The sequence below is a fragment of the Mobula birostris genome, chromosome 32 (assembly GCF_030028105.1).
Source record: "Mobula birostris isolate sMobBir1 chromosome 32, sMobBir1.hap1, whole genome shotgun sequence".
Lineage (NCBI taxonomy): Eukaryota > Metazoa > Chordata > Chondrichthyes > Myliobatiformes > Myliobatidae > Mobula > Mobula birostris.
The window spans coordinates 19,484,273-19,765,203 of NC_092401.1; the positions used below are offsets into that span (position 1 = coordinate 19,484,273).

The 280,931-nt window shown below is 44.0% G+C and overlaps 1 protein-coding gene across 1 annotated transcript; it reads left to right on the forward strand.

Moving 5' to 3' along the window:
- Positions 1–31,442: 31,442 nt before the first annotated feature.
- Positions 31,443–158,475, forward strand: LOC140191074 (microtubule-associated serine/threonine-protein kinase 1-like). The gene is made up of 26 exons (XM_072248149.1): positions 31,443–31,551; positions 35,337–35,412; positions 43,423–43,443; positions 45,260–45,338; positions 46,896–47,056; positions 50,183–50,258; positions 52,090–52,299; positions 64,043–64,144; positions 71,837–71,969; positions 74,499–74,566; positions 79,195–79,280; positions 83,442–83,650; positions 87,842–87,980; positions 90,683–90,815; positions 99,538–99,703; positions 110,359–110,460; positions 117,428–117,550; positions 118,398–118,507; positions 127,072–127,262; positions 128,968–129,236; positions 132,576–132,785; positions 135,388–135,617; positions 140,981–141,103; positions 144,017–144,153; positions 151,588–151,778; positions 156,584–158,475. The coding sequence occupies exons 1-26, from the start codon at positions 31,443–31,445 to the stop codon at positions 158,473–158,475; spliced, it is 5,346 nt and encodes a 1,781-aa protein (XP_072104250.1).
- Positions 158,476–280,931: the final 122,456 nt, after the last annotated feature.

Here is a 280,931-nt window from a genome sequence, read left to right on the forward strand (position 1 = left end):
CCTCCTCTGCTGAACTCTGAATTTCTCCCAGTCCTCAGGTGAGCCACTTTCTCTGGCTAATTTGTATGCTTCTTCTTTGGAATTGATACTATCCCTAATTTCTCTTGTCAGCCACGGGTGCACTACCTTCCTTGATTTATTCTTTTGCCAAACTGGGATGAACAATTGTTGTAGTTCATCCATGCAACCTTTAAATGCTTGCCATTGCATATCCACCGTCAATCCTTTAAGTGTCATTTGCCAGTCTATCTTAGCTAATTCACGTCTCATACCTTCAAAGTTACCCCTCTTTAAGTTCAGAACCTTTGTTTCTGAATTAACTATGTCACTCTCCATCTTAATGAAGAATTCCACCATATTATGGTCACTCTTACCCAAGGGGCCTCTCACGACAAGATTGCTGATTAACCCTTCCTCATTGCTCAAAGCCCAATCCAGAATAGCCCGCTCTCTAGTTGGTTCCTCGACGTGTTGGTTCAAAAAACCATCCCGCATACATTCCAAGAAATCCTCTTCCTCAGCACCTTTACCAATATGGTTCACCCAATCTACATGTAGATTGAAGTCAGCCATTATAACTGCTATTCCTTTATTGCACACATTTCTAATTTCCTGTTTAATACCATCTCCGACCTCACTACTACTGTTAGGAAAAGGGGAGGTGCAACGAGACCTAGGTGTCATTATACACCAGTCATTGAAAGTGGACATGCAGGTACAGCAGGCGGTGAAAAAGGCGAATGGTATGCTGGCATTTATAGCGAGAGGATTCGAGTACAGGAGCAGGGAGGTACTACTGCAGTTGTACAAGGCCTTGGTGAGACCACACCTGGAATATTGTGTGCAGTTTTGGTCCCCTAATCTGAGGAAAGACATCCTTGCCATAGAGGGAGTACAAAGAAGGTTCACCAGATTGATTCCTGGGATGGTAGGACTTTCATATGAAGAAAGACTGGATGAACTGGGCTTGTACTCGTTGGAACTTAGAAGATTGAGGGGGGATCTGATTGAAACGTATAAGATCCTAAAGGGATTGGACAGGCTAGGTGCAGGAAGATTGTTCCCGATGTTGGGGAAGTCCAGAACGAGGGGTCACAGTCTGAGGATAAAGGGGAAGCCTTTTAGTACTGAGATTAGGAAAAACTTCTTCACACAGAGAGTGGTGAATCTGTGGAATTCTCTGCCACAGGAAACAGTTGAGGCCAGTTCATTGGCTATATTTAAGAGGGAGTTAGATATGGCCCTTGTGGCTACGGGGGTCAGGGGATATGCAGAGAAGGCTGAGGCAGGGTTCTGAGTTGGATGATCAGCCATGATCATAATAAATGGCGGTGCAGGCTTGAAGGGCCGAATGGCCTACTCCTGCACCTATTTTCTATGTTTCTATACCCTGACACCACCGAGGTCTCATCACTAGAACAGCAAGCTGTCTATTGTTTACTTTAATATTTACTGTTTACCTGTGCTGCACACTTTGAATTATGTTTTATTAACTTATTTGTGATAATATTTTGTTTTATGTGCTGTGTGTGATATATATCTTGTGGGTTTACTGTGGTCTGGAGGAGCGTTGTTTCATCTGCCTGTATATACGTAGAGTTAGCTGACAATAAATTTGAACTTGTACTTGAATTTGGTGAAAGACTATTGCCGCCAGACAGGAGCGCAGAGTTGGCCTTACTGTCGGATCGGACATGATCTTATTAAAGAGTGGAGCAGCCTCAAGGTGTTGCGTGACCGTCTTCTGATGTTAATTCACATATTTTTATGTGTAATGCAAGGGTACTAGCCATGCTCCCAACTCTAAACTTCTCCATAAGCTGAGATCTCCACAGAGTTTGCAGAGAGTTGTGACCACAGCCCAGTCCATCATGTAAACCAACTTCCCTTCCGCTGTCTTTGCCTACATTTCCCGCTGCTGTAGGAAAGCAGCCAACATAATCAGGGACCCCTACCACTCTGGTCATTTGCTCTTCTCCTCTCCCCTGTTGGGCAGAAGACATAAATGCTTAAGTGTACATACTATGAGGCTCAAGGGCAGCATCTGTGCCACTGTTTTCAGACTCAGACTCTCATATATCAGAAATCACCTTTGTGGTCTCCAAATCTACCTCATGGTGGCCCTTGCATTTTATTTGTCTACATGCACTGCAGTTCTTCTGTAACTGCAATGCTATATTCTGCATTCTGTTTTCTTGTTACTACCTCGATGTTATTATGCATGGCATGACCTGTCTGGATGGCATGCAGAACAAAATCTTTTTGCTGTATCTCGGTACATGACTATACTAAATCAGTCTAATCCATTCCAGTTCAGAGTCAGCCTCAAACCTGACCTGAAACCAAACACATTGATGGGATGGTATTGTTGATGGGAGTGAATCAGCTCAAATGGAGATATCTTCCTCACTTGATTCTCCCCTCATCTACAAAATTAGCCCAGTTGACATTCCCAGCATGTGATCCATATTGAAGCTGGTCCATAAGGAATTTCTGAACTGATTCCACAACCTACAGACTCAGTTTCAAGGTCTCTACAATTCATGTTCTCAGTATTACTTATTTATTATTTTAGTTACACAACTTGTCTTTGTTGCACATTCGCTGTTTTTCAGTGTTTATGATGTTCTATAAATTAATCTCATAAATTCTATATTATTTCTTTATTTTACTGCAAATGGTGATATATGGTAACATGCTGCATAATACCTTGAGATTCTATACCGAACATAGACTATGTGAACAATGACATATGCTCACTTTGATAATAGAATTTACTTTGACTTTGACTTTCACGGCATGTCTAAGATTAGAGTCAGTGGTGAAGGGGTGTTGATCTGCTTCCTGGTGAAAGAAAGATGAGGATCTTGCCCCTTTTTCAGTTGCCCGTGGGATGTTGATTATAGGCAAATGGGACAGTGGTTGGAGTACACGAGCTTGGGTGGCTGTGCCGCTATGCAGTGGGCTGAGAAACAATGTCTAAGGAAATTCGGTCAGTAGAAAAGATTAAATATCAGCTTTATTTGTAACATGTACAGTGAAATGTGTCATTTGTGTCACGTCTGATGTTGTGGGGGCAGCCCACAAGTGTCACCGTGCTTTCGGAGCCAAGGTAGCTTGCTGACGGCTTACTAAACCTAACCCTAACCCTAACCCGTACATCTTTGCAATGCGGGAGGAAACCAGAGCATCCGGAGGAAACCCATGACCCTATAAACTCCTTACAGACAGCGGCGGGAATTGACCCCTGATCGCCGGTGCTGTAAAGCCTAGTGTTAACCATTATGCTACTGTAGCCCCCCCGACCACCCTCAGGGTCGCTCGGCTCGCTGTCATCTAGGGAAACAGCCTCGGCCCCGGCAAACTGGGTAATTCATTTGTGTGGATACTGTGTGAGGTACCCCAACCCGCCCAAATAACAGACAATACACCAGATGCAATTAAATGATTTACAGTTTATAGATATTACTGGAACTATATAATTAAGAGAGAATAAAATATAAAAGGAAAATAAAAGGCGCCACACTTATCAAAGTTCAATCTCTTCGTGCACAAAACAGTTGGAGCTCAAGCACCTTCTTCTTCACCCTGCAACCCCTCGGACCACCTCGACTGGCCGCCTGGGACCAACAGCGGTGGTCAACCAGATGCTCCACATGAGTCCGTCTCTGTCTCCTTGCCGAACATCCTCCCCGGGGTCTGACCCCGTTAGCGGACTCACAGCACCTCGTCCATCCTCTGTCTCGCTCTCCCGCCTTCTGCCCCAAAACCCCGTGTGTACAGTATCTTCAAATACACCAAAACCATAACAACTATCCCAATTGGTTAATAACATATTTCTTATCACACTCTAAACCAAAACAAGCTGCTAGCGCAAACTTTCTTAGCGTTTAACACAACAAAGCCGCATTCCCCAGATTAACATAACAAAGACGCCATTTCAATTAGCCTCCGCAGTAACATAAAAATCGAAACCCCCTTACACTACCATGCCAATGTGAAGTAATAGTAAATAAGGCAAGGATACTGAGGAATATGGACCCAGGAGTGCCCATCCAAAGGTCTCTGGAAAATGATGGTGGAACTGGATGAGCTAGTTAAGAAAGCATCTTGGATACCTGCACAAGTATGATCAAGGGGATTTAGCAGGATATATGTTAGTAGTAGTGCGGTCACAGCAGTAATATACAGTTCTGGTCAACATCCTGCAAGAGTCAGATGTTAGTACCAGCACTGAGATTTCTAAGGACAGTATGGATCACATTATCAACTTTGGCTATACTGGTGTCATTTCTTTACAACAAAGGAGGCTGAAAATATACTCTCCTCTCCTATCAAATTCCTTCTTCATTCCTTTACGTTTTCCACATATCACCCCCTAGCTTCTCACCTCATCCCCCCTGCCCCACCCACCCACTTTCCCTTCACCTGGCTTCACCTATCAGCTGCCGATTTGTACTTCTTCTCCCTCCCCACTTTCTTATTCTGTCTTTTTCACCCTTGCTTTCCAGCCCTGATGAAGGGTCTCAGCCCAAAATGTCAACTGTTTATTCCCCTCCATGGATGCTGCTTGATCTGCTAAATTCCTCCTGCATTTTGTGTCTTGCTCTGTAAAATTTGAAAGGCCCACCTTTTTCCCTCAGTGAAAAAAATCAATAAATTCAATGTAATTGTTTGAATGATTATAGAAAGTTTGAGGAAAGATTTTCATCCAGACACTGGTGGAGATGTGGAACTCGGTGCCTGAAAGCAAAGTTGAGGAAAAAATTCCCACCACATTGAGCAAGTGTCTGGAAGAGGTGTACTCCTACAAGGGTTAAGGACAGAGAAAAGTGCAATATTCTCGGTAGCCCATTCACTGTAACCATGGCAACAGAGGGGTGACTGGCCTTCAATTTCTGTGGTCCTCTGATCAAATTCCCTCCCCATTGATTTTTCTCCATTCTTTCCTGGCAGCGACATGAACGTCAATTCCTAAACGTGCCAGGATGATCCTGGGTAATTTCCAATCCTATACGTACTTTGCATCATGTTACCTTTCTCAGAGCTTAGATGAATTAGAGCCAATCTAGTGAGCTCAAGTGCTTGCTGATTAACAGTTGCAGGAGTTATCCAAGTTTGATCCCAATTATGAACTGAATATCAGTTTTAATGATAAGAAGCAAAGATGGCCAAACTGGTGCAGAGGATAGAAGCTCCTTGCACTTTGATTCAAAGTTTATTCACTGAACTTGGATGCTGACGGTAGGAAGATTTTATTTCTTGTTGCTAATTGCCCCATGAACAGAATGGGGAGGGGTTTGCCTGTGATGGACTGGGCTGAATCCACTAATTTTTGAAGACTTTTCCATTCCTGGGCATTGTTGTTTCCATACCAGACCATGATGCAACCAGTCAGGATACTGTCCACCGTGCATCTATTGAAGTTTGTCAGCATTTTAGATAACATGCCAAATCCGTGCAAACTTCAATGAAAGTAGAGTCACTGTTGTACCTTCTTTGTGCTGGTCCCAGGACAGATCCTCTTATATGATAATACCAAGGAATTTAAAGTTACTGACCCCCCTCCACCTCCCATCTCCTAATGAGGACCCTCTAATGAGGGCTGGTTGAATAGGTTGATTCAGGAACTGAAGGGTTGAAGAATGCTCACGAGATGGCTTTCCAAAGCAGTTTGGAGTTGAGCCCACTAGGGGAAAAGTAATTCAGGATTGGCTGTTGTTTAATTGGATTTGATTAAGGAGCTTAAGGTAAGGGAACCCTTAGGAAGACAGTGATCATAATATGATAGAATTAGATTAGATTAGATTATGAGGACACGCAGTCCTCTTTTATTGTCATTTAGTAATGCATGCATTGAGAAATGATACAATATTTCCTCCGGTGCGATATCACAGAAACACAGGACAGACCAAGACTGAAAAACTAACAGAAACCACATAATTATAACATATAGTTGCAACAGTGCAACAATACCATAATTTGATGAAGAATAGGCCATGCCACAGTAAAAAAAGCTCAGAGTCTCTCGAAAGTCCCACATCTCACGCAGACGGGAGAAGGAAGAAAACTCTCCCTGCCGTGCCCGACCACAGTCCGAATTTGAGTCGTCCAAAAACTTCTAGCCTCCGATCAGCCCTCCGACACTGAGTACCGACCACCATCTCTGCTGAACGCTTCGACCCCAGCCTCGGTCGCCAGCAGCAGGCAAAGCTGGGGATTTTGCAGTTCGAGAGAGACACGCTAAAGTTAGATATATCAGTATTACAGTTGAGTAAGAGGAATTGCAAGGGATGAGAGAGGAGCTGGCCAAAGTTGACTGGAAGGGGACATTATCAGGGATGACAGCAGAACAGCAATGGCTGGAGTTTCTGGAGGTAATTCGGAAGGCACGGGATAGATAAAAACCAAAAATGAAGAATTCTGAAGGGAGAATGGCTGACAAAGGAAGACGACGACAGCTTAAAAGCAAAAGAGGGCGTATAATATAGCAAAAATTTTTGGCAAGTTAGAGGATTTCGAGGTTTTTAAAAGCCAATAGAAGGCAGCTAAAAAAACATAAGGAGAGTAAAGATAAAATATGAAGGTAAGCTAGCCAATAATAGCAAAGAGGGTATTTCAGATCTGTAACAAGTAAAAGAGAGGGGAAAGAGTGGATATCAGACTGATTGAAAATGATACTGGAGCGATAGTAATGGGGAACAAACAAATGGCAGACAAACAATAAGTATTTTGCTTTAGTCTTCACTGTGGAACACACTAGCAGTATGCCAGAAATTCCAGAGGAAGAAATGAGTGTAGTCGCTATTACTAAGGAGAAGTGCTCCGGAAGCTGAAAGGTCTGAAGTTAGACAAGTCACTTGGACCAGATGGATACATCCTAGGGGTCCGAAAGAGGTAGCTGAAGAGATTGTGGAGGCATTAATAATCATCTTTCAAGAATCACTAAATTCTGGAATGGTTCCAGAAGACTGGAAAATTGCATCTGTCTCCCCACTCTTTAAGAAGGGAGGGAGGCAGAAGAAAGGAAATTATAAGCCAGTTAGCCTGACTTCAGTGGTTGGGAAGATGTTGGAGTCCATTGCTAAAGATGAGGTTTCAGGGTGCTTGGAGGCGCATGATAAAATATGCCAAAGTCAGCATGGTTTCCTTAAAGGAAAATCTTACCTGACAAATCTATTGGAATTCTTTGAGGAAGTAACAGACAATGCAGACAAAGGAGAGTCAGTGGATGTTGTTTACTCGGGTTTTCAGAAGGCCTCTGACAAGGTGCCACACATGAGGTTGCTTAACAAGATAAGAGCCCATGGTATTATGGGAAAGATACAAGGACGGATAGAAGGTTGGCTGACTGCCAAGAGGCATAGAGTGGGAATAAAGGGAGCCTTTTGGTTTGTTGCTAGTGACCCTTGGTGTTCCATAGGGTTTGGTTTTGGGACTGTACCTTTTCACATTATGGCTCCGTCTGTCTAAGTAGACAATGGATGCGCCTGGTTTAGTTCTGGGGCACGGACATGGGCGATGAATATGGAGATCCTGGGCTGGCCAGACATCAAGATCTCCCTCTCAGCCTCGCGGATGCGGTCCAAAGGAGAGCGAGGCAGTACATTTGGCATCAGCTTGGCTGCAGGAGCTGCCGGGAGGTGACGTGATACGTCATCCAACCGCCTTAGGGGCTCCACTCCGGATTTGTGTAGGGTTTACTCCTCAGCCTTCTCTTCTCTCGCAGATACCCACAAGGCAGTGGGATCCGTAACCCTGGATAGGGGCCCGTACCGGGTACTGTCAGCTGGAGCCAGCTGAGCCCGGGGCTCGTGTAAGGCAGGGTCGTCACGCCCTGTAGTAGTGACATATGGAGCCACTACCCACTACCCAGTAGAGGTGTATAAGATGATAAAAATCATACATAGAGTGCAGAACCAGCACCTTTTCCCAAGGATGGCAATGACTTATATCAGTGGGCATACTTTTAAAGTGGTTGGGAGAAACTATAGGGGATGTCAGATGTAGTTTCTCTTTATGGAGAGTTTTCGGCGTGTGGAACATGCTGCCAGGGCTAGTCACATTAATTTAAGGGACTCTTAGATGGGTGCATAGATGAAAAAAAATTAGAGGGTTATGCGGGAGGGAAGAGTTAGGTTGATCTTAGAGTGGGTGAAAAGCTCAACACTGTGCTGTAATGTTCTATGTAACAGAGGGACAGCGAATGGCTTGCATACTGTTGATACAGATCAAATCATTACACAGTGCATTGAGGTAGTACAAGGCAAAACAATCACAAGAAAGCTGAACAAAGTGTAACAGGTGCAGGAGTGCAGTGCAGGTACACAGCAAGGAGCAAGTTCATAACAAAGTAGATTGTGAGGTCAAGAGTCCATCTTATCAAATCAGTAGTCTTATAACAACAGAATACCTCAGTAATAGTGAAACCATCAAATTCTTACAAGAATTAACCTTTCTGCCCTATGTGTGGCACCAGACTCTAGCCATAGAGCTCATTCTAAGCAAGCCTTTCAATTTAAAGATCAATAAGGGATGGAGAATAAAAACTGGTTTTTCTGGAGACATCTTATTCTGTGAAAGTTTTTGTGCATCATGGTTTTAGCATTTGGCTTTGCTTAACTTCAGAAGTTTTCAAAGTAATGCCATGGAATTGTTGGAATGTGTTCAAAACAATAACTTTAATTAAACTCACTCTGATTAATCATTAAAACACCCCAAGCAGAAAGCCTCAACAGCGTCTTACAAGTGCCATTGTAGACTGAAACGTCATCCATCACCCTAAATAACCATTTCTGTTACCACCAGCAAGCTGTAGCTGCAGTGTGGACAATCCAACAGATTCCTTGTAGTAACTCAACAAGGTTTCTCTGGCAGCACCTCCCACACGCTTCTCCATCATTGGGCTTAAATCTTGGGACTTCCTACCTCTCCTCCAAGTCGGCTGGAGGACGAAGAAGTTGGCCTGTCTTGGACACACAAAATGCTCTGCAGATGCTTGGGGTCAAAGCAACACCCAAACACGCTGGAGGGACTCAGCAGGTTGGGCAGCATCCGTGGAAACGATCAGTCAACGTTCCGGCCCAAGACGTTGACTGATCGTTTCCACAGATGCTGCCCGACCTGCTGAGTTCCTCCAGTGTGGCCTGTCTTGGAGTTAGAGGACTGTGCTTGTGTGTGGGGAGAGGGAGGAACGGAGCTTGTTTTGCTGTAGTTGTCCCGGGCCCTGCCCAGAAATGGCCTGGTGGTCTTTAGCAACTCATAAGTATACTCACAATTCAAGATTGTCTAACTTCATTTCCAGTGCACAGGTGTAAAGGAGACCAAAATAATTGTGGCTTGGATCTGATGCAGCAGAAACAAAACACACTAAGATGAAGAACACAGTAATGAAACAACCGCGATAAAAATAAATACATGGTAGCTTATATACATAGACTGATTATATATACATAAAGTGACTCTAGGTGCAGGAATATCCATTCAGAGGGTGACTCTGATAAGGAAACTATAAAGTTGTTCACATCATAGTACAGTAGTTATTAGTGTGACACTATTATAGCTCGGGGCATCAGAGTTCAGAATTCCACTCTAGCGTTGTCTGTAACAACTTTGTACATTCTTCCTGTTAGCTTATAGCTTTCCTCTGGTTGCTCCTGTTTCCTCCCACAGTCCAAAGCCGTACTGGAGGGCATGTTAATTGGCTATTGTAAATTGCCTTCTGATTAGGCTAGGGTTAAATGCATTTGCTGGGTGGTGTGGCTCACTGGGCTGGAAGGGCCTGTTTCACACTGTACCTCTAACTAAAAGAGATAGTGGTGCTGGGGTGGGTTAGTGGGTGGAGGTGTTGATCAGCTTTCCTGCCTGGGGAAAGTAACTGATTTTGAGTCTGGTGGTCCTAGTGCAGGTTCCTTCATGATGGGAGTGGGACAAACAGTCCGTGAGCAGGGTGGGTGGGATCCTTTATAATGTTCAGAATCAAAATCAGGTTTATTATCACCGGGATGTGCCGTGAAATTTGTTTACTTAGCAGTTCAATGCAATGCATAATATAGAAGAAGAAAAATAAATAAATTACAGTATATGTATATTGAATAGATTAAAAATCGTACAAGAACAGAAATAATGTGTATTTAAAAAGTGAGGCAGTGTTCACGGGATCAGTGTCCATTTAGGAATCGGATGGCAGAGGGGAAGAAGCTGTTCCTGAATCGCTGAGTGTGTGTGCCTTCAGGCTTCTGTACCCCCTACCTGATGGTAACAGTGAGAAACAGGCATGCACCAGGAGCTGGTTACTGCCCCCTTTCTGGCTCCTTTCTGTATATGTATGCAAATGTCCCAAATAGTGAATGATTTTTTACAAGAGTATTGATATGGATTTAAATATTAAAAGAAATAGAACAATTTACAAAGTTAGATGAAAACACTCACAAGGTTACTTAAAATGCTTTGAATTCTGGAAAATAATTAACAACATTAAGCTTTACACTCGACTGCAATCAAAAATCAAAACAAAATTTTCTAAGACATAGGAGCAGTGTTAGCCCATTCACCCCATCGAGTCTGCTTTGCCATTCCATCATGGTTGATTTATTATCCCCCACAACCCATTCCACTGGCTTCCTCTTAGCAGATCAGGCACCATCTGTGGAGGGAGAAACAGTCAATATTTTACTTGAGATCCTATTCTGACAGAGGGTCTCCAAGCTGAAGCTTGATCTCTTCTTTCCACACCTGTCTGACTCACTGAGTGTTTCAGCATTTTCTGGTTGACCTGCCTGCACTCGGTGCCCACTTTATTAGTCCACCTGTACACGTGCACGTTAATGCAAGTATCTAATCAGCCAATCATGTGGCAGCAACTCAATGCGTCAAAGCATGCAGACATGGTCAAGTGGTTCAGTTGTTGTTCAGACCAAACATCAGAATGGGGAAGAAATATGATCTGAGTGACTTTGACTGTGGAATGATTGTTGGTGCCAGATGGGGTGGTTTGAGTATCCCAAAAACTGCTGATCTTGGATGTTCATGCACAACAGAGAATGGTACAAAAAACTAAACAACATCCAGTGAGCAGCGATTTTGTGGGTGAAAATGCCTTGTTAATGAGAAAGGTCAGAGGATATTGGCCAGACTAGTTCAAGCTGACAGGAAGGTGACAACAACTCAACTAACTATGTGTTGCAACAGTGCTGTGCAGGAGAGCATCTTTGAACATACAACATGTCAAACCTTGAACAGAGTGGGCTTCACCAGCAGAAGACCATGAACATATGATAAGTTAGCATTTTATTAGGTACAGGAGGCACCTAACAATATGGCCACCTTTTCCCATACGGTATGAGACTCCATTTGAGTTAACGGGTTACTGCTCCTCCCTCCTTGCGTTAAGGAGGGGCATGAACTTTCTGCACTAGGTCAGGGACAATGGTGGGTCCAGCCGTAGAATGGAAGGTCAAGGCGTCGGCCTCCTGGACTTGAATTCCTGTGTCAGGTCACCTTTCCCTCTGCTTCCAGTGAAAGCAGGCACAGATTTTCCAACCATTCCCCCCATGTCTAAATTCTTCCAATCCAAGTAACATCCTGGCGAATCTCCAGTGCGGTCTCAACCTTTCCATGTGCATGGAACATTTGTGTGGACAGCTGATCTAATTGCAGCTTCAGTTCCATATTACAGTCGGCCTGGGGTAAGCTTTCATCTTCCTGCTCCTTGCTTATACAAGGTTTGCTTCAAACATGGAACAGTATAGCCCAAGCCCCTGGCTTGTGGTTTCTACACTGACCGTGATGCCAATCCAAACTAATCCCACCTGCCTGGAGGCCGAAGACCATGACAATCAAAATGTAATCAAAAACTAGAGGGACGAAAAACCTAAGCTTAAAGTGAGAAGGAAAAGTTAATGTGGACCTGACAGGCAAAGAGGATGTTGGGCATGAGGAACTGGTAGAGTTCAGTTGCAATGTTTAAAATGCATGGCAAAATGGATAGGAAAAGTTTCAAAGGATATGGGTCAAATACCAGCAAATGGGATCTTAGCTGAACACCTCGGTTAGAAATCTTATAGAATCATATACAATTGTGAAAGGGATGGATAAGATAGAGGCAGGAAAGTTGTTTCCACCGGTAGGTGAGGCTAGAACATGGGATATAGCCTCAAGATTCCGGGGGGTGGGGGTAAATTTAGGATGGAGATGAGGAGGAACTGCTTTTCCCAGAGAGTGGTGAATCTGTGGAATTCTCTGCTCAACGAAGCTGTGGAGGCTACCTCACTAAACATATTTAAAACAAGGTTGGATAGATTTTTGCACAGTAGGGGCATTGAGGGTTGTGGGGAAAGGCAGGTAGATGGAGATGAGGTCTGTGGTCAGCTCAACCATGATCTTATTGAATGGTGGAGCAAGCTCGACAGGCTAGATGGCCTACTCCTGCTTCTATTTCTTATGTTCTTAGCATGGACAAGTTGGGCTGAAGGGCCATAATGTATAACTCTATAAATCTACTAACTGCATCACTGTGCTGACCCCAGATTTCACTTCACCTCACCCCGTACTTTTAAAAATGACCCCACCCGCACATGCATCTGTCAAGGTCTCTCAGGATTTTAAATATTCCAATCAGATCTACTTTTACTCTTCAGTTGAAGCCTAGCCTGTGCATCCTGCCCTCTTAAGATAACCCAGTCGAGGTATCAATCACTTTAACACAGCTGAGGATAAAGCAGATGATAACATCACAGAATTACCAAGTAAAATATATCTGACTTTGAAGCTGAAATGAAGTCAGGGGATGAAACGGAGAGTATAAGATGTGAAATTATGTTTGTCAGATTGTGCCCGGAGGCCTCAGATGAGTGCTGTCCTTTAATTTCCTGTCAGATCAAAATCATTTTATATTCTTCCTTTCAATGTGCAGCGATCCAATCTCTCGCTTTGGGGTGAGTAGCAAAGGATAGTAATGGAAATCATTTACAGCCGTAGCTGAGTGATTAGCACCTTGACTTTCAGGTCAAAGGCCATAGGCTTCAGGCCTCCTCAGCCTGTGGGTCATTCTGTCACACATTCTAAACTGTGGTGCTGGACACTGAAATTTGGATGAGAAATTCAACAAAGGCTGCATCTGCCCACTGCAAGCGTATGAGCCAAAACTTACTCTGCAGCTGGCACCATTAAAATAAATAATTTGACTTGGTGTGTGTGTGTGTGTGGGAACTTCCCTGTGTTCAGATTGACTCGAGACATTGCCTACAATTTAAACAAAGTACTTCTCTGGTTGTCAGGCATCCAGACACATCCTAAGGTCATAAAAGGTAGTCTGGAGGTGCTGTCTTTTCCCTTTAATTATAGACCTTCGGTAAATAAAAAATAATAGTTGGGAGGATGCTGATGATGAAGAAATGAGTGAAGCAGCAAAGATGCCTATTGTGGTGGTGCTTGGTGGCTCTGGGCCTGTCCTCGCTGGAGTTTAGAAGAATAGGGGGGTGGTTCTGATTGAAACCTATCGAATATTGAAAGACCTAGGTAGAGTGGATGTGGAGAGGATGTTTCCTATAGTGGGGGAGTCTAGGACCAGAAGACATAGCTTCAGAATAGAAAAACATCCTTTTAGAGGAGAGAGGAGGAGGAATTTGTCAGAAGCTGAATCTGTGGAATTCATTGCCACAGATGGCTGTGGAGCCAAGTCATTGGGTATACTTAAAGTGGAATTTGATGGGTTCTTGATTAGTAAGGGCGTCAAAGCTGATGGGGAGAAGGCAAGATAATGGAGGTGAGGAGTAAAATAAATTAGCCATGATTGAATGGTGGAGTGGACTCGATGGGCTGAATGGCCTAATTCTGCTCCTATGCTTTATGGTCTTGCGGTCTCATTTATACACAAATATGTATAGGCAGACACACAGATGTCTACACACACATGTTCAAACAGAACTGCTCAGGGAGAGAGAGCTCCTGGATTTATCAATGGTGAGCATAATATTGACAGTATCACCTGAGAGCACAGTGTGTCAGTTCAGCAGGAGAGTCAGCCCAAGATCTCATTTCTGATTACCATGCAATAAATCCACAGACTTCAACAGAGTGAAATGTTCATTGGAGCTTAAGAGGAGCAACCGTCAATAGACAATAGGTGCAGGAGTAGGCCATTCAGCCCTTCGAGCCAGCACCACCATTCACTGTGATCATGGCTGATCATCCACAGTCAGTACCCTTTTCCTGCCTTCTCGCCATATCCCTTCACTCCGCTATCTTTAAGAGCTCTATCTAACTCTTTTTTTGAAGGAATCCGGAGAATTGGCCTCCAACTAAAACTTAGCTGAGCTACTTAGGACAGGGTTAAGGGAGGAAAATGTGTGGGTTTTATCAAAAATCTTAAAGGGGGGAGAAAATGGCAGAGATTTAAAATTCAAAGCAAAGTTATTATTAAAGTACTTATATGTTATGATGTCCTACCCTGAGATTCGTTTTCTTGCAGCCATTTACAGGGGAAAAAAGAAATACAATAAACTTCTAGCAGCTCTACATAAAGCATGTCAAACAGCCATTGTTTGAAAACTGTGCAAATAAAATCTAATACTGCAAATATGAGTTGTAAAGAGACCTGGAAAGTGAGTGTGCAAGTTGTAGAATCAGTTCAGAGTAGTGGTGTTTGAAGTGAACCACGCTGCTTCAGGAGTCCAATGGCTGTAGAGTAGGAGCTGTTCCTGAACCTGGTGGTGTGGGACCTAAGGATTCAGTCCCTCCTTCCCACAGGTAGGAGTGAGAAGAGGGCGTGATCTAGATGGTGGGGATGCTGCTTCATGTGGCAGTGTTTCAAGTAAATGTACTCAATGGTGGGGCAGTCTTTTCTGCGATGTATTGGACTGTCTCCAGTACTTTCTGTAGGTGTTTATGTTCTTGTGCATTGGTGCTTCCATATCGGGCTGTGCCGCAACCAGTTAGGATACTCTCCACTGTGCATCGACAGAAGTTTGTCAAAGTTTTCGGTGGCGTGCCGAATCTGCGCAGATTTTGTAAGGATGTAGAGGCACTGTTGTGCCTTCTTTGCGATGAGACTTGTGCCATCACAAAGAGGGAATTCCAGAGCTCAAAGTGTCGGCTCCTAACGGCACTGCCGTTAGTGGAGGGGTGATTAACATTAGAGATGTGCAAAAGGCCAGAGTGAGAAAAGGAGAGGAGGCTTCAGTCACTAGCTACATCAAGAAAGTGCCAGAGTCTGAACGTTGAATGAAAACTAACACAGGCACAGCTGTGAACTCCTCAAATGCCATCTGTCTGGTTGAGAAACAGAGCCTCAGACTAGTATACCTGACACAGCCGGCTGCCTACTACATTCTGCTGCCTCGGATCGCCTGTCACTCAGAAGCTAGAACACCCGGACAACACACACAGAGATTCTGACTATTTAGAATAGCTGCCCGTGGTGCTGGGTTCGACTCTCCAAAATGATCTGAAATGACCTCGATGATGGTCGAACTCTTCATGATCTTAAAGGCAGGCAGGATGATCTGTCCTGGGCCCTGCACATAGATGCAATCACAAGGAAGGAGTGCCAACATCTTTGTTTCCTTTGCGGGTTAAGGAAGTTCGGGAGATCATTGACCCCTTGAATAAACATTGGCAGCTCTGCTGTTGGCTGATAGGGAGGATGCTGTAGTTGCCCTGGACCAGCTGGGCCGCGGGGGTCGGTTTCCATGCTGTGTTACCCTATGACTCTGTGCTTGCATCATTTATGGTCTGTTTCACCAGTCTGAATGTCAGGAACGTAAGAAGCTGCAGAGAGTGATGGACTCTGCCCAATGCATTACCAACCCATCACTCCACACTACTGGCAGGATCTTCAGGAGGTGCTGCCTCAAGAGGGCAACGTCTATCATCAAAGATCCCCACCATCCAGGAAATGCCACGTTCCCATAACTACCACTAGTTACAGCAGGTACCGAAGTCTGAAGTTCCACCCTACCAGGTTCAGGTACAGTTATTGCCCTACAATCTTCAGGCTCCTGAACCACAACTCTGAACTGATTCCACAACCTACAGATTCACTCTCAAGGACTTGACAATTCACGCTCTCAGTATTCTTTATTTTGTATTTGTACAAATTGTCATCTTTTGCACATTGGTTGTTTGTCAGTGTTAGTTTTTCATAAATTCTGTTGTATTTCTCTACTTCCCTGTAAATGCCTGCAAGAAAATGAATCGCAAGGTAGCTTATGGTGGCTTGCTCTCACCAAGAGGTGGCTTCCTCTTGGAAGCTGTCGGGGCAGAAGACGCTGCCAGCCTGAGAGGCGGTCAGGTCTGCGAGTTGAAAATTGGTTCTGAAGCAAAGCCGAGGAGACAGACATCAGGCAGAGCCATGGTAGTATGGGACTCCATAGTGAGAGGTACAGAAAGGTGCTTCTGCGGCAACAGGCGAGATTTAAGGATGGTGTGTTGCCTCCCTGGTGCCAGGATCCAGGACGTCACAGACCGATTGCAGGGAATCCTCAAGGGTGAAGGTGAACATCCGGAAGTGGTGGTGCATGTCGGCACAAATAACGTAGGGAAGAAGAGGAAAGACATTCTACAGAGTGAATTCAGAGAACTCGGAAGAAGGCTGAAAAGCAGGACTTCCAGGGTGGTTATCTCTGGTTTGCTTCCAGTTCCTCATGCTGGAGAGGGCAGGAACAGGGAGATAATGGATCTGAATGTGTGGCTGAGGAACTGGTGCAGGAAGCAAGGATTTATGTTCTTGGACCATTGGGGTATGTTTTGTGGTAAGGATGAATTATACAAAAGGGACGGGTTGCACCTTAGTAGGCGGGGGACCAGCATTCTGGCAGGCAGGTTTGCCACTGCAACATGGGTGTGTTTAAACTAAGTAGTGGCGGGGAGGGGACGAACTGGAAATATAAGGGTGGAGTTAAAGGGAAAGTGAGAATAAGAAAAGTTAAGAAAGACAACAGAATCAACAGGGCAGACAGCTCAAGAAGGGATCGTACAGTATGGCCAAGTGAAATAGGAATTGATATGGGGGGTGAGAGGAGTAATGAATTAAAAGTATTGTATATGAATGCACGGAGTATAAGAAATAAAGTGGATAAGCTTGAGGCACAGTTGGAAATTGGTAAGTATGATGTTGTGGGAATAACAGAGACAAGGGTTCAAGTGGACAGCCTGGGAAATGAATATTCAAGGGTATACATCCTATCGAAAGGACAGACTGATGGGCAGAGGAGGTGGGGTGACTCTGTTGGTGAGGAATGATATTCAGTCCCTTGCGAGGGGGGACATAGTATCAGGAGACGTAGAGTCAGTATGGATAGAACTGAGAAATTCTAAGGGTAGAAAGACCCTATTGGGAGTTATCTACAGGCCCCCAAACAGTAGTCTGGATGTAGGGTGTAAGTTGAATCAAGAGTTAAAATTGGCATGTAGCAAAGGTAATGCTACAGTTGTTATGGGGGATTTCAACATGCAGGTAGCCTGGAAGAATCAAGTTGGTACTGGACCCCAAGAAAGGGAGTTTGTGGAGTCCCTCCGAGATGGATTCTTAGAACCGCTTGTACTGGAGCCTACCAGAGAGAAGGCAATTCTAAATTTAGTGTTGTGCAATGAACCAGATTTGATCAGGGACCTCGAGGTAAAGGAGCCATTAGGAAGTAGTGACCATAATATGATAAGTTTTCATCTACAAATTGAGAGGGAGAAGGGAAAATGGGAAGTGTCAGTATTTCAGTTGAACAAAGGGAACTATGGTGCTATGAGGGAGGAGCTGGCCAAAGTTCAATGGAACAATACCCTAGCAGGGATGAGAGTGGAACAGCAATGGCAGGTATTTCTGGGAATAATGCAGAAGGTGCAGGATCAGTTCGTTCCGAAGAGGAAGAAAGATCCTAAGGGGAGTAAGGGGAGGCCGTGGCTGACAAGGGAAGTAAAGGACAGTATAAAGATAAAAGAGAAGAAGTATAACATAGCAAAGATGAGTGGGAAGCCGGAGGATTAGAAAACTTTTAAAGAGATAATTAAAAAGGTAATGCGCGCAGAAAAAAATGAGGTATGAAGGTAAACTAGCCAAGAATATAAAGGAGGATAGTAAAAGCTTCTTTAAGTATGTGAAAAGGAAAAAAAAATAGTTAAGTCCAAAATTGGGCCCTTGAAGACAGAAGCGGGTGAATTTATTATGGGGAACAAGGAAATGGCAGACGAGTTGAACAGGTACTTTGGATCTGTCTTCGCTAGGGAAGACACAAACAATCTCCCAGGTATAATAGTGGCCAAAGGACCTAGGGTAATGGATGAACTGAAGGAAATTTATATTAGACAGGAAATGATGTCGGATAGACTGTTGGGTCTGAAGGCTGATAAGTCCCCGGGACCTGATGGTCTGTATCCCAGGGTATTTAAGGAGGTGGCTTTAGAAATCATGGAGACATTGGTAATCATTTTCCAATGTTCTATAGATTCAGGATCAGTTCCTGTGGGTTGGAGGGTGGCTAATGTTGTCCCACTGTCCAAGAAAGGAGGGAGAGAGAAAGCAGGGAATTATAGACTGGTTAGCTTGAAGTCAGTGGTGGGAAAGATGCTGGAGTCAATTATAAAAGGTGAAATTATGATGCATTTGGATGGCAGTAACAGGATAGGTCCGAGTCAGCATGGATTTACAAAGGGGAAATCGTGCTTGACTAAACTTCTGGAATTTTTTGAGGATGTAACTATGAAAATGGACAAGGGAGAGCCAGTGGATGTAGTGTACCTGGACTTTCAGAAAGCCTTTGATAAAGTCCCACATAGGAGATTAGTGGGCAAAATTAGGGCACATGGTATTGGGGGCAGAGGACTGACATGGATTGAAAATTGGCTGGCTGACAGGAAACAAAGAGTAGCGATTAATGGGTCCCTTTCGGAATGGCAGGCAGTGACTAGTAGGGTACCGCAGGGTTCAGTGCTGGGACCACAGCTGTTTACAATATACATTAATGATTTAGATGAAGTGATTAAAAGTAACATTAGCAAATTTGCAGATGACACAAAGCTGGGTGGCAGTGTGAAATGTGAGGAGGATGTTATGAGAATGCAGGGTGACTTGGACAGGCTGGGTGAGTGGGCGGATGCATGGCAGATGCAGTTTAATGTAGATAAATGTGAGTTTTCCACTTTGGTGGTAAGAACAGGAAGGCAGATTATTATCTAAATGGAGTTAGGAAAAGGGGAAGTACAACGAGATCTAGGTGTTCTTGTACATCAGTCACTGAAAACAAGCATGCAGGTACAGCAGGCAGTGAAAAAAGCTAATGGCATGCTGGCCTTCATAACAAGGGGAATTGAGTATAGGAGCAAAGAGGTCCTTCTGCAGCTGTACAGGGTCCTGGTGAGACCATACCTGGAGTATTGTGTGCAGCTTTGGTCTCCAAATTTGAGGAAGGACATTCTTGCTATTGAGGGAGTGCAGCGTAGGTTCACGAGGTTAATTCCTGGGATGCCGGGACTGTCATATGTTGAAAGATTGGAGCGACTGGGCTTGTATACTCTGGAATTTAGAAGGATGAGAGGGGATCTTATTGAAACATATAAGATTATTAAGGGATTGGACACGCTGGATGCAGGAAGCATGTTCCCGCTGATGGGTGAGTCCAGAACCAGAGGCCATAGTTTAAGAATAAGGGGCAGACCATTTAGAACGGAGTTGAGGAAAAACTTTTTCACCCAGAGAGTGGTGGATATGTGGAATGCTGTGCCCCAGAAGGTCGTGGAGGCCAAGTCTCTGGGTGTTTTCAAGAAAGAGTTGGATAGAGCTCTTAAAGATAGCAGAATCAAAGGTTATGGGGATAAGGCGGGAACTGGATACTGATTGTGGATGATCAGCCATGATCACAGTGAACGGCAGTGCTGGCTGGAAGGGCCGAAGGGCCTACTCCTGCACCGATTGTCTATTGTCTATTACATGCTGTATGTGTACTTTGATAATATACTTGCTTTGACATTGATTCAATTCCTGACCCAATCAGCCCAACCCTAAGAACTGCCTCGGTTTTGCAGCACTACAATGGACCTTTGTGCTCTCTGATCTCTCTTGTATAATTTATGATTTTCTTTCGATTGTCACATTTCTGATAAATATGCCTCTGATGCTGTTGCAAGTAAAGTTTTCATTGCCAGTGCAGACATGCAAGACCATCGGACAATAATTAGGTCATTCGATCCATTGAGATTGCTCGGCCATTCTATCACGGCTGATTTAATATCCTCTCAAACCCGTTCTCCTGCCTTCTCTCCATAACCTTTGACTACCTTACTAATCAAGAATTCATCAACCTCCGCTTTAAATGCACCCAGTGACGTAGCCTTCATAGCCACCTGTGGCAATGAATTCCACAGATTCACCACCCTCTGGCTGAAAAAATTCTTTCTCATCTCTGTTCTAAAGGGACGTCCTTGTATTCTGACATTGCATCCTCTGGTCCTAGACTCTCCCACTGTAGGAAACATCGTCTCCATGTACTTTATCTAAACTTTTCAGTATTCAATAGGTTTCAATGAGAGCCTTCTTCATTCTTCTAAATTCAAGCAAGTTTAGGCCCCGAGACGTCAAATGCTTCTCATACGTTAACCCTTTTATTCCTAGGATCATTCTCGTGAATCTCCTCTGGACCCTCTCCATCCTCTTTGATCATGTACTTGTACACCTGATAATAAATTCGACTTTGACATGATTAGGTCACTCCTTAGTTAACTCTACAGAATGGAGGATTCTCGCTTGCTTACTCTTTCCTGCTGAGCGAAACCTTTCAGTTCTGGCTTCATCCATCTCAATCTTTCCTGCACCTCCTCCTTCCAGACCTAACATTAAGGAGAAAATGCTGGAAGTATTCCACGGTTCTAGCAGCGTCTGTGGAGAGAGAAGTAGGGTTAACGGTTTAAATCAGTGATGCTTCGTCGTTGAGGTACTAGGAAACGGAAGCTATTCACAGCATCAAGTGTTCCCTTACTCAGGTGGATTAACTTGTTATGCATCGTGGGCAGTTAATGAGGCCCATTTTAATTTAGAGTGCTAGGCTTTCACTGAATGCATTTACCTCAATGCTAATAAGATCATTTTCAAATGCTAATAGTCCTGTAAGCACCTCAGTTAAAAAGGGGCAGTGAAACGCTGTTCACTGGGTGATTGTAGGCCAGGCCATTCATGCTGGTGCTCATAAACACAAGAGATTCTGCAGATGCTGGAAATCCAGAGGAACACACACAAAATGCCAGAGGAGCTCAGCAGGCCATGCTGCATCTATGTAGAGGAATGAACATTGTTTCTGTACCTAAAACGGCCGAGGTAACATGCCTGAACGACTGGCGTCCTGCTGCACTCACCTCAATAATATGCAAATGCTTTGAGAGGCTGGTCAAGGATTACATCTACAGTTTGGTACCACCCAAACTGGACCCCCTACAATTCGCCTGCCGACACAACCGATCGACAGATGACGCAATAGCCACTGCTCTACATACCATCCTTACACATCTGGAGAAGAAGGATGCTCATGTGAGAATGCTGTTCTTGGACTACAGTTCAGCATTCAACACCATAGTTCCATCCAGTCTCAACAGGAAGTTCAGAGACCTCGGCCTTGACCCTTCCTTGTGCAGCTGGATCCTGGACTTCCTATCAGATTGCCAGTGGTAAGAGTGGGCTCCCTCACCTCCAACCCTCTGACTCTCAATATAGGAGCCCCTCAGGGCTGCGTATTGAGTCCCCTCCTTTACTCCCTGTATACCCATGACTGTGTTGCCACACACAACTCTAAATTTGCTGATGACACTACATTGATTGGCCTAATCTCAAACAATAATGAGGTGGCTTACAGGGAAGAAGTCATCTCTCTGACACAGTGGTGTCAAAAAAACAACTTCTCCCTCAATGTTGCAAAAACAAAGGAGCTGGCTGTGGATTACAGGAGGAATGGAGACAGGTTAACCTCTATTGACATCAATGGATCTGGGGTTGAGAGGGCGAACAGCTTTAAGTTCCTCGGTATACACATTATCAAGGATCTCACTTGGTCTATACCTCAGTTGTCACCTCAGAAAGTTGAAGAAACTTGGCTTGAGTCCCCAAGTCCGAAAGACTTTCTGTAGGGGCACAATTGAGAGCATCTTGACTGGCTGCAAAACTGCCTAGTATGGGAACTGTACCTCCCTTAATCACAGGACTCTGCAGACAGTGGTGTGGAGAGCTCAGCGCATCTGTAGCTGTGAACTTCCTATGATTCAGGACATTTACAAAGACAGGTGTGTGAAAAGAGCCCGTAGGATCATTGGGGACTCGAGTCACCCCAACCACAATCTATTCCAGCTGCTACCATTCGGGAAATGATCTCGCAGCATAAAAGCCAGGACCAACAGGCTCGACAACAGCTTCTTCTACCAGGCCATCAGACCGATTAACTCATGCTGATTTAAGTGCATTTCTATGTTAGATTGACTGTTCTATTTATTATAAATTACTACGATTGCACATTTCGACGGAGACGTGACGTAAAGATTTTTACTCCTCATGTATGTGAAGGATGTAAGAAATAAAGTCAATTCAATTCAATTCAAGATGATGTTTCAGAACTGAGACCTTTCATTAGGAGTGGAAAAGAAAGAGTGGGGATGAATCCAGAACGGGAAGGTGTGGAAGGGGAGGGAGTACAAGCTGGAAAGTGAAAGGTGAAGCCAGGTCAGAGGCCAGGCCCCTCCTTCTTCCCTTTCTCCCGTGGCCCACTTTCCTCTCCAATCAGATTCCTCCACCTTTGCCTTTTCCACCTATCATCTCCCACCTTCTCACTTCATCACGCTCCCCCACCTGGCTCCACCTATCACCTTCCAGCATGTACTCCTTCCCACCCATCCCACCTTCTTTTCCATCCTGATGAAGGCTCTCAGCTCGAAACATTGACTGTCTTCCTTTGCACGTCCTTCTGAGTTTCTCCAGCATCTTGTGTGTGTTGTGCTGCTACTGTACACATCAGAATCAAGGTTTAATGTCACTAGCATATAACGTGAAATTTGTTGTTTGGCAGCAGTAGTACTTTGCAATACATAATAAAAAACTATAATTGCAATTAAAATATATTTCTAAATATTTAATTAAATAAGTAGTGCAAAAAGAGAGAAAAAATTGAGGTAGTGTACGTTGGTTATTGTCCATTCAGAAATCTGTTGCTGGAAGAAGCTATTCCTAAAGAATCGAGTTTGTGTCTTTGGGATCCCATACCACCTGCTTCATGACAGCAGTGAGAAGAGGGCATGTCCTCGTTGACGGAGTTCTTAATCACGGATGTCTCCTTGTTGAGGCATCATTTTTTTGAAGATGTGCTCAATGCTGGGGAAGCTAGTGCCCATGATGGAGCTGGTTGAGTTTACAACTTCCAGCAGCTTTTTCTGATCCTGTGCTATGGCCCCACCATACCAGACAGTGATGTAACCAGTTAGAAGGCTCTCCACAGTACATCTGGTGAAATTTGTGAGAGTCTTTGATGTCATACCAAGTCTCCTCAAACTCCTGATGAAATATAGCCACCGTCGTGCCTTTTGTAATTGCATCAATATGGTGTGCCCAGGATAGATCTTCACAGATATTGACTCCCAGGAACTTGAACCTGCTCATCTTTTCCACTGCTTATTCCGTGATGAGGACTGACGTTTGTTCCCTCAGCTTCCCCTTCCTGAGGTCCACAATCAATTCATTGGTCTTACTGCATTAAATGCAAGGTTGTTATTACAACACCACTCAGCCAGCTGATCTATCTCCATTCTGCATGCCTCCACATCACCATTTGAAATTCTGCCAACAATAGTTGTGTAGTTGGCAAATTTATAGATACTGTATGAGCTGTGCCTAGCCACACGGTCGTGGGTGTGGAGAAAGCAGAGCAGTGAATTAAGCACGCATCCTTGAGATATGCCAGTTTTGAGCATCGATGTGAGGGAAATGTTATTTCTGATCTGCCCTGACCGTAGTCTCCCAATGTGAAAGTCAAAAGGGAGATACAGAGGCCCAGTGTTTGGAGCTTGTTGATTATTACTGAGGGTACGATGGTGTTGAACGCTGAGCTGTAATCAATAAACAGCAGCCTGACGTAAGTGTTACTATTGTGCAGGTGATCCAAGGCAAGGTGGAGAGCCAGGGAGATTGCATCCACTGTAGACCTGTTGTTGCTACAGACAAGTTGCAGCGAGTCCTGGTCCTTACTTAGACAGGAGATGATTCTGGACATGACCACCATCTCAAAGCCGTTCATCACAGTAGAGAGGGTGCCACTGGGTGATGGTCGTGGAGGAAGCTCACCCTGCTCTTCGTGGGCACTGATATGGTTGTTCCTCTTTTGAAGCAGGTGGGAACCTCCGACTGCAGCGGTGAGGGATTGGAAGATGTCCTTGAACAATCTTGCCAGTTAGTTGACGCAGATTTTCAGTGGGAGTAAATTAACTGGAAGTGCCCTTAGTGATCATCAGATCTGATCAGTTCCTAGTCATAAGTCTTAATGCCTAGTTCTTCCTACAGATGCCCCAGATCCCATCACCCTGTTTTTACCCTCCTCCATCTGCCCATCACCCACACACACTCCTCCAACTAGTCACCACTCTACTACTGGTCACATCTGTTTCCCCCCCCCCCCACCCGTGATTTCATTCTCCACCTTCCTCTCCTATCAGTTTTCAGCATCTTTGCTCTTATCCCCCACCTCCAATTGTTATTTCCACTCTTGCCTCCTCACCTGGATCCACCTGTCCCTTGCCAGCTCTTATTACGACCCTTCCCCTCCCCTCTTCTGGCTATCTCCTCTCAACTCTTTCAGTCCAAGTGAAGGATTTGGACTTGAAGCATCAGCTGACCATTTCCCTCCTCAGATGCTTCCTCACCCCCTGAGTTCCTCCAGTATCATGGTTTTTGAATAAGACTTCAAGTACATTGGGTGTGTTGAGAAACACTGCCCTGTCAGAGTGCTACCTTTTCAGAGCAGGTGTAAAATCTCACTGAAGACATGAGGAAGCTGTTTTTGGTGTCTAGTCGCCCTACAAGGACTGGAATAGGCCAATTGTTTGAATATTATCACAAAGCTGCTTTTGGGAGCTTGCTATGTCCTAATATTTTCCTGTTATTTTTCATTTCGATCAGTAACTACATCCACATTGACTGTAAAGTGCAATGGGATTTCCTGTGGACAGAAAATGCGCTGTAGAAGTATGACCGTTTGTCTTTTCCCTCCTCCCCATTCTTCATTCTTGCTTGCCTGTCTTTTCTTCCCTTTCATTGTCCCTCTCCCCTGCAGCCTTTCCACTATCACTCTCTTCTCTCTGTCCCCTTCCTAATACTCCACTTATTCACAGAAACTAAATTAAATGGTGATGATTACAGCCAGTGTCAATTGCATTTGGTTCAGCAAGGAGAGTTTTGTGGCAAAAGTAGAAATATCTACTCTGAATTAAAGTCTTACCCATCAGCCAGGAGGCAATATTCCTGTAATGTTGCTTAAATGAAAATCAATAGAAACTGTAGATACACGACATACTTTTTTAAAAAAAAAGAAAGCGCAGGAAAACCCAGTAGTAATTGTGGAAAGAGAAATGGTTAGCACTTTGGGATTGTAACACCACCTGAAGTGTTTATTGTTTCTCTTTCTGCACATGCTGCTTAACCTACTAAGGATTTTCAGCATTTCCTATTTTCAGTTGAAACTTTTATATGTTGAAAATCACCCTCATGATGAAAAACACATTCAACGATTCAGGAGCAGCATCTTCCCCTCCGCTGTCTGATTCCTGAATGGACATTGAACCCATGAGCACTACCTCACTATGTTTTTACTTCTCTGTTTGCACTACTATTTAACTTTTGCACTAAATTAACTATTTTATATATAGATATATATACATACATACACACACTCTTACTGTAAGAGGTTTTTCCCATATTATCATGTATTGCATTGTACTGCTGCTACAAAATTTCACGGCACGTGTCAGTGACATTAGCTTCTGAAGATTCTGGACCTCACCATCTACTTCATCATAGCCTTGTACCTTATCATCTAACTGCACTGCACTTTCTCTGTAACTGTAACACTTTATTCGACCTTCTGTAATTGTTTTTCCTTTGTACCACCTCAATGTACTGAGGCGATAAAAAGATTGGTATGGATGGCATGCCAACGAAACCTTAGGTAGATAATGACGATATTAAGATAAATTACCAATTGCTGGGAGCACCATCCAGAAGGTCCACCTTCCTACCCTCTGACAATGGCGAGTTCCCTTCCCGATGAGCTAAAGCCCCTTACTGTTGCAGCACTGAATTAAGCATCTCGGGGTTAGCGCCCGCATTATGTAATAAACGCAAGCTTTGGGGGCCAAATCGAGTGAATGCTCTTTGAATGGCAGCAAGGGATTGGTGGGCTTGTAACTGGCGTTGCATTGAGAAGGGCTGCAGCAGAAGTTTAATGAGCTGCTTTCTGAGTTAATTCTCTTTAATAAAAGCTTCCATCTCAAAGGTGTTCACGACACAGCACTGCAATAATCATTATCCGCTAGGTATTAATTTGTCTCCTTGAAGGGAGAAACTGGCGGAGGCTATTATTTGCTACATGCTAGGGAGGCTTGTTTGCTCTCTTAAATGGTCTACAGTCTTGTTAAGGTACTTGGCAGTGTTGACTGAGATTATAATTATCTGAGGCTCAATGAAAGGAGAAAGGCTTAGAGTTTGGATATATATTATTAAAACGACAGCTCTGTCTGACCAACGAGGCAGCCTTAATTACTGTGTCTTTTGTCCCTATTCTGGGAGAGCAGTGTGACTGTGCCATGCAGATTCACTGGATTGATTCCTGGGATGAGAGGGCTGGTTTGTGAGGATGAACATAGTGAGTCTGTGGAGCTTAGCAGAATGAAAGATCTCATTGAGATGCAGGGTTTTGAGAGCAACTGGCAGGGCAGATGTTAAGAGGCTTGTTTCAGGATAATCTCCTCTGAGGGTTGGCACCTTGTTGTGGTGAAGAAGATTGTGCGTTCCTGAGATCCCGAAAGTAATGTCATCTGAGGTTTGGACATCTTGTGCTTAGCTCCTGGTAGAGCTGCCCCTGGTGGTAAGATCAAAGGGGAGTTTCCAGACAAGGAGCAATCTAACCATGACCTGGCAGAAGCTGGCAAAAGATGATGGCACATCAGAATAGAAGTGAAGGGTTCCCAGTCATCTTGCATTCCACCCACTGCACCCTGTGCCCTATCTGTCAAGGACTGTGTGGTGGCTGCCCGTGCAACAGCCTCCCCAAGTTAAACCAAGACGTGCACAGACGTTTGAAATTGTATAAGGCATTGGTAAGGCCAAATTTGGAGTATTGTGTTCAGTTCTGGTCACCGGATTATAGGAAAGATGTCAATAAAATTGAGAGAGTACAGAGGAGGTTTACTAAAATGTTGCCTGGGTTTCATCTCCTAAGTTACAGAGAAAGGTTGAACAAGTTAGGTCTTTATTCAAGTTAGGTCTTTATTCTTTGGAACGTGGAAGGTTGATGGGGGACTTGATAGAGGTGTTTAAAATTGTGAGGGGGATAGATAAAGTTGACGTGGATAGGCTTTTTCCATTGAGAGTGGGGGAGATTCAAACAAGAGGACATGAGTTGAGAGTTAAAGGACAAAAGTTTAGGGGTAACATGAGGGGGAACTTCTTTACTCAGAGAATGGTAGCTGTGTGGAATGAGCTTCTAGCAGAAGTGGTTGAGGCAGCTTCGATGTTGTCGTTTAAAGTTAAATTGGATAGCTGTGTGGACAGGAAAGTAATGGAGGGGTATGGGCTGAGTGCAGGTCGGTGGGACTAGGTGAGAGTAAGAGTTCAGCACGGTCTAGAAGGACCAAGATGGCCTGTTTCTGTGCTGTAATTGTTATATGGTTATATGGTTCTCCATTAAGGGAATCAACCCTAAATACGTGGACCTTGGATTGGCCTCTGCAGCCAGCTGAGGACTTGCCAGTGGAGAGCTTCTTGGGAGAACATCATGCTCAACTCAAATCATCCCACTGCTGCATGTACCTAAATAAAGCGAAAAGCTTTTGTTTGTGTGCCAAACAGAAAGATTATGCCTTACACATCAAAGTTGCTGGTGAACGCAGCAGGCCAGGCAGCATCTCTAGGAAGAGGTACAGTCGACGTTTCAGGCCGAGACCCTTCGTCAGGACTAACTGAAGGAAGATTATGCCTTACTTTGGTACGTAGAGGTAGTAGAGTGAATGAAAAGCAAATATGGTGTTGCAGTTTCAGACAAGACCCAGTTCAGATAGATAAGTGAAGAGTAAGGGGCACCCTGAGGTAGAGGGGGTGATCAAGACTTCGTCTTTTAGTGTATGAGAGTGTGATAGCAGTGGCATGAAAGCTGTCCTACAGCCTAGAGATAAATACTCTCAAGCTATTGTATCTTCCGCCCATGCCTAGCTGTGGGATGTATGGGAAAACTTTGATGGTTGGAACACAATATAGAATCTGAACTGTGGTTTCAATGACAAAATATTCAGAGGTCAAGCATAATGGGTTGATGCAATAATAGAGCAAATGGGATGAATCTCTATGCAGTAGATTTTTATCATGCCTGGGTGTCAAGAGAGAGTTGATTAGCCATGGCTGGATAGGATTGAGAAGCTGATTACCTTGTTCCTATCCCCCTCAGTCAGAAACAGGAGAATTTATACCGAGGGACAAGAGACTGGTGGACCAATTAAATGCAGCCTGCTTTTGTCACACAAATAATCTCTGGGAAATATTGGAGTTCTATAAAGTTTTATTGAAAAAGAGGAGCTGAATGAAATTAATATTAGTTGGGAAGTGAGGTTGGAAAGTTCAGGAGAGTGAGGGCTGGTAGGTCCCCTGGGACAAATAATTTACATCCCAGAGAACTTAAGTAAGTGAAAGGGTTGTGAGAGTAGCTCATTCACCCACTATTTAAAAATGGGGTGGGGGGAGAATTAATAAACAGGGAATTTTAGATCCATTGGGAAAATGCTGCAGTCCATTGTAAAATGTAAAGGAGTGGAGTGTGACGAAAACGGGGACAGGATTGGACAAAATCAGCATGGATTTCTGAGAGGGAAATCAAGTGTCACATATCTATTGGAACTACTTTTGAGGATGTAATAGAGGAAAACCAATGTGCATGGTCTATGGACTTTCAGAAGGCTTTCAGTAAGGTCCGTTAGTGTACAAACTTAAGTACATAGAACTATGGAGAAGGTGGAGACATTGGTGCGAACTAGATAGCAGTCAGGAAGAAGAGTAGACACCAGTGTTTCACAAACACGACATTCTGAAGACCCTGGAAATCCAGAGGAACAAACATAAAATGCTGGTGGAATTCAGCAGGTCAGGCAACTTCTATGGAGAGAAATAAACAGTTGACCTTTCAGGCTGAGACCTTTCACCAGGACATTGCTGTTTATCCAGCTGGTGGAGGATAATTGGTGAGGTATAGCAGGGATCAGATGCCGGTATCCCAGTGATTCCCAAAATAAATTGAGCTCACACAAAAGAATGAAAAGATAGATTTCTGAGTTTGCAGGTATAGCGCTGGTGGAGTGTGAGGAGAATGCAGAAAAGCTCCAATGTGATTTTGACAGGTTGAAAAAGAAGACAACTATGTGGCAGAATAGGGAAAAAAATGATGTTATCCAAGTTGGTACCAAAAGCTTGAAGGCAAATTATTGAAGACTGGAGACTGCAGATGCTGGAATCTATAAGTAACAAATTGGACACAGTGCAGTGTCTTGGTCTGAAACACTGACCATCCCTTTGCCTGCACTGTTGCTACATGACCCTCTGAGCTCCTCCAGTGGTTTGTTCTTTGCTTAAGGAATACTGTATTATTATCTGAGCAATGACAGATTGGGAAAGGGAGAACCCCATTCACCAGCGGCTAAAGGTAAACATGCATATGTATCATGTAGTTCAGAAGGTGAATAGTTTGTTGGCCTTCAAATTGAGAAACAAGGGAATGTCTTATTGCAGCATACAGAATCTTCATAAGACCACATCTTGAGTATTCAGTGAAGTTTTGGTCTCCCTATCTGAGGAAGATAATTTCTCAGATACATGCTGTGCAGGAAATCTAGTGAAGCTTCACTGGACTGTTTCCTGGTTTGACAGAACTAATATATGAAAGAGAATGAATCGATGAAGATTACAGTCATCAGAATTAGACCAAGAATGGATTTCACAAAAACCTACAAGTACTAGCAGGGCTGAATAGGGCAGATGCAGAAAGGCTGACCCTGGTTACAGGGAAGACCAGGGCAAGCAAAAGGGAGTAAACTATGCGAGATGAGAAGGGGAGAATCTCCTCCCTGAGAGTGGCGAGGGGACCAGTGGAACTCTCTATCACAGAAAGCATCGGAAGCCAGACTCAGATTACTTCATTGTCAAATACGCCAGAGTGCAGTAAAATTCCTTGCTTGAATAAAGCTCACGGTGGAGGTCAATGTACATGGGAATGTCAATGACTGCAGAACAGCAGAAAGACGCAAAGACTGTGGAGTACTCCGAATCACTGCAAAAAGAAATGCTGAAGTGACAATAATGAGATAATCCAGGGAGTCTGAGAACGTGTCACTGCCGGGAAGGGGATGTGAAAAAAGTGATTGGTTTTAAAATCTGATAGCAGTGGTGCTTATTATTAGACGCCTCCTGTACCTAATGAAGCGGCCACTGAGTGTAAGTTCATGGTCTTCTGTGCTTGTAACCCATCCGCTTCAAAGTCCAACATATTATGCATTCACAGATGCTCTTCTGCATGCCACTGTTATAATGTATGGTCATTTGAGTTACTGTCGCCATCCTGACAGCATGAACCAGTCTGGCCATTCTCCTCTGACCTCTCTCGTTAACAAGGAGTTTTTACTCACAGAACTGCCACTCACTGGATTTTTTTTTTTGCTTTTCGCACCATTCTCTGTAAATTCTGGAGACTGTTGTGTGCGAAAATCCCTGGAGATCATATTTTCTCTGATACTCAAACCACCCCATCTGGCACCAGCAATCATTCTACAGTCAAAGAAACTTAGATCATATTTCTTCCCCATTCTGACATCTTGTCTGAACAACAACTGAACCTCTAGTCCATGTTTGCTTGCTTTTATTTGTGTGTGTTGAGTTGTTGCCACATGATTGGCTGACTAGATATTTGCATTAACAAGCAGGTTAACAGGTGTACCTAATAAAATGAGTTAGGTATAGTGCTTAAGACTGGGAGAGATCAAGGCAGAAAAGGAAAGCAGGAAGAGCAATGGAACTTAGATGGTGAGTCACAATCCTAATAAGTGGCAGAACAGGCGTGAAGGGGCAAATGGCCTACTCTTGCCGCTGTTTTTGATATTTCTGTATTGATAATGAACTCAGCCAATGGCTCTGAAGATGTTTATCTGTATGCTGACATTAATGGTTCTGAATCTCTTTTATGTTTGTTGTTCTCTACAGTTGTCGAACCAGCAACAGGAAAAGCTTGATTCTGACCAGCACATCACCAACCCTTCCACGGCCTCATTCGCCACTCCCTGGGCACCTAGGTAAGGCATCAGGTTCCTTGGCTTTTGTCCTTGGCCACTGAGAATAATACCACTGGATAGGAAAGGCTTAGAGGGATAGGGACCAAATGATGGCAACTGGGTGCGAGCCTTGGTCTGTTGGGCTGAATGGCCCATTTCTGTGTTGGATGACACTATGACTAAGTGAAAAGGAAGGTGAAAGATTCGCTTTCATTGTCACCTGCAGTGAAATGCATCACTTGTGTCAAATCAAATCAGTGAGGATTGTGTTGGTCGTCCGTTAAGTGTCCCTACACTTCAGCTGACAACGTAGTATGCCCACAGTTCACTAACCCTAACTGAGTGTCTTATGGAATGTGGGAGGGAACCAGAGCACCCAGAAGAAACCCACATGGTCACGGGGAGAACATTCAAACTCTTTACAGACAGTGGTGGAAATAGAACCGCGCTGGAAAGTATGGCATAACCTTCCCGCCCCACGCTTTTCCTGCAGTCACAGATACTTCAGGTGACCCTGGTTCCAAATAGAGTTGTTGGCCATCAAAAACTAATCATCTGGATGTCACAGAATTAGAGTGGTAAGATTACTAAGTTAGCTTCCTGAGTCAACTACCATGGCAACTAGCAATTTTAAATTCAGTTAATTAAATATATATACCAAAAGTAAGCTATTGTCAGTGACGGTAACTGTGAAATTACAGGCAATCCTGAGGTTATGAATGCTCGGCTTATGTATGAATGTGCTTCCATAATATTACTGCATTCAGATGTCCAAAGTGCGTACATACACTCATTTTTACAGGTCCAAGTTTGTTTAAATGGACACCGCTCTATCCTGAGGCTGTGCTCTTTGTCCTAGACTTTCCCACCATGGGAAACATCCTTTCCACATCAACTGTGTCTAGGCCTTTTAACATTTGAAAGGTTTCAATGAGATTCCCTCTCATCCTTCTAAATTCCAGCAAGTACAGACCCAGAGCTGTCAAACATTCCTCATATGTTAGCCCTTTCATTCCTGGAATCATCCTTGTGGGCCTCCTCTCAACCATCTCCAATGCCAGCACATCTTTTCTTAAATGAGGAGTCCAAAACTGTTCACAATACTCAAGGTGAGGCCTCACCAGTGCCTTATAAAGCCTCAGCATCACATCCCTGCTCTTGTATTCTAGACCTTTTGAAATGAATGCTAACATTGCATTTGCCTTCCTCACCACCAACTCAACCTGAAAGTTAACTTTTAGGGTGTTCTGCACAAGGACTCTCAAGTCCCTTTGCATCTCAGAGTTTTGGATTTTCTCTCCGTTCGGAAAATAATCTGCACATTTATTTCTACTACCAAAGAACATGACCTTGCATTTTCCAACATTGTATTTCATTTGCCATTTCCTTGCCCACTTTCCTAATCCGTCTAAGTCCTTCTGCATCCTACCTGTTTCCTCAACACCACCTGCCCCTCCACCAATCTTTGTATTATCTGCACACTTGGCAACAAAGCCATCTATTCTATCATCTAAATCATTTATATAGCATAAAAAGAAGCAGTCCCAACACTGACCCTTGTGGAACATCACTAATCACTGGCAGCCAACCAGAAAAGGGTCATTTTATTCCCACTTGGTGCCTCCTGCCAATCAGCCAATGCTCTAACCATGCCGGTAACTTTCCTATAATACCATGGGGCCTTAACTTGGTAAGCAGCCTCATGTGTGGCACCTTGTCAAAGGCCGTCGGTAAGTCCAAGTATACAACATCCACTGCATCCCCTTTATCTATCCTATTTGTAATCCCTGCAAAGAATTCCAACAGGTTCATCAGGCAAGATTGTCCCTTAAGGAAACCTTACTGACTCTGGCCTATCTTGTCCTGTGTCACCAAGTACTCCATCACCTCGTCCATTACAATTGGCTGCAACATCTTCCCAACCACTGAGGTCAGGCTGACTGGTCTGTAATTTCCTTTCTGCTGCCTTCCTCCTTTTTTAAAGAGTGGAGTGACACTAGGAATTATCCAGTCTTCTGGCATCATGTCGGAGACCAATGATTTTTGAAGGATCATTACTAATGCCTTCAAAATCTCTTTCAGAATTCTGCAGTGCTGTTCATCTGTTCCGGCTGACTTATGTACCCTTAGGTACATGATACATCTATTCTGCACTTCCTCATTTTTCCCAGAAACTCCCGGCATTGCTCTCTGCTGTCATCCTTGCCAGCATCTCCTTCCAATTTACTTTGGCCAGCTTCTCTTTCATACCACTGTAATTTCCTTTACTCCACTGAAATACTGCTATGTTAGACTTTACTTTCTCCGTATCAAATTTCAAGTTGAATTCAATCATATTGTGATCGCTGTCTCCCAAGTGTTCTTTTACCTTAAGCTCCCTAATTGCCTCTGGTTCATTACATAACACCTAATCCAGTATAGCTGATCCCCTAGTAGGCTAAACGACAAACTGCTCTAAAAAGCCAACTCGTAGGCATTCATCAAATTCACTCTCTTGAGGTCCATTACCAATCTGATTTTCCCATTCAACCTGCATGTTAAATTCTCCCAAATCTATCATAACATTGCCCTTTTGACACACCTTTTCTATTTCCCATTGTAGTCTGTGGTCCACATCCTAGCTGTTGCTGGGAGGCCTGTAGATAACAGCCATCAGGGTACTTTTACCCTTGTAGCTTCTTAACTCAACCCACAAGGATTCAACATCTTCCATTCCTATTTCGCATCTTTCTACTGATTTGATGCCATTCTTTAGCAGCAGAATCACGCCTCCCTCTCTGCTTATTTTCCTATTCCTTTAATACAACATGTAACCTTGGACATTCAGCTCCCAACCACAACCATCCTTCAGCCATGATTCAGTGATGGCCACAACATCGGATCTGACAATCTGTAATAGTGCACCAGGATCATCCACCTTATTCCTTGTACTTCATGCATTGAGGTATAACACTTTGAGTACTGTATTTGCTAACCTTTTTGAATCTGCATTCCTAATGCAGTGATACTCACCCTGCTGGCTGCAATTTTGTCCTGTCATCTGCCTGCCCTTCCTGACAGTCTGATTGCACACTAACTTTGTTTTTTTATCATCTGTCCTCTTCTGAGCCCTTTCACTCTGGTTTCAAACCCCCTGCCAAATTAGTTTAAACCCTCCCCAACAGCTCTAACAAACCTGACCGCGATAATATTGGCCCTCCTCGGGTTCAGGTGCACCTCATCCCTCTTGAACAGGTTATACCTCCCCTAGAGATCCCAATGATCCCAATACCTGAAGCCCCGCCCCCTGGACCAGCTGCTCAGCCATGCATTTATCTGCCAAATCATTGTGTTGCTACCTTCACAGGTAGCATTGCAGAAATTGCTACCCTGGAGGTCCTCCTTCTCAGCTCTCTAAGTTCTCTCTTCAGGACCTCTTGGTCATTGGTACCAATATGTACCAAGACATCTGGGTGCTCTCCCTGTCCGTCCAAAATTTTGTGGACACGACCCAAGACGTCCATGACCCCACAACCTGGGAGACAACATACCATCCGGGTGTCCTGCTCATGTCCCGTACACAGTGTTATATGTGATACTTGCAGGCTGCCCCAGCACATCCTTTTGTGTGTTGGTTGTTAACGCAAAAGACCAATTTCACTCTATGCTTCGATATACGTGTGGCAACTCTGTGGTCGGGCAGCATCTGTAGAGAGAGGAAAACAATAGATAAGTTTGTGTCTGTGTCCACTGATGCTGAGTTTGTTTTGGTGTTCGGTGTGAGGAAGCCCCAGCTGACTTGTCATGTGTTTTGTTCCCTTATTCAGGCAGCAGTCCATTGGACAGCCCTCGGAACTTCTCTCCCAATGCTCCGGCTCACTTCTCATTTGTGACTTCTCGAAGGTATGGCTACTGTTGACTAGAGGGAACAGCTGTTGGGTGTGGTCCAGAGGGCAGCAGTAAACATGGGCACACGGAAGAATCCAGTTGCTGCGATCAGCTGCAAAACAAACCAAACTACAGGAGGAACTCTGAAGGTTTGGCAGCATCTGTGCAGGAAGAGGCATGGTTGCTGTTTCAGGACTGATGAAGGATCTTGACCTCAAACCACAACCACTCCTCTGACCAGCAAGCAACCAGACATTTTGTCAAGTGTGATTAATATAGTAAAACGCCCCAAAGCAGCTCATAGGATCAAAGTCAAGTTCATTGTCATTCTTCCATATACCTATATACTGCCAAATGAAACGATGTTCCTCCAGATCAAGGTGCACAACACAGCACGTATAACTCACACACAACACACAAAGTAATATTACCAGAAATAAATTATCAATTATAAAATATATACAGAACGTTTATATTTAGCATTAGGGGCATTTACGGCACAAGTTAAAAAGTTAACAGTATAACGCTACCGACGCTTCATACACGATGAGACCTGGGTGGTAGTAGGGAGTTCAGTAGTCTCACGGACTGGGGGAAGAAGCTGTTTCCCATCCTAACAGTCCTTGTTCTAATGATACGGTACTTCCTGGCTGATGGTAGGGAGTCAAAGAGATTGTGGGACTGATGGGTGGGAACCTTGGGATTGTAATCAAATAAAAATTGAGACAAATATGAACTGTACTGAATTGATTGTGAGAATGTGACAAGTACACATGTGGTTGATTGATCGCATCCTGACAAACAATTTCAACATCTCCCTCAGTCAAGCCATTGTCCCCAGATGCTTCAAAACCCTCACAATCACCCCTGTAGCAAAGAAATCAGTTGTAGCCTGTCTGAATGATTACCGTCCCGTTGCCCTGACCCCCATAGTGATGAAATGTTTTGAACGGCTTGTCAAGCCTCATATCACAGCCAGCCTCTCCTCATCGCTGGATTTGCTTATCGTTCGAATCGCTCTACGGAGGATGCAATATCCACCACACTGCACACAGTTCTCTCTCACTTGGACAACAAAGACACTTATGCCAGAATCCTGTACACTGATTTCAGTTCAGCGTTCAATACCATCATCCCGCAGAGACTAGTGGAGAAACTGTCGCTGCTTGGCCTTAGCACTGCCATGTGTCGCTGGATTCTGGATTTCTTGACAGAGAGACCACAGTCAGTCCGTGTTGGCAGGAACATCTCTGACTCCATCACACTGAGCACTGGATCCCCACAAGGCTGTGTGCTTAGCCCGTTGCCGTTTACACTGCTAACACATGACTGTGCAGCCAGATTCAAGGAGAACCTGATCATTAAATTTGCTGATGATACCACAGTGGTGGGGCTCATCAGCAAAAATGATGAAACAATGTGCAGGGAGGAGGTCAAACACCTAGAGAGCTGGTGCAGTGGTAACAACTTGATGCTTAATGTCACCAAAACCAAGGAGATGATCGTCAATTTCAGACGGTCTCAGCCTGAGCACACACCCCTCAGCATCAGCGGCTCCACAGTGGAGAGAGTGGAAAACATCAAGTTCCTTGGGGTGCAGATCTTGGACAATCTCACCTGGTCCAGGAACATCACTGGGATTGTGAAACGGGCCCAGCAGAGATTGCACTTTCTGAGGAAGCTTAAACAAGTATCACTCTCCACTAACATCTTAACTACATTCTACAGAGGCGTGTTTGAGAGTGTGCTACCCTTTAGCATCACAACCTGGTACTCCAGCTGCAGTTCTGTCGACAAAAAATCCTTGCAGAGGGTGGTTAGGGGAGCAGAGAAGGTTATTGGGGTCTCCCTACCTTCTGTCCAGGACCTCTTTCAGAGTCGATGCCTCCAGAAGACACGGTACATCATTAAAGACCCTTCACACCCTCTCCATGTTCTTCTGCCATCAGGCAAACGTTACAGGGGCATCAAAACTAAAACCACAAGGCTACTAAACAGCTTCCTCCCACAGGCGGTCAGACTGCTAAATAGCTGCTCTACCTGACTCTGCTTTGGACTCTTTTAACTTGCACTGGACACTTATAACTTGATTTTAACTGACATGTGGCTGTTGTGTTTTACTATTTATTGTTATGTTTATTATTTAGTGTTGTGTTTGTTATGTTATGATTGCACTGCTCCTGGGAAACGCTGTCTCATTCTGCCCTGCAGAGCTGATGTACGGTTAGAATGACAAAGTTTTTTTGAATCTTGAATCTCGAATTGATTGGACCTCCTCCGCGCGGAAAGCTCTCCCTTTCACATGGACTTTTCAGCATGTTTTCGTCTCAGTTGACCTGATTCATTGCTCCTACCCAGCGTGTACCATGGCTAACGTGGTTCAGCAAAAATGATTAACCCTATTGCTCAGTTGTTGTTCTTGCTCTGCGCATACGTAATAGAATAGAAACAGAAACTGCTGGAAAAACTCAGTGTGTCAGGCAGTATCTCTGGAGAGAGGGACAGAAGCAACGTTTCGAGTCAAAGACACTTTATCCAGACTGAAACGAATTTTAAAGTCTGAAATTTGAAACCGAGCCGCATGAGGTAACACTGGGGCAGCATACAGTTTGGTTGCAGATGTACTGTTTTGACATTTAAAGTAAATGCGAGGTGATGAAATCCCAGAACAGGTAGTTTGTAGCTGAAGGCTAATTGCGACAGTTCCATTTGGAGATAGCAGGAGGCCATAGCTGCACATATCTGGAGGGTTGCACAACAGGAGAAAAGTACTGAGTAAGCTCAAGGATAAGAATTTTAAAACCTCAGCCTGAAACGTTGCCTCTGTTTCTTTCTACACCAACACTGGCTGAATTGGGGAGTGTTTCTAGCATTCCCTGTTTTCATTTCAAATTTCTAGCATTTGCCATTTTTATATGTGCTTTCAACTGATCTCTTTGATCCCATTCTTTCCAATCAAAACAAGGGGTTGGAGGTGGAGGAGGTCGTGGGGAGGGGGACAAAGGTGTGCTTTTGATTGCTGCTTCTTACTGAGGTTTGCAAAAATGCAAGTTGTCCACTGATCTGTGGTGATTGCTTTTGGAGAGGTTAGCAAAATTCTTCTTCAAAACTTAGAGTTATCACAATGACTCTGACACTAAGCTTGTTATCTCATGATTTCAGTCCACACTCACTCCAAGTCTGGGCTTCCTTTGGGAGGTCTAGATTCCACTCGTCTCCCATGTATAGGTTGGTAGATTTATGTAAATTGCTCCAACTGTGTATCTGAGTGGTTAAATACGGAGAGAATGAAAAATGGGGATTAATTTAGGATTAGTGTTAATGAGAGCTTAATCGACAGTGCAGGCTCAGTATGCCAGGGAACATTTTTTTCTTACTGTCCAACTCTGATTCATGTTCATAGAGTTCTAGAGAAATACAGTACTGTACAAAGATCTCAGGCACATGTATATAGCAAGGGTGCCTAAGACTTTTGCACAGTATTGTATATTGGTTAAAATAGGAAGGTGGTTGGGAAACAGAAGTAAGAGTACTTGGCTTTGTGTTAACTTGGTAGTATTGTGTTACTTAGTAAACACAAAATAATCTGCAGATGCTGTGATCAAAGCAACACTTTCAGTACGCTGGATGAACTCAGCAGGTCGGGCAGCGTCAGTCAGAAACGATGAGTTGACGTATCGGGCCGGAACCCTTCGTCAGGACTGAAGAATGAAAGATGGGGAAGGATTTGAAGAATGCTTGTAGCTTCAGTTGAAAGACTAGTAAGTCTGAATGGGATGTGTCCATGTATGTATGTATACGACCTATATCCATAAATATATGTCCATACATGGCCTCCTCTACTGCCATGATGAGGCTAAACTCAGGTTGGAGGAGCAACACCTCATATACCGTCTAGGTAGTCTCCAGCCCCTTGGTATGAACACAGAATTCTCCAGCTTCTGGTAATTCCCTCCCCCTCCCTTCCTCTATCCCTATTTCACTCTACCCCCTCCCCCAGCTCCCTCATGGTTCTGCCTCCTCCTTCTACTACCCATTGTTTTCAGGGCTATGACATCGATGCTTCCCCTCCCCCACCCCTTTGTCTTTCAAATTACTGGTCTTTCAACTGAAGCTACAAGCATTCTTCAAACCCTTCCCCATCTTTCATTCTTCAGTCCTGACGAAGGGTTCCGGCCCGAAACGTCGGCTCATCATTTCTAACTGATGCTGCCCGACCTGCTGAGTTCATTCAGCGTACTGAAAGTGTTATTTAGTAATTGGAAAGAACAATATGCAGTACCATGTAAAGTTCTTGGGCATACTCTCTATAGGTATGTGCCTAATACTTTTGCACAGAGCTGTACAGCGCAGAAACAGGCCATTTGGCCCACTGTGTCTGTGCTGTTCACTGATCACCCATTTAGACGAATGCTACAGTGATCCAATTTTTCATTCTCATTGACCTTCCTCGGGCTGTCCCATTCACCTGCACAGTAGGGGCAATTATCAGTGGCTAATTAACCTCCCAAACTCCAGGTGGAAGCGGGAACATCTGGATGAAGCACACACCTCACGGGGGGAGAGAGAGAGAGAGAGAGAGGGAGTGCAACACCCAAGGTCAGGATCGAACCCAGGACTCGGAGTATGGGGCAGCAGCACCTCCGCTGTGCCACCCCAAGATAACAATGAATAACTAGGGCACTGGAATTATATTAATGTGTGATTGGGAAATATGTAAGTGAGGCAAAGGGCTTGCTACTAAACTAATACCCGTCATTTCAATTCTACTTCCCACTCCCATTCCAACATGTCAGCCCATGGCCTCCTCTACTGCCGCGATGAGGCCACACTTAGATTGGAGGAGCAACACCTCATATTCCATCTGAGTAGCTTCCAACCTGATGATATGAACGTCAGTTTCTCAAACATCTGGTAATTGCCTCCCCCCCCGCACTTCACCATTCCCCATTCCTGTTTCCTTCTATCATCTTATCTCCCCACCTGCGCATCAGCTCCCTCTAGTGCTCCTCCCACTTCCCTTTCTTCCACGGTCTTCTCTCCCTTTCTATCAGATTCCCCCCTTCTCCAGCCCTTTAGCTCTTTCACCATTCAACTTCCCAGCTCTTTACTTCACCCCTCCCTCTCTCACCTATCACCTTCTACTTCTTCCTCTCCTCCTCCCTCCTTCCTACTCTGACATCCCCACTTCCTTTCCAGTCCTGAAAAAGGGCCTCGGCCCAAAACATCGACTGTTTACTCTTTTCCATAGATGCTGCCCGGCCTGTTGAATCCCTCCGGCATTTTGTGTGTGTTACTCGTAGCAGTTAACAGATTGATCCTTGTGAGTGGAGATGTGTATATAATGGTACTTGCGAACAGGTTGTACCGTGTTTGTAGGGGGGAGAGTAAGTGTGAATGAGTGACTGAAATGTGAGGGTGGTGTGGCTGAGTGCAGCAGAGGTGAGACTGAACGGCGGGGTTTAATCATTCAGCTAAATTTAGTGTTTTAACACTTCAGTGATTGTCAAGAAAAGAAAAATGAGGCTTGCATTTCTAGCCTGGAAACACAAGAGACTGGGGAGGGAATTCTAGCATAACGGGGGTGGCATGATAGCGACCACTTTACAACACCAGGGATCACCAATCAGAGATCTATTCCCACCACTGTCTGCAGGGAGTTTATACATTCCCCCCACCACCCCCACTGCCCCACATGACCCTATAGGTACCTCCTGGTGCTCTGGTTTCGCTCCACATTCCAAAAATGTATGGCTAGAACTAGTGAGATATGGGCTTTCTACATGGGCGCCGGAGGCGTGGTGACACTTGCAAGCTGCCCTACCCCAGCATGTCATGAACGGTGACGCAAACAACGCATTTCTCTGTACATTTCAATGTACATGTGACAAATGAAGCTAATCTTTTAAAAAAAAACCTCTTTAAGATGCTGGCATCTGGAGCAATACACAATCTGTTGGAAGAACTCAGCAGGCCCAGGAGTATCTGTGGGATGAAGGGAATTGTTAACGTTTCAAGTTGAGCTGAAACATTGTCAGTCCCGTTCCTCTTATAGATGCTGCTTGACCTACTGACTTCCTCCAGCAGATTATTTGTTCTATTTCTACGCTGCCTCTTCCAACCTCCTACACCATAACAGTGAGGTACTTTTGAAGTGTTTCCTTTGTTCCAATTTAACATGGCAACCAAGTTGTGTTTTGCAATAGTCATAGTCTTACTTTATTGATCCCGAGGGAAATTGGTTTGGTTGCACCATAAGTAATTCAATAGTAATAAAACCATAAATAATTAAATAGTAATATGTAAATTATGCCAGGAATTAAGTCCAGGACCAGCCTATTGGCTCAGGGTGTTTGACCCGCCAAGGGAGGAGTTGTAAAGTTTGATGGCCACAGGCAGGAATGACTTCCTACGACACTCTGTGTTGCATCTCGGTGGAATGAGTCTCTGGCTGAACATACTCCTGTGCCCAACCAGTACATTATGTAGTGGATGGGAGACATTGTCCAAGATGGCATGCAACTTGGACAGCATCCCACAAACAGCAATGTGATAATAACTCTGTAAACAAATCTGACTTCATTGTTGAGAGGAATAACGGCTGGGACCTGCTTTTCACAAGATTGCAGGGCTGTTTCTCGGAACTTGCTGCATTTCGTGCATTTCAACAGTTGCTCTTGGAAAAGGTCTCCAGTTTTCCTACATATCCGACTCAGGTTTAATATCACTGGCATATGTCATGAAATCTGGTGTTTTGGGGGCAGCAGTACATTGCAACACATAATAATAATAGTAAAATAAAACCCTTATATTGCAAAAAGAAGTGTATATAAAATATTAAATTAAATAAGTAGTGCAGAAGAGAGCAAATTGTCTAAACAACCCTTGAGGAGTTTCAATGAAAAGGAACGGTATACAAATGTATGCTGCCCTTTGGAGACACAAGAGATTGCAGATGCTGTAATCTGGATTAAAACCACAAGATGCTGGGGAGTCGGTCAGCATCTGTGGAGGCAGGTTGACTTTTCAGGTCAAGACCCCCTGGGGTCTATCAGATCCACTTGAAAGAGGAAGTCAGGTTAACATCGCTGTGCTTCAGATGCGTCAGCCTGGATTTTGTGCTCGAGTCTGCACAGTCTTCTTTAGTGGAATTCTACCAGCTTGATTTAAATTTGACCTAAGGAGAGATGCGTGTGGCTAACTGCTTCCCACCTCCACCCACAGTATCCTCTCTCACACCTCTCTGCTCTACCAACTTCTCCAAAGTCCTTTCTGCTGCCGTGCATGCATCTGTGTGAGGAAGCTGGTTATCACAGACAATGTTCTTCCTCCTGGGTCAGCATGGCGGCGTAGCGCCTAGTGTAACGCTGTTACAGTGCAGGCAATCAGAGGATCGAGGTTCAAATCCAGCTGCTGCCTGTAAAAATTTTGTACGTTCTGCCCGTGGGTGTCCTCCCACAATCTGGTTTCCACCCCCCCCCCCCCACCCCACCAACATTTCGAAAAGACCTACAGGTCAGGGTTGATAAGTAGTGGCGCTGGAAACATGGTGACACTTGCAGGCTGCCCCCAGCACGTCCTCAGATTGTGTTGGTCGTTTCAGTAAATGACACGTTTCACAGGACGTTTCGACGTGCATGTGACACATAAAGCAAGCCTTTAATCCCTTAACTCGATCAAAGGTTCTGCATGTGTGATTTCCGAACGCGGGTGCAGATGAGTCACTGCAGGACTCAAATCTCAATTGGTGTCTGCACCTCTGCGTTACCGAGTCTGGACAGAAATGAAGCAATAACAACTGCATGATTCTTCCTCCCATGCACATGTCCCAATGCATTAATATTAAAGAAGAGCTCCATCTGGTTGAGTCTATGCTTTGTTTTAATTTGTGTTCTGATGCTCCATTGAATCTTTGCATTAAACCAATTGAGGGTCAACTGTGGTGTAGAATCTAGCCCGTATTATTTGGGGTGTCATTGATATTTCTCAACCAGTTGTTGCTGTAACCTTTTTTTTCCCTTACAGCCATGGTCATCGCAGTGACAGGTAACTCTTCTCTGTGCCGGGTGTTTTAGGCCTGATCCTATGCTCAGGTTTGCCTTTGCTTCAAGATGGCTGCCATCTTGGAACACGTGGTGGTGTCATGTGACTAGGCCTCCCTTAAGTTCTTTTCTCTTCTATATCTATGTGTGTGAGTGTGTGTGTGCGTGTGTGTGTGAGATGCATGTTAATCCTCAATGTGCTTCTGAGACTAACCAAACTGCAACTAAACCAGCACAAATCTACAGCCTAGCACCAATAAATAATGAATTACTTTAATTTTGTACTGTGTCTGGGACAGCCAGCCAGGGATTTCTGCAGGGAAGTCATTGCTGGAATGTAGCGAACACAGTGGCTAATTTCTGCTCAACAAACCACCGCCCCCCCCCCCCATGCCCTCCAAAAAAAAAAAAAATTCACTGAGATCCTTGTAATAAGTGGTTAAGTGTTGGTTAGGGTATTGGATGTGATAGTGAAACTTGGAATCAATCTGCAGGTCAGCCAACATCAGTGGGAAGAGGAAGAGGGTTGGAAAAGAGTGAGGCTAGGAGGGTGAGAGTGAGAGGTGGAACTTCATCACCATTGGAACCCATGAGTTGTTTCTACAGTGCCTGGGTTGTGTTGCTGACTTGGTTTTTACTCCAATGTTGAGCAATATTTGCAAAAGGTTAAGGATTCCTCTACCCTCGCTGTGCGAACTGGTTCTTCAAAGGTCTTTGTGAAGAGCCTTTCATTCCCAGTGAAGTCACAGAACATGCTCTGTTACAATTGACCCATAAGGAAATGGACGGGAGATAAATCAGAGACAGTATTCAGAGGAATCCTTATCCCATGAAACTAACTCTGCTTTTTTTTTAAGGCGGTGTCTTCCAAATGCTTAGCTAAACCCATTCCAACATGGGATATAAATCAAATTATTTACTTATTTCTCCTTCCTTAACAACTGTGTTCTGAGGGTTACTTATGACATTCGAATAAACCATTACTGTTTAGTTCATTAATATTTAAATCGTTTTAAATTTGAAGCTAATTACTTGAAAAAAATTACAAGCACTAGAGGACCATATACAGTAACTGTTCAGCAAATCTAATACATCTCAGGAGGGTTTAATCTAATTTAGCAGGAGTGGGGAGGGGTGAGCCACAGGGTCACCCTTCTACCAAATTATTTTGAAGCATTCTAACTGCAGTAGCAAACTTCCCTGCAAGGATATTGATCCCCTTGAAGTGGAGAAGAAATCTAATACAGAAGATAGATTTACCATAAAATCAGGGGGATACATAGGGTAGATAGTAAGAATCTGTTTACCCTGGTGGAGGAGGGTGTCTCAAATTAATTTTAGATCAATCCTACTTCAATGCTGTTGGCCCACAGCCTAATAGTGTTGTTTCTCTCAGAAGCTGTTTATTATTCAAGATACAGTGAATATACCTTCTCTCATCCCAAGGTGATCTTGAAAACCTGAAACTTCCCCATATCATTCTAGACTTCTTTCTTTCACTACCTTCCCAACAGCTACAAAGAAACAATTTGTATTTGAAGAGTTTCAGGTCAAAAATGACTTTCCCCTGCCCCAACACCATTTCTGGCTTGAGAAGAGAAATCGGAACCATCCCAAGCTGAACAAGGAATCAAAATGGAAGTTCAAATGTCTAACACCCTCTGCTGCTGAATTTATTGGTTCCTGAAAATTTAGCTTGAGAGGTGATTGGATGATCATCAACATAGTTTAGCAGCTAAAGGGGTTAAGGGCCATTGTTACTTTCAAACTAAAATGGATATGCACACCATTGTCTGAAATGTTTCCTTTTGTGTTCTCAGGGCAGATGGGCGCCGATGGTCCCTTGCCTCCCTGCCGTCCTCGGGCTATGGTACCAACACTCCCAGTTCCACTGTGTCTGTATGTGCTACCTCTTTCACTTTCACCACTGAACGTTTAAAAAAGCATGCATTAAGAATCAATGGGATGTTCTCTGTGGTGTGGACCACAGAACTTAAGGCCTTCATTTCTAATTTCATCAACAGACAGAATCTACTGCACCTGAACAAGAATGGGATAAGTATCCTTGTAGGGAAGCTTGCTTGTGCATCTAGGGAGGGATCTAGATAATTTAGCCAGAGGGGTGGGGCTGAGCCACATGGTCACCCTCTGCCACGTTAGTTTAAAGCCTCTGTAACTGCATGAACAAACTACTTCCCAGCAAGGATATTGATCTTCTTCCAGTGGAGAAGGAGTCCATTACAGAAGACAGGTTTACAGTACAATGAGGGGCTTGGACTGGGTGGATAGTAAAAATCTATTTACCCTGGCGGGGATGTCTATAACATGAGTGCATGGAGAAAAGGAAAGAGTTTAGATGGGACACTGAGGAAAAGTATTAACTTCATGAGATGTCTCCATGTATTTCTCATGGGGATCCTTTACCTGGCTGCAGTGACCCGTTGAGTGGCCGGAAGCAGTTGAAGGGTGAGATGAGGAAAGGCTGAATTAGCCTGAAGGTAACTTATGGTTGAGCTGATGATGAGGCTGAAACAGAGTCATAGAACAGCACCGCACAGAAGCAGGCGCTTTGACCCATATAGTCCATGCCGAGCTATTATTCTGCCTAGTTCCATCGGCCTACCCCTGAGCCATAGCCCTGCATAACCTGGACATCCATGTAACTATCCAAATTTCCCTTAAGTGTTGAAATCAGATCCACGTCCACCACTTCCACACTTGCAGTGAAGAAGTTCTCCCTCAGGTTTCCCTTAAGCATTTCACCTTTCACCCTTAACCCATGACACCAAGTTGTAGTCTCATCCAATCTCAATGGAAAAAGGCCTGCTTGCATCTGCCCTGCCTATACCCCTCAGTGAGTGAGGATTAGGAATCACTTATGGTGGTGGGGGAAGCCAACCTAAAGGACCCAGGTGAGAGTTGTGGGAGCATTTGGGGCTTTCAGGATTGGTTAAATTCAATTACATGTCTAGTTCTAGTTCCAATGCGTAAGGACGATGAGAGTGAGCTAAAAAAGGTAGAGAGCTGATACTCCAGAATGTGGCTATGGATGTAGGACATTGGGGGCAAGTTTAAGGTAGAGAAACTGGTAGTTGTTCTCCATGGAAGAGGGAAGAGAACCGTGGGGGCTGCTGGATTACACTGGGCTAGCTTCAGGAGGCCTTTGGTGCTCCAATTGGGAGTAGGGAATTTGGGACTGAGGTACATGGAGAATTTGAGGAAGAACTTCAATAGTTTCCTCCTTCCTTCCTCTATTGGCCAGGTTGGGGAGGAGGGAGCGGCGAAGCGTGAATCCAGAAGCTCCAAAATGGAGGGTAGTGGACGATGGTTCCGGTGGCCATATTGGGCACCATCAAATGTGGGGAGAGAAGGGAGCTGATTCATACTGATTTCTGGATGCTGGGGCTCAGTTTATCCCCTCTCACTCAGACCTTCTTTCACTTTGAAACCTCGCAGTCTTCGTGCTCATCGCAGGAGAAGCTCCACCAGTTACCCTTCCAGCCCACGGTGGATGAGCTGCACTTCCTGTCCAAGCATTTTGGGAGCACAGAGAGCATCACCGATGACGATGGGGGGCGCCGCTCACCGGCTGTTCGCCCGCGCTCCCGGAGCCTCAGGTCAGCACTTCCCCAGCTGCGGCTGTGCCATTTTCCTAATGCAGAGGTCCCCAACCTTTATCGCACTGCGGACTGGTTTAATATTGACAATATTCTTGCGGACCAGCCGATGGGGGGGTGGAGCGGGGTGTGTTCAAGTGGGGTTAAACTCACCTCAACATGTCTTTTGCAGTTAGGGTTGCCAACTTTCTCACTCCCAAATAAGGGACAAAATTAGCAGTCAAATCCCGGGACACTCCAGGAAAGACTACCATGACCATGAAGCCTTGCGCGGACACCTGTGCCCGCATGTGCGTACATGCTGATTTTTTTTTCCACAAATTGGTTTTGGCTTAATCTTCCTGACTGTACTGTACATACATTATTTCTACTTCATATAGGCTGTGTATTTATCATATTCCTGCTTTTACTAGTTAGTGTTATTTTCAGTTTTTTGTGTTATTTGGTAAGTTATTTTTTGGGTCTGGGAATGCTCAAAAATTTTTCCCATACAAATTAATGGTAATGGCTTCTTCGCTTTATGCCATTTCGACACGAAAGGTTTCATAGGAACGCTCTACCTTAGCAGGGGAAATACGGGACAAGGGCGGTCCCATATGGGACAAACCAATTTAGCCCAACATATGGGATGTCCCGGCAAATACTGGACAGTTGGCAACCCTATGTTCAAGTTCAACAGTGCATGACAGGGAATGAGGAAAGGTGCAGCTAACTCGTATTGTTTCCTTGAGGCCCGGTAGCACATGCTTTGCGACCCGGTACCGGTCCGCGGCCCAGTGGTTGGGGACCGCTGTCCTAATGATCTGGTGATGTTTTTCTGGTAGGAAGTTGGCATGGCCACAAAGGGCCAAATGGCCATCAGCTGTGCTGTTACACTCTATAAATTTATCAAAGAGGCACAACTGAATCAAATACGTGAAACTTCTCTCGCTGATTTCATAGAGGATGGAAAACTACGGCACACCACAGGCCCTTTGGCCCACGACGTAGCTCTGAACGTTCAATCTACTCTAAGATCAATCTAACCAGTCTCACCTATGTAATCCTCCATTTTATGACGTCCATGTGCCTATCTAAGAGCTTCCTAAGTGCCCCTAACATATCTGCCTCTACCATCAGTCCTGACAGGGCATGCCACGCATCCACACTCTCTGTGTAAAGGATTTACCTCTGCTATTCTCCATACTTTCATCCAATCACTTTGAAATTTTGCCCCCTTGTATGAGCAATTTCCTCCCTTGGAAAAAGTCCCTGGCAGTCCACACTATTATGCCTCTTATCATCTTGTACTCCTCTATCAAGTCACATCTCAGCCTCCTTTGCCCCAAAGACAGAAAACCTAGATCATTCATCCTTTCTTCACAAGCCATGCTCTCTAATTCATGCTGCAACATTATCGCTAGGTTCTTGAACTCAATTCCCTGACCAATGAAACCCAACACACCATGCAACTGCTTAGCAACCCCATCAACTTGCACGGCAACTTTGAGGGATGTATGGACAATGGATCGCAAGATCCCTTTGTTCCTCTGCACTGCCAATGATCCGAAAATTAACCCTGTAGTCTGCCTTCAAATTTGGCCTTTCAGAATGAATCACTTCACGCCTTTCTGGGTTGAACTGGCTGCTATTTCTCAACCTAGCACTGTATCCTGTGAGTGTCCCATTGCAACCTGCAACAGCCCTCTACACAATACATAACTCTACCTACGTCTGTGTCATCTGCAAAGGTTGGTGGAGTTCCCAGCCTGGGGTCCACGAACCCCTTGATTAATGGTATTGGTCCCTTGGCATAAAAAAGGTTGGGAAGCCCTGATGTGGAGGGCTGTTAGGATCAGTGAGGATATGAGTCGGACCAGAATCATAAAGTGGAATCTTGTATGACCACAGCGCCTTCCAACTGATTAGCTTTGAGATGTAGTTATTCATTGTGAGAAAACATGCAGCCGGTTCATGGACCCGCAAACTCCGTTAGATCCTTAAAGATAAGCTGCCGTGGTAACGTTGGCCTTGTGCTCCTGTGATAGGGATGTCAATTTGCCTCAATAGACTAACATACTGAAGAACAGCAGGGAAAGAGGGCTAGGACCACAAGATGTAGGAACAGAATTATTATCCCTCTCAACTCCATTCTCCCATCTTCTCCTCGTAACCTTTGATACCCTTGCTAATGAAGAACCTATCAACCTCCACCTTAAGTATACCCAATGACTTGGCCTCCACAGAGAACTGTGACAATGAATTCCAGGGTTTCACCATGCTCTGGCTAAAGAAGTTCCTCATAGTCATACTTTATTGATCCCAGGGGAAATTGGTTTTCATTACAGTTGCACCATAAATAATTAAATAGTAATAAAACCATAAATAGCTAAATAGTAATATGTAAATTATGCCAGGAAATAAGTCCAGGACCAGCCTATTGGCTCAGGGTGTCTGACCCTCCAAGGGGGGAGTTGTAAAGTTTGATGGCCACAGGCAGGAATGACTTCCTATGACGCTCTGTGTTGTATCTCAGTGGAATGAGTCTCTGGCTGAATGTACTCCTGTGCCCAACCAGTACATTATGTAGTGGATGGGAGACATTGTCCAAGATGGCATGCAACTTGGACGGCATCCTCTTTTCAGACACCACCGTCAGAGAGTCCAGTTCCATCCCCACAACATTACTGGCCTTCCGAATGAGTTTGTTGATTCTGTTGGTGTCTGCTACCCTCAGCCTGCTGCCCCAGCACACAACAGCAAACATGATAGCACTGGCCACTACAGACTCGTAGAACATCCTCAGCATCATCCGGCAGATGTTAAAGGACCTCAGTCTCCACAGGAAATAGAGACGGCTCTGACCCTTCTTGTAGACAGCCTCAGTGTTCTTAGACCAGTCCAGTTTATTGTCAATTCGTATCCTCAGGTATTTGTAATCCTCCACCATGTCCACACTGACCCCCTGGATGGATACAGGGGTCACCGGTACCTTAGCTCCTTATCTTGTTATAATGGCATGTTCAAAGGGCATGGATTGTGAAGGAGTGACACATGTTCTTGTAACTCTTTATACCACATCAGACTGGGGAGATGTTCTCCATGGGCTGTTGACGTAAATAATTTGTGGCTTCTGATCTGTTGCAGCCCCGGGCGCTCTCCTTCCTGCTACGACAATGAAATAGTGATGATGAACCATGTCTACAAGGAAAGATTTCCGAAGGTAGGGAGCAGAAGTGAATTGGTCCAGGGTTCATTTAGTCCAGACTGTGAATGACATACTGGCTTCAGGTGTTGTGGCTGTAACAAGCTGGCACTGAGAGTGAGGGAGTGACGCAAAAAGTGAGTAATCATCTCCGACTTTGATCTGGAGCCTGAAGTGGTTTGTTGCTGTGTGCTACATTGGACTGCCATCTAGCTTAGAACTCTCTGTTTTCCGCTCAGTATCAGTACTCCTGTGGTCTGAATACCATTACAAAAAACAGCCTCCCTGCCATGGACTCTCTGCCTCAGTAAAGCAGCCAGCGTAAGTAAAGACTCCGCCTACCACAACATTCTGTCTTTGCCCCTCTCCCATTAGTCAGAAAACACAAAAGCCGAAAGCACGTACCACCAGGCTCAGAGATAGCTTCTATCCCACTGTTATTATGCACTTGAATGGACCCTCTTGCAGCAAAAAATGGACCCTTGACCTCAGAATTTACCCTGTTGTGATCTTACACTTTATTGTTTCCCTGCACTTCACCTTCTCTATAGCTGTTCTGCATACTGTTACTGTTTTCCATTCTACCACCTCAATGCATATTGTCCATACATATTGCATCTATATAAACAGTATGCAAGACAAGCTTTTCACTATCATTTAGTACCTGTGACAATAATAAACCAATACAGATACCATCGAAGGTGTGCAGCATTTAGTTTGCCCACCCATTCCACCCTGACCTTGGCGCACCCATTTACACAACTACTACTTAATTCTTACCATATTCCCATCAGCTTCTCCCTAATCCTTCCACTCATTTACACACAAGGGGCAGTTTACAGAAGCCAGATAAATAACTTACCAACCAGCACATTTTTGGGACATGGTGTGAACCAATTACCCGGGGAAACACACACACACTCTCAGCTACAACATATAAACTCCACATACAACCAGCAAAAACTGCTATTTGTGTTGTTTCATTACTGTCAGTGGAAAAACTTCTGTTCGGGTGCCACTCAGGCAGATCATGCCACACAGAAGTACGTTAAGGGAGTAAAACAAAACAGAAAGCACAATATAGTATGTTGAAGATGTGAATTGATAATAAATTTACTTCAGTATTATAGCCTACTGTCTCTCCATATTTACATCTGCCTACAGTGAATATGAGGTTTAAGCAGAGAAGTGACTTGGGTTGGCCACAGTCTAGTGTCTATTGGCATAATTTACATATTACTATTTAACTATTTATGGTTCTATTACTATTTATTATTTAGGGTGCAACTGTAGCGAAAACGAATTTCCCCCGGGATCAATAAAGTATGACTATGACTATGACTATGGAAAAGGGAAAAGTGTTTGTACTGAAGGGCCCAGTGTTTTGCACAAAATGGCCAAAGAGACAACAGAAACTTTTCTCACTGTTTGGAATGTCTGAGACCAAGGGGATACCAGAAATAAAGTTAGGAGAAATTTTTTACACTCAAAGGTGTTAACATTAAATTCTTTTCTGCAAATGTCACATTGCTGAGCCAGTTCTTCATTTTAAGTCAGAGATTGAAAGATTTTGCAAGGGATTGTGAAGAATGCTAGTTTGTGGGCTTAGTTCACAGGTCAGGTACAATTTTATTGACTGATAGAATATACTGGAGGGGCTGAGTGGACTTTACTCGCCTTAACTCTTCCAAAGCCTCAATGGATGGAAAGTTTACACTGTTTGGAAAGATTTCTTATTGCCTGTAGGAAATTGGCGATTTTGTATGTAACAGGTGAAATTTGTTCTTGGAGCCTCAATTAAGTTTTTCTTTAAGTGGATGTCAATCTTGTGCTGTCATTGCTTCTGTAGGCCACCGCACAGATGGAGGAGAGGCTGCAGGAGTTCTTCACGGTCAACGCACCGGAGAACGTGCTGCCACTGGCTGATGGGGTCCTCAGCTTCATCCACCACCAGATCATCGAGATGTCCAGAGACTGCCTGGATAAGTCGCAAGAGGGCCTCATCACCTCTCGCTACTTCTATGAGCTGCAGGAGAACTTGGAGAAGCTGCTTCAAGATGTGAGTCAATTTGTCTGTCGCCACGCACCTGAGAACCTGCAACCCATCCTCTCCCACTAGCACAAGGGCTGTCGATTGCCCTACAGGCCAATCAAGATGCTTGGAAATATTTGCATCCTAGTGGAGTGTCTCTATATTCAACAAAATGTTTTTAACTTTTTTTCTAAAAAATCCTTTAAATCTGTAGAGGTATCTGAAACTTAAAAATGGGCATGACCCAGGCAATGTGGTAAATTGGATCAGCAAGTTTGCTGATGACACTAAGATTAGAGGCGTTATGGACAGCGTGGAAGGCTTTTAAAGTTTGCAGAGGGATCTGGACCAACTGGAAAAATGAGCCAGAAAATGGCAGATGGAATTTAATGCAGACAAGTGTGAGGTGTTGCATTTTGGAAGGACAAATCAAGGTAGGACATACACAGTAAATGGTAGGGCACTGAGGAGTGCGGAAGAACAGAGGGATTTGGGAGTTCAGATACATAATTCCCTGAAAGTGGCGTCAAAGGTAGACAGGGTTATAAAGAACGCTTTTGGCATCCTGGCATTCATAAATCAAAGTATTGAGTATAGGAGTTGGGATGTTATGGTGAGGTTGTATAAGACATTGGTGAGGCCAAACTTGGAGTATTGTGTGCAGTTCTGGTCACCTAACTATAGGAAGGATATCAGTAAGATTGAAAGAGTACAGAGAAGATTTACTAGGATGATGCCAAGTCTTCAGGAGTTGAGTTACAGGGAAAGATTGAACAGGTTAGGACTTTATTCCTTGGAGCGTAGAAGAATGAGGGGGGATTTGATAGAGGTTTACAAAATTATGAGGGGTCTAGTCAGAGTAAATGTGGGTAGGCTCTTTCCACTTAGATTAGGAGAGATAAATACGAGAGGACATGGCTTTAGGGTGAAAGGGGAAAGATTTAGGGGGAACTTCCTCACTCAGAGTGGTGGGAGTGTGGAACGAGCTGCCATCTGACGTGGTAAATGCGGGCTCACTTAAGTTTTAAAAATAAATTGGATAGATACATGGATGGGAGAGGTCTGGAGGGTTATGGACTGGGTGCAGGACAATGGGACTAGTGGAATAATGTTTGGGCACAGACTAGAAGGGCCGAATGGCCTGTTTTCTGTGCTGTAGTGTTCTATGGTTCTAACTAAGAAAGGTTGGAATAAAGCTAAGCAAGCATTTCAACTAAGGCACGTCACAGGCTTAAAGTTAAACCTGATTGGTTAAGACATCTTCTCCTCACATATACATGATATAAATCATTAAATATAAGAGCAGAATGAGGCCATTCAATCCATTGAGTCTGTTCTGACTTCAATCATAGCTGATTTTTTTTCAGCCTCATTTTGCCCCTTGTAAGCTTTTGACCCCTTCCCCCTTTCGCCAATTAAGAACCATAGAATCTCTGCCTTAAATGCACCCAATGACTTGGCCTACACATCCCTCTATAGCAATATATTCGACAGATTCACTACCCTCTGGTTGAACTGATTCTTCCCCATCTCAGTTCTAAAGGGAAGTCCCTTTATTCCGAGGCTGTGCCCTCATATCCTGAGCTCTCCTACTCATGGACGCATCCTCTCCACGTCTACTCTATCTGGGCCTTTCAGTTTCTGGAAATTTTCAATGAGAACCCCCCTCATCCTTCTGAATTTCATCGAGTACAGTCCCACAGATGTCAAGTACTCCTCGTAGATTAAGTTTTTGATAACCAGGATCATCTTTGTCAACTTCCTCTGGACCCTATCCGGGGCCAGCATGTCCTTCCTGAAATATAGAAACATAGAAACATAGACAATAGGTGCAGGACTAGGCCATTCCGCCCTTCGAGCCTGCACCGCCATTCAGTATGATCATGGCTGATCATCCAACTCAGAACCCTATACCTGCCTTCTCTCCATACCCCCGATCCCTTTAGCCACAAGGGCCATATCTAACTCCCTCTTAAGTATAGCCAATGAACTGGCCTCAACTGTTTCCTGTGGCAGAGAATTCCACAGATTCACCACTCTCTGTGTGAAGAAGTTTTTCCTCATCTCGGTCCTAAAAGGCTTCCCCTTTATCCTCAAACTGTGACCCCTCGTTCTGGACTTCCCCAACATCGGGAACAATCTTCCTGCATCTAGCCTGTCCAATCCCTTTAGAATTTTATACGTTTCAATAAGATCCCCCCTCAATCTTCTAAATTCCAACGAGTATAAGCCTAGTCGATCCAGTCTTTCATCGTATGAAAGTCCTGCCATCCCAGGAATCAATCTGGTGAACCTTCTTTGTACTCCCTCTATGGCAAGAATGTCTTTCCTCAGATTAGGGGACCAAAACTGCACACAATACTCCAGGTGTGGTCTCACCAAGGCCTTGTACAACTGCAGTAGTACCTCCCTGCTCCTGTACTCGAATCCTCTCGCTATAAATGCCAGCATACCATTTGCCTTTTTCACCGCCTGCTGTACCTGCATGCCCACTTTCAATAACTGGTGTACAATGACACCCAGGTCTCGTTGCACCTCCCCTTTTCCTAATCGGCCACCATTCAACTTGATCTATGCAGCTAACCCTGCTGTAACATGATTGTTATATGCCGTAGAGACCTCACGTTGTAGAAAGTTGAATTATAATAGAACAACTTGCAATTGTCTTCAAAGCACAGGGTTAAATAGCTGTTTCCATTCTCGATCTTGCTGTAACCTTGTAAAGCATAGTGTTCCCTAACCTATCAATCACACTATAATGAATCCACATTACGGAAACAATTTTTACCTTTACCCTCGCACATTTCCAGACGGCCTTTGACAGGTTGCCACGTGAAAACTTGCTGCACAAGTTCAAGATTATTGTTGTCACAGGCTAAAGATGTCATGAAAATGAGCTTCTTGCGGCAGCAGCAGAGATCAGAACTCACAATACTGAGGGCAGTGTGATTACAGAGTCCCTCTCCCATCAAGGAGGAGGCTACATAACATTCATGCCTGGACCACCAGACTCAAAACCAGTTTATTCCCCAAACTCCCCCACCCATTAACCCACCTCACCACCACTATGTCATTGCTGCCAGACTCACTTTATGTACAAGTACTCCTGCACCCAGTGTCACTTTATGTACATACAATCAGACTCTGTATATAAGTTTAAGGTTGTTACAGCCAGGCAGGGTAATGGGGACAGGCTCCCACTACCTATTAAATGCTCCCAATGGTGTGCGCTTCAAATTGCCTCTGACAGTTAACTAAGTCCAGCCCCTGGACTTCACGTGTGGTTTAGCTACTAAGCCCAGCGGAACCGTTTCAATTGACAGGAGAAGGGGCAAAGGCGGGGTTACTGGCGCCTTAAAACCAGTGGCTTCTGGCAGATGGGGCTTGTCAGCTGCGGTTGGTGGCTCATCTAGGAGAAGGAAAACTCTGATCTCAAACCTCCACTGCCTTGCAGCTTTACCCACTCATGGGGAAGGCTTCAGGAGTAAACCCCAAGGGAAAATCCGGAGATGGAGTCCCTAAGGCAGTCGTACGTTGAGTTCAATGCTGACTGGCATCTCCTGTGATGCTGTTGGTACCAAGCTGTATCAGTCTCTGCTGTTCCTTTGGGTTCATTAGTTGTATGGCGAGGGTAAGCTTGCTACATGGACAACAGCTTGCTCTCCATATCACACTGCCCAGGCTAGCGTATCTAGACAGCTAGGATGCAATATTCATGGTCAATTCTGATTGATAGAGGCCCTCACATAAACCAACTATATGTATTTATATTTTTGTATTTTTTAAGGTGCATAGATCTGGAGTAACAATCATTTCATTGTAATACGAATGAATGACAATGAACAATCTTGTATCTTGAACCTTGAGGGGTAGTTATCACATATTAGATCGAGTCAGGACAAATGGGTCTTCTGCAGGTTTGGTAGTTGTACTGGAATGCCCCAAAGATCACTTCTTGTACCACTACTATTTATATAAATGAATTAAAGATAAAGATTAGTTTTATCTGTCACACGCACATTGAAACATCGTCTTCGCCAACAACCAACACGGTCCGGGGATGCGCTGGGGCTGCCTGTAAGTGTTGCTACGTTTCCAGAGCCAACATTGCATGCCCACAATTCACTAACCCTAAGCATATGTCTTTTGGAACATGGGAGGAAACCAAAGCACCCAGAGGAAATCCACATGTCTGTGGGGAGAATGGGGCAGAGTGTAAGGGATCCATGCCTATCAACGCGATCCCTCAAATCTACAAGAGATATGGAGATAAAGAGATGGGAACATGGGAAAAGGATGAGGGAAAGTTTGAGACATGTACTTCCTTTAAGAGGAATCAAAAGGCTGATTATTATCTAAACGGGGGGGGGACATTGCAAAAATGTGATGTACGTGTGAAAAGTAGGTAAGCAGGCAAATGTAGCAAGCAGTTCGGAAGACAAATGACATACTCTATAGCCTTTTCGTGCTATAGAGTTGGAGTTCAGAAATGGGGACATCTTATTGCATTTGTACAGGGTGTTGGTGAGAACATAGCTGGGTACTGTGCTGTTCTTTCTTCCTTATCTCAGAAGGGATATACTGGAAATCGAGGCAGTATGGAAGGGATTCCCTGGGATAATTTCTGGAATGAGATGGTTACCCCATCAGGAATGGCTTAAAGAAGTTAGATCTGTTCTCTCCAGAACTCAGAAAAATAAATGGTGATCCACTGAAATGTTGAGTCCCTAAGGGGGTGCGCAAGATGGATGTTGAGATGTTTCTGCCGGTGGAAGAGTCTCAAATGAGGGACTGAGAAGTGCAGGGATTTCTCACAGAGTGTGGTGAATGTCTGGACATCACTATCCCAAATAGTTGTGGAGGCTGGATCATTGCAGATATTTTATGAGGAGATGGATAATTTTTTTGAGAGATAAGGGTATTGAGAGCTGTGGTGATCTGGTATATAAGAGGAGATGAGGCCTGGGACAGATCTATCATGATCACATTGAATGCCGGACAGGTTTGAGAGGTCAGGTGGCTTACTATTTTCATTGTACAATAGATATATATTTATATATACCCAGACACATACATATCTACACACACCCTTCTGAGGCAATCGCTCGAGATCAAGAATACTTCCAATACGGTTTTGTAGTTCTGCTGTTCATGTACACAAGTCCCTACAGATTTATTTATCAAATGTGCATAATTAACATAACATGAACTGCATCATTTGCATTACAACCGACACAGCTAGGGATGCACTGGGGGCAGCCCGCAAGAGTCGCCACATATTCCAGGTACCAGCGTAGCACCCATTCAATGCTCAGCAGAACAACACAGAGCACAACAAGCAACAAAGCATCAACAGCAAAACAAGCCCTCCCCCTCCCTCCCATCCACCCACACACATGGACACTCCTCCAAATCCAGTACAGGCCTCTGTGTCTCCATTCTCCAGTGGACTACGACCACATTGACTTATGTATACCAGGTTTGTGCACATTCAATTAGACAGGCCCCACTCTTGCACAGGTACCTTGTCAATCATACAAACTCTTACTATTTCCCTCTCTCTACCCGCCACAAGCTTACTCTCCACCATTTAATGCAATTATGTCTGATCTGATTGAAACTTCAGCTCCATAATCTTGATTACTTGTGGTAACCTTTCACCTCTTTGCTTTTCTATCTACCCCTACCTTAATAACTTTTCAGAGAACCTGCTTCCACTATCCGTGGAAGGAGGGTTCAAAAGACTCGTGACCCTCTGGAAGATATCAAGCTGTCCACCCTTAAGTAGGCCAACTTTCATTTCTAGACAGTGACACGGACAAAATGCTGGAGGAACACAGCAGTTCAGTCTGCATCTATAGAAATCAATAAACAGTCAACATTTCGGGCATCTATAGAAAGGAATAAACAGTCAAAGCTTTGGGCCAAGTTCCTTCATCAGCACTCTGATGAGGGTTCTTGGTCAGAAATGTTGACTGTTTATTCCTCTCAATGGATTCTGCCTGACCTGCTGAGTTCCTCCAGCATTTTCTGTCTTGCACTGGATTTCCAGCATCTGCAGAATCTCTTGTGTTTACTCTAAACATTGACTCTTGGTTCTAAATTATCCCACAAGAGGAAACATTCTTTCCATATCCACCTGGTCCAGACACCTTAAAGTTGTATGTGGTTGGATACAATCCATCCTAAGCTCTTAATAGATATACTGTACAAGCCTAGGCCATTCAACCAAAGGCAATCTACCCATTCCAGGTAAACTTTCTTGGAACTGACTTGTATAAAATGACATCTTTCCTTTAGTCTGACAATCTGTGTTGTACAAAGTATGCTCAAGGTACTCTCGATGTAGTCTCATCAGTGCTCTATGTAATTGACACAACATCCCTGCTACTTTTGCGTTTAATTTCCTAGCAATAAGACAATAATGCTTCGCTTATTTTCCAGGCTCCTTCTTAGTCGGCATACTAGCCTTTTGCGAATCACGCACCAGATTACCAGATCACCCTGATCCCAGAATTCTGTAATGTCTCACCATTTAGGCCTAGTGCTTCTCCTTCAATATCATGCTAAGTGGACAGCTTCATATTCTCAATGTTCATTTATTATCAAAGTATACAACTCTGAAATTCTTCTTCTCCGGATAGCCACGAAACCAAGAAAGAAAAGAAAAACAGCATGATCATCAACCCATAAATTCCCCCTCCCCACACAAAAAAAAGTACAAGCAACAGAATAGGCACATTAACCCTGAAATCCCTCCTTCTGCTCAAAATGAACAAAATGGAATAGGCACATCGACACACCGCCCCCAAATCCCCTCCCCCGCACAAAAAAAGAGTGAAAGATCGGGTGAGAAACAGAGAACGAAAGAACTATAAGACTGAAAAAAGTCTGGAGTCCAAGTCCACATCCGAACCACAGAAAACCTGGGCAACATTCTCTGGGTACAGCGACAGGCTCTCCCCTCTCTGTTGACATAGCAGAGCAATCTTCAGAGATCAAAAGGCAGGCAGCTGGTAATCACCTTTCTGCATTTACCTCGAGGTTTCAATCTCCCAAGTCACTTTAGTCAGCGAAATGGAGCCAAACATCAGCTCGCGCCCCGTCCCGCAGCCTGCCCCCATTGGGTTTGCGCACTCTGCTTCTGTCTCCCAGAATCCTCTCGGAGACTGCAGAGTAATGAAGCACTCAAACAATCTCCGAACTTGCACATTTGCCTCAATGTTTCAATCTCCTTCGTTGGTTTAATCGGTGAATAATGGAAGCTTTAATCAGTGGAATGGAGTTAAGCATAGGCTCACACCCCGTTGCTGCTCTATGGCCTGCCCACCTTGAGGCTCGTGAATCCTCTTGGAAACTGCAGAGCGCAGGAACATCCAAACAACCGCCAAACAGCAAATCACGGGCTCCAACGGTTCCAGAATCACACCCAAGATGAAAAAGCAAACGTAAAAGACATAAAAGAAGTGAAATATATGGTCTATCCAGAAGACATTGACCAAATGAGCATTGACCACAGGAGCCATTTTGACTGGAAGTTTATTTTCCCATAATATACTCCAATTGCCAGATCGTTTCTTTATCTCTTCTTCATTCTTGATTGTTGCTCTATCTGCAAATTTAGCAAATGCACTTTGGTGCCGTCCATTCAAGTTATTTATATAAATTATATTTTAAAAATCCAGTTCAGATCCCTGTGGGAGCAAACAACAAGACACACATTTACATCTACTCCCCAATTCCTATAAACCAGCAAATCTTTTCATGATAATATATGACCAACTACATTGTGAGTCTCTGGTTTCCATATGAACTTTTGATGTGGCACCTTATCAAATGCCTGGAAGTCCGTGTATTCACTGGTCCCTTGTTATCCCCAATATCACTTCCTTACCTTAGTCAGACACAACCTCACTTTCACAAAGGTAACACAGGAGACAGGAGACTGCAGATTCCAGAATATGGAGAAACAGACAACATGCTGGAAGAACTCAACTGGTTAAGCAGCATCTTTGGAGGGCAATGGGTAGTTGACTTTTCGAGTCATGACCTGAAACATAAACGTTCCATTCACCTCTACAGGTCTTACCTGACCTGCTGAGTTCCTCCAGCATTTCATGTGCTGGTTCATTTATACTAAACACAAGGGATTCTGCAGATGCTGGAAATCCAAAGTAACGCATACAAAATGCTGGAGGAACTCAGCAAGTCAGGCAGCATCCATGAAAAGGAATGAACAGTTGACAAGTTGGGCTGAGACCGTTCATCAGGACTATTTGCTTGAATTCTAAGTGCCCTGCTAAACCTGCTCTAATAATAACCACTAACGTTTTCACAAATGGAAACCAATGGCCGTGCAAGTTGATAGGCTGGTTAAGAAGGCGTTTTGTATGTTGGCCTTCATTAGTTCAAAAGTAGCGAATTGATGTTGCTTCTCTATTAAACTTTGGTTAGACCATGCTTATTGTGTTCAGTTCTGGTCCCTCCATTTTAGGAAGGTTGTGGAAGCTATAGAGAGGTTGCAGAGGAGATTTGCCAGGATACTGCCTGGATTAGAGAACAAGTCTTACGAGGATAAGTTGAGTGAGCTTGGGTTTGTCTCTTTGGACCGAAGGAGAATGAGGGGCGACTTGATAGAGGTTTGTATAAGATGATAAGAGGCATAGATAGAGGGGACAGCAAGATGCTTTTTCCCCAGGCAGGAATGGCTAATATGAGAGTGCATAGTTTGAAGGTGATTGGAAGAAAATTGAAGGTGATGTCAGATCTAGGATTTTTACAGAGTGCTGGCTGTGTTGCACGCCCGGCCATGGGTGAAAGTAGAGGTAGATACATCAGAGAGACTTGGATGGCCATATGAATGAAAGAAATGGAGGGCCATGAGGGATGGAAGGGGTAGATTAATATTGGAGTGGTTTAAAAGGTCAGCACGACATCATGCAATTAAGGGCCTGCACTGTTGTATGCTTTATGATCTAATTGGCATGTTTTTTCCCTGAATTCTGTCTCCTTTTTGAATAATTGAGTTACACATCCTATCTTATACAATAGAAATGTATAAAATCAAGAGGAGCATAGATCCATTATGGCATCCTTTCTCATTCCGGAGAATTTTGAAATATTAAATCCAGCATGTTAGTTGTCTCAGTGCCACAAATTTTAAGAGACATAGGAGACCGCAGGACTCTGGGAGGAAGTGAGTCATAACAAGCCACTAAATCAAGGGAGAAATAGTAATAGGCAGTAAATGGTGACTTTGGCAGTGGATCCTGCAAAAGATTTTTTTTTAATGTTTGATGATGAACTTCAATAAAAAAATAAATTACAAAAAAACAAGCTCCATATCCAGAAAGAAAGCCGTCAGGTTTCATTCTAATTACATCTTTATTTCATGTGCAGTCTCATTCAAAGACATTTGTGGCATTAAAAAAAAGCCCCATTGTCTGTTCTAGCTTTGTTGGAGTTTTGAGGGAACTATTTCATTAGGGGTGTTGCTGAGTAAATGGTCTTGTTACTGAATTGTAAATCTACAGACTTAAGCTGCTGAGCCAGTGTCAGGAGTTTGAATTCCACCATGTTAACAGGGGAAGTTAAGTTCAGTTAATTAGAGAAAACTGAAATAGAAAAGCTATTGTCTGTGGTAGTTACCATAGAGTTACCACCTAATGCCTTTTCCCAGTCTAACCTACAGTGTGACCACAGACCTACAGCAATACGGGAGATGCTTCAATACCATCTCAAGCAGGAACCTGCTTAGCCTGCGATCAAAAAGTTACAGAGCAACACGTCATGGAAACGGCCCATTCATCCAACTCATTCATGCTGACCGAGATAACCATCTAAGCTAGTCCCATTTGCTTGCGTTTGGCTGTATCCCTCTAATCACTCCCTAACCATGCGCCTGTCCAAGTATCTTTTAAATGTTGCTATTGTAGCTGCCTCAACCCCTTCCTCTGGCAGCTCGTTCTATATACTGACCACCCTCAGTGTGAAAAAGTTTCCACTCAGGTCCCCTTTCTAAATCATTCCCTTCTCATCTTACACCTCTTCCCATTAGTTTTTGATTCCTTTTCCCTGGGGAAAAAGACTGTGTGCCCTCACCCCTGTCTATTGCCCCCATGATTTTATTCATTTCTGTTAAGTCACCCCTTACTCTCCGATGCTCCAATGAATAACGTCCCTACCCAACCACGCTCTGTAACTCAGGGCCTCAAGTCCAAGCAACATCCACACGTGCCTCCCTGCCATCGAAAGTATCTGCTTCCACTGCCTCAAAAAGACAGCTTTATTATCGATGACCTCCGCCTTCTTCTCCATGCATCTCCTTACAGCTGCCGATGGGCAGGGGGTACAGAAATATGAAGTCCTGCCTCACAGCTGCTTCCCTTAAACTATTCCATTCACACACCCTCGGTTATGTTGGCTGTTTACACAAGTAACACATTTCACTGTATGTTGATGTACAGGTGATAAATACATTTGAATCTTGAACCTGCAAAATCCCAATCATTAACTCAGTATAGCAACACAGTGACATCTTTGCACCACAATGAACTGTTTGTTTTTGATATTTGTGTTCTTTCTTCGATAATTTATGTTTATTTTCTGTTCTTGTGTCTCCGGTGCCATGTGCCTGTGATGCTAGGCAGTAGGTTTTTCATAGCACCTGTCCATAGATGTTCTCAATAAACTCGACTTGAAAAATCTTTGCACTCTTTCTGATTTGATGATGTCTTTCCTATATACGGAGTAACTAAAACTGTACGCCAACTGCAGCCTCACGAGAATCATTTACAACTAGCAAGGGTAATTAATGTTGATGTTGCTAATGGAACCTGTGAAAGGATTACAAATGATAGATCCATGTGCCACAATAACTTTTAAGGTCTTATTTTGCCAACCAACCATTCCTTCTACCCCTCCCCACTCTTTTCTGTTATTTCTCATGGGAAAAGATAAACATTTAAAAAAAGAACAAGAAAGGAAGTTTTTATTTTTGGGGTCTTCCTGGAGCAAAGCAGTTAGTATAACACTATTTCAGCGGCAGCATTGCCCTCTGCTCTCTGCGAGGGGTTTGTATGTTCTCTCCGTGACAACTTTTCCCCCGGGTGTTCCGATTTTCCCCCACATTCCAAAAACATAAGAGTTAGTAGGCTAGATGGTTACATGGGTGTAATTAAACAGCATGGGCTCATGGGTTGGGAGGGCCTGTTACTGTCCTCTCTTTAAATAGAATAAATAAGAAGCAAACTAGAAATGTTATTCTTCCTATAACTTGGCTGTCTGCAGAACTGATTGGGGTGTACACACAGTGGCCACTTTAGAGACTATTGTGTGTGAACATCTCAGGAGATCATCAGTTTCTGAAATACTCAAACCACCCCATCTGACACCACAATCATTCCATGGTCAAAGTCACTTAGATCTTATTTCTTCTCCATTCTGATGTTTGGTCTGAACAACAACTGAACCTCTTGACTATGACTGCCTACTTTTATGATTTGAATTGCTGCCACGTGATTGGTTAATTAGATATTTGTATTAACAAGCAGGCGTGCAGGTGTAGTTGATAAAGCAGCCTCTAAGTGTAATTTCCTGACCGTACTGGTGCCAAGGAAGTGAATTAACACCAGTCGCTACTTACCCTTGGTGATCTTCACCCTTCATGCGTGCCTCTTCGACTCCCTCAGCGCTACAGCGATTAGTGTGTTGTGGGACAGCTCTCTAATGACCAATATATCTACTGCACCCCCCCCCCCACCCCCCACAGGCTCATGAGCGGTCAGAGAGTACGGAAGTTGCCTTTGTGACACAACTGGTGAAGAAACTGCTGATCATCATCGCCCGGCCCGCACGTTTGCTGGAGTGCCTGGTGAGTGTGCTTTGTATTATGAAATTCCAGCCGGGATTATATTAACAGGAGATTCTGCATCCAGAAATCCAGAGTAACACACAGAGAAAGCTCTCCGAATTCAGCTGGTCAGGCAGCATCTATGGCGAGGAATAAAGCGTCTACATTACAGGCTGAGACCCTTCATCAGGACAGGAGTGTATAATTGCTGCCCGGTGACTCCAGTGTGATCACTAAAATGGAGTCTTGCCAAGCAGCTCGTGGGTGGACTGATGCAAGTCATATTGCTAGCAGATTTACTACCCATAAACATTAATTAGTAGTCTTGCTAAGCCTGTCCAACTTGTTATAACACCAGCGTACAGTGTCATAGAAGCTCATAGAAGGAGTCTGTTCAGCCCATTGTGTCCATGGAACCAATGTAGAGGTTTTTGGGTTTATCACACTCACTGCGAGTAACAGGCCTTCAGTGTTCTCACAGGAGCTTTTTAAAAGTGTTGAGATTGTCTGTATGCACCACTCTTTCAGGCAGTGAGTTCCGAATCGGAATCAGGTTTATTATCACAGATATATTTTGTGAAATTTGTTCTTTTGTGGCAGAAGTACAGTTCAATATACTAAAAAATACTATGTGTTACTATAAGAAATATTTAAAAAGTGCAAGGAGAGAGCATAATAGTGAGGCAGTATTCATGGGTTCGTGGACCATTCAGAAATCTGATGGCTGAGTGAAAGAAGCTGTTCCCAACTCCATCGCAGTCAGTGTCAACCCACCCACAGTCAAATCCATCCCAACTCCAGCACAGACAGTGCCAACCCAATCCAAGCTGACCACAGCCAACACAACTCCAACATGGCCAATGCCAACAGGATTCAACCATGACCACTGACTAATGCAGCCCCACCAGAGGCAATACAACCCCAATACAAACTCAACCTCATTTAGATTTTGTGATCCCTGGATATGATAGTTTGAGAGCTGACAGAATGGGTAAATCTGGTGGAGGGTGTGCAACTTTCATAAAAACAGGACTCCAGTTTGGAAGACTTGATTTTAAATCTAACCTTGACATTGTGGCTGTGGAGGTTTGGAGCTCTCGTGGTCAAATAACTTTGATTAACTTTTATAATCCAGGTAATATGATGTTATCAGATTTGGATGAAATTATGAATAAGGTAAGATCCCCAGTAATCTGGGTTGGAGATTTCAATGCCCATAATCCTGTATGGGGTAGTGAAAGTAAAGATAGTAATGGAGTTTATAGATAAATACAACATGGTACTGCTAAATGACGGAAGGCCTACAAGATTTAATATTGTAAAGAATACTTGTAGTCACTTAGACTTATATATCACTTCCTCAAACTTAGCTAGGGTTGGGGAATGGGATGTTATGGACAGATACACACTAGGAAGTGATCACTATCCTATATTATGTAGATTTGGTAGAAATTTGATAGCAGAAGTTGAGGAGAGGTCTGCTAGGTATAATTTTTCTTAGACCCATTGGGATGAGTACCAGGAGAAAGCTGTGGATATAATAGAAGAGATTAATAGCGAGGGCTCCATAGACGATTGGAATGAATCCCTCTGTTCTATAATTCATCAAGTTGCTCAGCTGACTATTCCGCTACGGAATGTTCCTAAGGCTCGAGCATTAGTTCCGTGGTGGAAAAAAAATTGTGATATAGCGGTAAGAAACAGAAATAGAGCTTGCAGGAAGTTAAGAAAGTACCCAGTGTTAGATAATGTTATGGAGTATAAAAAGGAAAGAACAGTAGCAAGGAGAGTAATTAAAAATGCAAAGAGGGATAGTTGGAGAAGATTTTGTGAAACCCTGAGCCCTGAGACACCTATAAAGCAGCTATGGATGATCATTCACAGAATGTCAGTGATATATGGGAAACCATCTATCCCAGCTTTGCTGGAAGGAGATATTGAAGCTGCAACCAATAAGGAAAAGGCTGATATGTTTGTAGAGGTGTTCCAAGCGTTACACAGTTCTGGAGAGTTAGGTGATTTGAGAAAGGAAGTTACGTTGACGGAAAGTTGGAAATTGGACAGGAATTTGGATGATAATAGCTCCATAAAATTGTTTTTCTCCCTTCAGGAATTGCAGGTAGCTGTCCAATCAGGATTAAACACTTCTCCTGGTAGGGATGGACTGTGTTATGAATTGCTTAAGCATTTAAATGACTCTGTATTAATAGAAATTCTAGCATTGTTTAATTCAGTGTGGAAAGAAGGAAAATTACCAGTAGAACGGAAGCATGCGGTGGTAGTTCCAGTTTTAAAGCCAGGTAAGGACACGTCTAGTCCTAGTTCGTATCGGCCTATAGCTTTAACGTCAGTGCTTTGTAAAACTAGGGAACAAATGGTCACCAACAGACTTGTTTATTTTTTGGAAAATAAGGGACATTTTGCTGCCTATCAAAATGGTTTTAGAACTGGAAGATCAACAATGGAATCTGTTGCCCTTTTAGATTTTGATACTAAAAAAGCGTTTCAAAATAGAGAAGTAATGGTAAGTGTATTTCTAGGTATTGAAAGAGCATATGACTCACTATGGAGGGATGGCTTATTAATTAAACTCTATGATGCGGGAATTAGAGGAAGAATGTTTAATTGGATCAAAGATTTCCTTAAGGAAAGGACAATTCAAGTAAGGATAGGCAGAACAAGCTCCAAGTCAGTTAAAATAGGTAATGGTACCCCTCAAGGAAATGTCATTAGTCCAGTTCTTTTTAATGTCATGATAAATGATATCATTGATCAGGTATTGGATTTGGCAAATCATTGTTTGCAGACGATGGTGCAATCTGGAAAAGAGGAAGAAACATCAAGTATATATTAAGGCAGGTACAAAAGACTTAAAGATCACTTGAAAACTGGGCTAATAAATGGAGTTTCAGGATTTCTGCTTCTAAGTCCAAATATATGATTTTTGGCTTTAGAAGAAAGATTCCTGATTGTGAATTGTGTCTATATGATTCTCCACTAGAAAAAGTCAAGTTATTCAAGTTTTTAGGTGCCTGGTTTGATGAAAGACTTACTTGGAGGGTTCATATAGATAAAACAATTGGAAAGTGTGAGAAAGTTTTAAATGTTATGAGAAGTATTGCTGGATGCGACTGGGGAGCAGGGGGGAAACTATGTACTTAATATATCTAGCTATGATTAGATCAGTTATAGATTATGGTTGTATTGTTTATGGTTCCACTGCTACGGCAGTGCTTGGAAAACTAGACACTGTGCAGTCCAAAGCACTTAGACTCTGTCGTGGAGCTTTTAGAACAACATCAGTCCCGGCATTAAGTGTGGAGGTGGGAGAAGTGCCTCTGCATTTAAGACGAATTCAGTTGGGCCTGCAGTATTGGGCAAAACTAAATGGATTCAATCACAGCTGTCCACCAAAGTGACTTTTGCAGGGGAAGTCGGAGCGCCAAAGTAAAATTAAAAGATACCCATTTTTAGATTTGGTTAATAACTGGGCTGAGAAATTGAAACTGACTGAGGAAGACATAGTTGACCAAATTTGCTTGCCACCCGTCCCTTTTTGGCTCTTTCCAGAACCAGAATTAGACCTATTCCTCCTTTTTCAGCTTCAAGGAAGCAGTGCATTTTCATCAGCGTTGATCACAAATGAATATTTAAATAATAAATGGGGATCTTATCTGAAGATTTTTACTGATGGCTCAATGGACCCAGAGAGCGCTAGGGCAGGATTTGGGATGTATGTGTCTCAACTTGGAGTTAAGATTGGTCACTGGGTTTCAGATGGTGTTTCTGTCTTTGCAACAGAATTATTAGCAATCCTCTGGGCCTTATGGTGGATAGAAGACTCTTGACCACGTAGGGTTATCATCTGTTCGGATTCTGCTGTTGCATTAGAGGCTATAAAAGGGGGTAAATCAAAAGCTCGTCCTGACATAGTTATTGAGATTCTCTTAGTGTTATTTAGAGTAGAGAAGATGGGTTGTGCAGTTAGATTTTCATGGATGCCTGGACATGCTGGGGTGGAAGGAAATGAAATTGTGGATGGCATTGCAAAGTCTTCCTTACAGAGCAGGCAAGTAGAAATTAGAGTTCCCCTAGGCAGAGCAGAATTGAGAAGTAGGATTAAAAAAGGTATAGAGAAGAAGTGGCAGGAGGATTGGAAAAATGAATTAAGGGGCAGGCATTATTTTTCTAGTCACCCACTAGTTAAAAAGGTCTCAGACTGTTACTTTTTAAGTCATAGAGATATGGTGAAATTTACAAGACTTAGGTTGGGGCATTGTGGGTTAAACTATTATTTAAAGATAATAGGAAAACATGCTACTGGATTATGTGACTGTGGTAGTCCAGAGACGGTCCAGCATGTTTTGCTGAGCTGTAATCGATACAAAATTGAAAGAAGCATGTTGTTCAAGAGGCTATCTGGCTTAAATTTATTTTGGTTTTCTATTAAATCTTCGTTTGGCCATCAAGAGAACCAACATCTGATTGAAGAGTCTATCATTCAGTTTATACGTGAGACTAGGTTGTATTCGAGAATTTGAGTTCCTTGGAGTTCTGTAATTAATTATACATCCTGCGGAGGGCTGTAATACGCCTAGATGCGTCTAAACAGCAGGAAATAGAAGAAGAAGAACCCAATGTGACCACAGCCAATCCCAACTCAATTAGACAAGGCCAATCCAAACTTGGCCCAAGCATGAAGACTTGTAATATTTTTCTCTACCTAACCTCTTCAGATATGCAGTTGATCTGTTTACCACCAAATATCGACTAAGAACATGGGACACATACTGTAGTAACTGAGCCTGACCTGATAGAGTTTTATCAGGATGTACACCCAATCTGATCCGATCCAGGAATGTATAGTCAGGTCCTGTTGGCTTTGGGTCAGGCAGTGAGGCTCTGATTCCCATCCATACAAGTTCACAACTGAGCTGTTGAGATCTTATTCACAGATGTCTTGAGTAAAATTATTGATGAGAAAGCCTAGAAGAAATATTCTTCAATGGATATAATGATGCTGAAAACTGTTACATGCTCATATTGAGAGTGATACTGGCCCTGGTTAATTATCATAGGAAATCTTCCAATAATCATCACTATGATTACAGTAGTGGTTAAGTTATTAGAAAGTATTCTTTTGGATAGACAGACGTTAATTAGGGATAGTTAACATGGCTTTGTCTGTGGTAAGTTGTGTCTAACCAATCTTAGAGAGTTTTTCGAGGAAGTTACCAGGCAAGTTGATGAAGGCAAGGCAGTGGATGTTGTCTACATGGACTTTAGCAAGGTCTTTGACAAAGTCCCGCATGGAAGATTGGTCAAGAAGGTTCAGTCACTTGGTACTCAAGATGAGGTAGTAAATTGGATTAGACATCTGTTTTTCAGGAGAAGCCAGAGAGTGGCAGTAGATGGTTGCTTCTCTGATTGAAGATCTGTGACTAGTGGAGTGCCGCAGGAATCAGTGCTGGGTCCATTGTTGTTTGTCACCTGTAACAAAGATCTGGGTGATAATTTACAGATGACATCAATATTAGAGGTGTGATTGACAGCGAAGAAGACCATTCAAGCTTGTAGCAGGATCTGGACCAGCTGGAAAAATGGGCTGACAAGTGGCAGATGGAATTTAATGCAGACAAGTGTGGATTGTTGCACTTTGGGAGGACAAACCAGGGTAGGACTTGCAAGGTGAGCGGTAGGGCACTGAGGAGTGTGGTGGAACAGAAGGATCTGGGAATACAGATGTATAATTCCTTGAAAGTGGCATCACAAGTAGATATGGTCCCAAATAAAGCTATGGCCTTTATTGAATACAGGAGCTGGACGTAATATTGAAGTTGTATAAGACTTTGGTGAGGCCTAATATGGAGTATCTTGTCCAGTTTTGGTCACCTACCTGCAGGAAAGATGTCAATAAGATTGAAAGAGTGCAGAAAAAATTTACAAAGATGTTGCCAGGACTTGAAGACCTAAGTTATAGGAAAAGGTTAAATAGGTTAGGACTTTATTCCTCAGAGCAGAGAAGAATGAGCGGAGATTTGATAGAGCAACACACATGAAATGCTGAGGAATTCAACATTGAATGATGAATAAGCGGTCGACATTTTGAGCCGAGACCCTTCATCAGGACTGGAAAGGAAGGGGGAAGGTGCCAGAATAAGAAGGGGGTAGGAGACAAGAAGATGATGGGAGAAGTCAGGTAGGTGGGGAAAGAGGGATAAACTGAGAAGCTGTGAGATGATGGATGGAAAAGGTAAAGAGCTGGAGAAGAAGAAATCTAATGGGAAAGGAGAGTGGACCATGGGAGACAGGGAAGGAGAAGAGGCACCAAGGGGATGTGATAGGCAAGTGAGGCAAAGTGGTTAGAGTGGGGAATTAAGGAAGAGGGAAAGAGAAAATACCAAAAGTTAGAAAGATTGATGTTCACGCCATCAGGTAGGATGCTCCCTAGATGTATTATGAGATGTAACTCCTCCAATCTGAGACTGGCCTCATTGTGCAGGAGAAGATGCCATGGACTGACTTGTTAGAATGGAAATGGGTATAGGAATTAAAACGTCTGGCCACTGGGAAATCCCAGCTTTTGCAGATGGAGCAAAGTTGTCCTCCAATTTACATTGGGTCTTACCAATGTAGAGGAGGCCGCATTGGGAGCATTGGATACAGTAGATGTCCCTAACAGATCCTCGGGTGAAGTATTGCCTCACCTGGAAGGACAACATTTGTCATTGACTTGAGTTATTCTTCAAGATTTTCTTGAACTGTTGACCTTGCTAATATTGAACATAGAACATTCCAGTACCGTATGGGCTCTTCAGCCCACAATGTTGTACTGACTTTTTAACCTACTCACAGGTTAAGCTAAATCTTCCCTCCTACATGGCCTCCATTTTTCTTTCATCCATGTGTCTATCTAAGAGTCTCTTAAACATTCTTAATTTATATGCCTCCACCACCACACTTAGCAGTATGTTCTATACACTTACATGCTCTATATTAAAAACTCTACCTCTGATAACCCCACCCCCTCATACTTTCCTTCAATCACCTTAAAAGTATATCTTCTCGTATTAGCCATTACTGCTCTGGGATAAAATGCATTGGCTGCCCACTCCATCTGTGCCCTTTATCGTCTTGTGCACCTTAATCAGTCTGTCTCTCATTCTCCCCCTCACTAGGACTCTGCCATTAGAGCAGAACTGGAGGCGCATATAACTTCAGACCAAGATTGAGATGTCGGATCTCCCTCCCGACACAGCATTAATCATTCATATGGGTTATTAACTTCTAGTAGCCTCAGAGGCATTTTTATCTTTAAAGAGATTCAAAGTTGACTTCTGGAAAAGGATAAACACAAAGGATTTTGCAGATGTTGGAAACGTGAGCAATACACACAAAATAATGGAGGAACTCAGCAAGTCAGGCAGCATCTATGGAGGGGAGTCCTGAAGGGTCAGAAACATTGACTTTTATACCGCTCTACAGATGTTGCCTGACTTGCTGAGTCCCTCCAGCATTTTGTCTATGTTGCTTTTGGAAAAGGATCCCAGGCTGAGAGGGGTTTCCTCGGAGCTGCTCAGTAACTTAACAGGAAGAATGATGCGGGCTACACTTACACGGAAGACAGTTCCAAGGTAATGGATTTTAATGAATTTGGTGTTGAGTGAAGCTTTCTCAAAGTGTGTTCTCTATCTCTCCTCCTGCCACTGACAGGAGTTTAATCCGGAAGAGTTTTACCATCTACTCGAAGCAGCAGAAGACCATGCAAAGGAGGGTCAAGGTGTCAAAATTGACATCCCACGCTACATCATCAGCCAGCTGGGATTGACGCGAGATCCTCTGGAGGGTAGGAACAGGCTGTCTTCTTGTTTCATGTCTTCATTGCCTTTAGTAGCATATTGCTCGATGCACAACATTGCCAACTTCCAGCGCCTCCTGCAGTGCAGAAACAGGCCCTTCGGTCAATTACATCCATGCCAGACCTTATGCTCGTCTACACTAATCCCACTGCCCACATTCAGATGTTTCCTTCTAAACCTTACTGGTTAAGTTTGTATCTAAATGCCTCTGAAACATGTTGCTAGAGGAGCTGATGGAATCGTAATTGTATGAGTGGAAGAAAGTTTAAGGGGGGATATAAGACGAAGGTTTTTTACACAGTGGTAAGGGACTGGAATTCAGTGCTGGAAGAGGCTGATATATTAGTGACTTCAACTGACTCTTAGATAGGTACATAGATGATCAAAGATTTTTTGGGTTATGGATTGTGTAGGAGCAGAGGGTTAGATTGATTGTGGAGTAAGTTAAAAGTTTGGCACCATATTGTGGGCCGAAAGGCCTGTACTGTGCTGTATGGCTCTACAGCGTTCCCTCTAATTTGTAATGACCGGTGTGTGCAAAAACTCATGCAGTGGAACTTGTTTCCCGGTGACATCAATATGTGCGCACTGAATAATTTCTTCAACAAAAACAGTATAAATAAGCCAGTTATAAAATCTGCAGACAAATTATTGCAAACTCCACGTTGTCAACACTGTCTCGATAAGAAATCGAAAAAGGAAATGTGATTGTGCACGATCGTCAAATGTAAACATGCCATTGAGGTAGAGGGCGACAACCTTTTGTGCACAGTTTAAATTCCTTTGTACGCCAGTAGCCAAAGATGCGTGTGCAATCACACCTTAGGGGGCTCATTGCTGCTTTATGTTCTACGTATCTGATTTGACCACCTCCTCTGGCAACATGTTGAAAATCAGCAGTTAGAAAAATCCATACAAAACGTATAATATTTATAATTCAGAAGGAATAGTATAAAGCTGTTTTGTTGTCATAACTCTTAGAGAGGCTTTGACAGAAGTGTGTGGGTTGAGGGTAATTTGCAAAGGGGAGGAGGAAATTTATTTCAGTGGTGCAGTGATCTGATATTGATTGAAAGTCGGGGGGGTGATAACTGCATTTCAAAAGTCAAATGAGTACATCTACAAAAAAAGGAACATTTGCAAAGAGTTAGAAACGATTGAGAGGTGAAGGGTATCCTCTCAAAGAGAGAACATGGTGTTATGACCTTAGTTAGAAACATAGAAACATAGAAAATAGGTGCAGGAGTAGGCTATTCGGCCCTTCGAGCCTGCACCACCATTCAGTATGATCATGGCTGATCATCCAACTCAGAACCCTGTACCTGCCTTCTCTCCATACCCCCTGATCCCTTTAGCCACAAGGTCCATATCTAACTCCCTCTTAAATATAGCCAATGAACTGGCCTCAACTGTTTCCTGTGGCAGAGAATTCCACAGATTCACCACTCTCTGTGTGAAGAAGTTTTTCCTCATCTCGGTCCTAAAAGGCTTCCTCTTTATCCTTAAGCTGTGACCCCTCCTTCTGGACTTCCCCAACATCGGGAACAATTTTCCTGCATCTAGCTTATGTCCTTGCTCTTGCTGGGCCCTAGTACCTCTGCTTAAGAGCCAGTACACTGGTTTGGGAGACTTGTGGTTAAGTAGATCAGTGCCAAATCTGAGCCCAGATTGCCCACTTGTCTCTGCAGCATTGAAATCAAATCTCCAATTTGAGTCGTACCAATGGAGGTGCCAAATGAAAGCAAGCCCTTTGGTCCTCAACCCCTGAGTGTTGACAGACTATCCAAAAGTGAACAACACCAGAGGCTAACATCTGTCTTGATACCCACTTGACTTTAATGGCTGTGAACAAGGCTTGGAATCCCATAAACATTGGCCACACAGAATATTGGTCTAGTAAAAAAGACTCCTAGCAGGATATTGCTGGAAGTGTGCGCCAGTAGCGTTTGAGAGATGAAAATAGGGATCTTTTGAAAACAAAATGAATTGACATAATTCAAGTAAAGGATTATCCATTTGCCAGAAGAACCCTGTTCCCCGGTACAATGGCAATTCAAGTTATAAGTCCATAAGACATAGGAGTAGAATTGGGCTATTTGTCTCATTGAGTCTGCTTCGTCATTCCATCATGGCTGATCCCTCTCAACCCCATTCTCCTGCCTTTACTCATCAAAACCATATCAAAGTCCTCTAAATACACCCAATGACTTGGACTCCACAACTGTTTTGTGGCAATGAATTCCACACATTCATATTCCACAAGTTATAGAATACTGAACATGGTCTTAATGCAACTCTGTCTTAATAACGCAGTTAAGGAAATTCAAAGCAAGGACTGCAGACAGATTAATCCACCCAGCCACCATCTTGTGTTTGCCTTCTTACAGCTCACCCTCAAACTCTACGTGCTGGAGCTCAGTGCTGGGGAATAAAGGTTTCCAGTTCCCGCATGTGTGAGAGGGAGACCTGTTGGACCCAACATGCTAACTTACCTCTCCTTGTGTTCTTTCACACAGAGATGGCCCACCTGGACACGTACGACAACGCAAACCTCAACACCCAAGAGTTGGTGGACCTGATGGATGTGAGTCATGTCGACACTGCGATATTTTGTGCTTCTGTTTGTTGCTAAGCAATGCAGAGTCACGGTGGCCATGATCCCTGCACTGCTCAGTGCTGGACCCATCATTAACCTCATCACTAACCTCATCACGTCTGTGTGATTTTTATTTTATTGAACCGATACATCTTTAGACTATGTGAGGAAACTGGCACACCTGGAGGAAACTCTTGAAGTCCATAATCAGCTCCTTGGTCTTGTTGAGTGAGAGTCTATTGTTATGGCACCACTCATTCATATTTTCAATCTCCCTCCTGTGTGCTTGATTTGGCCAACGACAGTGGTGTCGTAAAACTTAAATATGGCATTGGAGCTTTGCTTAGCCTGATAGTCATAAGTATAAAGTGAGTAGAGCAGGGGGATAAGCACACAGCCTGTGGTGCACCCATGCTGATGGAGATTGTGGAGGAGATGTTGTTGGCAATCTGAACTGACTGGGGTCTGCAAGTGAGGAAACCAAACATCCAATTGCACAATGAGGTATTGAGGCCAAGGTCTTGAAGCTTATTGATTAGTTTTGAGGGGTGATAATATTGAATGCCAAACTGTAGTTGATAAAGCGCATCCTGATGTATGCATCTTCACTGTCCAGATGTTCCAGAGTTGAGTGAAGAGCCAGTAAAATGGCATCTGCTTTGGGCCTTTTATGCTGGTAGAAAAACTGGAGTGGATCCAAGTCACTTCTCAGGCAGGAATTGACATGTTTCATCACCAAACTCACAAAGCACTTCATCACTCTTTTTTTTAGTTTTTTCAGTTCTCAATCCTTTAACTTCCCACTAATGTTTACTGTATTATATGCCCTCTCTTTGGCTTTTATGTTGGCTTTGACTTCACTTGTTAGACACGGTTGTGTTATCTTTCCTTTAGAATACTTCTTCTTCTTTGGGATGTATATATCCTGTGCCTTCTAAATTGCTTCCGGAAATTCCAGCTATCGCTACTCTGCTGTCATCCTGCCAGTGTTCTTTTCCAATCAATTGTGGCCAACTCCCTTCTCATGCCTCTGCAATTTCCTTTTCTCCACTGTAATACTGACACATCTGACTTTAGCTTCTGTTTCTGATGCTTCAGGGTGAATTCTTACCCCTAAAGGTTCTTTACCTTAAACTTTCTAATCAATTCTGGTTCTTTGCACAACACCTATTGGAAATGGCGGAAGGTACGGAGAATTATGTGCTGAACGCGGAGGCTAGTGGGGTAGTACTTGAGGACAAGAGGAACCCTAAACTTGGGGTGGTGGGTGTTTGGGATGAGGGCAGATGTGCGCAAAAATGGAAGGGATGGGGCTGAGGGCTGTATTGATGGTGGAGGAAGGAAAGCCTCTTTCTCTGAAGAAGGAAGACATCTCATTAGTTCTGGAATGAATAGCCTCATCCTAGAGCAGATGTGGTGGAGACAGAGAAACTGAGGGAAGGGGATGGCAGTTTTACAAGTCCAGGTAGCTGTGAGAATCAGTAAAATTATATAAGATATCAGTAGATAAGCTGTCTCCAGAGATAGAGACAGTGAAATTGAGGAAATGGAGGGCAGGGTGGAAGTTGGAGGCAAAGTTGATGAAGTGGACGAGCTCAGCATAGGTGAAAGAAGCAACAACAATGCAATCATTGATGCAGCATAGGAAAAATTGGGAAGTGATACTTGTGTAGGCTTAGAACATAGACTTTTCATGCAGCTTAAGAAAAAGCAGGCATGGCTGGGACCCATGAGAGTGCCCATGGCTACACCTTTTGTTGGAAGGAAGTGGGAGGAGACAAAGGTGAAATTATTGAGAGTGAGGCCAAGTTCTGCTAGACGGAGCAGAGTGGTAATGGAGGGGAACTAGCTGGGTCTGGTGCCCAGAAAGAATCTGAGACCTTCCTGATAGGGGATGGAGGTGTATAGGGACTGGACATCCATACTGAAATTGAGATGATTGGGGCAAAGAACTTAAAATCATTGAAAAGATCAAGAGTGTGTGAAGTGTCACGGATGTAAGTAAGAAGGGACTGAAGTGGGAGGGATAAAACAGAGTCGATATATGCAGATACAAGTTTGATGGGGCAAAAACAAGCAGAATCAATGAGTCCACCTGGACTGGCAGGCTTGTGGATCTTGGGAAGGAGGTAGAAAAAGGAGGTTTGGGGTAAGGGCACTAAGAGGTTGATGGCAGTGGATGGGAGATCCCCGGAGTTAATAAGGCTAGTGATTGTGTGGAAGACGATGGCCTGGTGCTCCTTAGTGGGGTCCTGTTCAAGGGGCAAGTGAGAGGAGTCATCTCAGAGTTGTTGCCTGGCCTCAACAAGGTAGGGGTCAGTCTGCCAGACTACTGCAGCACCGCCCCCCCCCCCCCATATGTGGGTTTAAATATGTCCAATGACTTGGCCTCCACAGCTGTCCGTGGCAATGAATTTCACAATTTCACCTCCCCCTGGTGAAAGAAGTTCCTCCTCTTCTCTTTTCTAAAGGTATGTCCTTCAATTCTGAGATTGTGCCCTCTGGTCCCGGACCCCCCCCACCACCCCATACAGGAGATATCCGCCCCACATCCACTCCAGCCAGGCCTTTCAGTATTCAGTAGTTTTCAGTAAGATCTCCACACCAGCATTCTTCCAAACTCCAGTGGTTACAAGCCCAAAGTCATCAAATGCCAGTCGTACATTAACCCTTTCATACCCAGGACTGTTCGTGTTTAAAACAGCAAGTGACAATGGGATGGAAAGAGAGTCAGAGGCAAGCATAGAAAAGTGTGAGACAACAATGACTTTTAATTGCAGTAAAAGCAAACTGTTGGAGCAACTCAGCAGGTCACTAGGTGCCTCAGTTTCTTCCCACATTCCAAAGACGTATGGTTGGAGTTTGTAAATTGTGGGCATTGTATGTTGGCGTTGGAAGCATGGTGACACTTGTCCAGTACAGTTGTCACTGATTTGATTTGACTCAAATGAGGCATTTCACTTTGTTCGGAAGTACATGTGATAAATAAAAATGATTCTTTTTTTTCTAACCTGTGGAAGGAAATGGATAATTGACATTTCAGTTTGAGACCCTTCATCTGGATTGACTGCCCAGACGAAGGAGCTTAATCCAAATATCAACTGTCCACTTCCTTCATGCTGACACATTAGTTCTTTGAATTTCCAGGATCTCCAGTCTCTTGTGTATCCATGTACTTTGAAATTGCTGTCTACATTGCACTCTGTTCTGTGTATCTTTAGCACTTTCACTGTCCATTCTGTTCCCCTGTCAGATTCCTTCTTTTACCTTTTCCACTTGTCACCTCCCAGCTTCTCACTTCTTCCCCTCTCCCCCACCTACATACCTTCCCCCACACCTAGCTTCACAAGCTTCCAGCTTGTACTCCTTCCCCTCTCCTCATCTTCTTATTCTGCCTTCTCTCCCCTTTCTTTCCAGTCCTGATGAAGGGTCTCAGCCCAAAACTGACTGTTTATTCCTCTCCGGAGATGCTGAATTCCTCCAGCATTTTGTGTGTGCTACTTGACTTTTTTCTGTCATTTCTTCTGCATCTCTTGCACCATTATCTGCGATCATTCCCTCCCTCTTGTCCCCTGTCTCTGCCCTACCCTTGCTGCCTGTGGATATGTACACCAGCCCGAAATGGAGCAAAGAACTGTCTCCAGGATGCCTGAGGGAAAGTAAACATCCGTCCAGAGTAACAGCAAGAATGGTTGATTTTGGAACTGGCTACGTCTCACAAACCAAATGGAAGCATGTCTCCAAATTCAGCATAGGCTTGAGTCAGAGGAGAAGGGAGATGGTATTGACCAGAAACCTCCTAAATAATGAAATCAATCTAATCTACTAAAGCTAATAATTCTACAGACAAGCTTTAAAAGTTCCTCTTCCCATAGACTCAAGGTACTGGATGGTGCCATTTACTGCCACTTGCTGTAAAAGAATTTCTTTGCCAGCCAACAGCACAGTTATGCATAGGGCAGGAGAGTCCAGCTACATCCACCCCCACCCCGACAAACATTAAGTACATTAAGGAAGCTTGTGTGTGTACAGTACATCTAATTACAATATGGTGTATCTCTAAAAGGATCAGATTTAATCTTTGTGCTCACCCTGGGGAGAGGTCATGGTGACAGAGTAAAGCAAAACTCAAAAGCAATGAGAAAGAGACACAAGGATAGCTCAGAGTCTTACATCAAATTATAGAAAAATTTCCACTTCCATTTCTGCTTCATTCTGGATGATCTCCCTCCCTTTTGCAATCCATGAATTGTACATGCATGCTGCTGCCTGTTCTCCTCTCGCTGAATGTCCTCATTTTAAATATCTTCATGCCCCCCCCCAAGCTGCTTTCTAACTTTAGTAAACCCTCCGATGCTTATCTCCCTGTTAACTCTATATGGCAGAGACTGTACTATCTAGACACCTCTACAATTGCCCACATACCCTACCTCCCCCACTTCCCTCTAGACAAAACCTCACACCGTGCATCCCCCTTAAAACCTCCCTCACCTTGATGCCCAATTATTTGATTGCACAGTCAAGCTCTTTTAGGCGAATTGAGTTTCATCTAAAGAGCTGATCGATGCAAAGTGTTGAAAAATCCTACCCACAACCTGATGTTTCATTTGCCACAGGGTCGCGGATCTGCTGGTAAACCCACAAAGGCACCATCTGAAGAAGACTTTGACACCATCAAACTAATAAGCAACGGAGCATATGGGTAAGTTAGGTGAAGTCATGGGGCAGGTATCAGGATGGTGGATGACTAGTACCAGACAGCAGAGTTTGAGCATGCTATGGCAATTGGTGAGTTTAAGTTCGATTAATTAAATACATCTGGAATTAGTCTGGAAACAAGTTGTCACAAATTGGGATCGTCGCTGATATCCTTCAGGGATGGAAATCATCAGACCTTACCTGCTGTAGGTCTGCACGTGTTTCCAGACAAACAGAAATGTTGTTGACTCTTAACTCTACCCTGAAACAAGCCGTCTCAGCTCAGTCCAGGGACGTTTTGGGACGTGCAAACATTCTCCTTCATCTTTTATGAAAATCCTGGCACTCAAAGCTCGGGGCTGTCAACAGCTTCCTTGAGATGCCAAATGGTGATTGGAAATGAATGCCTACCTTGGCAATGGTACCCATGTTCCACGAAGGAAAAAATAGAAATGGAAATGTGCTTGCTGGAGACTAGCAAAAGAAGAGATGTTACTTTATTATATGGAGGGAAAATTTGGAAATAAATAAAATAATTCCATTGATTTTTAACATGTTGGCAATGAAGTTGCAATGTCCACATGGACATATTACTGGAATTACGTCACATCATTTCCCAATTCCAACTACTTTTAGACCATAGACTAGTGGTCGCCAACTGGTCGATCTTTCAGACTTTCCCAGTAGATCCCGAAAAAAAAGAAAAATGTGCACTGGACAGGAAAGACCAGAAGTAAAACCCCGCAACCCCGGAAACAACCTCTCTCTACAAACAGTGGGAGTATTGCTATATTACCATTATCCTCATTGGTGTTAACTTATCTTTATAATGCTCACATTTCAACACTTCTCCCCCTTTAAATTCCAACATTCCCCAAATGTAAAAAACTGGGAAGCAAAGAACAATGGTGTCATTAGCTTACGTACCCCTGAAACTTAGTGTCTCAGTAACAGTTTACCAATACAAAACACCTGAAAAACGTGGCAGATTCAACATTCAGTCCAACAAAGGAAACTGTCCATTCAAATATTCAGTCTGTCAGGAGATTTGCGAGGGCGCTGTGCTGCAACAGATGAAATTATTAAATCTAAGTACAGGAGCTGTCTTACTGACAGACACCTCACAGACTGTCTCAGACTGGCTGTCTGTAGTTATGAACCAAATTTCAGAGAACTAGCAGAAAATATTCAGCCCCAGTCATCACACTGAGTGCAACAGTCAATTTTTGTTCCTTTAATTTTCGTGTTGAAATAAAATTAAATAATGAAACATAGAATTGAAGGTGTGGTAATGTGAGCATTATAAAGATAAGTAATACTAATTAGGATAATGGTAATATAGCAATACTCCTGCTGTTTGTAAAGAGAGGTTGTTTCTGGGGTTGTGGGTTTTACTTCTGGTCTGTTTGCCTGGTGCACATGCGTGTGTCTAGGTCGATCTTGCCTTTTACTAAGGCCGAGGTAGGGGATCTTGGGCTGAAAAAGGTTGGCGACCACTACCAGAGACCAAAAGACATAGGATCGGAATGAGGTCTTTGGTCCATCAAGACTTCTCTGTCATTCCATCATGGCTGATTTTTTATCCCTCTTAATCCCACTTTCCTGCCTTTTCCCTGTAACCTTTGACACCCTTACTAATCCAGAACCCGTCAACCTCCACTTTAAATATACTGAATGGCTTGACCTCCACAGCCATCTATGGCAATGAATTCCAAGGATTCACCATGCTCTGGCTAAAGAAATTCCCCTTTAACTTAGTTCTAAGTGGATGTCCCTCTATTCTGAGGCTGAGCCCTCTAGTTTTAGATTTGCCCATTTTAGGAAACATCATCTCCACATACACTCTATCCAGGCATTTCTATATTTGATAGGTTTCAATTAGAACCCCCTTCATTTTTCTGAACTCCGGTACTCCAGTGAATACAGGCTCAAAGCCATCAAGCACTCTTCATGTGTTAACTTTGTCATTCCCGGGATCATTCTCGTGAACCTTCTCTGAATCCGCTACAAGGATAGCACATCCTTTCTTAGTTAATTCCTTATTTTTAATAGCAATAGACACAATCATTGGCTTAGGAAAATGCACATTTGCTTCGTATAGCTAGTCAGTGTGTCTCAGACTGCTCAGCCGATTCCTGAATAATTTTTGACTCCTAGGGCCATCACAGGGAGGTGGGAGCCACGTACTGGAGTCCAAATTCCTCGCCGGCAGAGGAGCAGATGAAGCACTGGAGGATATTAGCAGCCGCTCTCTTACGTGTGGGAGTTTGTTTGTGTTCAATTAGAACAGATGGTACAAATGTTATGACCCCTAGGGGTGGAATTTGTGTGACAAACAGATGGATGCCAACATTATGCTTCATATTAAGATGATGAATATTGGGAACCTTTCTGCAAAAGTTCAATAATCCTTCACTTTTGAACACTAGTTGGCAGACGGAGTTATGGAGGGAGAGATAAATGGGAATTAATTAGCATCAGTATCTCAGGGAATGTTGTGAAACATCATAGGGATAGTAGGGGAACATTCAGCCCTTCTGGTTTGCTGAACTCTTTTGCTGAAACTTTCCAATTGGCTCCTTGATTAGAAACTGTGCATCCAGCTGTACTTCTGAAATTCGGGACCATTGAAGTCAATGGATTTCTGAGTCAGGTTCACCTCTATATCCAATTGAAGATAGTGGAGATAATTCCAAGGATGAATTAGTGGGTAACATCTTGACCAAACAAACATTAAGTAATCTTGCTTAAGACCATAAATCAGAGGAGCAGAATTAGATCATTTGGCCCATCAAATCTGTTCCACTATTCCATTATAGCCGATTTATTATCCCTCTCAACCCTATCCTACTGCCTTGTCCCCGTAACTTTTGATGTCCTTACTAATCATGAACCTATCAACATCTGCTTTAAAAATACTACAGCCACTTGCTACAATGAACTCCACAGATTCGTCATCCGTTGGCTAAAGAAATTCCAACTCATCTCCATTCTAAAGGGATGCACTTGCGTTCTGAGGCCGTGCCCTCTGGTTCGAGGCTCCCCGAAGATAGGAAACATCCTCTCACATCCGCTCTATCTTGCTTTTTCAATATCCAATAGCTTTAATGAGATTTCCTCCACATTCTGGTAAACTCCAGTGAGTACAGAGTCATCAAACACTTGCATTCCTGGAATCATTCTCGTGAACCCCCTCTGAACTCTCCCCAACGCCAGCACATCCTTTCTTAGATTAAAAAAGATAAAACTTTATCACGAAGGAAATAATTGTTGCAAGGTTGTTCAGTCAGAAATATGTACTTTAAAAGACAAAGTGTAAGCATTGAGGTACGAAAAAATACAAAACGTGCATTAAAAAGTAATGGTGCAAAATACAAATGTGCATTGAAACCGTGTACTTATTTATTTAAGGATGAGGAGTTGTAGCCACAGGGAGAGAGGATCTCCTGTGGGGTTCATGGCGCCCCTCGTTGGAATCAGTCTGTTACTAAAGGTGCTCCACTGTTTGTCCGGTATGTCATGGAGGGGGTGAGAGGGATTGTCCATAAGGCTCTGTAGCTTCTGCAGCATCCTCCTCTCAGATACAACCACCAGGGAATCCAGTCCCACCCCCAGAACAGAACCAGCCTTCCTGACAAGCTTACCGATAAGGGGCCCTAAACAGTTCACCTGGCTTCAGAGGCATTGGCGGACCAATTTCCAAATTTCCTGATTTCGCCCTGAAGCGGCAAGTAAGGGTGCAGTATGTGGCCAGATCAGTTCTTGGACTGATGGGCGCAAACAGGACACTGAGAGCTCAGACTGAACGTCTGCTCCAGCTAGGTTGATGTGGATTCAGATCTTCCACTCATCCAAGATCAATTTGGCCAACCATTCTATAAGTCCCGGCTTCCCTGTTCTGGGGAACATCTTGGCCACAATCCCTCCTCTTGGTCCAATTTAACATTTGTAGATTGGACCAAGTTACATATACTGTGTCTTTCCTGGGGATAGTTTTGGTATATCTGATTTACACTCTAAACCTATCATTCGAAACTCACATCACTGGTAGGAGAAGAGTTAAGACACACTGGCAGCGTAAATAGTTTAATTGGACACCAGAATCGATTGTACTCACTGTAGAAACTGGTTACTTTAAATGAATGGGCTCTCATTTTGCTTTCAGTGCTGTATATTTGGTGAGGCATAGAGAGACCAGGCAGCGCTTTGCAATGAAGAAGATAAACAAACAGAACCTGATTCTCCGAAACCAGATTCAACAGGCGTTTGTGGAGCGTGATATCCTTACCTTTGCGGAGAACCCATTTGTTGTCAGTATGTTTTGTTCCTTTGAGACCAGGCGGCACCTCTGCATGGTAATGGAGTATGTAGAAGGTGAGTCATTAGATTGTCACATCACCAATGGTGGGCAATCTTAACGTTTTAACATTAGTGAATATATGTTTCTGATTACTTTAATATGAACAAAATGGCATGCAGGAAGTATATTTTCCCTATCAGAGTGGAGATGGTTGGTAAGAAAGGAAGAGAGAGAAACAGAGTGAAAGGGAGAAAGAGAGAATGAAAGAAAGAGAGGGAGAAAGAAAGAAAGCTTTATTTGTCACATTCCAAGGATTGTGATGGGGGAGCCCTGCAAGTTTTGACACATTTCCAGTGCCAACATAGCACAATAGTGTAGCAGTTAGCGTAACGCTTTACAGCGCCAATGACCCGAGTTAATTTCCACTGCTGTCTGTAAGGAGTTTGTATGTTCTCCATGTGACCGCATGGGTTTCCTCTAGGTGCTCTGGTTTCCTCCTACATTCCAAATGTGTACAGGTTAGTGGGTTAATTAGTCACATGGGTGTAATTAGGCTGCAGGGGCTCGTTGGCCCAGGAGGGCCTGTTATCGGACGGTATCTCTAAATAAGTAAGATAAATAAGTAGTTTGCCCACAATTCACTAACCTAACCGTGCGTCTTTGGAATATGGGAGGAAACTGGAGCACTTGGAGGAAACCTGTGCGGACACAGCAAGAACATACAAACTCCTTACAGACAGCACAGGAATCGAACCCCAAACAGTGATCGCTGGCACGAATTGCTCTGCTGCCATTCCTCGGTAACCACACTGCTGTGATTGGCTGAGTTTGATCATTGTTCCTTTCGTACCTGCTCTGCGCTCACTGCATGTTTACAGAATAATTGGCCTGCTTTTATCGGTAGACTTTTATCTAGTTTATGTTTCCTTTTGCTTTTTATTTGAACCACCAGTGTTCCGGGTTCAGATGCCGGTATTCTGAGTAAATTGTTTTTGTACGTTGTCCATGTGCAGTGAACCTAAATCCACAGCATCATCAATAGAAATTGCACATTATCAAATGGATGACTTTGCATATGAGAGGGAGAGTATAAAATGTTGGACAAAAGGTATCTGCAATCTACAATGACTTGAGGTTTCTATGTTAGAGGAGTAACTGAGTATATAAATGAATATTGTCTGCCACATCTAACCCTAACTGTACAATTGCATCAAACGTAATATCATAATTAATCTTCATTCCATTCACCAATTCAGACTGGGACTGGTGGGCATGAGAGATGCCAATGGGAATTAGTTATGGTTTTACAATGACAGCAGCAAATGAACTGCCTTTAGATGTGACCGGGCTTCTTCAAGCATACACAAGCAGAGCCTTGCACTGGGACCATCTTACAGGAGATCAGGGAAAATTCCCCTAGGTCCTGGCCAATATCTGTCACTCGATCAACAACAGCAAAACATACTAGTGAAGAAATCCCCTGACATTCACAGAGGTGCATTAGGTTGTCACTGTCTTCCGACAGCTGTTTTGGCCAAGCTGCTGACAAGGTTCAAAGCTTTGGGTGCTACTGACCCAACATTTACGCACTGTACAATGCAGAGAGCAGCAAGACCTGAATAAATGAGATTCCAGGGGTTGATGTTGTGCCCGGGTTGGGCACAGAGCTTCTGATCAGTGGGGGGTGGAGCTGAGATAGAAAGTTGAAGGTCAGAAGTGGGTGGGAGTCAGGTGATCGTTGATGATCAGTTTGGGGGATATTCCAGTTGCTGATTGGAGGGATAGGCATCCACAGTGGGATAAAGGTCAACATGGGTGAAGAATGTGACCTTTAGAGTTCAGTTATGATGGGGTTGAGGCCCAATGGAAACATGGGGAGTACATAGCTTAAAATGGGTCCTCCTAGTGGGTCCACATCCATCGGTCGCTCAAAGTTGCCGTGTGAGTGATGGGGTGTTTAGAAGGCACACAGTATGTTGGTCTTCATTAGCTGGTGAATTAAGATCAAGAACTACAAGGAAATGTTGCAGTTCTATAAAACCCCGGTAAGACCGCACTTGGAATATTGTGTTCAATTCTGTTCATTATAGGGAGAACGTGGAAGCATTAGAGAGGGTGCAGAGGAGATTTACCAGAACGCTGTCTGGATTGAAGAGAATGCCTAATGAGGATAGGTTGAGCAACCTGGGGCTTTTCTCCTTGGAACGTGGGAGAATGAGAGGTGACGTGATAAAGGTGCACAGGATGATGAGAAGCACAGGTGGCGTGGACAGCCAGAGATATTTTCTCAGGGCAGAAGTGGCTAACACAAGGGGGCATAATTTTACAGTAATTGGATAAATATATGGGAGGGGTATCAGAGATACGTTTGGAGAGTGGTGGGTGCTTTGAATGTGCTGCCAGGGATCGTGGTAGAGGCAGATACATTAGAAACATTTAAGAGACTTTTAGATAGGCATGTGGATGGTAGAAAAATGGAGGGCTATATAGGAAGGAAAGGTTAGATTAGGTTTAATCTTAGTGTAGGCTAAAAGGCTGGCACAATATCATGGGCAGAAGGGCCTATATTGTGCTGTAATATTTTATGTTCTGTGTTCTTCACTGTTTGGGCAACTACCCTGAGATCTTCTTTGATTCATATGGAAGTAGACCAAGCAAGTATGGGAAAGCCTGCTGTTGTCGGATTAGCCTGAGACTCTACGGAGATTGAAAATCCAAGAACTGGCATCTGTATCTGCATAGCAAGGGGTCCTGTGTATGTTAACTGACAGATGCAAGAAGAATCTGGAATGAAAAATCCAAACTATGCAATCAATGCATAACTTCACAATCATAGAACTCAGTTCACTGAGTGTATGATGGAAATTTGGCAATTGTCTTCTTACTGCTGCACAGTAATGGAAATATATTGTTCCCAAACTGACTGCAAGCGTTGTCTGTAAAATGGAACTTATTTCATCTTAAGTGTTTTGGCCTGGCCTAGCTGATGGTGCACCTATTAAAAACCTCTTTTTTAATGTATGTTAGAATATGTAGGAATTGTGTGATTCTTTGGAATAATTGCGACCTATTCGGCTGCATTCTTCCTGGCATTCATTCTATATCAGCTGTACCTGGAAATATTTGAGTGACAGATTCTGCACATCCCTGTCACAACCCCTCTGCTCCAAGGTTTAATGATTGCCTTTAGCAACTGGGTGATATCATACTGCTTCTAATGGTCTCAGCAATGAAGATGTGTAAATTAAACAATGGACCTTCCTAATACATTGGGGTCTTCAATCTTCTTTTCAAACTTGCAATCAACACCTCCCATCCCAGTGGAAGAAAGCTTACAGGAAGGAGTAACTTCCCCCACCTCATCACTGCGTTGACTCCACAATTACAGACTCACTTTCAAGGACTATACAACTTAGTATTATTTATTTGCCTCTATTTATTATTTGCCCAGTTTTTCTTTTATGCACATTGGTTGTTTGTCACTCTTTATTGATTGATTAATTTACAGATTCAACATAGAATACGCTCTTCTGACCCACCAAGTTATTTATAGTATTTCATAAATTCTATCATATTTCTTTATTTTCCTGTAAATGTCTGCAAGAAAACTAATGTCAAGATAATAGATGGTGATGTATATGTACTTTAATAATAAATTTACTTTGAATTTTCCCATTTAAGAACTCAGATTCCATGGTGAACTGGTTTGTGTGATTGAGCTGTTAATGTTTGATAGAGAAAAGCTGAATAGTTACTGAATATAGATGTGCCAGAATCACTCAGAATCTCATCTCTAGCACTTTCCATGCAAAGTTGCATTCCACTTTGCAAGCACTGAAATTCTTGACTCTTACGAGCAAGCACATAACCTGCGGTTAGGATGGTGCATAAATAGTGGATCTTTTTCTTTGGAATGTTTGACCTTTCAGCTCCTCAAACCTGTCAAGTTAGACTGGAAGTGATCTTTATATAAATAGCGCTTACTCACCAGTTCCATATACTTTCCCCAACTAAAGCCCTGGAAGCTAGAGAGTGAAGTCTCCAAACATTTTAGCAGCACTTAAGTGAGAGAGTTCACAGATTTTTCACAAAAGTTTGTTGAATGAAATGCTTGATGATGCTGTGAGTGATCCCCTTTTGCTTCACCCCTCCAAGTAGAAAGTTTTCTGTTTCTTATCAAATACTCTATTAGTTCAACTGTGAATACCAGCCTAGCCTGGCAACCTCTCCTCACCATTTGACCCTCATGTCATTTCCTTTTGCAGGGGGTGACTGTGCAACGTTATTGAAGAACATTGGAGCCTTACCAGTGGACTTGGCCCAGATGTATTTTGCAGAAACTGTTCTGGCTTTGGAGTACCTACACAATTATGGCATCGTTCACCGAGACCTAAAGCCAGACAAGTAAGTTTAAGGCTGGAACGTGGTAATACGGACAGGAAAAACCCATCTGGTATCTGCTGGGAGGTAGAATTAATACTTCAGATCAGTCTTAATGAAGTCTGAACTTGTCTTTACCTCTCTTCACAGATGCTGTTTGACCTCTTGGGCATTTTCTGCCTTCGTAATAGAGTAGTTCATTGGGACCCAACTGTTGTACACAAGCTTCCTTTCACTTCGTTTTGTTCCTTTCTCCTCCTTGCCCTCACAGGCGTTCGTCCATCTTAACCACAAGAGATTCTGCGGTTGCTGGAAAACTTGAGTGACCTATGCAAAATGCTGGAGGAACTCAGCAAGTCAAGCAGCATCTGTGGAGGAGAATAAACAGTCAACATTTCAGGCTGAGACCATTAAGACTGGAAAGTACTGGCTTCTGCCCCCTTTCTTTCAAGTCCTGCGAAAGGGCCAAGGCCCAAAACATCGACCGTGTATCCCTATCCATAGATGTTGCCTGACTTGCTGACTTCCTCCAGCATTTTGTGTGTGCCATTCATTATTCTTAACCTGGATTAATACTTCTTTGAACCACAGACTGATCCGTTTGTATATCACTGCGTTCAAACAGAGTCAAGAAAAGCCTGTGTTCATTTCCCCAGCAGCTGGTGGCATTTCTGCCTACGCTAATTGGGCTAAGTAGCGGCAATCCTTTGAGGTAGTGGCTGCGTATTCCAAACCACTCGGTGAAGCTAGTTTCACTGCTTCTTCTGTTTAGGGAAGCTGTGATCATTTAGCCCTGCGCAAAAAGGCATATGCATTCAGTGGCCACTTTCATGTGTACCTTCTGCACCTAATAAAATGGCCACTGAGTTTACATTCACGGCCTTCTGCTGCTGTAGCCCAGCCACGTTAAGTTTTGACGTGTTGTCCATTCAGAGATCCGCTTCTGCACACCACTGTTGTAACATTGGTCATATGAGTTATTGCCACCTTCCTGTCAGCTTGAACCAGTCTGGCCTTTCTGCTCTGATCTCTCTGATTAAATAGGTGTTTCCACCCACAGAGCTGTCACTGGCACTCAGCAGTTTCTTTTCTTCTGTTTCTTGCACCATTCTCTGTAAACTCTTGAGGCTGTTGTGAATGAAAATCCCAGGAGATCAGGAGATACTCAAACCACCCTGTCTGGCACCAACCATCATTCCACGGTCAAAGTCACTTAGATCACATTTCTTTTCCCATTCTGATATTTGATCTGAACAACAACTGAATCTCTTGACCATGCCTGCGTGCTTTTATGCATTGAGTAACTGCCACAAGATTGGCTGATTAGATATTTGCATTATAGCACAGGTGTACCAAATAAACTGGCCACTGAGTGAATAATTAGAGGCTTCAACTCAGCATCATTGAGGGAGAAAGGCTGAGGATATTGTCCTTAGGGGCAATTAAAAAACAATACTCGGGCCAGCTGTTGGCGCAATGACATCAGCGTCGAACTCTGGAATGGAGGTTCCCGGGTTCGAACCCAGCCGGGTCCGCTCCTGAGTACGTTTTCCATCCGTGCTGGGTTGAGAGTCGAGATCGCAACTTGACCTTGTAAAATAATGGGAAAAATACTGCAAAATATCTGTGTGATGAGTGGCACACCACACAGTCTCTCTCTCTAGCTCCGTGCCTTGTAAAAGGCATGAAAAATACATCGTCCCGCCAACATCGCACACACACAGACGCACGCGCACAGACACACACGCCAAAAAAAAACAATACTCACACATGAAAACCAAGGTGAATAAAATAGTGAGAAGGAGCTTCATCCTTTGAAATTCTGTAGAGCAAATGGGTAATATGTTGTGCGTCAGGTGTCCTGGGTTGGAAATGATGGGACAGTTGTGCATCATCACATTCCTTTTTAAGTGAATCTGAGTCAGAATCAGGTTTATTATCACTGACATACAGTATGTCATGAAATTTGTTGTTTTGTGGCAACAGCACAGAACAATATACAAAAAAGCTATAAATTGCAATAAGAAATGTATATGCTCTTTTTGAATTGCTAATTTAATTTTATATATTTAATCATTTAAATATTATTGAATTACACTACTGTAAATGACTAATGCAAAAAAGAGCAAAAATAGGCAATCTTAATGAGTAGGTTCATTGTCCATTCAGAAATCTCATGGTGGAAGAGAAGGAGCATTCCTGTAAACAAGTTCATGTCTTCTACTCCCTGATATAGCGATGAAAAGAGGGCATGTCCTGGGTGATGGGGTCCTTAATGATGGATGTCCCATTTTTGAGTCACTGCCTTTCGGAGATGCCCTCGGTTCTGGGGACAGCAGTGCCCTTGATGAAGCTGGCTGAGTTTGCAAATTTCTGCAGCTTTTTTCCAACCCTGTGCACCGGCCCTTCCATACCAGGCAATGAGGTCATAAAGATTTACGTAATCCTTTGTCTTCAGCAAAGAGAAATAGGGCTCAGTTTGCTATCCTAGTCTGCAGGTACCTCAAGGCATGGTCCTTCTGTCCATGAATATTTCTGCAGTAGATGAAGGGATTACCCTAGTTGGCTCTGAGGAGTGAAATTTCTTCTGATGTTCCCCGCTTCCCCGTCGATTTACGAGCCAGTCTGTAAAGCTGCAGGAAGCCTTGTACAGTCGGGTTACTCGCCGAATCCCGTTAAGCATTTTGTTCTGCCTGGTCACTACCCCAACACTTATTCCTTTGCAGTCTGCTGATAACGTCAATGGGTCACATTAAGCTGACCGACTTCGGCCTCTCAAAAATTGGACTGATGAGTCTCACGACAAATCTCTACGAGGGTCACATTGAAAAGGATGCCAGGGAATTCTTGGATAAACAGGTAAGATTATTAAATTCGTAAACATGAGAAAAATCTGCAGATGCTGGAAATTCAAGCACACACACAAAATGGAACGCAGCAGGCCAGGCAGCATCAATAGGAAGAAGTATAGACGATATTTCAGGTCGAGACCCTTCATCAGGACTAATGGAAAAAAGAGATAGTAAGAGATTTGAAAGTGGGAGGGGAGGGGGAGATCCAAAATGTTAGGAGAAGACAGGAGGGGGAGGGATGAAGCTAAGAGCTGGGAAGTTGATTGGCAAAAGGGATACAAGGCTGGAGAAGGGGGAGTTTCATAGGACGGAAGGCCTTGGAAGAAAGAAAGAGGGAAGGGAGCATCAGAGGAAGATGGAGAACAGGCAAGGAGTTATTGTGAGAAGGAAAGAGAGGAGAAGAAGAAGAAGAAAAATAATAAATAAATAAATAGGGATGGGTTAAGAAGGGGAGGAGGGGCATTAACGGAAGTTAGAGAAGTCAATGTTCATGCCATCAGGTTGGAGGCTACCGAGACGGAATATAAGGTGTTGTTCCTCCAACCTGAGTGTGGCTTCATCTTTACAGTAGAGGAGGCCGTGGATAGACATATCAGAATGGGAATAGGACGTGGAATTGAGTGGCCACTGGGAGATCCTGCTTTCTCTGGGGGACAGAGCGTAGGTGTTCAGCAAAACGATCTCCCAGTCTGCGTCGGGTCTCGTCAATATATAAAAGGCCACACCAGGAGCACCGGACGCAGTATATCACACCAGCCGACTCACAGGTGAAGTGTCGCCTCACCTGGAAGGACTGTCTGGGGCCCTGAATGGTAGTGAGGGAGGAAGTGTAAGGGCAGGTGTAACACTTGTTCCGCTTACAAGAATAAGTGCTGGGAGGGAGATCGGTGGGAAGGGATGGAGGGGGACGAATGGACAAGGGAGTCGCTTAGGGAGCGATCCCTGCAGAAAGCAGAAAGTTGGGGGGGGAGGGAAAGATGTGCTTGGTGGTGGGATCCCGTTGGAGGTGGCGGAAGTTATGGAGAATTATATGTTGGACCCGGAGGCTGGTGGGGTGGTAGGTGAGGACCAGGGGAACCCTATTCCTAGTGGGGTGGCGGGAGGATGGGGTGAGAGCAGATGTGCGTGAAATGGGAGAGATGCGTTTGAGAGCAGAGTTGATAGTGGAGGAAGGGAAGCTCCTTTCTTTAAAAGAGGAGGACATCTCCCTCGTCCTGGAATGAAAAGCCTCGTCCTGAGAGCAGATACGACGGAGACGGAGGAATTCAGAGAAGGGGGTGGCATTTTTACAGGTAACAGGGTGAGAAGAGGAATAGTCCAGGTAGCTGTGAGAGTCAGTCGGCTTATAGTAGACATCAGTAGAGAAGCTGTCTCCAGAGACAGAGACAGAGAGATCAAGGAAGGGGAAGGAGGTGTTGGAAATGGACCAGGTACATTTGAGGGCAGGGTGGAAGTTGGATTATTAAATTCTTCCTTTAAGTTTTATGGCCATTGTGAATTATGCTGATGAACAAGAGAGAGTTTCTACTTGCTCTTGGCTCAGTTATGGAAAAGCTCCATCTCCTCCTAAAAGTTTGCACCACAACTTTCCCTTGAGTAGGTTGTCTGTGTGAAGTACAGTATATGGATGCAGCCTTGTCTTTCAAGCTGTCAGAAGAAGATCATAGTTCAGTATGAACTGGGCTCAAACGATGGGAGGATTTGCAACGTTTCTCAAGTGTTCTTATGACACAGAATGAGGCCATTTGGTCCATCGGTCCTATGATGTCAGTCCAATTCTCCCTCTTATTTCCCTATAACCTATTTTCTGTCACATAGCCATTGATGCTCCCCGATCCTCCTTCAGTCCATCTGCATAAGGAGTGATTTGCAGTAACCAGTTATATCTTTAGATTCAACATGATTGTGTTGAATGCTGAGCTGTAACCAGTAAACAGCAGCCGGGCGTACTGTGGGTATTGATGTCGTCCAAGGTGTCTAAGGCTGGGTGGAGAGCCAGTGAGACTGCATCCGCTCTAGGCCTACTATGGAAATAGGCAAATTGCAGCGGGTCCAGGTCCTTGCTTAGGCAGCAGTTGACTCTGGGCATGATCAACTTCTTGAAGCTCTTCATCACAGTAGGTGTGTGTGCAACTGGGCAATAGTCATTGTGGCAGCTCACCCTGCTCTTCTTGGACAATGGCATTGTCGCCCTTTTGAAGCAGGTTGGGCACCTCTGACAGTAGCAGTGAGAGACTGAAGAACCCTTAGGCATTAAAGCCAGCTGATTCGCTTTGCTTCTGGTGCCAACATATCTTGCCCACAACTTACTAACCCTAACTTGTATGCCTGTAGAATGTGGGAGGAAACTGGAGCACTTGGAGGAAACCCACTTAGTCACAGGAAGTGCATACCAAGTCCTTACAGACAGCAGTGGGGGTCAAATCCCGATCTTACAGCTGGTGCTGTAAAGCATTACACTACCAGCTGCCCTTGATTTCAATAACTTCATCTAAAATTTATCCTCAGATGCCCTTTGAAGTTTCTTCCCCTCACTTTAAACTTTTGTTTTCAATTCCCCAACTTGGGAAAAAGATTTTGATGACCTCCCCTATCTCTGGTTCTCATAGTCATATATACTCCTCTCAGCTTCTTACACTGCAAAACAAGCAAAGCCTAGCCAAAACACAAGAGAATCGGCCAACATTGGAAATCCAGAGCAACACACAAAATGCTGGAGGATCTCAATAAACCAGTTTCAGACCGAGAACCTTCATCAGGATTGGAAAGAACGGGGCAAGAAGCAAAAAAAAAAAGCTACTGGGGGGAGGGGGAGGTGTACAAACTGGCAAGTGAAAATTCCTGTAATTTCCCCCCCTCCCCTCTTCTTTCATTCCCCATTGGGGCTGCCCTCTTACCCCTTCTCCTCTCCTCACCTGCCCATCACCTCCCCCCAATGCCCCTCCTCCTTCACTTATTCCCATGGTCCACTCTCCTGTCCTATCAGATTCCTTCTTTGGACCTTTTCCTTCCCAAACTATCACCTCTCAGCTTCTTACTTAATTTCCCCTCCCTGATCCCTCTCCTCCCCCCTCACCTGGCTTCACCTATCACCTGTCAGCTTGCACTCCTTCCCCTTGTCCCCACCACCTTCTTATTCTGGCTTCTTCCCCCTTCCTTTCTGGTCCTGGGGCAGGGTCTTGTCCTGAGGCGTCAGCTGTTTGTTCTGCTCCTTGGATGCTGAGTTCCTCCAGCATTTTGTGTATCGCTGTAGCATATACACTCTCTCCCCATAACTAAATTGAGGCACCATCCCAGTGAACCTCCTCTGCAGTCTCCAGTACTCACTCCAAAGCAATCATATCTACCATACTTTGCTGGAGTGGACTCATCTGGTGAAGGGTTGGAACTGTTCCATTTCTACAGCTCATTTGAGTAGTGATTGATTGAGGAGCAAGACGTCCACTTTTACTTTGTCTCCCAGGCCTCCCGGTTTAAATACCACACAGCTGCTCATGCCTCAGTCTGGTGGGCCCGGGGAAGCAGTCAGCAGTGTTACCATGTTAGCCCTGAGGTAGCTGCTTGTTCTTAACCTTCCTTCAGCAGTGACTGGAAGGACAAGAACCTTCTCAAAAGATGACAAATAATCCAGCTCCAAACTTGAGAAGGGAAGCGAGTAACAAAGAAGACTAAGCATTTCTAGTATCAAGCCTGGTGCCTATGACATCCTCTTCCCGAGGGGATTGATGTCTTTTAAGTGTTTCCCCTGCCCAAGTTTACTCCTCAATGACATGTAATATCAGATGTGGTTCAGTTCAGCCTCCTGTAGGATTCCTTTTCAATCAACTTGGATTAAATCACCCCAAATTTGTCTATATTTCTGCCTATAATCTCCAGAGCTGTATTATGTAGAGGAATACAGCACAAAACAGGTCCTTTGCTCCTCGGTGTCCGTGCCGAATTTGTGGTGGAATTGACACTGAGCCATTGGCACTGTAATACTGTTACAGTGCTGTGCCCTCCCCTACACTACTCTACCACCCTAGTTCATTGCATCGCCATGTGCTATGTTCATTTATTGCCACATTTCCCATGTTAAATATGGTAGCACGTCAAAAGAAGATTGGCAAGTCTGGGAATTCTGTGGTAAGAAAAGCACTGATGTAATAACCATATAAGCATATAACAATTACAGCACGGAAACAGGCCATCTCGGCCCTTCTAGTCCGTGCTGGACTCTTACTCTTACCTAGTCCCACCGACCTGCACTCAGCCCATAACCCTCCATTCCTTTCCTGTCCATATAGCTGTCCAATTTAACTTTAAATGACAACATCGAACTGGCCTGAACCACTTCGGCTGGAAGCTCGTTCCACACAGCTACCACGCTCTGAGTAAAGAAGTTCCCCCTCATGTTACCCCTAAACTTTTGCCCTTAAACTTTTAGAAGTATAGAAACAACTTTCCTGCCTCCATCTTATTCATCCCTTTCAGTTTCAAGAGGTTGAGAATACAAGAGCAGAGATGTGATGTTGAGGCTTTAAAGCTTTCAATCCTTAAATTTCTTGCACTTAGTTTTGTCAAGCAAGCATTTTATATTTACGACTTCAATGCCATCTGAATATCAACTCCTAGCTAATGCACTAACCCAGTGCTTGTGAAGCTCTGTGGTGCCCCAGCAATGCTGCTGGTCATCTCTCAAGGAGTACTTTTGGATCTGGTGACATTGATCCAGAGGTGCTTCGGAAGTCAAGAATGAGGCGTAGAACTTGTTAGTGCCTGGATGTCGCAAGAACAAAGAACAAACAGAGAAAGGAAAGGAACTGGTCATATCATATTCAGACTAGAGAGGAAGACACAATCCAGTGATAAAGATAAATAGTCAAGTTCAGTGGCATGGCACAGGCTGCAGAGTAACTTCTAGAAAAATACACCAGCTACACTACAATTACTGAAAATCTATTGAACAATGATACACTTGCAGGTCATTATATAATCAAGCGTAAGAAAGTTAAATTACAAAAAAAAACAATTCAACACCCTAATCCAACAATATGCAGTTTTGATTTTGATGTTTCCATTGGAAAATGGGAGTAGTGTGATGGTGAAGTGGTTATTTACTATTGAGACGTTAAGTTTAGAAAATGAGGTCATGGAAAACAGCCCCAGTGCAATTAGTTAGTTAATTACACCAGAGCTCTGCAAGTGCATTACCTACACACTTCTGCACAGCTACAGGGAGTTAGGAAGGAAGTTGAGAAGCAGGACCACAAAGGTTGTAACCTCGGGATTACTGCCTGTGCCACATGACTGAGTATAGGAATAGAGTGAGGTGGAGGATAAATGCGTGGCTGAGGGATTGGAGCAGGGGGCAAGGATTCAGATTTCTGGATTGTTGGGACCTCTTTTGGGGCAGGTGTGACCTGTACAAAAAGGATGGGTTGCACTTGAATCCCAGGGGAACCAATATCCTGGCGGGGAGGTTTACTAAGGCTACTGGGGAGAGTTTAAACTAGAAATGCTGAGGGTTGGGAACCAAACTGATGAGACGGAGGAAGAGGCAGTTGGCTCACAAATAGAGAAAGCTTAGAGACGGTGCGAGAGGGAGGATAGGCAGGTGATAGGGAAGGGACGCGCTCAGACTGATGGTTTGAGATGTGTTTATTTTAATGCAAGGAGTATTATGAACAAAGCAGATGATCAGTACTTGGAGCTATGATGTTGTGGCCATTACAGAGACTAGGATGGCTCAGGGGCAGGAATGGCTACTTAGAGTGCCAGGCTTTAGATGTTTCAGAAAGGCCAGGGAAGGAGGCAAAAGAGGTGGGGGCATGGCACTGTTGATCAGAGATAGTGCAGAAAAGGAGGAAGTCATGGAAGGATTGACTACGGAGTCTCTGTGGGTGGAAGTTAGGAACAGGAAGGGGTCACTAACTCTACTGGGGGTTTTTTATAGGCCACCAATAGTAAAAGAGACTTTGAGGAGCAGATAGAGAGACAGATTCTGGAAAGGTGTAATAATAACAGGGATGTTGTGGGAGATTTTAATTTCCCAAATATCAATTGGCATCTCCCTAGAGCGAGGGATTTAGATGGGGTGGAGTTTGTTAGGTGTGTTCAGGAAGGTTTCCTGACACAATATGTAGATAAGCCTACAAGAGGAGAGGCTATTCTTGATCTGGTATTGGGAAATGAACCTGGTCAGGTGTCAGATCTCTCAGTGGGAGAGCATTTTGGAGATAGTGATCACAATTCTATCTTCCTTACCATAGCATTGGAGAGGGATAGGAACAGACAAGTTAGGAAAGCGTTTAATTGGAGTAAGGGGAAATATGAGGCTATCAGGCAGGAACTTGGAAGCATAAAACGGGAACAGATGTTCTCAGGGAAATGTACAGAAGAAATGTGGTAAATGTTCTGGGGATATTTGCATGGAGTTCTGCATAGGTATGTTCCAATGAGACAGGGAAAGGATGGTACGGTACTGGAACCATGGTGTACAAAGGCTGTTATAAATCTAGTCAAGAAGAAAAGAAGAGATTATGAAAGGTTCTAAAAAGTAGGTAATATTAGAAATCTGGAGGATTATAAGGCTAGCAGGAAGGAGCTTAGGAATGAAATTAGGATAGTGAAAAAGGGCCATGAGAAGGCCTTGGCGAACAGGATTAAGGAAAACCGCAAGGCATTCTACAAGAATGTGAAGAGCAAGAGGATAAGACGTGAGAGAATAGGACCAATCAACTGTGACAGTGGAAAAGTGTGTATGGAACCAGAGGAGATAGCAGAGGTACTTAATGAATACTTTGCTTCAGGATTCACTACGGAAAAGAATCTTGGCGATTGTAGGGATGACTTACAGTGGACTGAAAAGCTTGGGCATGTAGATATTAAGAAAGAGGATGTGCTGAAGATTTTGGAAAGCATCCAGTTGGATAAGTCACCAGGACTGGACAAGATGTACCCCAGGCTACTGTGGGAGGCGAGGGAGGAGATTGCTGAGCCTCTGGCGATGATCTTTGCATCAACAATGGGGACGGGAAAGGTTCTGGAGGATTGGAGGGTTGTGGATGTTGTTCTCTTATTCAAGAAAGGGAGTAGAGATAGCCCAGGAAATTATAGACCAGTGAGTCTTACCTCAGTGGTTGGTAAGTTGATGGAGATAATCCTGAGAGGCATGATTTATGAACATTTGGAGAGGCATAATATGATTAGGAATAGTCAGCATGGCTTTGTCAAAGGCAGGTAGTGCCTTACGAGTCTGATTGAATTTTTTGAGGATGTGACTAAACACATTGTTGAAGGGAGAGCAGTAGATGTAGTGTATATGGATTTCAGCAAGGCATTTGATAAGGTACCCCATGCAAGGCTTATTGAGAAAGTAAAGAGGCATGGGATCCAAGGGGACATTGTTTTGTGGATTCAGAACTAGCTTGCCCACAGAAGGCAAAGAGTGGTTGTAGACGGTTCATATTCTGCATGGAGGTCGGTGACCAGTGGTGTGCCTCAGGGGTCTGTTCTGGGACCCCTACTCTTCGTGAGTTTTATAAATGACCTGGATGAGGAAGTGGAGGGATGGGTTAGTAAATTTGCTGATGACACAAAGGTTGGGTGTGTTGTGGATAATGTGGAGGACTGACAGAGGTTACAGCAGGACATTAATAGGATGCAAAACTGGGCTGAAAAGTGGCAGGTGGAGTTCAACCCAGATAAGTGTGAGGTGGTTCATTTTGGTAGGTCAAATATGATGGCAGAATATAGCATTAATGGTAAGACTCTTGGCAGTGTGGAGGATCAGAGGGATCTTGAGGTCCGAGTCCATAGGACACTCAAAGCTGCTACGCAGGTTGACTCTGTGGTTAGGAAGGCATATGGTACATTGGCCTTCATCAATCATGGGATTGAGTTTAGGAGCCGAGAGGTTATGTTGCAGCTATATAGGACCCTGGTCAGATCCCACTTGGAGTACTGTGCTCAGTTCTGGTCGCCTCACCTCAGGAAGGATGTGGAAGCCATAGAAAGGGTGCAGAGGAGATTTACAAGGATGTTGCCTGGATTGGGGAGTATACCTTATGAGAATAGGTTGAGTGAACTCGGCTTTTTCTCCTTGGAGCGACGGAGGATGAGAGGTGACCTAACAGAGGTGTATAAGATGATGAGAGGCATTGATCTTGTGGCTAGTCAGAGGCTTTTTCCCAGAGCTGAAATGGCTAGCACAAGAGGGCACAGTTTTAAGGTGCTTGGAAGTAGGTACAGAGGAGATGTCAGGGGTAAGTTTTTTTATGCAGAGGGTGGTGAGTGGGTGGAATGGGCTGCCGCGATGGTGGTGAAGGCAGATACGATAGGGTCTTTTAAGAGACTCCTGGGCAGGTACATGGAGCTTAGAAAAATAGAGTGCTATGGGTAACCCTAGGTAATTTCTAAGGTAAGTACATGTTCGGCACCGCATTGCGGGCCAAAGCACCTGTATTGTGCTGTAAGTTTTCTATGTTTCTATCTTGCATAGCCATGATATTCAATTCTGGATTTTCTATCAGGTACTGGAGTTCATAAAAAATATATTGGTGTTCTATTAGCCACTAGTTTTTACTGTTTTTAATGATTTTCTTTGTGGGATGTGAGAGTCTCTGGTAAGGCTGATCATGGAACTAGGGAATGAATTCCAGAATGTGGGACCCATGGATGAGTTGGGGTTGTCAAGGAATGCAGTGGGGTTTGCTCAGGACCTACTGACCTTGTTATTTCCATTGCAGGTGTGTGGAACCCCTGAGTACATTGCCCCTGAGGTCATTCTTCGGCAGGGCTATGGGAAGCCAGTTGACTGGTGGGCAATGGGCATCATCCTGTACGAATTCCTGGTGGGCTGTGTGCCCTTTTTTGGTGACACCCCCGAGGAGCTCTTTGGCCAAGTCATCAGTGGTGAGTTTGTGATCCTGAATTTGCTTACTTTTGGAACCTGTAAATGAATGTGAGCGAAGAATAGACCAAGGAACACTGGCCAACTAATTATCATCAACTGTATCCTAATTTTGTTCATTTGAAGATTTATAAGCTAGGACTAGATGAATTATTTTTGTGTGAATGGATCATTCATGAACAAATCCCAACAGCAAAAGCGAACATACACTCAGTGGCCACTTTATTAGGTACTCCTGTACACCTGCTCGTTGATGCAAATATCTAATCAGCTTATCGTGTGCCAGCACCTCAATGCATAAAAGCATGCAGGTGTGGTCAAAAGGTTCAGGTATTCAAACCAAACCAGAACAGGGAAGAAATGTGATCAAAGCGACTTAGAGTGGTAGAATGATTGTTGGTGCCAGATGAGGTGGTGTGAATATCTTAGAAACTGCTGATCTGGGATTTTCACACACAGCAGCTTCTGGATTTTATAGACAATGGTGTGAAAAACAATAAAGCATCCAGTGAGAGGCAGTTCTGCAGGCAAGAATGCCTTGTTAATGCGTAGAGGTCAGAGGAGAATGACCTTACTGGTTCAAGCTGACAGGAAGCTGAAAATAGCATTTGACAAGGTTCCACATGGTAGGCTTATTCAGAAAGTCAGAAGGCATGGGATCCAGGGAAGTTTGGCCAGGTGGATTCAGAATTGGCTTGCCTGCAGAAGGCAGAGGGTCGTGGTGGAGGGAGTACATTCAGATTGGAGGATTGTGACTAGTGGTGTCCCACAAGGATCTGTTCTGGGACCTCTACTTTTCGTGATTTTTATTAACGACCTGGATGTGGGGGTAGAAGGGTTGGGTTGACAAGAGGGCAGACAACACAAAGATTGGTGGTGTTGTAGATAGTGTAGAGGATTGTCAAAGATTGCAGAGAGACATTGATAGGATGCAGAAGTGGGCTGGGAAGTGGCAGATGGAGTTCAACCCGGAGAAGTGTGAGGTGGTACACTTTGGAAGGACAAACTCCAAGGCAGAGTACAAAGTACAGAGTACAAAGACAGGAAACTTGGTAGTGTGGAGGAGCAGAGGGATCTGGGGGTACATGTTCACAGCTCCCTGAAAGTTGCCTCGCAGGTGGATAGGGTAGTTAAGAAAGCTTATGGGGTGTTAGCTTTCATAAGTCGAGGGACAGAGTTTAAGAGTCACGATGTAATGATGCAGCTCTATAAAACTCTGGTTAGGCCACACTTGGAGTACTGTGTCCAGTTCTGGTCACCTCACTATAGGAAGGATGTGGAAGCATTGGAAAGGGTACAGAGGAGATTTACCAGGATGCTGCCTGGTTTAGAGAGTATTGATTATGATCAGAGATTAAGGGAGCTAGGACTTTACTCTTTGGAGAGAAGGAGGATAAGAGGAGACATGATAGAGGTGTACAAGATATTAAGAGGAATAGATAGAGTGGATAGCTAGCGCCTCTTTCCCAGGGCACTACTGCTCAATACAAGAGGACATGGCTTTAAGGTAAGGGGTGGGAAGTTCAAGGGGGATAATAGAGGAAGGATTTTTACTCAGAGAGTGGTTGGTGCGTGGAATGTACTGCCTGAGTCAGTGGTGGAGGCAGATACACTAGTGAAGTTTAAGAGACTACTAGACAGGTATATGGAGGAATTTAAGGTGAGGGGGGTTATATGGGAGGCAGGGTTTGAGGGTCGACACAACATTGTGGGCCGAAGGGCCTGTACTGTGCTGTACTATTCTATGTTCTATGTTCTATTAACCACACACTATAACAGTGGTGCACAGAAGAGCATCTCTGAATGCACAGCACGTCGAACCTTGAAGTGGATGGGTACAGCAGCAGCAGAGACCACACCAGAGTCCGTGGTGTACCCAGTAACAAGGTCGCTGAGTGTATTTCATCCCCAGTGCTTACCATGTGTATAAGTTTGATGGAATACTCCCCCTGAATTTTAGAGTTAGCTTCTGTGGCTCACAAAAGCAGAAGGGGAAAAAAATCATTTGTACGTTCCTGTCTTAAGTTGAATGAACATAATGCATGATTCCACAAATTCACAGGCCCTTCCGGTGAAAGGTTCCTCCTGTGAAAAGCTCTGTCTGTTCCAGCTTATTCGATGACTGTCCTTCTAGTTAATGGATGACCAACTGTTGAAATTCACTGGATCAGGGATTAGACCTTAGACCGTAAGACATAGGAACAGAATTAGGGCATTCGGCCCATTAAGTCTGCTTCGCCATTCCATCATGTCTGACCTATTTTCCTTCTCAACTCCATTCTCCTGCATTCTCCCCATAACCTTTGATGCCTTTACTAATCAGGAAACTATTAACCTCTGCTTTAAATATACTGGTGACTTGGCTTCCACAGACTTCTGTTGCAATGAATTCCATAGATTCACCAACCTCTGGCTCAAGAAATTCCTCCTCCTTATCTTTGTTTGAAAGGGGCTTTCTTCTTTTTTGAGACTATGCTCTCTGGTCCTAGATTCCCCCATTATAGGAAAAATCCTCTCCACATCCACTCTATCTCGGTCTTTCAATATTCAATAGGTTTCAATGAGATTCCCACTCTCTAAGCTCCAGTGAGTACAGACAGGGTGTTACCATCATTGGCAGAATCTCAGATGGTGATGAGAAAGCATACAGAGGCGAGGCATACCAGCTAGTTAAGTGGTGTCATAGCAACAACCCTGCACTCACCGTCAGTAAGACCAAACAACTAATTGAGGACTTCAGAAAGGGTAAGATGTGGGAACACACACCAGTCTTCATTGAGGGATCAGAAGTGGAGAGAGTGAGCAATTTCAAGTTCCTGGGTGTCAATATCTCTGAGGACCCAACCTGGACCCAGCACATCAATGCAGCTACAAAGAAAGAAAAACAGTGGCTATATTTCATTACGAGTTTGTGGGGATTTGGTATGTCACCAAAAACACTTGCAAATTTCCTCAGATGTACCATGGAGAGTAGCTACTGCACAGGGTCGAAGTAGGCTGCAGAAAATTGTAAAATTAGTCAGCTCCATTCTGGGCACAGCCTCCAGGTATCCAGGACATCTTCAAGGAGCGGTACCTCAAAAAGGCAGCGTCCATCATTAAAGACCACCACCGCCCCAGGCATGCTCTGTTCTCTTTGCTACCATCAGGGAGGAGGTACAGAAGCCTGAAGGCACATACTCAGTGTTTCAGGAACAGCTTCTTCCCCTTTGCCATCTGATTTCTGAATGGACATTGTACCTCAATGCTTTTTGTGTACTACTTATTTAACTTAATTATTTAATATATATATATTCATACTGTAATTCATTTTTTCTGTAATTCATGTATGGCATTGTGTTGCTGCTAAAAAGTTAATAAATTTCGTGACGTATGCTAGAGATTTTGATTCTGATTCTGATTAGCGACTAGGCCCTGGTAAGGTCCTAATGATTAATAGGACCTTCTAGTAATTAGGCCCTAGTTAAAGAAAATTTATTTATTTGAATGTTTCTTTTTGTGTTAGATGATTAAAACGTAGCTCAGCAGACAAAACTACATTTGGGTGTGGTACTATATTAATCCCTGGGTTTGTTAATTTGGCAAATAAATAAGGAGTAATTCCCCTTTTGGTCTAACCAGCCCCCTGAGGCACCATTGGTATGGGCACTGGTAAGCTGGACTACCTTACATGTCTGGCTAAGATGGAGAGGGAGTTGGGTAAAAAGTGTTGGACCCTCCTTCCCACCTCCAGCTGGTGCCCACCATACAATAAATGCCAAAGTTAACCCCAACAATCACCTACATTTTTAGAGTATGTGGGTTTGTCACCTTCTTCAGTGCACCCACACTGAAGTCATACAGCAGTAGGAAAATACAGGACAGAAACGTGTCCTTCGGCCCAGCAAGTCTGTACAGACCATTGATGGTCCATTTACAACAATTCTACAGATCGTTCATTTATTATGTGCCATATGATGTGAGAGTAAGAGTTCGGCACGGAATAGGAGGGCCAAGATGGCCTGTTTCCATGCTGTAATCGTTATATGGTTATATGATGTAAGCAATTGTGGTCCATAATTGTTCTTGGCAAATTTTTCTACGGAAGTGATTTTCCAATTCCTTCTTCTGTGCAGTGTCTTTACAAGACGGGTGACCCCAGCCATTATCAATACACTTGAGGGATTGTCTGCCTGGTGTCAGTGATTGCAAAACCAGGACCTTGTGACATGCACCAGCTGCTCCCACGGCTTCACGTGACCTTGATCGGGGGGTGGGGGGGTGTGGTGCTACACCTGGCCCAGGGGTGACCTGCAGGCTAGTGGAGGGAAGGAGCACCTTTCACCTTCTTATGTAGAGACATATAGTATCTCTACCCCGCCCCGCTACCCAATTAATCTACTTCTTTTATTGTCCTTACTTTTTCATCATCTTCCTCGTCTACACACTTGGGGCAATTTACAGCAGCTAATTAACCTACCAGTCTGCATGTCCAAGAAGTACACTCTAACTGTGGTGAATCAGATAATTTACAAGCAGGTCCCACTGTAAATTATTGTGAAAACCTTATGTATATTCATATGAAGTCCAAGTTAGTTATAATGATGCAGTAAACCATAAAAACTGCTTAGAAAATTATGTGACCCTTAAAAAAAATTTGGTGTGTCTAATTTAATTATTTTTAATTGAAAATATCCAATTAAAATACATGTAAGTTTATTTATGATATTTCAGCTCCCTTAGCTCCAGTCTTTGTTTTGCATTTTGCGTGATGTACCCAAAAGTCAATTAAAAAAACTTCCTTGCTTCCTGTCTGTGACATTAATGTGATTGGTTGTTCAGCTAGCTTGATGACATCACTGGTGCTGGGTCTAAAAGTAGTAAACAGTGAAATCACCAGATCTTGGGGTATTTGTCCAAGGGGAGCAACATTGTTTTGTCACTGACTGCAAACTTTACGTCAGAGATTCAAGTTGCCCATTATTCATTCAAACTGAAGAATTAGTATAGCACAAAATGAGGCCATTCAGTCCAACAGTTCCTAGTTGAGCAATTCCATCAGTCTTCCCCACTCCAACAAATCCTTTTACCTTACAGCTCTGCAGATTATTCTCCTGTTAAATATCTTTCCAAATCCATTTTGAGGGCCCTGATTCACTGTTTCCGCCACCCCAGTGGATAGGGTTCCTCTTGTCCGCACCTACCACCCCACCAGACTCCGCATCCAGCACATAATCCTCCGAAACTTCCGCCACTTCTGAGATCCCACCACCAAGCACATCTTTCCCTCCCCCCACTTTCTGCTTTCCGCAGGGATCATTCCCTACCTGACTCCCTTGTCCATTTGTCCCTCCCTCCTGGCACTTATCCTTGCAAGCGGAACAAATGCTACACCTACCCCTACACCTCCTCCCTCACTACCATCCAGTCCTAAACAGTCCTTCCAGGTTAGACGACACTTCACCTGTGAGTCTGTTGGGATCATTGTGTTCGGTACTCCCGGTGTAGCCTCCTTTACATTGCTGAGACCCGACATATATTGGGAGACCGCTTCACCGACCATCTACACTGCGTCCGCCAGAACAAGCTTGATCTCCCAGTGGCACCCATTTTAATTCCACTTCCCATTCCCATTCCCATTCTGATATGTCCATCCATGGCCTCCTCCACTGTCATGGTGAGGCCACACTTAGGTTGGAGGAACAACACCTTGTATTCCGTTTGGGTAGCTTCCAACTGATGGCACAAATATCAATTTCTCAAACTTCCAGTAATGCCCCCCAAACCCACCCCTCCATGTCCCATCCCCTTTTCCCTCTTACTTCATCTCACCAATCAACACTCAGAACATGCTGGAGGAACTCAGCAGGTCAGGCAGCATCCGTGGAAAAGATCGGTCGACGTTTCAGGCCGGAACCCTTCGTCAGGACTGAAGAGGGAAGGGGCAGAGGCCCTATAAAGAAGGTGGGGGGGAGGGGAGGGTGGGAAGGAGAAGGCTGGTAGGTTCCAGGTGAAAAACCAGTAAGGGGAAAGACAAAAGGGGTGGGGAGGGGAAGCAGGGGGGATAGGCAGGAAAGGTGAAGAAGGAATAGGGGAAAACGCAATCGGTGGTAGAAGGAGGTGGAACCATGAGGGAGGTGATAGGCAGCTGGGGGAGGGGGCAGAGTGACATAGGGATAGGGGAAGGGAGGGGGAGGGAATTACCGGAAGCTGGAGAATTCTATGTTCATACCAAGGGGCTAGAGACTACCTAGACGGTGTATGAGGTGTTGCTCCTCCAACCTGAGTTTAGCCTCGTCATGGCAGTAGAGGAGGCCATGTATGGACATATCCGAATGGGAGTGGGAAGCAGAGCTGAAGTGGGTGGCTACTGGAAGATCCTGTATGTTGTTGCGGACGGAGGTGCTTACCATCTCACCAATCAACTTCCCAGCTCTTTACTTCATCCCTCCTCCTCCAGGTTTCACCTATCACCTAGCGCTTCTCTCTCTCCTCTCCCCGCCTTTTAAATCTCCTCAGCTTTCCTCCCCCAGTCCTGCCGAAAAGTTTCAACCCAAAGCATTGACTGTACTCTTTTCCATAGATGCTGCCTGGCCTGCTGAGTTTCTTTAGCATTTTCTGTGTGTTGCTGGGATTTCCATCATCTGCAGATTTTCTGTTTGTTTGTTCCCCAATGGATACTGAGTTTTAGGTTATAATCTGTCTCAATTCTTTCCTTACATCCCCCTATTCATCTTTTGCACAAACTTTTAACCCTGTACCTCCTGGCCCCAGATGGGAACACCTTTCCTCTAATTATATAGGAAAAGTTAGTGAGCTGAGCCATCAGCACAGAGGGAGGGGCAAGTAGGACAGAACAAGGGGAGAACATAAGGACTGTGATAGCGTAGAATATCCTGGCCGTTCTTCCCAATGAAGCTGCAAAACTTGGTAATGAAGTCATTATCCTGATGCCTTTCCTAGAGTTGGAAGCCAATGTAGGCTCACTGAAGTATAAAGTAAATCTATTGTCTAAATACATTTTCTGCCTTGAAATTCAATTTCTTCAGGCATTCACAGGAAAATCAAAGGAATACAACAGAACTTATGAAAAGCTGTACCAAGCAAAGACTGAGAACCAACATGAAAAAGAAGACAAATAGTGCAAATAGGAAATAAATAAATAATACTGACAACATGAGTTGTAAAGTTCTTGAAAAGTGAGCCTGTAGGTTTGAAATCAGTTCAGATTTGAAGTGAGTGAGATTACCCTCGTTGGTTCAGCAGCCTGATGGTTGTGCTTTAGACAAAGTCTATATTTCATCAGGAGTTTGAGGAGATTTGATATGTCACCAAAGACCCCAGTTACATCATAATTTAGGAAGTCCAGACTTCTGCTATTTCTGAAGATCTATCCTGGATGTTGATGCAAGTATGAAGAAAGCACACCAGTGGCTATATTTCATTCGGAGTATGAGGAGAGTTGGTATGCCACCAAAGGCTAGCAAATTTCTACAGATGTACCACGGACAGCATTCTAACTGGCTGCATCACCATCTGGTATGGGGCATGAGGCATTGCACAGGATTGGACTAAGCTGCAGAGAGCTGTAGACTTAGTCAGTTCCATCTTAGGCACTAGCCTCCCCAGCATCCAGGACGTCTTCCAGGAGATGCCTCAAATAAGTGGCATCCATCATTAAGGACCCCCATCACCCAGGACACGCTCTCTTCTCATCGCTACCATCAGGGAGGAGGTACAGGAGCCTGAAGGCACACACTCAACGATTCAAGAACAGCTTCTTTTCCTCTGCCATCAGATATTTAAATGGATATTGAACCCATGAACACTACCTCACTACTCTTTTTGCAGTACTTATTTAATTTGCTGCAATGTATTGCTGCTGCATAACAACAAATTTCATGACATATGCCAGTGATATTAAACCTGATTCTGATTCTGAAATCAAGTTTTGTTTGAGCTTAAGTGAATTTGTTGAAGATCTTTCTAAATTTTGAACTGAATTGAATTGACTTTATTTCTTACATCCTTCACATACAAGGAGTAAAAATCTTTATGTTACATCTCCATCTAAATGTGCCGTGTGCAATCATAGTAATTTATAATAAATAGAATAGTTGATGTAATATAAAGTACACTCAAATCAGCGTGAGTTCATCACTCTGATGACCTGGTGGAAGAAGCTGTCCTGGAGCCTGTTGGTCCTGGTTTATATGCTGCGGTACCGTTTCCCAGATGGTAGCAGCTAGAATAGATTGTGGTTGGGATGACTTGGGTCCCCAATGATCCTACGGGCCCTTTTTACACACCTGTCTTTGTAAACGCCCTGAATCATGGGAAGTTCACAACTACAGATGCGCTGGGCTGTCCTCACCACTCTCTGCAGAGTCCTGCGATTAAGGGAGGTACAGTTCCCACACCAGGCAGTAATGCAGCCACTCAGGATGATCACAATTGTGCCCCTGTAGATAGTTCTTACGATTTGGGAGCCCATAACAAACTTCCTCAACGGTCTGAGGTGAAAGAGGCGCTGTTGTGCCTTTTTCACCACACAGCTGGTGTGCATAGACCATGTGAGGTCCTCGGTAATGTACATACCGAGGAACTTGAAGCTGTTTACCCTCTCAACCCCAGATCCATTGATGTCAATGGGGATTAGCCGGTCTCTATTCCTCCTGTAATCCACAACCAGCTCCTTTGTTTTTGCGGCATTGAGGAAGAGGTTGTTTTCTGACACTACTGTGTCAGAGAGATGACTTCTTCCCTGCAGGCCACCTCATTATTGTTTGAGATAAGGCCAATAAATGTAGTGTCGCCGGCAAATTTAATTAGCGGATTGGAGCTGTGGGTGGCAATACAGTCATGGGTATAGAGGGTGTAAAGGAGGGGACTCAATACGCAGCCCTGAGGGGCTCCTGTATTGAGAGTCAGAGGGTTAGAGGTGAGGGAGCCCACTCTTACCACTGGCAATCTGACGGGAAGTCCAGGATCCAGCTGCACAAGGCAGGGTCAAGGCCGAGGTCTCTGAACTTCCTGTTGAGACTGGATGGAACTATGGTGTTGAATGCTGAACTGTAGTCCAAGAACAGCATTCTCACATAAGCATCCTGTTTCTCCAGAAATGTAAGGACAGTGTGTAGAGCTGTGGCTATTGCATCATATGTCAATCAGTTGTGGCGGTAGATGAATTGTAGGGGGTCCAGTTTGAGTGGCAGCAGGATGCAGATGTAATCCTTGACCAGCCTCTCAAAGCATTTGATTATTATTGAGGTGAGTGCGACAGGACGCCAGGCGTTCAGGCATGTTACCTTGGTCTTTTTTGATACGGGAACAGTGGTGGATAATTTGTGCTGGACCCCTGGCAAAACCCCTGCAGCTTGTCAATTATTGATGCGGAGCTAAGGCATGAAAACTGGTCCTGTGCACCCTGGTATCAGGCAGCTTCACCCTCCTAGAAGATTAACAGTACAGTCCTTGGAGAGGTGTTGCATCTGCCCTGTTTCCTCGGTGGGGGCATCACATCTACTCCAAATAGTGAAATAGCAGCGTACAGAAACCGCTGGAGGAACTCAGCAAGTCAAGCATCAACTATAGAGGGGAATTCTTTGTTCTGAGGCTGCCTGTGGGAGGACGAATTTCAGAGTTGTTTTCTGTATACATGTTTTGATAATAAGTGCACTTTGAAAGTTTTAGGCTTGAGAACCTTCATCAGGTCTGGAGAGGACGGGGGCAGAAGCCTGAAGTTGCGGGGTGGGGAAGGAGTTCAAGTGAGCAGGTGATACGCGAGACCACATTAGGAGGAAGGTGAGTGGGTGGGGAGGGGATGAATCTGCTGGAGGTGGAAGAGGTGAAGGGCTGAAGAAGGAATCTGATAGAAGAGGGCAATAGACCATGGGAGAAAGAGAAGGAGGAGGGGCACCAGAGGGAGGTGATGGGCAGGTGAGGAGAAGAAAAGGGATGGGAGGGTGGCCAGAAGGGGACGTGGAAAAAGAGAGAAGGGAGAAAGGGGGAGGAATTACCAGAAATTAGAGAAAGTGACATTTATGCCATCCAGATGGAATTTGAGGAGTTGTTCCTCCAACCTGAGTGTGGCCCCATCGTTACAGCAGAGGAGGCTATGGACCAACATGTCGGTATAAGGGTTTCAATGCCAGCCATCTTGGAGAAAGGGTATATTTAAAATATGTAATATAAATTAACCTTGCAACTGGCTTGTCCTCTTTTAAAAATGCACCAGTATCTTCTCTGCCATAAGATCACAACTCAGCATAGTATCCGTTGCCTACCTAATCCCTCCACCACCTCCAGAGTCACCCCATCCGAGAACCTTTGCGTCCTGCTGGAGGGTTTCAGCCCAAAGTGTGGACAGTCCCTTCTCCTGCAGATGCTGCTCAACCCACTGAGCTCCTCCAGTGGATCGTTTGTTGCTCCAGAATTCACCCTCCTTCACCTGGACTGGGTCAGAGACTCGTTCCAGGTAGAACCACCAGTCAGCAGCCCGGAAGATTAGGTACAATAAACTTAGTATTTGTGTAAACCAGAGCCATTCAGAAAGGTCAGGCGTTTAATAGGGCCGAAAGAGTTAACAAACATTTAACGGGATTGTAATTAAAGACAATCGGTGGCCGAGTCTATCTGATTGCAGATCCTTGTATTGAAAGCCATCTTCTGTTTCCAGATGATATCATGTGGCCTGAGGGGGATGAGGCTCTCCCTGCTGACGCCCAGAACCTCATCTCCAGCCTCCTGCAGCCAAACCCGCTGGACCGCCTGGGAACAGGTAGGCAGCCTCGTCTGTTGGTGGGACCATTATTTAGGATGTTCAGCTTTTCTCTCCCATATGCCTCCTGCTCAGTTGTTACCCTCTGAATCTGAGATTGGAAACCCAGATGCCTGGAAGTAGTTGGTCATTCAATCGTTTGAGCCTGCTCCACCATTTAACATGATCCACGCTGATCTTCAGTATCAAGACATTTTGGAAGTTTTGCACTTGTAACTCTTTTTTTAAAAAAAAGACAGGGTGCTGTTCAGCTTATTCCTAACTGGGCCACATACTGTGATTTCTTGGTGTGAGTAACGCTGACAATTGAAATCATTAACAAACCCTCTTCTCCTATAGCAACAAATAATTGACTAGAGGAACTGAGTGGGTCAAGCAGCAACTGTGGGAGGAAAGGCATCTTCAGTGTCTCAACCCAAAATATTAACAGCCCCAAATATCCCACAGATGCTGTTCAACCTTCTGAGTTCCTCCAGCAGATTGTTTGTTGCTACAGATGCCAGTATCTGCAGACTCTTGTGTCTCCTCCTTACTGCAGGCAGGACATAAATTCAAACCTGTCTCCCCGTCTCCCTTTGTTCTCCTTGACATGCTTTATACTTTATTGTCGCCAAACAATTGATACTAGAGCGTACAATCATCACAGTGATATTTGATTCTGTGCTTCCTGGTCCCTGGAGTACAAATCGATAGTAAATATTAAAAATTTAAATTATAAATCATAAGTAGAAAATAGAAAAATGGAAAGTAAGGTAGTGCAAAAAAACGGAGAGGCAGGTCCGGATATTTGGAGGGTATGGCCCAGATCTGGGTCAGGATCCGTTCAACAGTCTTATCATAGCTGGAAAGAACCTGTTCCCAAATCTGGCCGTATGAGTCTTCAAGCTCCTGAGCCTCCTCCCGGAGGGAAGAGGGACGAAAAGTGCGCTGGCTGGGTGGGTCGTGTCCTTGATTATCCTGGCAGCACTGCTCCGACAGCGTGTGGTGTAAAGTGAGTCCAAGGACGGAAGGTTGGTTTGTGTGATGTGCTGGGCTGTGTTCACGATCTCCTGCGGCTTCTTCCGGTCTTGGACAGGACAACATCCGTACCAGGTTGTGATGCACTCTAGAAGAATGCTTTCTATGGTGCATCTATAAAAATTAGGGTTTAGAGGACAGGCCAATTCCATGCTAAGAAGCTCAGGAACTCCCACATTTGAATTCAGAGTACAATTCCAATGCAGTCTACAAGAAGTTTGCACGTCCTTCCTGTGAGTGCAAGGGTTTCCTCAGGGCACTCCAGTTAAAGTCCACAGTCCAAACCTGTACCGGCGAGTAAGTTAATTGGTTATTGTAGATTGTCCTGTGACTAGGCTAAGGTGAAGTAGGTGAGTTGCTGGGCAGTGTGGCTCATTGGCTTTGCAATGTATCACTTAATAAATAAAGAAAACGTTAAGTTGTATAACTCATCACCAGCTCCCTTGGCTCTCTGGTACCATCATACTGCATGTTATGGATGAATAAAGTCACCTCCAAATGATTATTTACTGTAATTTATAATATATTTTATGTATAGGCATCCGTTAGTCTCGTGAGGCCATAGATTTGCGCCTTGGAAGGTTTCCAGGGCGCAGGCCTGGGCAAGGTTGTATGGAAGACTGGCAGTTGCCCATGCTGCAAGTCTCCCCTCTCCGATGCTGTCCCAGGGAAGGGCATTAGGACCCATACAGCTTGGCACCAGTGTCATCATTTTTATGTATTTAAATATTTTATGTGAATGAGTAAGTGAGACCTCCGTTGGTCAGGATCGACCATGAATATTATGTTCTAGCTGTCTAGATACGCAAGCCTGGGCAGTACAATACGGAGAGTGAGCTGTTGCCTGTGTAGCGAGCTGTTGCCTGTGTAGCAAGCTCCCCCTCACCATGCATCTGATGAACCCAAAGGAACGGCAGAGACCGATACGGTTTGGTACCAGCAGCATTGCAGGAGTTGCCAGTCAGCGTTGAACTCAACGTAGGACTGCCTTACGGACTCCAGCTCCAGATTTTCCCCTTGGGGGTTTATTCCCGAAGCCTGCCCCATGAGCGGGTATAGCCGCAAGGCAGCGGAGGTTTGAGATCAGAGTTTTCCTTCTAGATGAGCAGCCAGCCATGGCTGACAAGCCCTGTCTGCCCGAAGTGACTAGTCCTAAGGTGCCAGTAACCTGCCTTCGCCCCTTCTCCTGTCAGTAGAAATGGTTCTGTCCAGCTTAGTAGGCCAGCAGCTGGACTTGGTTGTCAGAGACTATTTGAGGTACATGCCATTGGGAGCATTTAATAGGTAGTGGAAGCTTGTCCCCATTACCATCCCCGGCTATAACAACTTTAAGGACTGAACTACTGCCATAAAACAACACATTTTACAACATACACTCAGTGGCCAAATTATTAGGTACACCCACACACCTACTTGTTAATGAAAGTATCTAATCCGTCAGTCAGCAACTCAATGCATAAAGGCATGCAGACATGGTCAAGAAGTTCAGATGTTGTTCAGACCAAACATCAGAATGGGGAAGAAATGTGACCTAAGTGACTTTGATCGTGGAATGATTGTTGGTGCCAGACCGGGTGGTTTGAGTATCTCAGAAACCGCTGATCTCCTGGGATTTTCATTCACAGCAGTCTCCAGAGTTTACAGAGAATGGTGCAAGAAACAAAATAAAGCCACTGACTGCCAGTGAAAATGCCTTATTAATGAGAGCGGGCAAAGGATAGTGGCCAGACTGGCTCAAGCTGGCAGGAAGGCGACAATAACTCAAATAACCATGTGTTACAACAGTGGTGTGCAGAAGAGCATCTCTGAACGCACAACACGTCAAAACTTGAAGGGGATGGGCTACAGCAGCAGAAGACTGCCTACTTACACTGAGAGGCTACTTCATTAGGTACATGAGGTACCTAAAAGAGCAGCTACTCAGTGTAAGTCAGACATAATAAACCTGATTCTGAAACCTGACACCAATGCTTTCTGTCCAATTACCTCGCAAATCCTGGCCCTCTCAGTAACAGCATTCTGAGTCAAAACCTACGCTGTTATATATGACAAGTTTGAGCTGAGTTTCACAGCTGGGTTAAATCCTCCTATTCACCCGACTCTGCCAAGCCTCAAGTCACCTGCTGTTGAATTACCTTCTATCTTGCACCTTCACCTGAAGGAATGCAACTGTTCCAGAAGACAGCTCACCATCATCTTTTCATGGGTAGTTGAGGAAGGGCCATAAATGTCAGTCACAGCCCAGAAGTGAACTAAAGTGAATAAAATGCATATGAATCTTCTCAGCACGTTCTGCTTTCATTTCAGGTTCCCAGCATTTTCACTTTTAAAAATTTTCGCTCTGGCCTGTCTGTCGATGTCTTACCCCAGACAGATGGATCGTTGCTTCCATTTACGGGCTTGCAGCTGTTTGCTTTCTCTGCGCGCTTCCCTAATCGGCCGGTCTCGAACATGACACATTTGACAATTGCCAGCTGATCACATTAAACACGGCTCTTCCACTGCCAAATTTCATGGATGGATTCAGAACAATTCTCAAATCTAATCACTTTTGCTACAGTATAGATTTTGTTAAGTGGGTCTGTTCAGACTGAATTGCTGAGATTACCTTAAATAAGATGAAGCATAGAGAAGCTCAGATTGTTAATTATTATGTTAATGTCAATTGAGGTGGAAGCATTATCCTGATGTGACCAATTCAGTATTTTAATTGAATAAATGGGTCATTTATCTGGAAATGGCTGTTTATCTTGGAGAACTGTAAGCTGAGAAATGTTTGATGGGACCAGGGTTGTAGTCTGCCGCTGGAGGGTAAAGCAGTGCTCTTACAGCATGGAGGCAGCTCCTTGCTTCTGGTCAAGATGGTGTCGAGCTGCAGTCTCTATCGAGGTCATGGCTCAGATTTAGTTGTCTTTTAAGTTTGGAGGGATGGTTTCAGGGACAGGGATGTTGAAGAGTAAGGGTTCAGGTTAGGGTTAAGGGACAGCGATGTGGAGGAGTTAGAGGTCAGGCTGGAGACTAGTCTCCTCATTACTCCACACCCAGAGGTCAATGACATGGCGTGTGACAATGGACGTCCAGAGTCTAGGTGGTGTATGTGATAAATAAATGAATCTGAATCTGATTCTTCTAACCATCAAGCATCCGCCTTTACTGATACCATTTACCAGCACTTGGTCTGTAGTCCGCTCTTCCCTGGAGATTCAAGTCCTCGTCTAGATGCTGCTAAAATGTGACACACTCTTCCTCTGCCACCCCTCTAGGCAGCCCAAACTCCACCCAGCATCTAGTGAAACCTCCTCAAACTCCACCCAGCATCTTCTTGAAACCTCCTTACTCTTAAGCCTAAGCTCACTGATTAACAACACCTTTCCTCTGGAGAAAAGTTTACTGCTGTCGGCCCTGTCTATGCTACTCATAACTTTGTGTACTACACTGGGGAAACCCATCACAATAGTTAGTGGAGCCAACTTAAGAAAGCCACCAGGCAGCCTAGGAATAAGCTGCCTTGTGCCAGTGAAGAGCCTGGGGGCAAGGAAAGAGAAAACCACTGAGCGTGTTTGCATGAAACCTTGTCACAGGAAAGCAGCATCCATCATCAGGGACCCCCACCACCCAGGACATGCTCTCTTCTCGCTGCTGCCATCAGGAAGATACAGGAGCCTCAGGACTCACACCACTATGTTCTGGAACAGTTATTACCCCTCAACCATCAAGCTCTTGACCCAAAGGGGATAACTTCACTCAAATTCACTTAATCATTGAAATGTTACCTCATGTTTTTGATATTTATTGCTTTTTTTATTATTATTTCTTTCCTTTTGTATTTGCACAGTTTGAGTCTTTTGCACCTAGTTGAATGCCCAACTTGGTGCAGTCTTTCATTGATCCTATTATGGATTTATTGAGTATGCCCACAAGAAAATGAATCTCAGGGTTGTGTATGGCAACATGTATGTACTTTGAACTTTGAAGAGGAAGAATGTCAAGTAAGTTATTAAAGGAGACACAAGATACAAGGGCAAGAATTAGAAATCCCTTTTCCTCCATTGAGCTCAAAGTGTACAAGACAGCACGCTGTAAATTAAAAAGCAGACAGAGTCCCAATTTGGAGAATTCTAAAGAGAAAGTGTAGAGGAATAAACTATTAAATTTGTGAAGTTTATTCCTTGCTGTGCTTGAGACTTAAAGGCTATTAAATGAGTGGGAACTAACACATACTATTTTTAACATTCTCAACGAGGCCTGGAGATGACACTTGTTCTGTTAAAATAAACCTCGCACTTTACTAATGGAGGAAAATGGCAAAAGGAGCCAACCTCCAAGAGTTTAAAAATATCAAGATTCCCCGTCTTGGTTTATTTCTTGAAGGAAGGAAGTTGGACTTCTATCACATCTTGCACAACCTCAGGACCTCCCGAGGCTTTTTACACCCAATTAAGTAAAAAATAAATTTATTATGAAAGTACATATATGTCACCATGTACCATACAAACCCGAGATTCATTTTCTTGCTGGGATTAGCAAGGAAACAAATTAAGTATCTCTGGGGTGAAAGTGCTGCTTTATCATGGTGCACAGTAAACACCCACAATGTGACGATGGGCAAATGATCTGTTTTAGCGATAAACATCGTACAGAACACCAACCATGTGCGCTCTGGAAAGCAAGGGGATGACCAGGGTGAATGCCATGGAGACACAGGAAACTGCAGATTCTGGAATCTGGAGCAACTTGGAGCAGAAGGATCTCTGCAGGTCAGGCAGCACCTGTGGAAGGAAGTGCACAGTCAAGAGTTTTGGGTTGGAACTCCTCATCTGCACTGATGAAGGGTCTTGGCCGAAACGTCAGCTATCCATTACCCTCCATGGATGCCTCCTGACCTGCTAAGTTCCTTGAGTTTTGTTTATTTTTTTTAGCCTGTGCATCACAGGTGTTTTGGTTCTGACCTTACTGAACATCAAGCTGAGCTCCAACATATATACCCCCTATTCCCTATATTAGAAACAGGCCCTTCGATCCATCGACTCTGCACTGACCATCTACTGCTCATTCATGCTAATCCTAGATTAATTGCATTTTTGTAATCTCCCCGCTTTCCCTTCAACTCCAAACCATCATCCCAGAATTTACCACCCCCCTTGACTATTGGGCCAATTAACCCAACCAACGTGCACGGCTTTGAGCTGTGTTAGGAAACAGGGGCACCCAGAGGAAATCCTCATAGTCATGAGGAGAACCCACAAATACAACATGTGTTCTTGAGCTGCATTGCTCAAAGGTTTCAGAAAAAGCATTTTAAGAGAGCTGTATAAGGAGGCTGAGCAGTAGGATAAAAGAGATAACATATTTGTTTAAAATAATAGCTGCAGCTGTCTGGAATCGCCCTATTGTATTTCTTTATCCATTGAGTTACTTTCATTGGTAATTTTGATTAACAATTGTGTAATGGAGCCAGGTGGAGCGTGTGGCCAAGTGGTTAAGGCTTTGGTCTATGATCTGAAGGTCGCTAGTTCAAGCCTCAGCCGAGGGAACGTGTTGTGTCCTTGAACGAGGCACTTAACCACACATTGCTCTGCGACGACACCAATGCCAAGCTGAATCGGCCCTAGTGCCCTTCCCTTGGACAACATCAGTGGCGTGGAGAGGGGAGACGTGCAGCATGGGCAACTGCCGGTTTTCCATACAACCGTGCCCAGGCCTGCGCCCTGGAAACCTTCCAAGGTGCAAGTCCATGGTCTCATGAGACTAACGGATGCCTATAAATGGAGCCAGAGCTGAAGGTGAGTGACCTCATCTCTCATAGTTTTTGGTCCTTTACATCCCTCTAAGCATCTCCCTGGAGAGTCAGCGAGATAAAGGGCGTGGTTTGCATGCCTCCAATCGAAAGACCAGGAATAATTGATCCCGTGTTGTCCTAATCACAGCCTTGTTCTCTCTCTCTCTCTAGGAGGCACCTATGAGGTGAAGCAACACAGTTTCTTCAAAGACCTGGACTGGAATAGCTTGTTGCGACAGAAGGCTGAATTCATCCCGCACCTGGAATCTGAGGAAGACACCAGTTACTTTGATAGCAAGTATCTTTCCCAAGGGCGGAGGGCAGGGATGGAGCTGGAGGGAGGGATGCTGAGGCCGGAACATATAAACGTTTTGAGATTTTGTTAATACCTGGCAACACTGATCTGGGGGCCACTGTTCTGCTTGGAGAGATTTAGAGTGTGGGTGACTTCACCTACAAGGAGAACATTTTTTTTCCATAACTATTCTCAGTACAGCTCCAGCACCTGTGAGGTAGCTGGAAGAGCTGGAGCATGATGGGGAGGATGCCGTAAAGAATCTGGGAAATACTGGGCAGGGTGGGGCTGGTGGGAGAATGGAGGATTTCACCCCAGCTGTCTATCTACTCTCCCATCCCTTTTAGCTCTATACCCTTCTTTCCTTTCTTTGTATTTTCAATATCTCTCTGTCCTCTTCCTCCCCCATCCTGTCATGCAATCTTCTTTCTCTCACTGATCTTCTTCTGTTTCTTCTTACTTCCCAGTCTCCTTTTTATCTCTGCTTTGCATCTCTCTCTCTACCCCCCCCACTTTCCCTCTCCCACTCCAGTCCCGATGAAGGGTCTTGGCCGGAAACACTGACTCTTTAATTCCTCTTTATTGATGCTGCCTGAGCTGCTGAGTTCTTCCAAGAGTTTTGTACGTTTTATCCCTTTCCTTCTGTCTCCTCTCCCCCACTCTTTTCCTCTCTCTTTCCGCTTCTCACTTTCCTTTTCCTCTAACCCATACCCCTCCTCTTTCCTGGCCCTTCCTGGTCTCTCCTGCAATCTCCTCTCCTCCTACCTCTCTAACCCTGTCTCTTCTCCCTCTAACCTCTCGTTCTTTCTCTCTCTCTCTCTCCCTCTCTAACCGCTATCTGCGTAGCTCGCTCTGATCGATATCACCATGTGAATTCCTACGATGAGGACGACACCAACGAAGATGAGCCAGTAGAAATTCGCCAGTTTTCCTCCTGCTCCCCCCGCTTTATTAAGGTATTTTACATAGATCAGATCCCCTGCTCGCTTCCCTGTAACCCCACGGGAGTTGAGACAACAAGTGTGCGATGCCAGGGCAGTGAAGTGTCCATTAATCTGAAGTTTTGTATCTTATGATGTAAAAGGAGGCCATTCAGCCCATTGACTCTATACCAGCTTCAAATTGGGATGTGAGAACAAAGATAAAAAATAAAAATAAAGGCATCCATTAATCTTGTGAGACCATGGTTCTACGCCTGGAAAGTCTTCACTCTCCAGGGCGCAGGCCTGGGTAAGGTTGTATGGAAGACCAGCAGTTGCCCATGCTGCAAGTCTCCCCTCTCCACAACACCGATGTTGTCCAAGGGAAGGGCATTAGGACCCATACCGCTTGGCACCAGTGTCATCACAGAGCAATGTGTGATTAAGTGCCTTGCTCAAGGACACAACATATTGCCTCGGCTGGGGCTCGAACTCACGACCTTCAGATCGCTAGTCCAATGCCTTAACCACCTGGCCACATGGTTAAAATAAAGATTAGTTTTATTTGTCACACATGGCATTTGCATGAAATCAAATCAATGAGTGTTGTGCTGGGCCAGCTTCCTGCACCAACATAGCTTGCCCGAAGCTCGCTAACGCTGACCCGCATGTCTTTGGAATGTGGAAGGAAACCACAGCACTTAGAGGGAAACCTCGTGGTCACGGGGAGAACACGCAAGCTCCTTACAGACAGCGGCTGAATGGAATCGCCGTCGCTGGTGCTGTAATAACATTGTGCTAATCGCTCCGCTAACGCTCTGCCCACGGAAACTGGAGCACCCGATTTAAAACCAACATAGTCATACGGAGAACGTGCAAACTCCTTACAGACGGCAGTGGAACTGAATCCAGTGGATTGCTGGTGCTGTAATAGTGTTGCACTAACCACTATGCTACCGTGCCGCTCTGCAGAAACTGGAGCACCCAGCGGAAGCCCACAATGTCACAGGGAGAACAATCAAACTCCACACAGACAGCCCCCTCTTCTCAATACTGTCATCAGGAGCCTAAAAACCCACACCTCAAAGTTGAATGACATCTTCCCTGCTGAGCCTTAATTCCACCTCGGTCTTTATTTCCTTTTCTCTTTCTCAACTTACACTGGTGTTGTTATGTTTATTTTGCTGCATAAGTTATGTGTGATTTATCTTAATTTAAGTTTAGCTTAATTTGCTTATGTTTATCATGTTAGTAATGTACTCTGCCGCTGCAGAAAGCTGATATTCATGGCATTTATGCTGTGTGCAAACTTGATCTTGAACCCTGAGGGCAGGATTGAACCTGGCTCGCTGGAGCGGTGAAGCAGCTCCGCCAGCTGTGCTACTGATTGCCTGGCCCTGCAGTTACCAAACCACGAGAGCAGGTTGGAGCTGCATCATCAGACCCGGCTGGTTTTGGAGAGGGGTCAGCCTAGGATTGGGAGCTGGTGAATAACTTTCCAACCGCGGGCAAACAAACACTCGCTGCCTCAGTCCGAGAGGTCACTCAAACTCCTCCAATCAGCAGATCCCAAATGAGTGGGAGAAAACGTCCCTTCTGCAAAACAGATGCTTCCTGCACATTCAGTTCCAAAACTTCCATCAGGGACAGACACTGAAGCATTCCCCCTGTCTTTTTGAACAATTTATCGTCGCACAACATGGAAACCGGCCCTTTGACCCGGCCCTTTGACCCATTATACCAATGATTGTCCGTTGTATCTGGTAATGACAGTTAGATTTGTGCGGTCTGCTGTTATGAGCTGCATGAAGACACCAGTGCAGGAGAGTTTTTAATGTGGAAAGGCCATTGCACTGGAACAGTTCCACTCCCTCAACCTCAGAAGTCTAGGTCCGTGCCTTATAGGTAGCAGAGAGATTCCAACACTTGCTGCAGGAAAGCCAAGCATTTCTCATAATCAGGTATAAGCCCCACTGAGAAGCGAAAGATGAGTAAAATGGATTAGCCTCCCTGTTACTCCCCCGGCAATGCATTCTGCCCAACAACGGCAATGCTTACATTTTTAATCCTACCCCTTGAGTTGAATGACTCACCAGGCCATTTGAGAGGGCAGTTACAAGTCAAACACATCACTGTGGTCGTCGTGGCTATCCCTCGAGGTCGAGGATGATGGTCTTCGTTCTGAAGAAGTGGCCCACAGAGTGAAGTCGCCTGTCTGTGTATTTGTTTAACGTGTACTTGATGTTGCACTCCAAGAAGCACACGACACTTCACAAATCAACCAACTGATTCCAATGGCATGGAAACCAGGACGATTGGAGCTAATGGATTTGTTGCAGCCTTCATTTGCCTTCACAGCCGTTGAGTTCGAAGTAACGTCGTCCGCCTGTTTCACCGTTGAGTTCTTGGTTGGATTGTCCTTTGTCAGGGACCTCACCCTCGACCTTACCGCCATGGGTGACCCTACCAGGAGCATAGCTCCAGACGGCATCGCTCTCGGGATCTCAGGACCACACAAGCTTCTCCACCACGACAAGGTGACAATCCATGGAGAAGATTACTTTGGTACTGGAGTCCAGTACAGGCCACAGCTTGGTAAGGACGGCAGATTTTGTTTCTCAAGCGGTGTTGCTGAATCAGTTGGGCTTTTCCACCGACAAGACTGCAGTGCCATGGCCTGTGTTATTGATGGCAGCTTTTTGCTTAACATTTATGTAATAAAAACATTAAATTTAAATTTCCAGTTGCTGAAGTGGAATATCCACATCCCAGATGTTTAATTGAGTTTGTGAATGGGGTGGAAAGGGATAATAAATCGGCCATGATTGAAAATTTGTTGGACTGAATGGCCTAATTCTGCTCTTCTGTCTTGTGGTCTTATGGTGCTATCCCTCACTCTAATCCATTCTTAAACAAACCACTTTCCTCAGCTGGGTTCCAGGCTGCACTGACACCTTCAGGTCAACAGTTGTACTGCACCTCCTGCTACCTGTCTCATCACGATCCTCTGTGAAGTTTTCCAAGGCTTTCCTGCCCCATCAAGTGCTACTCATCCAGCCTGTCCTCACCCATCTATATTGACTTCCTATCCTGCATTTTGATTTTAAAGCTTCTCATCTTCCTTTGATTTTTCTGTGATCTTATTTTGCCCCATCCTCTTCTCATTACTGCCATCAGGGAGGCGGTACACCAGCCTGAAGACTTAGTATTTTAGGAACAGCTTCTTCCCCTCCACCATCAGATATCTAACTGGTCTATGAGTTCCTGAACAGTATTTTATTCCAATTTATTTATTATTGCAACTATTTTTATGTCTTGCATTGTATCCTGTCACAAAACAATAAATTTCATGACATGTATCAGTGCTAATAAACCCGATTCTGATCCTAACCTCCCTCAGCCCAGGTAAGAGCACTACATTCGATCAACCATTGGAAGCCAGGCCTTCCACAGCCCAATGCCTTCTGCTCTGAATTTCCCCTCCTGAATCCCAGCTACTTCCTTCATCCCAAAGCTCATTCCTAGGAGGCACTTGACTCAATACCCCCTTCACATCAAGTTACACCTGATTTTGCTTTCCTCCAGGTGCCTCACATTTTTGTTGTAATATTCCAGTCCCAGACCAGAAAAAAATATAGTGAAACATAATTTTCTAGAAATATATACTTCTTGCAAAAGGAGTGATAGTGTAAATACCCAAGGTGAGGAGAGTTGCATTTAGATAGCAGCTTTTCCAACCTCTAGATTTCCTTGACTTGCAGCCAATTGCTCACTCGCTCAGTCACTGTTGTGATAGTGGAAGTTTGGCAGCGAAGATGTGCATTGCAAGCGCCCATAATTATTTTGTTTGGACATGGAGTATAGATGTCACTGGCAAGGGGTACACTTGGTATATTTGTAGGACGAACAAGGCTTATAAAAGGTATCCACCAAAGGTATCCACCCTCCTTGGAAGTTTTCATGTTTTATTGTTTTACAATATTGTATTGTATTACAACAATACAATATAAACATTGTATTGTTTTACAACAGTAGAATTAATTTGGCTTTTTTGACTCTCCAACAGAAAAGACTCTTTCATGTCAAAGTGAAACAGATTTCTACAAACTGGTCTAAATTTATTACAATTTATTAAACACAAAATAATTGATTGCATAATTACTCACCCCCTTCAAGTCAGTATGTAGTAGCTGCACCTTTTGCAGTAATTACAGCCTTGAGTCTGTGTGGATAGGTCTCTATCAGCTTTGCACATCTGGACACTGCAGTTTTTCCCCATTCTTTTTTATGAAACTGCTCAAGCTCTGTCAGATTGCATGGGGATCATGAGTGAACAGCCCTTTTCAAATTCAGTTCCTCGTATGATAACCCTTTCATTCCTGGAATTATCCTTGTGAATCTCCTCTGGACCCTCTCCAATGCCAGCACATCTTTTCTTAGATGAGAAAACTAAAACTGCCCAAAACTGTTCACAATACTCAAGGTGAGGCCTCACTAATGCCTTATAAAGCCTCAGCATTACATCCCTGCTCCTGTATTCTAGACCTCTTGAAATGAATGGTATCATGGCATTTCCCTTCCTCACTACTGACTCAACCTGCAAGTTAACTTTCAGGGTGTTCTGCACAAGGACTCCCAAATCCCACTGCATCTCAGATTCCTGTATTTTCTCCCCATTTAGAAATAGTCCGCACATTTATTTCTACTACCAAAGTGCATGACCATGCATTTTCCAACATTGTATTTCATTTGCCATTTTCTCGCCCATTCTCCTAATCTGTCTAAGTCCTTCTGCATCCTACCTGTTTCCTCAACACTACCTGCCCCTCCACCAATCTTCATATCATCTGAAAACTTGGCAACAGAGCCATCTATTCCATCATCTAAATCATTTATGTACAGCATAAAAAGAAGTGGTCCCAACACCAATCCCTGCCGAACACCACTAGTCACTGGCAGCCAACCAGTCAAGGGTCCTTTTATTCCCACTCGCTGCCTCCTACCAATCAGCCAATGCTCTAACCATGTTAGTAACTTTACTGCAATACCATGGGCTCTTAACTTGGTAAGCAGCCACATGTGTGGCACCTTGTCAAAAAATCTCACATTTCTTTGCCACTCTCCCATAAAGCTGTGACTGGTGCAGCACCCAGCAACAGTTGTTGTATGCGCAGTCGCTCCCATCTCAGCCACTGAAGCTTGTAACTCCTCCAGAGTTGTCATAGGTCTCTTGGTGGCCTCCCTCACTTGTCCCCTCCTTGCATGCTCACTCAGTTTTTGAGGACAGCCTGCTCTGGGCAGATTTACAGCTGTGCCATATTCTTTTCATTTAATGATGATTGACTTAACTGTACTCCAAGGGATATTCAGTAACTTGGAAATTTTCTTGTATCCATCTCCTGACTTGTGCTTTTCAATAACCTTTTTATAGAGTGGCTTGGAATGTTCTTTTGTCTTCATGGTGTAGTCTTGGCCAGGATACTGACTCACCAGCAGTTGAAACTTTCAGATACAGGTGTATTTTTACTACAGTCAACTGAAGCACCTTGACTGCACACAGGTCTCAAAAACCAGATCCCATTTAACTAATTATGTGACTTCTAAAACCATTGGCTGCACCAGTGATGATTTGGGGCGTCATATTAAAGAAGGGTGAATACCTATGGAATCAATTATTCTGTGTTTTCTATTTGTAATTAATTTAGATCACTTTGTAGAGATCTGTTTTCGCTTTGACATGAAAGAGTCTTTTTCTGTTGATTAATGTCAAAAAGGCCAAATTAAATCCTCTGTGATTCAATGTTGTAAAATAATAAAACATGAGTACTGTATATTCTTCAAAATATTCGTAACATTATGTCATGGGGGTGAATACTTTTTATAGGCACCGTAGATGTCACCGGCAAGGGGTACATTTGGTACTTTCATGGGGTGTAGTTGTCATTGGCAAGAAGTATATTTGGTACAGTCATAGAGCAATACAACATGGAAACAGGCCATTCAGCCCAACACATCCACGCTAACCAAGGTGCCCACCTCATCTAGTACCATTTGCCTATATTTGGCCCATATCTCTCTCAACATTTCCCATCCATGTACTCATCCAAATGTCTTTCGTTATTGTACTTTTACTGGCAGCGTGTTCTACTCAAGCTTCACACTTTAAGTGAAGTTGCTCCTCAGATTCAGATTTAATTATCACCTGTACATTGAAACATAATATTTCCTCTCTCTCCATCAATCTATGTCCAAAAATTATAATTTTTGATAAGTTTTTCCTGGGGAAAAAGACTCTGCTTTCACCCTGTCTACACGCCCTCATGATCTTGTGCACCTTTCTAATGCCACCTCTCATTCTCCTGTGTTCCAAGGAGTAAAGTCCTAGCCTACCCTGAATGGTAGTGAGGGAGGAGGTGTAGGGGCAGGTGTAGCACTTGTTGAAGGTCAGTGGGGGGGACGAATACGGACAAGGGAGTGGCGTAGGGAGTGATCCCTGCAGAAAGCAGAAAGTGAGGGGTGGGGAAGAGGGAAAAATGTGGTTGGCGGTCCATTCAGGGCCCCAAACAGTCCTCCCGGGTCAGGCAACACTTCACCTGTGAGTCGTTTGGGGTCATATACTGTGTCCGGTGCTCCCAGTATGGCCTTCTGCATATCGGTGAGACCCGATGTAGGTTGGGAGACTGCTTCACCAAGCACCTACACTCCGTCTGCCAGAAAAAGCGGGATCTCCCAGTGGCCACCCATTTTAATTCCACTTCCCATTCCCATTCTGATATGTCTATCCATGGCCTGCTCTACGGTTGCAATGAGGCCACACTCAGGCTGGAGGAACAACACCTTATATTCCAACTGGGTAGCCTCCAACCTGATAGCATGAACATCGACTTCTCAAACTTCCGGTAATGGCACCCGTCTTCACCATTTCCCTCTCTCACCCTATCTCCTTACCTACCCATCACCTCCCTCTGGTGCTCCTCCCCCTTTTCTTTCTTCCATGGCCTTCTGTCCTCTCCTATTAGATTACCCCTTCTCCAGCCCTGTATCTCTTTCACCGATCAACTTCCCAGCTCTCTACTTCACCCCTCACCACCTCCCGGTTTCACCGATTATCTTGTGTTTCTTCCTCCCCTCCCCCCCCAACCCCTAACTCTGAACCCTCACCTTTTTTCCTCCAGTCCTGATGAAGGGTCTCAGCCAGAAATGTCGACTACTCTTTTCCATAGATGCTGCCTGGCCTGCTGAGTTCCTCCAGTATTTTGTGTGTGTGTCTTGGCAAGAGGTACTTTTCTGGGTAGCAGCACAGCATCTGAAAGCACAGCTAATGACCCCCTTTCCAGTAGCAGGGTGACCTAAACTGTGCACAATATTTCACGTGCGGTCTGACCGATGGCTTATTGATCCCTGATAAGCCTGGAATTAAGGAGGCCTTGAAGAGTCACCCAAATTGGTATGTCTGGAATCACATCGGCAGGGCTTATTAATAGACCATCAATGGCATATTCTGTTAGTGAAGCTGATGGAATTTTACAACAATCTGATGTTTTTTTGGCTGTCCCTGAGACTAGTTTTTGCTTTTTAATTCCATCTACATCCAACAGTACCTCCTGTACCTTATAAAGTGGCCACTGAGTGTATGTTCGTGGTCTTCTGCAGTTGATGCCCACCCGCTTCAAAGTTCGATGTGCACAGATGCTCTTCTGTACTCCATAGTTGAAATGCTGGGATAATGTCGCCTTCCTATCAGCTTGGCCATTCTCCTCAAACCTCTCGTTTTCCCCAAGAGATCTGCTGCCCACTGAATGTTTTTTTGTTTCTCTGTAAATTCCTGAGACTGGTGAGTGTGAAAATCCCCGGAGATCAGCAGTTTCTGAGATACTCAAACCACCTCATCTGGCACCAACAATCATTCTATGGTCAAAGTCACTGAGGTCACATTTCTGCTCCATTTCTGCACCTCTTGACTGCGCCTGCATACTTTTATGCATTGCGTTCCTGCCGCATGATTAGCTGATAAGATATTTTCATTAATGAGCAGGTTATGTAGGTTAACCGAGTAAAGTGGCCCACTGAGTAAATTTAATTAATTTAAATTCTGAAGAGATTTGAGCCCCTGTGTTGCCACACAGCATAGAATTAGCCCCCCTTCCATCCCCTGGGCGTGCGCCAACCTCTCATGCACACAGATTCCGTTTGATGCTCAGCACATGACCATCAACTCCTCCCAGGTTCTAGCCCTCATCTACACATGAGGGTCATTAATTAACCTACAAACCATCATGTCTTTGGGACGTGGGAACAGAGAAACTGCACATGGAGAGCAACCAAGGTCAGTTTGAACCTGGTTCTCAGGGGCTGTGGGTCGGCCACTCTGCTTGTCGTAGCGTGTCCTTTCTCCGTGGCTCTGGGTCAATAGTTTAGATTATTGGCGCTACACTGCACTGCTCTACCACTGCGACCTAATTGAATTCCGGTGACTTAGACTTTCTTCTGCCAGCTTTGCCAGTTCCACACCTGTTGCCCCCCACCCCCCACCTCCCTCCACGTGTGGGTGGAGGCAGCGAGAGTGGGTACTGCACTAACTCTGATTGCAATGTGTGCAGGTCTACAGCAGCATGGAGCGTTTGACTCAACACGAAGAACAGAAGGCCCCCGTGGTCACCAGGCGCAACCTCAATAAGCACAAGGAGGAGAAGAGTGAGGGTCTCGGTGCCCTCGGGACCCGGGACAAGAGCGAGGGTCTGGGTGCCCTCGGGACCCGGGACAAGAGCTGGAGGACAAGCTCTCCGGAAATGTGAGTCGCCCAGCCGTGTTCTTCCCCCTTGGCATTCAGCCTGTTCTTTGCCCTGTAGCTTTTCCTAAAGATCAGCTTTGCGAAATTGCATTATTTGTATCAAATCAAATCAGTGAGGATTGTGTTGGGCAGCCCACAAGTGTTGCCATGCTTCCAGTACCAACATAACATGTTTTCAACTACTAACCCTAACACGTATGTCTTTGTAATATGGGAGGAAACCAGAGCATAGGGTCACAGCGAGGACGTACAACCACTTACAGACAGTGGTGAACATCGAATCTCCATCTCACAGCTGGTGCTATAAAGCATTACATGAACCATTATGCTAACCATCCCATCGCCCCTAACAGATCCCACTCCCCAGGATTCTGTAACCTTTCTTAACCTGCCCTTCCACTTTCAACGATCTGTGCTCACAAATATATGTCCACATCGCTCTTCCTTTACCCTGCGTCCTAAGCTGTGCCCCCTCAATCTTCTTTCCAAAATGTAGCTCTTTGCTAAAGTTCAGATCCCTCTGTGTCACGTGACATCAATACCCACCTCCCCCTCAGATCCACAACCTTCTGGATTACTGATTCTCTCCAGATTCACTATCTCCATCATCAACAGCCGTACCATCAGTTACCTGGGCTTTAGGCTCTAGAAATGTCTTCTTAAATTCAATCTCAATCAATCTCAATCTCAATCTCAGTCTCAATCTCAATATGTCTCTCTCTCTCTCCCCCCCATGACACTCTTAACGCTCTCTCTAACTCTCATCGACATCTTCGTCTGTCTGTCTCCCTCTACGTATATCTGTCTCTCCCTCTTTGTATATGACTTTCTCTCTTTCCCTCGATCTCTTTCTGTCTCTCCCTTCCCCCTCTCTTTCTCTCTCTCCCTCTCTCTCTTTCTCTGTCTCTCTCTCTGTTTCAGTCTCTACCGGTCTCTGCCTATCTCTATTGTTCTCTCTACCTCACTCTTTTTCTCCCCATTGTCTCTCACCCATCTCTTTCCCCTATCTCTCCCTGCTCTTCCCCACTCTCTCTTCGCCCTCAGTCTCACCTCCTTCCCCCTCTCTTTACCCTCCACTCTCACTCTCTCACTCTCTCCTTCTCACTTTCTCCCCCTCTCTCTCACCCCCTTACTCTCCCTCCATTCTCTCCCCCTCACTCTCTCCCCCTCACTCTCACCCCTCACTCTCTCCCCCTCACTCTCTCCCCCCTACTCTCCGCTCACTCTCTCCCCCACACTCTCTCCCCCCATCTCTCTCACACTCATTCTTTCTCTTTCCCTCTCCCCTTTTCTCCTCTCTCGCTCTATTATGTTCTCTCTCTGTCTCTCTCTCCCACCCCCCCACACCACCAAATATAATTCCATTCTATCTATTAATGATGACACAGTGTGACTTGTTGTCCATTGGACTGATGAGTGATTTCCACTGTTTGTCCAAAGGTCTCTTCAAAATTATTGGAATATTGTGGGAAGTTTGAGTAGACTTTGAGAGGTGAGAGCAGTTGATTCTGATTGTGGCTAGGGCTGTCCTTTCTCTCTTTGCTATTTTTACATCTCTTTCCCCAACCCCCCCCCCAACCTGAACCCCCCCCCACCCAAACCCACCCTCAAACCCTCTCCTCACATCCCCACCCCTCCACACTCCACACATAACCCAACCCTCCCCGCCATACACCCCCTCCCCCATGCATGCTGTCATTTCCAGGAAGCGCCTCTCAGCCTCCGAGTCCTCGTACGGGGAGAGCGACTCCAGCCCGCCACTCACCGTACGGAGACGGTTCTCTGCCCTCATGGACACCCACAAGTTCGCCGCGCCCCTCGAGGACAACACGGAAGTGACGCACAAAAACCAGGCAGTGCAGACAGTGGCGCCCGTCCTGGACCAAGGCAGCCAGTTGGAGCCACAGCGGAAGGAGGCGGACGGGCAGAGCCCCCTCGGCACGGGGAATGCCGGCAGCAGTCCGACGTTCCCAAGTAGGTCCCTGGGAATGACTGATGCAGGGTCGGTTTATGGGAAAATGTTTCACAGGGAAGGTCTGGCACTCACACGAGACACACAAAATGCTGAAGGAACTCAGAGGGTCAGGCAGCATCTATAGGTGGGAATATATGGTCGATTTCATAAGTGCTGATGAAGGCTCTTGAGCCGAAACGTCGACTTTTTAATTTCCCTCCATAGAAACTGCATGACCTGTTGAGCCCCTGCAAGATTTTGGACCGTAAGACATACTCTCAGGAGCTACTTTATTAGGTACACCTGTACACCGGCTTGTTAATGCCAATATTGAATCAGCCAATCATGTGGCAGCAACTTGATACATTCAAACATGGTCAAGAGGTTCTGACCAAACATCAGAATGGGGCAGGAATATGATCTATGGGACTTTGACCATTGGCGCCAGAGGGGGTGGCTTGAGTAACTCAGAAACTGCTGATCCCCCTGGGATTTTCACGCATAACACTTTCCAGAGTTTACTGAGAAATGACATGAAACACATAAAACATCCAGGAGTGGCGGTTCTGTGGGTGAAAATGAGATCAGAGGAGAGTGGCCAGACTGGTCCAGACTAACGGGAGGGTGACGGTAACATAAACAACCGCAGGTTACAACAGTGCACCTCTGAATGCGCATGTCGAACCTTGAAGTGGATGGACTCCCGCAGCAGAAGACCACGAACATACACCCAGTGGTACAGGAGGTACTACTAAACTGGCCACTGCTTGTAGAAGCAGAATTAGGCCAATCACCCCATTAAGTCAGCTCCAGCTGATTTATTTTCGCTTTTAACCCTATTTTTCTGCCTTCTCCCTGTTACGTCTGGCGCCTTTACTAATCAAAAATCTTTCAACCTACACTTTAAATATACCAGATGACAGATTCACCTCCCTCTGGTTAAAGGAATTTCTCTTTATCTTAATTCTAAAGGGATGTCCTTGTACTCCGAGGCTGTGCCCGCTGGTCCTATATTCCCATGCTATGCAAAAATCCTCTCTACATCAGCTCTATCTTGGCCTTTCAATGTTCGGTAGATTTCATTGGATTTCCCCCTCATTCATTTTAACTCCAGTAAGTATAGGCAGGGTGTTAGTTATTAGAGACTAACCCTAATGTGGTCCTAATTATTAATTGGCCTTGCTGGTAGTTAGGGCTTAGTCAAAATAAACTTTTTCAATGTGAAAATAAATGTATTTACCCTGTTAGATGTTTATGTTAGTGTTGGAACATCCCGCTAACAGAAACACTCATTTTGTGTGTGCTGCTCCAAGGTTTCCAGCAGCTACAGAATCTCTTGTGTTTGTGACATTTACTCATCATTGTTTAGCCGGTGAAAGATTAGATAGGATAAACAGTGTGGAACGAGGCCATTCTGCCCAGCCAGTCAATGCTGGTGTTAGATTCCAGCACCTATAGTATGGCAATTACTCACCGTTATCACAGTCCTTCAGCCTATCAATGTTTAACAGTGTAGAAACAGGCCATTCTACCCAGCCAGTCAATGCTGGTATTTCTCAGTGTTTTGTGCTTCCAAAGGTGAAATTGATGTTGAAGCTCCAGTCAAACCTCCTGCAGGATCTATAAGAATTACCCTCTGACCTCCCCCCCCCCACCCCGTCTCCTGCTTGTCTCGCCTCCCCCGAGTGAATTCATGGGCAGCACACTGCAGAGATTCCAGCCTGGCCTCGGGTGCTGTCTAAGTGGAGTTGGCACTTTCTCCCTGTGACCACAGTGGGGAGGGGTTGATGAAACTCCTTCTGATTTATCTGCCTCGGAGCTGCCAGCTTCACTCTGTTATTGAAAGGTAGCCCTTCGAGCTACAGTACCTTTTCCTGCGCACTCACCCTCCCGTCTACCAGCATCAAACTGGTTGGTTTTCCTTGCTGCTATATGGTGGTGAGTGGGAGGGGCGATGGAGGAGCTAGTGGGCCATAGGTGCGGTTGGGAGGGGACTCGAGGAGACAACAGAGGGAAGCAGATGATGGAATCCGGAAAGGTCCGGATGGTGGGCAGATGGGAACAATGGGGCTGGGGACGAGAGCCAAGTAGGTGGAGGGTGTGAGCGTTTAGGCAAGGGGAACTGCGGGCTTGAGGGGAGGTGAGTGGTGTGGGAAGAAGGGAATGAGTGGGAAGACCTGAGCGGATCAGGATCAGAAGGAAAATAAGGAACGTGGGAGGGTTATCAGAAAAGGCAGAACTCAATGCTCATGCCATTGGGTTCGAATGTAGAACATAGACCAGTACAACTCAAAAACAGGCCCTTCAGCTCATCATGTTGTGACAAACTAACAAAACTAGTGTTTAAACATCTAAATATCCCTTTTGCCTTCACAAAGTCCATATTCCTCCGTTCTCCATGTATTCATGTGCCTATCTAAGAAACTCTTAAATGCCTGTATTGTATTTCCATCTACTACCATCCCTGGCAGTGCGTTCCAGGCACCCACCTCTTGTTCTTCAAATTTCCTTTGAAGTTACTCCCCTCACCTTTAATGTGTGCCCTCTAGTATTAGACATTTCAACACTGGGAGATCGATACCAACTATCTACACATCTATGCCTCTCATATTTTGCAGTATCTACACAAGAGATTCTGCGCCTGCTGGAAACGTTGGGCAACACACACCTCTATCATGTCTCCTCTCAGCCTCTACCTCTCCAGAGGAGACAACTCAAGTTTGTCCAACCTCTCATTGTAGCACATTCCTGGTAATCCAAGCAGCACCCTGGTAAACCTCTAATGCGCCTTCCCCAAAGCCTCCACGTCCATTCTATTACGGGCGACCAGAACTGAATGCAATACTCCAGATGTTTATAAAGCTGCAATATAACCTCCAGACTCGGGAATTCAGTGCCTCAACTAATAAAGGCAAGCATGTCATATGTCCTCTTGCCACCCTGTCAACTGGGTTGTCGACTACCCAGGCAGAGTGTGAGTTGCTGCCCCCTTCCTTTCCAGTCCTGCTGAAGGGTCCTGGCCCAAAGTGCCATTTGTTTATTCCTCTCTATAGAAGCTGGCTGACTTGCGGAGTTTCTCCAGCGTTTTGTGTGTGTTGCTCAAAATTGCACAGTATTCTGTGACATAATCAATGCTGGGGTGTCTGGGCCATGCATATCTGAATATTAAACAAGTTCAGAGCTGAGGCATAAAACTTTGGGATGAGGAGAATCAGCAGATCAGGTTGGAAGATGGAGGAGGTAATCAGCCATGATCTTCTTGAGTGGTAGCACAGACTCAAGGGGCTGAATGGCCCCATGCTGCTCCTACGACCAGGGGAGTGAAATCCCATTAACCTTTCTCAATTGTGTTCCTCCAGCTGATCGGCCAGTGAAGTTGAGCGAACCATTGCCCAGTGTTACCAAGGAAACTGACCCGTCCTCCACAAAGGCCACCAGCGACCTGGCAGTGCGGAGAGCGCGTCACCAACAATTGTCCGGGGATTCGGCAGAGAAACGCACCTCCCGACCCGTAAACAAGGTCATCAAATCAGCTTCGGCCACTGCCCTCTCAGTCATGATCCCCGCAGGTACGGAATGGCAAACCAGTTCACCTCACCAGGGACATATTGTTGGGTTTGAGTTATAAGGAGAGACCGGATAGGCTGGGACTGCTTTCCCTGGAGGGGGGACCTTATAAAATCATGACCGGGCATAAATAAGATGGATGCTCACTGTCTTTTTCTCAGAGTAAGGGAGTCTCAAACTAGAGGGCATAAGATTATTGTGAGAGGAAAACAATTTAAGGGGAACCTAAGAGCAAGTTTTATTGAGGAAGAAGGTTGTGGGTGTATGAATCAAGTCTTCAGAATATCCAGAGTGATAGAGGCAGAAGCAATTAGTTTAAAGACATTTGAAGAGGTAGATGATAGGAAAGGTTTGGAGTTGTATGGGGCAATGCAGGAAAATGGGACTAGCTCAGGCAGGCAGCTCAGTGGGCATGGACAAGTTGATACAAAGGGCCTGTTTCCATGCTGTATAACTCTGACTCTGTTTGAGCCATGAGCCCTTGGAAAGTCTCTCCTTGCATTGGATCTTGCTCAGCTGTACAAAATATCCTGAGATAAATTAATGTTCCCACCGAAGCTGAGAAGGGTTCTGGGATGTTTCAAGTGATGGAAAATGTTCCCTGATATATCAAGCATCTTTCAAAGTGCCAGGATATATTCTAGGGTACGACAGAGACCTCACTGAGTGGTGGGAATTATACTGGGATATCTTTGCAATCTTATTGAATGATGCGGAGCAGTCTAGGAATACCTCAGAGGTCCAGAAATAATTTGGAATAAGAAATGGATTTAATGAGCTGTTATATTTTGTGGCTCCAAAACATAAAACTAATCAAAAGGAAACACAGAGCTGGGAATGAGTGTCTTAGTTTCACTTTTACTTTAAGCATGGCAAGCACATGTGACTTGGTGGTGTGATGACGTATCACATTCCCATACTTTTACATATAACTCATAATGAATTATTTAAACACAGAATGCTTTATCAAACAATAAATTTACTATATTACTCAACTATTACTGAATTATTAAATACAAAACATGAACTTTATCAAAATATTTTTGTGTTCTTAGGATAGGAAGAGGACAATTTTGGATATCATTCCTTTAAATACTTTATAAGAACTTAAGGTCTATTTAATTTTTCTCAAATTTAATTTCAATTTTGTTATCTTTCTTGAGAAATCATGACATGTTGATAAGGTCAGGGAACAGAATCAAAGCCGGTATTTCTTGTCCAGTGATTAAAAAAAATAAAATAATGGGCAGGTTGTGCCAGATGGGGTTGGGGGTTTCCTGGAGAGTTGGGGAAACAGTGGTACATAGATGATAGATGGAGGTAGATAACAATAAAGACAATGAGAAGCAGATGAAGCCAGGTGAGAGAGGATGGAGACAGCTGCCGGAAGCAAACGCGTAAGCAGGGACACAACCTCCCAACTGCATTTTCTTTGTAGCTGTTGCAATTTATTTGGCATTCTGCTATATTTTGCCTTGCCCTTCAGTGCATTGTGCAATGATTTGATCTTTATGGCCAGTTTGCAAGTCGTGCATTTCGCTGTAACCCAAGGGTCAACTTTATTTCTCACACATACATTGAAACACCAATACGGTGGAATATGTTGTTATGTGTCAATAACCAACACACTTGGAGGATTGTGCTGGGGGAGCCCGTCGCCACACTTCCAGCGCCAACATGGCATGCCCACAACTCACTAACCCTAATGGTCATCTTTGGAATGTGGGAGGAAACCAGAGCACCTGGAGGAAACCCATGTGGTCATGGAGAGAACATTTTAGTACATGTGACAATAGTAAGCCAATAAAAATGTCAATTACCAATGCTAGACTCATAAAATGAGGTGGCAATGGGAACCTTTAGGGAGATGTGGATGGCGGATGGAACCAGACAGGTAAGAGGAGGGGTTGACATACTTGCACGGTGAACAATATGTGTGGTCAGTAGATGGAACCAAGAGGCTGGATAGGGCTGAAGATAGGTGATTGGAAGCTGAAGGGGAGGGGTTGGTGAAGAGGACAGAAATAGGAAGATTGAAAGATTTTGTTGTGTTCCCATGGTCTATTTTTTAATCTGTTGCTACATTGTTCCATGACTTTGACAGCGCTTGGCAGCTTTGGGTCTGTACTCACTGGAATTTAGAAGTATGCGTGGGGATCTCATTGAAACCTACCGAATGTTGAAAGGACTAGATAGGGTGGATGTAGAGAGGATGTTTCCTATGGTGGGGCTATCCAGAACTAGAGAGCAAAGCCTTAAAATTGAGGCCCCTTAGAACAGAGGTAAGGAGGAATTCTTTTGACTAGAGAGTGGTGAATCTGTGGAATGCTCTGCCACAGACTGCGATGGAGGCTAAGTCCGTGCGTGCATTTAAGGCGGAAGTTGATAGTTTCCTGATTGGTCAGGCAACCAAAAGATACGGCAAGAAGGCAGGTGTATGGGGTTGAGTGGGATTTGGGATCAGCCATGGTGGAATGGTGGTGGTAAGAATCGATGGGCTGAATGACCTAATTCTGCTCCTATGTCTTATGGACTTTATAATAGCCATGGGTGTTGTATGCCCTCTCAGCCAACTGCATTGTGTCTCTTTCTTGTATTGTCCAGTGGATCAACATAGTGGGTCACCTCTCGCCAGTCCCATGTCTCCACGTTCGCTCTCATCCAATCCATCTTCCCGCGATTCCTCACCCAGCCGTGACTTCTCGCCGGCGGTCACCAGTTTGAGGTCCCCGATCACCATCCACCGGTCGGGGAAGAAGTACGGATTCACGCTCCGCGCCATCCGGGTCTACATGGGGGACACAGATGTCTACAGTGTTCATCACATGGTCTGGGTGAGTAGCAATCTGCCAGAGTAACCAACGTCAAGAAGGGCACCCAGAGTTTCCACTATTTACCATTCCAGTGTACTGCTCCCACAGAAGCCAAGTAACTGGAATGCTTCTGGCTGGAAAAAAAATGAAAGAAGATAAGAAAGCTATGCTGGAAGGCTGAGTTGTGTTAAGTACGAATGTTTATGAACACCAGATGGTACAAATTGTCTTTTGTTTCACTTCTGTGTTTGTTAAATTTCCAACAAAAAAGAGCAATACTGCTGGTACTGTAGATCTGAACTAGAACATGGAATGTAGAACAGTACAGCACAAATACAGGCCCTTGGGCCCATCATGTCTGTACTGATCATGATGCCAAATTAAACTAAATCACCCATATCCTTCCTTTCCCTCCATATTTCTATCTTCATCACTGAGCACATCTACAAGGAGTGCTGCCAACAAGAAAGCAGCATCCAACATCACGGACCCCCATCATCCAGGCCATGTCCTCGTTTCACTGCCGCCGCAGGAGGTACAGGAACCTTGGGTCCCATACAACCAGGTTCAGTACCTACATGAGATAATAATAGGTTATTGCCCTACAACCTCCGGGCTCCTGAACCAGCTTGGATAACTTCATTCACCTGAAACCTAAACTAATTCCACAACCTGCAAACTCCCTTTCAAGGATTCTGCATTTCAAATCCTTAGTGTAATTAATTTTTGTAATTTTTCCATAATTTGTCTTCTTTTGCATATTAGTAAGTCAAATAACCATGCGTTACAACAGTGGTGTGCAGAAGAGCATCTCTAAATGCACAACACATCGAACCGTGAAGTGGATGGGCTACAGCAGCAGAAGATCACATCGGGATCCACTATGTGGCCACTTTATTAGGTACACTCTTGTACCAAATCAATCGGTCACTGAGTGTATGCCTCTCATAATTGTCCGTTCCTCAGTGGGGTCACCCCTCAGTTTCCAACGCTCCAGAGAAAGCAGTCCAAGTTTGTCCAATTCTGCTTATAGTTCACATACTCAAATCCAGCTTCCTTGTGAACTTCTTGTATATCTTTTTCAAAGCTTTCATATCCTTCCTTAGTTTTGAGACCATGGTACTCAAAGTCCAAATCAAAGTAAAATTTATTATCAAAGAAAACTCATTCCACCGAGATGCAACACAGAGCATCATAGGAGGTCATTCCTGCCCGTGACCATCAAACTTTACAACTACTCCCTTGGAAGGTCAGACACCCTGAGCCGATAGGCTGGTCCTGGACTTATTTCCTGGCATAACTTACATATTACTATTTAATTATTTATGGTGCAACTGTAACGAAAACCAATTTCCCCCCAGATCAATAAAGTATGACTATGACTAATATGTATGTTGCTATATGCTACCTTGAGGTTCATTTTCTTGCAGGCATTCCAAATGTGGCTTAGCCATAGTTCTATATAGCTGCAATGTGACATCCTACTCTTACCCCGACCAATGACGCACACATATTATCTACGTTATTCATCATTATATCTACTTGTGTAGACACTTTCTGGAAGCTATGGACTTAGACCCACGTTTAATGCTCTTAAGGGTCCTGCCATTAACTTTATACTTTCCCCATGCATTTGATTTCCCAAAGTGAAAATCTTCACACTTCCCTGGGTTAAACTCCATATGCCTTTTCTCTGCCCATGACGGTAATTGATGCAGATCCTGCTGTATCCTTTGATAAGCCACTTCACTATCCACTACTCTTCATGCCATGTGAGGACTTCCTAACCCGCCCATCTATATTTTCATCCAAGTCATTTATATATAAATGAAAATTAAAAATGTGTCAAAAAATGCTTAGCACATCAAGCTGCGGAGGGAGGAGTGACATTATGCTTTCAGGATGATGCCCTGTTCTGATGGAAAGTCACCAACGTGAAATATTAACTCAATGTCTTTCTCTCCGGCTGATCCACTGAGGAATATTTAGTGGAACAAGGAGCCATTGGAGTGGGTACAAGTAAAGTTCAAGTTCAAAGTAAATTTATTATCAAAGTACATCCTGTATATATCACCATTTAATATGCTGAGATAAAATTTCAAGCAGACATATGCAATAAATACAAAGAAACATAATAGAGTCAGTGAAAAAATGTGAAACAGAAAGATGGGCAAACAAGGTACAAAAGACAACAAGTTGTGCGTATACAAAAAAACCAAAATAAAAATAATAATAGATATATAAGTAATAAATAATATTGAAAGCAGGAGATGTAGAGTCCTTGAAAGTGAGTTCATAGGTTGTGAAATCAGTGTTATTCACTCTGGTTCAGGAGCCTGATGGTTGAAGAGTGATAACTATCCCTGATCCTTGTAGTGTGGGACCTAAGGCTCCTGTACTCCCAACTATGCCTGCCTTTTTAGTCTTTTTTCACTACTGATGTTCAGTCCCAATACACCTCCATCCCCCAGCGGGAAGGCCTCAGAGTTTCTTTCTGGACACCAGACCCAACCAGTTCCCCTCAACCACCACTCCCCTTTGTCTGGCGGAATTCTCAGTAGTTTCCCCTTCGGCTCCTCCCACTTCCTTCAAACAAAAGGTGTAGCCACGGGCACTGGCATGGTTCCCAGCCACGCCTGCCTTTTTGTCAGCTAAGTGGAACGGTCTGTGTTCCGAGACTACACTCGTATCACTACCCAATTTTTTCCTATACGCTACATCAACAACTGCATTGTTGCTGCTTCCAGAACCCTTGTGGAGCTCATAGACTTCATCAACTTTGCCTCCAACTTCCACCCTGCCCTCAAATTTACCTGATCCATTTCCGATACCTCCCTCCCCTTTCTCAATCTCTCTGTATCTATCTCTGGAGATAGCTTATCTACTGATGTTTATTATAAACCCACTGACTCTCACAGTTACTTGGACTATACCGCTTTCCACCCTGTCACTTGAAAAAAATACCCTCCCCTTCTCTCAATTCTTCTGTCTCCGCTGCATCTGCTCACAGGATGAGGCGGTTCATTCCAGAAACAATGAGATGCCCTCCTTCTTCAAAGAAAGGGCCTTCCCTTCCTCCACCAACCGCATCTCTTCCATTTTGCATCCATCTGCCCTCACCCCATCCTCCCACTACCCTACCAGGGATAGGGTTCCTCTTGTCCTCACCTACCGCCCCACCAGCCTTTGTGTCCAGCACATAATTCTCCGTAACTTCCGCCACCTCTAAGGGGATCGCACCACCAACCACATCTTTCCCTCTTCCCCACTCTCTGCTTTCTGCAGGGATCGCACCTTACGCGACTCCCTTGTCCATTCGTCCCTCCCCACTGATCTCCCTCCTGGCACTTATCCTTGCAAAGGGAACAAGTGCTATATTTGCCTCTACACCTCCTCCCTCACTACCATCCAGGGCCCCAAACAGTCCTTCCAGGTGAGGCGACAGTTCATCTGTGAGTCTGCTGGGGTCATATACTATGTTCGGTGCTCTCAGTGTGGCCTCTTGTACATATGTGAGATCCGACTTAGACTGGGAGATTTCTTCACCATCCACCTACACTCCACCCATCAGGATAAAGGGATCTTCCAGTGTCTACCCATTTTATTGCCACTTACCAGTCCCATTCTGATATGACAGTGATGGCCTCCTCTACTGTCACGATAAGGCCACATTCGGGTTGGAGCAGCAACACCTTATATTCTGTCTGGGTAGCCTCCAATCTGATGGCATGAACATCGATTTCTCAAGCTTCGCATAATGCCCCCACCTTCACCATTCCCCATTCCCATTTCCCTCTCATCTAATCTCCTTATCTATCCATCACCTTCCTCTGGTGCTCCTGCCCCTTCTCTTTCTTCCATGGCCTCTGTCCTCTCCTATCAGATTCTTTAACTCTTTCACCAGTCAACTTCCAACCTCTTTACTTCACCCCCTCCCCCCACTCCCGGTTTCACCGATCACTCTGTGTTTCTTCCTCCCCGACCCCCACCTTACTCTGCCTCCTCATCTTTTCCAGTCTGATGAAGGGTCTCGGTGCAAAACATCAACTGCACGTTTTTCCATAGACGCTGCCTGGCCTGCTGAGTTCCTCCAGCAGTTTGTGTGTGTTGCTTGGATTTCCAACATCTGGAGATGTTTCTCTTGTTTGCAGCACAGAGAAGAGAGTATGGCCTGGATGGTGGGGGTCCTTGATGATGGATGCTGCATTCCTGTGATAGCACTCCTTGTAGATATGCTCAATGGTGGGGAGGGCTTTACCTATGATCAACTGGGTAAAATTCATCCATATGACAACAGTTGCATTTCTTAAATAGTTTTTGCTTTTTTAAAACTTGTCAATCTCTTGTAATGATATTTAATAACATTAACTTTCACTAGGAAAAACTTTTCATTCTTTTGTAGTGTTTGAGCAAGTCAAAATGAAGTTGATTTTATTGTCATGCAGTATGCACAAGGACATGTATGCACAGGTGCAAAGGGAAACACACTTGCAGCAGCATCACGTAGCTTTAGGGGCACAACATTCCTAAGGAAAGTAAGTATTCCTGGTCTTATCCAGTAAGCTATTCTCACTGTTTTTCCCTGGGAATTTCATAACACCCATCCCTAGTTCTGCTTCCATCAGACCAACCAATGAATAACACTGAACTGATTCAACAACCAGTGGACACACTCTCAAGGACACTACAACACATGTCCTCAGAGTTATTTATTTGTTTATTTATTAGTTCTTTTGTAATTGTGCAGTTTATCTTCATTTGCACATTGGTGGTTTGTCAGTCTTGGTTCATGTGTAGTTTTTCACTGGTTCTGTTCCACTGTGATTACAATGAATCTCAGGGTAGTAATGGCGACATATGCATACTTTGATAATAAATTTACTCTGAACTATGACCGTTGAACTTCGAAGCCCATGCCTTACCTGATATTTTGTGGGAACTATCTAATTTCCATCCCTAGTTCTGTCCCAGCTGGCCACCCAAAGAAAATCAGCATGGAAATGTATCAGAAGGCAGAAGCCATGAGCTTAAATACCACAAGGCAGTGAAAACCGCTCAAAACCCCTCGCACAGAAGACAGGATTTTCAGGAATATAGAACTATTTTATTAGACCACAGAAAAAGCCATTTGGCACATTCACTCTGTTTTAACACTTTGGAGGGCCGATCCTATTAATCCCACGCCCTTCACTTTCCCGAGCAGAATAGCAGCAACATGCAAGCCCAGTGGAGCGGGAGGTATTCAGCTTGTATAATCCATGCACATTTCCCTCCATAGATGCTGCCTGACCCGGTGAGTTCCTCCAGCATTCTGCGTGTGTTGCTCTGGATTTCCAGTCTCTCTAGTGCCTCCTTTTTAGTAACTTTCCTTTTCCCTGCTGCAGCATGTGGAAGATGGAGGGCCTTCGCACGATGCGGGGCTGTGCGCTGGTGACCTTATAACCCATGTCAATGGGGAGCCTGTGCATGGACTAGTTCACACTGAAGTTGTGGAACTTATACTGAAGGTACGAAGTCTCTCATTACGGCCCCACCCATGTCCAATCTTCTGGTCTTGTAAAACCTCCATACATGTTTTGGTGTCAGTTTTTGATTGGTAGACGTTTCTAGGGGTATTTTTCCAATAAGTACATTAAAGTTGCTAAACAAATGTCAGCTGCTGTAAATAATTAAACACTGATTCCCAATTTCTTGTATTCTCAGTCTAACCCAATGTTAAGACAGGCTGTTGGATGCAACCTTGAGTTATTTTTTTTAAATGTGGAAACTCACTGGTGGGATTTGTTTTCTATGACAGAGAAGATTTACTAGAACGTTACATGGGTTTCATCTCCTAAGTTACAGAGAAAGGTTGAACAAGTTGGGTCTTTATTCTTTGGAGCGTAGAAGGTTGAGTGGGGGGACTTGATAGAGGTATTTAAAATTATGAGGGGGATAGATAGAGTTGACGTGGATAGGCTTTTTCCATTGAGAGTGGGGGAGATTCAAACAAGAGGACATGAGTTGAGAGTTAAAGGGCAAAAGTTTAGGGGTAACATGAGGGGGAACTTCTTTACTCAGAGAGTGGTAGCTGTGTGGAACGAGCTTCCAGCAGAAGTGGTTGAGGCAGGTTCGATGTTGTCATTTAAAGTTAAATTGGATAGCTATATGGACAGGAAAGGAATGGAGGGTTATGGGCTGAGTGCAGGTCGGTGGGACTAGGTGAGAGTAAGGGTTCGGCACAGACTAGAAGGGCCAAGATGGCCTGTTTCTGTGCTGTAATTGTTAAATGGTTATATGGTTATATGACTGATTATCTTCGAGGAGGAGCACAGGAACTCTCCAGTCATCTTGCGTTCCCTGTCACTGGACCCTGACTCCAATCTGTCGAGGACCCGTTGGTGGCTGCCCCTGCGTCAGCCTTCCCACATTAATCAAAGTCATGCACTGGTGTTCTCCATTCATGGAATCCACCATAACCCCCCAGATTAAGTCTCATGGTGATCAGCAAGTGGCAAAGGGGGCAGGATTGTGAGATCTGGAAGCCCCTCAGAGTATGTGCATCCTAGATCAGCCTCAACAGGCAACTACAGACCCATCAATAGACAACCCCTTAGGAGAACGTCATACTCGACTCAGGGGATCTCACTCCTACTTCTTTAGGAAAGTGGTGGCGAACCACAGCCATAAATTGTGTCATAGTTGTGCTGTGAGTATTCTTGCAGTGCTGATGGGTCGGGAGTTCTAAAATTTAGTCGTCTTGTTCCAGAGGGGACAATGGATAAATCTCAAAGAAAGATTGATACTGAATTAAATTCAATTAAAGTATCAGCCTTTCAAGTTCATTGCTGTTAAATCTCCTCTCGATCTCATTTGTTCCATTAAACCTCTGCAGTGTGACGGAATGGAGATGACTGCTTCAATTACATCACAGTTCCTTTACCAATGTTGGGTCTAAACTTTGAAACTCTCCACTCAGCACCACAGCAAAAGCATTTTCTCCGTAGGGTTGCAGATATTCGAGGTGACGGCTCAGCATGGCCCTTTCTGGGAACAGACGTAAAAATGAATGACTTTAAGTTGCAAGTTCGGAATCATTGAGTGTGGTTCTTCAGGGCCCTGTACCACTTCCCTGATGCTAGTAATGAGAAGAGGGCAGTTCCTCGAAGGTGAAGATCCTTAATGATGGATGCCACCTTTTTGAGGCACTGCTTTTTTTGAAGGCGTCCTCTGACGGGAAGCTAGGCCCCATGATGGAGCTGGCTAGGTTTGCGATCTTCTGCAGCCTTTCTCAGTCCCATGCATTGGAGCCTCCATAGCAGTCCATGATGCAGGCAGTCAGATGCTTTCCGCACCGGTTAATTGGTTTTACATAGTATCCAATGAGAACAGTTGAAACCTGTGCGGGAGAGTTTTTAAAGCGGAAAAGCCACCGCACTGGGGCAGTTTCACTCTCTCGACCTCGGAAGTCCGGATCCAGTGGTATGAGTAGCCGTCACAACTGGGGTCTTCCTTCGTTGCAGTGGATGACCATGGCTTCTTCTGTGCAACGCACACAAAATGCTGGAGGAACTCAGCAGGCCAGGCAACCTCTAGGAAAAGTTCCTCCAGCATTTTGTGTGTGTTGCTCAGATTTCCAGCGTCGGCGGATTTTCTCTTGTGTACGACTTCTGTATCTGGTGGGGAGGCTTGTGTCCATGATGGAGCCAGCTGAGTCTGCAGTCTTCCGCAGCCTTTAACAATCTTGTGCATTGGACACTACACACCAGGCAGTGAAGCAACCAGTTAGAATGCTCGCCACTGCACATCTGTCAAAATTTGCTGGAGACTTTGGTGACATACCAAATCCCCTCAAACCCCAAATGAAATATAGCTGCTGGCATGGCCTGTTTGTGGTTGCACTTTAACGATGGAGTTAATTTTTTCAGAACAAAGGGGACTGAGAAAAGATTTAACTACAATGTTTAAATTTAAGAAAGAACTACACAGGATAAATAGAAAAGGGAAACCTCCCTGGCCAAAAGTGTCAGTAGCTAAGGAGCTCAGAGTTAAGTGAATTGGTAGAATGATTGGAGGGTAATCGATCCAGAGCAGAAACACTCTCCACATATCAGCTGTATCTGAACAAGTACTTGAGGTGCTATGACATGCAGGGCCATGGATGGAGAGCTGGGATGTGGGATTGACCTGATGTCTGTTTTTGGCTGATATAGTGTTATACTTCACTGTGACTCTGTAGGCTAGCAATTGGTTTCAGTCATGGACCTAGACAAGCAGTGTACTGTTTGAACAGTTACTTCTGGCCTCTGGCATTCAGTCACATGGCGCTCTGTGCCGAAGTGGGGACAGTGACATTTTGCCCTCTTGGTGCCACTGCCTGAGGTGAGATTTGGTCCAGTGAATTCACACCCTAATCGGCCCTTGCCTTGTGTTTCCCTCAGAGCGGAAACAAAGTGACCGTAACCACCACACCATTTGAGAACACTTCCATCAAGATTGGGCCAGCCAGGAGATCTAGCTACAAAGCCAAAATGGCAAGAAGGAATAAGAAGAGTTCAGGAAAGGAAGGACAGGAAAGGTAAGAGGACAAACTAATGCTGTCTGTCACACATACAAACATTATGTACACACTCCTGATGCTTGTGAGATTTATGAGTAGCTTTGCCTCGGAGACTTCCTTGTTGTATCTTTCATATTCATTATGAAGTTGGTCACCACTGACAATGCCAGTGTTTACTGACTATCCCTAATCCTGTAGCTTCTGTGGTCAGATCATAGGCAGCATGTTGCTAGGTCTGGAGTTGGACTGGTTAGTGATAGTGGATTATCTATTAATGACACAAATAGGCTTTTTTACAACCGTCTAGTTGTTTTATTGTATATTGGGCGGCAGGGTGGGGCTACATCTGTACCAAAGGAGGTGTAAGGCGCTCCTTTCTTCCGCTAGCCTGCTGGTCACCCTTGGGCAAAGTGTAAGACTTTGCTTAATTCCCACCCCCCCCCCCCCCCGCCCTGATCAGGGTCACGTGAAGCCTTGGGAGCCAATGGTGGTTGGACGTATGAGCAGCTGGTGCATATCCCAAGTCTTGGTTATGATGCCGAGCAGACAATCTCTGAAGAGTATTGATAATGGCTGGGGTCACGTGTCTTTTAAAGGCACTGGTCACAAGAAGGCAATGGCAAACCACTTCTGTAGAAAAATTTGCTAAGAACAATCCTGGTCGTGATCTCCTACGTCATACGTCCGGGCACAGAATGATGATGATGATGATAATTAGTTTCATAATAACCATGGTCAGACACTAGCATTCTAATTGGAATTATTTATTTAATTCATTATCTTAATTCTCAAGATGCTGTGCTGGGATTCTAGGTTATATCGCTAAGTGATTGTTCCATTCCTCTAGGGAAAATAACCCCAGGAACTGAACTGCAGTGCCACCAGTTGGGTGTTGAGTGAAGGTCAGTGACTGTGGTAATGAGGTGCCATATCACAGTGATATAGCAGCAAATGCTGGAAATACACAGCACCTGTGGGGAGGGAAGAGTGAATGTTCCGATGAGAGGTCACCGACGTGAAACATTAATTCACTCTTTCTGCAGATGCTGCCTGACCTCATTGCTCATGAATGGGTTCTCCTTCCTCAATATCCATGCCGATTTTTTTGCCCTTCTCCACGATTCCCACTTCCCTGCAGTTGAACCGTTTCCTTCTATGATTTGCCTATTCCCAGTGCAAATTTAATTTTCATTCAGCCATACACATGTATGTAGTGAGATGAATCATTGTTCCTCCAGGGCCAAGATGCGAAACGCAGTACGTACTGACAAACACAGTACATAGAGTTACGGTAGCACATACAGTCACAAAATAATCTTCGCACAAGCCCCAGAGTGGCATGGCCTGAAGATTGATGTGCATGGGATGTTATTCTGGAGCCATGTTTCTGCAAGAGCAAGCACGCAGCAGCTTCTCATCTCATGTTGGGTCAGCTGCCGATCATAGCAAATCGGCTTGTCTTCCTGGAAGTGAACTCTGGAAAGCAGTACCGATGGGAGAGTCAGCCTGCAAGGAAGTGACCCCAGCCCAGCACAGATTCCAGCATGCCCGCCACATCTCTGTTCTCTCCTCTATCACCTTCGGCGTCTGCTCCCCTGGGTGGCTGCAACAGGCGATGCCGCGGCACGAGGGCCTGTTCCGCGCAGTAACCCGATTAAGCTCCTGTCTAAATATCTTTTGCATCTGACTCCAGCACCACCTCTGACAGCAGTTTCCAGGCATCAACTACTCTGTATACAAATAACTTCCCCACCAAATCCCCTTTAAAGCTCCTTTCTCTAACTTTAATTCTGTCACGTTTGATATCGTTGAGCGTCTGCAGCATTTATTATGGACTTGTCCAGATTTCTTGCAGTGGTAGTGTTTTGCTTTTGGGTCACAATAATGGTGATATTATTTCCAAGTAGGGGTGGTGTGAATCCATGTCAAATCATATGACTGAAATGCAAGAGTTCCTCAAGTTTGCTGCAGTGTGATAGATACAAAGTTTTACCCTTTCAGATCCACTGGTGACTGCTCCAATCTCTGCCATCGAGGACTGTTAAAAGGGCTATGGTTTTCCATTCCAATAGTGACATGGTAACTCTGCATCTTATAGTAATGTTGGATCTGGAGATCTTATTGACCAAAAGGTTCTTTAGAAGTCAAGAGTGAGGCATAAATCTTATGGTTACACCCACTCACCTGGTTCACCAATCACCTTCCAGTTTGTACTCCTTCCTCTCCACCCACCCACTTGTCGTGGCTTCTCCCCTCTTCCTTTCCAGTCCTTCTGAGCAGCCTTAGCCTGAAACATTGATACCTCTCCACAGATGCTGACTGACCTGCTGAGTTCCTCCAGAATTTTGTGGAGAATCTGCAGAATCTCGTGTTTACAAAAATACAGAATCAGCTGAATTTCTTTATTTTTCTTGTACATAACTGTAATAAAATGAATTTCAAGGTAGTACACAGTATAGCAGCAAGAGTAACGATCCCTGCATTGCAAACTCCATACCTCAATGCTCAGTGCTTGGTGAATGATGTCTTAACTTGATGCTGAGTATCTGTGTTATGTAAGAGACACTGGAGATCTTTGTTCTTAACCCACTTGCTCTATTTGAGTGAAATCTTGGGGACTATGTGTCACCTACCCTCACCATCCCATAATTTTTCTTTGTTGTTGTCACCACGCCGTCTGTTCTGTTCTGTAATCAGAAGCAGGGGTACCTCAATGTTCGAAGTTCAAAATGAATTTATTATCAAAGTACATAACGGCTGATGTGACATGATGTGTCCAGTGTGGTAGTGTAGTGGGTAGTGCTTGTCGCTCTCACTTACAGCTTCCACCACTGCTAGCAGTCTTGAGTAACGGAGAGCAGAATGTCTAAGTCTCTCCCTGCCAGTACAGAGCCTCTCCAACAGCAAGCCTCATGTAGTGCCTCCTCACTGGCGACACATGGAAACTGGACTCCTTTGGAACTCAGGCTGAACTAAGAGGACAGGGAGGAGGTCCGGCCCCCGCATACGTAGCATGCAGGCCCACCGGTGTGTGGATACACCCCAGTGCTCGTGAACCGGATCCCCAGCTATGGGTAAATAGCCCCACTGCCTTGTGAGCTGCCCCTCGGGAGAGACCAAGGCTACGGGAGTAAACCCAGACAGCAAATCCGGAGTGGAGGCCCTCAGGCGGCTGGACGTCATTGAACGTCCTTCCAGCAGCTCCTGCAGCCAAGCTGGTACCAAACGTATTGCTTCATAAGCTTTCCTTTGGACCACACTGGTGAGGCCGAGAGTGGAATCTTGACGAGTGGGCATCCTCCGCCCAGGCTTGTGATGATAACCATCATCACCCACTGCCCTTCAAGACAGAGAGATGGCAACCAACTACATATGTGTTACCATACACTACCTTACAGGAATTTACAAGAAAAATAAAGAAATACAAATGTGGAAAAAATCATGAACAAAGACCAACAAAAAAAGTGTGCAAAAGAAGGCAAACTGTGCAAATAAGAAATAATACTAAGTCCTGACGAAGGGTCTCGGCCCGAAACGTCGACTGTACCTCTCTCTAGAGATACTGCCTGGCCTGCTGCGTTCACCAGCAACTTTGATGTGTGTTGCTTGAAATTCCAGCATTTGCAGATTGCCTCGTGTTTGTGTTTTTAATAATACTAAGCATATGAGTTGTAAAGAGTCCTTGAAATGGAGTCGGTAGGTTGTAGAATTAGTTCAGAGGAGTGGTGATTGTTATCTACAATGGTGTGGGATCTAAGGCTTCTGGTAGTACTGAGAATAGGGCATGGCCTGGGTGGTGGGGGTCTTCGAGAGTGGCCGCTGCTTTCTCCCAGCAGCACTACATGTGCCCACTGATGGGGGGGTCTTTTCCTGTGATAGACTGGGCTGTGTCCTCCATTTTTTGGGGGCGTTTCCATTGGTGCTTCCATACTAGGCCATGATACAATCAGTCAGGATGCTCTCCGGTGGGCATCTATAGAAGTTTGTCAAAGTTTTAGATGAGATGCTGAATCTGTGCAAACTTCTGAGAAAGTAGAGGTGCTGCCATTGAAATGGCACAGGTGCTGGTCAGAATCAGGTTTACTATCACCGGCACGTGATGTGAAATTTGTTAACTAAGCAGCAGCAGTTCAATGCGATACATAGTCTAGCAGAGAGAAAAAAAATAATAAAATAAAACCTAATAATAAATAAACAAGTAATTCAATTATGTATATAGAATAGATTATTAAAAAATGTACAAAAACAGAAATACTGTATATTAAAAAAGTGAGGTCGTGTCTAAAGCTTCAATGTCCATTTAGGAATTGGATGCCAGAGGGGAAGAAGCTGTTCCTGAATCGCTGAGTGTGTGCCTTCGGGCTTCTGTACCTCCTACCTGATGATAACAGTGAGAAAAGGGCATGCCCTGAGTGCTGGAGATCCTTAATAATAGACACTGCCTTTCTGAGACACCACTCCCTGAAGATGTCCTGGGTACTTTGTAGGCTAGTACTCAATATGGAGCTGACTAGGTTTACAACCTTCTGCAGCTTCTTTCAGTCCTGTGCAGTAGCCCCTCCATAGCATACAGTGATGTAGTCTGTCAGAATGCTCTCCATGGTACAACTATAGAAGTTTTTAAGTGTATGTGTTGGCATGCCAAATCTCTTCAAACTCCTAATAAAGTATAGCTGCTGTTTTGCCTTCTTTATAACTGCCTCGATATGTTGGGACCAGGTTAGATCCTCAGAGATCTTGACACCCAGGAACTTGAAGCTGCTCACTCTCTTCACTTCTGATCCCTCTATGAGGATTGGTATGTGTTCCTTTGTTTTACCCTTCCTGAAGTCCCCAGTCAGCTCTTTCATCTTACTGACATTGAGTGCCAGGTTGTTGCTGCGGCACCACTCCACTAGTTGGCATATCTCACTCCTGTACACCCTCTCGTCACCACCTGAGATTCTACCAACAATGGTTGCATCGTTACCAAATTTACAGATGATATTTGAGCTATGCCTCGCCAAGCAGTCATGTCTATACAGAGAGTAGAGCAGTGGGCTAAGCACACACCCCTGAGGTGCGCCAGTGTTGATCGTCAGTGAGAAGGAGATGTTATCACCAATCCGCACAGACCGTGGTCTTCTGATTAGGATTTTGAGGATCCAATTGCAGGAGGAGGTACAGAGGCCCAGATTCTGCAACTTCTCAGTAAGGATTGTGGGAATGATGGTATTAAATGCTGAGCTATAGTCGATGACCAGCTGACATAGGTGTTTGTGTTGCCCAAGTGGTCTAAAGCAGTGTGCAGAGCCATTGAGATTGCATCTGCCATTGACCTATTGTGGTGATAGGCAAATTGCAATGGGTCCAGGTCCTTGCTGAGGCAGGAGTTCAGTCTAGTCATGACCAACCTCTCAAAGCATTTCATCACTGTCGATGTGAGATAGTCATTAAGGCAGCTCACATTATATTTCTTAGGCACTGGTATAATTGTTGCCTTTTTGAAGCAAGTGGGAACTTCTGCCCGTAGCAGTGAGAGGTTGAAAATGTTCTTGAATACTCCCAGTAGTTGGTTGTTACAGGTTTTCAGAGCCTTACCAGGTACTCCACTGGGACCTTCTGCCTTGCGAGGGTTCACTCCCTTTAAGGACAGCCTAACATCGGCCTCTGAGACAGAGATCACAGAGTCATCAGGTGCAGCAGGGATCTTCACAGCTGTAGCTGTGTTCTCCATTTCAGAGCATGCATAGGAGTTGTGTTCATCTAGTAGTGAAGCATCGCTGCCATTCATGCTATTGGGTTTCGTTTTGTAGGAAGTGATGTCTTGCAGACCCTGCCAGAGTTGTCGTGCATCTGATGTCGCCTCCAACCTCGTTCGAAATTGTCCCCTCGCCCTTGAAATAGCCCTCCGCAAATCATATCTGGTTTTCTGGTACAGGCCTGGATTGCTAGACTTGAATGCTACAGATCTAAACTTCAGCAGACGACGTACCTCCTGGTTCATCCACGGCTTTTGGTTTGGGAATGTACAGTAAGTCTTTGTGGCCACACATTCATCCACACAGGTTTTAATGAAGTCAGTAACAGCTGCAGCATACTCATCCAGGTTCGAAGATGAATCCCTGAATACAGTCCAGTCCGCCGATTCAAAGCAGTCCTGTAGGCACTCCTGTACTTCCCTTGTCCATACTTTCTTGGTCCTCACTGCTGGTGCTGCAGTCTCTGCCTATACTCAGGGAGTAGAAGTACAGCCAGGTGATCAGACTTCCTGAAGTGAGGGCGTGGAATAGCACGGTAGGCATTCTTGACGGTGGTGTAACAGTGGTCCAGTGTGTTGTTTCCTCTGGTATTGCAAGTGATCTGTTGATGGTAATTGCTTAGTGATTTTTTCAGACTGGCCTGGTTAAAATCTCCCAAAACGATGGTGAAGGCGTTAGGGTGAGCTGTTTCATGCATGTTGATCCCATTACTCAGATCACCTAAAGCCTGATTGACATTGGCCTGAGGTGGAATGTTGAACTGCTTCCAGAATGACCACGGAGAACTCCCCTGGTAAGTTAAAAGGATGACACTTTACTGCTAGATATTCCAGGTCTGGTGAGCAGAATTGGGACAGCACTGATATATTCGTGCACCAAGAAGAGTTGACCATGAGACATACTCCTCCACCTCTGCTTTCGAGAGACTCTATAGATCTATCCTGATGGTGTATAGTAAACCCATCGACCTGAATTGCTGCATCCGGTACGGAGGGGGTTAACCAGGATTCCGTGAAACTAAGGACACACGAGGTCCTAACGTCCCTCTGCTTCAGCACCCTAGCTCTGAGATCATCAATTTTATTCACCAGCGACTGCACGTTCGCCAGCAAGATAGTCGGTATAGGGAGTATAAAACCCCGTTTCCTTAAACGCACTTGTAATCCTGATCTTCGCCTACGCTTTCTACAAGGTGTCCTTCATGGGCCCTTCTGACTACAGACTGTGTTGTTTCCGTCGATTTTAAGCAGCGATTGTTCCTAGGGGTCTCAGGACTGATCCCCTGATAAGATAACACCATTAAGGAATTTAAAGTTACTGGCCCTCTCCACCTCCAGTCCCCTAACGAGGACTGTCTCCTGGAGCCTTCTCCTCCAATAGCCAATATTAACCTCTTTGGTTTTGCTGGCGTTGAGTGAGAGGATATTGTTGTGGAACCATTGAGCCAGATTTTCAGTCTCCCTCCTGTATGCCGATGTGTCACCACCATTGATACAGCCAACAGCTGTAGTGCCAACACCAAAGTTAAATATGGCGTTGCAGCTGTACGCTGCCTCACAGTCAGAAGTGTAAAGTGAGTAGAGTAAGTTCTGTTCTGTAATCAGGGGGTGGAGGTACCTGTAGACTGATGGTGTTCTCATGATGTTGTGATGATCCAGGCTGTCTCTCTGTTCCATTCTCTCCTCCCCCCCCCCCCCCCAACCCCTTGCAGTGGGAAGAAACGCAGTTCCTTGTTCCGGAAAATAACAAAGCAGTCCAACCTCCTGCACACCAGCCGCAGCCTCTCGTCCTTGAACCGCTCGCTCTCGTCCAGCGACAGTCTGCCTGGCTCTCCCACCCACAGTCTGTCCGCCCGTTCTCCTACGCAGAGCTACCGGCCGACGCCTGACTCTGGTTATTTAGGTACTGCTGTTCCAAGGGACCATTTCTTACTGGGTGATTACAAGTGGGGAGTCTCGGTGTCAAAATCTCCTTTTAACATGAAGTCAGACCTAAGCAGCAATATACTTCTGTTTGGGACTTTTCAAAACACATTCGGAGCCCCAGTAGCTCAGCAGGGAGAGAATTAGACTAAAGACCTAAAGGTCCCTGGTTCAGTCCCCAGTTTCAGCTCTATTTATTGATTCTTTGTTAGCACAATGGACGGTTTGGGCCTTTCACTTGGGAGACCGGCGTTCAATTCCCTGACGGGGAGGCACTGAAGGGACGGATCGATTCCGTAGTGGTTACTATAATGTTATTACAAAGCTAGCGATCCAGGATGAATTCTGCTGCTGTCAATAAGGAGTCTGGATGTTTCCCCAATGTCTAGATTTCCTTCAGTGCTGCAGCTTCTTTCCATAGTCCAAAGGCTTACGGATTAGTACGTTCACTGGCCACATGGGTGTAAATGGGCAGTGTGGGCTCATTGGGCCGGAAGGGCCTGTTACTAAATCAATTAAAAAAAAATAAAAGGCCATTCAGCCCAGTAAATCCGTGCTAGCTCTGTAAAGAACAAAACTGTTTGTTCTATTTCCCTGCAGTCCTGCAGGAGACATTTTTCCCTCAGCACCAATTTGATTCCTCTCTTGAAAGCCCCTTTCTCACATCCCATTGTGAGAAAGGGAGAGCTTCGTGTGACTCCTTGGAGAGAAGGACAGCCATTGTCTTGTGGCGTAGTTTGCGGGTGGTTCTGTGCAGAGTTCAGCTGAAGCAGTCAGCAGTCAGACGGAGCACGGAACATACATCAGGATACAGGCCCTTCGAACATAGAACAGTATAGCATGGCAACAGGCTTTTCGGCCCACCGTATCTGTGCTGGCCATGCTGCTAATATAACAAATCCCATCTACCTGCACATGATTTCCCCCCCCCCCCCCACTCCCTGCCTGTTTCGACCAAGTGGTCTATGTTTATGATCCATAGAGTTCATGGGCAGTTCAGAAAATTGATGGTGGGGAAGAAGAAGCTACACTGAGGCTGGCTGTTCACTGCTATATGAATTTATAGTCTTTAGCCACCCCGGTGGAACTTAAACTCACATCTCTGGATCAATGATCACGAACTCTGTCGCTAGTGTACTGATTGAACTGTTCCATATTGTGACATAGAAGGAAACCATTTAGCCATCAAAACCATATCATATCAGTCAATAACAGCCATCAGCAAAATCCCACTTCTGCAACTCTCTCAGTTAAATAGAGTACTACAGTACAGAAACAAGCCCTTCAGCCTATCTTTTCGATGTTGACCTGATCCGCCTCGTCCCATCCAGCCACACCTGCACCATAACCCTCCCAGATTCTCAGGTTACAGGTCACTCCCTCACCCTGCTCTTAAGTGAAAAGATTAAAGATTAGCTTTACTTGTCACATGTATATTGAAACATACAACCAAAGCACCTCAAAGTTGTGCTGGGAGCAGCCCCAAGGGTTGCCATGAATCTGGCACCAATGTAGCATGCCCACTACTTACTGACCCATTACTAATCCGGTCCACTGCTTACTGACCCATTACCAATCCAGCCCACTGCTTACTGACCTAGTACTAATCCAGCCCACTGTTTACTGACCCATTACTAATCCAGCCCACTACTTACTGACCCATTACCAATCCGGCCCGGTACACTGACCCATTACCAATCCAGCCCACTACTTACTGACCCATTACTAATCCAGCCCACTGCTTACTGACCCAGTACTAATCCAGCCCACTGTTTACTGACGCATTACTAATCCGGCCCACTACTTACTGACCCATTACCAATCCAGCCCACTGTTTACTGACCCATTACTAATCCAGCCCACTACTTACTGACCCATTACTAATCCAGCCCACTGTTTACTGACCCATTACCAATCCAGCCCACTACTTACTGACCCATTACTAATCCAGCCCACTACTTACTGACCCATTACTAATCCAGCCCACTGCGGTTTACTGACCCATTACTAATCCGGCCCACTGCGTACTGACCCATTACTAATCCGGCCCACTGTTTACTGACCCATTACTAATCCAGCCCACTGTTTACTGACCCATTACTAATCCGGCCCACTGCTAACTGACCCATTACCAATCCGGCCCACTGCTTACCGACCCATTACTAATCCGGCCCATTGTTTACCGACCCATTACTAATCCGGCCCACTACTTACCGACCCATTATTAATCCGGCCCACTGCTTACTAACCCATTACTAATCCGGCCCACTGTTTACCGACCCATTACTAATCCAGCCCAGTACTTACTGACCCATTACTAATCCAGCCCACTACTTACTGACCCATTACTAATCCGGCCCACTACTTACTGACCCATTACTAATCCAGCCCACTGTTTACTGACCCATTACCAATCCGGCCCACTATTTACTGACCCATTACTAATCCGGCCCACTGCGTACTGACCCATTACTAATCCGGCCCACTGTTTACTGACCCATTACCAATCCGGCCCACTGTTTACTGACCCATTACCAATCCGGCCCACTACTTACTGACCCATTACTAATCCGGCCCACTGTTTACTGACCCATTACTAATCCGGCCCACTACTTACTGACCAATTACTAATCCAGCCCACTGTTTACTGACCCATTACTAATCCAGCCCACTACTTACTGACCCATTACTAATCCGGCTCACTACTTACTGACCCATTACTAATCCAGCCCACTGTTTACTGACCCATTACTAATCCAGCCCACAGTTTACTGACCTATTACTATTCCGGCCCACTGTTTACTGACCCATTACTAATCCAGGCCACTACTTACTGACCCATTACTAATCCAGCCCGCTACTTACTGACCCATTACTAATCCGGCCCAATACCTACTGACCCATTAGTAATCCGGCCCACTGCTTACCGACCCATTACTAATCCAGCCCAGTACTTACTGACCCATTACTAATCCGGCCCACTGTTTACCGACCCATTACTAATCCAGCCCAGTACTTACTGACCCATTACTAATCTAGCCCACTACTTACTACCCATTACTAATCCGGCCCAATACCTACTGACCCATTACCAATCCGGCCCACTACCTACTGACCCATTACCAATCTGGCCCAGTACACTGACCCATTAGTAATCCGGCCCACTGCTTACTGACCCATTACTAATCCGGACCACTGCTTACTGACCCATTACCAATCCAGCCCACTGTTTACTGACCGATTACTCTTCCGGCCCACTGTTTACTGACCCATTACTAATCCGGCCCACTACTTACTGACCCATTACTAACCCGGCCCACTGCTTACTGACCCATTACTAATCCGGACCACTGCTTACTGACCCATTACCAATCCAGCCCACTGTTTACTGACCCATTACTAATCCGGCCCACTGTTTATTGACCCATTACCAATCCGGCCCACTGTTTACTGACCCATTACTAATCCGGCCCACTGTTTACTGACCCATTACTAATCCGGACCACTGCTTACTGACCCATTACCAATCCAGCCCACTGTTTACTGACCCATTACTAATCCGGCCCACTACTTACTGACCCATTGCTAATCCAGCCCGATACTTACTGACCCATTACTATTCCGGCCCAATACCTACTGACCCATTACCAATCCGGCCCACTGCTTACTGACCCATCACTAATCCGGCCCACTACTTACTGACCCAAACCCGTACGTTTTTTGGGAATGTGGAAACCGGAGCATCCGAAGGAAACCCATGCAGTCAAGGAGAAATCGTTACAAACTCCTTTCAGACCTCATTGGGAATTGAACCCTGATCTTCTGGTCACTGGTACTGTAAAGTATTACACTGACCACTATAGCACCATGTCGCTGACTGCGACTTTGAGAGAGGGGCCTATGGAATTCCATCAGTTTAATAAAACCAGGAAAAGCTACAGAACCTCAGTAAGGTAAGGTAGCATCCGTAAAAACAAAAAGTCAATTAATGTTTCAGGCTGAAATGTTAATCTGTGTTGTTTCCACACATTTCCTGACCTGCAGTCTGTTTCCAGCACTTAATTCCAGATTCTCAGCATCTGCAATTCTATTGTATTTTTGTAATAATACAAAAATGCTAGAGACAGAACAGGTCAGGCTGCAACTGTGGAAAGAGTAAAGGGTAATGTTTTGGGTCAGCGATCCTCCTTCAGAATTGGGAAAGGGAGTTCAGACAATGAGCCTCAGACCCGAAACATTGACAGGTTTGCTCACTGCGGATGTTACCGGACCTGTTGAGCGCTTCCAGGATGTTCCGTTTTTTATCTCACAATTTCAGCATCTGCGGTGTTTGACTGGTCCTTCCCCCCCCACCCCCCCTGTATCAACCCTTAAAATGGGATGGCACAGTAGCGTAGTGGCTAACATAACATTTCACAGCACCAGAAATCGGAGTTTAATTCCTGCTGCTTCTCTGTAAGGAGTTTGTACATTCTGCCTGTGACTGCTTGGGTTTCCTCCGGCAGCTCCAGTTTCCTCCCACATTCTAAACATGTTCAGGTTAGTAAGTTGTGGGTTTGCTATGTTGGCACTGGAGGTCTGGTGACACATATGTGCTGCTCCCAGTACGCAAAGCAATGCAATACAACACAGTTCACTGTACGTTCCAAAGTAAAGATGACAAGATAAAGCTAATCACTTTAATATTTAAACCTAACAGTAAAATTGCAAGTTGTTTTAATCAGAAAACAAGATGATGTATCTGAGTTCATATATTGAGACTGTGTATTCTTATCTCTGCAGGAGGAGGAGGTAACTCATCTCAAAGCAGCTCTCCGGGTTCCAGTGTCCCGAATTCCCCAGCCACCCCCCACCATATCCGGCCCAGCAGCCTCCATGGTCTGTCCCCGAAGCTGCAACGCCAGTACCGGTCGGCACGCTGCAAGTCGGCCGGCAACATCCCACTGTCCCCTCTGGCTCACACGCCGTCGCCCACGCACCCTTCGCCCCAGCATCCCCCTTTCCCCCTGCCCTCCCACACAGTGGGCAGCTCCAACACCACCCAGACCTTTCACGTCAAGCTCCACTCGTCGCCTCCAGTGGTCCGGCCGCGTCCCAAGAGCGCCGAGCCGCCGCGCTCCCCGCTGCTGAAGAGGGTGCAGTCCGCCGAGAAGCTCTCCATGCCTCTCAGCTCCGAGAAGAAGCTGGCGATACGCAAGCACAGCCTTGAGGCTTCCCATGCAGACTTCCGGAAGGAGGGGCTGCACGCGGACATCAGCCTCCAGAGCCTGGTAGAGTCGGAGGGAGAGGTTCTAGGGTCAAAGGCCGACGGCACTGAAGTTGGAGCCTTTAGGCAGATGGCCGTGAGGAAGCTGGGGAGACAGGAGTCTCCGTTAATCGATCGAGATATATTCTCCAGCATCAGGCAAGAGAGGGGAGAAGGACTTGACCCTGTACAGGAGCTAGAAGTTAAGACGAGTGATCATGAGGAAGGACTGAAAGAGGAAACAAGGAGGTCTTGGTCTGCAGTGCCTTCTGTCCACGGTGGGACCAACAACGTTGCAAAAGGTGTGGATGTAAGCCCAGGGAGGGATTGTACAGTCTCTCCTTCACTGAAGAGTGCCAGTCCATTGAAACCCCAGATTTCGGAGCCTCCTTCGGAAGGAACCACAGCGTCGTCCGCAAACAGAGGCCAAGACAAGGCCACACCCTGCAGTTCGCCAAGCGGAAGGAATGGGGTGCCTCCTTCCTCTGCTCCAACGGCGGGTGCAGGCAAGCACGCTGGACCTCCGCAGGCCTTGCGCCCAGACACGCTGACAGCGCGCTCTGAGGTGAAGGTATCTCCGGGTGCTGTGATTGCCAGCCTTAACGTTAGCATCACCCCTTCTGTCTACGTTGACACTGTCGGCAAATCTCTGGACAAAACTCCTCCCCACCAGCCCAAGAAGATGCTGTCCAGTGACCCACCCAGCAAGAGACACCAGGGAGTGCAAACCGAGCCCGTGGAATCCATCTGCCCAAGCTGGGATGGCGGATACACGCTACAGATGGACAAGAATGCCGCGTTGGAGGCCAAAGATGCATCTCCAGCAAGCGGCTCCCATCCAGGGTCCAAGGAAAAGGGGAAAACCTCTGAAGTCCCTGCTGTTCCGGACCTGGCTGCAGCTGCCGATGGTGGCAAAGGCAAGAGGAGCTCAACAATCGAGACCAAAGACACAGCTGACGAGCTGTGCGGGCCTAAGAGGAGCGAGGCCTTACCTCCAGACTGCCTCCCTCATCCGGCCAAACAGCAAGACGCTGCAGATAAAGGCGCCCCCGTCAGCTGTGACAAAGGTACCCTGGAAGCCTCTACAGAGAGCAACGCGGTCCCCGAGGGCAAGGCCAAGAAGGCGCAGGCCTCCATCACATGCGGAGCTGGGCAAGGCTCTTTGACATCCGGAGATAAGCCCAGCTTTGTCAACCACTTGGCCACAGTGGCTAAGAGTGTGCTCGGGCCGGTGAAAATGGCCATCCCCATGACACCCTCGACCGTGGAGAGATGGAAGCCGGGGGACGGCGGAAAGACACTCGCTGAACATCAAGGGAGCCCCACAGCCCTCTCAGCACCGGTTCCTAAACCAGTATCCTCAGCAACAACACAGGACACAGAGTGCCCATCTCTCCTGGAAAAGAAAGCGATAAACCGTCAAAAGTTTTAGTAAGGGCTGTGAGTGAGTGAGTGTGTGTGTGTGTGTGTGTGTGTGTGTGTGTGTCTGTATGTATGTATGTATGTATGTATGTTTTAAAAAAACACCTGCAAATGATGACTGGGCGTTTGTATAAAATCAAACACTTCCTAAGGTAAACAACACAACTGGGGGAATTTAAAAAAACTTAAGAATCTAGGATTCTGATTTGCCAAGGTGCCCGTTCAGTTGAAAAAAAATAATACGAATATCTCAAAAGAATGTGAAAGGTTTCAAAAAAAAATTCGTGTATCAGCATCACGTGACTGCATGTTTGTGTATAAGGTATACTGGCTAAGTGCATTACACGCTTAAACTGCTTTTACATGTCATATACTTAAATATTCTGAAGTGCTCTTGTATAAAAGGGTTAGTAATTTATTGAAGTTATGTAAATTGGCTGCAGATTAGCATTTAACCCTGACCAATGCCTCTCGACTTGAGGAAGTACCCAACAGCTTGGAATCAGCACTGCATATGTTCTTAAAGGGACCCAGCCTCCTTTTCTACGCAAAGTAGAAAGGCTAATGTGCCCGAGGCAGTTCGTACCCCTCTTTTCCAATGTAGAATTGTTGTGGAGGAGAAGGGGGTATTCATTGCCACGATGTGGGATTTTTTAGTAAGGCCAGCACTATTGGCCACCTCCTTTTATCCCTTGAACGGTGACTCATCAGGCTGATACCGAATATCCTGTAGAAGGCACGTTGCATCCACGTCTACTGTCCCGGTTTAGGTCAGACTAGTGAACCAGCTTGGTTTCAACAACAGCATTCATGCATGTTACAGCTGTATTATAGCACTTCTCTGGCCTGCTTTTGATGGCTATTTCTGTTGCCCGGCATTGACTGTTAAACCGGATGTTTAATCCCAATGTGCTCTGTTGACCGGAGGTCCACATAGTGTGATGGCAAGTAGAAAACCACAGCATGGCCGCTTTCTCTGAGGTGGGGCCGGGTCCTTGTGAAATGGCACACCACTATATAGGTGTCGAGAGGACTCCCAGACCAAGCAAGAGTTCTGATCGCACTTGTCGAGCGAAGGAAGTTCCTAGCCTGCTCCCGCTGTTGCTATGGCAGTGGCTTATTCTCCAAACAGTCATCGTGTTAACACAGCTTGCCAAAAACCTGCCTGGTATTAGCTGTCGATGCCTGTGAGGCAATGTTGGGGCTGCTGTCCTAATGGCTCTCAACAAAAACACGATTGCCATTTGCCAAACCACACCCCGCCACCTCAGTTTGTTTCTTTGGCCCACACTGGGGTTGTTGCCTCTCAGGCCCTGAGACATGGTTTGATCCTGACCTCAGGTGCACTTGATTCCTCCCGCTGACCGTGTGAGTGACCTCTCGGCTTCCTGGTAGTTTAAAAGATAGCCCTTTGTGTAGTTGAGTCGCAGAAGTGAAAGTTGGTGAGCATGTGAGTGAGAACATGTTGAAAAGAATTAGATGAAGGAGATTTGGCTGATTGGATTGTGTTTCTAGGTCTACTGGCCACTTGCTAGTTGTAATGAGTATGCAAGATGCGAGAAACACTTGGACTACTGACAATGCCCTCAAGTTGATAGAAGGAGTAACCAACACTGCTAAAAGCCACCTGCTGAATTGTTACATTGGAAGGTGTTGAGAATAGCACTCACTCGTACGACCAATTAAATCTGGGATGTAGCATGGGGTGGGGGGGAGGAGAGATCACAGGTCCTGAAAGACTTCTGTACGTGTTGGTTACACGTAGCTGGCTATCCCAGTCACTGGATGAGCATTGGCCTTGTGAGTGAATGATGGTGTGGTGTTATACTCTCGTAGAGAAATGGACATCGATGCACTGCTGTGGTAGCCACAGCAAGTAGCAGAAGGTTTAATGGTTGAATTCTACTGTGCCTTTCCATGAGTCTAGCCAATCGCTACAATTAATTATTTTGCACTAAGTAAACTTAGAAAATGGAATTAGGTACAAAAATGTAGGTGTGAAAGGTGCAAGAGCATGGGGTAAAGAGCAGGAGATTGGAGCTAATTTGTTAGCTCTGTCAAAGAGTCAGTGTAATGAATGGGCCAAATATGGTCCTGCTGTGCTATGAGATTAATTTAGTTAAATGAAATTGTCATTACAGTGCACTTAGTTATATCCTGGCATCAGATGAAATAATAGCAATTTCTATTTGAATGTTCTCAAATTTTACTTGAATTGTCTAAGTGTTGGGGAAGAGCAGGTTTCTAGCTGAATGCAAAGTGTAATTGTGCACTGCAGATAGTGACCCTGATGTTCCCTGTAGGATTTCCCAGCCACCACTGAGCCCTGCACCCTGCCCTTTCCCAGCTGTGTTGGAGGCTGCTGCTTCCATCCATCTTGCAGCTCATTCATACACAGCCTAACAATACAAGGCTTGGAGGAAGAGGATATTGCAGGGATATTGTGTGACAAGGCAAAACATTGGCATTACTGCTCACTACTTATTGAAGGATGAAAAATTCATTGTAAGAATCTCTCCCAGTTCTCAAATAGGGTCTCCCTACCCCCTCCTCCTCCTCCTTCCCTCCCGCTTTCAAACTGGCTCTCTCCCTCAAATCTCTCCACGATTTCTCTCCTGCTCTCCTTTTCCACACTCTATATTTTTTGCACTATTTTCCTCCCTTTCTACTTTTCCTCTCTCCCTCTCCCAATATCCTTCAATACTCTCCTCACTTATTTAATTCTATTTTTCCTTATACACTCTTCCTTTCCAATACCCTCTCTGTCTCTTTCACATTTTCTCTTCCATTCTCCATCCACATTCCCTGTCTCTACGTTTCCCTGTCTCTCCACCCACCGACCACTTCTCACACCCCTCCCGAGGCCCAGTATTGATTCAATTGCCAGTTCATTATCGACTCGCCTGATACCGTGAGTAAGGTGGTTTCCAGGGGTAGATGTCCCACTGGAATTGTCCCAGTTCCCGTCAGCACTAAGTTCAGCCGGTGGAGTCACCACCTGGCCAAAATGAAGGCCACAGCAATGAAGCCTGCCACGTTGCAGCCGTACTTTCCCTGGTTCCATCCTAACCTTGGGTGCTGTCCGCGAAGTTTATGTGCTCACCCCATGACCATGTGGGTTTCCTCTACATGTTTCCTTGAACGTCCTAAAGATGTGCGTCAGGTCAACTGTCATCTGCAAAGTACCTTTTGGCATAAAGAAGTAACGAAAAGAAAGAAAGAGAGTTTATGGACAAGTTGAGGTAGAGTAACATAGGGTTTCAGGAGATTAGGATCAATGCAATCGAATTGCTGAGAGCCATTATGGACCTCATGGTGTGCACTGTTCATTCTGTGTCTCAGTGAGAGCCACTGTGCAACCCTAGCTGCTTGAGAGCTTCTGACAGTGGGACATCTCCAGCACCACGCAGACCACAAGGTCTCAGGTTCATTGTCAGAGGAATACGTACCCAGGATATAAATACCATATAAATTATTTATTTTGCAGCAACAGCGCAGTATGTTACAAATACAACATACATTGCATACGCTTAAACTAAAATAAATTTACAAAAGCTTAATCGACAAATGCAAATTGGTGGAAATGTAGTCCGAGGTAGTGTTGGGATTTTTCAGGTCAGTTCAGGACCCTCATGGTAGAGGGGAAGAAGGCATTGTTGAACACTGACGTGTAGGCCTTCAGCCTTCTGCACCTCCTGCCTGATGGAAGTGATGCGAAGAGAGATCGGCCCAGATGGTGGGTGTACCAAGCGATGGATGTCATCTTCCTAAGACGCCATCTCTTGTAGATGTTCGTGGTGGAGAGAGCTGTTCCCATAGTGAAACTGGCCGAGTACACCGCTCTCTGTAGCCTCTTCCACTGGAGTTGGAGGCCTTGCAGTGGAAGCACAGTAAGGCTCCCTCACAATGAGGTACGCAACGACACATGCTGACCTCAGCTGCGTTCAGTATGGCAGAGGGACTGAGATGTCCATTTCTGCACTTTGCCCTACCAGTGAACGCAATGTCAGTTTAGCCTGTTGAGCTGGCCAGCCATTAGGGAATGGGCATTTGGACCTTTAGGTGCCTATTTTGTTGCCTGTAAAACAGTCACAGCACCATCATGTTTTTAGAGTCCAGTACTGTAACAGTTGTTACAGCACTGCCCAGTGCTTTATTTGTTATTTTTTTTAGGGTATGGACATTTATTACCTATTTTTAGATGTTCTTTGGGAAAGCGATTGTGACTATGTTCTTGAACCAATGATGTTTAAGTGACTGAGAACAAATGCAATCAACAAAGAGTTTTTATCCAAAACAGCAAAAACAAATGTTCTTAGCATAACAAATATTTTTCCCGGCATTCTGATTTTTGTTTTCTTATTTGTGAGTCGAAAGCAGGCATCTTAATTAGTCACCCTTTCTGGTTGAAATAGCAGCTGCAAATATGCTCTGCACTTTTTCTTTGGGACAAAGGTGTTATGTGGTTAAGTCTGGAACTATGCACTGGAATGGATGGTAGATACAGTGAGGATTTGGATGAGATGCTTGCTTCTTGCCTTGGCTGAGAGAGCTGAGATGTTCAGCTGAGGGTCAGGACGGGCGGGGGGGGGGGGCTGATTTTTGGCTTCACTAGGCTGCTATCAATTTAAGAGCTTGCTGCAGATTGCAATCCCTTCTGTAAGTCCTGTCCCATTCAAAGATACACTCGGTGGCCACTTTATTGGGGACAGGTGTGGAATCCGGTGTGGTCCTCCACAGCTGTAGCCCAACCACTTCAACATTCAACATGTTGTGCATTCAGGGATGCTCTTCTTCACACCACTGTTATTTGGCTATTTGAGTTACTGTCACCTTCCTGTCAGCTTAAAACCAATCTGACCATTCTCCTCTGACCTCACATTAATACGGCATTTTCACCCACAGATCTGCTGCTCACTGGATGTCTTTGTTTGTTTTTCATACCATTCTCTGTAAACTCTAAACACTGTTGTATATGAAAACCCCGGGAGACCAGCAGCTTCTGAGATACTCAGACCACCCCATCTGGCACCAATAACCTTTCCACGGTCAAAGTCACTTAGATCACATTTCTTTCCCCATTCTGAACAACAACTGAACCTCTTGACCATGTCTGCAGCCTTTTATGCATTGAGTTGCTGCCACATGATTGGCTGATTAGATATTTGCATTAACAAGCAGGTGTGCAGGTAAACCCAATAAACTGACCACTGAATGTATGACAACAGTTGTGCTTCAAGGGAGAAGCTGTCGCAAAGTGGTGATAGTAAATCATCTGTTCATATTACACCCCACCAGCATTAGTTTCCCGTTAGTCTTTGTGTGTAAAGAAACAAATGAGGTGGAAAGCCGGCAGCTAGTTCAGCATCAGCTGTCCAGGTGATACACATCCTCTTGGATTTGGAGTAGAACTAATTTGTAGGTTAACTACGCATTCTGTCCTGAAGTTAACAGCCACTAAAATGCCGTAACCAAATCCAAGTCCATTATCCCATTCGCTGCTGTGTGTGTGAGAATATCTGGAGGCAGTGGTTTGAAAGAGAGCAGTGGTCCAACAAACCTCCCACACAGTAACTGCGGCAAATACTTGTGGACACCTGTGGCCCCGTGCTCAGCCCCAGCTGTGTATGGTTTTATTTTCTGTTTTTTTTTAAATTTAGAGATATAGCACAGAACAAGTCCTTTTGGCCCAGCGAAAACCGCCACCCAGTATCCCACCTATTTAACCCCAGCCTAATCACAGTACAATTTACAATGACCAGTTAACCTACTAACCAGTGCATCTTTGGACTATGAGGCAACCAGGAGCACCCAGAGGAAACCCACATGGTCAAAGGGAGTACGTACAAACTCCTTACAGATAGCGGAGAGTTGTATGCCAACCTCCGATGCTCTGGGCTGTAATTGTGTCGCGCTAACTGCTACTGATCACCCTGCTGTGATCTCCTTCAAGAAGTAAAAAAAAATCACCCAAGGCCAAATGGGGAAAATAAATCTGCTAAGTTCTTCTCTGACATTAGTGATCTGCACATCTTTATCCAGGTGTGATCCAGCTGTGGTTCTTACTCTCACAGGAGGAGCTTGAGGTGGAAGCCAGAATGGAATTAAGGGAGGATGGAAGGCAGAGTAGGCTTGTGGAGTTAGAAACCTGGCCAATTCCTCTGCTGTATTATTGACTTTACACCCCTTCTCTTGAACTTTGTGTTCATGGCTATTATGGACCTTCTTATTTATTGCTGCGGTGTGGATGGTGCTGACAACACCAGCATTAATTGCCTATCCCTCAATGTAGCTGGGACATTTCAGTGAGAATTAACACTGCTGTGGTTTGAATCAACTACTGATTGAGCAATCAGGCCAATAACGATGTAGCTAGCTATTTCTCCTCCTGGGTATGGAACACCGAAAATCGTCACTACTGAGGCTTGTTATTTATTTAGAAATATTTCATCAACTGAACTTAAATCCCTCCACTCTCCCTGACAACAGAATTCCTTTCTCCAGATCATTACTAAAGCCTCCTGTAACTTAAACACTATTCCCATACTGCAGTGTTGCAAGAGAAACTCTGTCTCATCCTAAACTTCACTCAGTATTTTTGTGGTTGTGGGCGGCAGACACTTGGGATAGGGATGGTTACACCTCCAACTGTATCCCTAGTCAAAAGAACAGAAATATTTATTTTTTAATGTGTCAGTTTGAGTGCAGCAGATCACAACCTATTGGTTGAGTGTATGAAGGACATTTCTTAATGCAAGACAAAAGTTCTCAAAATACCTTGCAGGTCAGGCAGCTTCCATGGGGTTACATTTCAGGTAACTGTACTTTCATCTGAGCTTAGGACAATGACCTGTTTAGATGCTGCCTGCCCTGTAGAGTATTTACATTATTTTCTGCTCCAAACTTAAATGGTCTTCACCATGTTTAGCATGTTAAAGCTATATGTACTGGTTCTGGCAGTATTTTGAAAGATTGTTGGAGGTGCAGGTTTGCTTATGGGTTTTGGGCAAAGACTGAATGCACCACAGGGCCTTTCCAGTTTCTGTTTAGCATTCTCATGCAGTATACCGCAAGATCATCCTTGCCATCAGTCAATGCAGTGACTTCCACTGCACCCCATGGCCCTGCTTCCCGTGTGCAAGCTCAATCCTCCACGTTGCCCAATAGTTTCGGCTGTATCATGTGCTTCATCGTGTCCCTATGCAAAGTTGAACATTACTCGCTTGATGCTCTCGTTCTAATTTCCCCACCCCCCCACCCCACTTCCCCCTTGTGTGTTATTTCATAAAGTTGCAATGATTATGCATTGAAACAAAATGTCGCTGTCTGTAATGACATTTCCTGGATGCATTAGTGCAACATATCTGCACTGTTATACTGTAATACTGTAGGTTTGAAAAAAGGTACTGTTTCTTAAAAAAATGTGAATTATTACTATTTAATATATACAGTTGTTCGAAAGTTCTGTGAAAGATAAGTTATTAATAACTTCAAACATAAGATGTTTTAAAACACATTTGTTGACTAGAAGGTATTGAATCAGTCAGCATTGAACTGCAGCTGCCATCTACCTGCCCATCACTGTGCACAATAGACAATAATGTGAATAACACTGTCACAAGAAGCTGAGGTTTCCTTGTAAATTCAGGGTAAATATTGAACATGCCATTAAGGCATTACTACTTACATTTTAATCTGGCTTGAATCGCTTCTTCCAGCCCTGTCGATGTTGTTGATTACACTCTGTTTTTTTTTTTCTGTGAGCTTGATACCATTTGCATTCAGTTCCACACACTGAACAGCATACAACACCAAAGTCGGCCCTTCAGCCCAAATGGCCCAAGATGCCCTATCCAAGTTAGTCCCATTTGCTAGCATTTATAGAGTCACAGAGTTAATAAATCATTTTTTGAAGTACATACAGGTGATTTTAATTGAATTATTATCCAGAAAAATCCTTCAGTGCACCTTTGAAATTATGGTAGAGGATCTGATCCAGATATTGATCATGATCTATTCAGTTGGACAGGAGCAACCATGAGCCACCACTGGGCACAATGCAACTATTGATACAAAAGCAAAATACAACTGATACTGAAGCCTGAGTTTAAAACAGGGAACATTGGAAATGCTTAGCAGATCTGACAGCATCTGAGGAGAAAATATGTTAACTTTTTTCTCTTTATGGATACCACCTGATCTGCTGTGAACTAACAACTTCTGATTCTGAAAGAGATAAAGTTTGGGTCAGGAAGAGGAGGGATTAGCAGGCACAAAAAGTTGTTGAATTTATTATCAGGTGATTGTAAAGTGCCGAGGTTAGAAGTGTTCCTTGATGCACTGCTGAGCTTTGTGGAAGAGTGTAGGAGACTGAGGACGGAGCAGGCAGTGGGATTGAGATGAAAAGTATCGGGCCACATCTTCTGCATAAAATTCGGGGGTTCCCCTTGCAGCTGTTGGGAGGAAGTTCAGACTCCCTAGAGGGGGATGTCAGTAGATAGCTGTGGTGGAAGTAAGCTGAGCTGGGTTACAAGAGACATTTAGTGACGTTGCTGGCATGAGATCAGAGTTGAGGTAAATACTCAGAAGGTCAGGGAGCATCTGAGGAAAGGGAGCCACAGAGATGGTGTTTGGATCATGCTGCACCTTCTCCAAGCCTCACATAACCCTCCTGAGGTCACCAGCATCTTCAGTGTCATGTGGACACTGCACAAACAACAACCTGCCCATATGAGCTGCGAATTAAAGATCTCCTTGATGGATCCTTATAGTTTGTGCTCTCGGTGTGTCTGAGTATCTCAGACAATAAGGGAGAAATGAAAACTGTGCACATCCAGTCATCTCTGGGTGAAAATCTCTCTCCTCTCTTAACAGCTGATCCCTGATTTGAGGTGATGATCCTTCGCACTAGACACCCCTACTGAGCGAAGCATCAACCCTGTACTGGTTTCCCGGAGGCCAGCTGCTTTAGTTCTACTTCACAGTCCCATTCCATCCTGTTAGTCCATGGGCTTCTGTACAGTCACGAAGCCACTGTCAGATTGGAAGAGCAACGTCTCAGAGTCTGTCTGGGTAGCCTCCAACATGACAGCATGAACATTGATTTCTCTCATTTCTGGTCATTTCTCTCCCCTTCCCCCTTTTATGCTTTTTCCATTCACAATTCTGGCTCAGCTCTTACCCTCCTCTCCTCCTCACCTGCCCATCACCTTCTGGTGCCCCTCCCCTCTCCTTTCTTTCCATGATCCACTGTCATCTCATATCAGATTCGTTCTCCTTCACCCTTTACCTCTTCCATCCATCACCTTCCAGCTCCTCACTTCATCTCACCTACCCACCTCAGCTATCAGCTGCCATCTCGTAATCTTCCCCCTTGTGGCTAAAGGGATCAGGGGGTATGGAGAGAAGGCGGGTACAGGGTTCTGAGTTGGATGATCAGCCATGATCGTACTGAATGGCGGTGCAGGCTTGAAGGGCCGAATGGCCTACTCCTGCACCTATTTTCTATGTCTCTATGTTTCCCCCCACCTTCCTGTTGTAGCTTCTACCCCATTTCCTTTCCAGTTCTGTTGAAGGGTTTCATCCTGAAACACCGACTGTTTGTTCCACCACATAGGTCACGTCTGCCGTGCTAAGTTATTGTTGCTCAAGATTTCCAGCATTTGCAGAATCACTTGAGCTTATGATAACATGTATTGATCCTGTTTGGTGATTTATCTTCCATGTGATCTTCAGGGCCTGTAGTCAAGGTTAAAAGCTGTCTGATCCTGCAGCATGGAATATTCCTAAATGCACTTGGCTTTGGAACTGCTTAAAGACATAGAACAGGCTGATAGGTTTACTTTAATTTGACATAATCATCAGTAGGCATTGTAGACAGAAGGGCCTATTTCTGTGCTCAAGTCTTAACAGACACTCAATGACACCTCCTGTAACTAATAATATGGCCACTGAATGTTTGTTTGTGATCTTCAACTGCTGAAGATCATCCATTTCAAGGTTTGATGTGTTGTGCGTTCAGGGATACTCTTCTGCACATTTGTCGAAACACATGGTTACTTTTGCCTTCCTTTCAGCTTGAACCGGTCTGCCATGTTCCTCTGTTCTCTCTCAATAACAGAGTGATTTCACCTGCAGAACTGCCCGCTCACTGGAAGTTTTTGTTTGCTTTTCACACCATTCTTAGATAACAATTTCTTCCCATTCTGACCTTTGGCCTGAACAACAACTGAACCTCTTGAGTACATCTGCTTGCTTTTATCCACTAAGCTGCTGCCACAGAAATTTGCATTAACAAGCAGGTGTACCTAAAAAAGTGGCCGCAGTGTGCAGAACGGGACAGCACAGGAACAGACCCTTGACCCACAATGTGAGAATTCAACTCAAAATCACTATTGCCTGCACATGATCCATATTCCCATATTCCCTGACTATTCTGGGGTGCCACGGTAACATAGTGGTTAGTGTCAAACTGTTACGGTGCCGGCGACCCAGGTCGAATTCCACCACTGTCTAAGGATATATTCTCCCTGTGACTGCATAGGTCTCCTCTGGGTGCTCCGGTTTCCTCCCGCATTCCAAAGATATACGGGTTAATAGGTTAGTTAGTCACATGGGTGTAATTGGGTGGTGTGGACTTGTTGAGCTAGAAGGGCCTGTTCCCGTGTTATATCTCTAAACCTAAATCTGAAACATTGGTGTATTTATTTTAACAGCTTCTTTAATACCACCATTGTAACTGTTTCCACCATTCCCATTCCTGGCCCCACCACTCTCTACGTAAAAAGAACCCCACCCCACACAACTCCTTTAACCCCCCCCCCCCACCTCAATCCACCTCAATGCATATCCTTTAGTATTTAGTATTTCTACCCTGGAGTAAAGATTCTGACTGTTTATCCTCTGTCTGACTCTCAGGATTGTATAATTTTTAATTAGGTTGCCCCTCAGACTCTGACACTCCAGGGCAAACAATCCAAGTTTGTCCAACCTCCTTACAGTTTATACCCTCTAATCCAGGCAGCATCCTGCTGAGCCTCTTACGCACTCTTTCCAATGTCTCTACGCCCTTCCTGTACTGCAGTGACCATAATTAACACACAACTCCCTGATCCATCTCTTGTGTGAATATTTTTAAAAACTGTAAATTCTTCATAAGCTGGATAACTGCTTCATCAGTTTAAAACTTGGGAGGAGAGTCTCAGGATCAGGGGGTAATTTTGATTTCAAGATTCAAGTTTATTTATCACATTCAGATCAAAAGATACCGTGGTTGGCGTTATTTGTGCTTAACAACCAACACACCCGAGAATGTGCTGGGGGCAGCCTGCAAGTGTCACACACGTTCTGGCACCAGCATAGCGTGCCTGAAGTAAGTAGTTTCTACACTCAGCAGCTTATATGTTAAGTTTTCTTTATCTGCTGACCACTTTTTGCACAGATACATGTGCTCACGAGGTTGGGGATGGGAGCAACATGAGGCAAGGGTGTGGGTAGGGTGTTCAGCCTACATTAGGATTGGGAATACTAGCATTCAAGAACACGGGTGGGGTCACATGCAATCTGAAACTCACAAGTTAACTCTACGTAGAAGTAGTCATATCCATGGAAGGACAGAATGTGTCATTGCAGCTTTAGAGTCATTGCCATGGCCTCAGTAAGAAACGTGTTATTGTTGTAATTGGTAGGACATCTGTGCCCCATTCCCCCCCCCCCAGATATTTGTATTCATTGCTGAGGATGGGAATGTAGAGTTCAAGGAATGCCCAGGAGTGCTGGTGTAGTCTCGTAGAATAGTGTAACAAAAGAACAGGCCCTTCAGCCCACAGTGTCTGTGCTGACCATCATCCCAATTTACACCGCACATTTGCTTGCACATGGGCCATATCCCTCAATTCATCCCCTGTTCACATGGCTATCTAATGGCTCTTAAACATTGCTATTGCATCTGCTTGCAGTGTGTTTCTGGTGCCTCTGAATAAAAGAAAGCGCCTCATCGATCTCCATGAAACTCTTCCCCTCTCGTGTTAAAACTTTGCCCTCTAATCTTTGACATTTCCCACCCTGGGAAAATTACTGATGATCTGTGCCACTCATTATTTATACACCACAGTGAGGTCATCTATTTGTCTCAGAACACCTTCACATTTCTCCAATCTTGTGAGGAACAAAGTCCTACTAATGACATTTCTTATATTCCCCACTTCACCACCGTCCACCTGTTTTTTTGAACAGGTTTCACTTTTAGATTTAATTAATTTGACTCAGTAAATTAGGGATATTTAAGAAACTCAGGCACGTGGATGAAAGAGGAATGGAGGGCTATGTAAGAGGGAAGGGTTAGATTGATTACGAAGCAGATTAAAAGGTAGGCATAATATCATGACTTGTTCTGTAATGGGGAAATTCTTGTACAGGGCCCTGGTGAGACCACACCTGGAGTATTGTGTACGGTTTTGGTCTCCAAATTTGAGGAAGGACATTGTAGCTATTGAGGGAGTGCAGCATAAGTTCATGAGGTTAATTCCCAGAATGACGGGACTGTCATATGTTGAAAGATTGGAGCGACTAGGCTTGTATACACTGGAATTTAGAAAGATAAGAGGGGATCTGATTGAAACATATAAGATTATTAAGGGATTAGACACACTAGAGGCAGGAAACATGTTCCTGATGTTGGGGGAGTCCAGAACCAGAGGCCACAGTTTAAGAATAAGGGGTAGACCATTTAGGACGGAGTTGAGGAAAAACTTTTTCACACAGAGGGTTGTGGTTCTGTGGAATGCTCTGCCTCAGAAGGCAGTGGAGGCCAATTCTGTGGATTCTTTCAAGAAAGAGTTGGATAGAGCTCTTAAAGATAGCGGAGTCAAGGGATATGGGGAGAAGGCAGGAAAAGCGTACTGATTGTGGATGATCAGCCATGATCACAGTTAATGGCGGTGCTGGCTCGAAGGGCTGAATGGCCTATTCCTGCACCTATTGTCTATTGTTCTATGTTCTAAATTAATCTCTTTTCAAAAATTCTGATGGTTGAACGTTCATGAATATCTAGACCAATGCACTGGGTTCTCCTGCTCAATTTCACATTCAGATTTCTGGTGCTTAGCTAGTCCTTGTAATATCACTGGACCAAGACTGATCTGCTCAACCTTCTGTCTGTTGCTATAGTCAGTTAGGATGCACTCTGTCTTAACTCCATCTTGATTCTGAAGTTCTCACACCAAAAGAAATTCCCCAATAAATATGGAATTTATAAATTTAAGAAGTTAAGCAGCTTTTGGAATGTTAAAGGCCATTTAAAAAAGTGAATAAAATTCAGCTAAATTAGAATTAGAATCAGGTTTAATATCAGTGACACTTACTGTGAAATTTGTTCCTTTGCAGCAGCAGTACAATGCAATATATTAAAAAGCTATAAATTACAATATGAAATATACAGTACATTTTAAAAATAAATAAATAGTGAGGTAGTTGAGTACTGAGTGCGTGTCTTCAGGTTCCTGTACCTCCTCTCTGATAGTGGTAATAAGAAGAGAGCACATCCTTGGCGATGGGGCTCCTTAATAATAGATGTCACCTCTTTGAGGCATTGCCCTTTGAAGGTGTCCTTGATGCTGGGGAGACTAGTGTCCACTTTGAAGTTTTTTTCAATCCTGTACAGTAGCCGCTCCATACCAGAAGGTGATACAACCAGTTAGAATGCTCTCCTCGGCAACCTGTAGAAATTTGCTAGAGCCTGTGATGACTAACCAAAGCTCTTCAAACTCCTAATGAAGTATAGCCACTCGCCTGCTTTTTGCATCAACATGTTGGGTCCAGGGTAGATCTTCAGAAATGACAGAAGTATGGACATTATTTACAATTATATATCAGATTGCTTCCTAAATTAACATTCCATTTTTTGACATCATTATGACATGATTATGGTCACACCTTCAGTAATGCAAGCAGACTTGCACTGTATGTTGACCAAGGATGTGTGCACACACAGCATCTTCTGCTCCCAGTGAAGTCTGAAAGCTCGCTAAGTACACCACATAACACGCACATCATTTTCCTCACTCCGTGAAGATGTTTCTCGTGGTCAAATAACTCAGCTAATAAATAACTTGTGATTGAGTTTTGAGTTTTCAATGTCACTCTTCCATGAAGACAATTTTTACAAAGTTTATATTACAAGAACCTTATGACGAGATTTCACTCATGGTGTTATTTGTAAAGGTGTTCAGGTAACAATATCAAACGTATCTGCCATTGCTAAAGATTTTGAACTTGATCCTCATGACAAAATTAAGTCTTAAAATATTTGCCTAGCAATAAATTCAAGTTTATTGTTATAGGCGTGCATACACAGGGTGTAAATTTCTTGAAAAGTATTTGCAGCAGCAAAACAGTACATTACAAGATGAGGACAAATTTGAATCAAACTTCAGTGAACAAATTAAACTTGTCCAGTCCACTGTACACTGTTAGCAAAATCAATCCAACAACTGATCTGAGTGCAGAAATTATCCCATGATCATAGGACTGTGATCTCTTGGTGGAGAACATCCAAGTGTGAACGTTGAGTGCGGGATTGAATGTGGCTTTGATATACAAATTTCTCATTAACAATTATAGGACATGGGAAAGGCCTTTCATCACAGTGATGTGCCGACTTAAGTTAGTAATCAAATGGCCAACTGAACTGATTCCTTCTGCCTACCTAATGTCCATGTCCTTCCATTTTTCTCATATTCACATGCCTATCTAAACATGTCTTAAAAAGTCTCTAATGTATCTGCCCCAGGCAGTGCATTCCAGGCACCTACCATTCTCTGTGTAAAAAAAAAAATTGCCTCTCACACCTCATTGGAAATCCCTCTCATCTCTGGTATTAGACATTTCAACCCTCGGAAAAAAAGATACTGTTTGCCTACTGTATCTCTCATAATCTTATATTCTTCTATCAGATCTCCCCTCAGTCTCTGCCACTCCAGAGAAAGCATCCCAGGTTTGTCCAACCTCTCATTACAGCACATGCCCTCTAATCCAGGCAGCATCCTGGTAAACCTCTTCTGTACCCTCTCCAATCCTCAGCTTCCTTCCTCTATATCTCCCAGAACACAGGAGTCAAGGAGGAGGCATCAAAACCTATTTGCACTGCAGCAGATGCAGTATACTCAGCAAGAATCCAACCCAACCTCAAGCACAGGTCCCAAAAGTATGCAAAATCTCTGAGGTTAAAACCAGGCTGGTGAAACATTGCAAAAGGTGCTGATCACTGCAAAGCTGGTGATGGGTCAATAAGCAGCTCCACACACTGGAAGAAATCGAACCCCGGGAACAATAATCTTGCAGATGAAGGGGGAAGAAAAAATCTGCAGGACAAACTTGCAGCGGAATCCGCTCATTAATTTCCCTTCCACTCCTTTGCACGTTAAACGTTTGAATATGTTAAGAACACAGTGATGTGCAGGTGGATGCATGCTGGATGGGACGCTCTGGGGCAAACAGGGAAAATACCTGAAGGGTTTTTTTTTGACTTCAGTAATTTTAGAAAAAATAGAAACAAGCATAAAAATAGAACCACAATGTTATATTAGTGGACCAGGGAAAACCTACCCTCAACAATATGTTATACAGCACGTCTCCAGTTATGATTATGGGGCTTGAAGTGATACTAAATAAACAGATCAGTATTTTATAAATGTCCAGTATGTGTTAGAGCTGATTTGTACATATTGGGTCATCTTTACAGAATAATGTTTAGAGTAAAATAAAGCTGCCTGAAGGGCTCCTGGCTGGTTACCGACGCACTGTTAAACAGTGGATATTGCAAGGCAGCTTGATGTAATATTTCTACATTTCATTTCCTTATTGCCTTAAATTTATTTTCCTCACTGCTTCTGTACTTCACTGATTGTGTGGAAAAAAAACATTAAAATTTAATTTAAAAAATTGATCCATGTTTGTGTTGAGGTTGCATATCTTTGACACAGTTAAGGGGAGTCATAGAGTGGTACAAAGCTGGCCGGTGGGGTAGTGGCATCAGTACTGGACTTCAAAGAGAATGGTCCCGAGCTCGAATCCAGCCAATTTCCTTGAACACTTGCCGTCCATGCTGGGTTGAGTGTCGAGCTAGTCACTCAGCCTCATAAAAAGCAGTCAAAATGCTACAGAAATGATAAAAAAAATGTTGCCTGATGCACCACAAGGCGTGAAAAGGAACAACAACAGTCATACAGCATGGAAAGGGGCCATCAATGCTGACCAAAAATCCCATCTAAACTAGTCCCATTTACCTATATAGGTGAGCCATATCCACCTAAACTTTTTTATGCCATGGACCCCTATCATTATCCAAGGGGGTCTATGGACCCTACGTTGGGGACCCCTACTCTAAACCTTTCCTGTCCATCTACCTGCCCAAGTACATTTTAAATATTCTCAATATACCTGCCTTAACCACTTCTTCTAGCAGCTCAACCCACTGACTGCCCCCCCGGGTTAAGAAAAGTTGCACCTCAGGTTCCTATTAAATCTCTACCCTCTCACCTTAAACTTGTACCCTCTAGTTCTTGGTTCCCCAACCCTGGCAAAAGGATGGTGCACCTCGGCCCTACCTATGCCTCTCATGATTTTATACTCCTCTACGTATTCACCCCTCATCCTCCTACGCTCTAACGAGAAAAGTTCCAACCTGCCCAACCTCCATAGCTCTGTGTGGTTTAACATGGCACTGCTGAAGACGAGCGCCAACTTGCTGGTGTTTAACAAAATAAGAAATACAACTAAGTATTATGAATGATACTTCTTCTGCAAAAGCTAATTATGGTAGATGATGAGGAGGTGAGCAAAGTCGAAGAGAGCGGGTGCAAGGTGAAGTCGGGCTGAGCAGGGCAGAGCAAGGTCGGAGTGGAGGAGCGGCAGATTCGGAGCCCGTCCACCCAAACCAAGGGCGAGGTTTGATTGATCGAAACGCCAGGCCAATTCCGAAAGGCCAGGCGTGCCAACATGTGGCAGCGGGGTCCAGGCCCAGAAGGTATCGATGCAACGGGGCCTGGGTCTTGGAGTAAGGAACAACCCAATGTTTGGATGATTTAAGCGGGCCAGATAGATTGAAAAGGCAAGGTGTCAGTACTGGAGGCAAACGTTGTGGCAGTTCTGCTCTCTGCTTCATGACATCTGCTCCGCTCTTCGCTGCACTGAGGCCGTGGCTGTGCCCGGCTCTGGCTGTCCTGAGCTTCATGTCTGAGGACTCACTTTCACTTGGAATGCTGTTTGCCTGCTATTCAAAAGTTTCAAAGGTGCACTTAATGTCAGAGAAATGTATACAATATACATCCTGAAATGCTTTTTCTTTGCAAACATCCACGAAAACAGAGGGGTGCCCCCAAAGAATGAATGACAGTTAAATGTTAGAACCCCAAAGTCCTCCCCCCAGCTCCCCTCCCTCCCGTGCATAAGCGGTAGCAAACAATGATACCCCTCCCGCCACTGAGCGTTCAAGTGTGAGCAAAGCAACAGCAAAGACACAGACTTGCAGTACGTCAAAGACTGCTTGTTCACCCTGTATTCAACATACCACAGGCTCCCTCTTTCTAATAAGGGAGAAAAACTATTGTTTGCACGATTAGTTTTTTTCCCCCTCTCTCTGCACATTGGGTGTTTATGGGTCTTTTTTCTAAATGGTTCCCTTGTTTTTTTTTGTTTTGTGGCTGCCTCTAAGGAGACAAATCTCAAGGCTGTATAATGTACTTGTGATAATAAATGTACTCTGTACTTTAAACGTTGAACTTCACGTCCTGGTAACATCCTTGTAAATCTCTGCACTCTTCTCAAGTTAATGCCATCTTTCCTATGAGCAAGTTCCTGTTTTAAATGCAGCCTCACCAATATCTTGTACAACTGCAATATAACACCCCAACCTCTGTACTCAGTACACTGAGTGATGTTAGGCAAGTGTGCCAAATGCCACCTTCATCACCCTGTCTACCTGCAACTTTCAGGGAGAAGAGAGAGATTCTTAACTCCCAATCAAACTGATGAGTTACTCGAGTTTGCAATGAAGCACTTGGCAGAAAAATCATTCAAGTTTGTTGGATGGATAAATGAACTATGTTGGTATCTTCGCCCAGGCCAACATCCCCTGTATTATGGTCCTAGTTATTCTTAGCTCAGCTGAGCAGGCCATATTGTGTCCATGTCCAACACCAGAATCTTATTTTTTCAACGGTTTGATTGGGGCTCGACTACTCAAGCGTGTGGAGGTCGGCCAGTGAGAACAGCGAGAAGAGTTTAAAAGTGAGAAGATTTCAAAAGGCGATGGTTACTTCTTCAGTGGTTTGAACAGAGCACGACTGCATGAGCATGTGGAGGTCAGCCAGTGAGAACAGCGAGAAGGGTTTAAAAAGAAGACAGATTTATACAGCGGGCGTCAGAGTAGAGAGAGACAGAGTAGAAAGGCTTTGGCTCAATGGGGCTTTGGCAATAAAGGGTCAAGGCAAGGTAGGTTATCTGGGTAGAATACAGACAGAAAGTACTGCGTGAGGCTGGTTTTCTGTGCTCGGTGCCAGATGTGGGAGGTCCTGGAGACTCCCAGCCTCCCGGATGGCCACATCTGCACCAGGTGCGTCGAGCTGCAGCTCCTTAGGGACCACGTTAGGGAACTGGAGATGCAGCTCGATGACCTTCATCTGGTCAGGGAAAGTGAGGAGGTGATAGAGAGGGGCTATAGGCAGGTAGTCACTCCAGGGCCTGGGGAGACAGATAAGTGGGTCATAGTCAGGAGAAGGAAGGGCAAGAGGCAGATGCGAAAGAGTACTCCTTTGGCTGTCCCCCTTAGCAATAAGTACTCCTGTTTGAGTACTGTTGGCAGAGATGGCCTAGCTGGGGGGAGTAACAGTGGTTGCGCCTCTGGCGCAGAGTCTGGCCCTGTGGCTCAGAAGTGTAGGAAAAGGAAGAGGGTGGTAGCAGTGATAGGGGACTCTATAGTTAGGGGGTCAGACAAGACAATTCTGTGGATGCAAGGAAGAAACGCGGATGGTAGTTTGCCTCCTAGGTGCCATGGTCTAGTATGATTCTGATCGTGTCCAGGATATCTTGAAGTACGAACGAGAACAGCCAGAGGTTGTGGTATATATTGGTACCAACAACATAGGTAGGAAAAGGGAGGAGGTCCTGAAAACAGACTACAGGGAGTTAGGAAGGAAGTTGAGAAGCAGGACCTCAAAGGTAGTGATCTCGGGATTACTGCCTGTGCCACGCGACAGTGAGAATAGGAATAGAATGAGGTGGAGGATAAATGCGTGGCTGAGGGATTGGAGCAGGGGGCAGGGATTCAGATTTCTGGATCATTGGGACCCCTTTTGTGACCTGTACAAAAAGGACGGGTTGCACTTGAATCCGAGGGGGACCAATATCCTGGCAGGGAGGTTTGCTAAGGCTACTGGGGAGAGTTTAAACTAGAATTGCTGGGGGGTGGGAACCAAACTGAAGTGACGGAGGAAAGGGAGGTTGGCTCACAAATAGAGAAAGCTTGGAGACAGTGTGAAAGTGAGGTGATAGAGAAGGGACGCACTCAGACCGATGGTTTGAGAAGTGTCTATTTTAATGCGAGGAGTATTATAAATAAAGCAGATGAGCTTAGAGCGTGAATCAGCACTTGGAGCTATGATGCTGTGGCCATTACAGAGACTTGGATGGTGCAGGGACAGGAATGGCTACCTCAAGTGCCAGGCTTTAGATGTTCAGAAAGGACAGGGAAGGAGGCAAAAGAGGAGGGGGTGTGGCACTGTTGATCAGAGATAGTGTCACAGCTGCAGAAAAGGAGGAAGTCATGGAGGGGTTGTCTACGAAGTCTCTGTGGGTGGAAATTAAGAATAGGAAGGGGTCAATAACTCTACTGGGTGTTTTTTATAGACCACCTAATAGTAACAGGATCATGGAGGAGCAGATAGGGAGACAGATTCTGCAAAAGTGTAATAATAACAGGGTTGTTGTGGTGGGAGATTTTAATTTCCCAAATATTGATTGGCATCTCCATAGAGTGAGGGGTTTACATAGGGTGGAGTTTGTTAGGTGTGTTCAGGAAGGTTTCTTGACACAATATGTAGATAAGCCCACAAGAGGAGAGGCTGTACTTGATCTGGTATTGGGAAATGAACCTGGTCAGGTGTCAGGTCTCTCAGTGGGAGAGCATTTTGGAGATAGTGATCACAATTCTATCTCCTTTACCATAGCATTGGAGAGGGATAGGAACAGACAAGTTAGGCAACATTTAATGGGAGTAAGGGGAAATATGAGGCTATCAGGCAGGAACTTAGAAGCATTAATTGGAAACAGATGTTCTCAGGGAAATGTACGGAAGAAATGTGGCAAATGTTCAGGGGATATTTGCGTGGGGTTCTGCATAGGTACGTTCCAACAAGACAGGGAAAGGATGGTAGGGTACAGGAACCATGGTGTACAAAGGCTGTTGTAAATCTAGTCAAGAAGAAAAGAAGAGCTTACAAAAGGTTCAAAAAACTAGGTAATGATAGAGATCTAGAAGATTATAAGGCTAGCAGGAAGGAGCTTAAGAATGAAATTAGGAGAGCTGGAAGGGGCCATGAGAAGGCCTTGGTGGACAAGATTAAGCAAAACCCCGAGGCATTCTACAAGTATGTGAAGAGCAAGAGGATAAGATGTGAGGAATAGGACCAATCAAGTGTGACAGTGGAAAAGTGTGTATGGAACCAAAGGAGATAGCAGAGGTGTTAATGAATACTTTGCTTCAGTATTCACTACGGAAAAAGATCTTGGCAATTGTAGGTATGACTTACAGTGGACTGAAAAACTTGAGTATGTAGATATTAAGGAAGAGGATGTGCTGGAGCTTTTGGAAAGCATCAAGTTGAATAAGTCACTGGGACCGGATGGGGTGTGCCCCAGGCTACTGTGGGAAGTGAGGGAGGAGATTGCTGAGCTGCTGACGATGATCTTTGCATCATCAATGAGGATGGGAGGGGTTCCGGAGGATTGGAGGGTTGCAGATGTTGTTCCCTTATTCAAGAAAGGGAGTAGAGATAGCCCAGGAAATTATAGACCAGTGAGTTTTACTTCAGTGGTTAGTAAGTTGATGGAGAAGATCCAGAGAGGCAGGATTTATGAACATTTGGAGAGGCATAATATGATTAGGACTAGTCAGCATGGCTTTGTCAAAGGCAGGTCGTGCCTTATGAGCCTGTTTTAATTTTTTAAGGATGCGACTAAACACATTGATGAAGGTAGAGCCGTAGGTGTAGTGTATATGGATTTCAGCAAGGCATTTGATAAGGTACCTCATGCAAGGCTCATTGAAAAAGTAAGGAGGCATGGGATCCAAAGGGACATTGCTTTGTGGATCCAGAACTGGTTTGCCCACACATGGCAAATAGTGGTTGTAGATGGGTGATATTCTGCATGGAGGTCGGTGACCAGTGGTGTGCCTCAGGGATCTGTTCTGGGACCCCTACTCTTCGTGATTTTTATAAATGACCTGGATGAGGAAGTGGAGGGATGTGTTAGTAAATTTGCTGATGACACAAAGGTTAGGGGTGCTGTGGATAGTGCAGAGGGCTGTCAGAGGTTACAGCGGGACATTGATAGGATGCAAAACTAGGCTGAGAAGTGGCAGATAAATTTCAACCCAGATAAGTGTGAGGTGGTTCATTTTGGCAGGTTAAATATGATGACAGAATATAACGTTAATGGTAAGTCTCTTGGCAGTGTGGAGGATTGCAGGGATCTTGGGGTCCGAGTCCATAGGACACCCAAAGCTGCTATGCAGTTTGACTCTGTGGTTAAGAAGGCATATGGTACATTGGCCTTCATCAGCTGTGGGATTGAGTTTAAGAGCTGAGAGGTAATCTTGCAGCTATATAGGACCCTGGTCAGACCCCACTTAGAGTACTGTGCTCAATTCTGGTCGCCTCACTACAGGAAGGACATAGTGTTACGTACCCCGTAACTGGGTTGCCAAACCAGCAGAAATGGATCACTCAGTTGGAGTCTGGATTACTAGAACTAAGAAAGTTTTATTAAAGAAACAAGCAACACAGTACTCTAATCAAAAGGATAATAAATGCAACAGTTCAACAATGATAAACACACATGTACACAGAATTAGGATAACAGGATCAATCAAGCTCTATCGTCATCTAGGGGTAAATGACCAGTTTCAAAGTGACACAAAGTTCAGTTCAATTGAATTCAGTTCAGTTCACAGTAATCACTGCTGTGGGAGATGGACAGTGAGGGGAAGGAGAGAGAGAGCAAAAACGAATGAATATTCAAATGGCTTCCACACAGACCTTCGATATTCTTCGCAGTCAGCTTTAGGGCGAGCCCTCTGTGATGTCTTCTGAGGTCACCGACCGTGACCCCTCCGTTTCCAGATACGATCGTTTCTCTGCGGTGAACCTGGCACCCAGGCAAGGGCGGACACACACCAGGTTCCCGCCGATTGTGCCTTTCCACCCTGTGCGTCTATGGCTTGGTCCCGCGACCAGCCCTCCAAAACTCCCACTGACTTATGGGAGACGCACGGCTTCCAGGGTCTCGTTACCTCGGGGTGTCGTGTGTGTCTTGCCTTAGCGAACCTGTCCCTTTTTATCCCCCTGCTGGGGTATTGCCTGTCCATCACTTCAAACAGCTCAGGGTTCAAAGGGGGAGCCGATCTTGACAGCTCTCCTTCCGTTAAACTCTCCCGTCCCTTCATTAACATCCCCAGATGCTGCTCCATTGTTTTCCTTATCTCTCTTTCTCCTGAAGACAGGTGGCAGACCAACTGCTGATCCCACTGGTGCCAGCACAGGACAGCTAACATCTTAATCTATGTGTATTCTCGTCACAATAGCAACCATAGAAAGAGTGTAGAGGAGATTTACAAGGATATTGCCTGGGTTGGGGAGCATGCCTTATGAGAATAGGCTGAGTGAACTCGACCTTTTCTCCTTGTAGCGACAGAGGATGAGAGATGACTTGATAGGGGTGTACAAGATAATGAGAGGCATTTATCGTGTGGATAGTCAGAGGATTTTCCCAGGGCATAGTTTTAAGGTGCTTAAAAGCAGGTACAGAGGAGATGTCAGGGGTAAGTTTTTACGCAGAGAGTGGTGAGTGCATGGAATGGGCTGCTGACAGTGGTGGTGAAGGCGGAAGGGTCTTTTAAGAGACTCCTGGATAGGTACTTGGAGCTTAGAAAAATAGAGGGCTGTGGGTAGCCCTAGGTAATTTCTAAAGTAACTACATGTTCAGCATAGCATTGTGGGCTGAAGGGCCTGTATTGTGCTGTAGGTTTTCTATGTTTCTAATCCCATGTAAACACACTGTTTCAACCTATGTCAACAGCGAAGGTGACCAGGCAAGGAGAGGAAAATATTTAAGTTCCCAAAGTTTCCCTGAAGAAATGAAACATCCATGAAGTTCCTGGGTCTGGTCAAGTGGAGAAGGGGTGTTGGGGATGGTATTTAGAATCCTGAGGTTGTGTGCACCTGCACTGGACAGAAAGCCTGCGTAAGTGGAGAGGGGTCTGTATCCTACCCACTGTCCTGTCTCTGGAAAAGTCCATAGTTTCCACGTTGGCTGCATTAGCTGCCACAGATCACACAAAGCTGTCACCCTCAATCTTGGGGGACTATCACAGAAGAATAAGAAGAGAATCCTTTGTAAGGTCTCTATACAAGGGAGATAGTGATGTATGGACAGAGGAAGAAGAAAAGTTTAACAAAATACCTTGAGGGAAGATTTATTTTACTTATAAGATCTATTGCTCCAACTTTAGAATGTTCCCCAGCCTGCATGAACTGACTGCCAGATTTTCTGATGTGGGTAGCTTGTAATTGGTAGAGATACAAATTATTAAGTAGCCAATCAGCCCTCAGTTGAGGTTCAAGGTTCACCAGTACAATGTATTCAAATCAGATTCAGATTTATTTATCACGGTTACATGTTCACATACAGTGAAATATATCATTTTGCGTCAACAACCAAACATTAAGGATGTGCTGGGGGCAGCCCGCAATTGTTGCCACACATTCTGGCGCCAACATAGCATGCCCACAATGCTCATCAGAGCACAAGCAACAAGAACAGCAAAGCAAGCCCCTTTCCTCCCATGGACAGTCCTTCAACACCAGGGTAGGTCTCCAATCTCCAGTCCTCGACTTCTGTACTTCCAATTGATCTTCGGGCTTTGATCTTCAGTATGGACTTCCAAACCAGCCAGTGATGAACTCCAGGCTTGAACTCTGGTTGTGCCGACACGCTGGCCCTCGTGCTTTCTGGGATAGCCTGATATCCACGATCTCATTTATCACCGAGCCACGACACTGCTTTTGAACATGGAAGAGGCCTAGACTATGCACATGAAGGCAATGCACACCAATGTAGTGTGATAACCTTCAGGAAAGGATTACAATGATGTGCCAAATTTCTATAGGAGAGGCTTTAGAGAACATATAGGACGTACTGGTTAAGAAAATATTCCTGAAGTGTTGGATCCAAATTGTATGTTGAAAATAAATAAGCGTAAGATTTCTTTCTGCAAAGTGCAAACAGATCAATTCCAAAGTTTGTCATTGTTTTGCCACTGAGTTATCCTCCTGTGTACAGACACACATCCATGCAAATTAAGAGCAGGAGAAGGCCACTAGAATGTTGAATAAGCTTATGGCTGATCTGAAACTCCTGTCTAACCCCAATGCTGAGGCTTTACCAAGTCACTGGTCAGACTGCAGTTGGTGCACTGTGAACAGTTTTTGGTCCCTTATCCAAGAAACGATACACTACCATTGGGAATGGTCGAGAGGAGGTTCGCGAGAATGATCCTGGTAATGAAAGGGTTAATGTATGAGGAGCAGTTGCTGGCTCTGGGCCTGTACTCACAGGGGTTCAGAAGAGGCCGGGCATCTCATTGAAACCTAGTGAATGTTGAAAGACCTAGTTAGAGTAGACAGGGAGAAGATGCTGTCTATAGTGGAAGTGTCTGGAGATGGACAGCAAAGACCAAAAGACATAGGAACAGAATTAGGCCATTTGACCAATCAAGTCTGCTCTGTCATTACATCTTGGCTGATCCAGTTTTCCTTTCAGCCTCAATCTCCTGCTGACTCCCCGTATCGCATCTATCACCCTCTGCCTTAAGCACACATACATACGGACTTGGCTTCCGTAGCTGCCTTTGGCAACAAGTTCCACAGATTCACCACTTTCTTGTTAAAGAAATTCCTCCTCATCTCCATACTAAGGGATACCCCTCTATCCTGAGGCTGTGTCCGCTAACCTTAGGTTCTCCCACCATAGGAAACAACCTTTCCAAATCCACCTTACACCATTCAATAGGTTTCAATTCTTCTGAATTTCACTGAATACAGGCCCAGAGTCATCAAATGCTCTTTATATGATAAGCTGGTCAAACCTGGAATCATTTCCGTAAACCTTCTTTGTACTCTCTCCATTTTCAGCACATCCTTTCTAAGATAAGAGACCCAAAACTGCTCACAATACTCCAAATGAGGCCTCACCAGTGTTTTATAAAGTCTCAACATTACATCCTTGCTTTTATATTCTAGTCCTCTTGAAATGAATGCTAACATTGCATTTGCCTTCCTCACCACAGACTCAACCTGCTAATTAACCTTTAGGGAGTCCCGTTCAAGGACTCCCAAATTCCTTTACACTTCAGTATTCAGTATTCTCTCTATTTAGAAAATAGTCAACCCTTTAATTTCTTCTACCAAAATACATGGTCATGCACTTCCCGACACTGTATTCCACCTGCCACTTCTTTGCCTATTATCCTAATCTGTCTTGGTCCCTCTGTAGCCTCTCCTCTTCCTCAAAACTACCTGACCCTCCACCTATCTTCATATTGTCTGCAAACTTACAGCAAAGCCATTAATTCCACCATCCGAAGGGTCTCGGCCCGAAACGTCTTCAGTTAGTCCTGACAAAGGGTTTCAGCCCGAATCGTCGACTGTACCTCTTCCTAGAGATGCTGCCTGGCCTGCTGCGTTCACCAGCAACTTTGATGTGTGTTGCTTGAATTTCCAGCATCTGCAGAATTCCTCGTGTATACGTTTTTTAATTCCACCATCCAACTCATTAACATAAAATGTAAAAAAAATCAGTCCCAACACAGACCCCTGTGGAACAGTACTAGTCACTGGCAGCCAACCAGAAAAGGCTCCTTTTCTTCCCACTCCTTGCCTCCTGCCAGTCAGCCACTGCTTTATCCATGCTAGAATCTTCCCTGTAATGCCACGGCTCGTAGCTTGAAAAGCAACCTCATGTGTGGTACCTTGTCAAAGGCCTTCTAGAAATCCAAATACCCAACATCAACTGATTCTCCTTTGTTTATCCTGCTTGTTATTTCTTCAAAGAATTCCAACAGATTTGTCAGACGAGATTTTCTCATGAGGAAACCATGCTGACTACGGCCTATTTTATCACGTGCCTCCAAGTACCCTGAGACCACATCCTTAATAATTGACTCAAACATCTTCCCAACCACTGAGGTCAGACTATCTGGCCTATAATTTCCTGTCTTCTACCTCTCTCCCTTCTTGAAGAGTGGAGTGACATTTGCAATTTTCCCATCTTCCGGAACCATCCCAGAATCTAGTGTTTCTTGAAGGATCATTACTAATGCCTCCATAATCTCGTCAGCCACCTCTTTCAGGACCCTGGGTGTACACCATCTGTTCCAGATGATTTATCTACCTTCAGACCTTTCAGTTTCCCAAGCAACTTCTCTCTAGTAATGGTAACTTTACATATTTCATAACCCCTGACACCTGGAATGTTCACCATATTGCTAGCGTCTTCCACAGTGATGCAAATTCTTAGTCAATTCATCCGTCATTTCCTTGACCCCTTTATTATCTCTCCAGCATCGTTGTGCAGTAGTCCAACGTCCACTCTCGCCTCTCTTTACACTTTATGTAGCTGAAGAAACTTCTGGTGTACGCTTTAATATTATTGGCTAGATTACTTTTGTTTTGCCTTCTTAATGACTTTTTTAGTTGCCATCTCTTGGTATTTGAAAGCTTCCCAATCCTCTAACTTTCCACTATTTTTTGCTCCACTATATGCCCTCTCTTTGGCCTTTATATTGGCTTTGACTTCTCTTGACAGTTGTGTCATCTTCCCTTTAGAATACTTCTCCCTCTTTTGGTATGTATATGTCCTGTGCCTTCCGAGTTGCTTTCAGAAATTACAGTGATTGCTGCTCTGCCATTATCCCTGTGCAGTGTTCCTTTCCAATCAATTCTGGCCAACGCCTCTCTCCTAACTCCATAATTCCCTTTCCTCCACTGTAATACTGATACAGCTGACTTTATCTTCTCCTTCTCAAAATTCAGGGTGAATTCAATCATATTACGATCATTTTCCCCTAAAGGTACTTTTACCTTAAGCTCTCTAACCAATTCCACATCCCTTTTGTACAGGTCACATCTTCCATAGGAGAGATCACAATGATCCATTAATCTGAACCCCTGCCGCCTGTACCAGTTCTTCAGCCATGCATTGACCTGCCAAATCATTCTATCCTTACCCTGGCATGCGACACAGATTACTACCCTGGAGGTCCTGCTTCTCAGCTTTCTACCTAGCCCCCAAAATCTCTCTTCAGAACCTCCTCACCTTGCAAACCTATGTCACTAGTGCCAATATGCACCAAGCCTTCTGGCTACTTACCCTCACCCTTGAGAATGCCACTGACATCATTTAAGGCATCCCTGATCCTGGCATCAGGGAGGCAATATACAATCCGGATGCCTATCGCGCCCACAGAACCTCGTCTCTGTTCCTCCAAGGAATCTCTTTTCAGCACTGTGATTCTCTTCATCTCTCTGCTCTCCCGAGCCACAGCACCAGATTCAGTGCCAGAGGTCCATTCACTGTGGCTCCTCCTAGTAGGCTGTCTCCCTCGATAGTATCAAAATTTGTAAACTTATTATTGAGGGGAATGACCACAGGTGTAGTCTGCACTGGCTGTGCATTTCCCCTCCTTATCCTGTTACCTGTCTCCTGCAACCCAGGGGTGACTACCTCCCTGTAGCTCCTGCCTATCACCTCTTCATTCTCCCACATGAGTCGAAGGTCACTGAGCTGCAGTTCCAGTTCCTTGATACGTTCTCTCAGGAGATGCAGCTCAGTGTAGCTGGTGCATATGTGTTCTCTCCCAGATTTCCCACATCCCACATGGAGTACAAAACACTGCCCCTGGGGCCATTCTCAGCAATCTACTGTGCCCTAACAGATGGGGAATGGATAAATGAGGACAGAGACAGAGTAACTTGAAAGACAATGTACCTCACCCAAACCTGATCTTGCCTAAGCCTGATGAGCTAAAGTCACTCTAAACATTGGCACACTCCAAATGAATGGGCAGCCCTTTAGAATAGAGATGAGAAGGAATTTCTTTAGCCAGAGGGTAGTGAATCTGTGGAATTCATTGACACAGTTGTTTGTGGAAGCCAAGTCATTGGGTATATTTAAAGCAGAGGTTTTTGATTGGTAAGGGTGTCAACGGTTACAGGGAGAAGACAGGAGAATGGGGCTAATAAATCATCCATGATGGAATGGTGGTGCAGATCTGATGGGCTGAATGGCCTAATTCTGGTCCTATGCTTTATGGTCAAAATACAATATGCTTCGAGAAGTACCAGGTTCTTCCTGCCCAATGCATTAAAAGGAAGTTCACTGTCTTCACCAGAGCAACCTCCTTCCCCTCCACGTGATCTCATAGCAATGGATGAAATATTCCCATTCTGTAATTATTTCCTTCTAGTTAGGCATTGGAGATTTCTGCCCATTCAATACTGCAATGATTGCACTATTTTCTGTGAACTGTACGGATAAGATTTGAAATCGTGTCAGCTTTGCAATGGGTATCAAACATTCACCAGAAAGTACCCAGGCCGGTTCAGAGAGTGTAAATCAGTAGCACTTCACATTTGAGCCTTCTAATACAGGCCCTAAACCTCCTGATGAAAAGTCTTGGCTCAAAATGTCAATTATTTACTCCCCTCACAGATGCTGGCTGACTTGCTAAGTTCCTGCAGCATCTTGTGTATGTTGCCTTAAATTTCCACGCACTTTATTTATCACCCAGTTTTTCCCATTATGAGATGTTTAACCCATAACCGCTATTGTGATTCCATGATTAGACCATAAGATGTAGGAGTGGATATAGGTCATTTGGCCTATCAAATCTGCTAGGCCATTCAATTTTGGCTTAATATTTTCTCTCAGCAGCATTCTCCATCCTTCTCCCCACACCCTTTAATTCCTTTACCGATCATGAACCGATCAACCTCTGAGTAAATTTACCCAGTGACTTGGGCACCACAGCTCTCCATGGCAGCAAATTCCACAGAGGGGTGGTAGAAATTGTTCCTCACCTTGGTTCGAAATGGACATCTCTTTATTCTGAGGCCGTGCCTTTTGATCCTAGACGCTCCTACAAGTGAAAAGATCTTTTCCACATCTAATCTATCCAGTATTCAGTCGGTTTAAATGAGGATTCCCCCTCATTGATCTTATTCATCTCATCTCACATAAATCTATTGGATACTGGAAGGCCTAGTAGAGTGGGCATGGAGAGGATGTTTGCTGTAGTAGAGGAGTCTAAGACCAAAGGACACGGACTCTTTAGAATTTATGTGATGAGGATTTTCTTTAGTCAGAGGGTGGTGAATCTGTGAAATTCATTTGGTCCTATGGCCTCACCCTTCTGAATTCCATCGCGTTCAGGCCCAGCGCATCAAACGCTCCTCATATATTAAGCTTTTCATTCCCAGGATCATTTTTGTGAACCCTCACATCTTCAGGTAGCGGTGCCTCAAAAAGGCAGCATGCATCATTAAGGACACCCATCACCCAGGCCTTGCCTTGTTCCCATTGCTACCTTCAGGAGCCTGAAGGCTCACATTCAAAGATTCAGGAACAGCTTCTTCCCCTCTGCCATCAGATTTCTGAATGAACATTGAACCCATGAACATTACCTCACTCCTTGTTTTATTTTATAGTTTTGCTCTACTTATTTAAGTAGTTAATATCTATATATACTTAGTTTAATTCACAGTTTTTTTTTCTATTACTATGTATTACATTGTACTGCCGTTGCAAAGACAACAAATTTCACGACATATGCCGGTGATATTAAACCTGATTCTGATTCTGATATTGATTCTTTGGACAATCTCCTGGGCCAGCACATCTTTCCTTGGATATTGGGCAGAAAATTGCTCACCATTTTACACGCACAGAAGAAAACCAGAATCTGTTCAGCAGTTTGCTGAAAGATTGAAACAGGACGGGATACATGCCGTCAAATAAGTTCGCTGAATATTCAAATAATTTTTGCAGAGCTACTGCTTATATGTCCATATACCTATCTATGCACGCAAGATGTGTAAATCCACTAAATGCAGACTGCATTTCGACATTAAAATAATAATAGTGTTTGCAAAGTGAATAGATAAACGAATCTGTGTATTTGCAGTGCATGCCTAGATTTAAAAAAAGACATATGAAAACAAACAGCTGTTGTACATAAATCCATTTCACCGGAACTCTTTTGAAAGATAAGTACAAAGCTCTCAAAGATTAAAGACCATTTTTTATATATAATTAGCCAACACAATGCACTCACATTTAGGTATATAAATGTTCCTGGTACTCAAAGCTGTGTATTATGTGAAATATGGCCTGTCACATCTCTGCATTTACTAGATAGTCCCCGCAAGTAATGGTTGACAGGTTGATAAACAGAGACCCCAGGTCTGGATTTGACATCTTTTGTCTGATATTTGAACTGAGAAGGCTCTGAAAAGGTCTTTAATCACCTCTTCATCTCTCTTCCAAATGACAAATGAAATATTCATGACCTCCGTGTTAAATATTTATTGTCCTGTTAAAATTCCCTCCTACGCAAGTGCAACCTGCCAATTTGCCAAGGCAGATTTTACAAGTCACTAGAAGTTGTTTCAAACATTTAAAAAAAATTTAGATTGAAAAGGTTGAAAAAAGTAATGTTAAAGAAGTATTTCATGATGGCACTGAGCTGTAGTCTCCAATGAGGTCACAACTCGGAATTAGTTGTTACTTTGGGTTATTTTAGGTTTGTCAGCATGGTTTTATGGACAGCAAGGGGAGTTAGGGATCACTTTAGGGTTTACGAACAGGGATGAGAGGTCAGGCCAAAGTCCAAGTCTCAGCTTCGTGTTTAAGTTTCAGCAACAGGGATGTAGGCAGATGTTAGACTGGAGTCATTGGCATGTTCCGAATAGGCATTCCTTGCAGGCAGGAGAAAAGAGGTCTAGTGACCCCTTAGTTACTCAAATCCAGTGACTGGAGTACAAGGCCTAGAGTCCAGGCCTCATCTTTGGCATCCATGTTCCTCATTCATCATCATCAGTGAGTCCCGGCTCGATACTGAAGATCAATGTCCTAAGAACGATCGCAAGTCCAGCTCGAAGCCCGAAGGTCGATCAGAACTCCAGATTGTGGTCCACAGATCGATTCAAAGCCTGGATGTGGAGGCCCAATGACCAGAAGTGAGTCTAAGGCTACGTCCACACTACGCCGGATAATTTTGAAAACGCCAATTTTGAGTAAAAACGACAGGCGTCCACACTAAGCGTTTTTCAAAGTATCTCTGTCCACATTAGACGGATATTTGGGCGAATCTCCTCCACTGGGCATGCGCAGGACACACAGAAAACAGGCAAAGAGGAAACGACATACTTGGTGTTCGTTTGTCCAGTTACGGAGTAGAAAAACTTAAAAGGAATTACTCTTGGCTCTCGTGCAGGAGGACTTAAAACTAAAAAAAACAAATACTGGAGCGTATGGATGCAACCGACAGGGAATTCACGGACAGTATGACCCGGCTGACGACGAGCATTGAAAAACTGACTAACTCCATTACATTAATAAAGCACCTTGTTAAATGTATAAAACATGACTGCGTCAGTGTTATCTTGTATTTCCATACAATGTTACATTAGGCTGTTACACATCTATTGTCAGAGAAGTACTTGCATAAATAGGTAAACCACCTTGGTTCTTGGTTCTTGGTTCTTGATCCTGCAAAATATTCTGCACGGAATTTAAACTGGAGGTGGCGGAGAGTGTTTTCTGTCCTTACCTTCATACAAGCAAGGACAGAAAACAGGGCAAAGTGAGTATACTTACTTATTCAGTAAGCTATGGGTCAAAGTATTTGGTGAGTGCATTTCTAACTCTTCTGGCTTCAGTCTCGCCGTGTGCTATGAAATTGTTAGGTTCTGCGAAGCACAGAGTCAAATATCGCTGTGATAATTATACACGCTAAACAATAAAGTAGTAATAATAATAAGGATAAGAATAATAAGAAGAAAACAATGAAATGCCGCGCTGCCGCCATTTGTTCCAGCACGTCATGACAGCGGTTTTAAAAAGCACCGGTTAACCCGTACACACTGCAACGGATATTAGGCGTTTTCAGATTTATTCACTCTGGAGACCGTTTCTGAAAATCTCAGTTTTCGGGGGCTAAAAATGCCGGTTCAGTGTGGACGGAGGGTCAAAACGAAGAGAAAAAGCTTTGTTTTCAAAATTATCCGGCGTAGCGTGGACATAGCCTGAGAATCTCTGTGAGCCTGCTGAGGAAGCTGAAGGTGTACTGTCTGCGACCTGGGCTTGTTTTGCTGGTGTTGCTTTGTTGCTCGGTGTGAGCTGTTTTGTTATGTGTTTATGTTATGTACTGTTCAGCTGAGCACGGCGGGCATCCTATGTTGGGGACAGAATGTGTGGCGGCACTTACAGGTGGCCCACAGCACATCACTGGCTGTGTTGGTTGTTACCAGGTAGCAGGGGTACAGCTAAGTGATCTGAGTGTGGTCTGACTTATGCCTTATAAAGCCTCAGAATTTACACCTTCCACCATTTCTGAATGTGTTTTTTTTTAACTTTCTCCTGAGGATTTATAGGTACTTAAACATTGCCAGAATACAGCATTAAGCAAAATTTTACAAAATGAACAATTATAGACGTGCTTTGTGATGTGGAACGGCGGGGTTATTTTTATTATGTTCTTTAACAGATCCTTGAGGAACAAGGGATTGGGGGCCTGCTGGTAAAGCATTTCACTGCATGCTTTGTTGTCCATGTGATAAATAAGTCTGATTCTGAATAAATCTGAATCTGAATTTGAATCTAAATTGTTGTAGTTTAACACGTTGCAGAATTATTTTATAGAATCATTAGATTACAAAAGTTGGCCATTCAGTCCATTTACTGTTAACCTTCCACATGTGCCTAACCCCCAGCTCCTTGCAGCATTTTATGTTGTAAAATTTTGCTTAATGCAGCATTCAGACAACATTTAAATACCTATGAATTCTCAGGAGAAAGTGAAAAAAAGACATTCAGAAATGGTGGAAGATGTAATAAATTCTGAGTCTTTATAAGGCATAACTCAGACCGCACTCAGATCATCTGACTGTACTCTTGCTATCTGCATACAGACAGGGCCCAAAGAAAAAGGCTCCAGAGATGAAAACAACTAAGAGGTGGTTACAGGAGGCTGAGGAATGGTTACAGGATTGCCCTGAGTCAGTGGACTGGGCATGTTCAAGAAAGTCATATGAGGACTTGAAGGACCGTACCAGGGTCATTACAGACTTTATTAAAACAGCTGTGGGTAAGTGTGTCCCCACAAAATCGTCACGAACAAGAGAAAATCTGCAGATGCTGGAAATCCAAGGAACACACGTAAAATGCTGGAGGAACTCGGCAGGCCAGGCAGCATCTACGGAAAAGAGTGCAGTCTCGGCCCGAAGTGTCGACTGTACTCTTTTCCATAGATGCTGCCTGGCCTGCCGAGTTCCTCCAGCATTTTGTGTGTGTTCCCCTCAAAATCGTTCAGGGTTTTCACCAATCAGAAGCCCTGGATGAACAATGAAATCTGGATCCCGCTGAGAGTTAGATCAGAGGCGTTCAAGTCTGGAGATCAAGACTGCTACAAGAGGTGCTGGTATGATTTCCAGAAAGCCATCTCGAGGGCAAAGTGGAGATTCTGGACTAGATTGGAATCAACAAGGGATGCTCGAGGCAAGGTTTGAATACCAAAAACTCCTACAAACATAAATCGTGCGACATAGTGAATAACAGAGCTTTGCTTCCGGAAGACTTCTATGTTCACTTTGATCATCAGAACAAAGATGAACCATCGTGCCCCCGCCAGCCCCCGGTCTCCCGTTGACCCTTTGGTCTCAGTGTCTGAAGGTGACGGGCGGGCTGCCTTCAAGAGAGTGAATCCAAGGAAAGCATCCGGACAGAGAACCTGGCCGAGTTCTGAAATCCTGTACTGACCAACTGACCGACAGATATCTTCAATCTCTCGCTCCCGCAGTGTGTGGTACCCGCCTGCTTCAGTCATACTGGTGCCCAAGTACAGTGTGGTAACTTGTCTAAATGACTATCACCCAATGACACTCATCCATAGTGATGGTGTTTTATGAGGCTGGGGTTGAAGCATATCACCTCCTTTATGAATGGTGACTTGGACCTGCTCCAATTCGCCTTCAGAAGCAACGGCTCTACAGCAGATGCTATCTAGTTGGCTCTTCACACAACCCTGGAACATCTGGGCAACAAAGGTGCACACATCAAGATGCTTTTTTTCGACTTCAGCTCAGAAAACTAATCAGTACACTTCAAGACCTGGGCCTCAATAACCCTTGTGCAATTGAATCCTGAATTTCCTGACTTGTAAACCCCAGTCAGTTTGGATTGGCAAAAACATCTCCTCCATGATCTCCAGCAGCACAGGAGCACAGGGATGTGTACTTAGCCCTCAACTCTACTCACTTTACACCTATGACTGCGTGGTTGAATACAGCTCCAACACCATATTCAAGATGGCTGACGACACCATTGTTATGGGCTGTATCAAAGGGGATGATGAATTAGGAGGGAGGTTGAAAATTTGGCTGAGTGGTGTCATAACAACAACCTGTCACTCAATGTCAACAAGATCAAGGAACTGCCCTGCCCGGTTTCGGCCTGAAACGTCGACTGTACTCTTTTCCATAGGTGCTGCCTGGCCTGCTGAATTGTGTGTGTTGCTCGGATTTCTAGCACCTGCAGATTTTCTTTCATTTATGATTAAAAAGAGCAGTTAACATTGCTGTGGTAATGGAAACAGCAGATACGCACAAATAAGCTGAAGTCAGCAATGAAAGCGAGCATGAACAAAATTGCCATGTCTAAAGAGAAACCAGCCTGGCCGAACAAACTCTATTACTGTTGTGGCAGGGTCTCACACACACCAGGTCAGCGCAGATTTAAGGGTGACAACTGCAGTAAATACAACTAAGTAGGACACATATGAAGAGCATTTTGGGCAGATAAAGATAAATGGACTGCACAGGGAAGAGAAAAAGCTGAAGTCAGGTTGCAGTTTCAAAAAGAGCACTAAACTGCACGCTGTTGATGAAAAGCTGATAATGATTAGAATGACTCAGAACTGGGCAGCCTTAGATTTACAGTGTGAAAATTAACAACAGAGAAGCAATATGGAATACACCAGAAGTAAATGGCAAGTTAATTAAAATGGAATTGGACACTGGATTGACTCTTCCAGTCATTCCACAAAACGAGATTGAATGGCATTTCAAGGATACTATACCGAAGCCTGCAGATATCCAACTAAGGAATCATACTGGAGAAAAGATAACTCCTGTGGCAGTGGCATTCGTAATAATGAAATACAACAACCAACCAGCCACATTGAGCTTGTATCTGGTAAAAACAGATGGACCAGCATTGTGGGGACATGTTTGGCCAAGACAACTATAAACTGATTGGATATCTATCCACCTCCATGGGCATGGCATATTCCCTACAATGAAGCCAACTGAAATCAAACTAAGAAATGTACTGGATGATGCTACACCTGTCCCTATGCCAAACACAAGTGTAAGGAGGTTTCTATTTTTTTATGTCACTGCATAGTCTAATTAAAATGGCTTCTTTGTTATGTTATAATTGAAAGGGCTTCTTTATTATGTTAACTGCTGAGAAAGTCCTTCCCGCTAGCAGTGTGTTTGATAAGAAGATGTTATGAACCAATTGCGATAGTTGTTATGTTTTTGGTGTGTCTGTAAGATATTGTATGCGCGGGGTTTTGGAGGCAGAAGGCAGGAGAGAGAGAGACAGAGGATGGACCAGGTGCTGTGAGTCCGCTAATGGGGTTGGACCCCAAGTGGGGCGTTCGGCGAGAAGAGGAGACAGAGACGGACTCGTGTGGAGCATCTGGTCGACCATCGTCGTTGGTCCCAGGCGGCCGATCGAGGTGGTCCGAGGGGTTGCAGGGTGAAGAAGAAGGGTCCTGAGCTCCAACTATTTGTGCACGAAGAGATTGAACTTTGATAGGTTTGGCACCTTTTATTTTCCTTTTATATTTTATTCTCTATTAATTATATAGTTCCAGTAATATCTATAAACTGTAAGTCATTTAATCGTATCTGGTGTACTGTCTGTTATTTGGGTGGGGTGGGGTACATCACACAGCATCCACACAAACTAATTACCCAGTTTGGCGGGGCCGAGGGCTGTTTCCCTAGACGACAGCGAGCCGAGCGACCCTGAGGGTGGCCAGGGGGGGTTACACAAGGAACTGTTGCTCAACGGAGGACGAATAGTCGCTGGTGCCAACCTTTGTGCCTCTGGTTGGAAAGCATATTGGACCAAGGAAGGAAGGTGCTGCTCAGAGGAAGAATGAAGAGATGAAAGCAGTGGTCCAACTGCAACAGTTTTTGTAGGCAACATATCTGATAAATTACTCAGGCAGCTACTTGGTTTTAAGCTAGAAGAAACTTCAAGAAACTTCTAAAATCATTCAGCTTTTGTGAGTACAAAGAACCAGCATCTTCTCTGCACGCATTCAGGTTATTGCATGAACTTCAAGTGGGAGACAAAAAGCTGCTTGTAATGGTCGACGCAAAGACCAAAGAACAGCTGGGTGAATGGAAGACCGAAAAAGAAAGGAGTCGATGGAGATACGAAAACAGGGGATCTGTCAGAGGATGTTGTGAATGAGGAAACTAAGAGGAGAGATCAGATCATAAAGGGAGCAATAGAAGGATTAATAAGAGAATGCTCCAATGATCTAAATGTATCTTCCTAAGATCAAGAAGCACAAACACAAAGAAGAAAAATGGAAGGAGAAGAAAAGAGACGACCGCTATCAGAACCACTTCCTGCAGTCTCAGTCAACTCCTACCACTATCATGGAGGAGGCCCCAGAATCTGAGATAGTTTCACAACCACAAGTCTCACCTGCCAAGCAGAGTGATCCCTCTTGTCAGGAAAGACATTATCCCACAAGAGTAAGACATTCTTCACAATGATTAAATCTTTAGGCCTGAATGGGACCATTTAAGATTTACTATGCTGTGGATATCTGTACAGTAATTGTATTATATAGTACACTGTGTATATAGCTGAGATGCATTCTCTATTGATTGGAGTTTATAGTTGAGCATGGAGGAGTGTGGTGTATTTGGTATTTCAGTAGTATTTGAGTAACCTTGTAGATATATTGTTCAACATTCTTGTTCCTTTCAATAATTCATTATGGGTTAGATGTATAAACACGTGAACTACATGCATCATCACACTAAGATAGGTCTGCACCTCACTGAAAATAAATCCGAAGTTTGACTCACATTTCGGACTCCCGTGTCTTCCTTTGAATTAGCTTAATGTTTTGAAGTTACGGAACATAACACCAGAGTTGGTGAATCTGTGGAATTAATTGCCAGTTTAGTCTGTGGAGGCCAATTCATTGGGTATATTTAAAGCAGAGGTTGATAGGTTCTTAATTGATAAGAGTATCAAAGGTCATGGGGAGATGTCAGGAGAATGGGGTTGAGAGGGATAATAAATCAGCCACGTTGGGCAAGATTGTTGTATTCTATGCCAAAGCGAGGCATGGCTTTTTCCCAGTGTGCCAGATACAGCATCAGACCTGGAGGCTTCTTGATTTACAGAATGGACCAAATTGCTGATTTAGAAAAGACAAAAGGTGCAGATCTGTGTTTCATGACAAACTCTCGATGATACTCCAATGTGGCTGTTTTGTCGAACTTGTGTTCCCCTGACCTTGAACATTTAATGGTCAAATGCCATCTGTTCTATTTACCTAGGGAGTTCTCTTCCATAATCCTGACCTAGCTTACATAGCAGCAGCCGACTATAATCAAATGCACGAGATACTGCATGATGCCATCTTCGAGCAAGAAATGCATTCCATCTCGTTTCATATCATAGTTGGGGACTTCAACCAGGCCTGCTTGGAGAAAAAAGCCTGCCCAATTACCATCAGCATACAACCTGTAGCACCAGAGGTCCTAACAAACTAGACCACTGTTATACTACGATAAGGAATGCTAATTGTTCCATGCCCCAATCACATCTCAGTAAATCTGATCATTTGGCTGTCCTTCTCCTACCTGCATACAGACAGAGGCTAAAGAGCCAAGTTCCAGAGTTTAGGACAACAAAGGGGTGATTTCGGGAGGCAGAGGAACAGTTACAGGATTGCTTCGAGTCAGTGGACTGGCCACTGTTCATCGACATGTCTGTGGATCTGAATGAGTATATGAGTGTATCCCCACAAAATCTATGGGAGTTATCCCCAACCAGAGCCCCTGGATGAACCATGAGATCTGCGATCTGTTGAGGGCCAGGTCAGAAACGTACAAGTCTGGTGACTGTTACGTACCCCGTAACTGGGTTGCCAAACCAGCAGAAATGGACCACTTAGTTGGAGTCTGGTTTAACAGAAGCTAATAAAGTTTTATTAAAGAAATAAGTAACACAGTACTCTAATCGTAGGGAGGTAAATGCAACAGGTTAGCAATGATAATACACACGTGTACACAGATCTAGGGTAATAGGAATCAATCAAGCTCTATCACAGTCTAGGGGTAAAATGATCAGTTCAAGTGACGCAGAGTTCAGTTCAGCTTAGTTCAGTTCGCAGTAATCGCTGTTGTGCCGTTGGAGAGAGAGAGAGAATGCAAATTTTTGATTCAAACAGACCTTTGATGTTCTTCGCAGTTAGCTTTCGGATGAACCCTTTTATGTCTTCTGTGGTCACGGACTGTGACCCCTCCGTTCTGGATATGACCGTTCTTCCGCAGTGAACCCGGCACCCAGGCAAGGGCGGACACACACACCAGGTTCCCGCCGATCATACCCTTTTCACCCTAGGCGTCTATGGCCGGTTCCCGCGACCGGACCTCTAAACTCTTACCAACTTGTGGGGGCACACCGCTCTTCCAGGGTCTCGTTATCGCGTGATCTCGTGGTGTGTGTCGTGCCTTAGCGAACCTGTTCTTTTTATCCCCCTGCTGGGGTATCGCCTGTCCATCAAACTTCAAACAGTTCAGGTTCAAAGCAATTGGTCTGTCACTATCTGAAATGTGTTTCTTTCTCGTTAATCTCTCTCTTCTCTCTTATTAGCATTTTGAATGTTTCTCCATTGTCTCCCTTATCTCTCTCATCAGCATCAATCTTCTGATAACTTGGTTTGTCGTCTCATGACCAAGAACATTATTGAGGTCCAGGTACATTCTCCAGAAATCCATCTCATGGGTGAAGTGGCAATTCCCGATTAAACCTGAATCAACAAAGGATGCTTGGCAGTTGTGGCAGGGCTTGAACACTATCATCTCTTATAAAGTTGAATCAAATGACATAGGTGACAACAGGGCTTCACTTCCAGATGAGCTCAATGCCTTCTATACTCACTTTGACCTTCTAAGCATGGAAGAACTATCACAAAACTCCCACAGCCCCAGAGGTTCCTGTGATTTCAGACTCTGAAGCCAATGTGCAAGCAGCCTTCAGGAGAATGAACCCATGAAAAGTATCTACCCCAGACGGGCTACCTGGCCAAGTACTAAAGAGCTGTGCTGCTCCACTGTTGGAGCGTTCACTGAGATCGTTAACCTCTCGCTTTGGTGGTCTGAGTGACCCGCCGGCTTCAATTAAACCAATGCCTAAGAAGAATGTGGTAGTCTGCCTCAATGACTATCTTCCAGTAGGACTTACATCCATAGTGATGAAGGGTTGTGAGAGGTTGGTATTTAAGCATATCAACTCCTTCCTGAGAAGTGACTTGGATCTGCTCCGGTTTGCCTACTGGAGCAACAGGTCCACAGTAGATGCCGCCTCATTTGCTCTTCACTCAACTTCGGAACATCCGGACAGCAAAGCGGCATACATTGGGATGCTCCTTATTGACTACAGCCCAGCATTCAACACCACCATCCCCTCAAAACTCATCAGTGAATTTCAAGACCTTGGCCTGAATACTTGTTTATGTAATTGGACCCAGATTTCCTCACTTGCAAACCCCAGTCAACTTGGATTGGGAACAACTTCTCCTGCACATTCTCCATCAGCACAGGTGCACCGCAAGGCTGTGTGCTTAGCCCCCTGTTCTACTCAAGACTGGTGACTAAGTACAGATCAAATATCACATTCAAGTTTTCTGATGACACTACTGTCATAGGCCAGATCAAAGATGATGATGAATCATTACATAGGAAGCATGAAAATCTGGTTGAGTGGTGCCACAACAACATTTTCCTACTCAATGTCAGCAATCCCAAGGAGCTGGTTATTGACTTCAGGAGGAGGAAACCCGAGGTCCATGGGCTAGTCCTCCAGAGAATCAGAGGTGGGGAGGGTCAGCAACTTTAAATACCCCTGTGTTATTATATCGGCGGACCTGTCCTGAGCCCAGCACAAGTGCAATTATGAAGAAAGCACGGCAATGCCTCTATTTCCTTAGGAGTTTGTGAAGACTTGGCATGACATCTAAAACTTTGACAAACTTCTATAGATGTTTAGTGGAGCATATACTGACTGGCTGCATCACAGCCTGGTATGGAAGCATCAATGCCCTTCAACAACAAATCCGACAAAAAGTGATGGATGTAGCCCAATATGACACAGGGAAAGCCCTCCCAATGACTGAGAATATCTACATGAAGTTTTGTCACAGGAAAGCTATATCCATCCACACTCTTCTCGCTGCTGCCATCAGGAAGAAGGTACAGGAGCCTCAGGACTCACATGACCAGGTTCAGGAATACTTATTACCACTCAACCATCAGTCTCTCAAACCAAAGGGGCTAACTTTACTCAACTTCACTTTCCCATCATTGAAATGCTCCCACAACCTATGGACTCACTTTCAAGGACTCTTCATCTCATGTTCTCTATATTTATTGCTTATTTATTTATTACTACCATTATTTCATATTTTTGTAATTGCACAGTTTGTTGTCTTTTGCGCAGTAGTTGAACGCCCAAGTTGGTGCAGTCTTTCATTGATTCTATTATAGTTATTATTCTATCATGGATTTATTGAGTATCCCTGCAAGAAAGTGAATCTCAGGATTGTATATGTTCACACACACACACACACACACATATATGTATATTTCTTAATAAATTTACTTTGAACTTTGAACAGACTCAATAGGCCAAGTTACCTAATTCTGCTCCTATGTTTATTTGGGACTATCTGAGGCAGCACTCAATGCCAGCAGGTCACAGGGATCAGCTGGCTGGCTGTGAACTTGCGTTGAACACATTTAGCTGTAAACTGAGAAGGCTTGCCTTTATCTCTGGTGTGGGAGGTGTTGTGTGATCTATGTGTTGTTAATGCCTCGCTATCTGTTGGATCCAATCCATTGTCAAAGACTGTAAGAACAAAAGAAGAATATTTTATTGTCGCCAAACAATTGATACTAGAACGTACAATCATCACAGCGATATTTGATTCTGCGCTTCCCACTCCCTGGATTACAAATATTAAATATTAAAAATAGTAAAAATTAGTAAATATTAAAAATTTGAATTGTAAATCATAAATAGAAAATAGAAAAATGGAAAGTAAGGTAGTTCAAAAAAACCGAGAGGTAAGTCCGGATATTTGGAGGGTACGGCCCAGATCTGGGTCAGGATCTGTTCAGCAGTCTTATCACAGTTGGAAAGAAGCTGTTCCCAAATCTGGCTGTACGAGTCTTCAAGCTCCTGAGCCTTCTCCCGGAGGGAAGAGGGATGAAAAGTGTGTTGGCTGGGTGGGTTGTGTCCTTGATTATCCTGGCAGCACTGCTCCGACAGCGTGCGGTGTAAAGTGAGTCCAAGGACGGAAGATTGGTTTGTGTGTGGGAGGTGTTCCCCGGGATCAATAAAGTATGACTATGACTATGTGATGTGCTGCTCTGTGTTCACAATCTTCTGCAGCTTCTTTCAGTCTTGGATAGGACAGCTTCCATACCAGGTTGTGATGCACCCTAGAAGAATGCTTTCTACAGTGCATCTATAAAAATTAGTGAGGGTTTTAGGGGACAGGCCAAATTTCTTTAGTTTTCTCAGGAAGTAAAGGTGCTGGTGGGCCTTCTTGGCAGTGAACTCTGCTTGGTTGGACAAGTTAGGTCGTTTGTGATATTGACCCTGAGCAACTTAAAGCTTTTGACCTGTTCCACTTGCGCACCACCGATGTAAATTGGATCGTGTGGTCCGTTACTCGTTCTGAAGTCAACAACCAATTCCTTCGTCTTGCTGACATTGAGGGATAGATTATTGTCTTTGCACCATGCCACGAGGTTCTTAATTTCCTCTCTGTACTCAAACTCATCATTACCCGAGATACGGCCTACAATTGTTGTGTAGGAAAGCAAAAGATGTAAGCAGGAAGGAAGAGATGAAGGAAGAAAGAGACAAATGGAAAGAAGGAACAGGAAGTATGAGGAGACAAGCAAGGCCAAGGAAGGAGAGAAGGAAAGGAGGAGGAAGGAGAGAAGGAAAGGAGGAGGGAGGAGAGAAGGAAGGGAGGAGAAAGGAACAGAGCGAGTGAGGAAGGAAGGGAAGGAACAAGGATGGGATGGAAGAAGGGAGAAGAAAAAGCAGGGAATGAAAAGGGAGAAGGGAAGCAAGGGATGAAGGAAGGGAGGAAGGTGTAATGAGCTCCTCAGGCCTTTGAGGGGAGCCAGAGAGCATTGGGCTCCAAGATTGTTTGATCACCTGAAAAGGTTAATTGTTGTTTAGCAAAAGTCGTTAATCGTTTAGTTTTCCTTGTGATTTTCTTTGCCGACTCTCTTTGTAAGGTGGTTTCCTGGTGCTTTCTGTACAAACTTGTTAAGTTTATTTTAATAGGCATGGAGATTCTGTGTTACTTGTATTATTTAAGCAGATGCCTGATCAGCACTAATGGCGGGGTCCTAGTTTTGAGAATGTTTCGTCTTGTGGTGTCGCTCAGCCACGCCACCTATGTTCTGTTAGAAATCTTACCATGAAACTTGGGTCTCTGTTTCTCCATTAGAGTCTGTCTTTCCTCTGCATTTGAATTCCGACATTGCCAGCACGCACCGTGACAGAAATGGTAAGAGAAGGGAAGGGAGGAGAGAGGAGGTAATGAAGGAGGAGAGGAAGATGAAGGAGGGAAGGAAAAAGAGAAAGAGGAGGAAGGTGAGAAGCAAGGAAGTAGCTTTACATGCAGACACAGGCTGCTGAAGAGGGAATCTGGAGCAACAAACAAGACGCTGGAGGAACTTGGCGGTGGGGAGTCGAGCAGTGTCTGAGAGGGAAATGACAGACCATGCTTTGGTCCATTTCAATGAGCCAGCATTTACCTGATAACCTGACAGGCCTCCTCGTGCACCGGGCTAATTTATGACAAGCAACCTTCAGCCGTACCTCAGGTGACATGTGGGGAAGGACAATGGTCCAATGTCTGACAACAGAAATAAAAAGCAAAGTAATAATAAACCCTGTTTTCCTGGGACTTAGGTTCTCGTCTACTCCAAGTTTCACCTTCACAGATCAGGATATAATCTCTAGCAGCTCTTCAGAGGTCTCTGTTTCCCCCATTTGCATTGAATCGATTGAGTTGTCGTTCCAGGGAAGACATTTGGGAGCTCCTCTGGCACCTCAAAGGACTTTGGTCCTTTCTGAGCAACCGTTGCCATAGCAATGTGGGTGAAGATATGGAAGACGGCCGTGAGGCATAGAAGCAGAATTAGGCTTTTCAGTCTGCTCCACCATTTCATCATGACTAATTTATTATCCCTCTCAACCCCCTTCTCCTGTCTTCCTGTAACCAATCAATCACCAATCTTATCAATCAATCACTGCTTAAATATACCCAACGACTTGGACAGCGCAGCTATCTGTGGCAATGAATACCACGGATTCATTGCCCTCTGGCTAAATAAATTCTTCTTCCTGTTTGTTGTGTTCTGAGGCTGTGCTCTCCGGTCCTAGACTCTCCCACTATAAGAAACATCCTCTCTACCTCCACTCAATCTAGGCCTTTTACCATTGAATAGGTTTCAATGAGATTCCCTTCTTATTCCTCTAAACTCTAGCAAGTACACACCGAGAGTCATCAAATGCTCCTGATAAGTTAACCCTTTCATTCCTAGGATCATTCTCGTGAACCTCTCCCCAATGCCAGAGCATCCTTTCTTAGATACTGCCCCAAAACTGCTCACAATACACCAAATGCAGTTTGATTAATGCTTTATAAGGCATCAGTTTATATCTTTGCTTTTGTATTCTAGTCCTCTTAAATGAATGCTAACATTGCATTTGCCTGCCTTATCACCAACTCAACCTGCAAGTTACCCTTTAGGGAATCCTGCACAAGCACTCTTAAGATTCTTTGCATCTCTGATTTCTGTATTTGCTCCCAGTTTAGAAAATAGTCTACACCTTTTTTCCCTTCTACCAAAGTGCATAACCACTTCCCCACACTATATTTCATCTTCCACTTTTTTACCCATTCTCTCAATCTGCCTAAGTCCTTCTGCCGACTCCCTGGTTCCTCAATATTACTTGTCCCTCCACATATCTTTGTATCATCTGCATCTTACACTATGGTTTCCATCATCTCTGGACACCACAAAGCTGACTGACCCGAACCATTAACCATTCTTCTCTCTTCACGGACGCTCCCTGACCTGCTGAGTATTTCAGGCATGTTTCTCTCCTACTTGGAGCACGACGACACCTCGGGAACAGGTACTCAGGCCCCCTGATGTCTTTTGTTTGTGCACACGTCTTTCCAATGCTTGGGTTGTTTATAAAGTTGGTGCTCTGAATGCGAGTTGGTTGGCAGCTGAGGCTCAGCTCATGATACCTTGCGCCTGTGCAGTGAAATCATAGCCATGTGGGGCAAACAGGCCCTTCAGCCCATCAAGTCACTGTTGGCCATCACAATGTTTTGATGTATACTTAACTAATATAATCTATTTAAGCCAATCCTATTTATGTGTGTGTTGATCTAATGTGCACCAGGTGTGAGAAGACTGGCCTACGTTGAGATGGTAAGAAGGACATAACACAATTGACACTAATTAGGCAAAACTGGTCTTACAATACATGATACCATTCAGAAAGATCTCTCCTGATCTTTGACCACATCTCCACTTTGCAGCTCAATCTCCATATATCTTGATTCTCCTGGATTTCAGAAATCTACAATCTCCACGTTCCGCACTGAGTCATAGAAGTCACACAGAATGGAAGAGGGCCCTCGGCCCATTGAGACTACCCGCCAGCATGACCCCTAGAGCCAGATGTGACCCCTAGCGCCTGTGCAGGTGGGTCCTCAAGCCCAAGTTCAGTCGGTGGGTCTGGAAGGCTGAGTTCGGCCAGCAGTCCGGATGTTGGGCTAAGGATAAAGACTAGTGATCTGCGAGGTCAAGGGCCATGGTCGGCGGACCCTGGAGACAAGCTCTATTGATCCTCATTGGGTGGGGTGAGTGTGGGTTCGTAGAGGTTTGTTTTGCTGTTGTTGTGTCCTTTCTGTTGCCTGCTGGTTGCGTGTAGTTCTGCTGAATAGTGTGGGCAAGCTATGTCGCCGCCGAAACCATGGCAACACTTGCGGGCTGCCCTCAGCACAACCTTGGACCGTGTTGGCTGTTCACACCTTTCACTGTATCTTTCAATGAACATGTGGCTAATAAATATAATCTAAATGAATCTAATTCTATTTCCTTCTCCCCAGATTCCCCTCAATTCCCCAGGGATTCTCACCACTTGCCTACAAGCTTGACAGTGGCCGATCAACCTACCAGCCCCCACCTCTTGTGGGAGATGTGGGAGAAACTTGGAGTCCCTGGAGGGAAAGGCCACTCTGACACACAGAGAGAACGTACACACTCCTCACAGGTGGCTTCGAAGGTTAGGGCTAACCCCAGCCCTCTGGACCACTGAGGTTGTGTGTGTGAATCCTAGTCCAGAGAGCTTTCGACTGACGCCCGGACGGTACTGAGGTAATACCACAGGGCTGGACAGGAGGCCTCTTGGATGAGACAATGAGGTGTTTGTTCTCTGGTGTAGACTTAAAAGATCCCATGGCAACAGCTGAACGAAGTGCCGAGGAATTATCCCTGTTGTTCTGGGAAACATTTCCCTTGGGTGCAATAATTATAAAAAAACACAGGTTATTTGCTCATTATCACTTGTTTATGCACAAACTGCCTGCTGTTTCCCACAATGCAACAGTGAGTAAGCTTCAAAAGGGTGACTTGCTTGTTTCTATCTTCGAATAAGTTCTTCCATTCCCCGACAAGGGGTAGACGACATATTTAGCACTCTGGTCTCGATGTTCTCCCTCATACTTGGCGGACCAGTCAGTTGTTCTACCAGTTGATGTTGCGAAGAAAATTAGATTTCACCTTTCTCTGCTCTGGCGGACACATATTGAGTTCAACTACAAAATACGTATAAATTTGTCCAAAAAAAGGTTAAAAGGTTGCTCAGATGGTTACACACGCTACAAAGGAGTGCAGCGTTTCCAAATATCATGGTAGCCTCTGTGTTCCTGTTTATTACCCTTCTAATTCTCTCCCCCCCTCACTCCCCCATGCCCGGACCTAACTTGCATTTTTTTTTTGCCTGCGTCCACCTATCATCCCTCTACCCGGATCCAGCTGCCCGTTGTCCTTCATCCCCTTCTCGGCCCACCAATCACTCACTTGCCTCGGTCTCAACTCTCCCCTTATCCTCCCTACACTGCCTATCTCCCCTCGCTCCTCTTAGAGCTCGACCCAAAGTTCGCCCCCGCCCGCCCCCTGCCCCCCCCCAAGATGCTACTCGACCTACTGAGTTCCTCCAGCAAGTTATTTCTTCCTGGCGTCTGCAGTCTCTTTTGCCTCCCTGTATGCTGTGTCATTCTGTAACTCAGTGGTCAGATACTTCTCTTTAAATGGCTGAAGTCCTTAATCTTGACCAATGACAGTGGATCTTCCAAATGTCAGATTTCTGCAGTCAGAGCCTTGCACTCTGAAGCAGTACTCATGGGAGTAGTCATGCAGAGAAGTGTGCTTCCTCCCTCATACACACTCAATGGTTGGGCAAATTTGTCATTAGCTGCAGAGAATGGCAATGTTAACTGAAATATAACCAGGACCTGGCAGTGGACAGGATTTAGCTTCCTCATCAGGACTGCCGAATTTGTCGCCAGCTGCAAAGAATGGCAAAGTCGACAGAAATATAACCAACACGCACAAAATGCTACAGGAACTCAGCAGGCCAGGCAGCATCTGTGGAAAAAGGTACCTTCGACGTAAAGTCCTACCGAAGGGTTTTTTTAGATAATGAGGACACTCAGTCCTCGTTTATTGTCATTTAGAAATGCATGCATTCAAAAATGATACAATGTTCCTCCAGTATGATATCACAGAGACACAAGACAGACCAAGACTAAAATTGACAAAAAACACATTATTATAACATATAGTTACAACAATGCAAAGCAATACCGTAATTTGATAAGAGCAGACCATGGGCACGGTAAAAAAATGTCTCAAAGCCCAATAACCCCAACATCTCTCGCAGACAGTAGAAGGGAGAAACTCTCTCTTCCATGAGCTTCCAGGGCCGCAAACTTGCCGATGCAGCATCCTGGAAGCACCCAACCACAGTCCGACTGAAGTGGCGACTGTATTTTTTTCCATAGATGCTGAGTGCCTCCAGTATTTTGTGTGTGTTGCTCAGATTTCCAGAATCTGCCGATTTTCACTTATTTTAGAAATATAATCAAGACTCGGCAATAAACAGAATATAACCTCCTCACCAGCTCAATCATTTTTATTTTTCATCGCACAATGCACCATCACAACACCCGAAACCTACCCGTTCTCCCGCTGAGGCCGCACAATGAGCAAGCTGTTAGAGCAACACCTTGCAGCTCCGGTGACCCAATTCGGACCTGTGTGGAGTTTTCATGTTCTCCCACACACCAGCGATGTCCACACTGTGGATGAAATACGATTGTGAACCCTCCCTAGTGTGTGGGTGAGTGGTATACTCTGAGGGAAAAAAGAGATCAATGTAGAATTAGTCTAATGGGTTTCTTAAGGTTGTTATAGTTGGGGGTGGTAATGGGGATAAGCTCCCACTACCTTTTAAATGCTCCTGAAGTCGTACACCTCAAGTAGCCTCCGACAACCAAGTCCGGCTCCTGGCCTTCAGGTATAGCTTAGCTACTGAGCCCATTGGAACCATTTCTACTGACAGGAGAAGGGTGGGTTGCTGGTGCCTTAAAACCAGTCGCTTCTGGCACATGGGGCCTGTCAGCCATGGTTGCCAGCTCATCTAGGAGAAGGAAAACTCTGATCTGAAGCCTTTGCTGCCTTGCGGCTACACCCACTCACAGGGAAGGCTTCAGGGGTAAATCCTGAGGGAAAAATCTGGAGATGGAGTCCTACATTGAGTTCAACACTGACTGGCAACTCCTGTGACTCTTCTGGTGCCAAACCATATCAGTCTCTGCCATTCCTTTGGGTTTATCAGATGCATGGAGAGGGGCAGCTTGCCTCATGGGCAGCAGCGCTCTCCATATTGTAATGCCCTGGCTTTGTATATCTAGGTGGGAGGACACAACGTCTGTGGTCGACCCTGACCAACAGAGGCCTCAGAGTGCATGATTGGCATGGACTTGATGGGCCACAGGGCTTGCTTTTTGTGCTGTATGATTCCATAACCCAAATCCCACTTTAGAGGCTGGTCCTCTCACTGCAACTCATTCTATGTGGACTTGCAGACTCCATATCTCCTACAGACATCTTAACGAGTTACCTCTGCTGCAGTCCTTTCATCCTACACACGAGAATAATCTATTTCACACATCACTGTGCACTATTCTGTCCCCATGCTACAGAAAATTAGATGGAAACGATGAAAGGCAATGGAGACTGAACAATGGAGAAAGATTTGGTGTCAGAATAGAGGAGTAATTCAGTCTGAGGCGTTATTTTAAACCATTATAAACACTTAGGTTACACTACAGTCCTGTAATCCATTCTCTCCAATCCAGGGCTATAAATGTTTGGATCTTGAAACAGATATGGCAGCACAAACAAAGTTAATCAGCATCTGAAAGAAAGAGAAAACCAGGCTGTACCTTTTAATTAGAACGTTGTTATGGAGAAAGACATCCGAGTGATATCAAAGCCTTCAGTATCTTGCAAGGATGTTTTTTGGGGAACCGTCTGGAAGGTTTGTAGCTACTTAACACTGTACCATGGACCCAGATCCAAGCTGGACATTTTCCAGTGTGTTTCCTGAAAAGAACTGGGTATGATATTTAGTTGTTTTCAGCATTGTAAATGTAAAAGATTAAATAATTGTCCATAGTTTATATGTTAATCCCAATGAGCCATGTTTTATCAGCCATTTACACACATTACTGTCACTTCCCTGGATACCATCGTGAGTAGGTGGACTAGGGGAAAGGTGTTTGAATGGAACCTCCATCTTCTGTTCTCTCCCACAGGAACTACATCATTGTTGTAATTAAAGGTTCTATAAAACCTCAGTTATACAGCCCAAATGCCTTTCATATTAATGGGTTAGCTCTGAAGAATAATCATTAAATAAGCCGCAATAAATCTTTCTCTGTTCATATTATGATCCTATCAATATAACATGTGGATGAATGTTAAATAATATCTTTACAAATTGAAACAATGTAGGGTCCATATTGTCCAGGAAGGAGAAGATCAATACGTACAATCTAAATCCTGCACGACTCTTGAAATATTATCTGGAGATTTATGGAGAAACAGGAAGATAAATGCCCTTCACTTAATTCGAGCAATTTAATTGCAAAAAAAAAGAAATATTTCAAACTGGCAGAAGAAAATAACTCACAGTGTTGGCTCAGTACTGTCTCCATATTCAGCAGAGTTAATGCTCTGTGTAATGCAAGGTTAATATTCCTCAAAGAGGCATATTCTGGCGTATGAGTATGGATGTGAGTTGTTCTTCTATTAGTTTGTATGTGTTTATGTGTACATAATGTATGTATTTGTATGTGGGTTTATGTTTTTCTATCAGTGTGTGTCTTTTGTTTGGATGTATTTGTGCAATTTTACCTATTGGTGCATATTTGTTGTTTGTGTGCATTATGTATGTGAGTTGTTTTTCTAGTTGTGTGTGTGTATAAGTTTATTTGTATGTGTGTGTTTCTATGTGCTTGAGTTTTGTGCTATTGTTTGTGTGTGTTCTGTGTGTGTTTCTATGTACACATGTTCAAAGTTTAAAATTCAAAATAAATTTGTTCTCAAAGTACAATGCATTTCATCGTACACAACCCCAAGCTTCACCTTCTTTTGGGCATACTGAGTAAATCCAATAACTATAACAGAATCAATGAAAGACTCGCCAACAGAGCAGAAAGCCAGTGCACAAAAGACAACAAACTGCAAATGCAAAAGAAAGAAAAAATAATAATAAATAAGTAAGCAATAAATTTTGAGAGCATGAGATGAAGAGTCCTTGAACGTGAGTTCATAGGTTGTGGAAACAGCTGAGTCAGTAATGGGGTGAGTGAAGTTGAGTGCAGTAATCCCTTGTGGTTCAAGAGCATGATGGTTGAGGGGTAATAACTGGTCCTGAACCTGGTGGTGCGAGCCCTGAGGCTCCTGTACCTTCTTCCCGATGGCAGCGGTGAGTAGAGAGTGGTGGGGGTCCCTGGTGATGGATGCTGCTTTCCTGCAACAACGCTCCATGAGATGTGCACAATGGTGGGGAGGACTCTACCCATGATGGACTGGGACATATCCACTACTTTGTGTAGGATTTTCTGTTCAAGGGCATTGGTGTTCCATTACCAGGCTGTATGTGTGTGTTTCTGCTTATTTGTATGTGTCTAACTTCTCTACTGAATTTCTACTCATTTCCTTCATTTAAAAACAGCTAAAACAATGTCCTCCTTTAGCTATAAAAGTTGCTGGGGAACGCAGCAGGCCAGGCAGCATCTATAGGAAGAGGTACAGTTGATGTTTCGGGCCGAGAGCCTTTGTCAGGACTAACAGTCGTCGGCTGTACCTCTTCCTATAGATGCTGCCTGGCCTGCTGCGTTCACCAGCAACTTTTCTGTGTGTTGCTTGAAATTCCAGCATCTGCAGATTTCCTCGTGTTTCCTCCTTTAGCTCCAGTCTTTGCACTCTGGAGGTATGAGCTGCAGGAAGGCAAAGCACTGATGATGACCAAGTGGTCCACCCTTCATTCAGGTCCATCCCAGTCATTACATCTCATGGTTTATGAACAAGTGGGCCTGATTGTTAACATCAAACAAAATGCCCCGAGCACTTTAGCAAGTATCATTGTACCTACTTGGTAGCATGTCCTATCACAGTCTGGGTTACCTGTCCAAAATGCAGCTAGTGGTTCTCTTATAGAGCCTGTGACCTGTGCTTTTGACGTTCTGGGGTGTCAGAGAGGACGGGTGGGATCAGGGTGAGGGAACACAGTGGTTGAGGGAGGTTGAGGCAAGGGAGATGAGACTGAGTACAGGGCTACGGTAGGAAACTTTGTCACATGGTGTGAGCAGCTTAATGTGAAAAAGACTAAGGAGCTGGTGGTAGACCTGAGGAGAGCTAAGGTACTGGTGACCCCTGTTTCCATCCAGGGGGTCAGTGTGGACATGGTGGAGGATTACAAATACCTGGGGATACGAATTGACAATAAACTGGACTGGTCAAAGAACACTGAGGCTGTCTACAAGAAGGGCCAGAGCTGCCTCTATTTTCTGAGGAGACTGAGGTCCTTTAACATCTGCCGGACGATGCTGAGGATGTTCTACGAGTCTGTGGTGGCCAGTGCTATCATGTTTGCTGTTGTGTGCCGGGGCAGCAGGCTGAGGGTAGTAGACACCAACAGAATCAACAAACTCATTCGTAAGGCCGGTGATATTGTGGGGATGGAACTGGACTCTCTCACGGTGGTGTCTGAAAAGAGGGTGCTGTCTAAGTTGCATGCCATCTTGGTCAATGTCTCCCATCCACTACATAATGGACTGGTTGGTCACAGGAGTACATTCAGCCAGAGACTCATTCCATCGAGATGCAACACAGAGCGTCATAGGAAGTCATTCCTGCCTGTGGCCATCAAACTTTACAACTCCTCCCTTGGAGGGTCAGACACCCTGAGCCAATAGGCTGGTCCTGGACTTATTTCATAATTTACTGGCATAATTTACATATTACTATTTAACTATTTATGGTTCTATTACTATTTATTATTTATGGTGCAACTGTAGTGAAAACCAATTTCCCCCGGGGTCAATAAAGTATGACTATGACTATGAGTTTGCACCTTCCACCCAGCTGTTGGACACCAGGGCTTACACTCAGGCTGTGTGGCTTCTGCACTGTTTCAATGTTTGCCGACTACTAAATCCAGGGTATACGTCCCACTTTAGAGACGTGACCAAGTGATGCAACTGGACAGCAAGGTACTTGGTGCATATGGATTTGTCTTGCGCTAACGCCCAGGGAGGTGTGGCCGGCCATTTTACCCTTACTTCCCATTCCCACACTGGCATGCCTGTCCATGGCTACTCAATGCCTGGTCAAGGCTAAATGCAAATTAACGAACAGCACCTCATATTTCTCATGGATAGTTTCCAATCTGATGGGGCTAACTTTGAACTCCTTAATGTCTGGTAACCTTTCACCTCAGTCCCTTCCAGCACCCATACTTTTTACCACCTGATCCACCTGTCCTCCACCTTCCTCTTCTTTTTGCCCTTCCTACCCTCTCCAGCTGCCCATCACCCACAAACACCTCCCACTGGTTCCCCTCCACACCTCCTTCCCTTTATTCAAACCTTCACCTTCATCTCCTATCAGAATCCATCTTCCTCAGCCCTTCGCTACCTCCACCTATCATCTCCCAGCTTCTTACATCATTCCCACTCTCCTCTCTCCCTGTTCGGCCTATCAGCCCCCTCGCCTGGATCCACAGATCACTTGCCAGCCCCTCCACCTGTTCATCCCACTTTAGTTATACCAGTATCCTCCCCCCACCATTCCTGTTCAGATGAAGGGCTTTAACACAAAACATCGAATATCCATCTTCCTCCACAGGTGCTGCCTGACCTGTTGAGTTTTCTCCAGCTCCTTCGGGTGTTGCTGAGAATCCCTGTTAGTTTTGTTTTCTCTGGAAAGATGACCCGAAGGAGCAGAAGTTCTCCCCCTGGGGGGCTCTGACAAGAATTATAAAATTACTCGAATCCCATCCCAAATCCCAACCCAGTGGGCATCCTATCAAGATGCATCTTGGCTTGGTGTGGGAACTGCTGCACGCATGACCAGAAGGAATTGCTGAGGGTTGTGGACACAGCTGAGCCTGTCATGCAAACCAGCCTCCCCTCCTTTGAGTCTGTCTGCATTTCCCACTGATTCAAGAAAGCAGCCAATATAACCCCTTGCACCCAGTCGTTTCCTCTTTCCCCCCCTTTCCCATCAGACAGAAGATACAAAAGCTTGAGAGAATGTCCCACCAGGCTCAAGCACAATTCCTATGCAACTGATTGGACTTCCTTTGCAGTAAAACAAAATCTTGATCTCTCAGTATACCTCAGGATTGCCCCTGCATCTATTGTCTGCTGTTGGCTAGATCACACTTGGAGTATTGTGTTCAGTTCTAGTCACTTCATTATAGGAAGGATGCAGAGAGGGTGCAGAGATTTACCAGGATGCTGCCTGGATGCTCATGTCCTATGAAGATAGGCTGAGTGAGCAAGGTTTTATCTCGTTGGAGCAAAGAAAGATAAGAGGTGATGATAAAGATCTACAAGATGATAAGAGATATTGATAGAGTGGACAGCCTTTCTCTCAGCAACACACATCAAAGTTGCTGGTGAACACAGCAGGCCAGGCAGCATCTGTAGGAAGCCTTTCTCTCAGGGTGGAAATGGCAAATAAGAGCGGATATAATTTTAAGATGATTGGAGGAAAGTATAGGGGGAGATATCAGAGGTAGGATTTTTACACAGAGAGTGGCAGTTCATGGAATGTGCTGCCAGGAGTGGTGGTAGAGACAGATTGATCAGGGAGACTCCAGAGACTCTTAGGCATATGGTCTAACAGTCTTCTGGTCAAGATGGCACCAATGTACCATGTTCCCTCAGTTGACATCTTTCCCACAGTAAACAAAAATATCCTTTTTACTTCTTTTACGTCTGGGTTTTACCTTCAACAGTGTTTCTGGGATGTTAAAGTCTGCGATTTATTGTTTGGAGATGGTTTCAGTGATCCAGCACTTTGCCGTCTCCGAGAAGATCCTGGGAAGCGAGCGCCTACTCGGTCAAACTCGATGAGAAGAAACCTTGAGGTGAGGAGTGAGCTGATGTCCGAATATATTTCACCATCGCCAATTAAAGCATTGAGGAAAACTGAGACATCGAGGTGAATGCAGAAACTGAGTGAGAGTTTCAGAACCAACTGCTTGCCTTCTGGTTGTGCCAGAGAAGGAGTGTGTGTGTGTGGCTTGCTCTGGCGGTGGAAAGCCTCTCTGCCTCGTGCGGTGTTCCTCCCTTCTGATGAACATTGGTGATATCGTAGGATGGTATCACGGTTCTGCGTTTATGGATTGGACTATTGCATTTATGGACTGTGGACTTTATCAGAATTACGGTTATTATATTCTGTGTTTTTGTATCACCCCTTCCTTTTCTGTTTCGTTGTGTGAAGGGCAGGTGATTGGGACTGAGGTTCTGTTAATTTTTTGTTCAGAGGAGGGTTTTGGGGGAAGGGTTGATGACTGGGATGCCATTCTTTTTTGCATGGGAGGAGTGTGGCTTTGAGGGAGGGATTGATGGCTGGGATGCCATTGTTTTTAGTGTGGGGGGGTTGGGTTTGATGTTTCTGTCTGAACGACTTTCATGTTCTTTCTTTGTTTCGTGACTATCTGGAGAAGACAAATTTCGGAGTTGCATCGGGATACATGCTTTGATATTAAGTGAACCTTTGAACCTTTAAAAAATGAAGGGCTATGTGGGAGGGAAGCATTACAATTTAATCTTGGAGTAGGTTAAAAGGTCGGCACAACCATTGTGGGCCGAAGGGCCTGTGCTGTGATGTAATGTTCTATGTTCCACCTGCACTGCACTTTCTCTGTAACTGTATTCTGCATTTTGTTCTGTTTTACATTGTGTACTACCTTGATGTATTTATTTGTGGAATAATCTGCCCAGACTGCACATAAACAAAAGCTTTTCACTGCATCACAATCAATGTGACGATAACAATCTAATTGTCAATTACCCTTTAGTTAAAAAGTGGCAAACACGAAGAAATCTTCAGATGCTGGAAATTCAAGCAATACACACAAAAAATGCTGGTGAACGCAGCAGGCCAGGCAGCATCCGTATGGGAAATTGGGAGAAATGTACCTCTTCCTATAGATGCTGCCTGGCCTGCTGCGTTCACCAGCAATTTTTGTGTGAGTTGAAAAGTGGAATGGGATTCATGTGGAAATTTAGGTTCTGTGGAGGGAGGTCAAAAGGTTGGGGGTCAATGGTCAGGTAGGGGAGGGGGTGACACAAATAGGAGTCATGATAAGGGAATTGGAGGGTTTGGCTGGGGTTCACATGGGAAAGAAAAGGTCAACTGAGGATGTGGGTGTGGACTTTCAGCAGTGTATAGTGAAGGGGAATCAGTCTGAGGTAAGGGTGTGCTGCTGGGAAATACAGAGACGGAATATGGTGCAATGTTTGTTCAGAGCTGAGGGACCTGCAAGTTTTAGAGTGGAGAAACCCTTGGAAAAGAAACAGTTAGTGAAACTGAGAATGTATTGGAAAAATAGCAAATGAAAATCCAAGAAAGTGTGGATGCCAAAAATGTGAAATAAAGTCTGTAAACACTCACAACTGACAAACCTTCAACGTTAAATATTTCGCTCTCCACAGAGGCTGCTGACCTGCTGGAGAAATAACACCAACTCCTTGTCTCGACAAGACCGTCCATCTTCACTTGAAGGACAAGTGAACCAATGTCACTCTCTTTTCGCAAGCCAATGTCTCTAGTTGTGAGGTCCTCTCCATAGATGCTGCCTGACCTGCTGAGTTCCTCCAGTATTTTGTGTGTGTTTCTTCGAATTTCCAGCAAATCCAGACTCTGTGTATTTGTGATTTACTGCCCTTCTGTTCTGCGCTCTGTCACGGGGAGAGATCTCCCAGAGGTTCAAGGATGTCCAACATCAGCAGTGGCTCCTGGGAAAGCCCTTGCCCGTGGATGCTCCAAGTTGAGGATGAGGCTATGTGATGGTCATGAGGTTCTTGAGGTCATGAATCAGGAGCACACAGAGGCCACAGTGGGAATGAGTGCCCCACCTCACCAGCTACCCTCCTCATCATCCTCTCAGCCACTTTCAGCCCCATCTATGGAAGGGACTGCTGCCATTACAATAGACTCATCAAGCACTTCAGAATCCACGTACCTGTGGAGGGACCATGGGACTATCTCAGCCTAGGTAAAAACAATTAAGGCTGAGGATTATATTGAGTACCGATAGTGTTGGTCAATTTCCTCTGACGGGTTCCAGTGTTAGAGTTAGGAATGGAGGTTGCAAGGAATTAATAGGTAGGGGTGAGAGAAGAGAGGGATGAGAGGAGAGCAGAACAAAATTGAAAGATTACTTTTGTATTAGAGTCCAAATCTGTGATTCAAATGCAAGTCTTTCTTGGAAAATGGAGGTGCCTTCTTTATTAAATCATTGGACATCAGAAATTTCATTAATAAAAATGGATTATGCTGAACCTTTATAAAACACAGGTCCAACCTTATATGTAACTTACTTCTGGCCATCACAAAATATGAAGTATTTGAAGACATTAGTGAAGACTCAGAAACATTTTAAAATAATGGCAAATTGCTAAAACTGGTAAATTGGTTCATTATTTTCACATATACTGAAGTATAAGGAAGCTTTCCAAAAAATGAAGACCATATTAACAGACAGAAAGATGAGCACGTACACCAAAAACAGAATACTGCAGAACTACATTTATTCTATCCTGACTTATGGAAGTGAATGCTGGACCATTTCTCCAGCAATGGAAAAGAGACTGGAAGCAGCTGAATTATGGTTCTACAGGAGAATGTTAAAAATATCATGGACCACACACACATCAAATGAAGAAGTTCTCAGAAGAGCCCAAGCAGTTCGCTCACTCATACCAACAATAAGAGAAAGACAACTCAGATTCCTAGGACACGTCATGCGGAAAGATGAACTAGAAAAACTCATGCTCTCTGGAAAGATTGAGGGGAGCAAACCTAGGGGAAGACCGCTGCTTATGTACATCAAAAGCATAGCCAGGTGGCTACACATCGAGGAAATGGAAGTCATCCAAAAAACAAAGGATAGGTCTATATGGAAAACCATGGTCACCAAAATCCACATCGGATATGGTACCTAGACAGACAGACATACTGAAGTACAGTGAAAAACTTTGTTCAGTCTGCTATCCATATAGATTGCAGTTATAGTTGGAGAGAAAGTATAGTGCAGGCAGACAATAATGTGCAAGGCCATAACAAGGTAGATTATGAGGTCAAGAATCCATCTTATCATACAAAAGATCTGTTCAATGGTCTAATAACACCAAGATGGTCACTGTCCTTGAGCCTATGATATGGGCTTTTGGGCTTTTGTGTCTTCTGCCTGATGGGAAGGAGAAGAGAGAATGTCAAGGCTGTTGTCCTGGTAAAAGAATATAGAAAATCTACAGCACATTACAGGACCTTCGGCCCACATTGTTGTGCCAACCATGTAACCTACTCTGTTTCTGGAATAAGGAACTGGAATTTCAAGGATGGATTGGAGACGCTGTAAGTGTTTCCTTTGGAGAAATGAAAGCTGAGGGAATAGTTGATAGTAGACACTGGAGTGGATAGTGGAAATTTGTTTTCTTTAGTGGGGGGTTGAGGAATAGAAGTCACAGTTATAAAAACAAAAGGGAAATGAACTAAGGGTGACAGGAGACACCTCATAAACTGGCTGCTGAGTGTTGATAGATAGATAGATACTTTATTGATCCCAAAGGAAATTACAGTGTCACAGCAGCGTTACAAGTGCACAGATATACAAATATACAAATATTAGAAGGGAAGTAAGAAAGAATAAATAAAAAGTTACTTCAAACAGTCTAATAATACGGGGTCATCACTTCACCAGCTATCAGTTGACTCATTAGAGAGCCTAATGGCCGAGGGTAAGAATGACCTCATATGGTGTTCTTTGGAGCAGCACAGTTGTCTTAGTCTATTACTGAAATTGCTCCTCTGTTCAGCCAAGTTGGCATGCAGAGGGTGAGAAACGTTGTCCAGAATTGCCAGGGTTTTCCGTAGGGTCCTGTGTTCTACCACAGCCTCCCGTGTGTCCAGTTTGACTCCGATTACAGAGCCAGCCTTTCGAATTAGTTTATTGAGCCTGTTGGCCTCGTCCGTGTCGATGTCATTGCCCCAACACAGCACCGCATAGAAGGTGGTAATGCGACTTTAGAGTTGTAAATGTACATACATAGCTTAATTAAGCACCAGTGACTTATCAAAGTATTTTCAGTAAAACTATTAAAATACCATTGTACTAAAATACTGGAAAATGGTTTGAAAATGCTTGCTTAAAATACTTGGCTCTGTGGGACCTTCAGAATCTGTAATGTTTGATGGGACTTTGCCTTTACCAGCTGAAGCCTTGGTAAGGTGACTTGCCGATTTTCCCTCTTTCTTCCTGAGACTGTGATAGAATGGCAAGGCACCACAGTCAGGTAACAGAAGCTTTACACAAATAGGAAGCAGGTGGTTAGTGACTGAGTGAGTCTCAGCAGAAAGGCAGACTAACAGCAAGCCTTCTGTAAGAGACAATCTTACCACCTACCCAATGCTTAAAGACCATAAGACATAGGAGCAGAATTAGGCCATTTCGCCCATTGAGTGACGGCAATTTCGTATTTCTAACAACTCCATTTTCCTGCCTTCTCCCCATAACCTTTGACACTCTTACTAATCAAGAGCCGACTAACTTCCACTTGAAAAATACTCCATGATTTGCCCTCCGCACCTATGCGTGGCAATGGATTCCACAGATTCACCACCCTCTGACTAAAGATGTTCCTCCTCATCTAGATTTCATAGAGATTACCATCGCTAAGCCTCCTATCATCGATACGCTGGGGGTATTGCTATTGAATCAGAAACTCATCTGGACTAGCCATATAAATAGCATAGCCACTAAGAACAAGACAGGGATTGGATATTCTGCAGCTCATCTTCACCCACCAAAGTGATTCTCCACCATCAACAAAGGATAAGTTGTAAGAGTGATGGAACACCCTGAACTTACCAGGATGTGTGTAACTTAAACAACCCTCAAGAAGGTGAACAACATCTAAGGCCAAGCTGCTGCCTTTGTTGGCACCCAAAACACTCTAAACATTCACTTCTTCTGCCAAGAGCACTGTAGCTACAGTATGTTTACAAAATCCATCCTCAAAATGTGCTGTTGTTCCCCAACCACACTACTCTGATAGCACTGTTATGTTTAGTAACTCCAAAGCACAAAACTAATTGGAAGAGAATCAAGGGATCCTGAGAGATGTGTGTAAACTTTGTTTTTACTCTTAGCGAGGCATGTCCTTATGACAAGGTGACGTGATGACGTATGCCATTCATGTACTTTTACATATAATCTGCAAAGCAACAACAAAGAATGTTTAATCAAACAATATATTTATAATATTACAGAGATATTGAATAGACAATAGTACTCCCTGCTTACTTATAAACTCCAGCTCAATATGGAATGCATCTCAATTTGTGGTCTACATTGATACTATAGTACATAATTTAACTGCTTTAGAGAGAACCACAGTAAAGTAAATTTTAAATTATTCCATTCAAGCCTAAAGAGTTAATTGCTTTGGAGGATTTTTTACTCTTGTGGGATAAGACTTTCCTGACAAGGGGTGTCACTCTGTTTGGCAGGTGAGACTCATGCTTATGAAAACAATATCAGTTTCTGGGGTCTCCTCCGTGGTGGTTGTAGGAGTTGACTCTGGAACTGCAGGAAATGGTTCTTCTGTCATGAATGGCATCCAGAACAGTGCATGGAAAGCTGCTCGATATGTTGTCAGGCCTCCAGACAAAGCTTCGACCCAGTGCTTTTATTTTGGCTATACCTAGATGACCAGTATATAGCTCCTCCAACACTATATCTCTCAACCCCCAGATAAGGCAACCTTCATCAAGGGCAAATTCATTACTGTTCTGGGAAAAGGATGGAAAATGGAATTTCTACTGCACATTCCAGAAAGCTTGGGGTTGCTGAGGCAGTGTGGGGTCTTTTCTGGTTTCCCTTTAGATCATCCCTGCTGTAGTAGGGAGACCTTTGATTTTCATCAGGAAGAATACATCAAGAGGAGGGTCCTCAATTGTAATTTTTTTAGTATTTCCTTTTCCAAGGGTAAACGAGATAATCCATCAGCACTTCCATGATTAGTTGCCCTCTTGACTTCAATCTTGTAATTATGTCCTCCAAGAAACAGAGCGCATCTCTTCATTTGGGCTACTGCTGTCAGTGGAGTGAAAATTGACACCGGTGGTTGTTGATCAGTAATGAGGGTAAACTTTCTCCCATACAAGTACCGGTTGAAACGTTTTAAACCCCAACGCGGGCTCACGGCCTCTCTGTCAATCGGTGGAATTCTGCTCTGCTGCATTAAAGGAGCGTGATGCAAAGTCTATAGGGTGGTCACTTCCATCACGTATAACATGTGACATCACTGCACCTATACCACCCGTACCTCACTGGACAATGTGGATCATAATATACAGTGTCTGATAGCACTATTTCCTCTACCCTTTGACAAGCCACCTCATACTGCTTTTCCCATTGCCATTTCTTCCCGATCTGTAGTAATGAGTTCATTGGGTAGAGCGCAGTAGCCAAGTTTGGCTGGAACCTATTATAGTAATTGACAAATCCTAAGAGGTTCTGCAACTGTGACATGTCCTCTGGCCTTGGTGCATCAACTGCTTGATTTTCTGAGCACACTTGTGTAAACCACAAACAAGCCCAATCTGCGTTGTTGGTTGCTGTTACCTTTACGCCAGTATAAGTTCTTAGTTAGGCATCTTTGGGTGTCAGTTCAGTATCTTTGTAAAGCTGATCAAACTCATTTTGTGGAATGACTGGAACAGCCGAGCCAGTGCCCAATTCCAGTATAATTAATTTTCCATTCACTTCACAAGCCATATTGCTTGTCTATAGTTATTTTTCACATTGTAAATCTCAAGGTTACCCAGCCCTGTGCCACTGCCATGATTATCAGGTTTTTCATCAAAGAACTTGTAGATTAGTTCTCTTTTTCTCTTCTCTGTGCATTCCACTTATTTTCGTTTGCCCAACATCTCTTATTTTGTTGCATTTTCTACAGGTTTCGCCTTTAAATCTGCATTGGTGTATGTGAGCCGCTGCTACAATAGTAACATAATTTGTTCAGCCAAGCAGGTTTCTGTTGAGAGACATTGCAATTTTGTTCATGCTCACTTTCATTCCTGACGGAAACTCAACCAAGTCCTTGGCAGCTGTTTCCATTCATACAGTTATTTCAACTGCTCTTTTAAATGTGAGTTGTGCTTCAGTTACAAGCCATTCATGAATGCTTTCTTGTAAGATTCCACAAACTAAATGATCTCTCTGCACTTCAGCCTACCACTGAACCGACAATGCTCAGGCAATCTCTTCAATACGGCTGCATAAGCTGTGATAGATTCCCCTTCTTTTTGATTCAACTTATGAAACCTAAAGCATTACATTGTGCAATCGACAATAGTTTTGGTTCTAAATGTTCCTGCATTACTTTCATAATATTACCAAAGCTCATTTTGGCAGGTTTGGTTGGAGCAGTCAAACTTCTAAGCAAACTGTGTGCTTTCCCACGTATTACACTCAGCAAATTGGCTCTCATTTCTCATTGGTTATTTAATTTGTGTTAAAATGCTGTTCAGCTTGCTCAGTATACAAAATCCAGTTATCTCTTGTGAATTCGAATGCATCTATTTTTTCTGATGTAGCCAGCCATTTCTACTCTTTTTTTATTTATGATTATTATCACCCAGTACACACTGTTTATGAAACTGTGAATTCATCTATTTTCTACCTTTTTTAACTCAGTTGTCTTTTTCCTCTAGTGAAGAAAAGAAAATGTGCGGCAATTTTTTTAAAACACAATGTCCTGCTGCATTTTTAAAAACTCAAACATCTCACTGAATTTCAGTGGTATGTCTCAGGTTTGTTTAAAACTTCCTCATTGCCACTGTTATGTTTTGTCACTTCAAAGCACAAAACTAATTGAAAGAAGAACAAAGGAATCTGAAAGATGCATGTAAACTTCATTTTTACTTTTAGCAAGACCTGTGCATATGACATAGTGATGTGGTGATGTGATGATGTATGCCATTCACATACTTTTAAATATAACCTGTAATGCATTATGTAAACAGCATAGAATATGTAATCAAACAACGTATTTACAATGTTACTCAAATATTACTGCAATATTAAATAAACAAGCTCCTCCCATATTCAGACCCTCTAACACCAAAAAGGACAACAGAAGAAGGTACCCGAGAACACCCTCACCTTCAAGTTCCCTTCAAGCTGTACACCATTCTGACCTGCAAATATAATAATGTTCCTTCAAAGGACACTAAGACAATAAGACATAGAAGCAGAATTAGTCTATTCACCCTTTGAGTCTGCTCTACCATTCCATCTTGGCTAATTTATGATTCCTCTCAATCCCATTCTCCTGCCTTCTCCTCATAATCTTTGATGCCCTTACTCATCAAGAAACTATCAACCTCCACTTTAAATGTACCCAATGAATTGGCCTCCATAGGTATCTTTAGTAATGAATGCGACAGATTCACCACCCTCTGGCTAAAGAAATTCCTCTTCAGCTCTGTTCTAAAGGGAAGTCCTTGTCTTCTGAGGCTGTGCCCTCTGATTCTAGATTCCCTAATATAGGAGGCATCCATGCTATCTAGGCCTTTTAATATTTAAAAATGCAAACACAAGGAAATCTGCAGATGCTGGAATTTCAAGCAGCACACATAAAAAATGCTGGTGAACACAGCAGGCCAGGCAGCATCTATAGGAAGAAGTACAGTCGACATTTTGGGCCGAGATGTCTCAGCCTGAAATGTCGACTGTACCTCTTCCTATAGATGCTGCCTGGCCTGCTGTATTCACCAGCATTTTTAACATGTGTTCCTTTTAATATTTGATAGGTTTTAATGAGGTCACCCCTCATTCTTCTACGTTCCAATGAGTACAGGTCCAAAGCCATCAAATTCTCCTCATACGTTAACCCTTTCATTCCCAGGGTCATTCTCATAAACATTCTCTGAACCTTCTCCAATGCCAGCATGTCCCTTCTTAGCTAAGGGGTGCAAAACTCCTCACAATACCCAGTGTAGTCTTACCGTTGCCTGAGAAGGCCACAACATTACACCTTTCCTTTTATATTCCAGTCTTCCCAAAATAAATGCTATCATTTCATTTGCCTTCCTTACCGCGGACTCAAACTGCAAGTTAACATTGAGGGAATCCTGCTCAAGGAGTCTCAAGAGCGGTTGCACATTTGTTTTCTGAAATTGCTAACCGTTTAGTGAATAACCTCTTGGAAGGGGGGAGAAGATGGTGACGCGACGGCAGCACACGCAGCAACTTCGGTGATGAATACCTGTTATCTGTCAAGTAGGGGACCGTGCACAATTCCTGATTTGATGGAGATAGACGTGAGAGCATGGAGGAACATCTGGAAAACTTCTGAAATGCCCACTTCGCTGCCGCTGCTACTGTGTGGTAACTGGAATCTCCGGAGCTGAAGGCCTTGAAATCCTCGGCTTTGCGTGTTTCAGCGGCCGGGGAGAGGTCGAAGGCGCTCGGCAGAGGATGGCGCTCGGGAGGCTGTATCGGAGAGGCTGGTCGGAAGCTCGGAGTTTTTGGACGGATGGACTCAGTGTCAGCTGTGGTCGGCTGCTTCTAAGGCATCGGCAAGTTGACGATGCCTGGAGGTTTATGGCAGGGAGTTTCTCCCTTTTGCCGCTGCTATCGGGGACTCGGGAGTCGATCGACTTGGGACTTTGAGACTTATTTTTACTGTGCCTATGATCTGTTCTTCATCAAATTATAGTATTGTTTTGCACTGCTGTAACTATATGTTATAATTATTTGGTTCTGTCAGTGTTAGTCTTTGGTCTATCCTGTTTTCTGTGATATCACTCTGGAGAAACATTGTATCATTTCTTAATGCATGTATGCATTTCTAAATGACAATAAAAGAGGACTGAGTGTTCTCATAATCTAATCTAATATTCATTGTCACTGGGTTTAAATGCTGAAACTCCCTTTCTACCGAGTTCTGTTTGAGTACCTTAACCAGATGAAGTTAGATCATAAGACCATAAGACATAGGAGCAGAATTGGACCACTTGACACATTGAGTCTGCTCTGCCATTCCATCATGGCTGATTTATTATCCTTCTCAACCCCATTCTCCTGCCTTCTCCCCGTAACCTTTGATGGCCTGACGAATCAAGAACCTATCAGCCTCCACTTTAAGTACATCCAATGACTCCACAACAATTTGTTGTAATGAATTCCTCAGATTCACCACACTCTGGCCCAAGAAATTGCTCCTCTTCTCTGTTCTAAATGGACGTTCCTCTATTCTGAGGCTGTGCCCTCTGACTGGTTGACTACAGGAAGCATCCTTTCTACATGACTTTATTTAGACCTTTCTAAATTGGATTGGTTTAAATGAGATCCCCCACATCCCTCTAAACACCAAGCAGTACAGTCCCAGAGCCATCAAACACTTCTTATATATCACCCTTTCATTCCCAGAATCATTCTCATGAACCTCCTCTAGACCTTCTCCAATGCCAGCTCAACATTTCTTAGATAAGGAGCCAAAACATCTCACAATACTCCAAGAGTGGTTTGATCATAGCCATATAAAGTCTCCCCTTTACATCCTTGCTTTTACATTCTAATCTTCGCAAAATGAATGCTAGTACTGCATTTGCCTTCTTTCCTACCCACCTAACCTGCAAGTTAACCTTGAGGGAATTCTGCACGAGGACTCCCAAATCCCTTTGCACTTCTAATTTCTGAATTTCCTCCCTGTTTAGAAATTATTCATTTTACTCTGTTTTAATGCTGCCACTCCCTTCCTCATTGGAGCTGGGGGAACACCCTCAGCAGAAGTCACAGTCATTTAAGGAAGCAGCTCCCCACCTCCTTCCCAAGGACAGTTAGGCTGGGGCCAGAAGTGTTGGCCTTATTCTTGCACAGCTCCAGTACTACTCTATTCCAAGTCGGAGTCACCCACATCACACAGTGCTATTTGGAAATGTTATCAATGTCACCATATATTACCTGCAAGAAAATGAATCTCAAGGCAGTATATGGTACATATATGTATTTTAGTGATAAATTTACTTTGAACATTGAATATTGAAAATAGATACCAAAGTCTAAGAATCCCCAAACCAGGGCGACAATCCCATCACATTCATTCTACAAAAGATTCTTTCAAGCTAACTGTCAGTCCTGATGAAACATCAAATGTCTGCTTCCTTCCATAGGTGTTGCTTAACTCACTGAGTTCCTCTGATTTTTGTGTGTTGTTCTAATTCTATAGACACTGGATTAACTATCCCAAAGCACAGCATATTGAGGTCTGTTGTGCAAAATATTATTTTGCAAGTTCAAAAATAGCTTCGTCAAAGACTCTGGTGTTGGTGATGACTCTATCAGCATCACATGGAAGACCAAGGTTACGCAACCAGTGAGGTGAACGCGTAAAGCTTATTTAGAACTTTTCCCTCAGGAAAGAGGGAGAGAATGGGAGAGATCAGGTGTAGGATCAAAGTTTACACTTGGGCATTAGCATGAGTACAAAAAGCCACTTCTTTCAAACATTTAAACCAAAACAGCTCCTGGATTAAAAATCTCATCTTGAACTGAATGCAGATACAAAATCCTTTACCTGAGACTTTGGGAAAATCAACTCACCTTACACCTGAGAAGACTAGAGCAGCCTTCTGGTAAGCAAGCAAACTAAATCTTCTTATGACGGTTACCTTTTTCCTAACACTAATATTTTTGGAATGCGTAGCGGACATCAGTTTTTGGACTGTTCATATTTCTCTGATATACATTATTTTCAATGACATGTTTTGAGATTTTCATTGTTTAAATTTATTCTCTTGAGCTTGTATATTCAATTCTACTTTACTTGGATTTATATTTGAACGCATTTCCAAGTTGTTTTGTGGAAGTGTGAGCTATAAATTGCAAAATAAGGAACGGTTTCTTCCCCACTGCCAGTAGATTTCAGAATAGTCCATGAACCCATGAAAACCATCTTATTATAACATGTCTGAAGAAGGGTCTCGGCCTGAAACATCGGCTCTTTATTCCCTTCCATAGATGCTACCTGACCTGCTGAGTTCCTCCAGCCTTTTCTGTGTGTGCCACTACCTTATTATCCGTATTTTTAAACTATTTATTTATGTTCTAATTCATAGTAATTTTATGCCTGCACTAAGCTGAAAATTTCATGTCATTTAACGCAGCCGTAATAAACCCCATTATGATACTGATTCTGAAATTGAGTGGACCAATTTCTAATCTCTCAATCCTATCAAATCTGTTGAGATGCTAAAATCCTATGTGAGTGTGGCTGGGGTTGGGTGCATAGTGCTGTCCCCTACTCAGCTAATCCCACGCCTTCTCCAATGGCACAGGAGAGGCTGAGGACTGCTTAAGTTGCTTGGTTATTGTGAAAAATAGAATTAAAGTGAAAAAAATAAGGCAGAGGTATAGCTGTAAAAAAATGTAATAACCACAAGAGGTTCTGCAGATGCTGAAAATCCAGAGTAAAGCACACAAAATGCTGGAGGAACTCAGTAGGTCAGGCAGGATCTATTGAAAGGAATAAAGAGTCGACGTTTCGAGCCAAGACCCTTCATCAAGACTGATGAAACCGCGACACTTTATTCCTTTCTATAGGTGCTGCCTGACATGCGAAGTTCCTCCAACAATATGTGTGTGTATGGAAGAAATGATTACGTTATCAGAGTACCTTGACTCTATAGTTTCATTGCACTCTTAGAGTGAGGTATAGCCTGGTAATATTGCATTGTGATTTGTGTAATAGTGTTAGAGTTTTATTTAACTCTGAAGACAATTTAATCTATTTTGTTACCTTAGAAAATGTAAATATTTTGGCCTATGTATGTCCAGGTGGAAGCAAGATTAACACTTAATTCAAACTTTAATCCATTGATAATTATCACCTACTCTGTAAAGAAACTCAATACAAAACAGTCTGCTGGAGGAACCAAACTGTTGGAACAGCATCTATGGTGGCAGATGAGTGGTAGAGGCATCCTGATACAGGGTTTCGATCCGAGAGGCCGCTGATACCTTCCCTGTCCACAGATGCTGCTCCACTTGCTGAGTTCCTCCAGCAGACTGTTTATTGGTCCAGAATGCAGCAACTGCAGACTCCAGAATTTGCACCCATTTCTAACAATGAGGACATCAAATAAAAATAAACAAACAAAATACAAGTTTTTAAAAAATATTCGATAATTTCTCTAGTTATCAAACAAGAAAAGATTGTAAGGGTTTTATTAGGCTGGATGGAGAGCGAGGTGTCTCCCAGTGGAGGTTGGTTGTAGGGGATTCGTAGCCCATTCTTTAGTTAGGGCCTTCAGCATTTTGGGCATCAAGGGAGAGAGGAAGAGGAGAGCCATCCGCAGTACCACCGATGCAGCAGAGAGGACCTCAAGATGGCTGTGGCTCAAAAGAGGGGAGCCATGGAGTCATAAGTAGCTAGCCATCTGGACACAAGCTGGGGTCTGATCAGCCCCGGCTGGGTCACCGGAAGAGGTATGATGTTGAAAGATCCGAAACACCCGATGATTCCAGGAACATCGCTGAAGATGTGTCCAGAAGCGTCAATAGATGTATGTACACAGCATTATAAATTATTTGACTTGATTAAGAGGTGGAATTTTATGACATCCTTATGCATAAGCAAGAACAGTTTATTTTTCATTTGGGACTGAGAGAAACAAGGAAAATTTGTAATGATGAAGGAAAATGTTTCACTGTCAAGTCCTTCTGTTAAGGATTACCCATCCTGTTTAATCCCACCTTCCAGGACTCGGGCAGTACGGTGGTGTACTGATTAGCACAACGCCTTACAGAACCAGAGTCCCGGGCTCAATCCCTGCTGCTGCCTATAAGGAGTTTATACACTCCCCCCATAACTGGGCGAGTTTCCTCCGGGTGCTCCAATTTCCTCCCACGGCCCAAAGAGGTGCCAGTTAGTAGGTTAATCAATCATTATAAATGGCGCCATGAGTAGGCTAGGGTTAAATCAGGAGTTGTTGGGCAGCGCAGCGCAAAGGCTAGAAGGGCCTGTTCCACACTGTATCTCAATAAATGAATAAATAAATAACGGATGCCGCTATTTTACTAATGTATATTCAAGTACTGTGTACAGAGGAGGAGGCTAGCTGTCTCCTCCTCCCTGCTAGGAAGAGATTTCCAGAAACTTACTCCACTTTGAAAGTATTCATCTTCCTTCCTGATCATTTTTCTGCAAATTAGTTTTAAGTCCTTGTCTTTTTTTTTACCCCTCTACTAAGGAGAAAGTCGGGAGGTATAGATTTAAATGAATTGAATTTATCAAGGTCCCTCATAATTTTAAACACCTTCTCTGATCCAATGGGAAAAACTACAGCTTCCTCCAATAATCCCCAGAGCTCAATTTTTTCTGTCTAGGTGACACACTCGCAGTATGATCTCATCTTTTATAAATTTTTAATCTTTGTTGCATTTGTTATTATGGAGAAGGCAGGTATATCTATGTTCTGTCACCAGATCAGCAGCCTCTCATGGAACAACAGATCTACACCGCCATCCCTGTCCTCGCTTCCTCACACAATATTGATTCGAAGTATTCCACATGCAGTTTATACTGGTGAAGGGAGAGATTTATTACACACAGATGTTTTATTCCAGCTACTCAGTACAGGATAGAGATTAGCTGGATCCTGGAAGTTAACAATTAATTCTTTGTTCAGTCCGAGATTGTGAGCCAGTCTAGCAGTCCCCGTATTTAAATTTGAAATGAGATGGTTTTATACCCTAAGTAACAATTCTGAACAATTGTAGCAGACACATTATGGTCATAGATACACCAGAGACCACCATATTAGATACCTCCAGTACTTAATAAAGTGGCTACTGAACGTATGCTCGTGACCTTCTGTCCATCTACTTCAAGGCTTGATGTGTTTTGCATTCAGAGATGCTCTTCTGCATACCGCTGTTATAACGCATGGTTATTCGAGTTACTGTCACCTTCCCGTTAGGCTGAACCAATCTGGCTATTCTCCTCTGACCTCTCTCATTAACAAGGTGTTTTTGCCCACAGATCTCCTGATCACTGGATGCCTTTTTTTTTTCCGCTTTTTGCACCTTTCTCTGTAAACGCTGTTGGGCATGAGGAGATCAACAGTTGTCACCCTATTTGGCACCAACAATCAGTCAAAAAAAAGGTTCATTTTTACTGTCAAAGTATGCCTGCAACATACAACATCTGATATTTGTCTTCTCCAGATAGCCATGAAATACAGAAAGACCATGGAGTTGATGAAAGAAAAGACATCAACCCCAACCCCGGGCACGAAAAAGGAAAGAAGCAAAACTTGCAGATGCCAAAATCTCCCCCGCAGAGAAAAAAAATGACAATACCATCAAACCCCCACCACAGAAAAAATAACGATAGTAATAATCCCCATCCGCTGAAAAGAAGAGCAACAATAACAAATCCCAACCCTCTCACCTGCATTAAAAAATGAGAATAACAACTCCCGACCCCCTCACCTGCAGAAAAAAACAGCGGCAATAACAATTCCCGACCCCCACACAAGAAGGAAAACAATATCAAGTGCACTCGGGTCCGAACGCCTCTGTTGGGAGCTATCGCTGTCTTTTCCTCCGCATTAACCTTGATGCTGACCGCTGGCCCAGGTTCTGAATACCACCAATCCGGGCCCGGGATCCAACCCGCGGTCAAAGTCACTTCAATCACTTTCTTCTCCCATTCAGGTGTTTGGTCTGAACATCAACTGAACCTCTTGACCATGTCTGCATGCTTTTACGCATTGAGTTACACATTAGCGTGCAGGTGTACATGTGTACCTTATAAAATGGCTTTTGAGTCTACGTGTGATTATTCAGGCACTTTTCCAGTAACTGTGGTGCAGTTGCCACTGCATTAGTCAGGAAACTTTTTGGGATTCAGTGGCAGATGTTAAATTGCTTGAACCTGAATATTTTATTGGTTAACTGTAATCATTGGAATTTTCCGTTACCTCAGTCTGCTATGAGTAGACCATGTTTACATCTTGTCTACCCTTTTCTTTTCCTTTGCTTCTCCTTCTCCTTTGCTCTTGTAACACAATCATAAGCCACAGGTTTTATGCCTTGTTCTTGACCTCTGAATTGCAAGATCATCTGGATCAAATAGAGGTTCTAAATCTGCCTCCCCATTCCCAATAGCTAGAAAACCAGGATCATCTCAACCTGGGCCACTAGTAATCTGTTTTAGGCTTGATTACTTCACCATTGTATCAAATGAGCCATGCTACTCTTGTTTGGGAGAATCCACGAATAAAGGCAGGTTAAGGGCTGAGATTACAATTTGCATTAAATTAATCCGAAGTTTATTGGCGTGTAAGAGATCTGAAGTTATACTTGTTATCATATTTCTTACTATTTTTACCTTTCCTCTGTAGTTGTGGATTTTTCACCTTTGTGAATTAAACAGAAATGCAAAGAATTTTTTGATTCTTGTAGCCAGCATGATGAAGGAGTTTTGTAATTATGCTGATAAATCTTATCTGGTATCTCCTGGTCAATGCACAATCAATATCAGTTTAAGTAAACATAACAATTTACTGTTCGAGCACAGAAATTTCCCAGTGGTTGATAAAGAGCTATTAAGGCAAATCCCACATTCCTGATCTTGGTCCGTATCCTTGTACATTATCTTGTAAATCCATCCACAAAAATCATCCTATCTGGGCCGGCATGGCAACTGCTCTGCCCAAGACCATAATAAAGCGCAGTTGTGGACGTAATCCATCACACAAACCAACCTCCCCTCCGCTGACTCTGTCTACACTTCTCGCTATCTCAGGATAGCAGACAACATTACCAAAGACACCTCCCATTCAAGTCATTCTCCCTTCTCACCTCTCCCAATGGGCAGAAGATACAAAATCCAGAGAGTACGAGCCACCGGATTCAAGGACATGTTCTATCCCACAGTTATCAGGCCATTCAATGGACTTCTCGTACATCAAAAGGTGAATTCTTAGCTCCCAATTTACCTTGCACTTCATTTGTCTATCTGTGCTAATTACTATAGCACAATATCCTACATTCTGTTTTATTTTTACTCTCAATGTATGGTCTGTCTGAATGGCATGCAGAAACAAGAACTTTGAATTTCAGTACATGTGGCAATTATAAGCCAGTACCAGCTATACTCAGTGGCCATTTTATTATGTACCTATTTAACATAATAATGTGGCACCAGGTGCACGTCCTGTAACCTCTAGAGACTGTTGTGCATGAAGAGATCAGCAGTTTCTGAGATACACAAACCACCCAATCTGGCACCAACAATCATTCTACAGTCAAAGTTACTTAGATCACATTTCTTCCCCATTCCGATGTTTGGTCTGAACAACAACTGAACCTCTTGACCATGTCTGCATGCTTTTACGTATTGAGTTGCTGCCACATGATTGGCTGATTAGATATTTGCATTAACGAGCTGCTGTACAAATGTACCTAATAACAGGTCAGTGAGTGTATAACGTGAGTGTATAACGTGAGTGTATAAAACTATGTCTTAACAGGTTAGGAATGTGATGAGAAGGAGTAACTGAGAAAGAAAAACATATGTTTGTGTGCATTTTGTGAATACAATGAATGATGGAAAAGAACCTTTTAATGAACAACACCCCATGATATGATTTATCCCATAAATCCAAGTGTCAAAGCACATGGAATAAAGTAGACAGCTGTGTCCAGGTGTCCTTTCATTTATCTGGAAAGTTTAAGGAGATGTTTGTATAAAATTTCTTGCAAGTTGTAAAAATGATTTACTGTATCAATTTATCAGAATTGTTTTAAATCATTATTGCTATAGAGAAATGAACAATAACTTCCACATCTTTCAGTAAAGCGGAGTATTATACCCTCTGGGATCAAGTTCATCAACACTGTGGCTGTAAATAATGAAAAACACTGTACAGTCAGTTCATTTTAAATTGGATCTAGATACCCCTGTGATTATAGGCAGAAACAAGTAAGGGACCCATGTGTAATTAACATAAATTAATAATTCCTCCAATTATAAACAACATGTAGCTTCTTTAAAAGGATAAACAAGAAGTCATGACAAATATTTCTTGATAAAAATTACAAGGAAGTGGCAGAAGGTGCTGAAACCTTGACTGTTTCTTTTTCCCCAAGTGCTGCCTGACACATCGGATGTTTCCAACCTTTTCTGTTTTTAGAGTCAACAGAGTCCGTGTGGAAATGGACCATTCAGCCCATCGTATCCATGCTGATCCATGGGCACCCATCCGTATTCATTGCATCTTCCAGTACTCGGCCCAGAATGTTCAAAGTCCGGGCAATTTAATGCTCGTCTCGATGCCACTTATCATCGACTCTGCTTCCAACACTCTCAACATTTACAATATTTTTAATAAGTAATCATGAACTCAGATGTAGTACACTGAGTACAGGACCTGCTCCAGACAGGGATATAGATTCTACCAAAGCGTTAATCTGAAACCTTGGCTCGGTTTATTGGAAGTAATTCAGCAGGAAAGCAAGATCATAGTAACATGGATCTGAGCAAAAATGTCCTTTAGTTATCTATTTAAAATGGTGTAACTTTATCTTGATCATCATTTATTAGGGTTCTATTCATTATGAACTATAACAATGACTTCCTCAAGCAAGTAACCCATTACCTTTGTGTCTGATGTCCCTGTAAGGAAGCTTGCTCTGTGTTGGTTCAAGGGAGGGTGCGCTGGTACGTTAAGCAGAGCTCCTGCCTTACAATTTCAGTGACTCTGGTGCTGCCTGTGTGGAATTTGCATGTTCTTCCTGCGACTGCCTGGTTTCCCCAGTTCTCCCAAAGACGTGCGGGTCATTTGCCTGCTCTGGATAGTCCATAGAAGCTGGAGGGAAATCGGGAGGACTGTGAGGAGACTAAGTTACATGGAAAATTAGTGAGGTTATTGGATTGCTGGATGAGCCAGCACAAATTTGATAAGACAAATGTCCTTCTTCTGTTTTGTGAGGTTATATGGGAACAGACACTCTACAGAACAATGCCTGTTGAGTCTATGCCCAAAGAGGAATCCCTGTAGTCCTGATTAATTCCCTCTCATGTGATTGTCCACTTCAGAGTGACTTCATCTTCTCAGTATTATTGCATTTGCACAATTCGTCCTCTTTTACAAATCGGTAGTTTGTCCGTCTTTGTTCATGTAGAGTTCTTTATAAATTCTATTATATTCCTTTACTTTCCTGTAAATTCCTGCAAGAAAATGAATCTCAGGGTGGTATATGGTGACATAGACGTACCTGGATAATAGATTTACTTTGACTTGACTTTGATTTCCTTTTTACAAACACCGATCGAAGTTAAGTCAATATTTTGTGCTGAGACCCTTCATCAGGTCCTGATTGAAGAGTCTTGGCTGAAACCTCAATTATTCATTTCCCTCCATAGATGTTCCCTGATGTATTGAGTTTCTCCAGCTGTTGCTCCAGTCTTCCAGCATCTGCAGAATCTCTTCTATCTCCTTACCTGCGAGAAATCTGGTCATTAAAGTTACATCCTTAAAGTATCCCCCAACAATAAGGTCACCAGAGAATTCTGAGGCAGAGATCACTGGAGGGAATTAGTCTTGCCTGCTCTGCTGAAGAGGATAGTGAAGAATGAATTCTCTTTTTAAAAGAAATATATAGAATAAAAGCAACTTTACTTTCTCTTGCTTTCAGGTAACACAACACACAAACAAAATGATGGTTTTATATTCAGCAATGAAGATATTAATATTCATTTTCAATTCCATCATCTTTGTAAGTACACCAATGAATATTTCACTTGAAGTTCTTGTACTACAGATTGGTGCAACACTACTGATAGGCTGAAAGAGGAACAAACTGGTATGATGCCCAGTCTTACAGTAAGTTATGCAAAGTCGGTCGATACTGAACATAATCTTCCTGAAAATTCTGAGCAAATTTGGCGAGAAAAGTGCCTTAAACTTGTTTCCCTCGCAGGAAACCCCGCATTAGGGATATTATCTCCCAATAAGATACCATCCATTAATGATGGAGAGGAGGGTGAATTCCATCTCCCTGGTCATGATTCCATCTACAATAGAGAGCTGTGTAGGCTTTGATTATGTTCCAGAATCAGGCTGACATGTCAGTGGGCTGTAAAGTAGTCCTGGTCTATGGAAATCAAGCAGGGTCATGGAAATAAGATGATGACTGAATCAGCCATCATCCTGTTAAATGTCTGAGCAGGAAGGAAGGGCCAGCTAGTCTAATCCTACTGCTGGTCCAATTGAAAGCAACAGGATTGAGAGGGAGACCGCTGTTGGATTAGCATGTAGACTTTTTTTTGCATTTTCCTTGTAGTTTAACTTTCCTAAGCTTACTTGTATTTTTTTTATAAGCACTTACATACATGTAACAGTTCAGTGAATTTTCCAGTAATTATGGCACAGTTTTTCTAGAAGCTTTTTAGTTTCCTGTTGCAGATGTCGTGTCACCCAAATCAGGCAATTTGATCGGTTAATTGTTGTCAGTGGAAATTTTGTTGTCTCTGACTGGAGTATGAGATGACCATAACTGCATTTTCATCCGCCTTGTCTTTATTTTCTTGACGCTTCTTCTTCGTGTTACTCTTTGCTCTTCGCTCAACACACCAAAATTATTTAGGAATTAGTTTTATGCCTCATTCTTGCCTTCCGAAGAAACCTTGGATTGCAGAAGCATCAGGATCTAATGTGTCCTAAAAGATCAGGTATTCATGACGGAATGCAATTCACCAGCACAATACTATAGAGTGCTATCTTGATATTTCAACCAGCAGATCGATTACAATTTAGCTCCTTACAGCAAATTTAGCATGCTTGGTTCTGATTTCCCAATGTCTCCACACTCTCCGTGGTAGAGGGAATCATGATCAGGGAGACAGAATTCGTCCTCCTTTCCATCGTTAATGATGGTCCCTTATTGGGAGATGATAACCCTAATGCTGGATTTCCCATGAGGGAAATAGTTTTAAGGCACTTCCGCTGCCAAAATTCCTCAGAATTTGGCCTAAATCTATTTGTAGATTTGATTTGAATGGAATATCTTTTATTATTTTCTAAATAATCGAGCCTGACTCTTCAGTGCAGCAATGAGGAGGATCAGTTCTGTCGATTGTGTCAAACACGAGCTCAGTCCACTCTCCCGGGTGAATTTAAGGAAGTCCATGTGACAACTATAAAGAAAAAGAGAAGGCAAATTGCCCCCAGTGTGGGGATCCTTATCCCCACAGCCAATGTGTATCCCTCATTCGATATCCAACTATTACTGTTGGTGTGAGATCACCCTGTGCACAAAATGGCTGCTACATTTCTCACATGACTTTCCATTGGCTCCAAAGTGCGTTTGGAGACATTATGAACATCAAACTGTAAATGTAAGTCTTTCTTCATGATATGAATGATCTCTCCAAGCTAGAAATGAATATTTGTGTAAAAACACAAATCTTTTTCAGTGGTAAAGATTTTGTCTTTTCCAGATTGGAGGAACTGCTTTATTTGGAATGGGAGTCTGGATTAAAGTGAATACTGGATACTTATTTGTAGTCCTATGGAACATAGCAGTGCCCCTGAGTGTGGTAGAGAATGTATCGTATCTCTGCATTTTAGCTGGGTCTCTGTTAATGACCATTGGCTTCCTAGCGTGTTGCGGGGCACGGAAAGAAAACAAGTATATGTTGCTGACGGTGAGTATAACGTTCTTTGTTGCATCTTTTCGTGCGTAACTCTTGGTTCAGCTAACGGCTCAATGTAGGGAAGACAGCCTCCGGCCCAGCCAAACTTAAGAAATCTTGTTTGTGTGGATGCTGCGTGATACATCCCCTGTTACAAATCAGTACCACGAAATAACAAACAGTACACAACATGCAATTAAACAATTGAGCTTTATAATTCTTAATTTGAGTATATGGTTAGTAAAGATACAAAAAAAAGGGCCCATTCTCATGAAAAGGTCTAATGTGCAAACGTTGAAGCTCATGGTTCCGTTCATTTGTTTCCCATCAACCTCCGAGCATAGCCGATGTTCGGACCCTCGCTCCAAGTCCACTCCATCCGGCTGCCTACTAACTCTCTCCATTCACAACCTCTCCCCTCATCTCTCCCCGACAAAAGAGTGTGAAATCCCTGCTCCCAGACCCACAAGAGAGAACAATGTGCCTCTCATTGGACAGCACACACCCCAAAGCCCTGTTATCTGTAGTCATAACCCAAACATTGCTACTACAGAGAAACCATTACATTAGCAGTGAAACACTACAGAGAGGCCGTTACGTTGGCAGTGAAACCTTACAAGTTCAGGAACAGTTATTACCCCTCAACCATCAGATTCCTGGATTGGGAAGCAGATAACTTCACTCACTTCAACACTGAACTAATTCCACAACCTTTAAAAGTGCAAACAACAACAGGAATTCTGCAGATGCTGGAAATTCAAGCAACACACATCAAAGTTGTTGGTGAACGCAGCAGGCCAGGTAGCATCTCTAGAAAGTGGTACAGTCGACGTTTCAGGCCGAGTCCTGACGAAGGGTCTCGGCCTGAAACATTGACTGTACCTCTTCCTAGAGATGCTGCCTGGCCTGCTGCGTTCACCAGCAACTTTGATAATTCCACAACCTATCGGTTTACTTTCAAGGACTCTGCAATCTCATGTCCTTAATCTTCATTTATTATTATTATTTTGCTTTTTAATTCACTTTTGTGCATGCACAGTCTGTTGTCTTTTGCACATTAGTTACTTGTTCACCTTTGTTGCAAATGGTTTTTCTCTGACTCTATTGTGTTTATTTGCATTTACTGTGAATGCCCACAAGAAAATTAATCTCAGTGTAGTATATAGCGACATAAATGTTCTTCGATAATAAATTTACTTTGAACTTTGATTGGTTGAATTGTTTGGTATTGGCATTGGTCTAACATGCACTAACAGTGAAAATCTTGTCTTGCACACTGTTTATACCATTACACAGTGCATTGGCCTAGAAAAAGATAAAACGATAACAATGGAGAACAAAGTGTAAAATTTAACAAAAAAAAAGAGCAGCACAGGTAAATGATAAAGTTTACCTTATCAGAAAAAGATGGATTGTGGGGCCAAGAGTCCATCGTATCGTACAAGAGCTCCATTCAAGATTCTGATAGCTGTGGGATTGAAGCTGTCCTTGAGCTTGGCGTTCTGTGCATCTTGTGCCTCCTACGAGAGGGGAGAAGAGAAAATATCTGGAAATGTTATACGTATATGGGGTCTTCATGGTCCACCGTATTACTCTAATCATTTGGGAATGTGGTGAGAGTGAAATAAAATCAGTGTAAACAGGTGCTGGACGGTTAGCAGGAACTTGATAGGCCAAAGAATTCCTGCTATTTGACTCTGTGACTCCAAAACAAAGTGCTGAAAATTCTCAGCGGCATGGGTGGATTCGGCAACAGAGGCAGGAATTTTGATGAGGTTGCTACTCCAGGTCAATGACCATCAATCAGTGTTGGAGAGTTAAGTTTCAAAAGCAGATTGAGAGCTGATTAGCAGATGGAAGGTGGGAACAGGGTAATGTCTGTGACAGGACGCTGAGTTAGAACATTTAATTGATGGAAGATACAACAGTGAGGAGCATTATCAGAGAAACACAGGATGTGTTCAGGAATGATAGAAATAGTTATAGCAGACTAGCAGGAAGGAAGAGACACAAATCTGATCTGAGTGGGCACGGATACACAAGGTGACAGTTAGTAATTTGGCATCTGAATAGGAAAGTTCACAGACGTAAAATAGAAGCATCACAAGAACAAGAAGACAACATAAAAGCAAACCTACTGATTTTAATACAGAAACACCGAGAGTAAGCGCTGGTAACAAGTTAGTTCAGGAAGTAATAAATTTGTTAAGGGAGTAACAAGTTAGGCTTTGAGAGAGAAAATCATTTAAGATTAATGAATATTCCCCAGAAGTTATGGATATCATCAGGTTTAATCTATAAGGAGTGGGAATTAGGGAATTGAAGTTGTCCTTTCAATGATGTTTATCATTTTGTTTAAAAATGTCAATGAGTTCACAGGTATGAAAATTATATTCCCACACACTGGAGTAATAAATGATGGTGAGATATTAACATAAAGTTTGTACATTCATTCAGCTCTAAACTCTTGATGATAATCTGCTGAATGAGCAACTGGGGATGGCAAATGAGAGAATACTCAGAATTCACTTCAATGCTTTCATTGTCAGCTTCAGGTCAGATTGAACCTAATAACTCTTCCTTTCTCTGTGATGAGAATTGTAGCAAGATCTAGAAGAAACATGAGTTAGTTGTGTGACGAAAAACCAAGTTATCAGAAGATTGATGCTGATGAGAGGGATAAGAGAGACAAAGAGAGAAGCGTTCAAAATGTTAATGAGAGAGAAGAGAGATTAATGAAAAGAGACACAGTTCTGAGTATTGACAGACCGGTTGCTTTGAATCTGAACTGTTTGAAGTTTGATAGACAGGTGATACCCCAGCAGGGGGATAAAAGGAACAGGCTCGCTAAGGCAAGACAGACACCATGAGATCACGAGATAACGAGACCCTGGAAGTGCGGTGTGCCCCCACAAGTTGGTGAGAGTTTGGAGGTCTGGTCGCAGGAACCGACCATAGAAGCACAGGGTGAAAAGGTATGATCAGCGGGAACCTCGTGTGTGTGTCCACCCTTGCCTGGGTGCCGGGTTCACCGCGGAAGAACGATCGTATCCGGAATGGAGGGGTCACAGTCGGTGACCTCAAAAGACATTAAAAGGGCTCGCCCGAAAGCTAACTGCGAGGAACATCAAAGGTCTGTCAGAATCCAATTTGCATATTCGCTCTCTCTCTCTCTCTCCAACGGCACAACAGCGATTGCTGCGAACTGTACTCAGCTGAACTGAACTCTGCGTCACTTGAGACTGATCATTTTACCCCTAGACTGCGATAGAATTTGATTGATTCCTATTATCCTGGTTCTGTTTACATGTGTGTTTTATCATTGCTAACCTGTTGCATTTATATCCTTACGATTAGAGTACTGTGTTACTTATTTCTTTAATAAAACTTTCTTAGTTCCAGTAAACCAAACTCCAACTAAGTGGTCCATTTCTGCTGGTTTGGCAACCCAGTTATGGGGTACGTAACAGTTAATGGTCCCTTTAAATGACATGTGGCTTTGGAGGAGGAGGAGGAGGAGGTAAGTGCCGGATTGTAACCTGCTGCCTACTTTCTTGGTGTTCAGTGCAGGATCCTATTAAAGCTGCGACTGTGACAGATACATACACCTTGAATTAAAATCTGCTTCTTTCTTACAAAATGTACAAACTTATTACTTTGTAGTATTTTGAATTCATAAGATGCCATAGGAACAAAAAAAAAACAGAATTGTTGATTTTTTGTTATTTCTCCCTCCAGTTCTTCTTGGTAATGCTCGTGATCTTCGTGGCTCAGCTTGTGGCTGGTGTGATTTTTGTGTTATTTTCAAACATGGTAAGGGTCTTTGAAGTGAACGATTCTCTGATATTGATGTGATATTTGACGAGAAAAGAAATCTATTTAAGGACAGAGGATCAAGAATCAACTCATATCTGCCATGTATGTACAGATGCACATGTTTGGAACTTGCTGTGGTGTGTTGGCATGACATGCAACAGAAACAATATTCAACAAGGATAAAGAAGAAAGAATTATATAAAATAAAGTTAGAGGAGAAAGTACAGATGTAGAATAAGTACATAAGTACGAACAAGTATTTCTAATATAAACAGCTTTATTTAAGGTGCTTACAGTGCAGTGTAATTACTAGGGTGAAAGCTGGAGGATGGGTGAAGAGGATGACTAGAATGGATGATCAGATTAGGAGATGCAGGTAAAGGCTGAGTGAGAAATCCCACAGTGGTGTTGTGGCTTAAATGTGCTGAAGTTTGTCTGACGGTGTGTGTTGAGTTAGCTGTTCTTACTGAAGCTAACATTTAAGCAATTTCCATTGCCCTTGGTGCGGAGGTGAGGGGAAAGGGAATCGACCAGCGTTCTTCTTGTAATTGCAATCCTGTCAGACATGGGCAGCTATAATCTGGTATGGATAAGCCAGCTAATAATCAGGGTTAGTACTCACTCAGGAATAAGCATTTAATTCTGAAAGATTCTCATATTTGATTACTTGTGACCCAGGAAGGGGATTCCTCAGGTGTAAATGCATTTGGAAAAGGAGGCAAGGGAAGAGTAATGAAAGTTGGCCGTAAAACAAAACCATACGATTGTTCTATGGGCAACATTGGCACAGTCAGTAGAGCTGCTGCCTCACTGTACCTGAGATTCAGGCTCAATCCTGACCTTTTATTTATTCATTTGTTTGTTTATTTTTAGAAATACAGCGTGGTGACAGGACCATCCAGCCCATTGCCAAATTACACCCATGTGACCGAGTAACGCACTAACCCATATGTCTTTGGAATGTAGGAGGAAAGCGGAGCGGCTGGAGGAGAATCACGAGGAGAATGTACAAACTCTTACAGGCGATGGTGGGAAATGCCTGTGTGGAATTTGCACGCTCTCCTTGTGAACATTTATTTTCCGGGTGCTTTGGTTTTCTCCCACATCCCAAATGTCCACAGTATATTGTGTGTGTGTGTGTGTGTATGTATTAAACTGAAGGGGTAATTGATGAGAACGTGTGGAGAATGAGAAAAGGTTTTAATGTCAGTCAGTGATTGACAGATGAGATGGACAGGGCCTGATTCACCTGATTCCAAGCTCGCTCTCTCAGTGACTCTGTGACTCTGTAAACTTTATCAACAGACTAAATTATTTTGCAAATTCAGTTTACAATTTAATCTCAAACAATTTCTGTGATAGCATGGAGTATTTTGTATTCCTTAATTCTAGTATTTTGAATTGCAGATCTCATTAATATATTTTCTATAGCTCGGTTCATATGGATCCTAATCTATGGATTTTCTCTGTGAATCTATGGGTTTACAAAGTTTATTCAATGACTACGATATCACAGTAATAAATATACAATACCCGATCACCTCTCTCTCCAGTTCTCCTTCCCCTCTTTTCTTCCTTCCATGGCCTTCTGTCCTCTCCTGTTAGATTCCCCCTCCTCCAGCCCTGTGCCCCTCTCACCAATCAACTTCCCAGCTCTTTACTTCATACCTCCCCTTCCTGGTTTCACCGATCAACTTGTGTTTCTCCCTCTCCTTTTAAATCTACTCCTCATCTTTTTTTTCTCCAGTCTTGCTGAAGGGTCTTGACCCGAAGGGTCGACTGTACTCTTTTCCATAGATGCTGCCTGGCCTGCTGAGTTCCTCCAGCATTTTGTGTGTGTTGATACAATACTCAAGGCTACATAAAACAATTACCTATAGTTTCAAATTAAAATACCATTACAACAACACTCTTAAGCCCATGATGGTCCCATCATTCTTAGAAACCCCCTCAATGCACCTGTAGATACCAGATGCTCATTCTCCAGGGATTGGGGCCATGGATGTAACCTCTAAAGAGGGGCAGGTAATCAGATCAAGCAGGACATGCCACTACCCAAAGCACATGACAGAAATCTGATTTAATTGTGATATTTTATCAGTGAATGGTTTTGGCACATGGCCAAGTGGTTAAGGCGTTCATCTAGTGATCTGAAGGTCGCTAGTTCGAGCCTTGGCTGAGGCAACGCGAGTGTCCTTGAGCAAGGCACTTAACCATACATTGCTCTGCAACGACACTGGTGCCAAGCTGCATGGGTCCTAGTGCCCTTCCCTTGGACAACATCAGTGGTGTGGAGAGGGGAGACTTGCAGCATGCAACTGCTGGTCTTCCATACAGCCTTGCCCAGGCCTGCTCCCTGGAAACCTTCCAAGGCGCAAATCCATGGTCTCATGAGATTAATGGATGCTTATATATATATAAATAAATCAGTGAACTATATCACAAAGGATACTAACGGATAAAAATAAACAACATTAAGCATCAGAAACTCAGTTGTAGTAGCTGAAGTTGTAGAGTACATCCGTGACCATGATATTTTGTGGAATATGCCTCAATTAAATGGCCAAGAAGCAGAATGCTGGGATTAAATCTACACTCAGTTGTCAATTTATTTAGTACCTCCTGTACCTAATACAGTGACCACTGTGTGTATGTCAGTGGTCATCTGCTGCTGTAGCCCATCCACTTCAAGTTTTGATGTGTTGTGCATTCAGCAATGCTCTTCTGCACACCACTGTTGTAATGTGTGGTTATTTGAGTTAATGTTGCCTTCTTGTCTTCTTGAACCCGTCTGGCCATTCTCCACTGACCTCTCTCATTAACAATGCATTTTTGCCCACAGAACTCCACTGGATGTTCTTCTGTGTTTTGTTCCATTCTCTATAAACTCTAGACACTGTTGTGCGTGAAAATCCCAGGCAATCGACAGTTTCTGAGATACTCAAACCACCCCATCTGGCACCAACAATCATTCCACGGTCAAAGCCAATTAGATCACATTTCTTTCCCCATTCTGATGTTTGGTCTGCATTCTTTTATGCATTGAGTAGCTGTCGTATGATTGGCTGATCGGGTATTTGCATTAACAAGCAGGTGTACAGGTGTACTTAATAAAGTGACCACTGAGTGTATAATGCAGGGACTTCCTGTAAATGTACCTCCGACAGGTTTCGAGAAATTGCTCATGTTTACAGCTTCGACTCTTCACTTGATTCTTTATCACTCTCTTTTCCAGACTGAAATATTAATGGACTATATTAAAAATTGGCTCCTGAAGTTCATTAAAAATGATTATGGTAGAGATATGGAGATAACTAATGCATTTGATACTCTGATGATAAAGGTAAGTAGTGAAACACATATTTTCTTAAAATTGCTAACAGTAAAATACCGCAGGTATTGGAAAACTGAGAGAGGACAAAAGCCGGCAAATTCTGGGGTTACTCTTCGGTATACTGTAGATATTGATATTGGTTTATTATCGTCGCATGTACCAAGATAGAGTGAAAAGCTTGCCTTGCATACTGTTCATACAGATCAAATCATTACATAGGATTCTGAGGTAGAATGAGGTAAAATGATAACAAAGCAGAATAAAGTGCAACAGCTCCAGAGAAAATGCAGTTCAGTTTGGCAATAAAGTGCAAGATGATAGCAAGGTAGATTGTTAGGTCAAGAGTCCTTCTTGACCTCAGCAGTGAGTGGAGGGGAGGGAATCCAAATTTTCAGGTCATTTGAACTGGGAAAATTGCAACTTTAGTAAAATGTAAAACACAGAGGAAGGGTTGAGGGGCAAAGGTGATCAGTGAGAGGGCAGAGTCCAGGAGAGATTGAGTGCAATTGTGTGAAAGGTGTTCGAGGCTTCAGTGAAAGGGGGGCAAGTGTACACAGGAGAATGGAAAACTCTCTAATTACAAGGTGAGAAAAAGATGTGAATTCTGCAGATTTAAGATACCAGACTGCAGACATCCCACCTCTCCCGGAACTTCCGGGAGTCTCCCGCATATGAATAGTGGCTCCCTGCTGCCCGCAAATTATATACAATATCATGGAAATCAATTTTTTTGAGAGCGAGAGAGAGAGAGAGAGAGAGTGAGAGCAAGCAAGAGCGCGTGAGCGAGAGAGAAAGCAAGCAAGAGCAACCACGCGAGAGAGAGAGAGAGAGAGAGAGAGAGCGAGAGCGCGCCATGGCAGAGTGTTCCAAAAAAAGAAAATATAAAACGTATGTCACCGCAGACTACACTAAAGTGGACCCCTGCCTAATAGGGGTCAAAAATAATGACAGTGTTGCTCGCTGCACTGTTTGCAACAGTGACTTTTCTATTGGCCATGGTGGGTTAAGACTGTAAAAGACATGTTGAGGTGAGTTTAACAGGTGTCGTTTGTTCATTAGCATAGCTAACGTTATTTAAACTAGCTGGCTGGCTGCTAAGGAGCTAGTCGATTGCAAACATCCCACCTCTCCTGGAAGTTCTCCCGCAAATTGACGGTGCTACCTCCCTGAAATGAGTTTTTGCAGGGTGGGATATCTGAGACTGGAGATGCTGAACATCTGTAAGTAAATAATTAAGTGCTGAGCTCAGAGGGTTTTATATTCCCTTCAGAATCACTAATATATGTCATGAGATTTTTTTTGGGACAGTTGTACAGTGCACTACATGAAATGTACTATAAATCATGATAAGAAATGTATATTTATAAAGATAAATAAATAGTGCAAAAGAGAGTAAAAATAGTGAGGTAGTGTTCACGGGTTCATTGTCCATTCAGAAATCTGGTGGTGGAAGGGATGAAGCTGTTCCTGAAACATTGAGAGTTGTGTCTTCAGGCTCCTGTACTTCTTCTCCGATGGTAAGAATGAGAAGAGGGCATGTCCTGGCATGGCAGGCAGCCCTTTGTATTTCAGATTTTCAGCATCCGCAGTAGTTCAGTTAGGCTCCTAGAGTTATCAAAGCGAGTTTTGTTTTTTGTATATTTTGTTTGGCAGAAATTTTCACCACGGATATATGAGTTGCCCTACCCACAAGAACACACAGATGGTTGCATATGAAAGAGCTTCATCAACCACAGCATTACGCTTCAGTTGATCATGGTTTGCAAAATAAAGGCCCTCACTTGGATGTGAATGGACTAAACCCAGTAAGCCATCTGATAAGCATGAAAGTAAATACAGCGCATGCTGGAAATCCTCATCTGGTCAGATTCTCTGTGGAGAAGAAACAAAATCAGATTGGACACCTTTCATCAGAACATACTGTAGATAATAGAAATGACAGCACAGTACAGGCCCTTTGGCCCACGATGTTGTGCCAACATTTTAATCTACTTTATGATCAATCTAACCCATCCCTTCCACATAGACCTCCATTTTTCTATCTAAGGGTCTCTTAAATATCCCTAATGCAGGGGTTCTACAGCTAACCAAGGGGTCTGTGAACCCCAGGTTGGGAACCCCTGCCCTAATGTACAGAATCAGCTCCTACCACCACTCCTGACAGGGCATTCCATGCACCCATCATCCTCTGTCTAAAAAGCCCACCTCTGATATCCCTCCCCCACCATACTTTCCTCCAATCACCATAAAATTCTGCCCCCTCGTATTAGCCATTTCTGCCCTCGGGAAAAAGCCCCTGGCTATCCACTTATTCTATCCCTTTTATCATCTTGTACACCTCTATCAAGTCACTCCTCATCCTCCTTCATGCCAAAGAGGAAAGTCCTAGCTCCTCAACTTACCCTCCTAAGACAAGCCCTCTAATCCAGGCAGCATCCTGGCAAATCCCCTCTGCACCCACCCGAATGCTTTCATATCCTTCCTGTAATGAGGCAAGTTTGGAATAAAACAAGCTTTCAGCTTCCGGGGTAATGAGGAGAACAAAAAAGAAGGGAGGGTGGAGGCGAGAGGAAGCTGAGTGGTGGAAGTGATGGCAGACACCCCACCCTGCAAAATCTCATTTCAGGGAGGTGGCATCATCAATTTGCAGGAGACTCCCGGGAGAGGTGGCACGTCTGCAATAGAGTAGCTCCTCAGCAGCTAGCCAGCTAGTTTAAATAACGTTAGCTATGCTAATGAATGAATGACACCTGTTAAACTCACCTCAACATGTCTTTTACAGTCTTAACACACCGTGGGCAATAGAAAAGTCACTGTTGCAAACAGTGCAGTGAGCAACACTGTCATTACTTTTGACCCCTATTAGGCAGGGGTACACTTCAGTGTAGTCTGGGGTGACGTAAGTGTTATATTTTTTTTGGAACACTCTGCAATGGCACGCTCTCGCTCGCGCTCTCTCTCTCTCATGGTCGCTCGCGCGCTCTCAAGCGCTCACGCTTGCTTTCTCTCTCGCTCTCTTTCTCGTGCACTCTCGCTTGCGCGCTCTCTCTCTTGCGCGCACGCGCTCTCCCTCATGGTCGCTCTCACGCTCTCTCTTGCTTTGCTCTCGCTTGCTCTCAAAAAAATTGATTTCCGTGATATTGTATATAATTTGCGGGCATCAGTGAGCCACTACTAATATGCAGGAGACTCCCGGAACTTCCAGGAGAGGTGGGGTGCCTGTGATGGTGGTGCTGACTCAGAGGCTGGGCAATACTCCTGAATGACAAATGGAGGTCTGATGATGATTAAATAGGGAAAGAGGAATGAAGTCAGAGATTACTCCAAGATGAGAAAAAGAAAATACTCAATGCAGGTACTGACTTTCTGGAACAGTTGAGTTCAATGTAAGTGCTTTCCTAATGCTTTACATTGACCTGGAGCTTAAGCTCAGCTTACTGGAGCCCTAACTGACTTCCACAAATCTCTGGAGCTTTGGACAAAATCAGAGTTCCCTAAAACATTCTTTAGCCTGTGACCTGCAACTTTCAGAGAAAAAAAAAGTTCCAGGTGGTTTCTTTTCTAGTCATGTTATGTTAAAATATAATTTCTAAAACACAAATACGCCCTACATCCTTTAGCTAATCATGAGAAGGCAATGCCAGGGATGAGAGCGAGAGGGTCACGTCCTGGCACAATAGATATGCATTGGATATGTGATTACAGAAGTAATATATATACAGTAATTTATTGTACCTTTCTGTATTGTGCATCGTTCTTGCCCCAAAACCAACAACGTACACAACATATGTCGGTGACATTAATACTGATACTGACCAAAAACAAATAATGCATATTTTTCACTCCCAACTCTCTCATCTGCAGCCTGATTCTTCTTTGGAAATCTTAGATAATAGAAAATGAAGCAATGCAGACAAAAGTGCTGGAGGAACTCACTAGGTCGGGCAGCATCTACAGAAATGAATGAACAGTGGATATTTTGGGCTAAGACCCGTCTTTAGGACTGAGAAGGAAGGGGGAAGGGGCCAGAATAAGAAGGTTGGGGGAGGGGACGGAAGCTAGCTGGAAGGTTGATAGGTGAAGCCAGGTGGTGGGAAAGGTCAAGGGCTAGAGATGTAGGAATCTGATAGGAGAAGGGAGAGGACTGTTGGAGGGAGAGAAGGAGGGTGGGGAGAGGACCCAGGGAGAAGTGATAAGCAGGTGAGAAGAATTAAAGGGTCAGAGTGAGGAATAGAGGAAGAGGGGTGGAGGGAGGGAGCTTTTTATTACAGGGCAGAGAAATCGATATTCATGCCATTAGGTTGAAGGCTACCTAGCCTGAAAACAAGATGTTGCTCCTCTACCCTGAGGGTGGCTTCATCTTGGCACAAGAGGAGGCCGTGGACCAACATTGTCAGAATGGGGATGGGAACCAGGATTGTAATATTTGGCCACTGGGAAGGTCCGCTTGTGCCGGATGGAACAGAGTTGCGCAATGAAGCAGTCCTCCAATTGATGATGAATGGAAGTTCTAACACTATAAATATCTTTAAATAAGCTAATTATTTGAATGTTTCTCCCTTCCAGTTCAGATGCTGTGGAGTCACGGGCAATACCGATTTTGCAAACTCGTATTTCACCAACACTACAAATATTTATCCCATAACATGCTGCCTCTTTCAAGATCCTTGCATAAACCCTCTTGATCTGCGGGTAATGTATATGTTTCTAAACCCTTTAGAAATCTGTGAATACAGTGGATACATATTAATTTGGGCACATGGGAGCAGTGCATTTAGGCCCAGTTGAGCGGCTGCCTCCAATTAGCTTAAGGTTCATAGAAGTAGTTAAAAAGGTATAAAAAAGTTAAACTACCATTTAACTGAGTAACAAGTTATGTATTTAAATTAAATGCAGAACAAATTAGAACACTACCGATACTACTACAGTGCTAATGTTAACTCTGTTATTAATGGAGGAATTCATCCAGTGGATGTTGCAGTGTTCTTTTGACTGCAAATGAACAAAATCAGCATAGGCACCTAGTGTAGATAATAGACTGCCTTCATAATGCGCATTTGATAATTACATCCTCCAAATCTTCATTTTCATTCTATCATTCAAGGTGATTGTCTACACCTTCAATTCTTCATAGTTCCTAACTTGTTGAAGTAGTGAAATCATTTCATTTTCACCCTTGTCTGTTGCTGGCATCTCCAAGCCTGAATGCTTGAAATCTTAGTGTGCAAACCAGTTCTGTATTGTCTTACTATTTATTTCTTTCCAACTATCAGTGATAAATATCGTTACTTTTTGAACACAAACTGGCACAAGTTAAAAACCCTATGGCAACATTCTCCGGTCCCGATTAAAGTGGTATAATGTCCCGAATAAATAAGGGGAATCCCAGCTGTTTTCTTGATTACTTCTTGTTCTTTAAGAGTTGTCCCAAATAAATGGCTGCCCCGATTAACGTCCCAATTAACTGATGGCCCAATTTGTATAGACAGTCGATTTTCACACAGAGGATGCACAAAACCAGAATGAAATCATGAAAACTTAACCTAGTTTTTGCTGTTAGTGAATGATAATTGTTGACGTTCCCTCCCCTCCCAATTTGTATCCACTGAATTTGAATCTTCAAGAAATCTGTCATACTCTTTTAAAAGCTGTTGATTAAGGCAGTGAAAAGCAGAGGCTTTATCATCAATCATATCACTATTTTCATACATTAGAAACAAAAGAGAGTATGCAGTTGCTGGAAATCCAGAGTAGCAAGCATAAGCTGCTGGAGGAACACAGCAGGGCAGGCAGCATCTATGAAAATGAATAAACAATCGACATTTTGGGAAGAGACCCTTCAAAGTTCGAAGCACAAAGTTAGTGCATTATTGAAGTATATATATGTCACATATACAACCCTGGGATTTAGTTTCTTGTGGGCATTCACAGTAAATACAAAGAAACACAGTAGAATAAATTTTAAAAACTACACACAACAAAGATGAACAAACAAGCAATGTGCAAAAGACACCAAGCTCTGCAAATTGAAAAAGGAAAAAAATAAATAAACTATAAATATTGAGAACATGAGATGAGGAGTCCATAGGTTGTGGGAACAGTTCAGTGTGGCGGTGAGTGAAGTCGAGTGAAGTTATCCCCTCTGGTTCAAGGACTAAATGGTAGAGGGGTAATAACTGTTTCTGAACCTGGTGGTGAGGCTCATTTACCTTCTTCCTGATGGCAGCCACAAGAGAAGAGCAAGACCTGGATGGTGGGGGGTCTTTGATGACGGATGCTGCCTTCCTTGACAGCGCTCCTTATAGATGTGCTCCGTGTATGATGTCGCCCCTCCAACCATACATCAGATGTTCTTTCGGTGCATCAAGTCTGTGCTAGGTCAGACCATCCCTGTCAGTCACAGGGTCCCACTGCTTTCCATTCAGAATATTTATCCTGCTGAAGGGTTTCGGCCTGAAGCGTCGACTGTACTTTTAACAGTCTCAGCCCCAAACATTGACTATTCCCGTCTATAGATGTTGCCTGAATGGCTGAGTTCCTCCACCATTTTGTGTGTTTTACTCTGGATTTTCAGCATCTGCAGATTTTCTCTTGTTTGTGATTTGCAGGATTTCTTGTGTTTATATTCTCCTATTTGAACACCCGTCTACCCCAGAGGCTGTTTATAATAGCTAATCAACCTATGTGGGCGGAAACCAAAGGAAACACCTGATTACAACAAAAACGTACAATGTCCGCACCAACAGGTTAGCTGTGAACCCATGGCACTGGTATTGTGTAGGAAACCGCACAATGCGCAAGCCCAGAGTTTCTGCTCTCGATTGAACCTACGATCTTCTGCTTCCAAATTAAGCCAAGGACGGGATCAGTCTTGTACAACGTAGTGGTGGAAGTTTCTAGCTCAGTCCCATAACCTGTCGGTTAGCAGAGTTCATCCAGACTAAGAAAAAAAGGATAAAAACAAAACTTGAAATCATCAAACCATTTGATGAGCTCATTGATCCCTTCAGTATTTTACTATTTAAAGTGAGGTTTAAACAAGGCAGTCTATTTTCACACAGAGGATGCACAAAACCAGAATGAAATCATGAAAAGTTAACCTAGTTTTTGCTGTTAGTGAATGATAATTGTAGACCAAGATACAAGTGGGGCACTCAAGACTAAACGCATTTGATTTTTACATGCACCAGCACAGAACTTCATTTCTTAAAGTCTCCTTCAAAACTTGCTGCCAACAAGAATCCCCTCGGTCCCACATTGCAGCTCAAACCCACCATGTGACTCGGAGGCAAGAGCATTATCTTGAGCCAATGCTACAGGAGGTGTGCGGATCCTCGTTCAGGAAGGAGGCAGCGGGCTAACTGTACTGCTGATGACTGTTGGCTGCTCATCTCACCAGATCATGGGTTTTGTGAACAAAAGGCAGAATCAATCAGAGCTATGATAAGTGCCACAGTTCTAACACTGACCTGGCAATCAGCCGCTGAATGAAGTAAATATCTTTGACAAGAAGCAACAGATTCAGATCATAAGGAGATGCATGTTAATGTTCCTCTTGAAAGAGTAGAAATGTGGCAAAGCTGAAAGATGATCCTTTTTTTGTGATGAGCCCAGTTTTTGCCCAGTGTTAACTTTCCAGGAAATTCCAGTGGGGAGAGGGTCTCTGTGTAATTTATCAACCATCTTGAAATCCCTGGGAGACATAGTGCTCGACGATAGTTCTAGGATTCCTGAAATCTCGGCAGAAGTTCTCCTCAAAAACCCATCTCAGACAGTGTCTGTCAATAGGTCCTGTTTTATTTTAATTAAACCATCAAGAATGCAAGTGGTCTCCAGCTGGTTGGCACACTCTGGACAAGAGTAGCTGGTACATTGGTATTGCATGCAGTTCACATGTGCTTCCATTCCAATTCCCTGTTCCTGACAATGGGAATGCTGTCAGAGCAGGCAATTGGAAATGCTTCCCTGTCATACAATACACCTCCTGCAATGTTTCCAGTTGCAGGATTTTTGTTTTTTGATATCTTTAAGGGAGGAGAAAGAGGTTAAAAAAAAGTGGCAAGAAAATGAAGCCAAACAATTGAAAATAATATTTTCTGTTTCTTTCAGAGTTGCTATAGTATATTACTGAACTTCCTGAGGAAAAACCTTGTTCTATTTGGTATGTTTGCCTTGGCAACAGCTCTATTTGAGGTAATGTATTATACTCGCAAAGTGAAAATATTTACAACGGAATATTGACAATGTGGGTAGCTAAGGAGATTAACTAGTTAGGTGGTACACTCACCGGGTGATTTATCCAGGACCTCCAGAGCCTACTGAGTGTATGCTTGTGGTTTTATGGTACTGTAATCCATCCACTTCAAATTCAACCTGTTATGCATTCAGAGATACTCTTCTGCACACCACTGTTGCAACACATGATTACATGAGTTATTGTAACCTTTCTGTCAGCTTGAACTAGTCTGGCCATTCTCCTCTGACCTCCCTCATTAACAAAACATTTTCACCCACAGAAATGCTGCTCACAGGACTATTTGTTTGTTCCTCACACTGTTCCCTGTAAACTCAAGAGACCGTGGTCCGTAAAAATCCTGGAAGATTAGCAATTTTTTGAGATACAGTACTCAAACCACGCTGTCTGGCGCCAAATATCATTCTACAGTCAAAGACCCTTAGATCAAATTTCTTCCTCATTTTGATGTTTGGTCTGAAAAACAACTGAACTCTTAGGTCGTAAATGCATGCTTTTACGCATCGAGTTGCTGCCACATGATTGGCTGATTCGACATTTGCATTATTGACCTAATAAAGTGGCCACCGAGTGCATGTCAGCCCTGCATTCTTTCAAAGAAAGGAAGAAAGCAGCAGTGATTGAAAATGGTTAATATATAAAGAGGACTGGTGCACATTTAAGCGAAGGAAGCATTGTTAAGAGGTTTGAGGACATTTCAGATATTGGCAGTGTAGTTTGTGATAAGAAATGAAACCTCAGCTTGAGGAAGATATGGACTGGCTGTTGCAGTAGAGCAGAGAAGGCTGGGACGTGACATGATGGAGATTCAGAAAGGCATAGCTAGAGCATAGCCAGAGTTGGATAACTAATGTAAGACCATAGGGCAGGGTTTTAAGGTGTGGGAGAGGATTTAAAACAGATCTGAGATATACAGTCAGTGGCCACTTTATTAGGTGCACCTGCTGGTTAATGCAAATATCTGTCAGTGTTGAACCTTGAACTGGATGGGCCACAGTGGCAGAAGACCACGAGCGTACGTTCATTGGGCACCTCATTAGGTAAAAGTACAGTGACTACTGAGTGTAGACATTGATGTAGAACATCACAGCGCAGTGGAATCCCCTCAGCCCATGATGTTTTGCCGACCTTTTAACCTACTCTAAAATAAATCTAACCCTTCCCTCCCACAAAGCCCTCCATTTTTTTATCCGCTATGTGCCTATCTAAGAGTTTCTTAAATGACCTAATGTATCTGGCTCTACCAGAACCCCTGGCAGGGTATTCCACACACTCAGCACTCCCTGTGTTTAAAAAAAACACACCTCTGACATCCTCCCTCATATTAGCCGCTTCCACCCAAGGAAAAGGTCTCTGGCTTTCTACTCGATCTATGCCTCTTATCATCTTGTACACCTCTATCAAGTTGCCTCTTATCCTCCTTCACTCCAAAGGGAAAAGTCTAGCCTGCTCAACCTCTCCTCATAAGACATGCTCTCTAACCGGGCAGCATCCCGGTAAATCTCCTCAGCACCCTCTCTAAAGCTTCCAGATCCTTCCTATAATGTGGTGACCAGAATATTCCAAGTGTGGTCTAACCAGGATTTTATAGAGATGTAAAATTATCTTGTGGCTCTTGATCTCAATCCCCAAATTAAGGAAGGCAAACACACCATATGACTTACTTATTTGGGCTCTTAGCTCCTCCGTGGAGCATAGGCCATCGAGGACCTCCTCTCTCCATTAGCCTCGGAAGTTGATGGCATAGTTGGAGTTCATCAATGCTTCTGCAATCCATTGCATCCATTGTTCAGGGGATTGGCATGTACAGTGTCACCAACTCTATCTAAGAAGTTAATTTGGGAGTATTTGGTATTTGACGTTAGCTTCTAGAGGAGGTGGTGTAAGAACGTTTAAGAGGCAGTAGGACTTGTACTTGAATGAACAGGGCATAGTGGGATCTGGAATTAATGCAGGGAAGTTGGAATAGTATAGATAAACATGGTGGTTGGCATAGATGTGGTGGGCTGAAGGGCCTGTTTCTATATTGCACAGTTCCATCACTATGACTAGTCAGGTAGACAAGAAAATTACGATGGAGTTGAGCCTGGGGAAGGGAGTGTCATAGAGTCTTAGCATGGTCAAAGGATCTTCTGCCCAACAGGCCATGGCAACTGCATGAAACAATTGCCTCTCAGGTCCCTTCTAAATCTTTCCTCTCTCTCTCTAAACCTATGCCCCTTAGTTTTGGACTCTACTACCCTGGGGAAATGCCCACCCTATCTGTGCCTTTCATAATTTTAAAACACTTGCATAAGCTTGCTCCAATTCCTCCTTCATTGAAAAGAATATCCTATCCAACCCAAGCTCTCCCAATAACTCAGGCTCTCTAGTCCTGGCAACATCCTTGTAAATCTTTACTGCACTCTTAGCCCGAGAGGCAAAGCACCTGGGGAGGGTAAAGAAGCAAGAGAACAGGTTCAACGCTGGTAAGTATAAAGGGAAAGTGTCCTGGGCGATGGGGGTCCTAAATGATGCATATCACCCTTTCGAGGCATCAGCTTTTGGGCACGTCTTCGATGCCAGGATGCTAGTGCCCACGGTGAAGCTGGCCGGGTTTACAACTTTCTGCCACTTTTTTTTGATCCTGTGCAGTGGCCCTTCCCTACCAGATGGTGGTGCATTCAGCTAGCATGCTCTCCATGGTGCATCGGTAGATATTCGCTAGGACCTTTGGTGACTGACCAAATCTCCTCAAACTCCTAATGAAATATAGTCACTGTTGTGGCTTCTTTGTAATTGCATTAATATGTGGAGCCCTGCATAGATCTTCAAAGTTGTAGACACTCAGGAGCTTGAAGCTGCTCACCCATCCCACTGTCGATGCCCCAGTGAGGAGTGGTGCATGTTCTCTTAACTTTCCCTTCCTAAAGTCCACAATCAACTCCTCAGTCTTACTGAGTGTGAGTGCAAGTTTGTTGCTGTAACACCACTCAGCCAGCTGATCTGCCATCTTCTCATCACCATCTCAAATTCTGCCAGCAATAGTCATGTCATCGGCAAATCCATAAATGATGCTCAAGCTGTCCCTAGCCAAACAGTCGGGGATGTGGCAAGAGTAGAGCAGTGGGCTAAGCAGGCGTCCTAGAGGTTCACCAATGTTAATTGTCAGAGAGGAGAAGATGTTATTTCCAATCTGCACTAACTGTAGTCTCCTGATGAGGAAGTCAAGAATCCAATTGCGGGGAGAGGTACAAAGGTCCAGTTCTTGAAGCTTCTTGATTAGCACTGAGAGTATGATGGTGCTGTTTGCTGAAATCAATAAATGGCTTTATTAAAAGAGGTTTAAAGTGTTTTCAGTGCAGTGCAGTGATGGGCTAACTGGAATCAGATTAACTGTCTTGGGGGAAATCTTTGAAGATGGCTTGTTTTCTGTTTATAGCTCTTTCCAGAAGGGAGCTGTCGGCAAAGGCAGTTTGCAGGATGGGTAGTGTCCTGCCAACTCTTTGCATTTCTGGTCAGATGCTAAATGCATTTCATTGGCTTTGTATCTGTACTTGGCACAATGACAATGAAGTTGAATCTAATCTGATCTAATATTTTTCCTGCCCGCTTCTCCATCCTGGCCACAGACAAGTCCTGCAGTGATGGTAGACTGCAGCCAATGACCATTTGTGCTGACCTGACAGTTCATCGCAGTTTTTGTATATTTTGTGTATCTTTGCATGTCAATCAATAGAATACTCAGGGTAGCGTGGAAAGGAAGATGTCTAGGATATTTAGGTTTAGTTGCAAGACTCAAAATAGAGAGAGGGGAAGCTATACTAGTTCTAATGAGTTGTAATCTGGTTATGACTAGAGAACTTCATACAGTTCTGGTCACTACATCACAGGAAGGATGTGTTTGTCTCAGAGAAGAGATTTTGAAGATATTCTCAAAGCTGAAGTCAATTAGTTGTGAAGAAATGCCAATTAGATTCAATTAGTCTGTTGAATAATTTGTTTAATTTATAGATGAGGAAAGGCATGAGAAAAAAATTAAGCCTCAAAGGTTATTACCATGAGAAAAATTAGCATTTAGCTCATTATACATTGTGGGTCCGCCACAGCCAAAACACAGAGTTGGTGAGGAAGCTCTTCCCACTTCAGTAGCTGACAGAACTTTAACACTGGTTTACAGGCTGAAATCTACTCACACATACAGTATTGTGTGAAACATATATATATCTAAAGGTGTGGTACAGTATTTATCAATGTAAAACAGAGAGAGCAAGTTTATAAATCTGGTAAGAGGAAAGGATGTTGGGAGTGTAGAGAGTGCAGTGCCGCAGGAGGGGTGTGGGACAGGTGGCAGGGGAGTGCTTGCGGAAGGGGGTGTCGCGGTATAGACACACCCAGCCCCAAGACACCAGGCAAGGTCATTTGATTCCAAACAATTAGTTTATTGATGATTATGCAATGTCTCTCAAGTGTTTCCCACTCTCTTCCCCCTTTTCCCAACCATGATTCCCCTCTTCCTGCCCCCTTCCCACTCTCAGTCCACAACAGAGACCCATATCAGAATCAGGTTTATCATCATTCACATATGTCATGAAATTTGCTTCTTGGGTTTTCATTGGCACAATTATCCTACATACAGACCAGGTCATTCATACAAGTACCAAACTCACCTCACCTCCCCCCCACTCCACCCATCCACCAGGCCAGCATTAGCTCTAATTTAAGAAAGCGTAACATGTATACCTAGAGGAATACATGTTATGTTTTCTTAAATTACAGTAACAATTAATATATCAGGAATACGCTTTACTGGTAATAATGGTTCTATCTAAGATGTCTTCCACTGTTCTTGGATCAATCCTCACTCAGAAGTTCTTTGCAAGTCCACCTCCCTCTCTGTTGATTTGACCAGAACTACACCCACCCCCCCAGCAGCACTCTGCCCCCACCAGTTACTGATCCACTGACATCCACTTCTCATCTACCCATTCACCGACCAGGAGTGGACCAACTTCTTTCATGGGATCTGCATTGAACATAAGAGTCTTCCACAACACGAGGCCAGATGAGTAGCTCATGTCTAAAGTCTGTGGCAGTACCGATTTATGTACCCAAGTTCCAAATTCAACATTTCTGAGTAACTTTATTATTAAAGTACATATATGTCACCATATACAACCCTGAGATTCATTTTCTTGTGGGCATACTCAGTAAATCATAGAACCATAATAGAATCAATGAATGCCTGCACCCCATATGACAGACAAACAACCAATGTGAAAAATACAACAAGGTGTGCAATAAGTATCAAGACTATGAGATGAAGAGTCCTTGAAAGTGAACCAATAGGTTGTGGGAACGGTTCGGTGTTGAGGAGCAATAACTGTTGCTGAACCTGGTGGTGTGGGTCCTGAGGCTCCTGTACCTCCTTCCTGATGGCAGCAGTGAGAAGAGAGCATGGCCTGGGTGGTGCCTGATAATAGATGATGCTTCCGTGCGATAGCACTCCATGTAGGTGTGCTCAGTAGTGGATAGAATTTCATCAGCAAGCACTTGTATAAAATAGTTCTTCACTTCCTTTATACTCCTCCATCAATTCATATCATTTAACTTCCGCCCAATGATTCCTATCCAATTCATGTTCAAAGCCATTGCTTGTTTTTCGAAGAGATTTTGAGGACTTCAGGAAAGAAACTTTCTAAGTACATGGAGCTTAGAAAAACAGAGGGCTATGGGTAAGTCAAGGTAGTTCTAAGGTAAGGACATGTTTGGCACAGCTTTGTGGGCCAAAGGACCTGTATTGTGCTATAGGTTTTCTACGTTTCTATGTTTCTAGAAGCTTTAATTTATGTTACTAACAATTAATGTATTTATTCTCAGCTACTTAAATATTCCAAAGAGGTTTCCTGTATGTTCAAAGCTAGATACATTTTAATGAGGGCAGGTTTGGAGGTTGATGTTCTTGTTGCTGTTTGTGTGATTAGTTTTTTTTTTGTTCGTGGGATGGGGTTTGATGTTCTTGTTGTTGTTTGTGTGATTAGTTTTTTTTGTTCGTGGGATGGGGGTTGATGTTCTTGTTGCTGTTTGCATGATTTGTTGTTTTTTGTGCATGGGAGTGTTGATGTTTTTCTTTGAACAGCTTCCGTGGTTATCTTTGTTTCATGGCTAGCTGGAGAAGAAGAATCTCAGGGTTGTGTCCTGCATACATTCTTTGATAATAAATATACCTTGAATCTTAATGAGAAATGAGGTTTGGAAAGGGAGTCCCATCAGAACATGTCAGATTCTTGCAAATATACAAATATGAATAATTCAGTCTAAATGGTTCAATCAGTAAACAATCATGTTCCATGGAATACAGCTCATAACACTCCAGAGGTGAAGATAAAGAAATATCTTCACCTCTTTTTTTATGCTGTAATCAATGATTTAGATGATGGAATAGATGGCTTTGTTGCCAAGTTTGCAGATGATATGAAGGTTGGTGGAGCAGCAGGTAGTGCTGAGGAAACAGGTAGGCTGCAGAAGACTTCAACAGATTAGCAAAGTGGGCAAGAAAGTGGCAAATGACATACAATGTTGGAAAATTGTATGCTCATGCACTTTGGTAGTAGAAATAAATGTGCGGACTATTTTCTAAACAGGGAGAAAATCCAAAAGTCTGAGATGCAAAGGGACTTGGGAGCACTTGTGCAGAACACCCTAAAGGCTATCTTGCAGGTTGAGTCGGAGGTGAGGAAGACAAATGCAATGTGAGCATTCATTTCAAGAGGTCTAGAATACAAGAGCAGGATGTGATGCCGGGGATTTATAAGGCACTGGTGAGGCCTCATCTTGAGTTTTGTGAACAGTTTTGGGCTCCTCATCTAAGAAAAGATGTGCTGGCATTGGAGAGGGTCCAGAGGCGGTTCACAAGAATGATTCCAGGATATCATACGAGGAATGGGCCTGTACTCACTGGAATTAGAGGGGTGAGGGGGAATCTCATTGAAACCCTTTGAATCTTGAAGGCCTAGACAGATCAGATGTACAAAGGATGTTTCCCATGTTGGGGGAGTCTAGGAAAAGAGGGCACAGCCTCAGGATAGAGGGGCATCCATTTAAAACAGAGATGTGGAGAAGTTTCTTTATCTAGAGGGTGGTGAATCTGTTGAATTTATTACCACAGGCAGCTTTGGAGGCCAGGTCATTGGGTGTATTTAAAGCAGAGCTTGATAGGTTCTTGATCGGACATGACATCAAAGGTTATGAGGTGAAGGGCGAGGAATGGGGTTGAGGAGGGGAAAAAAGGATCAGCCAAGAATGGTGGAGCAGACTTGGCCTAATTCTGCTCCTACGTCTGATGGTCTTAAGTATCTTGAAGTTAAATAAATAAGCAAGTCTTCAAATCAAGAGGTGTTGAGGATTTTTGCAGTGGCCACTCAGGAAAGACAGTAGTTGTTTTTCTCTCCACCTCCCTCAATAATTCTCCGCTTAGTAAATATGGCATAAAACTACAGTATATTTCCACCTGAGAACTTCTCTTCCCAGAAGTTCTAAAGGCGGCCACAGCAAAAATCCTCGACACCTCTTAATTATGACATTTAGAATCAGAATCAGGTTTATTATCACTGGCGTGTGACGTGAAATTTATTAACTTAGTAAATACATAATCTAGCAGAGACAGAAAAAAATATAAAATAATAATAATAATAATAATAAACAAATAAATCAATTACATATATTGAATAGATTTTTAAAAACATGCAAAAACAGAAATACAGTACATTAAAAAAAAGTGAGGTAGTGTCCAAAGATTCAATGTCCATTTAGGAATCGGATGGCAGAGGGGAAGAAGCTGTTCCTGAATCGCTGAGTGTGTGCCTTCAGGCTTCTGTACCTCCAACCTGATGGTAACAGTGAGAAAAGGGCATGCCCTGGGTACAAGTACATGGATAGGAAAAATGTGGAGGGATGGCTAAACACAGGCATATAGGACTACCTCAGATAGGCAACTTGGTTGGTATGGATGAGTTGGGTGGATTACATGGCACAAAGACTCTTAGATAACTTACGTCCATGATTTATTCTCTTCAACATTTGCATGTTATTATTTGCACGCTATTTCTTTGGCATTTCCCCATTCTCCAAAGGTAAAATAAAATGCACAGCTTTAAATTAAATAAATGCACAGAAGATGCACCTATTGTTTTATAAGACCATTCTCAGGTTGGAGGAGCAACACCTCATAGTTTTTGTGTGCATGGGAGAGTTGATGTTTTTCTTTGAATGGCTTCCATGGTTTTCTTTTTTTTGTGGCTATCTGGAAAAGACAAATCTCAGGGTTGGATACTGCATACATACTTAGATAATAAATATATTTTGAACCTTGAACCTTGAATCTTATATTCAGTCTGGGCATCATCCAACCTGAGGGCATGGACATTGATTTTTCTAATATTCGGTAATTATACCCCCTCCCCTTTCCCTCTTCCTCCCCTCCCCACTCAGGTTCCACTCTTACCTCTCCTGTTCCCCTCACCTGCCTATCCAGTACTGATGAAGGGGTCTTGGCCCAAAATATTGACTGTTTATTGATTTCCATAGATGCTGCCTGACTTGTTGAGTTCCTCCAGCATTTATTGTGTCTCACCTATTTTATTTCTTCAATTTTACAGATTGGAGCAATGGCCGTATCCATGATAATGTATTGTCAAGTCAGAGAGAAGTCAGTTAAAGCATGAGAATGGAGAAAAAACTATGCTTGCAGTTTCTTCGATTTGATTGTATTTATGTAAAGAGAGAGCATTGCTAATAAACAAAAGCTTTTCAGTCATTGTCTATCGCACTTACAAAGGGCATAAGATCATTAGATATAGGAGCAGAATTAGACTATTTGGCCCATTGAGTCTGCTGTCCTGATCCAATTTTCCTTTCAGCCCCAATCTCCTGCCTTCCCTCTTCATGCCCTGAACAATCAGGAAGCTATCAACCTCTGGCTTAAATGTACATGAAGACTTGGCCTCCACAGCTTCCTGTGCCAATGAATTCCACAGTTTCACTACTCTCCGGCTAAATAAATTCCTCTTCATCTCCTATATTCTGATGCTGTGTCCTCTGGTTTTAGACTCTCCCGTCATAAGAAACATCCTCCCCACATCCATTCTGTCAAAGCTTTTCACCATTCAATAGGTTTCAATGAAGTCACCCTTCATTCTTTTGAATTCCAGTGAATACAGGCCCAGAGCCATCAAATACTCTTCGTATGATAGGCCATTCAATCCTGAAGTCATTTTCATAAACTTCCATTGAACCCTCTCCAGTTTCAGCACATCCTTTCTAAAATTAGGGGCCCAAAATTGCTCGCAATATTCCAGGTGAGGGCTCCCCAGTGCTTTATAAAGTCTCAACATAACATCCTTGTTTTTATATTCTAGTCCTCTTGAAATGAATGCTAACGTTGCATTTGCCTTCCTCACCACAGACTCAACCTGCAAATTAACCTTCAGGAAATCCTGCACAAGGACTCCCAGGTCTCCTGCAACTCAATTTTTTGTACTTTCCATTTGGAAAAGAGTCGACCTTTTCAGTTCTTCTACCAAGTGCAAGATGATACACTTCCCAACATTATATTCCATCTTCCATTTCTTTGCCCATTCTCCTAATCTGTCTGTCCTTCTGTAGCCTCTCCATTTTCTCAAAACTACCTGCCCCTCCACCTATCTTCATATTGTCTGCATACTTTGCTACAAAGCCATCAATTGCATCATCAAAATCATTGACATTTAACATAAAAAGAATTGGTCCCAACACAGACCCCTGTGGAACTCCACTAGCCACTGGCAACCAATTAGAAAAGGCTCTCTTTATTCCCACTCTTTGTCTCCTGCCAATCAGCCACTGCTTTGTCCATGCTAGAATTTTTCCTGTAATATCACAGGCTTGTAGATTATTAAGCAGCCTTATGTGTGGCACCTTGTCAAAGGCCTTCTGAAAATCCAAGTACACAACATCCGCCGATTCTCCTTTATCTATCCTGCTTGTTATTCAAAGAATTCCAACAGATCTGTCAGGCAAGGTTTTTCCTTGAGGAAACCATGCCTAGCTTATCACGTGCCTGAGACCTAATCCTTAATAATTGACTCCAACATCTTCTCACCCACTGAGGTCAGGCTAACTGGCCTATAGTTTCCTTTCTTCTGCCTCTCTACCTTCTTGAAGAGAGGAGTGACATTTGAAAATTTCTAGTCTTCTGGAACCATTCCAGAATCTAGTGATTCTCGAAAGGTTGTTACAAATGCTTCCATGATCTCTTTAGCTACATAGTTCAGAACACAGGGTTGTACACCATCTGGTCTGACTTATCTACCTACAGACCTTTTAGTTTCCCAAGAAACTTCGCTCTAGCTATGGTAACTTCACACACTTAATGAGCCCAAACACTTGGAACTTCCACCTTTCTGCTGGTGTCTTCCACAGGGAAAACTGATACACAATATGTATCCAGTTCTTTTGCCATTTCCTTGTCCCCCACTACTACCTCTCCAGCATCATTTTCCAGTGGTCCAATATCCACTCTTGCCTCTCTTTTACACCTTATATATCAGAAGAAACTTTTGGTATCCTCTTTAATATTTCTGGCTGGCTTACTTTTGTATTCCACCTTTACCTTAATGACTTTTTTAGTTGCCTTCTGTTGGTTTTTAAAAACTTCCAATCCTCCAACTTTCCCTTAATTTTTGCTCTATTATATGCCTTCTCTTTGGCTTTTATGTTGGGTTTGACTTCTCTTGTTAGCCACGATTGTGTCATCTTTCCTTTAGAATACTTCCTCTTCCTTGGGATGTACTGTATATATCCTGTGGCTTCTGAATTGCTTCCAGAATTCCCAGTGAGATAAAAATGTGACACCTCACAATTATCATCTCATCATTCCCACTACTCAGTCAACAACAGTATTCCCAATTTGCTCTAACGTCCACCATCCAAAGACCACTCCACAGTGGTTTCGACTTTCCTGAAGTTTACAATAACTTGGTCACCAGTCACGTTCAACACACCAGCAACCTCCTACTCTCTACCAGCAAGATGACCTCAAGAACATCATTGCCAAGACTCAATATTGGGACCAGAAATGTTGCTTGGTCTCTGGCAGACAATGAAGGCTATTAACAGGAGGCACAGTAGCAAAGCAGTCAGTGTAATGCTTTACTGTGCCGGCATTCGATATATTGGGGCTCAATTCTCGCCACTGCCTGCAGTAGTTTGCACAGTCTCCCGGTTAATGTGTGGGCTTTCTCTGGGTGCTCCAGAGAAGATGTATAGGTTAGTAAAGGGTTAGTGACGGGTGTGCATGTTATGCTGGCACTGGAAGTGTGTCGACAACTGTGGGCTGCCCCCCCAGCACAACCTGGGACTGTGTTGGTTGTTGACGCAAACAACGCGTCAACTGTATGTTTCGATGTACGTGTGACAAATAAAGTTAATCAAGATCTTAATCTTCTTCGTCCATTGTGGAAATGTAAATTCTACTGCAATTTCTTCAAGTTCCATTGGTTTCTACAGGCTGGGTGAGTGCAAGATTACCAGAGATGAGACCAAGATAAATTATTAGTCGTAAGAGGAAATAAATCATGGGTTTAAATACTGCAAAAAAATGGCTTATTTCCTCTGGTAATTAAAGTGAGCAAGGAATCAATAATAAAATAAAGGCCATTAAACTAACATTGTTCTGCAAATAATGGCCAAGAGAATTACCAAATACAGATGGGAATTTTAACCAGGCTAGCTTGCAAAAGTCTCGAAATAATTATTACCAACATATTACGTAGAACCAGCACTCTGGATCACTGTTACACTGCCATCATGAGCGCTTATTGTGTCATCCCACCCCCTCACTTCTGGAAGTCTGGCTGCATTTCTCAGAATCAGAGTCAGGTTCATTATCACCGGCATGTGAGGCGAGATTTGTTAACTTAGCAGCAGCAGTTCAGTGCAATACATAATCTAGAAGAATAATAATAATAATAGTAAATACATAAATAAGTTACAGTATATGAATATTGAGTAGATTAAAAATTGTGCAAAAACAGAAATAATATATATTAAAAAAGTGAGGTAGTGTTCACGGTTTCAATATCCATTCAGGAATCGAATGGCAGAGGGGAAGAAGCTGTTTCTGAATCGCTGAGTGTGTGCCTTCAGGCTTCTGTATCTCCTACCTGATGGTAACAGGTTCTGAACTGGAAGAAGGCCAAATTTGAAGAAATGAGAAAGGATCTAAAAAACGTGGATTGCGACAGGTTGTTCTCTGGCAAAGATGTGATTGGTAGGTGGGAAGCCTTCAAAGGGGAAATTTTGAGAGTGCAGAGTTTGTATGTTCCTGTCAGGATTAAAGGCAAATTGAATAGGAATAAGGAACCTTGGTTCTAAAGGGATATTGCAACTCTGATAAAGAAGAAGAGGGAGTTGTATGAAATGTATAGGAAACAGGGAGTAAATCAGATGCTTGAGGAGTATAAGAAGTGCAAGAAAATACTTAAGGAAGTAATCAGGCGGGCTAAAAGAAGACATGAGGTTGCCTTGGCAGTCAAAGTGAAGGATAATCCAAAGAGCTTTTACAGGTATATTAAGAGCAAAAGGATTGTAAGGGATAAAATTGGTCCTCTTGAAGATCAGAGTGGTCGGCTATGTGCAGAACCAAAGGAAATGGGGGAGATCTTAAATAGGTTTTTTGCATCTGTATTTACTAAGGAAACTGGCATGAAGTCTTTGGAATTGAGGGAATCAAGTAGTGAGATCATGGAAACTGTACAGATTGAAAAGGAGGAGGTGCTTGCTGTCTTGAGGAAAATTAAAGTGGATAAATCCCCGGAACCTGACAGTGTTCCCTCGGACCTTGAAGGAGACTAGTGTTGAAATTGTGGGGGACCTGGCAGAAATATTTAAAATGTCGCTGTCTACGTATGAGGTGCTGGAGGATTGGAGAGTTGCTCATGTTGTTCCGTTGTTTAAAAAAGGATCGAAAAGTAATCCGGGAAATTATAGGCCGGTGAGTTTAACGTCGGTAGTAGGTAAGTTATTGGAGGGAGTACTAAGAGACAGAATCTACAAGCATTTGGATAGACAGGGACTTATTAGGGAGCGTCAACATGGCTTTGTGCGTGGTAGGTCATGTTTGACCAATTTATTGGAGTTTTTCGAGGAGGTTACCAGGAAAGTGGATGAAGGGAAGGCAGTGGATATTGCCTACATGGACTTCAGTAAGGCCTTTGACAAGGTCCCGCATGGGAGGTTAGTTAGGAAAATTCAGTCGCTAGGTATACATGGAGAGGTGGTAAATTGGATTAGACATTGGCTCAATAGAAGAAGCCAAAGAGTGGTAGTAGAGAATTGCTTCTCCGAGTGGAGGCCTGTGACTAGTGGTGTGCCACAGAGATCAGTGCTGGGTCCATTGTTATTTGTCATCTATATCAATGATCTGGATGATAATGTGGTAAATTGGATCAGCAAATTTGCTGACGATACAAAGATTGGAGGTGTAGTAGACAGTGAGGAAGGTTTTCAGAGCCTGCAGAGGGACTTGGATCAGCTGGAAAAATGGGCTGAAAAATGGCAGATGGAGTTTAATACAGACAAGTGTGAGGTATTGCAGGTTGGAAGGACAAACCAAGGTAGAACATACAGGGTTAATGGTAAGGCTCTGAGGAGTGCAGTAGAACAGAGGGATCTGGGAATACAGATACAAAATTCCCTAAAAGTGGCGTCACAAGTAGATAGGGTCATAAAGAGAGCTTTTGGTACATTGGCCTTTATTAATCAAAGTACTGAGTATAAGAGCTGGAATGTTATGATGAGGTTGTATAAGGCATTGGTGAGGCCGAATCTGGAGTATTGTGTTCAGTTTTGGTCACCAAATTACAGGAAGGATATAAATAAGGTTGAAAGAGTGCAGAGAAGGTTTACAAGGATGTTGCCAGGACTTGAGAAACTCAGTTACAGAGAGAAAGGTTGAATAGGTTAGGACTTCATTCCCTGGAGCGTAGAAGAATGAGGGGAGATTTGATAGAGGTATATAAAATTATGATGGGTATAGATAGAGTGAATGCAAGCAGGCTTTTTCCACTGAGGCAAGGGGAGAAAAAAACCAGAGGACATGGGTTAAGGGTGAGGGGGAAAAAGTTTAAAGGGAACATTGGGGGGGCTTCTTCACACAGAGAGTGGTGGGAGTATGGAATGAGCTGCCAGATGAGGTGGTAAATGCAGGTTCGTTATTAACATTTAAGAATAAATTGGACAGATACGTGGATGGGAGGTGTATGGAGGAATATGGTCCGTGTGCAGGTCAGCGGGACTAGGTAGAAAATGGTTCGGCACAGCCAAGAAGGGCCAAAAGGCCTGTTTCTGTGCTGTAGTTTCTATGGTTTCTATGGTAAAAGGGCATGCTCTGGGTGCAAGGGGTCCTTTCAGGGACACCGCTCCTACAAGATGTCCTCGGTACTTTGCAGGCTAGTACCCAAGATGGAGCCAACTAAATTTACGACCCTCTGCAGCTTCTTTTGGTCCTGTGCAGTAGGCCCCCTCCATCCCTGCCCCCATACCAGACAGTGATGCAGCCTGTCAGAATGCTCTCCACAGTACATATATAGAAGTTTTTGTTGACATACCAAATCTCTTCAAACTCTTAATGAATTATAGCCACTGTCTTGCCTTCTTTATAGCTGCATTGATATGTTGGGACCAGGTTAGATCTTCAGAGATCTTGACACTTAGGAACCTGAAACTGCTCACTCTCTCCACTTCTGATCCCTCTATGAGGATTGGTATGTGTTCCTTCGTCTTACCGTTCCTGAAGTCCACAATCAGTTCTTTCATCTTATTAACATTGAGTGCCAGGTTGTTGCTGTGACACCACTTCACTAGTTGGCATATCTCACTCTTGTACACCCTCTCGTCACCACCCGAGATTCTACCAACGGTCGTATCATCAGTAAATTCATAGTTGGTATTTGAGCTATGCCTAGCCACACAGTCATGGGTATAGAGAGAATAGAGCAGTGGGCTATGCACACACCCCTGAGGTGCACCAGTGTTGATCGTCAGCGAGGAGGAGATATTGTCACCAATCCACACAGATTGTGGTCTCCCGGTTTGTAAGATGAGGATCCAATTGCAGAGGGAAGTGCAGAGGCCAAGGTTCTGCAATTTCTCAATCAGGATTGTGGGAATAATGGTGTTAAACGCTGAGCTATAGTCAATGAGCAGCATCCTGACATAGGTGTTTGTATTGTCCAGGTGACCTAAGGCCCTGTGAAGAGCCATTGAGATTGCATCTGCCGTTGATCTATTGCGGTGATAAGCAAATGGCAGTGGGTCCAGGCAGGAGTTCAGTCTAGTCATGACCAACCTCTCAAAGCATTTCATCGCTGTAGATGTGAGTGCTACCGGGGGATAGTTATTAAGGCAGTTCACATTATTCTTCTTAGGCACTGGTATAATTGTTTCCTCTTTGAAGCAAGTGGGAACCTCTGCCTGTAGCAGTAAGAGGTTGAAAATGGCTTTGAATACTCCCACCAGTTGGTTGGTACAAGTTTTCAGACCCTTACGAGGTACTCTGTCAGGGCCTTCCACCTTGCAAGGGTTCACCCTCTTTAAAGACAGCCTGACATCAGCCTCTGAGGCAGAGATCACAGGGTCACCGGGTGCAGCTGGGATCTTCACAGCTGTAGTTATATTCTCCCTTTCAAAGCGGACCTAGGAGGCATTGAGCTCATCTGGTAGTGAAGCATCACTGCCATTCATGCTATTGGGTCTCGCTTTGTAGGAGGAAATGTATTGCAAACCCTGCCAGAGTTGTTGTACGTCCAATGTTACCTTCAACCTCATTCAAAATTTTCCCTTCACCCTTGAAATAGCCCTCCACAAGTCATACCTGGTTTTCTGTTACAGGTCTGGATCGCCAGACTTGAATGCCACAGATCCAGCCTTCAGCAGATGACGTACCTCCTGGTTCATCCATGGCTTTTGGTTTGGAAATGTACAGCAGGTCTTTGTAGGCACACACTCATCCACACAGGTTTTAATGAAGTCGGTAACAACTGCAGTATGCTCATCCAAATTCAAAAACAAATCCCTGAATACGGTCCAGACCATCGACTCAAAACAGTCCTGTAAGAGCTCCTGTGCTTCCCTTGTTCATATCTTCTTGGTCCAACTGGTGCTGTGTCTTCAGTCTCTGCCTGTACTCAGGGAGTAGAAGTACAGCCAGGTGACCAGACTTCCTGAAGTGAGGGTGTGGAATAGCACGGTAGGCATTCTTGATGGTGGTGTAACAATGGTCCAGTGTGTTGTTTCCTCTGGTATTGCAGGTGATTTTTTCATACTGGCCTGGTTAAGGCAGAAACTGAAGACTGCAGCTACCAGTAGAGATGACCAAGAACATGTAGACAAGGGAGGCGCAGGAGCGATTACTGGACTGCTTTGAGTCGGTGGACTGGACTGTATTCACGGACTCACCTTTGAGTCTGAATGAGCACGCCACAGTTTGCACTGACCATTAAAATCTGTGAGAATGAGTGCATGCCTACAAGAACTTACTGTACATACCCGAATCAAAATCCGTGACTGAAATAGAAGGTTCATAGACTGTTGAGGGATAGGTCTGTGGCATTCAAGTCTGGACCCAGGACAATGCAAGGAGACCAGGTTCGACTTAAACAGGGCTAGTTCAAGAGCAAAGGAACAATTCCAAATGAGCTTGGAGGTGGAATTGGATGCATGACAACTCTAACGAAGTTTGCAGGCTATTACCTCCTATGAACATCATGAATGTCAGTGATGCTTCACTGTCAGATGAGCTCAACACCTTTTTTGCACACTTTGAAAGGGAGAATAAAACTACAGCTATCAAGATCCCTGCAGCACCTGGTAACCCTGTGATCTCTGTCATGGAGGCAGACGTCAGACTGTCTTTCAGGAGGATGAACCCTCGCCAGGCGACTGGCCCAGCTGGAGTACTTGGTAGAGCTCGGAAAGCCTGTGCCAGTTTGTACGGGTGTTCAAAGACATTTTCAATCTCTCATAGCCACAGTCGGAAGTTCAAAAGAGCAACAATTATACCAGTGCCCAAGAGGATCAGGGTGAGCTGCCTCAATGACTAACGTCCACCAGCATTCACGCGTACGGTGATGAAGTGCTTTGAGAGGTTGGTTATAGTTAGAATTAACTGCTGTCTCAGGAAGGACCTGGACCTTCTCCAATTTACCTACCACCACAATAGATCCACAGAGGATGCGACCTAATTGGGTCATCACATGGCCTTAGCTTACCTGAAAAATACTAATTGTTATGTCAGGCTGTTGGTTCTTGACAATAGCTCAGCATTTAACACCTTAATGCAATCATTACTACAGTTCTGATCAAAAAGCTCCAAATCCTGGGTCTTTGTACCTCCCTTTCCAACTGGCCTCCTTGACTTCCTCACTAAAAGACCACAATCTGCGCAGATTGGAAATAACATCTCTACCTTGCTGACAATCAACACCTCAAGGATTTGTACTTAGCCTGCCGCCCTACTCTCTCTACGCCCATGACTGTGTGGCTGGGCACAGCTCAAATGCCATCTGACGACACAACTATTGTTGGCAGAATTTCAGATGGTAATGAGAGGGCGTACAGGAGTAAGATATACCAGCTAGTTGAGTGGTGTCACAGCAACAACCTTGCACTCAGCAACAGTAAGACCAAAGATCTGATTGTGGACTTCAGAAAGTGTAAGACAAGGGAATGCACTCCAGTCCTCATTGAGGGATCAGAAGTGGAAAGAGTGAGCAATTTCAAGTTTCTGGGTGTCAATATCTCTGAGGATCTGTCCTGGACCCAACATATCGATGCAGCTACAAAGAAGGCAAAACAGTGGCTATACTTCATTAGGAACTTGAGGAGATTTGTTATATCATCAAAGACACTTGCAAATTTCTACAGATGTACTGTGAAGTGCATCCTGACTGGCTGCGTCGCGGTCTGGTATGGGGTGGGGGAGGTGAGTGCACAGGATCAAAAGAAACAGAAGAAAATTGTGAACTCCATCGTGAGCAATAGACTTCATAGCATCCAGGAAATCTTCAAGGAGTAATGACTTCAAAAAGAGGGCAAGCATCACCCAGGACACATCCTCTTCTCACTGCTACCATCAGGAAGGAGGTACAGGAGCCTGAAGACACACACTCAACAATTCAGCAACAGCTCCTTCCCTTCTGCCAACCAATTTCTGAGTGGACTTTGAACCCATGAGTACTATCTCACCACTAATTTTGCACAACTTATTTAATTTAACTATTTTACACATATTTACTGCAATTCACAATTTTTTATTATGTATTGCATTGTGTTGTTGCTACAAAACAACAAATGTGGCGACATACGTTGGTGATATTAAACCTGATTCTGATCCTACTACTGTATCCAGTGCTCCTCTACATTAGTGAGAACCGATGAGCATCCTCACTCCATTGACCATAAAAGGCAGAATATCCCAGTGGGCACCTGTTTTAATTCTACTTTCTTTTCCAATTCTGACATGTCTGTCCATGGTCTCCTACATGAGGCCATTCTCAGACTGGAGGAAAAACACCTCATATTCTGTCTGGCTAGCCTCCAACCTGACTTTATGAACATGGATTTCTCTAATTTCCATTAATAGATCATAAGACCATAAAACAAAGGAGTAGAATTAAGCCATTCGTCCCAAAGAGTATGGTCCACCATTCCATCATGGCTGATTTATCATTGCTCTCAACCCCATTCTCCTGCCTTCTCCCCATATCCCTTGACACCCCTATTAATTAAGAACCTATCAGCTTCCATCTTAAATATATCCAATGACTGGGCCTCTGCAGCTATTTGTGGCAATGAACCCCATAGATTCTTTACCCTCTCACTAAAGGAAAGTCTCCCCCCTCCCCTTCTCTCTTTTTTCTTTTTCATTCCCTATTCTGACTCTCCTCTTACGTCTTCCCTTCTCCTTACCTGCCTATCACCTTCCCTTTCTCCCATGGTCCGCTGTTCTCTCCTATTTCTTGAGGCCTTTACCTCTTCCACCTATCACCTCCCATCTTCTTACTTCATCCTCCTCCCCCAGCCACACACCTTCCCCTTCACTTGGTCTCACCTATCACCTGCCAGCTTGTATTCCTTCTCCTCCCCTTCCCCACCTTCTTATTCTGGCTTCTGCCTGCTTACTTTCCAGTCCTTGGCCTGAAATGTCAACTGTTTATTTTAAACTTCCATTTCTCCAGTGAATGCTTGGGCAGAACCTGCAGGATGTGACTGTCATGCAACTGGATTTTATCATCACACAAGAGCTTACTGAATTTTATTTTTATTTAGAGATACAGCACAGTAAGAGGTCCTTCCGGCCCAAGTTCACATCAACCAATCACTCCTAAGCAGACATCCCACCTCTCCCAGAAGTTCCGGGAGTCTCGTGCATATTAATAGCAGCTCCCTGATGCCTGCAAATTATATACAATATCCCGGAAATGAGAGGGAGAGGGAGAGCGGGAGCGGGAGTGGGAGTGGGAGCAAGAGCGAGCATCCTGATTGGTCTGCCTTTGTGCTAAGTAGACCCATCAGTTTTCTCTGTGGGCGGGCTTTACAGTCGACCTCTGGCTCTCCATCAGTTCAGTTTTGTGTCCTGCACCGCCATGGCAAAGTGTTTCAAAAAAAGGAAATATAAAATGCACTTCACCCAAGACTACACTAAAGTGTACCCCTGCCTAATAGGGGTCAAAAATAACGACAGTGTTGCTCACTGCACTGTTTTCAAAAGTGACTTTTCTATTGCCCATGGTGGGTTAAGACTGTAAAAAACACGTTGAGGTGAGTTTAACAGGTGTCATTCGTTCACTAGCATAGCTAACGTTATTTAAACTAGCTGGCTAGCTGCTAAGGAGCTACTCTATTGATGTCCTACGTGATGAGGCCAAACTCCCTGTAGACTTGCTTAAAGTTGTAATAGAATTAAAAAAACAATTCCATGATGATATATAAGTACATACTGTATTTTAATGTCACGTTTTCTGCATATACCCAGTTTACAGATTACAGATTGGTTTACAGATTAGACAAAATCACTAAACAAAGTATTACATAAGACAATATAATAAGGATACCCCTTATGTTTTTATTTCCTTTAGGGACCACAACATATTAGGAAGGTTAATCACAGGGAAGGCTGGTCAAATATGTCACAGTTCTTTTCAGCAGAGCCACATCACAGTACAAGGAAAGTTTGCAAAAGAAATAGAAAAGCTATTTGCATTAGCATTGAGATTGCCAACAAAATACTCAACAAGGATGTGTGTGTGTGTCTCTGTAAATAGTTCCAATATTGTCAAATAAACTGTTGTGTTCTGTCATAATCAAATGTCCCGCATACATGCGCCCTTGGAGGTCGACGGGGGGGGGGGGTAATATGGGGTTGCGGGGAGGCGGGGGTGCTACCTCCCTGAAATGGTGGTGCTATCTCCCTGAAATGAGTTTTTACAGGGTGGGATGTCTGCCTATGTGACCAATCAGCCTACTAACCTGTACATCTTTGCAATGTGGAAGGGAACCGGACCAACATGGTCACAGAGAGAATGTACAAACTCCTTACAGACAGTGGCGGAATTGAACCCGGTACACTGCTGCTGCAATACTGTTATGCTAACTGCTACCCCGCTGTGCTGCTCCCAAGGTGCAATTGCGTTATCACCCATGGGAAACTCTGAAGGCAAGGAGGCAAGTGAAATGACCTTGCTGGTTCTTTGGTCTCATTTTTATCGTTACGCTGGAGGACTGTATGCGTCAGACTTCCACACTGTGTGAAGCACAGGACGGGACTGCATCTTAAGGTGTCAGTGCTGGGGCCTCCAACCAGTGTAACAGTGGGCACCTGGATCAGAAATCATACCAATCAAAGATTCCCCTGCAGGGTACATTAGATATTCAGGACCAACCTGCTGGGACACTTTAAACATGACAGGTTTCATTCTAATATGAATAAAGGCTAACACATTCATACATTGTGCCACCTAGACACACACTAAAGGGAATATTATACCAAGAAAATGTTTACCTACTTGAGAAATAAACAGCAGATGATAATGACAATGCTGTTTGCACAGTGTTTATGCAAAGGTTCATATCACACAGGACAGCAAACGGACCAGAAAAGAAATTTGAGGAAGGACATTCTTGCTATTGAGGGAGTGCAGCGTAGGTTCACGAGCTTAATTCCCGGGATGGTGGGACTGTCATATGTTGAAAGATTGGAGCGACTGGGGTTGTATACACTGGAATTTAGAAGGATGAGAGGGGATCTGATTGAATCATATAAAATTATTAAAGGATTGGACACACTAGAGGCAGGAAACATGTTCCCGATGTTGGGGGAGTCCAGAACCAGAGGCCATAGTTTAAGAATAAGGGGTAGACAATTTAGAACGGAGTTGAGGAAAAACTTTTTCACACAGAGGGCTGTGGTTCTGTGGAATGCTCTGCCTCAGAAGGCAGTGGAGGCCAATTCTTTGGATTCTTTCAAGAAAGAGTTAGATAGAGCTCTTAAAGATAGCAGAGTGAAGGGATATGGGGAGAAGGCAGGAAAAGGGGACTGATTGTGGATGATCACAGTGAATGGTGGTTCTGGCTCGAAGGGCTGAATGGCCTACTCCTGCACCTATTGTCTATTGTTTATTATCATATCAAACCCACCCAGATGGTGGTGAAGCTGCACATCCTTCGTTCATGATGTTCCTGGTGAAGCCAAAGATAAGAAAGTTCTGAACAAAGTTCTCTGAGAAAACTTTAGTGTGTTTCTAAGCTGCTATTTCCAACTTTCAGCTCAGCCTCAGAAGCTAGTTTTACTTTCAATAGCAAACCTACCCATTTGAATCCATAAAGATCACCTTCTAGCATCAAACATTTCCAGAGTTTATTGGCAGAATCCCTGTACTATTATCTCTCTGCATTGTCAATAATTTATGAAATTGACATTACCTAATGATTTCCTGTGATCATTATAGAATTGAAAAGCATTAGGATAGAAAAGTTTGAAAAAAACATCAGGACAGTTAAGTCCCTGGGGCCACAAAGGATATTCCCTGGGTTTCTATGGGAAGTGAGAGAAAGGATTGTGGTAACTTTCGCGATGATCTTTGCATTGTTATTGGCCACAGGATTAATGCCAGAGGAGTGGAGGGTGGTAAACGTTATTCCTTTGTTCAAGAAAGGGAGTAGGGATAACCTGAGGTTTATAGGCCAATGTGCCTTATGTCACTGGTTGACAAACTATTGGAGAAGATTCTTAGGGACAGGGTTTACAAGCATTTGGAGAAGTATCATCTCATCACAGATAGTCAACGTGGGCTTGCACCAGACAATTCATGGCTCACAAGCCTGACTGAGAAAGGTAGGTTATGGAATGCATAACCATAATGGGTGGTGGTAGAGGCAGATACATTAGGGACATTTAAGAAACGCTTAGATAGATAGGTACGTAGATGATAGAAAAATGCAGATCTTTGTAGGAGGGAAGGGGTTTCCAACCTTTTTTGTTTGCCATGGACCAATACCTTTAAGCAAGGTGTCTATGGGCCCCTGGGTTAGATTGACCTTAGAGTAGGTTAGAAGGTCAGCACAGCATCATAAACCGAAGGGCCTGTAGCACATTGTGGTCTTCTAAGCTTTGAACTAGGATGGGCCTCTTTAAAAACACTGAAGGGTGATTTAATCGATGTGTATACAGCTGATAAACCAAGAGAAGGTAAACAGAGAGGAGCTCTTTCCATTAGTGGGGAGGTACTCAGGTGACATAAATTAAAGTTAATTGGTAGAAGGATGAGAAAGGAGTTAAGTCAATGAGTAATGAGTATTTGGAAATTATTGATTAAAAATAGATGGGGTGAATGCACTCAGTGTTTTCCCAGGGGCTGGGGAATCAGGAACTAGAGGACATAGGTGTAAAGTGTGAGGGGAGGGACTTAACAGGAACTTGGGGGAAACTTTATTTACAGAAAAGGTGGAATGAGCTACCAGGGGAAGTAGTTGCAGCAGGCACATTGGCAACTGTTGAAGACAATTGGACAGGTACATGGATAGGAAAGGTTTAGAAGCTTATGGACCAATAACTGGCAAGTGCATTTTGGTTGGCAGGACCATTTAGGACAATGGGTCTGTTTCTGTTCTGAACGAAGCAGACATCATCCTCACATCTGAAGAAAGTGAATGTTGCCTTGACCTGCAGGGATGCAGGAATTGGGAATTAACCTGGTTAGTGTCTGGCCAGCATGGAGACGATGGGCTGAATGGTCTCCTACTGTGCTGCAACCTGCAATGATTCTGAGTCCTACAGTCTCAGTCACACCCAGTACGAGTGTTTGCTGAGCAGAATGCTGGGTGATCGAGTTCTGGTCATCGCTCAGCCATTACAACTGCCGAACCTGGACTTCAAACACACTGTATCGAAGGAAGAAATTCAAGCCTCATCGAGTAAGAGGTGGTGGGTCACTGTGTGTCAGGTGAACTCCTGCAGCGAGGCCTGGTCAGGGATTGCCCTGCATTCCATTGGGAAGCTGCCTCTCCAAACCTTTGGAGACATAAGAGACCGCAGATACTGAAATCTTGAGCAACAAATACAAACTGCTACAGAAATCAGTTGGTCAGGCAGCATCCATGGGGAGAAGTGCACAGTCGATGTTTCAGGTTGAAGTCCTTTATCCCCAAGTCTTTGCCTGGACTAGGAAGCAAAAAGGAAGGAAATTTTGATTATTAATTTATTTTAATATTTTACTTATTTCTTTGATTGAAGCTCCACTTTCTGTGAAAGACCTCCCAGTGTTGGGGTCTCCACACCAGGACCCCGGCAGCCCAGTTGCCGCTGAGACCTCAGCTCTGTGCCTGAGGAGGTGGGAACAGTCATCTCCATCTGAGTTAGGTGAGGCAGACTTCCTGACCCACGGGCAGTGGGCCAGATATGCTGTAAAATATGCCTCTGTATCTTCACCAACCAGAACTTTTCTCTGGTCTTCCCCACTATTCTTTCCCACAGAGCCAAGCATCGGATCAACAGCACAACGTTTTACACGAAAGGATCAAAGTGCAGCCACTTCTGTATTGCATTATGATCAAGGATCAATATCTTCGCTGGAGGCACAGGGTTCAGGACACAGAGGGGAAAATAAATCAAGATTAGTTGAAGTGTCAACATCTTAGCAACAGTCTGAGGTACTTAATGTTTTCCTTGATCTCAAAAGAGCAAAGAATCAAGATTGAAAAGGAAAGGCCCCAGGCTCTTGGCCTTTCTGTCTGAGGTGAGGCTCAATCTGGATGAGGCTCTGGTTTGATGCCTCATCCTCTGATGACGTGGCCCACCCCCAAGAGTAACCGTGTGGGAACTGTGGGATGGAAGTACAATACCATTTCAATGACTAGTGACAAGTATATAGGGGTAAGGAACAGGAGAGAGCAGGCACCAGTGTTGATGACATCAGGGCAGGAAAGGACCGAAATCATGGAATACCCTATTAATCGGTAATTCTCAAGACACTGATGGTACCAGACTGGCAGATCTTCCACAGTATCTAGGTGTTGTTCTATTAACATCGGGGTCAAGCATTTTGACCCGGCTGGTGGCATAGTGGCATCAGTGCCGGACTTCAGGACGAGGGATCCTGAGTTCGAATCCAGCATTTTTTCCATCTGTGCTGGGTTACGAGCTGGTGATCTCCTTGGAAACTCACCCGGCAGAAGGCAATGGAAAACCACTGCTGTAACTTGCCTCGTACACGGTTCCCCTCTACGTCAGAGAGGCGTGGAGGGAAATCGTCTGCTAACCGGAGAAACTCCGGATGCGATGTACCTTTCCTTTTTTCTATTAATACTTCAGCACACTTTTAGTCCATTTTTTATGTTACACGGCACAATAATGTCTTTCAGTGAACCCAATGAGTTTAAAGGAATCTCAAGAATTATACAAATTTAATGGGTGCCCGGGAACTATGGGCTTGGTGCGAGGAGGCGAAAGAGGAGTCATGGGAATAGAGCCACAGTACGTGAATGGGTTTGGGGCATGGTAAGGGGGCATGGCAAACATGACCTGGTGAGAGAGATCCAAAACCATCAGGATTCCTAAATGATCAGGTTGCAGATTATTGGATTGTTCCTGGAAGATCCAAAGACCAGCTGATTCTTAGCTTTAGCGCCACCAGGTGGTCCTATTGGGCAACATCCTGATCAGGCAGCTCCTCAGTCTCGTCACATCTTGGTCTTCTGGTGCACTGAGAGGTGTGACCTTACTAAGCCCAAATGGGTGCAGATGTATAGAATATTTCTTAAATGATGAACATAAGTTTAAGATATATAGCAGCTCTCAATTCTGGATCATGCTTAATTTTCTCATGCCAATTTCTTCCAAGCGTTTTGACAAATATATGGGCTTTCCCAGGTTTTTTTTAGTTTTGCCTAAAACCTGAGGGCTTATTACTGTGCTTAAACAGTAATAAGCCCTCAGGTTCAATGTCCATTCAGGAATCAGATGGCAGAGGGGAAGAAGCTGTTCCTGAATCGCTGAGTGTGTGTCTTCAGGCTTCTGTACCTCCTACCTGATGTTAACAGTGAGAAAAGGGCATGCCCTGGGTGTGTCTGCACATAAGGTAACTCCAACAGGAAATGATAAAGTAATGCTGGTGGGGGATGTTGTGGGTGGGTTAATAGGCCAAAGTATTGATCAGCCTGAATGCTTGGGGAAAATATTGATGAAGCCACCTGGACCAACATCCAAAACTGGGATCTGCGATCCACGACTTTCCCAGATTGCAGAATGACTTCCAACAGTGGGTGAAGACCACGAACCCTTCCCCTGTCAGAGGTGCAGCCCTGGTTTCAGTGAGTGAGCTGTGGCTGCAGTGCCTTGACCTTACACTGTGTACGTAGTGAGTCTGTCACCAACCAGACCCTATCGTCCTTATGAAGAACTGCACAAAAGATGGAACCTGCAGTGGGTCAGGGTTGTACAGGGTCCTCAAACCCCACAACTCCAACGCATATTTTCCAGTTGGATCTCTTCCCTTTTCCCGCTGCATCAGAAACTGACCGTAGTTACTCGATTTTCCGAAATAACCTCATTATTGAATAAATCAATGGGTCTTTGCAACTTACTGTTTTCATAATAGCATCCCATCCAGTACTTGCTAAGTTTTTATCACCAAATCCAGTGTAGTTATTTTTTAATAATTTAAGGGCCTCATCTTGAAATAGTAACGCAATCTAAAGGAAATACAGACACAGAGGGTTGGCAATTACATCTTCCCACCTCTAGATCACAAGGGTCAATATTTATTCTCCAACCTTATTTACTAAATTGATTTACTGGACTACTTCAGAGGCAATTTAACTGTTCACCACATTGATAAGGGATTGCAGGCTGATATAGAGCCAGACTGGATAGGGAAAACAGAAATACATTGCATGCATATTTTTTCTGCAGCATTCCACATTCTATTCTAACAATATTAAAAAATTAATGTGTCATAGGCCTCAGGAATATTAGTCATGTGGAAAACACTGTGCTGACCCATCGCTCCTGTGCCGAACTGTGCTGGCAATGACCTTCATTTTCACTTAAGTCCAGACATCTGACAGTCCAAATCAGAATCAGGTTTATTACCACTGACAATGTCATGACACTTGTTGCTTCATGGCAGCAGAACTGTGCAAGGTATAAAAAATGACCACAAGATAGAATAGATAATTAGTGAAAAAAGAGGAATGGTCTCATGAACCATTCAGAAATCTGATGGCCGAGGGGAAGAAGCTGTTCCTAAAATGTTGAGCGTGTGTCTTCGGGCTCCTGTAACTCCTCCCTGCCAGTAGTAATGATAAGAGGGCATGTTCTGCATGGTGGGGGTCATTAATAATGAAGATCACCTTCTGGAGGTGCTGCCTTTTGCTGATATCATCAGTGCTGGGGAGGGTGGTGGTGTGCGTGATGGAGCTGGTTCAGTCTACAACCCCCTGCGGATCATTTTGATCCTCTGCATTAGAGCCTCCATTTCAGATGGTGATGCACCAGTCAGATTGTCTCCACCACACACCTGTGATTGTCTCCACCACACACCTATGCCAGGCTCTTTGGTGATATACCAAATCTCCTCAAACCCTAATGAAGGAAAAGTGGTGGTGGTCCTTCTTCATGATTGAATCAATGTGTTGGGCCCAGACAGATCTTTTAAGATGTTGGCGCCCAGTAACTTTGAAATTGCTCACCCTTCCCACTGCTGACCTCTCAATGAGGACTGATGTGTGTTCTCCTGACTTCCCCTTCCTGAAGTCCACAGTTCATTGGTACTGCTGATGTTGAATGCAAGGCTGTTGTCGCAGCATCTCTCATCCAGCTGATCTACCTCGCTCCTGTACGCCTCCTCGTCGCCATCTGCGATTCGGCCAACAGAGATATCACCAGCCAATTTGCAGAGAGAGTTTAGAGAGAGTAGAGCAATTGTTTTATGCAGGATGCAATATATGCAAAGAGCAAAGAAATGAAAGTTAACAAAATTTGTGTTTTATTTTTGAAAGGTGAAATGAAAAGTTTGATAATGACAATAATTTGATTTTCTATGTTTTCATGATGGAAGGTGCCATATAAAATGTAGAAGATTGAATGAATGGAGTGAAAGGGACAAGTAGACATGACAGATTCATTGTGGAGAAAGGAAAGTTGAGGTAAATTGTTGAAGCTTGAGGTAATAGTTTGATGGAGGGATGGACTATGATATCAAAAGCTGAAAAGATGTAGGCAAGCAAATGCAAACAACTTTATGGATGTCAAAAAAGATTTACAAATAAAAAACGCATGGAACTTAAAGTAAGAGATTGCAAAGGGAGCTGGAAAAAGCATGTAATAAGGGTAATAACACAACTGTAATGGGGAACTTCAGTATGCAAGGGGGTTTGGAAAATTAGGTTGGTGTCGGACCGCAAGAGAGGGAATTTGTTGAAGGCCGACAAGATGGCTTTTTAGAACAGCTTGTGCTTGAGCCTGCCCAGGGAAAGGCTATCTTAGAGTGGGTGTTGTGTAATAACCCAGATCTTATTAAGGAGCTTAGCGTAAAGGAACACTTAGGAGGCAATGATCATTATTTGACTGAATTCATACTGCAATTTGAGAAGGAGAAGCATAAGTCACATGTATCAGTATCGCAATGGAATAAAAGGAATTACAGAAGCATGAGAGAGGAGCTTGCCCAGTTGGATTGGTGAAGGATACTGGCGAGGATGATGGCAGAGCAGAGATGGCTGAAGTTTCTTGGAATAGCTCACAAGGCGCAGGACAGGTATGACCCACAGAGGAAGAAATTCTCAAATGGCAGGTGTAGGCAACCATGGCTGATAAAGGAAGTTAAGGACTGCATAAAAGCCAAGGAAAGAGCATATAAAGTAGCAAAACTGAGTGGGAAATTGGATTTTCAGAAGGCATTTGAAAAGGTGCCACACATGAGGCTGCTTAACAAGATAAAATCCTATGGTGTTACAGGAAAGATACTGGCATAGATAGAGGAATGGCTGGAAGGTAGGAGGCAGTGAGTGGGAGTAAAAGGAGCCTTTCTGGTTGGCTGCCAGTGATTGGTGGTGTTCCTTAGGGGTCAGTATAGGGACTGCTACCCTTCACATTGTTTGTCAATGATTTAGATAATGGAATTGATGGCTCTGTGGCAAAGTTTGCAGATGATACAAAGATAGGTGGAGGGGTAGGAAGTGCTAAGGAAGCAATGTGATTGCAGCAGGACTTAGACAAATTGGAAGGATGGGCAAAAAAGTGGCAGATGGAATACAGTGTTGGGAGATATCTAAATTGGGAGAAGGTTCAAACATCAGAGGTTCAGAGAGACTTAGGAGTCATTGGGCAAGGCTCCCAGAAGGTTAGTTTGCAGGTTAAGCCTGCGGTAAAGAAGGCAAATGCAATGCTGACATTCATTTCAAGGGGAATACAATATAAAAGCAAGGAGATAATGCTGAGCCTTTATAAGACACTAGTAAGGCCACACTTGGAGTATTGTCAACAGTTTGGGCCCCGTATCTCAGAAAGGATGTGTCGTCATTGGAGAGAGTCCAGAGGAGGTTTACAAGGATGATTCCAGGAATGAAAGGATCAACATATGAGGAGCGTTTGGCAGCTTTACTCACTGGAATTTAGCAGAATTCATTGAAAATTACCAAATGCTGAAAGGACTGCATAGGGTGGATGCTGAGAGGATGTTTCCTATGGTGGGGGTATCCAGAACTAAAGGGTACAGCCTCAAAATTGAGGGGTGATCTTTTAGAACAGAGGTAAAGAGGAATTTTTTTTTAGCCAGAGACTAGTGAATCTGTGGAATGCTCTGCCACAGACTGTGGTGGAGGCCAGGTATATTTAAAGCGGAAGTTAATCAATTCCTGGTCGGTTAGGTCATCAAAGGATATGATAAGAAAGCAGGTGTATGGGGTTGAGTGAGATCTGGGATCAGCCATGATGAAATACGTGGTGGAAACTCACATCAAGGAGCACAGAAGGTGTATCCATTTGGGTTACCCGCAGAAATCGTTGATAGCAGAACACTGCATTTGCAATGGCAATAGGATTGACTTCAACCGCACAAAACTAATGTGCCATGCCAATGGCTTTTGGGACCACCTGGTAAAGGAAGCCATTGAAATCAAACTAGGGGTAAAGAATTTTCACAAAGATGAAGGTCTCGCTCTAAGTAAGAATGGGAATTCAATTGAAACCAAAGTGGGAGAGCAGAAACCTGATTGGATGAGGACTAACCAATCAGGAGGGAAGGAATACAGGGGTATAAATACCACCAGACTAGTCACGCCCAGGCATCATCCCTGAAGAAGATGGCAGAGCTTGTCATTGAAATATTGGTTATAAACGATACCTGTACCCAGCTGGAATCCTGAGAAGAGTTTTTGTTCGTCATATACGAAAGCACTAGATCCTTTTTCAAAGTCAATATTGTTTAGAAGTTGGAAAATGATGTTTAGGCAAGAGCTTAAGATTGAAAATTTCCCCATTTAAAAATCAAATTAGGTTTGCAGGTGGAGAAATGATGCCATGGTTTGTATGTTTAGTTCCAGGAAATGAAGGAGTTGGCTCACATTTAAATAAACTCTATTCTGCAGAATATTGAAAGAAGAACAGCTTTCTTTATTTCTACAGCATGGTAACACATGGTTATTTGAATTACTGTCACCTTCCTGTCAGCTTCAACCAGTCTGGCCATTCTCCTCTGACCTCTCTCATTAACAAGGTGTTCTTGCCCACGGATCTGCCGCTCACTGGATTTTTTTGTTTTTGTTTTTCACACCATTCTCTGTAAACTCTAAAGACCCCTGTGTGAAACTCCCAGGCAATAAGCAGTTTCCAAGATACTTAAACCACCCTGTCTGGCACCAACAATCATTACACAGTCAAAGTTACTTAGATCACATTTCTTCCCCATTCTGAACAAC

Coding starts and splice junctions, on each gene's coding strand:
- LOC140191074 (XM_072248149.1), top strand. CDS start 31,443: ATGTTTGTTGTTCTCTACAGTTGTCGAACCAGCAACAGGAAAAGCTTG. Junction 52,300..64,042: donor TGGAGAAGCTGCTTCAAGAT/GTGAGTCAATTT, acceptor CACCCCCCACAG/GCTCATGAGCGGTCAGAGAG. Junction 151,779..156,583: donor GCCTGACTCTGGTTATTTAG/GTACTGCTGTTC, acceptor TCTCTGCAGGAG/GAGGAGGTAACTCATCTCAA.